Source organism: Toxotes jaculatrix, chromosome 8 (assembly GCF_017976425.1).
Source record: "Toxotes jaculatrix isolate fToxJac2 chromosome 8, fToxJac2.pri, whole genome shotgun sequence".
NCBI lineage: Eukaryota > Metazoa > Chordata > Actinopteri > Toxotidae > Toxotes > Toxotes jaculatrix.
Window position 1 is genome coordinate 6,448,246 of NC_054401.1, and position 288,358 is coordinate 6,736,603.

At 39.4% G+C, this 288,358-nt stretch overlaps 3 protein-coding genes across 4 annotated transcripts in view; all 3 read left to right on the plus strand.

Moving 5' to 3' along the window:
• Positions 1 to 9,615: 9,615 nt before the first annotated feature.
• On the plus strand, positions 9,616 to 35,024 carry slc9a1a (solute carrier family 9 member A1a). The gene is made up of 12 exons (XM_041044417.1): positions 9,616 to 10,692; positions 19,871 to 20,343; positions 21,728 to 21,978; positions 23,296 to 23,513; positions 24,334 to 24,536; positions 26,716 to 26,805; positions 28,841 to 28,911; positions 29,027 to 29,203; positions 29,926 to 30,055; positions 30,526 to 30,627; positions 31,401 to 31,482; positions 32,370 to 35,024. The coding sequence occupies exons 1-12, from the start codon at positions 10,401 to 10,403 to the stop codon at positions 32,651 to 32,653; spliced, it is 2,373 nt and encodes a 790-aa protein (XP_040900351.1). The 5' UTR covers positions 9,616 to 10,400; the 3' UTR covers positions 32,654 to 35,024.
• A 10,813-nt stretch (positions 35,025 to 45,837) lies between these two features.
• LOC121185886 (mannosyl-oligosaccharide 1,2-alpha-mannosidase IA) lies at positions 45,838 to 212,137 on the plus strand. Of its 2 annotated transcripts, none has more exons than XM_041044380.1 (12): positions 45,838 to 47,464; positions 118,893 to 118,989; positions 141,093 to 141,208; positions 156,310 to 156,390; positions 192,515 to 192,609; positions 197,041 to 197,167; positions 197,433 to 197,526; positions 198,949 to 199,064; positions 202,141 to 202,360; positions 207,012 to 207,184; positions 208,646 to 208,761; positions 210,621 to 212,137. In XM_041044380.1, exons 1-12 carry the CDS (start codon positions 46,907 to 46,909, stop codon positions 210,760 to 210,762), a joined length of 1,935 nt encoding a protein of 644 aa, XP_040900314.1. In that variant the 5' UTR covers positions 45,838 to 46,906; the 3' UTR covers positions 210,763 to 212,137. The 2 variants fall into 2 exon arrangements, with proteins under 2 accessions (XP_040900314.1, XP_040900316.1); XM_041044382.1 differs by having other exon boundaries at positions 45,840 to 47,464; positions 197,044 to 197,167.
• A 72,718-nt stretch (positions 212,138 to 284,855) lies between these two features.
• ifnlr1 (interferon lambda receptor 1) overlaps positions 284,856 to 288,358 on the plus strand; it is an 8,406-nt gene continuing 4,903 nt past the window's right edge. Inside the window, exons 1-4 of the mRNA XM_041045071.1 lie at positions 284,856 to 285,156; positions 286,028 to 286,154; positions 287,726 to 287,898; positions 287,998 to 288,182. Of these exons, the coding sequence (XP_040901005.1) occupies positions 285,108 to 285,156; positions 286,028 to 286,154; positions 287,726 to 287,898; positions 287,998 to 288,182 (534 nt within the window). The 5' untranslated portion in view covers positions 284,856 to 285,107. The remainder of the gene's footprint in view (positions 285,157 to 286,027; positions 286,155 to 287,725; positions 287,899 to 287,997; positions 288,183 to 288,358) is intronic.

Below are 288,358 nucleotides of genomic sequence, written 5' to 3' on the forward strand. Positions count from 1 at the left end.
TCATCACATTTACACAGACAGACAGACGCGTCAGCAAACTGTGGCTCACATTCAACCAGAAGAAACTCTTACTAAAAATTCCCAGAATTCACAGTCTGTTATAGCTCCATCAGCTCCAGAATGATCCGGTCAGTTCAGGCTGAGGCTCTGTGGTGCCTTCCCCCAGAATAAGGGGTTAGGGCTGGGTTAGAGCTCCACAGAGCCTTGGGGGTTCAGGGAGGCAGCTTCAGTACTCTAATGCAATATTCAAATCTAGCCTGTGTCTGATGCTGTAGCATGCCCCGCTGCTGTAAAGCTGTCCTGTCTCATCACCGTCCACGCTGAGTCACGCTCCCCACGCAGCCTCCACAGCCTCTTGACATTCGCTGTACCGCTCGAGGGCAGCGGGGGCGAACACACATGCTGGAGAATGGGCAATCACACATGCATGTGCTTTTAGACTAACATAAGCAAGCAGGCACGCACTTCATGCACCTACACACATGCATAAACGCACATGAATACATATGCTTTAAGCTCAACATTTTAATTATAATTACCTGAATGAGTGTGAATACGTATCCGTTTTCTTCTGACCCACTTTTACTTACAGTACTTTTACTTTTGACAAGTAAGTACTGAAATGTACCACTTTAATAGCTGTAGTCCTTCTATGTATAACTTGAATTCTTCTTCCACCACTGCTTTTTGGTCATTCATTTTTATTTGAGGCAATGACTTGTCTTGGGATAATTTGATTATTAGTGTTTTAGGAGAGCTAAAATGCATTTGTCTGAAATGGTGAGCTGTGCGTCTACCTTTACTGCATTTAACCCTCCTCCTTGCACCACCATCTCATCTGCTCTGCGGCTACTTCCACAGAATATCTACTCAGGAAGTATAATTCAGATGTACAGTATGGAGGACAGAAGTACAGAGAAAGCCAGGAAGGATGTGGCCTGTCCTGTGCTGTGCAGGCTCACTCTTCCTGCCTCTGTCCATGTACTATATATGTTCACAGGCAGGGTTACACTATTTTGCATTCTCTCTCTCTCATAAAACAAGTCATCACATTGTAGCAGTGAGTCTATAAACTAGTTTTAGGCATGGCCCAGTAGGTCCCACAGCTCCCTTTAGTATGAATGTCCTGTCTCCCAGAAATAGTGCTCTTCATATTTTATGAGGACCTATATATTTGTCAGTCCTGAGCTGAAAACGGGGTGAAGACGGAGTTTTGTGGTTCTTTCTCTACAGCGGGCTTCTCCTTTTATAGACTCTGTGGTCACTGTGTTCGTCTCATGTGGTTTTTCTAAGAGGCATAGTGGCAGTGAACTCTGGAATTGACTCGTCACCCTGAGCTGACACAGTGGCAGCAGTTACGTGACACAAAACAGAGAAATGTTTGACCGATCAAAGGAGGTGACGGGCCAACGTGACATATTTAGCTAAGCAAATGTAAATGACAGTTTACTTAAGTGTAGCAGTGTTGACACAGTGAACCAAGGCCGCTTGTGTATAGGCAACACGCACATTTAGTCAGAAAAATTCTCATCGCAGCATCCCGACTCAGTCAGACAGCATCTCATGTTGTGCAGGACAAAAGACTAAAAACTACATGACACAAATGCCTGATGATACAAGTGACTGCACTTACACAGCAAATTTTTTTTCTGTAAAAATGCATCAAAGTTTTGTTTAATATTTTACAGTGTGCTGTTAACATGCATCACTCATTATCCATTTAAACTCTAGTGCTCCACCACAAGCCAATGCTGCCTGTGACCATGTGTAATGTGAAACTGGTCACTTGCAGTGACAAACCCACAGAGATTTATCACCCAACTCTGCAGCTCCTCTCAGCTTTTCAGAGCATGTTTGCCTCTTTCTTATTGTTTTTAGTTTTATGGTCCACTACTTTACTGTTCTGGTTCAGTCTCAGCAATCACATCAACCTGATTTCCAGTCATAGCAGGCAGTTGTTTTCAGCAAATAAGCTCAGATAAACATATAGTACTCTCACACAGAAGAATTTAGAAACTAGCTGGTGAAGATAATTCAGCTGCTAAAGAGCTAAATATTTTCCTCAGGAGCTAATGGAGAGTAAATCAGCACAATAAGGAGAGTGAAGATTGGAATTACGTTTCTCTGACAGACAGAAACACTCCAAATAAATTATGATGTTGCTCCATGTCTGCTAGACGTGTAAATTAGCAACTGTTTGAAAATGAGTTTGCTATATCAGTTTTACAAGGTGACAATATGTTAATGTCGGTATTTTGTTTGAGGAGTTTGCATTTTAGTTCTACATTAAGTTTACACCTCTTTATTTTTATAACAAAAGTGAAACCCCTAAATCGCCTCAAGTAAAAATACAGCCAGTCAGAATAAACAGGCTTTATTTATAAACTAAATTCACTCTACTGTGTTTCTAAATGAAGACCTCCTGCATTACTATTAATGATCTTTATTCAGTTTCACCACTCACAAACTCTCAGATCAGTCAGTCCTGTGTGGACATAATTGCACAGTGAAGTGAGTCCAAATGACGGGTTATTCCATTTAATAATACATGAAAGAGGAATTTCTTGCGGTGGTAAATTATACATGAATGCTGTGGTGGTGAATTACAGAGCCGCCATGTCAAGGTACATGCTGGAACATCTCCTCCTGGCTGCGTCACCTAGCTGAGAGGATGATTTGTGTTCACGGTCAGAGATTGTGCGAGCAAAGGTTGAGTCAGAGCACTGTTAAAACGCTAATGACTTTGTGAGTGGTGTAATGTGTGTGCGGGTGGAGAGTGGATCTGTGAAGTTTGAGGAGGGCGACAGATAATGTTCAGCACTCGCATGTATTTTCAGAAAACTGAAGCTTGTTTTTGTCTCGCACTCTGCGTGTTCATAACTGTGTTTCTGTTTCTCAGCCCAAAGAGGTACTGATATAAAGCTCATATCACAGCTGGCCTTGGCTCGTGCAGCCTGAGGTAAGCCATTCACTGGCTCCTTCCCATCCTTGCCCTTGTAGATGAAGTCATAACTCTAGCAGATGTTCACAAGCAAGAATCACACAAATCACATTGGATTAATGGGGCCCTCCTGAGTAAAAAAAAAAACAAAACCAGTTTGACCAGCAGGGGAATAAAACAAACTTACATAAACACCACTCACTGAAATAATCCATGTCCATCAAGAAAATGTGTATGCTCTAAATTTTGCGAGCAATGGAAACATGCATAGATCTCAACATGTGAGACGTTTTGCCTCTCAAGTGCTCAGTCTATACTGATTATAATGTCATGTGTGTATACAGTGGAATACCTCTGAGCAAATTTTACCGCCTGCTTTGAAGTTCAAAGTGATCCCCCCCACACCCCCTCATCTATTCTGGGTGGTGCCAGATGTGACCTGGGCAGAATCGCTGAGCGAGCGCACCTTTCATGGTAATGAGGTAAGAGTTATGGTTCGCCCTGGAGCCAAAAGGTCTGCCCGAAACACAAAGAGAAGAACACCTTGGAAACCTCGACCTGACAGCACAGAGCAAAGTCTGGCGGTGGTGCACAGAAAGGCTTTTATTAAAACAGTGTGTCTGTGTCTGTGTGTGTATGCGAGTAAAACATGAGATTTTTTGGAAGGCCACATGACTCCCATATGAAATTGGTTAATAAGATTGTAAGTGCCTATTCTCTATGGTCCCTTTGGCATTATAATCTTGCTGAGACACAATAAATGTTTGTTTAATAGCAGTGTGAATGAATATCAAATCATCATGATGAAATATTATCCAGTTTTTTTTGGAGGGGGGGTTTACCTTACAGTCATGTATCCTTAGTGGATATGTGAACAGTTGGACCTACGTGATATGTCATTTCACATTCCTTGAATTATGGCACCACCCTCAGGCTGAGAGACGTACATGCACTTTTTTTTTACAAATGTAAAAAAAAAAAAGCAATGACATCTGGTTGACTTTAGGAGGTGGTGCTGTATCACCTGAAGACAGTTTGACGGCGTCTGGGTTTTTTGGTTTTTCTTTTAGATATAGCAATGTCGGCTGAAATGTATTTTGCTGTCAAGCAGGAGTCACTGAAAAGAAACAAAGGGAGAGAGAGAGAGAGAGAGAGAGAGAGAGAAGGACAATGACGGAGATGCAGGGAGAGAGGAAGCTTGCTGTCAAATGAATGAATATGATGCTGCAGTGAAGAGGCGGTGGGTGTTAACCCATATTAAATTAAACTGAGAAACCATGATTTCATGTCATTCACATTCATTTGGTTGGTTTTGTAACTTCCTTGTCTGTTAACTAAATTTCCCTATTTCCCATCTGTTGTTTTCCTAATCTTGCAATTTCACAATGCAATTGTTCATCTTTGTGGTGGGTCTTGCAATTTGAGTTTGCAAGATGAGAATGAGAGCAAGACAACCCAACCCACATTTTATAGCCAGTAAGACTCATATGACACGCTGCACAAAAATAATCTTTTTAAAGGTTTATTTTTGTTACATTAAGCCCATAAAACCAGTGAAAAATGCCTGAAACAAAGGGAAACACATTGAGAATAATATCTCTACAGTGGCTGTCTTTTGTTGAAAAGAAATTGGATTATGAGGCTGAATATGAAATCAATATTTCATTTTTCAGTGTATCTTCACTTTAAACTGCCTCTCAGCTATTACTTCCTGTTTGTCATACCTTAAGGAGACAGCACTGCTCTACGCTTCAAGTGAAGAAAAGACCCCTTGCTGTATGTGACATTTCTCCGTGCCCTGCATTATGATAATTCTTGGCCATTTAATAATGATTTGTTACAGCATGCTGTTCGCGTCACTGAGCTTCTGAACACACTTGTGTTACTCTGGTCATGTTGATGCTGAGCAGCCACCAAATTACAAAGAAGACATGACAGTATGCGGCTCACTGTCTGACCCTTAGAGTTCCATGACCACCACATGGCCATAATTATGAAAATGTGCCTTTGCCTTAATCTAAGATGATGGAAATGATACCCCAAGGACACCAGTGCTCTGTAGGAGCCACTGTATACTTATTAAGCTTGATGTGATCTGGCAGTAGTTAGAGCAGTGATATTTGCAATGGCTGAGGAAATAGGGGAGGTTTGTAGCAAAGGACCATATTTAGAGAGAGAGAGAGAGAGAGAGAGAGAGAGAGAGAGAGAGAGAGAGAGAGAGAGAGAGAGAGAGAGAGAGAAGAGAGGTAGTTGGACAATATCCAGATGCTTCAGCTCCATGTCAGAAATGACTGTTAGCCAAGAGAATCCTCAAATAACCACCTCTGCCCAACAGGGCGCTCTGAGTGCGATTAAAACCGTCAAAATATTTTGCTTCTGCCCCTGCTGACAGACGTGCTGTCAGAGCTCGTCATCATTTACAGAGCTTATACCAGGTGGTGTCATGTCCAAGTCTCATCCCAGATTCTAGCGGTGACAGCGGTGGATCTTGCGGCTATCCTCTGATGAAAAGCCATGTTGATACAGTTCAGCCAGGAAACCCATCAGCAGAGTTTTGTGCAAAACAGTCTGCAGCCAAACCGCTCTCAAAATTTGGTGTATGATTCATTAATTTAATCTGACTTTTAGTGTATGTAACTCAGGATTTAAGATCTTTTAGCTGTTTGTGTTCTGTATATCTGAATAAATGATTCAGCGCACTCTACAGCTGTTAGTCTTTCGTTAAGGAGACAGGTTTTAATATAAGAGTCACTTTTTCCAAAGGAAACAAACATAAAGACAAACAAACAGAGAAAAAGAGATACCACAAAGCTTGTCAATTGCCTTGTTTTTAAATCCAGTGGAAATAGTAAAAATTACAGCCAGTTATTTTTTTTTCTGTAGGTTCAAATGCTGCTTGGCAATAATTGACTTGTTTTGCTCCACATTGTGTGGTTTGTGGGAGAAGACACAGTGACTTAGTCCATGCAGATAAACACAGAAAATAGAAACTTCAAAGGAGACATAAACTGTTTTGGGGTTAGGGTGAGCTGGTAGAGTTTTACGATCTGAAATTCTGTAATTGCACAGTTTGAAAAGAGAAAATGAACTTCTATCATTGAGAATGCACTTTCTTTAGCTTCAGGAATATGAAAGAAAGCCTCCGAAAAGCAAACGCAAATAAGCTTTGGACTGCAGGATTGGTCACTAGGGTTCAGTAAAATTGTTCTTGCCCGATCTTGGATGAAGGGAAAGCTTTTCAACATGCAGCTCCCTTTTCTTCAGTCTGGGGATTTATTTTGGTAGAGTACAATTTATCTTTGATCAAATCTGAATTTCTGGCTTCAGCTGTAGGGTGTAGATTGGCCCTGACTACAGCACTGAACCCATGGGGCTTTGGGTTCATGTGGCCTTGAGGCACACAGTGTATTTGCTATAAGTAGTCTGAGCATAAATATGATAGGCTAGGCATGTGTTCAGCTTCGTCCTCCTGAGTAATTTTCCTCATATCTGCTAACCACAGCACGATGCCGCCTTTTATTTTCTCCAAGGGTTTGATGATGTTTGGAATCATGTTGTAGAAATCTGGGTCCATGCAGCAAAGCTTTTGGCATCACAGCTGCACCGCAACAGCGCTGAGGGGGTAGAGGTTGTGGATTTATGTGTTCTAACATGGAGTTGACTGGGTACAGCAGCATTGTTTTTATATGGGTAAATTTACAAATTGTTTCATAAGTCACGCTTGGTATGGTATGCATGTTCTGCTGCAAAATATACGATAGTGAGAACCACAATGCTAAACCCACCTGTTAACTGATGTTAAATTGTGAGCAGCTCTGAAATGGTTATCTTGCATCAACATCAGAGAAGAAGAAAGAGAAACCTTGAATGTTCCTTCAGCTGTTATTGTAAAAAAAAGTGAGCAATACCTGCACACACAGAAATATGATAAACCTGGAAGATAAAAATGACAGTGTCAGTTGCACCACAAGCATGCACCCTCCTTACAAATGACACATACATGTACAAATAATATAACTCTCCTCCCAAACAGTGCTAATTTCTGCTGATCCTGCAGATACAGAGGCATTTGTGACTCAGTGTCTTTGTCTCAGACAAAAAAAGCCACTTTTCTTTCTCTTTTCAGAAGTTTAGTTTGCAGCACGTATACAAAATGAAACTGGAACTTGTCAAAGCACATGGCTGTTTACACCCACCACAGGCGTTAAGTGTACCACAGAACAGGGGTATTGGGTATTCCCCCTGTCCTGTGTTTCTATTAATCACTAAGCAGTTTCTTAGTGTTGTGGAAACTATGAAGCACAACAATGACACCGGGCTGTAAAACATTAAACACCTCACGCTCATAAAGAGCGATAAAGACGTAGAGAGGGACAGAAACGACTTATTGCAGAGACAGTCAGTCGCCTGCACTCTGACTGTGACAGTGTTTAAGTGAGTGTGTGTACAACACACTGTTATCAACACTGACCATACCTTATTAATGCTGACAGACTAGACATCATCTAATCCATTTTTGGTCAATTTTCTGTCTAAATGTCAACACAGCAGCTGTTTAAGCACAAAACTATAATCAAACCATATCTCTCTTCATTTCTTGTTGCAGTTGCCTAATTGTTGGGCACTTTGGGCAGTTTAGAACAGGTATATAGCTGGAAACATTTCTAAACGTTTATTACTGTAATTTCATGTTACATCACAGTAACAGAGACAAACTCATCAATTAGGGGTTGTTCGGATTCTTAAAAATCAGAGGAGGGAACTAGCTTCTCAAAAGCTAATCGTCATACTAGGGCACTGAGCACTTTATTAGGAACTTATTTGTGCAATTATCCAGTCAATTGTGTGGCATCAGTGGAATGTTATCACCAAACATCAGAATGGGGAAAAAATGTGATCTCTGTGACTGAGGACAAAAACCAGCCTTGCTGGTGAGAGAGGTCAGAGGAGAATGGTCAGACTGGTTGGAGCTGAAAGGCTGCAACAACTCAGATAACCACTCTTTACAACTGTGGTTGAGCAGGAAAGCATCTCAGAATGCACACCACATCAAACCTTGAGACAGATGGGATACAACAAAGAACACCACATTGGGCTCCACTCCTGTTAGCCAAGAACACAAATCTGAGGTGGCAATGGGGAATGTTTTCTCAGCACACTTTGGGTCCCTTAATACCGAACAATCATAGTTCGAGTGCCACAGCCTGTCTAAGTATTGTTTCTGACCATGTGCATCCTTTTATGGCCACTACTGACCATTTTCTATTGTCTACTTCCTCCATGATAATGCACCATGTCACAAAGCAAAAGTTGTCTCAAGCCGGTTTCATAAACATGGCAGTGAGTTCAGACTGAATCCAGTAGAGTGCTTTTAAGATGTGGTAGAATGGGAGACTGGCTAGCAAATCTGCGTGCCAGATTTGCTAGCTGCTATGTGATGCATGCCATCTTTTAATTAATGAGTTAATCAGCTACTTCTAGCAGTTCTACTTTAAGCACTCCTGGTTGCTGCTCGGTGTGAACTATGAGCACAAACATCATTGGTTTGACAAACCTGCCTTTTGTCAAACAGCTGATCTGCTTCAAGTCAATGCTTTTGTTATTACGGGGAATTATATGTTACTAAATGTGGAAGGTGTGCTTCAAAATGCTGAGTCATGATTTTGAACCTGCAATGCAAGGAGTTTCCAAGGCCACTCCCACAGCTACATACCAGAAAAGGTACACAGTATTGTGATGATTGATAGTTATTCTGATTCTCTGAACATAAACATCTTCATCATCATCTTCTTCAGTATTGTGTGTGTGCTCTGCTTATATATGTACTATACTGAGCTCCTATCTGCTCCGGGGTCCACGCTGAAGGCTGAAACTGACCCTTGATCTCTTACACAAATGTCATGTGCTTAAAAAACATTTAGAGCAAGCTTTTTATTCCAGCTAAAGCCAGTTTCTGCAAGTACCACCCCCCCTTCTCAGTCACATCATGCTTAATAAGTATTCAGATCATCGAGCTAACTGGTGTCCTCAGGCATAATTTCTATCCTCTTAGATTAAGGCAAAGGCACACTTCCATGATTATATTCATGTGATCAGAGTTGGCTAGGGGCTAGATAAAGATCCATATAATGATATTACATAAATAGTCGCTTCCAGCCAGTAAGATAAAATATAGTAACACTAGCAGTAACAATCAGCAGGGGGGTGTAGTGATATAAGGTGATAAATGTCGAAGTATCTACAGTCTTCTGCTTAAGCGCCCTTGAGGGAAAAAAATGGACCTTTCCAGGCAAAAATCAACAAAACATGTAATTGCCCAAACTTTTGCATACAACTAAAATGCAACCTGGGGTGTGTTCTGTAGACCTCGGATCTCTCTGGCATGCAGCATCCTTATGATATCAAAACAGTACCAGATTACTGTCATTAACAACACAGACTAAACATATCCCATTCATGAACTGGCGTGTGAAGGGGGGGGGACATTTGTTTCAGAAGTGGCAGCTGAGGAAATTTTATTATCTGTTCTTCCCCATGAGACGCCTTGAACCTCCATTCCTATAGGCGTCACTATAGTTAGCCATCCCCCTCCCCTTCCACTCCACTCCTCCTCCGCCTCCTCCCATCCACCAAACCTCCGCGAAAGGGTGTGCGTTTCGAAGGTTGTACGAAGCTAAACACCACTGCAGACAAGAGCACTCGCCACTTGGCTTGACAACCCGGGACGAGCATCTGAAGCCGGGGATTAGCACACCCCGAGTCTCCGTCTGGCCCCTCTCAGAGCTGAGCCCCCCGCTCAAGGTCCTGTCCTCCCGGGGAGGAAAATGCCGCATCCACGGACACTGATATCAGAAAGTTGAAATACATGTGGTACATCGCAAAATGCAGTGTGGCAGATTTGTGGCTTCTCTTCAAGGTCAGTATCAGAGCACCGCCGCCTCACGGACGAGTTTCTTGGTCTGTCGGAGGGGAGAAAGAGGCGTAGAGGGGATGCCGCCGTGTCTTGCTTGCCTCCAGCATCAACAATGACATCTTTCACCGGCGACATTGACAGCAACTGACACAGAAACGGAGAAACTTCTGAAACACCGCGGCACAAAACAAAGAGAGACGAATGAAATAGGTTGGACTCTCACGACATTGCTGTCTGCCTGCGCTGCTGTAAGAAGAAACTCCTAACATCATCTTGGCGCTTCCTGTCCTCTTACAACGGCCTGTGTCGGTGCGACTGTTTACCTGGCTACGAGCAACAACACTGAAAGTCAAGCTAGCTAACGTTACCGGACAGGATGGGTCACTGGTCCGGTTTAATATAGTTGAACCGACCGTTAAAGTCATTCAGAATGTTGTAGAACGAACTTGTTCCCAACTCAGTTTCTTTAACTTGCGTGGGACTTTTACCAACAAATATTCGTTGTTCGTTTTTATTTTTATTTTTATTTTTTAATTTTTCAACAAAATGCCTTCGAGGACAGGTTCACACAGCCCGGCTGGCTTCGGGAAGAGTTTACCGGAGCGGGGACTGCTCCTGCTGATGGTTTTGGTGCTTCTGCAGGGCTCCGTGCTTCCTCTCGGAGCTGCCAGCTCTCCGGATATTAGCCATCAGGAAAATTTGGGCAACAATAAAGCGACGGACGAGGGACACAACTTCACTAAAAAGGCTTTCCCTGTGCTCGGCATCGACTACCATCACATACAGACGCCCTTTGAAATCTCATTATGGGTTCTCCTTGCCTCTTTAATGAAATTAGGTGAGTATCGTTTGAATGTCACGTATGGTATGTTAAGGCTACCTGTAGCATTTCAGTTCAGCTCTTTTCAGGAAATGCTTTTGCTGTAAGTGTTAGCCTTCCGGACGTGGCTACAGGTGTAATCGCTGCAGGTAAGTCAGCCCATTTCCAAGCAGTTCCTCAGACGCACACGTACCTGCACATCAAAACAAATACAGGGTCTGTTTTGTCAGACTGCACTTTGACTGCTGAAAACCTAGTGATCAAATAATGGACCCAAATAACTCCAGCAGAGATAGTACAGACAAATCTCCAGATTTACCAGCCTGTCACAACACCTTAACATATTCAATATGTCAATTATTGTCAATAATTGACAGAAATATCCAAACCCATCACTTTACAGTCACAAGATAATCTCTGACCAGCAGGCCACTCCACCGCCTTGTACTCTGCATACCAATTAAAGATGCCACTGGTATGCTGACATAAGTTTGACCTGAATAGTTCAATTCGATCAGTGACTGAGCTTAACTCTATATTGCTGGTGACGCAGATTACTCATCAGATCTGTCAGCTTCATGTGGACAGGGTCTTTTGCTGGAGCTGTGCTTATTTCTTGCTACAGTGATGACTAAGCATCTTGATGCAGCAGTCTGGATATTGGAAAGCAACTATCTGGCAAGATTTCAACACAGAGGAACCTCCTGCTACGCTATTGTGGGCCAGAGCCTTGCAGCGTTGTCATGAGGGATGTCTCAAAAGCTTTTGTTCCCAACTCTGATGCACTCATGTGTGCTCTCTTCATGTCCTCTTTTCTTCTATACACCATCCTGTCTTTCCCTCTATGATCAACCCCTCCTCGTGTTGTTCTTTCCACATTACACTGCATTGTCCCCTGCTCTCTTTTTCTGAGAGCCAGCAGCTTGTCAGTTGCCTGTGACATCAGGGGCCTGACTGAGCAATGGTCTGTGGCCAGGGAAGAAACTGCCTCACTGTCTGGGCGTGAAGCCCAGCGTCTCTGGGGAGAGGACAGGCAGAGAGGGACCACCTGGCTGGGGTGGATCACTGTTAGGACATCGCTCAAGGACATGGAGTGAAAACAAGAGATGAGGATAAGGACAGCAAATGAGAGTGTATGAAGCGGAAGAGAGGCAGAAAAGAGAAGTGTGTGAGCTGACAGCAGCAGCAGACAGTGGTGACCTTAAGCCTCTGATTATCTCAGAACTGCTGAAAATGGGCTGTGGGTAATTTGATGTGACTGCTACACTGCTCAGCCTTGGCCATTTCTCTGATTCATTTTTATGGACCTAATATTGTACAGGCCTAAAAGCACATCCACAGTCCATTTATCTCTTAAGCAACCTTGCCTATGTGCATGGTGCCCTTCTCTCCTTATTTTTCACACAAGTACTTTCTTGAAATGATTTTACCCCCTGCAAAAGCTTTTCATATAAATCAAACCCCAGGGGATGTAATTTTACTAAGGATATGCCATAACAATGTTAAGTCGCGAAGTCTGTATATTTATGAGACATCCTCTATTTTGGTGCCTGTAATTAAGTTGCAGAGCAGTATTACACAGAAATAACTATTCTTTATCAACATATGACTCAAAAGCTATAATTGGCGCTGGAAGACTCCTGTATAGCCCTCATAAAGTTTTTTTTTGCCTCTGTGTTCTATATAAGGGTGTGTTTGAAAGGATCTGTTTAGTTATAATCAGGAAGAATAAATTCTAACAAGCTATTATCAAAATGACCTTTATCCACATTTATACTTTGAATGTAATGTGTAACATATCAAAGCAAGGCACTACACAGACTTGAATGGCAGTTATAAAAAATGATGAGTACACTGTAAAAGGGTGTTATGCCTATGGTAATTTAAAGCCTTTCAGATTGAATGTTCAGTGAGGTTAGATCTGATTGTATTCACCTGTTATACGTGAGTGGGTAGTGGGGCACACCTTTTTTCCTTGGCAGCTGTGAAGTTGCTTGTTTCCAGTTTTCCTTTCTTTCCTTAGAGCATGTCTGACAAGTCCAGTTAGTGCCACCTTCCATATTGTTCAAAACTGGCCAAACAATTTGAAGAGTTGTGCGTTACCTCAGTGCGACAAAACACCATTACGTGCAGAGTTGTTGTTATCTGAGTATAGTTTTTGTTGAAGTGGGAGTTGGACTGCAACCTGAACCTTGATGCTTAGATGTAGGAGTGAATAAAAGGGAGCAAGCAACAGCAAAATAGACTCAAAGTGAAATGAATTTTTTTTTTTTTTTTTTCTTTAGGATGGTGATATAATATTGGGAGTGTTATATCAGATGATGACAGACATTCAGAAAACAATACAATATATGTCATAAACCACAGATGTTTCACAGATTGTTCTAGAGTTTGTTAATAAAAAGAAAATATTTGATACGGCGATGTCATGCTAAGCTTACACTGACTGAACAACTGAGGAACTACAAGGTTGTTCTGTTCATTTTTGTGCTTGACATGACTCTGTTATCTTAAGTCTAGTTTCTTAGTGTGTGGTTGAATTTAACTCCACAAAGGCTCTGTTTTCAAAGAACCACACTGTCCTGATTGACATTAATTCCAAAAATGCTGCAGTTGTTTAGATCGATGCTTGCCGAGCAAATATTTCCCTAAGAGACCTGCCCATACCTTAAAAGATTGCTTATCTATAGAAAACAATTGATAATAACCAAGGTAGGAGACATTATCAGTATCAGTCTGGGCTGACCTTCAAATCACCTGTATAATCATTCTTGAGCAGTATGTGTGCCTCCTAGTACTTCCTGCTGTAGTTACTATACTTTTTAAAATTCAGTCACTACATTTTGTTGATGAAATTAAAAATTTAAGCCAGAATTGACTTGACTTGAATTTGCAGTGTAAGACTCAGTGTCTGGCCACACTTTGACAAGATATACAACTGTCTTTGAGTAAGTTTAAGGAATACATTTGTTGTTGTGAAATTCAGAGTAACGGGATTTGGCAAATCAGCAAAGGAATATGAGCCTTAGCATTTTCCTTCTCTGTAATGCCTGTGTGGGAAATATTCCAGGAACATCATTAGGAACCACACCTACGGCAAATGTTTAGTTGGTGTGTCACAAGCTGTACACAGCTTATCTTCATTCATTGCGCTATTTAGGTTACAACTTACCACTAAAGTTTTGTGACAAAGAGTTTTGATATGTCCCTAATATTAGAGATCTTTGCCTAGCAATTTACAAGATTGTTAAATATCCAGTCAGTAATCAAACCTTTTGCGTCAACAGACATTAAAGGCTTGATTGTTGTTCAGTTTGTGCATGCGCCACAGGGTCAAAAACTCATAATCATCATTTTACGTGTAATACGCTAAGGACATTTTAATGATTAGCTGAACTACAGCAGTTGCATTTGAGACTGCTCTTCTATTTGATTTAAAAAATGGCCTCACGGGTAGATCAATGCCTTGGACTCATCATATGATTTAGTTTTAGGATATTAAGATATTATTGACATGTTTATGAAACAAGACTATCTCTTATCAGTCACAAGATACCCTCAAAGGTTAATTCCTTCTAAAGCCATATTTTCAAATCTCTCTCTCTCTGCTTTTTTCCATTTAAAACTTCTCACACTCAGATCACTAGAAGGCACATGTACAGTATTGTTTGTAACAGACACTTGATACTATCACTTAATTGTACTGTACTCAGTAGTTAATAGTAGATGTTATTGTGAATTATAGTAAGGATCTAACAGAGGCTTTGTGGTATTAACACCACAACCAACAGCATAACTTAGAAACACACCCTTGCGAGGAATCACCTGTGTAGTCCTGGTCCTGATATATTTCATACTGAAATGGCCAGCCAGCTTAACGCCTTTGATATCTAGGAAAAGAATCGCAATAAATGCATCATCAATCACATTCTTTGACAAAGAGACTGTATAAATATTTTCTGTCTTTTGTGCTTGCTTGTTCCAGCAGATTTCGTTGCTAGCAGTGCACAATTAGTCACCTGGCAACAGGACACAGTTCCTGGCTTTGGAAATTATAATATGTAGCAAGTACCAGGCTGTGCCGACACTGGGTACACATGCACACAAGTGAACGCGCTGTTACCCTTTTTCTGCTTTTCAATTACCTTGCTGCATAAAGGCTCTCAGGAGGGAGTGGGGCGAGGACAGAGCCCCTGTCGTTATTGACAGGCAGCCAGGATGAATCACTTGATCTTATTATTCAAGAATGTGGCAAAAAGTCCTTTTTATTTTAATTTTTTTTTTTAATTTAAATTTTACATACTATATAGTTTTTCACCAGAGTGCACTTATCTCTTATCTCCATACACATGTCTTGACAACAATAGAAATGTGTGCCATGAGTGATTCTTTGAAGTTCACTGCCCTCCTTTTCACTATCTTATCTCCTGTGGCATGGCTCTTTACTGGATGAGCACTGAAGACCATAATTGGAGTAACCCAGGAGAGATTGAACAATGTGTCAACTGTCACCACTAAGCCGTGGACGCTGTAGGCCTTCCTCACTGAGCCTTTTTGTCCGAGGTCCTCGATGTGTTGAGAGATTTAGAGTTCAGTATTGATGCTGAAACGACTTTTTGTCTCCTCCTGGCACTGTAGCATGCACAGTCTTGTCCCTCCTGGTCACCCATGAATGATAATGTGTCATTAAGAGAGTCATTCTTGGATCCAGTGTTGATTGTATCACTGTGTGAGGCATCAGCAGTAATGCATTTAGTCCATCCAGCCATGACCTCTTTCCCCTTTCGTTGAGGACTTCACTGCTCATCTTTTTAGTGATGGTTTTGTGTAAATGGCTTTCTTTGTAGAGCCTGGTCATGAGAACAGTTTAGAAATGTTTGCTTAGTTATTTTTGTAGCTGGAGAATTAAGCAACATTCCTGCGAGTTACTGGGTATTATTCCACAGATTGTGCGGGGAACTATGGACACATACTGAATTAAAGAAGTACATTATACAAACTAAAAGGCCAGTATTTCAGTGGACATACAGGCTCTCGAGAATCTCATGTTGTGACTGATTTTATGATTCAGCTCATCTTGTATTTAAATAGGGGAATTATTAGGCATTGATATAAAATGGAAAGATGATAAGTGATACTATTGAATTATTTCCCAGCCCCGGCGTTTCCATGTAACCCTTGACAGGAAAACAGCAACAGAACTTTAGCTCGTGTAAGTTTCTATTCACTTGGTTTTAAAAAAAGAAAATTATCCTATCAGTCTTCATGTGCCTGTCATTCCTTTATAGCCTGATTGAGCTTTAAGTGCCAGCTCATTGTGGCCTATTAATGGATCATGATTCAGAGAGTGAAAACCGTGAGCCAAGAGCACCCTGGCTCAGGTTCTTTACTTAATGTCACTCGGTAGAACACTTAACACAAGGGATAATGGGAGTTCTTGTTTTCTAATAGTACCCCCGCCACCCTGTGGATTATAGCTTTGAAGTTGATCATGAGTTTTTAAAAACTGTGCGTGTGACCAGAAGGGCTCCCTTTGGTAAAACTGTTCTATAGCCAGTTAAAATCAGTGGGTAACAGCAGATTAAGTTTGTGTAACTTGGCCACTCCCACATGTTAATGTTGGTGTTTGAATTTTAAGAAGCCCTTTTTACCACTGGAAGAACTCCCTGTGGGCATTGCTCAAAATAAGTATGTGTTTCTAGCCAAGTTGCTTATTTAGATAAAGTTGTAAAGGGCATTCTGGTCTTTATAATTTTTCCATGCACATGCTGTAGGCTATTATAACTTGATTATTATGATAAAATACACCACGAGGCTTTAATTTTTTTTTTGATAATATTAAATCATCAGTAGTAGCCCTTTGAAAGGATGTTTTCCCTGAGTATAGCAGTCTAGCCATGCAGCCTGATATTATACATACACAGTATGCTCAGCAATGTAGAGCACAAGTCCCCTCAATGTCAGACATGTAGAAACAAGTGCTTCGTTAGCAGTTGCTTTGTTGTTTCTTTGGAGCCCACAACACCTTTTTGCATTCACCTGATTGCCACAGGCTGAACAAGGGAATTGTAAATACATAAAGTATTTAGCATACCTTGTGTACATACATGAAGTGTTGCTAAATTCAAATTGTTAATAGGTGAATCTTTAAATTCTTTGCAAAATTTTAACAAGTATAAGCACAGATAAGGATATTTATTAACAAATTAGAAAAGAAAAGTAAAACACTTTGGCCAAAATCATCAAAGACAACAGAAAACTAGCTTCCTATAACAAAATTAAGCTGATCTATGTACAGAGTCTTAATAACCACTTAAGAATTAAAGTAAAATACTAATTAAAAAAAGAAACACTATAACCACCCTCCCCCCAAAAAGGGTGCAAGACTAATGATGTAGGTACACCACAACTCGAGCTGGCACCGGCACACAGCCTAGAAGCTGCCGAACGGCTCACTCCCTGACCCTGGTGAGAAAGTGGAAACAGGTGCACTCAGCCATCTGCTGCATGAGGGCAGTACCTGGAGGACCACAGGAGTGAGAACAGAACAAAGACAACAAGAAGCATACATGGCACTATGGTCATAACCCATGCATTTGTTATAAAGCAAGGCTTTCATAAACTGCCACTGGCATTTTCATGTAAAACACTACCATGGGCATCGTTTTTGAGGACAGCCTGTAACTGTAATCGATTCTTTTGAACCAGTTAGCTTACCGGAGGTGTGCAGGCCCACTTATGTAATCCAGTGTCCCCCACACTGAACAGAGATCTCTGTAGTGCTGATGTCTAAAACACATTTAGACACAGCTTCTTAATTATGTAACAGTGTCTATAGGGGGTTGAGATGTTGTGAACATTAATGTGCTATTTTATGGTGCTAATTTAGCTTTAATTTTGAAGCCACCAATAAATGGATTAATGCTTCTGCTTCTTCTGAAGAGACATTGTGCTTTGGATACTCTCAGAAGTAGCTGTGGAATTTGCATCTTGCTCGCCACATTCAGGGGGAGTCGCATAAGGCCTCTGTGTGTTTAGGCAGTTATCACTGAATAGAGAAGAGGGCTCTGACATCTAGTTGTGGGGAAATTAGGCCTCCTAAGACCATTTAGGATAAAAGCTTCCTCACTTTCTTTCCTCAAAGCTCCAGACCTACAGCTGCATGCAGCTGTATAATCCACAGACATGCTCTTGTTGAGCTTGTGTGCTGAAACACTAATAATGTTGTCCTCAATCTTCCCAAGTACAAATACTCCTCCCCCTAACTCAGATGTCTTGTATTCCCAAAGGGCATTTCTGTTGCTATGCTTTCACATACTGTTAAGACAAAGCCACGTAACATTGTAATGAAAACTAAGTGTAAATATGATATTGATTATAAATGATCTATTTACTTGTAATTCTTGTTTACTTGTGTGTAAAGGCCTGGCCATTACACAACAAACTGTGCGATGTGTTAATGAGTGAAGGTTCATTGACTCCTCCTCCACCATTCTGACTGTGCAAATGTGAGCAGTCTGAAGCAGGCCTGAACTGTTTACCTGCCTGCCCATCCCTTCTTTGCTCAGGAGGGAGCACACCCTGTGGCCACTGTGCTAAAAGGTGCTGTTGTCACTTCACCTTCCACTCTTGTCCTGAAGAGCATGAACATTGCAGCTGTGGTGCTTATTGATAGTTTAACATGCTGGTCTTACAGTATAATGGATTTAAATTCTGCATGAATATTTCCTTTTGAGTCTAAAATTAGAGGGATGTGTGGACCACATATTTCCATGTAATGGCTGTAGCGTAGGGTGGATGTGCAAAACAGCTTGTTGATAGGGCTCAATTAACATGCCATTTCCTCTGTTTCTTTGTCTGATATAAACAAACACACACACACACAGACTGAAAAATATAGGTCTTACTGTGTCACTCAGAAATACATTGAACCTTTTGGGGCTTGTAACATAAAGCAGGTGCGTTTTCTCACATGTGAGCTTCTGTCAGGTGTTGTGTTTCAGGATTCTATGAAATTGCAGAAATGTGTAAAATTCAGTGTCATTCGAGTTGCATCATTATTTTCACTTCTTCCGGATTGTATTTCACCATTATATTATCTGTTTAGTGATATACAGTATTATATTATCTACCCCTATAGGATTGTTTAGCCTCCATGTGAGCATGTAACCTTACCTGGTTCATGTTTCAGTGTTGTGTTTGTGTGTCAGTGTTAATGCACCATCTCGCGAGCTGGTCCAATGCCAGTTGGAAAATGACATGTCCCTGTGCTGCGGTTGACATGACTCAGTTTGTTTACCGTAAACATATCAGGGAAATACTTCTCACATTTGTTGCATGCTGCTGTCTCTTTGAAATCTCCATCCCCTTTTGTTTACTATTAACCAAGCAGTCATAGCCAGTTTTGGTATCTATCACATGGAACAATAATATATTCAGCACTTAATTTGTAATTCAGAAAGTCCCAGAGGATAGAGCGGACACTGTTCTGGCAGGGTCAGGGGGAGAGGAAAAGCACAAACACAGCACAGTACAAATGGCCACTTGCTTTGGACTTAGAGTAATCATATGGCAAAATACTTAGACACAAAGAAAACATCAAACCACCTGCCAGCATAAAGTACATATCGGTATATGTGACAAAGGAGGTGCAGACAGTTTATGAGTGATCAATAGGTTTGCGCCAGGTTGTTGTGAGTTGAATGTCCCGGTGCTACTGGGGGTATGGGACAACCTGATTATGCTGGGGGAGGGTCATGACTCTCTAAGGTTGAGAAAGGCTGCTACAGAGCAGCCTGTGCTGAGTGACATGTGAGCCACTCAGCCTCAAGCGGTTTCATTTTGCAAAAACAAACATTAACTGTGCAGAACACTCATTTTCAGGTTTGAATTAACATTGTACAAGCTGTGAATACAGTAATGTGCAGAAGTTAGAATTTGTTGACTGGGTGGTGCTAGTACTCACAGAAATGAGGTATGTCGCAGCTGATTGCTCTTGTGCTGTTGTGTGAGTTTCGGTTTGCTTTTGCTGTGTTTCCTTTTACAAAGTGAGAAAACAGACACACACACGCACACACACTTAAAATAACAGTTTAGGCATAAATCAGTGAATTTCCACGTAAATCACTCGCTTATTCTTGCTCTTTGTCTCCACCTGTCACTGCATCTTATCTTTCTACTCCATCTATTTTCACAGGGTTCCACCTGATTCCTCGTCTGTCCGGCATTGTGCCAGAAAGCTGCCTGTTGATTGTGGTGGGCCTGCTGGTGGGGGGCCTCATCAAACTAGCCGGAGAGAAAGTCCCACCGGTGCTGGACTCAAGATTGTTCTTCCTCTGCCTGCTGCCCCCCATCATCCTGGATGCTGGCTACTTCCTGCCCATCCGTCCTTTCATGGAAAACCTGGGCACGATCCTAATGTTTGCTGTTGTGGGGACTTTGTGGAATGCCTTCTTCATCGGGGGCCTGCTGTACGCTGTGTGTCAGATCCAGCCAGCAAATCCATCGGATCTCCACGGACTGGAACTCCTGCCTTGTCTGCTGTTTGGAGCCATCATCTCAGCCGTGGACCCTGTCGCTGTGCTCGCCGTGTTCGAGGAGATCCACATCAATGAACTGCTGCACATCCTGGTGTTTGGCGAATCGCTGCTCAATGACGCTGTTACTGTGGTGAGTGATCAAAACAAGAAATACGGCAAAAAAAAGTGGTTTGTACTATAGTAGACTTTCATGCTTCCATTTGTTATGAGAGAACACGTGTACTGTTTTATGGGTGCTCCAAGAAAAACTAGGAGACAAGAGGCAGTTCTGTGCCAAGAATACAGATGATGCTACACTGTAGAGTGAGCCCTTGCTTGTAGCCCTCAGAAGCTTCTATATCACTATTGCAGCAGTAATAGGGTGCAGTTGTGACTGATGTCCACAGAAACAGTAACATTGTCTTCCTCTATAGAGCATTATCAAGTAATTTCTGAGCCTTTTCACCCAAAATGCTTCTCATAGACACATATTAAAACTTTGGCATTTAGCTCAGCCATCTGTGACAAAGCTAAAACTACTCTCACTGGATGTTAACATTAGATCATGTTGTGGAATTGAATCCTGTACCTTTAACCTCATAGTTATACTTAAGCTGTTAACACACAGCCAGTGATTCACTGGCGAGCCTGTTGCCACATAATAATTCTCAGCTCACGGCACGACAGCTGTTAGCTGACCGGTTCCAGTTTCCATATGTCTTTCCCAGTATGTCCTTCAAAGACTGTGTATGCTCATTTCCCAGCAGCCATTGTTTGCAGGTCATATGTTCAGCTACAAGTTTGGCTTCAGTGCACACTCACACAAGCTGGACTGCATTGTGCCATCTTTGGCACAGGCAGTTTTTAGTGAAGGCTCGGGTGAGAGCCAGAGCTCATCAGCTTAGGAGCGCTTGGCAGTCGATCTGCATGGTTAGCCTGCCTGGCATTACTTGAGTCAGTATATTCCCAAGTCAGATACTTGGCAAATGCTTGGTACAGAACTTTAAGTATTCTTATATCCATTTGGCACAAGCAAAATTTGCCGGCTAATTGAAAACAGCCAGTCCATTATCTTTTGCTACAAAACCTATTCCTGAAAAATATTCAGCAATACAAAATAACGGCTGGGTCTCACTTGACTTCTTGATGATGTAACATGTTTTGGAACATTTGGTTGTAGATGTGTGATCCGCTGTGACGTTTAGCCTATTTTTTTTTTACAGAAGCCAAATCAGCTGTCAGTAAACTTCCACCATGATTCTTTATTCCATGTTCCCTTTTTTGAATATGGTCAGAGGATCAATAGAGCCACAAAAGGCATAGCTGGCATTACACTTTCTAAACAGACTTTTTTTGTAGGCTTTTGTTGTAATTCGTTGTGAACATTCTGTCCTTGTCATATATCGGATTAAAACCAATCTTTAATTCTAACTACCTGTTCATGCGCCACTCATGGTTTTTTTTTTAAGTTCTTTCCTCTTTTTCAATCGTTCATTCTTGTCCTCCCTTCTCTCTCCCGTTCTTCCCTCTCCTAGGTGTTATACCACCTTTTTGAGGAGTATGCAGGCGTTGGCGCGGTGACGGTGATGGATGGGTTCCTCGGAGTTATCTCCTTCCTGGTGGTTGCGTTGGGTGGCGTTCTGGTCGGAGCTATCTATGGTTTCCTGGCTGCCTTCACCTCTCGCTTCACGTCCCACACGCGTGTCATCGAGCCACTTTTTGTGTTTGTGTACAGCTACATGGCCTACCTGTCAGCTGAGATGTTCCACCTCTCTGGCATCATGGCGTAAGTTTGGGGGGTGGTTAAATAGATAGGCACAGGAAGAGAGACCCATAATAACCCATGCATCTTTCAGGTTTCCTCCTGCATAGTCTCTGATTTTCTTGTAGGTACTTTATTTTACTTAGTGTATGCATTCAACAGATGTCTATAAAGCATATTGAAACAGTGAGACCATGTGTTTTTAGCATGGGTAGTCCTAGACTCTATGGCTGGTATCCTTGGTACCTTCCTCTACCCTGAGAGCTACTGCATGCAAGTTCAGCATTAACAAATTGAGTATCTAGCGTGTCCTGTCCGCTCTCTAGCTTCTGTGAAATACTCCAGTTGTTTCAGGTACGTCCCTCTTCAATTGCATGTTTTTAATATATGGACCTTCCTCAGTGATTAGGTGTCATGGTCTGTACACAACCTTGCCACTGCAGGAAAAATCAATTTCAGCTTCTCCACTGTGACAATAAGTCAGCTGTACATCATGGTAGTTTATAGTCCATATAACCAGTGATATGATTAATTAGTCTAACGCCAGCTAAACCAACTCTGAATTTACTGGCATCTCAACATTCAGGTGCCATTTCTTATCGGCTCCTCCAGTACGTATCAATCCATTTTCTGTTTAAGGTGCAAGGAGCTAATGATGTTGGAGACAGGAGGTGATGATATACTGAGTCTCCCCTGTGTGTCAGGGCAAATGGATGTGTAGTTTCAAGGACAATCCCTTCCCATGCTTGAGGCTGCTGTATTGCACCTCACATCAAAAACTGGATTTATCAAGGTCGTGTTTATAAAGAAGAAGTGAAACAACTTACCAGTGTGAATTCCTTTTATTATTTCTCTAAAGCCCTGAAAGCCAAACCAGTATTGACATGGATGAACAGTTGCTCCAGCTTATATAACACCAGATGGTGTTCATATTTGGCCTTCACATTTTAACATAAACACACCGCATGACACAAGACTGGAACAGAGAAGTTGTCACAAGACAGCGATGGAGACATCTTTGTTGGTGTTGCATGTTTCCGTATTCAGTGTGGAACTCGGGTTGGGTAACTGGAGCACTCATTAAGTGAAAAAATCTGGCATTACTGTTGCTGATGACGTAAGCCAGAACACCCCTTCTTTTAAACAGGCTTTTCCCTTTAAAATAATCTTACTTTGCTTCATTTCAGTCATATGTTTGACGGTTTTACATTTCGGGTGACAGATATCAAAGCATTTGGAACAAGACAAACAGCAAATTTGGAAACATGCAAACTATTAAAATGTCTACAACATCCCATTTCAATATCTTTCAACTGAGCCAACAATCTCCTGTTCTTCCAGGTTAATAGCATGTGGAGCTGTGATGCGCCCCTATGTGGAGGCCAATATATCCCACAAGTCCCACACCACCATCAAGTACTTCCTTAAAATGTGGAGCAGCGTCAGTGAGACACTAATCTTCATCTTTCTGGGCGTAGCTACAGTGGATGGACCTCACTCCTGGAACTGGACCTTCGTCACTGTCACTGTCATTCTGTGTCTGGTGGCACGTGTCATAGGTCAGCTCTACTGCAGTATTTCACACAACCAATAATTATAATGGTTCCATGCTTGGGGGGGGGGGTGAAGTAATATGAAGGGGAAATAACTGTTACCATTCAATAGAGGAAGTGTTATGAATTTGCTATATATGAGATTAATTCATGGGAGATCTGTTTGACAGTGCGCTTGCTGTTTCATCACTAAACATTAACATGAGACAGTCACGGAAGCTTTCTTCTTGAAGTGCTTTTTATTTAATAGATTTGTCAGTTATAGGGCTTACATGCAAATCAAAAAGCACACAGAGTTGCTTGGTATTCCTTTTTAATTGAGATAAATACATTATAGTACACTTTGTAGTGAGTTGTAATTTACATAAAATGTTTTTTTTCTGTGTGTAAAAAGGCCTTGGGCTCATAAAGGGAACGGAAAGCACTGACAGACATAAATAACCACTGAGGACTTCCATGTTAACTTCACGCCGTCACAAGTCCTTCTGTTGGTGATTTGTCACACTGGAGCGATTAGTATTGTTGGAGAAAGAAACTGAAAGTTAAAGAATGATGAGATGTGTTCAGTCACGCAATCCTGAATCTTTGTCTTCATCTAACATTCTTAACCTCAGGAGCTGATGAGTGAAAGATGGGGGGGGGAATACAAATGTTTAAACATTATGGTACAGAAAGCATGTAACTTTTGTAATTGTCTAAACTAAATTAGCAAGCCCAGGCGCTGGCATCTTTAAAGGTTGGAAAGAATGCTCTGTGACCTAGATCTGTAACGTGCACACACAACACAAAACTCAACTTCCGTTTCTCACTATGTTGTCCTTCCCAGGTGTGGTAGGCCTGACTTATGTCATCAACAAGTTCCGCATTGTGAAGCTGACCACAAAGGACCAGTTCATCGTGGCCTATGGTGGCCTGCGAGGTGCCATCGCCTTCTCCCTTGGCTTCCTGCTGAAGAAGGAACACTTCCCCATGAGAGAGATGTTCCTCACTGCCATTATCACTGTTATCTTCTTCACAGTCTTTGTTCAGGTATGAGTACCCCATATAGGTTATCCTGTTTTGGTCTGAACAGTCTTTGGAAGGGGAAAAGTTGTCATTCAACCTTTGTTACTGTGTTGCAGCCTTCTTCAGGGATATGGGATTTTAATATGACCTCAATCAATGCACGACTCTAGTTTTTGTTAAATTAAGAAAAAATCTCTAAACTATACAAAGAGATTCCTTCACTTTGACTCTTCACTTGCAGTAAAAACATTGAGGACTAGATATGGTTTGTCCTCTGCACTATTCCAGGTGAGAGACATTGTGGATTTTATTCACTTTATATAAGTCACCCACTCATTTGCAATTGTCATTACCAACTATGGTGGTTTGCAAAACAGCTCCTTTTTGGTGTAGTATATTTGCCTTGAAAGTCAAGTTTGAATTTTCACTCACATCACTGTTAACAATTCACAACGACAGGCACACTAACAAAACCAATTTAACTTAGAACCATTTGCAACCATTCCAATCAAACATTATGAATTGCTCCCCAACCCCAAATTAACATAATTTCTTGCTCTTTTCTTCTTTGCTCTTGAAGTAAACGGCCTCAGCTGGTTTAGGAATATGTAATTTCATGGTGTCACTTTGAAGTTTGCTGACAGGCAGGTGAGACAATTCACGCACAAAAAAAGATGCATTTCTGTGGAATTTCCTCTCTGAGTATACCTCAAGATAACATAGAAAATGTTTTGTCCATTTTAAGCACTGTGCACTGCATTTGCTCAGTCCTGTCAGATAAACTAGTCTCCGGGTAAAACTGCAGGAAGATTCTTGGACTTGAATTGGACCCAGAATGGCAGCAGCTAAAATAAGACCCTGAAGACGTGTACCCTCTCCTCAAAGGCTAGACTAGAAACATATTTTATTCATGCTGCTGACTTCAGCACTGGCAGTGTGATGCTGGAACAGAAACAGAAGGTGAAAGTATATCCCTGTGAGTGAGTGTGTGATTTTACTTGGAGGAGAGTAAGTCTAGATCTGAAGTGGTAAATTGTATCATGGTAAATTTTCAGATTCACTTGATAGTAGTTAATAATTATTTATAATTACAGTATGACCAGTTAAGGTTCTGGATTTTTCCTGACTTGTTTGAAGTAATAAATGTAGCCTATTACACATAGACACACTGGTTTTAGTGTTTTAATCCAACAGCAGCCAAACATCAAACTGATTTTGTATTCTTCAGGCCATTCTGTTGTGGCCATGCATTTTTCTTAATCCCATTGATAACTGACCAAAAACAGACGATGTGATTACACATTAAGATATTTCTATTAAAGCTACAATTGAGTTAAGTAGTGGACACATTTTTTAGCTAAGTACTCAGTGTTTCACTCAGCCATAATGAAAGAGAGAGAATTTGCATTTGGGTTCATTTTTCACCCAAGTTTACTTATGAACATGACAGGTTTAAGAAACACATCACTCACTTACTTTCAACCAAATACACAGCAACACTGTGTGCACCTCATTAAGATACTTTAAACAGAGTTGTTTTTGTTGACAGATGCACAAGTTGTGTTTATGATTACATTCCTCTGTATAATCACAGTGATCCACATTGACAGTCCCACACTAACCAGGTTACTTGTATGAAAATAGTACTTTGCCTTCCTGTCACTGAAAATACATCACATTCTGTATAGATACAACATAACAGTTTTAGCAGTTTCTTTAAACTTGGACTTGCAACAGATGCTGCTTTTTAAAGCTGAATTTGTAACTTCTCACAAGTTGTCACCCTCTAAAGTGGTGAGAGATTTACAGCAAAGATTGCACAGTTGTTGCGCAGGGTTGTGTGAAAACCTGCCGGTTTTATTAATCAGCTGTTGCGAAATTTGGGAAATGTGCCAGCGAATGTGTTGTCATACTACTAGGCTTATAATTTACTTCAGTGAATGAAAAGAAAAGCATGACAGCCCTTTCTTTCTTGTAAATCAGAGATCAGAGTATGGAGAGTGCTGGTTTAGGTTTCATACATCACTCTGACACAAAAAAATTGTAAAATCATAAGAATATAACAGATGCAAGTTTTACAGCACCTATGCAAATCTACATGTCTTGCATAGACTGTATGATAAGAGCAAGTTTCTGTCTTTGGCTAAGGTCAGGAGTTGTTTGCAGTGTTTACAATGTTTTGTTCCTCTCATCCTTCTTGCAGGGCATGACCATCAAACCCCTGGTGGAGTTGCTGGCAGTGAAGAAGAAACAGGAGGCCAAGCGCTCGATTAATGAGGAAATCCACACCCAGGTAAAAATATCCTCAGCCTTCATTGTCAGAAACTGATGATTTCATGATGGATCATACATATGAATGACCCAGAGTGGTTTTTTGTATGCATCTGATAAATAAAACCTCAAAATGGTCTGAAATGCTTTGAACCACAAGATATCTTCTACATAAATTAATGTGATACATTTAGGAAATACTGATAAATTCATAAACTTCATATCTTGCCAAGCTAAATTTGTTAATCCTTTGTTAAACAATGCATTCTCACTTTGTCTTGTTTTTATTTACCCAGCACACAGACATGTACAGAAATACAAATATTATATAATAATATTGCCATTTTATACCATTGTTTGGATTGAGAAGTGCACAGCAGTTGCACACATAATAAAATTTCGATGTTGAAGTCAGTTGTAGTCCAAGCCATTTAGTTTATCAAATTTTGATTGCTGCCTCCACCTACTGGCTGTGTGGTGGTACTTCACCTCACATGCTGCACAGTACAGTGTACTGGTACAGCATAATGAATGTGAATCCACAGATTTTCGTCATAAAACGATTCAAAATGTTTTTGCCGCTCAATACTATAATGGCAACCTTTTTACCAGCTGGTTAAATATAACTTGAACACAGAGCCACATGTATCCACAGTATTTCCTAGTCATCATGTCACATTCATGAGTGACCACGATGTTCCACAATACAGCACAGATAAGCACACATATACATGCACACACAGCACATACACACACACTCAGGCCTCTCTGGGGCTTTGCGGTGAGTCACCCATACTCGAGGCTAGAAGAGCAGGCTGTCCTAATGGCTTCTCCTCCACTGTGAAACAACAGTGATTAAAGTCAACAGAGCTGGCTGAGTACACAGTCCTTCTGGGCTACAACGTGAAGCTGAATCCAAATGGAGTACTACCCAGTCCACCTGTGTGCAGGCTGTGAATTAATTCATTTATTTAGGCAGGCAAGTGGCTAGGTGATGCACTGTACCTCTCCCATCTGCTAAAGGATTCTGCGTAAAGTTTTTTTTATTCAAAAAGCAGAGAGTGATCATATGTTTTTCTTCATGATGAGCAGCTGCTGGTTTTACAGTTCACTGAGATAAAAGTGTGTAACAAAACGTAAAATCGAGTCTGAACCTTTTTTAGCACTCACACAGCAGCAAGTACAGCTGTACCTTTGTTCAAATGTTAAACAGACATAAGCTGGTGCAAGGAGAAGCTCCAGAGTTTGGATACTCGTTGTAAAAGGACACGGTTGCTGCTTTTTTAAATGAGACTTTTTCGCCCCGCCCCTGCATTCTTTATATAAATCAGTCACTTCTGACAAGGCAGACGTAAATTCTGTGGCGCTGCTTAATGACTTGTTCCCATAGCAACACTGCCTGTCAGACTGTCATCCGTAGGCTTAGTCAGAACACCAGGGTGACCTGCGGGCTGGCTGCAGTCTGAACAACTAATGCAACGGTACATTTTTCTGGTTCTCTGAGCAGGCGTGCAGCCACTTTTAAGAAACGCTGTCCAGTCAATCACCTGACTGCTGCTGCGGCTGATGATTTTCTCTCACAGATTCCATTTTAAAGCTTGTAGCCTGCTGTTGTTGATAATGATGTTGGCAGTCTTACCTGGGAGGGTGTTTTCATTGTGAGGAATTGTAACAGTGGTGAAGCAAAAGGTACAAGATGCAGCTGAGTAATATGTCTGGTACCAGAGTCCGTGTAATCACTGTCATACGTTTTTCACATAAAAAAACACATTTGCGTCCAAGCGGTATACCGTACATACAGAAAAGACAAAAAAAGAGAACATAGCAAGTGTCACAAAAAAAAAAATAAATTGAACACAGGCTCTGGAAAATCACGTATAGTGTTTGTTCTTCAGCACAGCAATTTTTGTAGCTTGCCAAGTTTTAAAATAATTGAAAATACTCCTCAGAAAAGGCTGGGCCCCTTTTTTTTTTAAAGTCTTATGCAATCTGGAGTGTGTTTTTCTTCTGTTCAGCAACTTTTAAAGAAGCTTTTTTTTTTTCTTTTTAATCCTCAGTTCCTCGACCACCTGCTGACTGGAATTGAGGACATCTGTGGGCACTATGGACACCACCATTGGAAGGACAAGTATGGATTTTACAGTCACCAACCTCTCTCCCCACTCTCTTTCCTGTTCTTAACCTCATGCCTCTGTTTTATCCCTGGTCTCCGTTTTCGTCTGCACTCCTTTCCTCCTCCTCAGACTGAACCGCTTCAACAAGAAGTATGTGAAGAAGTGCCTGATTGCAGGCGAACGTTCCAAGGAGCCACAGCTCATCGCTTTCTATCACAAGATGGAGATGAAACAGGCCATTGAGCTGGTGGAGAGTGGAGGGGGAGTCAAGCTGCCTTCTGCTGTGCCTTCCACCGTTTCCATGCAGTGAGTGTTGAGAGTCACCGCATCACATCCACAGCTTTCCTCGACTTTACAAAGCTTTATAGCCAGTTTTGTTGGTCCAGCCACAACTTTACTGTTTTAGTTCATTCTCACAGTTCTCCTAACCTTGTTATCTGCCATTGTAGAAATGTAACTACTACAGGAAGTAACAGTTCATGTTCAAAATGAGGACATGAGGATGGCTTTAATAACTTTCGGACTTTTAGCTCTTTTTAAGGAAGAATTTTAGAGTTATGAGCTGTTTTGTACCTAGAGATACATGAACAATACTATCATCATCACATTCATGTTCCATCCACCAAGTGGTTAGGAGTCTCTGGTTACCACTGCACAGTATGCTTGCATGGTGTAACAAACCTGTGCGTCTGCACAGGTTTGTAGTTTGAAGTAGTTTGTAGTTTGGTCACGGCAGGGATTATATTTTCCTCATTCCTCTTCCACACTCAGAGTAAGGAAAGACAAGGTCAGACCTGTCATACAAATGAATTAAGTAAGAACAGTAATAACCTCACCTACAGTTAACTAACTAATTTGTTGATATTGAGCATCAGTTACAGAAAGCACTAATGCTAGCTCTAACATTTCTATCGCAATAGATACTTGTGTATTTTGACAGACTTGACATGTCGCCATGTCTCCAAATTCTTTTCCACTGGTCTGCGATACAAAAACTCTGATCATTTTTTCCTGCATATTTTTCTCAGGAACATTCAGCCCAAGAAGCCTCCTCCTCCTCCCAAGTCTGTAGAGAGAGCTCTGCCACAGCTGCCCAAAGGCCGAGAGGAGGAGATAAGGAAGATCCTCAGGAGTAACCTTCAGAGGACACGACAGAGGGTAACGCTACTGCTGCTGCATGAATAGTTGAAACGATTAATACATTTGTTTTACTTATTTGTACTAGCTAACGATGCGTTGTCTTATATTATTGGTAATTTAGAGCTTCTTACTATTTGTATTGACATGCACTGATTAAGTACCTCTGCCATATTACTTTGTAATGTATTGATTGTTTTTTGAGTTAGAATTAAATCAGTAGCTCTACTCGTACATTTACTCATACATACCTTATGAAATTTAATTTTCAGGGACACAGAAAAGCACTTCCTATTGATCTGCACTGATCCAGAGTTTTGTTCCCTTGTAGTGATCGTGGCCTGAGTAAATGAGTAATGATGCCAATACACTCTTCTTCTTCTCCTCCTTTAGACTTTTAGATTTACTTTTGTAGGTCTTGGTATTTGTAGGTCTGTGATATTTTTTTAACCCATTAAATTGTTCCTTAAACCACGTCTTTTCTTTCCCAGCTGCGCTCCTACAACAGGCACACTCTGGTGGCTGATCCATTTGAGGATGGGTTTAGTGACCTACTTCTTAAGAAGCAAAAGATGATTGAGCTTGAGAAGAAGGTAGGATTATCAGTCTCAGTGAGAGAAACACCTCTTAAATTAAGTCAGCTGTCTGCTTTGTTATTCACACCTGGTCCCAGAATGAGCGAGCCATATATATTTTGTTGATAAGTCACTGCTAAAGAAGCAACAACTATTCTGTCTGGTTGTTTTTAGCATAACATAGATAGATGTGATATTGCAGAAAGCAGCCTGTGGTAAATCCCGAGAAGCCCAGCAGACTCCAAAAACCAAAAGATAAAGAGCCGCTTTTCTCAGTTCATAACAGGCCACCAGCAGCTAAATGATTCAGCCAAAGCTATGATCTGTGTTCTAATTACAGTCCACCTTCAGTCTCCTAAATTAATTTCCTTGACACAAATGGGGGCTGATTTATTTGCACAGTTGAGTGACCCTACTACAAACTTCCGTTTCATCAGCCTGTAATTACATAATGAAAATGGACTTTTTTTTTTTTTGGTTAAATCGAATGTGCTAGAAGCCACTGTAGACTCAAGAGGATTTCAGCAGAGACTAACAAAGCAACACATAATTTTAATGAAGTTTCTCTAAGATATTGATTAATGGGGAGTCACTGAACTGTTTTAGTGTGGCTGCTGTACTTCCAAAACAAGGGAATGAGCCAGAAAATGCATTTCATTTTTCTGTCATCTGAGCTTTTGTATATTAGTGATAGTAAATGATTATGGTTGCATTGTTTAACTGTTACATTTTGATTACATGCAGAAGGCTAAATCATTCCATAAACAAACAAGATCCTTGTGTTTTCCCAGATAAAAGAGATGAATAACTACCTGACAGTGCCTGCTGCTCCTCCTGACTCCCCAACCATGTGTAGAGCCAGACTGGCCTCAGGTAAACACATCCGTCTTAGCCACAGCCAAATGCAAACACTGAATATCTGCCACCATTTTACTGTCATGTGCCACGTGAAACAATGGGAGAAATTCACCACGACAACGATGGGACCCGCGGGGATCAGACATTATGTTCTGTGAGGCTCACGAGGCAGCATTCACGAAACAGCAAACACTTCAGAAAGCACTGCTGTTCTTCTCAGCTGCAGCAACAGATATTTCCCCACTGATGGAAATATGCCAGCCGGCATGTAAACCAGTGTGTGGTTTCATTTTAGGCAGAGATACTGATTTCAATCCAGCTCAGAAGCAGAAAGGGAACAAAATCTGTCCAGGTATGTAGTGAGTGTAGAGAAGGTTCATTTTGAGTTGTGATAACCCAGCAGCAATTCTAACATGCATGCTCCAATTATCCTGCCTGTTAACATTCATTGATTATTCATTACTAATGAGGGGATGTCATTACATGATTGACAAGGCCGCATTTAGATGTTTCATCATAGCCAAGGAGCAGAGTCATACAGTTAACAGATTATAGTTAAGCATGTTACACGTGGGGAGCTTCTGTTTGTGTTTTTCATTGTAAGTTCTAACTAAAAGTGGAATTATTCCAGCATGTGTTGCATTGTAAGTGACTGTGACTTACTTTGCTTTATTTTTGTTGTATGGTGAAATGTTTGGAAAGGTCTTAAAGCCTGCTGTTGTCTGGTTTGTGCAGTGATGGTACAATGGCAGCTTTGTTAACCCTGGTAGTATTTGTTGTTCACATTCTCCTCTCCTTCTACACCATGTGTTCATGCACGCTGACGGAATGACTGAATGATATTAGGACACTTTATAAAGCCCTGTTAATTCCCTGATATTGTATCCCTGTCCTGCCTTTAGACCCCCAAGCCTACAGTGTGAAGCCAGTGTCTGATAGCGTGCCGACCATCCAGGTAGACCTGGCCTCTCCTCAGTCTCCAGACTCCGTCAATGTGATGGATGAGTTCAGACGGGCCGGCCAGGAGGAGGAAGACCAGGGTCTGATGATGAAGCCCAGGGGGCCTGGTGGACCTAACAAGCCAGGCGAGGGAGATGCAACCAGAGATCAGCAGAAGTTGATGAGGTGTCTGAGTGACCCCGGCCCCAGCGCGGACGAGGATGAGGATGAACCATTCCTGCCTTAATGTGGCAGACCGTAAAGGAGGGATCAGGTTGCATGCCCATCTTCACTGGTTAGAGGGGAGAGGGGCTGCTTCACTGCTCTGCTCTAAGTGATATCTTTGGTTCAGAAACCAACCAAACAAGCCAAAACTGCTAATGCTGTACAAACCAGAAACTAAAAGCAAAAGGAGATTGTCTGAGAAGAAAAAAAAAGAGCCATTAGTTTGTTATTGTCATTGCTCTTTATTTTTTATTTTTTTTAGACAGGATTTCAACAGCAGTCGCTGCTATCTGAGAGATGGTGGAGTTTCTGATCGATAGTCTAAGACATTCAGGAAAGAACTATGCATTACCAAAGGTCTGGACTGTAAGTGTCAGACAATGTCGTTTTTACTTTAGTGTCAGTTTTTCTTTCTTAGTGATTGCATAGTTGTTGATTTTGTTTTTGTTCGTGATTTTACAACTTTTTTGTTTTTGAAGCTAAGCAAACATTCTCTGAGACAAGATGGTCCTCTAATCCTGGTCCTCTAATCCTAAATGTAATCAACAAAGTTAACTACTCCAGTTTTCACTTTCACATATAGCACTTGAGTTCTTTCATTCTGTCACTTGAAATTGCTGGATGTCCAAACATTTAGTGTAGCTAGTTAAAAATGTTTTGCCTTATTTCATGTCAAATATTTTCACTTAGTGCATTTTTATCTTTTTTTTTTTTTTTTTAAGCATTTTCATTTCAGGGGTACTAACATCTGTTTGTTGTCAGAGTTTTTCCAGTGTTTGTGGAATGTAGGTTAAAGCTGGACGTATTTAGTCACTGTGCAAACCACTGTGTTAAAGAACCACAGTTCTTTATAGTCATGCTTACAGACCTGCGGCCCTGTCCTGCAACTGTGGATGGAATTAATGTGGACTTGAAAAATTCCTCACGGTTGTATAAAGTAGTTTTGACCTACAAATGTGGAGCGAAGCTGAGTGTTTGGGAAGCTTGTGAGACAGACAGAGATGCAGCACAGATGTTTTGATGTCAGCCATCATGCTTGATTCCCCATCCAAGTCTTCTCAAGTTAAATCATGTGTTGTCATGTTTCTGTGTAGATGTTATATCTCAGTTTAGGAGACCCTTTAAAACTCACTCTGTTAGGTGTGGAGTTATTAGAGTAGATTTCTCTCTTAATGTTGATGTTATGAACAAGTGCCCATCTAAAACTCGTCACCTTCACTCTCCTATTTGAAACTTTTAGATCACAGGAGCTGATTTATCAGATCAGATCCAAATTGCTGAGTGCTCACTAACTTTCACATGCCATTTTGCATTTTTCAGTTTTTTACTGGCTTTTACAAGAAGCACTTTTGTCCTACATTACTCTAGAGCATATTACGGGACATGGCAAGTGAAGGGTTAGTTTGTACAGGAGTCCATCCACGCCTCCCAGCATTCTTGAAATCTAAGATTGTTGGCGTGTCATGGAAAAAAACAAAAAAAACAAACAAAAAAAAAAAAAACAAAACATGTCATTCTATGCACTATAAATGTGTAAAATATGTAAATTAATTCTAATGTCCTATATTTATGAATACCCTTTAAAACCGAAGTCTTATATCTTACAAACACGCAAAACACTGAGACATACTAATACTAAAGTCAAAGCTAAATCAAATATGGGCATTAAGACAAACTGTCATAAAAAACAGTTCTAGGATTTTTGCACATCTGAGCAAGACTGAAAAGTTACCTGCAGGCACGAACACGTAGTCTAGTGTTTTGTTGATAATGTTAGTCATTCTCTGCTGTATGTAGTTGTACAGTATGTATGATAGCTAGTGTAAAATACCCTGCATGTCATTTTTACACAGCTGCTCAGTGCATTGGAATATGACATAAATTTACATTTAAGTTGTTGATCGTGTATGTCAAAGAAACATGCCCCATTTTTTTCCCTACATTTAAAACAGCAAAGTGCCACAGCCAATAACGCTTAGATTTTAAACCCATGAGTATTCCTTTCACCCGCGTTTATTATCCCTTCATGTCACTATGAAAAGAGTGTAGTTTCTCCATAGAGACAAACTTTGGCTTTGAAACACCATCTAACTGAAGTATCTTGAGTGAGTCACTGTTCCACTGTCCTGGCTGTTTTCTAAATGTTAGTGACCATTCAATCCTTCCTGATCCTCTTACATCCAGATGGCTCACATTACAGATGAGGGAAAAGAGCAGAAAAGCCTGACAGACTCCTTCATCCTTCATTTTCCTCTGTTCTTTTTTTTAAGCATATGAAAACAACATGCTGTGGCATTGTTTGTGCACACGTGCGCTCATTTAAGTCTGGGTGTGCGTGTGTGTGTGTGTGTGTGTGTGTGTGTGTGTGTGTGTGTGTGTGTGTGTGTGTGTGTGTGTGTGTGTGTGTGTGTGTGTGTGTGTGTGTGTGTGTGTGTGTGTGTGAAACCATGAGTGTACCTCCGCCATAGTCAAATGTGTTTGGTCGGTTTCTTTCCCTTTACTCTTGCACCTGCTTCCCAACCTTTTATACAATTGCAGGTGAGAGATGAGAGGCTTCTCATTTCCCCGTCTCGGCCAAATCAGATTTCTTTTCAGAAATGTCTGTGTGTGCGACAGAGTGTTAGAGTGGAGAAGTGTGCTGAAAATGTCAACAAGGACAAGGTCAAAGACAGAAGGGTTGTTAAAAACCCGGGAATGCCAAGGCAAATGACAGGTGGTACATTCTCCCTGTCCTCAGATCCTCCTTTTATCATTGCTAAAAGGGCAGTGACATTTATGTGCAGCATTACATTTTTGAGGTTCTCAAATGGTGGATAAACTCCAGCTACAAAATCCCTTAGAACCATTTCTCTCCATCTGTGAATGGACGCTTTACATGATGCTGTTGGGACAGTTTCTATATCATCTTCCCACATGCTAAATGATTTGACCTCCATTTAAAGGTACTTTAAAGGTACTCTCTCATTCTGCAGAGATTTTTAAGAAGGGTTCAGGAAGGTTACCACCAGTTATGCCTTTCTAAGAGTAATCCCATTCTTGAATATGTGTAACTGTGTGAATGCAAAGCAAGTAAGAATATTTATGCTCCGCAAGGGCGTTGTATTTTTCATATCAAAATACAGTTACACAATTTTGGGATGTGGTCAAATGGAGGGAAACCAAAAACCTCCAATTTAAATTGAAAATCCTTAAAACCAGACATCATATCAGTGATTACTTCATTTTATTCCAAAGACTTTTAGTTTCTCAAAAAGAAAAGAAAACACTATTTTCATACTTTTCTTTTTTTATACCAAATGCATGTTTTTGGGGCAAACATTCTCACACTCCTTGGAGGGAAATGTTTGGTGCAGAAAACCTTAATCTGAAGCCATACAGCCTATAGAAGAACCTATTTTATTATATTCATGTATTGAAATGTCACACACATCATCTTGCCTTGGTTTTGCTCAATGCACAAAACAAAAATCTTTACATTTAAATCACTTGTGTCTTCTTCGCTGATTTTTTTTTTTTTTTTTTTTCAAATGAATGCTTTCTGTTCTCAATTTAAAATGTCCACACTGGATGTTTTTTGTCTTCAGTGGTGAATTGTTTGAAGTGGTGTCAGCTGTTTTCATTGAATGTGTTGGACTGAATTACAATGTCAACACTGTTGCCTCACCAGCATTCACTTCAGCTTTGTGATGCTTTGTTCTTTGCATTTCTGCGTGCTTTAAAATGCTTCATGTGCTTTACTTGTTCAACTGCTTTATTGTAAGAAGACCAGTATCCAGAATCATTTTTCATCCAAAGTTTATACTGGTGGAGTCCAGGTTCTGACTTTGCATCATAGAAACGAGCTGAATTTAGAGCTATAAACTATAATCAGTCCAGCTCACAATTGTTATGCTCAAATTCAGTGCTTCTTAAGTTGTTTTGCTGGGAAAAGTAAAGTGAATGCATTGATTACAATCAGCCACACAAGCTGGTAAATAACTCTTTACCTTGAGGCCACACAGGTGTTTTTGCATGTTTTTCATTTTTGATTTAGTCGTGTTTTCCCTGAAATCCGGGCAACCATTAGTTCCCTTTCATTCCCCTACAACATAACACATCTCTACAAAGACATTGTGCTTCTGAAAAATGCTCAGCTATCATTTGGTATCATTTGTGCAATTTGTACATGTGCTAAAATATGCAAAAACACTTGTATGTTCCTTTAAGTACTAAAAGATTGGACCAGCCTGGCAGTGCAACACTAACAGTTACAATGTGGATGAATATTAGACAGATACTGCCAATTAAAAAAAGGCTGTAATCACAGCATGACGCACACGCACGTCATCAACATAATGACCCTGTGGTCTCATCACTCCACCACCCAAAGACTGTTTTCCTCCCTTGTTTACCTCATCTCCCTCCAATTTTTCTAATCCATCCCCTGTTGTGTTCCATCGTTTCACACCACACCGAGCACTTTAACAAAGCAGTACCTTTATCTCAGAATACTGATGTTAGAGAGAGCAATAAGTGGCTTTAATGTAGTTTACACATCACAGGGAAATGGAATGTACTTTATGATGGGCCTTACAGTGGCCTTGGTTTTAGTCCTAAAGCAGCAAAGCTGGGCTTTTAAATCCAAGTGAAGGCTGTGCTCTGACTCGACAACAGAGTGGATCATATTTCCCTTTTACTCATATTTTGTTTAGTTTCTTTTCATGTGTCTGTTGAATTTATGTCAATCAATTACTTGCGGTTTGCAAAGTTAAATTTTGCAATAACTAAAGATTTTTTTTTATTTTATATACACATGACTGGGAATCTCTCTCTCTCTCTATATATATATATATAAATAAAGAAAAATGTATTAGAAATTTATTATGATGATGTACAAATCAGAATCTGAAAGATAACAAGTGTGCACTTTCTTGTTGATTAATCTTTAGCTTTCAGCATTCCTTTCCTGTAATGACCAGTACAAACTAACAACCAGAGATGAAACTACGTCAGAAACTATACACAAAATTAAAGTTTTACTTTATAGTGCTGCCGTGTCCATGTATCATGATTTCTGAGAGATTTATGTTTTGTTTGACCCAAAAAGGAAGAGTTCTCATGATGCTGACTAGCCTATTTGTGAGCAGGATTTTGTGGTGGCTGACCAAGGTGGAGCTAATTTTTAATGACTTTACATATTTATTTGTTTTACAAATAAAATCTGAATCTGCTAAGCAGCTACTACAGTCAAACAACTGTAATTTTGTAGTTGGCCAAAGTGGAACTCAGCTTGCCTGTTTTATATACTGCTGGATGTTTCATTTACAGTATAAATTACACTTAACGGAGTTAAGACTAAATGTACTTAATAACTTTCCACCACAGCCCAACAGCAGGTATCTCACTATCCTGAAGTGTCCTTGAGCAATTGTATAAGGAAGGGGACAACACAAAGATAACTTCCATCAGGATCAGCACAATTGCTGGTACTTGTAATGCCCTTTTCTGGCCAGAAGGGAGAGTGCTGCACAGTGGATTTAAAATAAAATCATCCAGCATTCTGCAAATAGACACCACTGAATAAGTCCCAGGAGTAACATTTAGAGGGGATGATTTGGATTTGTGTATCTGGAAGACATTTTATAATTGGATACTTTGTTGAGTCTAATAAACTCAGATGAACTGTCCGCCTTGTTAATGTGTAATGGCATTACTTAGCTTGGCAGTGGTGCAGTTTGCATGGAGGATGTGAGATATCCGGAGAGAAAGCTGTGCCCGCTTTGGCTGAGATTGTTTATTTATTCCACTTGCTATTTCTGCTAAATGGGAAATCACAATGACTAGTGTGCTCCTTTACCAGCTTGGCATGACAACCGCATTCACTCTGCAATGTTTTTGGAATGGATATGCTCTGTTTATAATATTCACTTATTTTAACTGGCAGTTGTTGCATTCTATCATTTTCTAGCAGAGCCTCCGGGTGGCCAAGTTCATTTTACATCTAAAGAGTCTAATTTGAGAGCTGATACTCGTCCAGAGGAATTAACAGTAAACAAACAATAAAATAAGATTAAATCCCCAGATCACCAACAGTACAAGAAAACAACAGATAAGTTGTGCTTGTTAGAGAAGAACTTCTCCCATCCATAATTTTTTGATATCACTGATGTGAAACAATCTGAATTCTGATGTGTGCGTGAGTGTGTGTGTGAGAGCATAATAAGAGTACATTATCTGGTCCACGGGGTGCACTACAGCAATAACATAATAGGGCTCATTGGGATGTTGGTTGGTTTGTCAGTTCTCAAATACCATCTCTTTTATTTATACATTGTATTTTCAAGCTGCAGATTGGATGATATAACAAATCAGTGTCTCTAACAAAGTGCAAGAAATCAAACCAAGTTAACCATGGAGGCATTTTCTGAGAGCGGCATCGATGTGCTGACTCTTTCCAAGAAAAACAAAAACTGAACTGTTCTTTTAGGCTTGGCCGTGGCTGTAATGCAGTGGTTCCCAACTTTTTTTTTTTTTGGCTTGTGACCCCTTAAAACAAACCATTGTGAAATTGTCCAGTATTTATGGGTAAAAAAAAAGCAAAGGTCAGAGAAAAGTCTGAAAGTCTGCAACAGAAACATGTTCTTTCTTCTACTTTCATTTCCCTGTGACCTGACCTGACCAATTTAGGGAACCACTGCTTTAAGGAAAACTGTGCAGATACTACAAAAACAGCACCCACACACTATAATGAAATGCAACCCAGTACAACAGCCCTGCAACAAATAGCCTCTTAATGAGTCTTCTAAAATCAGTTTTCTGAGGCCTACATCAGAAAAGACTTGAATAATCTATGATCATTTTTTATTTAGGCTGTAGCCTGTTGTGTTGTTATTCTATTACACTAAACCACAGGTTCTGGTTTCATTTTACTGTGTATACTGAGGATCTTTGGCACAAAACAGTACTTTGAGATATTAGGGTATATCTTAGCTTAGCTTAGCTTATTTTATCTCTAAGAAATATTGCAATGCATCTGCAACACTTGTGAATTAATCTGAAGCTGCAAACAGAATTTGGTAAAACAAATGGGGACCAACAAGTGCATACTGACTTTTCTGACATACAGACTTTACAGGTCCCTTTTCTTTTCTTAATAGTGGAATAAACACACAATAAACTCATGCCAAATATTTAATAGCCTTCCCCTGTGCTGCAAATTCACGTGTGGAGTGTGAAATAAGCCTGAAAGCTTTTCAGATGAATTGGTCCAAGTGCTAATTTAGTTTTATTTTGCTGTAGTTATATCACGGTGTCTCATTCGTCTGTCAGCTGGGTTCCCCATCACTGTGGAGCCGGTTAAATTGGTTGTGTTTGCATAAGGGCTCTTCTGTTTATTTTCTCCTGATCACTCTTTATTGTTTAGAGTGGCTGCCCTTTACACATAATGATGCAGTTAGTTTTGAACATCAGAGCAGCCTGACCCTCGGTCACCTCTAAATTCATGGAGGAACAGAGGCTGTTGTGGTTATTTGCTAAGGTTTGAGATTGACAGGGAGCAATATTCTTTTAATGATGCACAGTGCATGTCTGCATAGTCAGTATAAGATATAATCAGTTCTAATGATTGGGACACCGACTGAAAGGTGAATGGTACTCAAATTTAGCCCCTGTGACGTCTCAGGGCTCTGCTTGCAATATACAAATGAACCAGCAGATGGCACTGTGTAGCTATAAAACCACCCAGCTCTCTAACTAGGGCTGTCATCCATGAGCAAGCTTCTACTTTTTCACTTTTAATTTCACCATAGGAATGGTTAGTACACTCAAACCATACTGGCATGTTTAATTGGTGTGTTGGGAAGGGAGTCTGGCTTTCTGTGGCTCCATTCCATCAGCTTAATGGTGTGTTTGCTATTGCCTTCACTCTCATTTACATGGCCCATGTACCCCTTCTAATGTATGGCTAATTGTTGTGTTCAGGCAATAAAAACCCTGAACCACTGCATCAATAAGTGAATGTTCTGATTTTCAGCTTTGGCTAATGCGCTTTGAAAATATTTTGTTACACAACAAGAAATGTTTTGATTATGAATCTGGTAGAGACGGGTCACTTGAGGGCCGCGTGCACACAGCAGTTTGCTGTTTGTCTTGTCTATAAAAGGAACAGACAAATATAACTGTGGCAAGGCAATAATGCTGAGCTTATTGTTCCGCTGATACTATTTGCACTGATGGCTGATCTGAGCTGTATTCTATTTATGTTGAGGAGAGAGACGAGGGTTAGAACATGCCAGTTTAAATCCTGTACTTTTCAAAAGAAATATGCATGCTATAAGCAAAGTAGTGCACATGCAGCAGTGGCCAAGTTTGAGGTCAGTGTTGGAAAGTAACTGAGTGTGAGTACATTTGCTTAAATGCTGTACTCAAGTACAATTCTCAAGTACTTTACTTGAGAATCTCCATTTTTAAGCTACTTTATACCTCTATTACATTTCACTTACAAAACCCATGAGCAGCTAAAATTAGGTCAGCCTAAACCAGATCCAAGATTTAAATGCTGCCAAATGTTGAGGCATCAGTAATATTAATAATAAACACCCTGACAGGAGCCATTCTACAAAATTAGTGCTTTCACACTTACAATATCTTTTTACAGTTTTTACACTGCTTCTATTTAGGAATCTGGATACTTCTTCCGCCTCTGCCGGACATACACAGTTTCAACAAATCATCCACTAAGATGAGGTGATCCAGACTTATCAGCATTCAGGTGTCATTGTCACATCTTGTTAAGTGACCCAGAATTCATGGAGGGTTACAATGGGGTCTCTGTCTACAATACGCTTTGTCGGGACTTGTATACCTCTAACATCATGCGCCAGGGTCAAAGCCCGATCCCCAAAAGCTATCCCTGATATTTATGGCTCGACATCAAGCGTCCTGCTGGACCATGATTCCCGGTGTCAGGGAATGCTTTGCGGTGGTGCTTAAAGAAACAAATAGCAGGCATGGTGACATTATTAATCCAGACACACTGGCATGGGCCAATACATCTCTGCCGGCTGTTTGATGTATTGGAATGAACAGAACACCGAGATGGACTTTTTCATTGGCATATCGTTTGATGAATAAAACATCAGTGCGGGCTGGGACAGAATTGAATTTTTGAATACAAGAGTAGAAATGGTTATGATCACAGGATGTATTCCAGTCTGTGAGCCTCTGCAGAAAGTGTTTTCAAGACAGTCAGCTGTTTTAGGCATGTCCCACTTACCTTTAGAGAAACTTTGTGGTCATTATGTGATTGCTTGACAAATCTTATTTGTCAGTGAATGTACTGTACACCGTGAATAAACCGGCCTTGTCCTCTAGAGCAAAATACTTTCTTACAGTACATCTCTCCTCTGATCGTTATCAGTGCCAATTAAAAGTAAAAGAGCGGGAACAAAATCATTGCATCTATTCCCTGATGAATTGCTTTGTGGAATTGCTTTCCAACTGATAAACTGTGAGTCAGTCTGATAACAAAGCCCAGCTGAGGGACGCATCCTTATTAAACACATGCTAACAACTGCACATGCAGGGCCAGATTTCCCTCCCCATGCTCATAAATTATGTTTATACATGAAGGAACAGAACACCAGTATGTTCAGGACTGAGTAGATGTGGTTACTGTGTGTGCATGTGGGTGTGTGTGTGTGTGTGGTGCTAGTGCTACATTATGAAGAGCCAGCAGTCACCATCAATGCAGGTTTCTGCTGTGAAATCGTAAACTGAGTCTGGGCAACAGCAGTTAGTTTCAGTGGTGGTGAGAGCGAATGCAAATTATACAAGAAATGGCCTTTTGTTGGAGCCATTTAACTGTATAAACCATTTATTTTCAGTGGAAAAGGTCTGCGCTTTGATTTCACCCTTGCCTGTTGGTTGCGGTGAGACTATATTGCCTCACTCATCTATCCTGGTGATAAACTGGGCTGTCACTGGCCGGCGCAGTTTCATGCAAGCTCAATGACCGGACTCATGTATAACTTGGCCTTTTGAGAAACACTGACTTGATGTGTCTATTAAGTTGTTTTAAAAAGGCAGCAGTTGGTATTTTATTTTGTTGGAATCAGCAGGAATATGAATAACCCATAAACTAAAAATGATCTGAAATGTCTACATCAATGGTACACCTATTTTCAGGAGCTGTACAATATATACACTCTGTAGTGGCCACTTTACTCCCTATTTTGTCCTCCCTATTTACATTAATTATGGGGGAACTCAGTATTAAAACATATAATTGTTGCACTGGATTGCATTGGACAGTACAGGCGTACCTAATAAAGTGGCCACTGAGTGCATGCTGTCGTACACAGAGTGATAAAACACACAAGGTTCAAGCCTCATTGTACACAGACACTGAGCCATTAAAAAGCCCCTTCTCTCTGACTACAAACTGTCCTTTTGTCAGTGATAAAGCCCACAAAATGCTTCATAGATTTACCTACTCTCAGAGGAAATGCTCTTGGATCACAAAATAAAAAGGCTAATTCAACAGTTCTGTCTTCCTTCCCCCCTCTGTTCTTTAAATTACAGACAACCCGTCTGATTCAATTAGGGCTGCGGTGGGAGATGGCTCAGCAGTGGAAAATATGGGGTCAAATGCAGTACAAATTACCTTAAAATTAGCTCATCCTACCATATGTAACTGACAATGACAAAAAAAGAGCCTGAGGAGTTTCATGTGTCAGATGTTAATAAGTACGTATTACTTGTACTGGCAGAGGTTTTCACAGGACATGTTCAAATTCTAATCCACCTTTTTTTTTTTTGCCTGGAAGGAAGAAAGGCATCCACTTTTATATTGAAATTATTTTTCCAACAACAGAGAAGGAGACAGAGGGAAGGGGAGAGGAAGATCTGTGCTTCAGGTCTATTAGACATCACACACATTGTCAGGAACGCCAATGATATTGATGATCTCCACTAAAAACATTGATTCTAAGGATATCTTGAGGCAACTCATGGACAACAGAATGACAATAACCCACCTGATCTCCAAGGATCAGCAGAGGCCTTTGGGTGGTGTTGGGAGTTGACTTGAAATTAAAGTCCAATACTGAAACTCATCAGACTTTTGTTTTCTCATTCCTGCTTCCAGGTGCATTAGTTGAATACTGCTGTGCAGGCTCTTCGCTAATGGCCAACTAACAGGCCCATCTATCTTATTTAATCCTGAGAAAACACTGTGTTTACAGTTTGGCTTCTATCTTGCTTATGCAAACATTATGTAAACACACTTTTATACACACCCTGTTTACCAACATACCTCAGACAAACTCAAACAATGATAAAATAGTGTAATTCAAAGTGAACTTGAGCAAACTTAAACTTGAAATTAGGTATAAAAGTTCATGCTTGACCTTAGAAACACTAGTTTGACAAAAATAGTTTTCAGCCACATCACACACTCTTCATCAACATATAGGGTTTCCTCTGTCATGGAGATAAATCTGAACAAGTACTGAGCTTGCATGTCAACAGTTCTGTCTCCATGACAACTACGGAAACTCCGTCTGCTGATGAAGACCGTGTGTAACGGTTGAAAGCCCCAGAAAAGGCATTGGAACTTGACTTTGGGATTGATAGTCTATAGGCCTGTTATTTTCGTTCATGTTAAGTTCCATATCTCATACCAAAACTGGTAATTTATAAGAACTTCTGCACCTTGGTCTGAATCTATTCTCTGGGCAATGCTGTCATACAAATCTAAGACATTTCATTTACAGCTGAATTTAATGTCAAGGACAAACAATGCTGAAGTTAACTGGTTAACAAGCTGGTGTTCACAAAGGTGATATCCATGGGACCTCTAATGCCTTTTGTGATCTTTTTTTTTTTTTTTTTACTGCTGAGACTTTGGCATTGCTTATTAAGTTAAAGTTACAAAGCTAAGTTCTATTTTTTTCCTGAAAGAACCCAAAGAAGCCAAACTTTGAAAACCCCTGTGGGTGTTTTGGCAACACTTGCCACTGTTTTGAAGACATTTTCAGATTGCTTAGAGACTATTTTACCCGAATGGAATGAAGAATAGTGTGCTGCGCAATATATATTTTTTGTTGTTGTTGTTTTTTTTTAACACACTTCCGATGTGGTGACTATTTTCTTCAGCCAAACACAAAGATTGTGACTTGTAAATATAAAAATACAAAGCAATGTTAAATTACTTATCACAAGAATTTAAATGGTAACGAACACGAAGAAAAAAAAAAAATAAAAAAAAATGGTGAGGCTAGCCTTCAGTAAGGCAAGATGCGTCATATCCGGCTACCACATTAGTCTAGCTATTCAAGGGTTGCAATGCGGGAAACTTGTTAAAATCGTCTTTAATGTAATATCCCACTGCATAAGTGTTGTTTCAGTTTGATAGAAGAGACTGTAAGGAACCTAAGGCTGTTTTCAAAACAGCGGTAAGTGCTCTCAAACGACTTATTGGCCTCTTCAAACTTTTTGTTTGTGTGGTGGACGCAAATGCTGAGCGTGTCAACGTCAATGCCAAACTTCCATATGGAAAAGCCAAAACTATGCGAGCAGCTGAAATTGGTGCCAAGGGGTCAGCAAAAGGGAAACGTGACAATTGTACGCACATTAAATAAGTGAATGAACATGATAAATGAATAAACGTCACTTTTCGTGATGAGTTTGGGCCCACTGGTTTACGCGATCCACGGCGAGGTCGTGAAAACAAACAAAAACAAAAACAAAAACAAAGGAAATCATGTATGGTGGGCTGCCAACTCTTCCCAGAAATGAAATCAGAGGCTACTTATTCTATATTCTATCTCATTGTGCTGCTTGCTTAATTCCTGAGGACTGTTGAGACATGTGTAGCAGATGCATCTACCCTCTTGGGGAAGGTTTTTCCAGGATTAAACAAACTCCTTTTCCTCGGGGAGTGTGGATGGTTTTCTAACGCACAGAGCCGTTCAGACCTCTCTCCCTTTGTCCGAACGGCTCAAACGGCTTAACTGTGTTTTGATAAGCCGCTGTGAATATCCATCAAGAAATCCGACCAGCCCACTGGATTGTAGAGCGGCGGGCCGTTTCGTCTCTCTCTCTCCCCCCCCGTCCTCCTCCTCCTCCTCTTCCTCCCCCTCCTCCTTTTCTTCGTCCTTCCTGCACTATATGTTACATTTCCAGCCCTCTCCTCTCGCTTTTTTTACGCAAGCGGACGTCCACGGCACAGCGACACAAGTGCGCACTACAGGCGAGAGAGCGAGGCACGGCAGGCGGGCGGACGGCAGCGGCGGCGGGTACCGGAGCGACGACGCGGCGGCGTGTCTTGTCTTTTGTTGGGAACCCGGCGGACTGGATGGTGGATTTGTTTATTCTGCGGATTTGGATCGGGGGCTAGGATAACTTTGCACGGGACAAAACCCGCCTTCTTTCATGTCATCCACCGATTTGTTTCGCCCGGCGTGTTGACGCCAGTGGAAAAGGCGGGGGGCAGAAACGCGAGGCTGCCGGAGGAGCGCAATTGACAGATAGGCGACATGAATATACACGCGTTTCCTTCCACCAGCCGTACAGGATAAATGCAAACAACACGGCTTGCGATTTTAAATGTGATTCCGGGAGCTTGTAATGCAGCAACGTGGGTCGGTATAAACGGAGACAAGGAAAAGATGCTCTGCTGCACGCTTGAGGTTTTGCACCGTAGGGCAATGTGTTATTGACGATTTGCATGGCGTGGAATAATGCATCGAGACACAACTTTGTTCACAGGCCTGACAGACTGCGAGGCGTTTGATTATCTCTCATAAAAGTGCATTTATCTGTTAGACTGACGCGTGCTATAGAAATCCTGTTATTCTTGAATATAGCTTTCAGTAAACGCCAGTGCCATTTTTCTGTCAGCCCCGGAGCCCTGTGCTGTTTTATGATTAACATTTTTTTAAACCCGGATCCTGCAGTCTATCTATGTCAGCGATTGCGTTATGTAGATAACCCCGCCAGAGCTCTGGAGTTTGCGTTTCCAGATGATTGGTAAATTGTACATGTAGGCAGGCCTAACCCTCGCTTATGCAGATCCAATCGATAGCGAGATAAAGACAGCTCTATCAGGCTGTTTATGCTACTCTGCAAGTGTCACGGGGGTGTGTTTTAAAATCCCGCATCTCTCTCTCTCTCTTTTTTTTTTAAACACATGCCTGAAGGCAGCAGAGAAGCTGCTCAGTAGAGAGTGGAGACTGTCAACACACTGTGTGGTGTCGGAGAAATACTGTAAGGCAGCGTCTCAAGAAAAGTGTCAATGGTTTTCCGAAAGTTGCCCGGTGTGTCGGCATCGGGCATGGGTCTGCGCCTGTCCCAGAAATTCGTCTTTCTGCTCTTTCTTTCTGGATTGGTAACACTGTGTTTTGGGGCCCTTTTCTTTTTGCCGGACTCCGTCCGACTAAAGCGCATTTTTCTATCCAAGACAGAGACCCAGCCAGTCACTGTTGGCTCCGGGTCCGAGAACGATGCCCGGGAGCACTTAAAAAGACCCAAGGACCAGGAGCACCCGCGGGGCATGACCTCGGCCAAGGGAGAGACCAGCACTAAGCTGAAAAGTCTGAGCCGCAAACCGTCCGTCTCTCATGAGGCGACAGAGGAGCGGCTGGCCGGGGGCAAAGCGCAGGAGGATTTGACTCTGCCCAGGTCGAAAACGGAGTCCGCCTCGGAGAAGGCGACCTCCTCAGACCATGGTGCCAACTCGGATACTTTCAGTTACAAGAAGTTCAAAAGGTGTCTGCTCAAACCCCCGCTGGGGAGAGACACCGGCAAGCCGAGCGACCCCAAGACCAACGAGCGCCGGGAGAAAGTCAAAGAGGTAAGGATGTGACAGTGACCCAGCAGGTGGATCATGGCAGTTAAATGTTTCTGCCGGATGTGGGCAGTTGATATTTAGTAACCTAAATATTGTTCTTCCACGTAGAAGTGCAATAATGATCTGGTGTATTTAGGGAAGGAAAGGCTGAAGTTAAAAACAGGAAGTGTATTTGGGGGGTGAACCCAGGACAGCCGTTATCTGTGCAAGATGGTCTATCACATTATTCAAATAATCTGATCAGAGGCATTGCATCACCCTGCCCAGCCTTTTGAATGAATGAAAGCATGTTCACCCTGTCATTGTTGTCAGATTTATTCAGATATAAAAACAACAGGCATGCACACTTGAAAGAAGTTATTATATTTCTGAATTTGATTTGTCTGACAATACAACATCTCTATAGAGCCAGTGGGGCAGTTCTTTGCCAAGCTGCTGTCTCACAGACAAAATAAATCCCTTTCAATCATATCGGTTGTCTAAATTTACCCAGTGCCTTTGCCTTTGCGTAGATGAATTCCTGTTTGGTTTCTGTTAATGAAGACAGAGAATAGATGACTTGAATGTTTCTGCTGTCTGTAGCGGAGATTACATGAAGTCTGATATTCTAGAAACAATCAGAATACGAATGGAAAAGTGTGTTCAGAAGGAAAAATGTGATAACACCTTTGATAATCTGTCCGTTGGAGAATTTTAGCCCTGCAGATTAAATGCATAAACTGCAGTTTCTTGAGCAGAAATGCAGGATATTTCTTTTTTTTTTTCACTTATAATTTCACATTGTTAGTAAAATAATCTTATCAGACTTTATTCTGATCATTTGCCTTTGTGGATGTAATGATACAGATTATCAAATTGCCTTATTTATTGTTTATGTAAGCTGTTAAAAAGCATTCCGTCATGTTATTCAGGATGATAAGACGTCCTGCATTTAGCTGTAGCACCTCTGTCGCCGTCACACAATCTCCTGCAGATGATGTGACTGTGTGCAGTGACACTTTGGCCAGGAGCTCTTCAAGCTGTCTGCCAGCCTTTGTTTAGCCCTGTGGGTCCAATAAGGGCTCCAGAGTGGGAGCGTCTGTGGATCACACATCTGTACCCACTCTAGGCAAGTGAGGCTGGTGAGGAGGAGGAGGAGAGGAAAGCAAAGGAAAGGGGGAGTGAGGCAGGGAAGCCATTGGACAGCGTGTGCAGATGGGTTTCATCCTTGGCATGTGACACGGATAAAGTCCTGTTGTCACTCTCACTTCCAGTCTGCTGTCACCCTCTCACGCTGCTCACATGCCTTTCATACCTAGGGGTGAAGTGCTACATGATAACTGAGGCGTCAGAGGACGGAGAGGGTCATTTGCCCTCATGCACTGAGCTCTCACTGACTCATAGCTTCTCCTTTGATGCTCTTTCAAGTGAATGTCAATGTGACTTTGCTCGCCTCGTCTGTTTAGCTGAGCTCGGCAAAGTTCTTGCCTCGGGGTCACGGCCGTGAAAAGTTGTCTTCCACCACACCCTCTTTTGTCTAATTATTGTCGCAGAATTTTAATTGTGTTTCCTTGAGTGAAGATCTTTGTTGAGGTGTTGAAGGACAGACAGTGGCTGCTTATATGCATTGCATGCTGCCGTGTTTGTTTCCATATCCTATCGTCCGTTTTTGTGTTTTGCCATTGTTGCTATAGTTCCCACTGTCTCAAGCCTGCTGGCAGTGTTCCAGACGGCTTCTCTTTTTCCTGGAGGCTTACATTCATGCTGCCAACACACGCTGACACATTGCGAGCATGTGCTTTGTCCAGGTTTATAGATGTAAAACCAAAGAGTAACTAACAATAAAACTGACAATACTAACATGTTTTGATGTATGGATCCTGTGAAGCGAGAAATATCATACAGAACAGAATTTTTAGTTGTCAGTCTCTCAGCTCATGTTGTGGTGTACACACAGAGCAGCTCTGTAAAAGCAGTTTTTTTTCACTGTAGGGGAATGCAGAGAGGATATCCCCCCCCCCCAAAAACCAACAGAAAAGGTCTGGTGCAGCCCACAGAGTGCCTCATTGCCCAAAGTGTGAATGGGCATCGTTTTTTTTTCAACTGCCAGCAACTAGAAAGCAGGCTCCCCACCTTCTTCCTCTGTGTGTGCACCCACTGCCAAGGGAGCTTGAAACAAGGGACAATGACTGCCTGATCACACAAGGCAAATGTTTGAAGGCAGCCCTCGGCTAGCTCGGGCCCCAGGATGCCAGCAGACACTGCCAAAGTTGCCAAAGTGCTGTTTGCCTATTCTAGCAACTCCCCGCTAGTTGATAGTTCATTCTCCTCCAAAAGTCCTCAGCACAATGAAGATGAGAGTATTTATCAAACAGCCCCATTTTTGTACTTCTGTGACGTCATGGCTCACTGAGTCGCCTGCTAATGCTATATTGCTGCCTCACTGGCTCCAGCATAAGAGGCTGGATAGAGGGGACTGCAACACAAAAATGTGCACCTAGAGCAACAGGAGAGTGTCCTTTTCTGCATGCACACTTTGTTGCTGATGTCCTTTTACATTCAGTAAGGTTAGAACTTGGAGTACAGTAGTAAAATACAAAATGCAGGGTGCGGAAGTAGCGGATCCAAGCAAACACAGCTGCAGAGCAACGAGGACATCAGAGAGTGATGGGAGCTCTGTGGCAGTTCGAGGGCTAAGGCTCTTTCAGGCTGAAGCCTCCATATCTCTCTCCTCTGTTGGTCTCCACAACATCACATGCATCAAACGAGAGGTTTGCATTAAAAGGCAGTCTGTATAAAACCTGAGATTTGTTGTCTCTTTCATCGGCTGAATTTTTTCAGCACAGATATGCCTCTGCGGTGAAATGAGGGCCTTTGCTTGAGGAAATTGGAATATACTGTATAATGTGGCCTCTAACATATGATGCATTCACAAGGGGAGAAGAAGGTAGCACTGGGAGAAGATGGAGCTAACAGTTAAGAGTACTGCAGTAAGTGGACGGACAAACTGCAGCCTCTCGTGGCAGAGCCTCCTCCAGTGGAGCATTAAAAGTCTTCGGGGCTTCTTTGTCCTGTTTGTTTGTTTGCTAAATGTGTGTGTGTGTGAGTACGCACTTTCTAGCTTATCTAGATGATCGAGTAGGGATGAATGTGGAGTTTGACAGTTTTGGTTTTAAGTGCTATCCCTAAATCCATCCAGTTCCAAGCCCACTTGTATCACTGTGTGGACTTACAGCAATCCAATGAGGCACATCTGTTGTATTTCAAAGTCTTAGTACTAGTCAGCTGGGTGTGTGCGTGTGTTGTTGTGTGTGTGTGTGTGTGTGTGTGTGTGTGTGTGTGTGTGTGTGTGTGTGTGTGTGTGTGTGTGTGTGTGTGTGTGTAATCCAGAATAATAAACAGTATCTTAGAGAAATGGAATCCCCCCCCACGCTATTTGAAAAATGTTTTTCTAAACAGAAGCTCAAGAAGCACAAAACAGTTTAATCCATAAAGTCAGTAAAACTGTAACAAGAAGTCCATAATGCTGATAAGACATAAGTCTTTTAAACCATCAACAGTTTTTTACTTCACTGACAGATTCATCTGCTTACTTTATGTTCTTGGTATCTAAACAGCTGAATGGTTGGCAGGTTTCAACTGAAAACATATTCTTAACCAGGTTCTTTGCAGGTTTTATTTCCCTCCAAAACATTTTCTTGAAATCTTGGTGAAATCTGATTTTACGTGGTATGCATTTCTTAGTTATGCTGGCCAGTTTATCACGGTGGTCAGAGGTCAAGTTCACTGAAGAAAAACATTTCTGTGACATCAGTGTCCTTCAGTTAATAGGATGGTGTCACTCCACTGTCACATAATTTTTAATTTCAGATAAAAATACAGCAAAGTGACGGGTTGTGTTATTTTAATTGCTCTTGAAACATGCACAGCTGCAGCAATTTAAGGTTAAATTCAGTTTTCGCAAGGCAGCAAAAGTGTGAATTTTCTGTCATAGGGTCAGACTTATAGGTTGAAGGCTATACAAAGTATTCATTTTACTGAAAGGAGTATCACAAACTGTGGAAAATATCAAACACACAGCAGCACAGACACACAATCTATCTAACACAAAGCTTCAGAAATAGGTGAGCTTGTAGCTGAACCTGAAATCCCCTTATAGCGGTAATGACCAGTGAGCTGGGTGTCTGTGTGAATAAAATGCTGCCGTTAAGCTGGCGCCTCCTGGCTGCCTCTGAGCACCGTGACCTCCATCCACCCCTCATTCCCGTGCTGTCTCCCCCTACGAGCCAGGTGTGCCAAACAGCCTCCAGTCTGAGCCAAGAAAATGGACGTCTGCTGAGCTACAAGAAAGAAACGGAAGATGAACAAAGTCTTAAGAAAAGGCTTACACCCTCCTAGCTGTCCCACAGAGCTGGAACATTTGTGCTTTTCCTCTTCTCTGTGGATGCTGTGCAAATGTCAGCGGCTGGTGTTTGCAATGTGAGCCCATAGTTGTCTTTGGTCTGTTTATGCGGGGGAGCCAGTGGCTGGGCCTGCTTGATATTGATATATTGTGCAAGACAGTGGCAGCTGAGGCAGATTTTATCAACCTGTCAATGCTGTGGGGCACTGATCCAGACCTTCTCTGCCACACAGGAAGAAACTGACCCTTTGATCTAATTTCTGAGATTTTTTTTGTGTGTGTGCAGATTTTACTCAGATGTTGGGGGCATAGTGGGGTTTACCTGGGGCTGGTTACAGTAATTACAATAGTAACTTCCCAGATGGTTAACATTATGCCAATAATAACGAGTGGAAGGCAGGGATTAGTGTACCTCCTGGTTACTAAGAATACCTTACAGTACTGTAGGTGTGGTTCTAGTTATTCTCATATGTTTGTTTCATTTCCTGTTACTTTCTCTCACTCATGTTAACCCATCGAGTCGGTTACTGTCTTAAAGCAACAGATGTTTTGTTAATTTCAAATAACTCACAGCTTACTGTACTGACACCATCCAGGACTATTGTTGGACTTTTATGTTCTCTTCATACTAAACAGTACATTGCAGTGAAGCCACCAACAGCAGAAGTGAACCCAACCACATGCGGATGTATGATATGATAACATAAGCTAATAGCTTTTGCATGTAACAGTGACAGTTCAGCATTATATTAATATGTATAATACTGTGAGTACAGGTGGAATATGGATGGATAAAAGTTTACCGCGTAAGCTGTTCTTCCACAAACATAAAATATGTATTCTGTTAGTTCTTAAAGCTACATAACAGTTACTAGTTTCCTTTACCGATAAACTGCTGCAGCTGGCGTCCGTAGATCCGTTTTGAAACTGTCTGAGAACAAAGTGTGACATTGACTCCTAATAAGCTAAACTTCCTGCCAAGCACATGTTTTAAGCATTGGTTGTTTTATGCATACACAGTGTATACTATGTAATGTTAGAAGAGCTAAAGATCTTTGTTTTTCAGCTCATTAGGAACTGTGGTGTTATCAGAACAGAAGACACCAGGATGACAACACAATAAACTTGCACAGAGGTGCTTCTAACTACAGTAATTGCAAGTTTGTTTAGCAGACCCTGACTTATAAAACCCACACACTCTTTTACAGCACATTTAAACCATTATTGCTATTTATGGTGATGAGTTCAAATACTCATTTTTAGTAACAGTGCGTGTCTATTGCATGGTGCTAGCAGATAGTCCTGAGCATTACTGACACTTGTCATTTACCCTCCATACAGTTTCTTATCTTGTTCCTCTGTTTTCTTAAAGGTCTAACAAACACCCTTCTAGTAAAACATTTGCAAAGCAAATTTTGAATATTATAAAATTTGCATGATCGCTTTCATTTTTACTTGCAAGAAGTCTTCCTCTTTCTTCTTTGCGCTGGGACATTGCTGTGTTTTTTTGTGTTCAAGCCACACGTGTTTCACATCACCTGCTTCTTTCAACCTGCATGTACTGAACAACAAACAAAACGTAGACCCTCTCATTAAATCATTTCTCCATAGTCCTGCTAGGGGGCCAGAAACTCCACACGGTTCCTTAAACTTGTTTCTTGCTGTCAAAGCCAGAAAATATCAGTGTGCTTGTTGGTGTAGTTCTACAGTTATAGACGTCCTGCTGCAACACACTACATGCTGACATGGTGTTGACCAATGAAAAAGCTAGCTTGCTGGAAACTACAATATTGATTTACTTTATCGCCAACTCTGTCTTTCTGTCCCCTTAAGTCAATACACAGCCCCTGGTCTGCATGGGCGCCATTTAAAAACAACGTAGGACAGTCAGGGCTTGAGCGCCTGACAGATGGCCCTAAAGGTCAAAACAGCTGCATCCAGGACATCTTAATAATAATAATAATAATGATAATAGTAAGACAGAGAAATGTCATTTAAAAACATCGGAGCCCAGCAGAGGAGTGTGTTTTTCAGTGGGTGATAAAAGCTGATTAGGCTATACAATACCAGGTCTTTTCCCCCCCAGACAGTCACTGCAGGAAGCAAGTGATCGGGTGAAATGGAGAGAGGAAAAGGAAGGGTGTGAGGTAAAAGGGGGGAGATGTTAGCTAACATCCTTTTTGCATTCACGGCAGTTTTCTCCCCACAATCCCTTTGTGGTAGGGCCACTAGCTTCGGGGTAAGTCTCTGTTGAGGCATGCTTTTCCAGAGGTGTGTGTCTGTCTGGCACATACCTCTTGTGCAAGTGTGTTTATACACAAGTCTGTGTAGCTAGCTACAAGATGCACACAGGCTGCTTTTTACTGGCATATTTGTTTATTTTAGTGTGCGCTTTTCTTTGTACTATATGTGTGTACCATGTGAATGATGGTGTGGGTCAGGGGCAGAAGTGGAGGATTATATCGCATCTTGAACGAATTAAATGCCTCGAGTGCCCTCCTCTCTTGAGTGGCCAGTAAGGTCGTCCCTTTTGCCCAGAACTTAACAGCATTAGGGTTTCTGTACGTATGCTGTGTGTGTGTGTGTGTGTGTAGAGGCATGGTGCATGTGAAGTACTTTTAAAGTCACACACAGCTCGTAGGTATTTCTTTCCCAATGACGTGGCCTAGTCAACAGTTTGCAGATGTTTTCTCTTGTTACACTTTAAAAATCCAGTTTTCCCCTGAACCTCCCTCTTGTTTGCTCCTCCACTTCCATATTTGCAAAGTCTTTAAATCAGGCCTCAACAGTTGATTTGTTTGCTGTGTTTGTCTGAGCCCCCACCCTGTCTCTGTAGCCTACGGGTGTTGCATCAGTTGCCAGTAAAACCAGAGGGTCATGTCCCGGGCTGGAATTCGTCCACATTTTGACCTCTTCGTCGAACAAGGGGCGCAAAGAGCAGTGAGTGGTCAACTTATTTGGCAGTAGCCATGTTTGTTTTTTTTTTTTTCCTTCAAAGTAAATTTTCACTTTTCTCAGATTTCATCACCCAGACTCTCAAAAAAAATCATTTTTATCAGCCTCTTCTTCCATTGCTGTGATGTTGCAATAAGTTCCATGGAAGCCCATTCATCTTGAGTAAACGGCACTGCTGACATAATGGGGTCACTCTGTGTATACCTCTTAATCCTTGCTTCTGAAGGCCTGTGATTACTGGAAAACGCACACATTCATTTCTGACTGAATGCCCGCAAGTTTTATGGTGTTCCCTTCTTGGGCAATGACTTTGACAAGGTCAGATTCACCCAAAATCCTATCTCGGGCTTAACCATAGCTTTCTATACTTTTTACTCTGGTTTGGTCATTGCTATCAGGCGCAAATAAACAAGGGGAAATAGCTGTGATTTCACACCATTATCTACACTCTTTCACTGTTCTTGCTGACATTATCGGCTCTGTGCAACAAGAAAGAGAGAGGAATAAACAGCCAGCTGACTGTCCCTCTGTGAAAGCACGTGGACTTCCAGCATCCTACAACAGTCTCTCACAGATACTTTCAGCTCAGTCAAGTTTTCACAAGCTTCAGCCAATGTATAATTGAGTCTGTGTGGGTGTGTGCATGTGTTTGCTACAGATGACGAAAATGGAGAAGATGAACAGTCCAGGGATGGACTTGTGTGCTGCAGGCTCTGCTTTACATCCTTTTCTAGGTGCCAGATGAAATCGTCCCTACCTCTCCCACCCTCCACGTTCTCTTTTTGGTCTCGCTGCTCAGGCAGATTCAACAAATAGGAAAGAAGTGCAGAGAAAGTGGCCTAGATGTAACCAGCAGACTATCTGAGCCCCCAGCTGAGTTTCCACCCCCTGCCTTTATGCCTGCCTAATTGGTCAGAAACAACATGCGTGGCTGTGTTCACAGGGTACTGGCAAGACATTAGAGTGTGCCAGGGGGACCTGGTTTTTCCCCGTATGTCTTCCTTCTCTTCTTACCCCTTTGCTTGTCTTTTATTTAGTCCTAGTCATATATATATATATATATATATTTTTTTGGAAAGCATTGTCGCTGACTGTTAATCCTTCTTCCGTTCTTTCTCTTTGTCTTCTTTTTCTTTCTTCCTCCCTGCTTCTTGGCGATGTGCGGCCTCAGGCATGTTTACTGACACTACTTTGCCAACTATTCCCTCCCCTGTATCACTAGAGCACCAGTGTGAGCTGCGTGGCTGCTGTCGTTGCAGATTGGCCTGTCCGCATTGTTGTTATCATGTTGTGACATGGTTTCAACCTACTTTCAAGATGGCTGAATAATGCTGTCAAGCATTTGACCTACAATTTAGGCAGATCCCCCGAAGACAACATCATCTTTTATGTACCAGGCTTTGTTGGCCAAGATCAGGTTTTCCCCTAGAGTGAGCTAGATACAATAGCTCCATATGGAAAGCTTACCAGACCGTTTTCATGGTCAACATAGTGCTGTCTAGCTTTCCGTAGGTTGAGGGGAAAATATGTCTCCCTAGTGATTTTCTCCTTCATCAGCATCAGTGGGCAAATAGCCATTAATTAGCTGAATGCTTACAAAACCGCTTTAGCCAGAGCTGGGTGTATTTGTTCATTATTATCACAATTAAGTCCCTAATCAAATGGCAGCAACAGTGCTCAGTGCTCATTAGGGAGCCATATAGATTTCTCTTGTTTCCGTCAAGGTCGGATGATGGGCTAGCTTGATAATTGCAATTTTCATCCATCCACAGTCGGTGGAAAGGCAGAGAAATAACAAATAAACTGATTCAGTAGTCGACTAATGACTGTTTGTGTGGCTGAGAACAACCAGTTTGCTGGTCATTAATTGGATGAGAAGAGTAGGTGACAGGCTCTCGAGTATATTTCTTGACTGTGAATATTACACTGGACAAACCCGGCTGAATGTGGACGAGAGGGGTGCATGTGATGACTCTTTAGAATAAATAAAGCCTTCAGACTCTCTTGAGTGTTTATCTTGAGCAGAGAGAACCATGGCAGTCCAAAATGAACGGTCAGTCATCTGTGAAACAACACTCACAATCCCCCCCTAATCAGGAAAGCAGCTGTCATAGTGTGAACGCGTAAGTGCTTCTTTCAAATGCAGTGGACAGGAACCATTTGCTTAAAATGTGCTGCTAAATTCTTGATATAAAAAAAACCTCATTATCATTCAAAATCCTGAATAATTATACTTTCTGAAAGAGGGGTCTGTTCTAGAGGATATAATCTCTCTAAACCTCTGAGTACCCTCAAAATTGTAAACTAATAATGAATTGAAATGGCATTTTGCACATTTTTTGCTTTAAGTTATCATAACGAAGTAAATGTTGGTTGCACAATGTAACGGCTGTGAAATAATGGCACCATCAGTATTTAGATGAGTTCCCTATAAGTCTCATTTTCACTGTGCAATTCTGTCTGAATTCTGTATAAAATCTCCCAGGAAAACAAAGGCTCGATTTACAGCCCAGAGAAAGTGCGTTTTCCATTGTGCAACCAAAACAGGAAGAGGATAGTGCTTTTGTTTTGCCCGGTAGCTATCAGTAGTTTTCCCAAGGTAAATGGTGGAACAACTGGAATAACTGTAGAAACTCTGCGTGGTAAAAGAAAAAGAGCCCCGTTGTTGGAGGAAGCAAAGTGGGCGAAGAGGGAGAGAGAGATAGAAACTGAGGCAAAACAAGAATGAATCTCATATGGACATTGACTTAATGGAGAGAAGTCCAGGAGTTGAGTTGAGTTGGCGTTATTTCTACAAGATCAGTGATGCGGTCTTCGTAACATCAGGGCTTTTTATTGGTGGGATTTTTTTTTTTTCCTCTGAGAATGAAAGTCTTTGCTTTCATTTTCTCACTCAGAGAAGAGTGGGTGTGTGTGTCAGCTACAGGAAATGGGTGAAGCTCATGGTCCTTTTTCAAAAGTCACTGTGGCTGAACAACCCCAAGGTGTGATGTTTCAGTTAACCAGATGTTACAGTTTGTGGATGTGGGGCATCGTGCTGTACTTTTTTTTTTGAACCTGTGAATAATACAGCTGATAAATTGAGTTTCCAAAGAAGAAAAAAACAACAACTCTGTTCCGTGTCCTGAGATCTGTTATTCGCTTTAGCATTCACTTATACTAAAATAACAAGTAAACTGTGAGTAAATAAAATTCCAGCTAATTTTGAACATTTACTGATGTCATGGGGCTGGAATGAGACTAAAAAAAAAAGGTAGTGGTATCTTACAGTTTCTTCTCTTTTAAGCCTTATATGAAATTCATATGTGGTTTTCTTAAACCCGGAGCTAAAAGGGGTTTCCCTTATTTACTCACCAAATTCTGTTACATACATTTAGGGGAGTAAAGCTTCTTCATTTTTGACCAGTGACCTCACACTAATAAGAAACTGAATCCTGAACCTGAAACTTGCTTGTAAAATTACTTAACCAATTAATTTTGACTTAACCATCTATCTGACATATCTGACAGTTTTCAGTTAATGAAAGCACTTTTCAAAAACCTGTCACCGTTTGCTGTATAATAAATTAAAAAAAAAAAAAATAGAAGAACTGAGACACAAACTGCACTGACACTATTGTCTGCATAGGGCAGACAATAGTGTCATAAAATCAGTCAACCAGTCAGCGTGGAGATGAGCAATCAGTACCATTTCTGAGACAAGTCATTTTCTACCTTTATGCCCTGTGCTAGAATCAGAGTGCTTCTGGGTCATGCAAATGATCTAATTAGACTTTTTATGTGCTAACCCTACTGAAAGCATGATCCATCTCTGAGTTAATTCATTCTTAATCATTAGAGTGGAAACCTGCTGCTAACCAAACCTCCCCCAGATGATGTGAGGCTGGTCATCTTCTCTCTCATAATGATGTCCGCTGTGGTCCTCTGGACACAATGAGAGCGATGAGAATGACGAGCCATCTCTAGACGACCCAGGTCAAAGATTGTGGCTTTTACCTGCAATGGAAGAATTATTGTGTCACCCACTGAGATCATGTCACTTTAAACTACCCCGACTGAAAATGCAAATTAAACATGATAATGACAAAGCAGCAATTTCCGATAATATAGTGATAATTACAGATTTGATATAAGAACCTTAATTATGACAAAGTACAGTTTGTCTGATCTGTGAGGTTTTAATAAAATTCTGTCCCTGCACTGATGTGAAATGAAATGACCCTCCACCTGGATTTCTACTGAATTTACTGATTCAAAAATGTGTAGTTCCAGTTAGTCTGCCATCGAGAGTGAGGTTTGTGCCAGGATTTCAGGCTGAACGCAGACTTGTGGCTTAGCAACAGTTGAGTTTATTTTTGCTTGGTCACAAGGAAATCTGAAAGGCTTTAGCTCTTTAACTGCCAAGTGTAACAGACACCAGAACAACGGTTTAATAGATGTGAGACTGCATGAGCCTTAACGTCAGTTTGATATTTGTGTTCGTTGTGCTGACTGTAAGGCACGCTAACAAACAGTGAAGTGAAGGCGCTGCTCTGCTGCATGTCAAAAACTTAAAGATCCGTCCATAAAAACGCAGTCACTTCTCTTAACCTAAGAGGGCCTGAAGTCATGTTAAAAGCCATTGTGAAGCATGTGCTCAACACTGCTTGAAAGTAGCACAAAGGATGTCAAAATGTAGCTTTTTCTTTTTTTTCCCCTGATGAAAAGCATTTGTATGGAAAGCAGCTACAGTTTTCCTTTGCTCAGAAATGCAAACATTTTCTTTGTTCTCTTAAGATCTCTGAAAGAGGCCCATCAGAGTAACATAACGCTGGTTGTTTCTTTTTCTTACTGCCACTGGTTGAAGTTGTTCCCATATTGTAGTGGTGTAGTTAATGCATGTTCAGTACACTCAGGTGAGAAACTGTAAACTTCAATAGTTCAGTGAATCAGTTGTTTTTAGGTTTGTTGTTAAATTACACTTTAAAGGGAAACTACAGTTTGTTACAACTTGAGTTTTTCATTTTCGTAGCTTTGGCCTCCAGTTCTGTGCAGCATGAAAACACTGAATTCATCAGTTTAATTGCTGAGATTTATGAAAAACAGGTAAAATGGGACAACAAGCACAACAAATATTTGACCGCCTCGTTGTCTTATGTACATTTCCCAGTTAGACCAATGTTTTTTAGCGACGTTGTCTTTCACGTTCTGAGAACTCAGCAGTTTGGTGTGTGTAATGTTATCAAGCCAAAGATAAAACCTTACTGTAATAAACACTGCATCTCTTTCATAAAGGGCTGTTGTTTGAGGCCATTTTCTTACATCTGAAAGTTATTATTCAGCTTTTGTCAGAACACTGAATTCACATGTGTATGGTGGGATGTGAATCATCTTGGGGCATGGTTTCTTCTTAAAGTCCAGGCACTTTTGCACTCAAAAGAGGACTTAGGCTTCTGGAAGAAGTTAAGTGAAAGCAAATGAAAAACAGACACGTCTCTAGGGGGTATGGAGCACAAAATCTGTGTGTGTGTGTGTGAGTTTGTGGGGTGACAGTACAAGTAACGTTGCCATTGTATTTTCCAAGTAAAATGAGATAGATGGTAGCAATTAATTCTGCAGTGACCATTAGCTGAAGCGCAGTGCCAAGCAGAATCAAGCAGCAGGAACAGACTGGAACAGATGAGAGCAAGGCGGTGTGTATGTTTCCGTGCACGCATGTGTGTTAATGCATGTGTGTGATGTTTTTAATACAATTTGCTTGGGGACTTTTGAGGCCTGCTGAGTCTTTACAGGAGGCGACTATATGCTGACTAGAGTGAATGAAACCTGACAGGTCCATTCAACATCTGTTCAAGCTTCTGCCTGTTTTGCTCATTTTAGGTACACGCCAGCATAAATATATTATGGTAGTTTCTAGACTCATTGAGGACACAAAAGACAGACCTTTGAGATCTTATTAGTTGACATTTGGGGGCAAGCAAATGTCATTAAGTGGAGGCTAAGACAAACAGGATGTCAACTATTCAAGATAAAAAAGGTCCTGTGGGCATTTTTCCTCAGGAAGACATTTCAGCATGAGAATGCATAAAAATATGAAACTAATCTTCTGTTTTTGATAAGTCAGCATCACTGGTTCTCAGCTACGGCTCTTCAAAAGGAAAGGGAGAGAAAAAAAAATGTGTTTGGGCTTCATGTTATCTCTTCATTGTGGCTACTTTGTCCCGAATGCTGTTGGCGGTACTTCTTTTGTTAACTTTTCTGTGGGTAATTTTACCTCCCTAATCCACTACCCATACCACCATCTAACAGCCTTTTTTTTCTATTCTGTCTTTATATCTGCTCTTTCAGCCAGATGTACAGAATTAAGCAGATCTTAAATCACTGATAAGCAGCAATTTTTGCAAATGGTTTTCTGTTTGACCTCCAGGTTGCCGCAGTAGGACCATCTTGATGTAATTAAATTAGATGGGGAGATATTTGCTGTTGGATCAAAGGACATGGGAATGAGGGATACAAATGGATGTTCAAGGCTTTACTCAAAGGTGTGTTCAAGAAGTGCTACAGAAAGAAGCAATTGTAGATCCTACAAAAATGCCTTTTTTTCTGTAATTTCTGTAACATTTCTATTGATTTTTTTTTTTTTTTTGGGTCTGGAAGGGTATGCAGCTCTGATTGGCATGAGGGTCCAATTATTTTCTGTAATCTATAATATAACTGCACGTCTCTGATACAAGTTTTTTTAATTACTGTTGTAAATTAAAGCTTCCCTATCTGATTTTGACCTGAAGCGTGTTGCGGCATCATGTGACCTTTGTATGGATTGGCAACAATGTCGATGTATAATTGAAATGAGTGAGAAGACAATGGGTTATTTAACTAACTGAGATTAGCATTTAATATAGTCCAGGCAGTTAGCATGTTGTACACCTATGTTAAATAATTATGCACAACAGTACCATTGTGTTACATTCTTTACCAAAGCCAATCCATTTATTATAACACATCAACAGCTATACTGTAAAAAAGAAAAACTGAGGGAACTGTGGTTTCTGGTTTGTGGAGTCGCTTTTTTAGTTACAGGAAAAGAAAACTACAGAAAGACTAAAATGAAGTATAAATGAAGTATAAAAAATTGAAGCTTGAACTTGACATTTTGATCCTGGTTCTCTCCATCAGACGTCTAATGAGTAGGACTGAGATGAACAGCGATAATGAATTTATAAACCACTGGAGGAGCTTTCGTTGTGCTGAGTTGACTCATTTGTGTTTTGTATTTCTTCCAGCAGCTGGCCAATATTTGGATGTGTGTTTTTACCCTACATGGTTCTGAAGCAGTGCCTCCAACAACAGTGCTATCACACACGCAGGGGTCTGTTGGCCGCAGGGAACCAACTTATTTTAGCAGGGAAGTCGACACATGAGTGAACTTACAATGCTAACAGAGCTAACGGAGCTAACAGAGCAGAAAAGCCCAAACCAAAACAAACAAAGGGCTCTTGTTAGGCACAGGCTGCCACAGGCAGGCCAGCCTGACAGTGGAAGAGTTGGCACTGTGACAAAAAGCACCATTCATATTAATGAAAACGTGTCTCCTCCAAGGTTTGGCATTATTCACTAGTTCCCTGTGGCATCACATACCAGTCTGGCAGCCACATCCCATCATCCCATCTGAGAGGATGGGTGAAACCTTCTGGAGATGTTGACTGAAGTTAATATCCAGAGCAAAGCCGAACCTGCTGCCAACTGCTCTGAGGTGGCGGTGTAACTAAACGAGTTCAAGACCATAAAATTGTGACACCGAGGTCACGTCATGGCTGCAACTAACAGTTCAGCTCATTATTGATTAATCTGACTGATGGTTATGGTTCTGATTAATTATTTGCTCAATAAAATGTCAAAAAATAGTGACATATGGCCTTTATAGTTTGGTTAAAAGCAGAGTGGCATCTTCAGATTGGGTTTGGGGCTGTTGATGGATAAAACAAACAAAACGATTGAATTTAATGTCACATAAGACAAAGAGAAGCAGCCTATTGTGAAAAATGCCTGGAAGAATTTATTGATTAATTAATTTTTCATTTAATTTATTTAGATTAATTATGGAAGTTTAGGGAATTTGCTGCACACTCTGCTCTTTGAATATACATACGATTTTCAAAAGCAATGTGGGCATCTATAGAAATTTACACCTTCTTAATTTCTGTTGTCATTTTGTAGTACATCATTGTGACATGTTTAACAAATTTGAAAGAACTGGTCAGGATGATTGCATTTGCAGAATAAGTGTTGATCCATGTGTGCCCACTGACTTTTCTGGCCACTCGGCCTAGTCTGTTTTTGGAGGTTATCTGTCGGGACTCATCTACCCCTCCCTGTGCGCTGAACTCATTTGTTCAGCGCTCGCATTAATAATTTATGGCGAGTGTGAACGAAGAGGAGCTTCAGCTTTCTGGTTGAAGGGCTCGTCTTCAATCTCCTGCTCCAGCCTTCCAGTTCTGTTGCATTTCTCCTCGCACACTATTGTATTTTTTACATCGCTCTCTCTCCATGTCTTTCACTTCCTTGCTCCTTTCGTCTGTCTTTTTCAATCTCACCCCGTTGCTCTGGCTCTGTCGCTTGTAGCTTGTTGTTTACACTGTCCAACTGTATTGGAAGTACTGTGCTGCTGTACTACTGTACTTTTCCTGTCGAGAGAGAGAAAGATGATTTTCCTTCACGTCTGCCTGACTCCCATCACCCTGCCCAGTGAAACAGATGGATCCCCTGGCAAACACTGCTCATGTTAGGATATATTATTAGGGTGGTTGATCTGTTCTCTGTGGATTCTGTTGAATTTGTCTTCCATACTGCAGTGAGTAAGGGACTAAGGTGGGCCAGATGCTGCAGGTCCAACATGCATTTCATTCACACAGTGGCTGTAAATTGTATTGATATCACCTGGGAGAATAAACTTGCCCTGGAGACAGAAAAGCAGTAGAAACAGGGTAAATTAAACTGGTCTTTGGGTTAAGAAAATCAAAAAATCCTGAGCATGAATTATCAGTGGGCTCCTGAATAAACTACCTCAGTGGACAACATAATTTCCAATATCTGACAGACAGTCACATATATATTAAACCTATAATATACTATAGGACTGACCCTGCCTAATACAGTGTTGGTCCTGTTGGCCACCAGGACAGCTCTGACCTGCTGCAGCACAGACTCTGCAAGCCCTCTGAAGGTGCCCTGTTGTAGCTGGCACCAAGACATTAGCAGCAAATCCGCAAATCCTAAGTCCTAGTGTTTTGGCTCACTGTAGTATTTTCAACTGCACCGTCTTCAACATCATTAATCTGTGCGTGATTCTCTCGGCAGCATTTTTGTGTCACCGCTATCGTCTTGATTCTGTCTTCCACTACCGTGCAATAACTTCCTCAACACAAACTGCAGCAGATTTAACCTCAATCTTTAATCCTGAGCCAACGAGTAGCAAGCTGCACAATGACTTGGAGAGGGTAGCTGGCTGCTGATTAATAAGTGCTTCTACTCCCACACCATTAGACACTGAAATATACAGAGTGAACATTACTGGATAAAACCCATTCTAAACAGAGACCCACACTAAGGAGTTGTTGTTACCTTGAGCTTTGCACACAGTCTATATTTTCCTAAAAGAAATGGCCATATCTAATGTAATGTCCTGAACACTTAAGTCTAGAGGATATATCACAAGCTATCCTTTCTTTACAGACTGTCCTTGGGTTGTCCCAGTCTTAATCTAATGTAACATGCCCCTACCCATTTAAAGGAATGGTAAAAGGTCAAGTGCACCTGCAGCATTTTCACAGCCTTTGGGGCTGACACAGGGATTTAGACGTATTTCTTAAGACTTGTTAAGCGTTAAGATCATGACCATGCTGGAAGCAGAAAAGCAACTATCCTGATTTATATTTATTTATCTATTCTTTGGTTTATTTAACAGAGATGGTGCAGACTCATAAATTTATGTATATGTTCCAACTACCTTACAGGCTGGTTTTTATTTTAGTCCTTTGCCAGATATCATGCTAGAAATAGAAGCAGAATCATTTAAAAAAAAAATCTTCAAAATGCATGAATCCCATCAGGATGCAGCTACTAAATACAGTAATAAGCTACTGTAACACTCAACAAACTTGTGGACTCAGAAGATGGAGTAAATGTAGTTAAAATGGTCTTGTCTTTACTATGTCAAGAGTTAGGCTTGCAAATGCTCTCAGACCAAGTAAAACGATCTGGGGCCAAGTCAGGCAGGCAGGGAGTAGTCCAAAATATGATGACAGGCAGATTGTAATCATAACAGGTACGGGCAGGCAGAACAGACTTAACACTGGAATACTCAGGCAATGTAGATGATCTAACGCAGTGTAACTGATAGCCGTCGTCTATATTTGCTATATGCAGGGAATGGGAAGCAGCTGGCTGGGCAGATGACTGGGTCAGGTGATGAGCTGACATGGGAAATTTTAATAGTTATAGCTGGTGGGCAGGTGCGAATCAGTGTTTCTGGAATGATGGCCGAGGTTAGTACTGTGTGCACAACACAGAGATTAATCAAATGCACTTGAGGTTGATGAGAGGCGGATGGAGCAGCTGTCACCACAACAGAAACATTTATTTTTATTTTATTAAATTGTTTTTGGCAATTTTGTACTTTAGCTCTGCGTTTACTGTGAGGTGGATGCACTTAGCTGAGGTGATTTCATCATGATTTTTTTTTTTTTTCAAATTAGCTTCCACTTTTAATTCTTTTGTCATTATTCACTACTCTGTCCTGTCTTTGCCTCTTGCCGTAGCTTTCTATATCTCCTTTGAATCCCCCTCCAATTTTATTGCTGAATCAGCCCTTTTTTCATCCACTTAACTTGAACATGGATGTTAATGTGCCAATGCCTCAGGCTACATGCAGTCTCCCGACCTGCATTAGCATAAACAGTGCGGCTTCTAAATGCCCTTAACACCCCGGGTAGCCTTATTTTTTGCAGTTTCTCAATCTGTTCAGTTCTCCTGTGACTTGGATGCATCATTTTGGTATGCATACTGTAGCACCCAGCTATTCTGAACGAGCCGCTCCTCTGTACGATCACGCACACAAAGGTTGATGAAGTTCATTAACATCCTGCCCCTTCCACTAACACGTAAATTCATGCCCTTGTGTTTCACCTTTTTGCTTGATCTGCGTTAATGTACAGTATATCTTACTTTCTTGCTCTTCCTTGGAATATATTACTTATATGGGAAGCTTACGCCCCACCTCCTTGCAGAGTTTATGTGGATAACGAGCGTGTCCAGAGCAGATTTGCACCCCACTGTGTCTAATTTCAGATCTCATTTCATCATGTTATTTCCAATAGGTGTTAGTGACTCATCTCCATCAGCTATAGAGACATCAGTGAGTCTCGCCGCCCTCAAACTACCCCTGAGTGACAGATAAAGCTCCACAGTGAAATGCCTGAGCAGCTGGACACAACGCTTGGATATTTTTTTGGCAGGTCTGAAGCAGGAAGCAGGCAGTTGACTCAGCAGATGTGGTGTTTTTCCTTAGAGCTGAAACATTATCATTGTCAGTTGACTTCCTGTCTGTCTTCTCACTGTCATCCTCTGACCATTTAGACATATCAGGGTCAGAGGTCACCTCACACTCATCCACACCGACAAAAACAGTATAGGAATCGGGGTTAGGAATTTCCTGCAGCCTGTTATTGACACTTCAGAGGTCCAGGAGAGCAGCTCTTGGAAAGTGCCCTTTCAGCACTTCGTGGTCACCCGCCCCCAGCCTGCCTGCAGAACAGCCTTATTTTATTGGACAACACAAGGAAAGCAATTGAGATTTATGAGTCATGTGGCTGTTTGCACTAACATTCTGCTTTCCTAGCTAAAGGCGAGCTGTAAGTTACCGCTCTTTTACTCCTTCCTTCATCATTCACTCTTACCTCATAATCCTGCAGCCTTCTTCTCTGAACCCCTCATGTGCCTCCTCTTCGCTTTCTGTCGAGTGTTTGAATTGTGTTGGCGGTCTTATGAGTCCCCAGGGGTCAACTGTTGCCTGATAACCCTACGAAGCATCTGGCTTTCATTTAGATCTTAAAGGAACAACAAAAACATCAGTTTAGCAGATTATTTGCGCCATAAACTCTCTATGAACCATAAGCCATCGGTTATCGGAGAAAATCAAATGTATATTCACAGATTTGCTGAGAAACTGAGGACCTTAGAAAAAAAAAGCCAACTTGTCAGAGCTACAAAGCAAAAACTGCAAGATGGCTCAGTTTGGACACTTGGACACTACTTGAACAACCTAGGACAACAGGAAAGATCACACCATATCAGGCCATTAACTTTGACATGATCTAATTTTGTTAGGTAAAGCAGTGCGATGGCCTTCCCATTCAAATTTATATCTCATAAGTCCCTAAGCTGCCCCTCCATTTTCCTGCAGCTTGTGTTGAAATAAACATACTTTCTTTCTTGCTGAGCTAAAACTCACTTTAGCTCTGTTAACCCAGGCATGCTGATGAGCACCTTGAGTACACCGGCATTAAAAAGGCATGGAATTGTGCGCTGCTTTACCTTTTCTTCAGACATTCAGAGTTGAGGAAGAGTGCAAGGATTTAACCGTTTATTTTTGGCCAGGCACGAGGGTAGCATCCAGCCTCCACAACCCTCACTGTGCCACTGACAGTTCATAACCAGGAGCTTATGCAGCCTGAATGCAAAGAAAGAAAAAAAAAAGTCATGAAGAAAAGATTTTCAAAGGAGGAACACAGTTATAGGAGAGAGCAAAGCAAAGAAGTTCAAGCAGGGATTGGTGTTTGTGTATGTTATGGCACTTTTCCTCTGAGGACTGTTGAACAGTGCCCTGGGGCTGAATGCTTTAAGAGAGGACTGACAGGCGGTTGTTTTGCCTCTCTGCTTAAGACAGAGTCTCACCCCGGGGGTCTCCTGTAGATTACAAATAAATATAAAGAATGGAAAAGGAAGAAAGTGCACGTCGGCTTTTGTTTTTTATGTTTGATTCGGTAGGAATGTATTTCCCAGAGACAGCTCAGTAAGCCATGCGTGTTCTTTCCTCCTTTTTACTTCCATGGGAACTGAATATGTGCAAAAACGATTTCCCATATGCCCCACCAGAGTCCGAGGAAAATGACTCAGCAGGACCATCTAATCTCCCAATTCCCATTAAACCTTTTTGCCCAAACACAAACACACACATACACACACATACAAAGGCCTGTTCCAATACAGTTCCCCCTATAGTACCTCAGGAAAAACTGCTGCTGTGGGTCCTGGGGAGAAAAGGCCACGCTGGAAAATCGCTGTGGGGATCAATAAGGCAATTTTCTGTCGGGTCAGCGGCTGACACTCAGGTTATTTACTCTGAGGGGGCGGTGGTGAGGATAGGTAGTGGCAGTGTGCACATGTTGGTAGAAATATTGCCTTGCTTACCTAATCTCCCTCTGAACACTTTGATCATGACAAACAGCTTCTGCAATGTCCTAGAACAGTCAGGAGATACACCCCATCATGCTTTCACTCAGTGTCTCGTCTGTTCCCTGTTACTGGGCAGCCGAGATAAATTTCCATTGCTTCTGGCGTAGTTTTGTATATTTGTAGATGAGGGTATCTTTTAGATTTTTGATGGACTGAAATGTGTTAGCAGAAATATGTCATTGTCATAGACGAACATTTCTATACATTGGCAGATGGCTCGTCTCACTTTGGTGTTCCAGACTTTGAGAGCAACTTCAAACAGATTTACAACTCCCTTTGACATTGCATTAGCATATAGAAGAGTTGATACTTCTGGATCCTGTAAGGACTAAGCTTGCCTGTGGCGTCAGGAGCCAGATGTGGGTACTGTTACTGGAGTTTGACGCACAGCATCAGAGCTACGCCTGCCTGAGGGTAGAAAGCAAACAGCATTAACTGATGTCTTTTCAGGAGGGATGTTAAATGCGCCAAAATGGATACACTTGCTGTATTGCATAGTCTTTCTCAGTGTTGTAGTGTCTAGAGCTGAATTGATTAGTGGTCTATCTGCAACAATTTTTGGGAAAAAAATGCTAAAATTCTCTGGTCCCAACTCTTCAAAATTTAAGATCTGCTGGTTTTCTTACCTTTATATAAATTTAATTAAATATCATTGGAATTTGGACTATAGTTTGTACAAAACAAGTGATTTGTGTAGGAAAACTTGGGCTGTGGGAAAGAGTTTTCCCACAGCCCAATTCTGAACTACTGTCCAAGCACCAAAGATAGTCAGTTTAATATCATGTTGACAAAGAGGACCATCAGTCCTCAGATTTGAGGTGGAACCTGCAGTTTTGCACCTGTAATCATTCGTTGCAGCCCGAACAGTGTCTACACACTTTGTTGTTTAACAGTCACCTCAACTTCACTTTACTTAACTTATAATTTGCCTAAGTGCAGCTGAGTCTTTGTTTGTTATATTAGTGTTTGTTTGCATACTTTTATTCAGCAGTTAATCTCCAATCAACACATTTGTGGCAGTCTCAGCTTCACAGAGGCAGTGCATTTCACTTTTTTTTTTTTTTTGTTCTACATATAGATTCAATTAGGGATTTCTATTTTCTGGTTACTCATCTTTTTCTTTTCTCTATTAATGAAGAGAGCACTGTAGGCACATACAATATACTGCTCCAAAGCTGTGAGCAGTATGAGACAGCTGGTGGGGGGGGGTCTGGCGAGGGGAATCTTAACAACACAAACATTATGTGGCTGAAACTGAAAATTCCTGTGTGGTTTCTTGAATTCTCCAAGGATTAACTAAAGAATTCAGGGTGCTGAGAGACCTAACTGGTCTATGTGGGGGTCTGAAATTGCTGAAGTGCCTCCAGCCTCTGTGATGAAAAGCATGCCTTTTTCACTTCCTGGCTTTTTCTAATGAGCGTAGCGCAGTGTTGTGCATTATGCTCACACCCCCAGGGGAGATGCGAGTCCAGAAGATTTATGCACCGATTCTATATTTACAGAACCCAAGATTGGATTCTTTGACTCTTAACAGCTGTGAAAAAAAATGGCAGGTTATCTCTGTCACAGAGGTCCGTGGTGAAACATAAAGATCTGAATCGACACAAATAGGTCTATCATGCAAATGAGACACATTAGTGCCCTTTTTTATGCTCTCAGGCTCCAAAGAATATTCATGCTACATTACAGATTGTGATGATGTGTTCAAGGTGAAATGGAAACCTGAGATTCTCAAGAGTAATGAACACAATCATGTCTTTCACTGGCGTCTGCAGACATTTTCCTGATGTGAGGATAGTGAAGCTCAATGATCATTTATAGTGGTTTGCATTGTCGCCTCACAGCAATAAGGTTCTGGGTTCGAATCCACCGACTGGGGCTTTTCTTTTGCTGTGTGGACTTTGCATGTTCTCCCTTTGCGTGCAGGGGTTTCCTTTGGGTACTCCGGCTTTCTCCCAAAGACATGGCGGCTCTAAATTGTCTATAGGCGTGAAAGTGAGTGTGAATGGTTTCTCTCCATGTCAGCCCTGTGATAGGCTGACGACCTGTCCAGGATGTACCCCGCCTTTCACCCTAAGTCAGCTGGGATTGGCTCCAGCCCCCTCCCGTGACCCTTAACAAGATAAGTGGTCTAGAAAATGGATGCATACATGCATGTGTGCACAGAGATGACTAGTAGACTATTCAAACACATAGATGATTCTATTTATGTGAATATGATCCATAAATGTGTTTGTGCTTTATTACAGTGACAGTTCTTTTTAAACGTAATGTTTACTGCACACTGACCTTGCTAAATATAAATTGAATATACTTTGATATAATGTCCCATAATGGTATCACGCCACAGTAATCACAGTAATTGTTCAGCCTGCCAAATGTCAAGGTCTATTTTCCCCAGGAGCCAATAGCTGGGTTTGCAGGTGAATTCAGAGCGCCTTACTGAGGGTTCATGTATGTAATCTCTATTCAGGGATGGAGGCAGGGCCGGCAGCACCTGCTGTCGAAGAGGGGGCTTTAGGTAAATTGTCTGCAGAATATACTCTGGATATATCACTGAGCTATCCGATTTGACTGCCATGCCCAAGTGAAATGTTCTCAGAGCAGAGGTCCATCTTCTTTCCAATTACAGCAGCAGTGCCGGTGGAGTGGCCTATTTGCTTGTCAAGGCACACAGGGCATGCTTGGCTAGCTGGGATGGGGGATAAGGAACGAGGGTTTTACATCGATGCAGATGCTCCATCTGGTTACATGGAGAGTACAGTTAAATTCACTAATAGATGCTGTCGGTCTCAGTTTATGGTAGATAGCATCACAGATTTATCAGTCCTTGACCACTGCAGAGTCTGTTGACAAAAGAACAGAACAGAAGTCTGCCTCACTACAAGACTAAAAATAGTTGTTGAGGATGGAAATGTACAAACAGAAGCATACATACACTGGTTTTTGGATTCTTAATATGCCTTATTTATTTATTTATTTTTCTCCATTTGTTTTGCTGTTGTGTTTTTTTTTCCTCCTGCCTTTGTTCGAATCTGCATGTACTAGACCAACTCATTTATTTCCCTTCAAGTTTTTTTTTTATTTTTTCTTTTCATTTGAGGCCTTGGCACCAAAAAGCACAATGAGTAATGTCACATTTCCAAGTGTAATTAGGATGTCTGATGAATAGTGTTGTATTGTTTCATTCTTAATAATACCCATTTCCTCTTTTTGGGTTATTTACCTAGACTGTGTTAAATCTTAACAACAGTAGCACATCTCTTGGTGGATTTAATTGTATGTCTCTGTCTAACGGAGCCACAAGACTTTTTAGTGTTTACTTTTATTCATGCTTGTGTTGTGTACATGTATAACAAAAACACTGTCCAATGTTATTTATGTGTCCTAGCACCAAATACCGGAACTTCTTGCTGTAGTTAGTGTAAGGATTATTCTTCTGCTTTTTTCCTTCCTTTTTATCTTAATTGCTATAATAATCTGGATCCCCAGACCAAGGCAGCCAATTCATATTTGTGCTTTTTTTATGCTGTTTACAATGTATTTAAAGGTTTATCAAATGCCAAAACACTGCATAGTGGCTTAGTCAGGATTTCGAAAAATAATCATATTGGCAATTGTCTTGTGAATAAATTCTTAGAGTAAATGATAGATGTAAGCTGTTCATGTTAAATATTAATCTAAATGGAATATGCACTTGCATGTAATAGACTGGGCCCCACAGTGCCTCAGTGGATGATGCTGCGTTGCAGAAGAATTGAGCCACTTTTGCCCAACGTCCCTGTGTTGTTTAGCTGGAGCCCTGTGAATTGACATCTACGCTGTGTTGCTGGACTGGCCTTATTTAAAGAAATGAGGGGGTATGGAGTCAGTCTGAATGCAGCCATAGACACGCCATTCTAAAATATTATACTTTGCATTTAGTCTAAATGACAGAAAAGTATGTCATGGACCAGCTAGATTGTCATAAAATTTGGTGCCTGTATGGCCAAGTATTGTACTGTGTAATGTTTGACATTAAACCTCCATTTAGACCTATGCTTCTAAAACTTTCGATTGTTGAATGAAAAAAAAAAAACTTGTAATTCCACTGTTGTCCTTGTCCAATATCAAGGACAAAATCAAAATGTATGTTTTATACAACACTGCACCAAAATTTACACATCAACCCAGTGTGCAGTACAGTGTCTATTCTCATCATTTGTGGCATCTCTGCCCAACCCCCACCGCAAGTTTCCAGACTTGCTTCAATTTCTGCTTGGAATTGTATTACCACCAATATTTGTGTGTTTTCATGTTGCATGAGGTGTTTGTCGAACTCTATCACAGTGTTTTACATTCCCCGCTAAAAGTGACAGCCTCAGTGACAGAGCAAGACAGAGAGGGCAAATTGTTATAATACACAAAGTCATCTTTCTGGGAGAGAAAGATAAATGGACAAGTATCGAGAGATGGAGTGATAAAAGGGACTTGAGCGGATGAAACAACATTTGTGAGTCAACACAAGACTTGAGCGGTCAGGGGGAGGAAAAACAGGCAGTGATACCCAGCCTGGGTCCTCGTCTTTCACAAAAGACAGCATTGCTTTCTTTATGCCACTCCAAAGATATCTCTAGCTGGCACAGACGTGAATGAGGAGAGGCTGCACTTGTTTCTGTCCAATGCTGAGACAGAATCCTCGCCGCCTCCTGCTCATGACCGGGCACCCAACCCCCTGTTGATGAATAGTGCAGAGAGAAACAAAGACGACCATTGTTTCACCGTCTGCATGCGGGGTGTCTAACATGGCATATACCTCAAAAACAAGAATCAGAGGGAGGCCCCTGCATAGCCCTAACACCTAATGTGGTGAGTGACAACCCAGTTATTAATGCAAGGAATTCTGGGAACCTCTGTGGGAAGTGGGGAAGGAGAGCTATTCATAGGCAGTCTTGACCAGAGAGCCTCTTAAAAGGGGGAACAGTGTCATTCTTTGTCGTAGCTGAAGTCACAGACGCATTCAGTGCTTCGTTTGCCACTGAGACATTGTATTAGGAGAGGAGCTGTTGGTGGTGAATGGGTGGAAAGGGTAAGGAGGGGTGGGCGTACAGGCTGGTTGTAGGGTTAGGGGAAGCATCCCCTCACGGAGTGCCCCCATGGCCCCTGGGGTGACATCACTGCAGCTTTTGTTTCTACCCCTGCTGAGCACCAATTAGCCAGTTGCCGCCTGCTACTGGAAAGCAGGCTTTTGTGCTCCACAGCCGAGCAGCAGCCGTGTTTTGCTCGTTGCCTTGTGGTTCACACAACATGTCAGCAACAGTCAGGAAACAGGATGCTGTGGTAGTAAGTGATGGCACGCCTAAGCTGTCACATACTATAGGCTCAACTGTTCAGTTAGCATCACATCAAGTGACATCATGTACACTGTTTATTTTTTATTTTTTTAAGCTAATTTACCATACCGTACCCATGCTGAGCCCTATCATGCTTATGTTACACTATCTGATTGTTCCTGTGGTGTTGTAAGGCAACTATACACATTTAAGGGGGGATCAATATCAGATTTGATTAGAGGCTTTAAGGAGAAATATTGGATATAAATGGAATATTTAAGTATAAACTTGTAGATTAATGTTTGTACCTGAGCTATCCGAAAGTAAAATAAGATAGCAGACTTAATTATTTAAGTCTGAAAATTCTGCATGTATTCATTTGTACAAGTTTGAGTGTTTAGTTTCCTGCTTGCAGGCTTAATTGTACAAGCTGTGACATGTGTGCGAGCACTCACAGACTTGACAGGATTACACAAAGCGAGGTTTTGTCCACAGCAATTTTCTAAAGAAAACAGAGCATTTGCAAAAGAGAGGTCACGTCATTTAACATTTGACGTAGCAGTTTTTTTGGAGCTACTTGGAGATTTTAGGTAATTAATGGCTTCACATAACCAGTTAGAAGGAAATCATGTTTTTACTTCATCACCATCATGTAATGCGTAAATCTGTACAAACTCTAGCACAGATGGGATTAAAGGAAACAAGGAACAGAGTTTACTGGAAGGAAACTAAATGATCCGACTTTACAGGAATAAACTCAAACGTACAAGTATAGAAAACTAACATTACATGTATAAACCTGAATTTTTAAGTGAACCTTTTGACTGATAAAATACACCGTAGTAATATGTTATTGTGAAGTGTACGCAAACAGAGCATGTATTTGCTCTGGTGAATGAGTAACTTAAACAGTCTCATCCCTCATTGTGGTTTCCAGTCACAACTGACTTCGGCTAATCTGGGGATTGACGGCGACTCATTCAAAGGACTCTTACAATGCCAGCTCTTGGCAGGATTATGAAGGATGTGAGAGCGCACAGCTGAATAAGGGTCGGCTGGAGACGTTGATCCAGCTCACTTCCTTGAGCCTTCCGACTCCTCCAACCGCTGTCAGTCATGCCGCATTCAGTACGTGGCATTTGTTTGGTAGGACAGGTTGCCCTCTCTGGCCTTTGTAGCCGGTGGACCCTGACACCTGTATTCCGTCAGTCACAAGGACAACACTGTGTTTTCCTCCTTTATCTCTCTTCACCTTGGTTCCATTACCCCCAAATGTGTCTTTTACTGTGGAGAAAGAGAAGGCCATTTAGCTGAGTGACTGTTTTCATTCTGCAGTGTTGTAATTGGCTGCCTTCTCTCATGGTAGCCTTGATAACGGCAGTGAAAATGAAGTTCAGTGGCCTTGTGGTGTTAAGACCCTTGGCAGCTATGAATCATTAACAGCGCTTAAAGTTAACCTGTTAACCCTGCTCGGAATTTGATGATCAGAGTTGTCATATCATGTGTACCATGTGCCTGGATTAAAGGTCAAAAGCAAGCCAGCCTCTGGAGTTTCCAGAAATTGAGAAACTATCCAATTATTTTTGCCCAAAGAGTCTGCAGCGTTAAAATAACATGTGAGATGGGACGCGCATTAGTAAGAAAACTTACAGCCCTTCTTCTGTTCCGTTGGACAATCGAAAAACAACCATGCTATCAAAATGACTGACTGTAAATTCTGTTTTGATACCCTTGACCTACACGCACAGTCAACTTTTACTCAAGACTTGCAGCATGGCAGTAGCATCCACAACACTCAGGCTACCTCTCAGGTCTTAGCTCCAGGCTGAATTCCTTTCTTTGGGGTGCTCATGAAATTTTAAAGTAATAGTTAGATGTCTGTATTATATCTTCTTACAAAAGCTGACATGTTTATGCCCCCCCCCACCTGAATGTTTTATCAAACTGCTTCCCCTTTGTGCCATTTTTTTAGCTGTGCTGAATCTGACCATAAAACACTAATAGTGTGGAAAAGCCTTTGTGTCATGAATTTTATATCCAAATAAAACACACCTATTTTGGAGATAAAAGCTTGAATAGAAAACCGCCTTGCTTCTCCTAAGTATGAGTATGAATACTAGCACAATTTATCTCCCCATTCTCGTACAATCCTACTTTTGTCCGATTCCACTCTGCAGTCGTATACAATAGCCTACTGTATGTAGTATAATACATCTATAGGTTACAAGTGTGCCAGGGCAAGTTCCTGTATCCACATTAGACTTGCTGATTGTAGCAGTTTGATTTGTTATGCCATTTCACCCATGCAGTAACACCTCTGATCTACACCCTACTTAGACTCTTAATTATCACTTGGCTCTTCACCTCCTGTCACATTTTCTGTAGCAGCACTTAGCTCGTGCTCCCACATGCCATTGTCCTGCTGAGTGACATACTCTGGGGGTCTTGGAGACGGTGGTCTCCTGGGCAGATGCTGTTTGCTCCCTCAGTGAAGCAAAGTGGACTTCTGATTGACATCTTATTATAGAGACTTTCCTCTCTTTGACAGGCCTATCAGGGAATTGTGAAAGTGATTATATGATAGGGGGTTCCTGCACTGGCCTGGGTTTGCCTTTTTTTTTTTTTTTTTATAAAATGAGCATGAGCAAGCCATCTGATACCCTTTTGTCAAAGTGGGAAAGGAAATGGAGAGAACCAGAAATTGGCACTAGAAGAAAAAGTTTTTTCTAGTTTTTTCTAAGAAGAAAAAACTGCAGAATATGATGTCTACCTCTACCTCTTTTACAGCTGCCTAATTCAGCTTCTTTTCACTTTCCCAGCATGTCGCATATACCCCAACCCTAGGCCCTAATTAAGAAGTGGATGTTTTCCTCCAGGGCATGAATGTGTATGTTTGTCTGTGTAAATGCGTGTGTGAGAATGTACACTTTGGTGGCTCTGAGAAAGCAGTAGAGGAGTATGTCAGCCTGGATTCTATGTGCTGCTGAAACAGATGTCTCCAATCCGCAGGTTGTTGTTTTGCTTCGTATCAAATATAGAGTCAAGATGTAGATGGGTGAAGTTACAGTCGTAGATATAACCATGAGCAAACCACTGTAGGTAAGCGTGTGGCAAAACAGGCAGTTATTTTAAAGCTGAGATTGCGGATTATTACTCCAAGCTATTGCTGACTATAGCAGCCTGTTCTTGGTCCAGGCTAGTACTCATACATGCTTGTATGTAGTACTCACTTCCACTCACACATACCCACACACACACTGGCCTTCTTTTATCATTCCATTACCCCAATTAACTGCAGCCTGCAGCTTCAGTGGTATTGTATCTGGGATGAGACGGCTCTATCAGTCTTGTTTGGCCACAGCTCCACACACAAAGCTTGACAAATGAGAGAGGCCTCTCCCTCATTACCTGAACTGTAATCACTGTGTTGCCTGATAAGATAACTGTCACACCGCGTGCTCGGCTATTGACAACATTAGCAGTCCAGATCAACTATCTGTCCTATCTGTACAGGTGTGGTGAAACGGAACAAATGGCAAACGCGATTGATCGCTGCACTTTCAACCTTTTGGTGATTTTTGATCCACCGTATAAATGTACGTTTGTTCGGTGGTGGTCTGGTAGAAAAGATTAGCATACGGAAAGTGTGGCACAGATTTACGTGGAGGTAATGTGTCTGTGTGCATGTAAATATATATGCAAATGCTCTATGTATCCTCTCTTTCTTTAGTAATTTATCACGTTTGTCCCCTAGTAGCTGGCAGGCATTGTGGTCAGCCTGGTGAAAGTGACTTTTGAGTTGTTCGTGCCAATTCATGGTGAGATCCCAATGGAGCCCCAGACTAGAGTGAGATAAGAGCACCACTGAGGAAGTTGTTCTGGGCTTGGCTCAGTTTTGTTGTTGGCTTGTCCCCTGCGCTCCCCACACAGGTCTCTTTGAGCAGCCTCAGTTGGTAAAATAAAGCTTATCATGATTTGACAGAAAGAGAAAGAATAGACCTGGCTCAAATCTGATTTGAGTGACTGTTGTGGTGATACTATATTTGACCAAGTGCTGTTGCATTAAGCTCTTTCCCTGGAAGCCTGTGCCAGCAACCTCATGAAACATCATATAGCGCAAAAAGAGATGTCTGTCTTTGAAACTGGCCGCTTATGACATAGAAGTTCCCATGGTTTTTGTACTGTTTGTCAAGTAATTATAACCATGTCTAAGGCAGTGATCAGAGGAGAATGTGAACTTTTGTGTCCATGTGAGTGTGTCTTTGTTTGGTCTCAAGCGCAGCTTGAGCTGTGTTGGTTGGAGACTTGCCCCGTCACAGTGATTAGTCATACAGGCAGATGTGGTCGGCAGGCCACATTGCGTAATTTGGCCCAGATGTAGGTGGAGACTTTGCAGCCAAACGCTGAGCTGGAAGCTTTTACTCCCCTGATCTGAGTTCAGCTCAGGGGTTTCCCATAAAAAAAAGAATTTCAGATGGTTACCAAGTTGAATGGTTTGAGAAGACTTGTCTAAACCTTTGAGTATTGTCTGAAGAGGTGCTTGGAACAGCCTGCATACTGTTACTGTTTGGCCATTTCATTTTTGTGAGGTCATGCTCTGTTCTGTGTTTTTGCAAAAGTCGTGCCTGGGCTTGTTTTGTTATTATCTAGTTTCCTCCATCCCTTTCTCTCTGGTGATGATGCATGGTGGTTGTCAAAAAAACTGAGCAACACAGAGTGGGGAAAAATAGAAAAGATAGCCTAAAAAAATGACCGCGGGTTCAAGCTATGGCTAAGATGTGCCGGGATTTTTAAAGCAATCTTTCAACAAAAGGAAGAACAGTCCCAGACTTTGACATTTTAGTTATCTTCTGACTCTGTTTTTCCCCTACCCCACCCCCTCCGTTCACCGCTTTTTCCTCTGCTCTCCCTCTTGTGAAGTTAAACGTGTATGACGGGAGCAAAAGGCAGGGCAGTGTGAATGTCAACAACCAATTAAATGCAGTTTGATTGTGGAGACTGAGTCACTTGTTCTATTCATTTATATTGTTAGTTCACGTATGAGTGCTTACTGAAATAAATTACATATATATAATAAACTATATATATATTATCTAACCACATGTAATTTCTGTTGTTACCTGACAGAGGAGTTGAGCAGTTCATCTGATTCAGGTCACTTTTCATATGTTGAACTTTAACCTTGCTGCAGTCTTTGTCTCTGCTCTGTATAATTGAACAAGACCCTGCACAGAATTTCTCTTAGTTTATTGCTAGAATATTTCTCTTTTTCCTTTGTGAATATTTAATAGAAAAAAACGCTTCGGAAGGAAGTAGATTTGCATATTTGCACTGATATGCAATTCCCTTGAAACTTTTGCCTTTCATGTGACCTACTTGTGTTATATTGGCAAGGTATGATCCTCTGCTGGTATAACTTGCATGCTGTCTGCTCTTTTTGATAAAGGCTTTTAGTAAATTGATTTGCATGCTCTCTACATGACTGGTCAGCAGCAGTTTTAATCTGTCACAGAAGAATTTCTCAGTCTCAATGTCACTAGAGTTGCCCAATGCTCAGTCATCGAAGGCGTATCAGTTGAGAACAGATGTATGAGAGATGGCTGCAAAAACAGTGATAGTTAAGAAATAGACAGAGGCAAAGAGAGGTATTCAAAGGGCAGTAGAAGAACAAAGGCGCAAACAGCAGCATCAAGGCCAGTCTAGAAAATTAAGCACCCACCGACAGCTCTGTAAAGTAACTTAAAGTAGGGATGCACTCCGGTGACCACAGCAGCATTATCATTTTCCTTTTATATCAGCCATATGCCTGTAATAACACTGAAGTGTTGGCCATCAGTTAATACAGGATGCAGCTGACACACATTACCCAACTGCTATCTTTGCTTGACATCCCAGTGCCACAAACCTGGATAGACTCTGGTTTATGTGGGAGGTGGCAAAACCTTCTATTTACTTCAGAGGCCCTTCAGTGTAGAGCCGAGCCTATATGGATGAGAGATAAACAAACGCTAAGTCTAATTTGCAGGTTTCTCATTGGAATAAATGGTCTGTGTCCTCCGAGGGGTTTCAAATTACTGCCATATAGCTACAAATTTGCTTCCTGTGGGAAAATCCGAGGCCACACAGAGCAGCCTCTCCTGAGGTAATCATTATCATTTCTGTCAGGCACTTGTTAGGCCAACCTCATAGCTTGAGCTGTCGGTGTCCTTGAGGCATCCACCGAGCCGCCTGTCACCCGTTAGAGACAGATCATTTAACACACTGGCATCAAAGCATCTATTAGCCTGTCTCAGCCTAGCTAGCCAGTTAGCCTAGGACAAGCATGCAGGTCAGAGGTCATTTAGGGCTAAACACAACTTCTGTCATAACACAAGATAGAATGGAAACTGTGGTGGAGACTTCACATCAGCTGTTCCTTAAATCTAAAATTGCCAGTAAGTTGTACTTTATTGTCCCCACAGGGAAATTTGTATCCTCATGTTGATACCCCTCCCATCATCAGCAATTCACACATACAGGAAACACATCAGCAAAACACATCCAGAACAACAAGGAAAACAGACTCTATCTCTAGAAACCTTTTCCCAAGCCTTGCAAACAAATCATTAATTTAGCAGACAACGTGTGTCCAGAATCTCCAACCAATCCCCTCTCCGCTTTATGCCAGAACCTTGTTTTGCCAGGGATCTTGTCTGGATCAGATATTTTGAGTGGAGAGATAAGGTCTGCAGAGGTCCACACGTCTAAACAAAACATTTCCACTATTTAAAAAAAAAAGAAAAGAAAAAACACTCTAACTAGTTCCATAGTGAGTGTGATTCAGGCGGGCTTATTTCAGAGATAGCAGGCACAATAACACAAGAACCTGTATAATATAATGTAATCCAGTACAGTGGCCTTGCATTACATATCTTACCAAGGACAGACCTCTTGTAGCTTGGAGATACCAAACATTCACACTTTTTAACTTTCTACAATAGCAGCAGTAGAGTTACAGGCTGTGTGGAAGAGTAGGTAGAATGGGGAGGAAAAGGTCACGCTGTCAGTGTGGTAAACACAAAATGGTTAATCTCTTCCCTCAAGGGACATGAGGCCGACCTCTGACCCATGACCTCTTCACCTCTGTGTCCACGCGTGATGACTTTAATGTAATGAATCAGAACACAGCAGACTGAAGGTCTGTGCATGTATCTTCCTGTCAGGGATGTAGGAGCTGAAAGCGAATTTGATTGTATTTGTGTGTCAGAATGAGACTATAGATTTGTATAGATTTGAATGAGCGTGTGTGCGCATATTTTCCTGCTGCTGCCTGACTCTGCATCAGTATATCAGTCCATCTGTAACTCTGTGTGTGTTCTAACCCGTGACTCTCCGTTCCACTTCTCTCCCTCTCCCTTTCCTCTGTTCCCCCGAGGGAGGGGGTGGGTGCATTGGTGTGTGTGTGTGTGTGTGTGTGTGTGTGTGTGTGTGTGAGAGAGAGAGGGAGAGAGAGTGAGAGAGAAAGAGAAAGAGACTGTCTTCAGCAGAGAGTGCCTTTTGTTCTTCAACATATAGAATAACAGAAGAAAATCATATTTTTTGAAGAATCATCTTCAAAAATAGTGTAATAAAATCAACCACACCTGTGACATTTTAAAGTAATAGTTTAACATTTAGGGTGGAGATGAGAAGATTGACACCATTCATATCTGTGTGGTAAATGTGTAGCTATCATGAACATTTGATTTACTCAGCTTACCTTCAAGACTGGAAACTGGTGAAACGGCTGAAATGTCTCTGTCCAACAATTCAGAAATGTGGCTACTAGCATCTCTAAAGCTCACTAATAAACATGCTACATCTTTTTTGTTAATTCTGTACAAAAATCTAACAGTTTCCTGTGTTACGGTGGGTTGTGTGCTGCACTATTTCATTCCTCTGACCTTTGCCAGTAATCCTGCAAAGGCTTCAGAAAGTTACTGGTCTTGGCCAAGAAATTCTCCTGAGTGTAAAAAGGCAAAATGCTGTTCTTACACTTTGTTGTTTGAAAGGATTTAATGTAAAGTCTTAATTTGTGAGCTTTAGAGGTGCTGGTAGTTGGATTCTGTTATCATCAAACGGAGCCAGGCTATCAGTTCCCTGCTGTTTCCAGTCTTTATACTAAGCAAAGCTAACTGACTGTGAGCTGTAGCCTTACAGAATTGACAGACAGATACAAGAGTGGTATTAATCTTCCCCTCTGCCAGAAAACAAATCGGAGTGTTTCCCAAAATGTTTTCTTTTCTTTGATTCACAGATTCAGTAATGTCACTGCGAAGAAGCACTTAGTAAGACCTACTGTGGTGTGATTACATCCTCCACAAAGCATTACTCATGAGTGAGAAGTCCAGCAAATGTGCAAAACCTAAATCAAACAGCCTAATTTCTTATGACCTTCTTTCCTCACAATCAGTTTGAATTGTTGAAAAATGTGAACTGAAACGCAGTCGTCCAGTCTGATTAACGACCTAATGAAAACCCTCGTGATATCAGCGTATGATGAAGCTTACCCTTCTGGCAAACATAAAATGAGACATACAATTAACTGTGTGACTATGACTGTGTGTGTGTGTGCGCGTGTGTCAGGACAGATAGTCATCTGTTCGCCTTGGTAGCTGAGACCAGCCTGCTGAGGCTGGTCATATGACTCCCAGCTATGAGTAAGAGATGACGGTGGGAGTCCTGCTGCCTGTCTGACCAGCCTCAGTCCGACCCTGGGGCAGCTCTCTGCCCCGCTGTGCCAAGTCTCTGCCGCTCTCTTTTGCTGTTCACCCATTAGCTTGAGTGGGCCAGCAGACCTCCCTCTCATCCAGCAGCATTAATAGCATAATGGAGGTCATGGTTGGGGGTAATTTTGTGTGCGTGTTGGCAGATTGTTTGTGTATGGAGGGAGCATATGCGCTGAACGGGAGCAGTCTTGTTTGTGCGTGCGTTTGCACTATGTAATGTACACAGAAATTTTGGGATCATTGCCTGGGATAATTAAAACTCAAGGTGCTTAAGCTATATGACCGCATGAGTTATAGTTACCATATTTATTGTTGTTATTGTTGCTATGATTAGAAGCAGTGGTTTTAGAAGTGGTAGTAGTAGTAATTATGGCCCAACTGACACTGGACTGTCCGAGCCGATACTGATATTCAGTATCTGTGTATCCCCTGACCAAACTATGGTCAAACTACGTAATGGAAACGCGTGTCTTTTGCATTTCTATACCTCCAACATGTATTCTCATTCTCAGTTCTAATGCCAACAAAACTGCAACAGACTGAAAATGTGACCTTCGCACTGGCTTTTTACTATTGTTCCAGGTTATCATATAGAACATAAAATCGATCTCAATGTGCTTAAGTAAAGATAATTGAAAACAGATACTAAACAACAGAAAGACTTCTAATTTTAAATGGGAAAGATCTCCTGTGCATATGGACACAGTCCATGCCTGTGTCTGTTCTAGCAGTGAGATGTCTAGGAGGTAAAGAGTCCGGTCGATAATAGGAGGAAGGTTGCTGGTACAATTGCTGGCTGTTATTACATCAGTGGTACTTATAATCTCGGCTGAACTTCCCATGAGTGAGGTATTGAATCTTAAGATGCTCCAAGGGCGTTTCACTGTAAGAGACCTTCTGCTCTGAACTCTAAACTCTAAATCTGTATGTGTATCAAGTGGCTCATTAGTGCATCACTTGGAGATATGTACAAGAATAAGGATATGAAAATATCCTGTACACATTTGATTTCAGTCTGCTTCTTTCTGTCAATCTAACTGGAAATACTATCACATACTTTTGCAACTGCGGGAAGTATCTCTGCATTTAAAGCACCCTTCTGGCAGAGGATTGATACAGTTTTCCACTCTGCCAGTCACTCTGTCACACGGCTGGCATTTCCTCCTCAGGGTCTCCTCTCTTGAGAGCTGGCTTGTCAGCCGGAGACGATTTTGAGGTGGAGGGTTAGAGGTGTCAGATTTGACTGGGATACAGAGGAGATAAAGGTGGGGGAGAGGGCCACTCTGAGGTTATTCGCTAGAATGAGGATGATTACCCTGCTGACACACACAAAGTTTTTTTCTTTTTTTTTTTAAAGGTACTCCCAGAGGAGTTATTATCTTTGGGCAGCTCTGAATTAACTGTTTTTGTTAATGGAAATGAGTTGGCCTTTATAGTCAGCCGAGCATGCTATGGAAGTCTTTACCTGTTTAACCTTTGGGAGCTCTGAGCCCAGGTGATGAACCGTGAAGTTGTAAGGCAGTACCTCGCCGAAGCATTATCATTATTCTCCTCTCACCATGTATTGACTCCCTCTGGGATGGGGAGAAGACTTTTGCACAACTTGGGTCTTCTTCAGCTAAACCATACAGACCAAACCACACACACATTCACACTCTGTCTCCACCCACCATAAACAATCATGGCCGTGGCAGTCTATTTAGCTGATGGATATGGTATTGACTTTATGGCCTCTTGCTCCAACTGCAAAGGGGCTGACATCGATGGTTTCCTGCGTTTGGAGGGAGTTAGCTGAGGTGGATGGATTGACTTGCCTCTCGATAACTCTCCTCTTGTCTTTGGGCGGGTGTTTTATGGCTGCAGGAGGATGGGATGCTGAGGTTTGAGAGGAGGGAACCTGACATGAATAGCTGGGCTGCATCGGTTGGAGAAATTTTATCTCTCAGTGGAAGATGACAACCAGACCTCAGGACTTGGGAGTTTGAAAATAAATCGGGAACAAATACCTCATCTTGTTGGCTTGCATTTCACATCTCTCACTTTTTTGTCCATCTCCAAATATTCACAGGGAGATGAAATTAGACAAGATGAAATTGATGCCCTTGCGCACTTTAAGTAATAACAACGTAGGCAAGCTAGTCAGTGCATTTTCAGCCAAGCGCTTGTGTTTTTCTGTCATCAATCTAAAATTGTGCTTTTATGGTAACAATACAAAACTTTAATAGCCGAGAATGTGCTTGTTTCAGGGTTTAGCTTGTGTAAGCCTGCCAGACCCACCACACCCTGCTGTCCGTTATGAAATATAATTGGGGAAAAAAAGAAGGAACAGCAGATGACATTATGTCGACAGCATGTCTGTTGGCTCCAGGAGGTTGTGCAAAAGAAAAGCCGCATTATTGTTGAACTGATCCCATTTCAAAAAGTGTCCCACTTTTGTTCTTATTGGACTCAACTTTTGGCTGACAAGTAAAACCGTTTTTCACTCAGTTTTTGCTTCTGTTGTTGTTTTCAGCCTGGCTTTGCTAAAAACTTCACTCATTGGCGCTTTGTGAAAACGCTTCGGTGCTGGCTAAGGCCTCTGCTTTAATACTCAGTAGTGACTATGCATTTGTCTGAATTCCGTTGTGTCTCCTTAGCGCAGGTTATTGATGAACGCAGGGTAAGTAGCTGCCGTCTGCCAGTGAAATGGCCTTAGCTTTTGTTTTCTCATCTCGCACAAACTCTTAATGGCCTTATTGGATCAATTAGGGCCCCTTCTATAAAGGTGCTCAGTAACTCATGATTTAGCCAGCCTTCATTAGCTTATAGGGGTTGTTAATAGGCTTAGTCTGTGAGTGTGTGTGCTTGTAGGGATTAAGTGTGACATTTCTTATCTTTTCTGCTACTTATCTTATTGACATTTTGGGTTTGTGCGATCGACTCACACTTTAAGTTTTGTATAAGTGGGAGATGGAAGTATGAAAATCTGTTCTGTTTGCAATGGTATCTGCCTTTTTCACCACTTTGCTGTTTCTCTTGTCGGCGGAATGTAAATTGGTAGGAAATAATATCTTTATAATTCCAACACATAAAAAAAATGACATTGTAGTAGCAGTGGTGTGAATCTATTCAGCGGGTAAACATAAAGCTACTGTGTGAATGCATTTTTCTGTGAATGTGACTGTACTATTTTTCTGAGGAGAGTCACCCACCCACTATGATGAGCATCGTGCCTGCTGCTCTTAAGGGCTCAGATGTACACAGCCCACATGTAAGCACAACCTTACATGAAAGAAGCTAGGACACACGCTTACGACACACTGCACACATGGAAAAGAAACAGAGCATGAAGCAATCTCCTCTGTGTGCTCACATGCAGAATGGTTTACTCTGAACCTTTTTCCACATGATGCCCTGCTCCTTTCCATGTTTCTTTACCACCCTCCGTAGAATGAAAGGCTTTGATTTGCCTGAATTTCAAGAAGGGGCGGATAGGAAAAAATACATAAAACCAGCAATTGTTGGTAGTGGATTTGTTGTAACTAAATGCGTTTACAGTCTGTGTTGCCAACTTAGCTCATTTGTCGCTAGATTTACCAACTTTTCAGACATTAGTGTGTTTCAAAAAAGCCTAGCAACAAATCTAGCAACTTTTTTGGACAAAGTATAAAGAAGGAAGACAAATCATCACTTTTGAGGAGCTTTAACTCGCAAAAGTTTGTAATTTTTCCTTGAAAAATGACTAAAACTGCCAACAGATGAATCTGAATGAATCGATTTAGGTCTTTCTCACTCTAACTCACAACAAGCAAGCAAATAAGCATATTTTCCAAAATGTAAAACTATTTCTTTAAACTGCCACTGTTATGTGCAAAACTTATCAGATAAACAGATTTCCACCTTTCCTGTGTTTGTTTTACGTCATCAATATTTAGAAACAACGGGTATGGTTCCAAACATACCTTTGAGTTTATTGTGTGCATGACAGCACACAACAGGGATCAAATAAACAATGTGCTGGTAAACAGATGATGTATCATAATAGTCCAGGAAACCACAGACATCCGTTTTGTTTCCTTTTTCAACATGAAACAGATAGTTCCTTATAACTTCAGTACGTTGGAGTGAGGAGAAGATCAAATCTCTGTCTGAAAGTGGTTGCTCAGTGTGTCTCCACTAATTTGCAGAGATTTTTCTTTTTATCTTTATCATAACTATAAATAAACTTGAATTTCCACTTCAGCCCATCAGGTGCTCACATTCATGCTGCTTAGCACTGCTGCAGCAGTGGTTTCTCTCATCGCCAGCTTTCACTGGAAATGTACAGTATGGCTGCTGGGTGCTTTTGTTGCTTGTGAATTGTCATTTGATGTGAGTACGCGGTTAAAAGTGATGTATAGTACAAAGTTTGCTTTATACATAAAATAATTGAATTTTAACAGGTGTCTTTGTGCCTTTTATTTAAAATTGTTGCCAAATGAAAGACATTAACCAGCTTAGACTCCTTGATCAGGTTTTTTTTTTCTTCAACATCAGTACAGTAGCAGTCACAACTGTCACATCTTGGAGTCGTGTTTATCTCATCTCTCTACACTAAAAGAGTTAGCTAGAATTTGCCAGATCTTAGATGACAGGCCTATTATCAGCCTCAACCCTCCCTGCTCCTGCTGTGAAGAAAACCTAGATATTGTCGGAGGCGTATTTGGACAGCCTTCCCGAGTCTAGTTTATGCATCAGTTAGAAACCACACAAGCCGCCCAGCCCCTAGTGTCAATCACATCTGCACCCGCTGACTTTCTTTCATCTGAATCTTTTATGGTGCAGCCGACATCAAAGATTCACCAAAATGATAAGTGCTGCTGTGGCCGATACAGTCCATGAGATGATAAAACATTTGTGACAGGCATGAAGCCTTGTACACAAGAACCCTTTACCAGACACAAAGCTTCTGTCAGTGAAATTAGCCTGCATGTGTCCCTTTGTCAATAAGTCTGCAGTTCAGTCAAGGTAAACTGAGGCTAGAGGGCAGAGGCATGAGTCAGTGCAAAACCAGGAAGTGAGCAGAGGCTTATTCCTGTTGATGTATGTACTACAGAGGCTCATGGTATCTGTGTCTTTTGAGTGGGTTTTAAAGGCTGGTGTGTTGGTGTGCATGCTGCATATTAGTGGGGCAAATGAGATTAAGACAATTCAAACAGAGCTTGTTTATTGTGTGGAAACTCCTACCTGCCACCCCCACACCTCACAGCAATAGAGGCTTTTCATATCCATTTCGAGGATGAAAAAAAAAAAGTGGGTTGAGAATTAACACACTTTTTCAGTTATTGCATAAAACGCACATTTACTGGGATCCACCATTTTCCATGCCTTGCTTTAAAAAAAAAAAAGTCACGTCAATTTTTGCTATAGGAAATAATTACAGGAAAGTAGATGTTGTTTGTAATGTTATTTCTCTGAATGTTTAGCACAGTAAGACACAGAACTAAAGCAAGCAAACCACAGCGGGATTAGACAGTGATGTCAAAGCATTTGATTATTTCCTTTATTCTTGGTTATTCCCATGCCTCCATGGTTATTCACATCCCGCCTTCTACTCCCTCTCTTACTCTCCAAATGTTGGCAATTTGTCCATGTCTGCTTCTATGATCCAGAAAGCTTGCATCCCACTCTGTTTACCTCCAGCCAAATCAGTCTCAGATGGAGAGACACAAAATATGAGGGGGACAATCAAAGGCAAACAGTTTTAGGCTGTTTATAGTTTCATAGTTTGCGGCAACTCTCGTGGCCCAGGCAGGGGCTTTGTGATGCCGAAGTGAAAGTCCAACCAGCCCTCTGCAAAGGCACCAGCACTTGGACATTTCGACTAACGAGGGAGAGCAGCGGAGTAGAAGGGATGAGGGCGCTCATGCCTGTTCATCTCTCATCAGGCCTGTCTTCAGGCCCTGCAGTAAACCACAAACAAACAACCAGCGAGAGACAGGCCGCAGAGAGGCTGCCAAGCTCAATTTAATTTCCGTGTCTGTGTTTCGTTTATACACACACATGCTGCTCGTATTTTTGTTTGGAGTCTGTGCACACAATCGTATACCTTTAATTTATCCTGTCTTAATTTTCAGAGTCTACTTATATCCAATTACGCCCACTTGCATTTTTGTATGTACAGCGGGGAGTCTATTTGATGTGTTTCTGCTCGAAGTCAGTAACACATTAATGTACTGTGTGTGAATCAGCGGAGCCCTTTTAGAGGAGAGAAACAGAGAAACGCATTGAAATTGCATCCTGCCGTGGTCCTTTGGTTATTTGCTTCTGATCCGGGCCTGTGTTGACTTTACAAACAGCCTGGGTCGGCCCATGTATTTACTTGACACCTTTCTGGACTGTATTTTCCATGAACACAAACAACTTCAATATGGGTCAAATAAAGACAGTGCCAAAGCGAAGGTGCCTCTGTGTAGTTGATGGGGATGAAAATGGAAAGGATGAGCCAAAAAAAAAAAAAAAACAGGGACAGAAAGGGAAAAGTGCAGGAAGCGGCTGTCATGCATATGTTTTGTAATTGTGTTAGTGATGAAGGAGTGTATGGAGTTATAGCTAATCAATTGGTCGATTAACCTTGACCTGCAAGGAAAATATTAATAAATCTAATCTTTAGTGTAATAAAGCACATTGAGTAAAATTGCCTTAAAGCAATAAAGACGGCGGGCGAGAGGAAGCGTGTGTTTTATATCTCCTCGACAGGCCTAATCAAGATAGTGCTTCCATATTAATCCATGTCGGTATGATTTCACGCCACTATAACTCTCCTGGCAGCCAATGACAAAACAAAAGACCTCAAGCTAAATAATCAATAATATGCTAATTAATGCTATATCAACAGATCTGCTCGTGCGCCCTGTGATGCTTTCAATGCATACCTGTGTATAAGTTAGATCCGTGATTTATCTACTGGTTACTGAAGAATGGCATTTGAGACATTCAGCAGCACAACAATGCACCGCTGAAGAAATGGAAATGTGCAATTTTGGATTCAAGTGCCACTTGATTTTAAGTGTGAATAAAAATGCTAACGTGTGCTTTTTTTTTTTTCCTCTGTTTCTCCACATTTGCTGTTGCGGTGATTGCTGCCCCTGTGGTGCCTTTTCAACAGGTAATGTGATTTTTTTTTTTCTTTCTCTCTCTCTCTCTCTTTCTATCAGCCTTATCTTTGTTATTCTTGCAAGGTTCTGGCCTGCAAATAACAGTGTCAAAGACATCAGTAATGGCAGTTATTTAATAGATATGACCTCACTGGGGCTGGGAAAATGCATATATTATTCCACATAATCTCCAGCTAGAGAGCTGCACTTAAATTGTCTCCTGTTTCCACGGCACAAGCAGAGAAGTGGAGTGAAGAAAATGCATGTTCCCTTTCTTTGTAATAGTGTCTGAGGTGGGGTGGGGTTGAAACAACACAAAATGTGACTCAGTGACACTTGAGTGGTATAAACTTGGTTGCTGGCATTTACAGAGCATTACTGGGGTATTATATTTTTAGACTTGCTAGTCTGAAAGCAAAGGAGAAAAAAAAAAACTGACTCAGGATACAGCAGTGGCTTTGAGTTGAAGAGGAGCTCTCGGGTTAGATCTGCCTGGTCTGTGTGGGGCTCAGTGAGGATGAATAACCTCACTTTAATCCCTGGAGGCCCATCTGGTGTGTGTATCTCCGTGAGTGTGTGTGTATATGTGTGTACGGGGATGCCACACTGCCCTCATTCACAACTGTCCATATTTCAAATCCTCTGGCGGCCCTTCGCGCCAGCTTGCCCCCATTGCCCAACCCCAGTGTTGTTGTTTGATGTTTTCCTCCCTCCCTTTCAGCCTCTCTCCTCCTCCTCATGACATTTTATAATCCACCCATTTCATTGTCTTCAGCCAGAGCGGTTGTAAGCCGTCCTCCTGCTATTACACTTGTTTCTCTTGACCCCGTTTCCCTCTTTACCGTCATTTGCCATCACCTTCCTTCTCCCTCCTCCTCCCTGCTGCTCTTGCCCCACCTCTCCTCCTGACATTCTGTTTTTCCCGTAACGCTCCATTGTGGCATGATAAATAATTGAAAAGATTGTCCAATTTTTTTTTGCCTGTCTGTCAGATGATGTTGGAGGGTTGTGGGATATAGCTGTGTTAAAGGGCGTGACATGATGGCACATCACATACAGGATAGTGGCAGATGATACGCCACCGCCAAACAGCTGCCTCTCAGCCTGTCTGTCTGTCTGTCTGTCTGTCTGCCTGCCTGCCCGCCCGCCCAATGTGTGTATGTTTTTGGTCTCTGAATTTTGGCTCCTTTGTCAGCAGTGCAGTGACTGACATTGACTGGCCCACTGTAGTTGTTTACAGGTTATTTAGAGGTTAGATTCTGTGCATTTGATGCACATTTTTACATTTCATACCGTGCATGTATCACTAATGTTTCCCCCAAGTCTGCTCTCACCCTTATTTTTTGTCCAGTGCTCATGTTTTTGTCGTTATTGCATCATGAATGCCCTAAGGAGATTGTTAATGCACTCCAAATGTCATAATGCGACAGACCCTGTTATCCAAAATGACTATCTAGTGCTAATGTCTAATGCATGATACAGTATATGTGCGCTTTGGGATGTTGTGCCTGTGTTTGTTTGTGTGTGTCTGCCTTGTTTGAACAAACAAACATCATCTGGATCAGAGTCCTATACTCACACCAAGTGCGACTTTGGTAGCTGGTCTCTGCCTCTATTGAGTGTTTAGATGGAGGGTGGAGATTATGAACTGATTAATTTGCAGGGGGAAGATTTCGGGGGCCAAAGGAGAGGCGATGGCAGTGAGCTAAGCATCTGGGATTATCCATACTTAATGGAGGGAATAAAGCGGCCTATGGGTGGCAATCCGCTTTCCATCCGCGCAGATTTCCGTCACATTGACGTGTGATGTCGCGCTGGAGAAACCCTGCGGCGGAGAGGGAGGGGCCGGCACAGCAGACGGGTAGATGGCACTGACCTCAGTTTTAGCTGTGTACTTAGACAATAACGGGACTTTTCTTCGATTTCCTTAAAATTCAACAGGAGATATTGCGAGTACAAAAAAAAAAAAAAAATTGTGAGCTATAACCAGGTGCTGTAAGGTTTACAGACACCACTGTCCACAATTAAACATTTACGAGCAGGACTGTTTTTGTAATGCAGTAATGTATTTTCTGTAGGGAACTGATTAAAGAAGCGCTGGAGTTGTCATCGCTATAGGGTGAGGTTAGGGGAATTCTTGTCAGAGGTAAACATTTCAAATGTCAGACATTTGTTTGAACATATTCTTTACTTTATTCTAGAAAAGAACAGCCGAAAATGTTTCTTTACATAACCTTTGTGCTATTTTTTATTTAATCAGATTAGAATTTTAACACAGAAATCCAGTTATACACCGTGGAACTTCTTAGAGGCATTCATTATTGTCCATTTTCATATTCATTAGGAAACCAAGTCGCTGTCAGTTTTTAATAGAGCTCATCAGGTCATTTCTTCCTACATTTGTCTAACAGTCTTGTTTTTCACCGGAGGCTGTCACCACCATCGTTTAACTATGTTCTAATAAACCTAGTCCACACAGAGAACCTTACCTCAAAAATAATAATCAACTGTAAGAGGGAGGCATCAGATTAAACTTTTTCAAACTTGTGTGGAGCAGGAGATGGGATTTCAGCAAAGATGTTAGTTGCCAAAAGAGAAGTTACTGTACCACTATGTCTACACTCTGAGCCCAGTGCTAAGCCGCCTTTTGTTTTATAGGTTATGTTCTCAGTGTAAAGTAAATTAAACATTTTGTGAGACTTGCATTTTAATTCTTTGAAACCTTAGAAAACCACACTCAGAATATAAAGTGCCACTAGCTCATGTGGCTCTGTTTTGTTTTTGTTTTATTAGAAAGTTTATGTAAAGCCAAGCCTCTGTGTCTCGAAGTCACTTTAAGGATGCTCACACTGGTTTTTGGTGAACTTGAACCAGAGTGACAGGACTCGTGTCACCTCTGTTTAACCAGACTGAACACAGGGTCCATAAATCACTCACTGTCATCAGTCAGAGCAGACAGTTGTCCTGTGTGTTGTCTTGACTTTGAGCTACAGGCTTGAAAGGTTGATTATATGACAGGAAGACTCCTTGATGAATGGACTCTGACTTTATGTTGGTGACTGTTAATAAGCAGACTGCCGACCTCATCCTCCTCAGACATAACACTATCGTAACTAAATGGATGTCTGATGCTTCGGATGGTGTCCTCACAGGGCTGTCTGCTCTGGTGTGTGTGTGTGTGTCTGTCTTGGGTTTAAAAGATGTGAACAATTCACGGGTGGTTTGTGTTAAAATGCCTGCATGTGATTTTTTTAGACGCCTGTGGGTGGTTTAATTTGGGTTTGTGTGTATCTGCATGTCTCTGTGTGTGGGTATGTGTTTTTTCTTTCAGTATTTATATTCATACAGCTCCGTACAGTGTGTGTGTCATGTGATGTGCTGCTCTCTGCAGCTGGCCCATGAATGCACTCCCTTGGGCCAAAGAATTCAAAGCAATCCATCGCCTCATGCCAGGAGTCCTTGAAATCCACAGCACATGCCCTTGTAGATCCACCATTGAAAGATTTATGATATTTACTGTACACTGTATTCCATCTACAGATAGTGATGAATACCCTAAGGCGCAATGAGACATGTGCCTGTTCACATTCCCACTTGATAAAGCAACAAACACTCCTCATGTCACCTTGACTGTCTCAGATGAGGAGCAATCCAGCTGTGTCACCCAATTACTGCATGTCTCCAACACGTTACACCTTTTTGTCACTTATACGGTGGTCCCAGCATGTATCACATAAAGGTGTGTGTGTGTGTGTTGGTGCTGGAGAGAGAGGGAGGAAGAGTCGAGAAGAAATGGTGGCACACAGTCATCGAGCTCAGCATTTTTCCGGGAAGCTGTGGACACCAAACAGCTGGTTGGGGAGGAAGTTGCGGACTAAATTTCCCAGGTGTCTCTCTGTTTCCACAAAGCGCGTCCTGTTCTGTCAGCAAGGAGGAATGCTACCTCTCTGCCTTCCCCTGCCCACCTGCAGTTATTTTAGTCTATAATTTTCTTTGCTTTACTTTCTTTAAGTAGTTCTGTAGTGAGATGTTTTTATAAACCCCTTGCTTTTATGTTTGTGACCTCGCCTGCACAAATAAATTGAACTAATTTGATATTAGTGTTTTTATGGCTTAGTTTCTGTGTTTTATTTCTGCATAAGACTAAAGACTAAAGCCAGAATCATTTTACTGCTGTTGAGTTAATATACTGCTTTTGACTTATTAGAAGCTTCTCCAAATGCTTTTTTTTTTTTTAGACAGTTCCCCTCTTTTAACTACCTTACACTTTATTCCTCCAATATTAGAACTTTCAAAATATTCCTCTCCTTTAATGAGTCTCAATATTGTTGGCGGCAACAATGGAGGTATTTAAAGGATCATATCCCTCCGCCTTCGCCCTGCCTCCTCATCTTCCTAGTCAATCTGATAACAGTCTTATCTCGACGGCTGCCCTCTCTCAGAGAACAGTGCAGTCTTTCACTTCACAGTTCTCCTTCTCCTCAGATCCTTTACCTTAAAAAGTGATTTTCATCTTTTGGGAATTTGTAGCAGGAGTGGGAGGGAACTTTGTACAGTGCAGCTTTCCTCAACCATGGCCGATTAGAAGGAGGGAGATTGCATGTCATATTTAATGAAGTGAAAGTGTTATCTTAGTGTGTGTGTGTTTGTGTTATCTGGGAGAAATGGGTGGAATACCCTGTGGAGTGTTTCCCTTCTATCTCAACAGAGGTGAAAAATAATATATCATAACTGCTATAGATAAGTATACCTGAGCAGAAGTGTTTTTAAATGGTTTCACTCAGACCGTATAATATTATCTGTTATTTTTGTACCTATTGTGTGTTGTTTTTATTATCATGTGGTTTATGGCAGAGGCATTGTATTTATTACATTTTGTAGAAACTGAATTTCCCTGCTTGTTTGGCATTTTCTATTCTATTCTAACTAATGATTATTTTTGGTGTCAATGAATTATGTCCTTGAGTAATTATTTAGAAAATGTCAGAAGAAGAATAAAGTAATCAGATTCCACTAAACCAGTGAACCAGAAAACAAAGAACAGCAACAAATCCTCACATTTTCGAGGCTTGAACCAGAAAATGTTTTCATTTGAAAACAGACTTAATTAGTCAGTTATTGAAATACAGTGGTTGCTGATTAATTTCCCGTAAATCAACTAGTCAGTTAATTGACTCATAGTGTGAGCTCCGTCATATGACTTTATTTCAGATTTCTCTTGTGTAAGATGCGCTTTTGACCATGAGATACTGAACACATTGACACGACATCTCCCATTAAAAAAAAAAAAAAAAAAAAAAAATGGCAGTTGTCGATTGCTATTACTGATACGGCACATGTTAAAAGAAGCCGTTAGCATGCCGTGTGCTGGTCATAACCCATCAAATGATTTGCAGTGATTGTACCAAAACAAATAGTCCTTTTAGTGACCAATATTGGATTTTTGGAATGTATAATTTTGACCTGATGACCGTCCAATTGGGAATGACATGTCATCTATTTCAATAAATTTGCCGTTTGGAGTTGGTGTCCAAGCATTACCAATAGGCTTGTACCTAAATGTGATGTGCATATGATTGATGATTTGTATTGTTTGGAAATTTACACCAAAGTGTATGTAGAAAGCAAAGATTTGTATACAAAAGCGCCTATCCCTTTGACCTCGGTCATAAAGAGTTTATTTTTGTGAAGTGAAACATCCTAATTGAACAAATTGATTTTCATTTTTGATTATGACTATTGATTATGTTATTGGATGTAGCCTCTAGCAAGAAATCTTTACTGTGCTCTGGAAATTATATCAAAAAGCCTAAAAGCAAAACCTTCTTCTAAACTGCAGTAAGTAGTTTCCCTGTTGTTGTTGTACCCTGTGAACAGGGGAAAAAAAGAGCAAGGAGGTGTTTTTGTGTCTCTGTAATGAAAAGCAAGACTTAACGGTGTCGTTGTCCTTGGATTGTGGTCCTGCTGTCATGTTGTCCTGAGTGATAGAGCAGGAAATGATGCTACAGAGTGAAGTGTACATCGGGGGCTTGTGGGGGGGGTTAAGAACCAATGGGCTCCAGTCGGTAATGGGCTTGGCCTGCTGGGCGGGTTGTGTGTGGGTGCATGTGTGTGTGTGTGGACCTTTACACATACAGTATGTCACTATTATGTCACAAAAAGTGAATGAAAAAATAGAGTGACGTGGTTGTGGTGTGTGTGTGTCATGATGAAAAATGGCGGCAGGGATGGCTGTGGTGTGCACACTGAGGTTTGCTGTGGAAGAATCAATGCAGTGATTAATTGACTGACTGTCATCTCCCCCTGTCCTTCCTGAGGTGTAATTACTGAGGTGGAATAGCCATGTTCCTACAGGTCATAAATCCCAGTCTCACTGCCCAGTGACAGTGATGGTGACCAAAACCATTGGAGCATATCCGCTGTGATGGAGCTGCAGCTCAGACCCAACTTTCATGAGTTTAAATTAAATCCTGATCCATTTCAGATTTATGTTTATTGTAACTCGTGTTTGGTTGATTTAAAGCAGTATAGTCAATAATTGGTGGGGCTTCATTATGCAGCAATAATAATGCACTGTAGCACATGCAGAGTGTCCTCATTGTGACTTGTTCATGTTCTCACTTGCTGTTTAGCACTCCTGTCACATTAGCTGTAAGCAGCTATGGATGAGGCGAATGAGTCAGATAAATGCAAACAATACTGTATGATATTTTTTATTTCACTCCTAGAGATAGACACTGAATTTAACCTCATATGAACTCTTTAACTTAATGCTCAATGCACACCTTAATGCATCCAGATTATTTTTGTGATTATATGTAATCCATATTATTATATCATAGACAACCACTGCAAATAAATGTAATGAAATATTGTAACATATTGTAAAATGGTCTTAAACGTCTACATCCGGAGAAGACTGGCTGTCTTAGTGCACACTTTTTATTGCTGCTGACCATAGAGCGAGTAGTTGAGCCTCTTGCTCGAGAGCATCTCAGCAGCCATAAACAGAGAGCTTAACTTTGTTCATCCTTTTCTTGTGAATGGAAAAGTTTCCATAGCAGGTCAGAGGCAGTGAATCAGTGATCAGTTTTTCCATCGTGCAAACTTTTCCTTCTCACTGGTTCTCAGATCATTAGGGTGCACGGAAGCACCTCTATGTCAGTCAGTCTCGTTGTAGTTGTTTGTTTTTGTTTTTTTGTTGTTGTTTTTTTACAATATGCAGTTTCTGAAGGAACTACGGGTGAGCAGGATCAGCAGCACAGAGCCTCCAGAGTCCTGAATAAAGGAGATACTGTGTACCTTGCGCTTTCATACATAAAGAATTATGGTAGAAGTCGCACAAGCTCAACTCAGCTGTGCACACCCAGTGTGTGGTGAAGTTTGGATTTGCATTTAATTCAGAGATTTTTTTTTTTTTCACGACATTTTGGTGTTGGAGGTGGGATTTCTTTTGAGTCAACATGGCTTCACCGTGTTCAGTCTTCTACAGTGGTATTATGTCAGAATATCCGTGCCGTTTCCCGCTCTTTTTGTTTTCTACTCGTGTACAGTGCATTAGGATCAATGTGTGTCTGTGCTCTCTTGCGACTGGCTGCATATGTATGAGTGGGCAGCTAAGCAGAGGCGACCCCCTGCTTGCATACTGGATCCTGTAGCTCGCTCACACTCCCTCCTTATCCTGTGTACAGTACAGTACTGGTCTCTCTCTCTCCCTCCTTCACTCTCTCGCCTCTCGTGTGTGATCAGTATTCAACCGCTAGAGGAGAAAGTGTCACAGGTTGTCGCAGAGCTCAGTGTGGATAAAAAGACAACATGAGTGGCTCATTTCCCCCGACTTAATATATGTGGACATTTTGACATTCTCAGAACCTCCCTGCATATGCAGTGTACAAATAAATGTGTGTGTGTGTGTCCTGTCATAGTAGTTTGGGCTGTTATTGCGTGTATGTGTTTGTGTTTGTGTGTGTGCTTTAAGCATTACCATAACACCCATTCTGTTCTGCTTCTTGTCTTATTTTCTATTGATTCTTCTGCTGCAGTGTAAAAGTCAGCAGCAGAGGACGTCAGTGACCTGCTTCAGCACAGTGTGGGCAAAATCAGAAATTCAAATAAAGCCAGTCTGCATATCGCTACACCAAACTGTCAGTCAAATCTCATCCACCTTGGTATCGCAGTATTGAAAAGTAATTACAGGACACTAGAGGACAGGACACATATTGGTTTTATTAAAAAAAAAAAATCTGAGAATATTGACAGCACCCAAAAACTGATTTGATTGATTGATTGATGGCACCTTTATACCATATAACTTGATTGGTTTGATTTTCACAGTCAGAGGCAGTTATTGCATCATTTGAGGAGGGACAACAGAAATTCATTCATATATGATAAGTACGTTGCCTCGTTTGATAAATAGAAAAGTTAGTTTGTTAAATAAGCAAGTTTATTTTTTTCAAGAGACAGAAGTTTTCTGCAAAGCTCAGTTCTGCCTTCAATGACAGGATAGTGTCCTTGGGTACCATTATTCAATAATCAGGGTTTCATTGTAGTTTCAAATGCAAACATTAAAATGTAGACTTGTGTTTGTGCCTGCTTGCTATTTAATAGCGACCTTCAATAGTTAACTACTTTCACAAGGAAGAGTGTATATGTGTGTGTCTGTGTGTGTGTGTTGGGGGGGGGGGGGGTACATAACAAGACAAAGTATAAAAACAAGGATATAACACATAACAGCCTTCTTCCTCTCTTAGAGTTTGCAGAAGGGTGTACCAAACTGGAGGAGCAACAGCAGTAAAAACAAGATCCATCAAATCATTAACAGATTCATTAATTAATTCCTGTGTCTTAAATAGTGTGTACACACAGCATTTCATTTTGGTATCAGGCTGCTCAAAAGGAGTTCTGTAAAAAATCATATCCAGACCAAAATGTCACTCTTGAAAGGCAAATCCTTCTTGTTCTCCATTAGTGTAATTGACACAACTTAACCTCTCACCTCGTCCTCTCTTGATGATGAGTCCCTTGATTTTGCCTGACTCTTTCTTTAAAGGAGTCCACTCCTTGTCAGGAGAGTGAACCCCTCTTGTTCTTCTTGACTTTGGATTAGGTTGGAGTCTCTCTGACAATCAGAGGACAATCTGATTGTGTTGCTGGGCCGATACTAAACCTACAGCCATCACATTTACATTTACATTACGTTACTGCATATTTATTCATGGAGATTGTCACGATGGGGCCTGAGTGGAATGATAGATGGAGCTAATGCGTTTTACTTAGAGAAGAATGGAGGAGCAGGATCGATAGGATCTGCAGCCCTCTCACTTTGTGCATAGAAAGTATCTGGATGCAAAAATGACAGTTAGTGAAGGGATCAAAGTCAAGGAGCAGTGGAGAGGAATTATTGTTTCCTGTTAAGCCCCAGATTGAATAATTGACGGATATTTTCACGCACTGACGTGTTACATGACTGATCATACTTATTGCATATTTGATAAGTATCATCCATGTCAGTCAGAGCCTCCGTGTCCTGCTGGATGAGTAAAGGGCAGCGGCAGCAGCAGGCGTGTGTGGGCTCAATGCTCAGACAGGCGTGATGTTCTCTTGTGTTCTCTCCTTTCACTTCACCAGACTGGGTCATCTAGTGCTGATGTGGACTGGGCTAAAAGGGATAACGGGCATGTTTCCTGGGACTGAGGGGGGAAAGCACAACTATAGAATTCAGAGGAATTAAATGAGGCATCAGCGACTAAAACCTTGAGAGCTTAAGAACTTAAATTCAGAAACAAAAAGTGCCTTGTTCTGTGTTCCTGTTTGTTTTCACCGCATCTGAAGAACCATGAAAATTAAACAAACAGGACCAATGAAGGGAATGAAAACCAACATCTTTGTTTGAGACAAAACTTATAAACAACATGACAAAAACAAAGATTTATTGTGTTGTTCTTATCACAATAAATAAATTCACCATTTCCCAACTGTGTAGTCGGAAAGGAAGTTGGGAGGGGTTGGGAAGGAGATATGCAGGTGTGAATAGGCAGCTTAAAAAGCATCAGAAAAGCCAGACTTTGTCACCAAAGTAGTGATGGATTCACTGAGTGTTTTCTGGTTGTTTTTCAGGTTCATTACGTAACTGCGCAGGAACAGTATAGATTATTTTCTCTCATTCCTAGGCCTAATGTAGACAGTAATGATAACCACTCCCTGCATAAAGTCTGAATGAGTTCTGGACACTAGTACAAAGCCACCAGTCTAGATTTTTTTTTCATTCCTTTCAACTTTTGCCCTTCATGGGGTAATGTTTTTTTCCTCCCTTTAACAACCAGTAAAGCCACTCAGGCTTTTCCACTTCTTGTCAGTTCATGTTCCCCCTCCAGGCCATGTAAAGTGGCTTAGGTGACCCCACTGTGATAGGGGTCCTTTCATTCCTTAAGAAACCCTCTGCCTGTAGTCTCTTACCGGCCATAAAGAGAACACATACGCATACACGCCCATCACTCATTGGGCTGTAAGTCGTGGCAGTGTGGTCAGGTTTCTGTGGAAGAACGTGGGAAGTCAGAGCTGTGACCACCCTAAGCATTAAAGATGAATTGTGCTGTGGATGCAGGTATTTATTTAGCTGCGTTTATGGAGACTGCTGGTCTCTGCCTGGAGAGTTTGTTAATCAGCCTCAGGATGCAAGTGGAGGTATACATGTGTATTTGTGTATTTATGAGTCATGAAATGCCACGACCTTGACCATAGCAACAAACTTACCCCCAGGTCCCAGAACAAGTAGTCAACACGTAGCCTATCATCTTGAGTTATCATGTTGGTTTATTTCAATGCAGCTCCTTCTAATATGTAAACTTCTATATACACAATGCACATTGAATTGAATATGTGTTATTTTCCAGAGATAACAAGAAACACAAAAAATGATCTGGGAAGCCCAGTTGTTTTTCCGTAATATTTTCCCTTGTGGTGCCAACTCTGTGTCTGTACACCGCAGCCTATTAAATATGCCTTTAGTCTATTAAATGTGCCTTTCACTGACTTTCTCTACTCTTTAACAGACTGAGGTCCCCTAGGCACAATTTAATCTCGCCTCCCCCACAATTTTCTCTCCCTCCCCTAATTTACCCAGAGTGCCCCAGGAAGCGGACAGGTGAGGCACACTCCTTCCCTGTTGGTTCAAGCATCCCCACACATACTGTTTGGCCATATAACGCTGTCCGACTTCTTTATTGTCCTCCCTTTAAATTGCCACTAAATCAAATGCTGCCATCTCAGAGGGCCATCTTTTTATCTTCCAGAGAATTTACTGTACTGGCTTTATCTGTTTGTTCAAGCAGTTTGTTTTTATACATCGTTTTATTGATTTTGCACCTGGCACTGTTTACAGGGCAGCTTCACCATCAGTGGTGGCACTTGGGAAGTTTTTCGTTTTTTTTTTTTTTGCCAGTGCATTTTCAACCTGTCTCTCCATCTAGGTGTTTGTAATTGGATTGGATTTGATCTCTGCCAGCTTACTCAAGCGCCCGCTCCACACATCAGCAGTGAAATTAGCGGTGCCGTCATAAAACGGAACTAGGCACTCGTGTGATAGTGTGATCAAGGATGAGTTTATGTGTGCATGCGTATGTGTGAACAGCTCTACAACTGAGCCTTACTGCATGTTAATTGAGCTAAGCTGATTCATTTGAATCAAATGCGTTGTCTCAGCACATTTTTTTTTCTTCCCATTTCCATACTCCGTCGCACTTTTCTACATCAGCTTTAACCTCACAGGTTTTCACTGTCTATTCTTGTGGTCTTTCTGTCAGTGTTTTTCCGTAATGGTAAGCTATTTGTAGTACTGCCAATACAGTGGTCCCACAGACCGTCTTACCCACTTCACGCAGTCATGGCACTTTTCTATCCCCTTTTTCCCTTTTAAGAACAACTTACCAATTCCAGTACCTTTCTGTTTTTATCCTTGATGCTCATACCTCAACTCAAGAGTTTTCTCCACCAAGGAAGTAAAAAAGGGACCGACGATGAAGCTCATTCTGTTTTCAAGGAATCCTCCAGTGAAAAAAATTGCATTTGGGCAATTTTTCAGTAGCATCTGTGTAGGTTTCCCAAGTACCACCCTGTTTACTTCACAGTCTTCTCTAATCTTTCTCCAAACTAAAAGTGACATAGAAAAAGCTCATAAAAACAGCCTGAGTATGCAAAGAAAATAAAAAATGACAAATAAAAAGCAGACAGACAGGCTCTGAACTTCCATCCTCCGCTAGCACATTTTATCATGTCTTAATGCAAGAAGCTAACAGTGATAAACTCTCCTCTCAGGCTGAAGCTTAGATTCATAAAGCATTTGTGTGTTCAAAGCAACCAGGACCCCAGAGGTTTTCTGTTTCCCTCTTTTTCTCTCCCCTGCTTCTCTTATTTCCTCTTTTGTCCTCTAATACTCTCTATCCTCTGCCCTCTCCTCACTTTCCCTTGATATCCATGCCTTCTTTTGAGTTCATCCCCTGCTCTCCTCACGGACACTTTGGGGAAAAATGGGCAATGGATGACTTTGTACCAGGACAAGGGGACTAGGATGGGTTTGTCTCAGCCCTTTGTCTGTATGTTTTTCACATTGTGAGATCAATGCTAACGTCATCTGCCCTCTCTGCCAAAGAGGGCCTGATGGAAATCTTGATGCTCCCACTTGATTGAAGGGAAGGGAGGAGAAATGGAGCGGCTGCAGCCACAGGTTAAAATGGGCCAACACTTTGCCAGTATGAATCACCTTAACTGGCTGGAAAAATCTTGGTAGGGAAACAAAGGTACAAGAAACAAAGGTACAAGAGGTACTGCTTCACTGTAGCCCAAACTCTAGTCTGTTGTTTTCATTGTACCTGTTGGGATCCAGGTACAAACATAATAAGCAAAGAGCTGAGAGGAGCAGGAGCTCAGTAGGGGCCCGCACCTCATTTTTACCCCTGGGCTCCCTAGTGTGTGTTAGTCTGGCCCTGCTGGTTAGCACCATGTTGTTTTGTGATTGTACCAGTTACATACAGATATTTCAGACAAACAGTGGTCAAGGAGTACCTCTTATTATCAAATTTTAAAATCAGGAGTTGAAGGGGTGAAATAAATTTATGGAGAAGGTACTATAAGTTTTATATGCAGCTGCAAAGGAGGAGGTAGAGGTTTAAAGCTTTTCATCTATATTGAAAAGAACACTGTGCCATTGTGGCCTCCAGGCTGAAACCACATATTGACCAGGTCTAGATCAGGCCTGGACTTTCGCCTCTAATCAATGTCTGGTCAGTGAAAACCGTCTATTTGGAACAGTGTGTTTGGTAGGTTTGTGTTCGGCCCTGATGGCCATTGATCAGCATGGGGCAGGATTGCCGCAGGAAGCTAAATCACAAGGGAGGGATGTGTGTGAATTCAGCTGAGAAGTGAAAGTGAATGTGTGTGTGTGTGTTTGTACATCAACGTTTGCTTCCATCATCCTGCAATCATCAGTTTCAGACTTTTTTTTTTTTAGGAACCTGGCATTCAAATATTTATTATTGTTCATATCTCTCCCACTGCTGCTCATAGTCAGCATCTAATGCCGAGTGCAGTTTATCATTTCTGTCATATACAGTACATTCACAGCATGAGACAAGGGATGTGACGGAGTACATATTTATCAGGCTGTTATTTACAATCTCTGATAAACTGTGTTGCTTTAGAGCCAGCTACCTGCAGGTTTCACTGCCTCACTCAGCCTGCTGAGTAAATAATGCAAGCGGCGACGCAGACACCTGCCTCGAACCACCTCCGAACAGATTAGTAACAAACGCTCCCTCCTCCTCTCTTCCATTTGCTTTAGTGCTTTTTCCCACATTTCCAATCAGACCCGTACTTTCTATCCTTCTCTTTGTTTTCTCTCTGATTCTTCCTCTTTTCACTCACACACACACACACACAGGCATTCTCACATACAAGCACACACGCTATAGTAATAACCAAAAGCCCCAGGGTATGATCACAAAAGGGGGAGAGAGAAAGAGGGGTGTAATATGAGTCTTTCTGGGACTTATCAGCATTTTACAGAGACACCGACACGGGAGTGAAAAAGAATTTCAATCGCAGCACATGGATAGGGCTGCATACACTTGGCAAATATCAGACTCAACAGTATCTGTTGACTAAAGAACCAAGTAGTAGCTGAGAAATGTGTCATTGAATACTCTCAAGGCTTTTAAACCACTGAATGGCCGTACGTGGTTATAGGTCCACGTTGAGCTTTTGTCTTCCAAAGTCGGAGCCACTACCCATCTGTGGTAAGTCATTCATATGGACAACAGATGGCAAGTTACAGGTCTCTGCTGGCGTCTTTATATAGACAAATATTACCGACCAAATGAAAATTTATTTTCCATTTTCTGTACTGTGTACCACTTCACTACCTCATCAGATAGACCAAAATAGAAGCAGGAGAGTGCAGATGAGATGAGAGGAGAATAAGTGAGGAGGGCAGAAAATGGGAAAGGAGAAGAAAAAATAGGCATGGAGAAAGAAACAGCAAAGAGAATAAAAGATAAAAGAGCTAAGCAAAGGTAAGCACGGACAAGGCAGGGGAAAACAAGTAAAAGAACAGAAAACAATAAAAATACAAAAGGTGTGAAACAGTAATCTCGCAAAGAAACAGCCAGACAGACAGACCTCTTCGTTTGTTTGAGTCACTCACTCCGTCTCTGCGGATCTTCCGTAATGGCCATGCTCAGAAAAGCAAGGCATTGCACAGACTCTAACTCATTTTCTCCTGCTCCCAGGACACATTTTAGGGGGTAAAATGGATTTAAACCCAGGCACAGAAAGCTTTTCTGAGACACAGAACTACTTTAACACCATGTTCCTGGTCTGTGGCAGTTGAAGAACTCAGGGGACCACCGACCTCTGAACGTGGCGGAGGCTCTCTGCAGTAGCTTAACATAAAGACTAGGCTGACTTTAGTTGTGATCCTTGTATGGAAATATGTGTAATAATTTAAATCACATTAAGTGCACTGAAGCCATGTCTTTTTTATGCAGGATATGTTTGCCTTGTTTGAAAAGCTTTAATCCAAGGTTCTCACTCTGCCATGGCTGCATACACTTTCTGCCTAGGCTGCTTTAGAGGGAATGGAGCTACTTTCTACACAGACAGACTTTTCATATTCAATATTTATGCATCTTTTCTGCCACATTATGGCACCATAAGTTATTTACTTGCATCTGGTTTAAGTGTTCCTGTTTATTAGATGTGGAGTGCTTATTTGCCGCCGAGCTGCGTAAACAACAGTGGTGTCATAGTGAGACAACTCCATGACTTCAGCACCCCAGGGAATGAGTAGGTGTAAGAAAGACAGCGGGAGGTTGCCAAGCTTATGATTAAGCACATTTTTGATGGCTTCATAAGAATTTGGTGGATCAAACCTGAAACTATTTAATTAAACGAATATGTTCTCTGAATTTAAACACAGTAAATTATCAAGAGTGGAGTTTTATTATGATTAAGTCTAAAACTTCACACTGATCAAAGGCAGAAAATTCTCATTGATACACTTCAGCACATTAAATAGTATATTTGCCATTTTAATATTAGTATTGCTTGTAGCACCCTATCTATTGCATTGAAAGAAAATAAAGTGTTGTGTACAGTAAAAGCTCAATCTATATGTAAAACTGTTTCCATGGGAGTACATAGATTTAAAAAATAAAGAAATATTTGCTGCACTTAAAGGCTAAAGATTATTTTAAGATCAGCGTTTTCATTCAAAAAATGTGCCCTCTTTCCTGTTGAGTTTTTAAACACCTGAAAAAGAAGAAAGAGAAGTTGCATATGATTGCAGCGTGGATGCCAACATCCCACCCTTTCAGAGTAAAGGAAAAATCACACTGGAATTGTCTCTTCGCTCTCACAATAAAAATACCTTTATCTGTTGTAATAGTGCAAAGATTTCATTTGTGGTCTGTTTTTATGTTTTCTCTTTGAAGCTTTTAGTCATTTGGACTTGAGGATTTTTACCTGTGTTGTTTCTACACTCTTCTTACCTACAGTACTGTGTATATTTTTACTGTCTTTATGGTTTTTGATGGTTATGTTTTCAATTTTGTGGCAATGATTTTGTCTTTATTCACACTGGTTATGTTTCTTATATATTTTGATTTGTAATGCTGTCATGGTATCTGTTGAAGAAAATGATTCTCTCGTCCTCTAGTTTAGAGGCTAGTTTCGATTGGATTGTGATTTCTGGGGCAGCACGTCCCTTTAAACTACCAGTAATCACTGTTCAAACATTTCATGACTGGCCTTTATAGATTTTATCTCCATCTTCTCTTTGTTCCACTCCTCTGTGTCTGCACTGAGGTGTGAGTTTGTGCCCGTCATGCCTCTGAAATGAAAACCATCTGTATACACCACACCTGTTTACTCAACTTCCATGTACAAACAAAACCATATCAAAAGATGACCAGAGCACATCACTGCACTCAAGAATCAGACAGCACTTATTAGAAACTTGTTCCCCATAACCTCTGTCACTCCATTTCTCAGTCCCATCCCAGAGTCCTCTGCAACATCTGTGGCTGTGTAATAGATGTTACCTGAGGGGCCAGGAGGCGATGCGATTGGTGTTTCTAAGGGTGTGGGTTTCACTGTAGGGAAGACGGACAAAATCCTCGGGCTCCAAATCTGTGTTAATGATTGACTACATTTAGCTTCTGTGCTGTCTATTTATAATACAAGTTTGTGATTTAATTGTTCTCCAGCTGAATAGCACTTTGCCTTTTGGTTACGAGCTCTCCCCACCTGAAGACATCTGGACATGATGTTGTGTAGCTTGATAGAACAACATCAGGGCCTGGCTCACATATGATCGCTATTCCATAAGAAGTGGATCAATAGCTTAGCACATAAGTGTTTCTGTCACACCAATAACATGGCCTTTTGCTTGCAGCGTTAGAGGGCCTCACATAAATGTCTGAGAGAGCCCTTGGCCATTTTTGTAGAGCTGATCACAGTATTTCTCAGATACAATAACGTCTGATGTGGTAAATCTCTTTTTTTCCCCTCCAGGTTTGTGTTTCAAAAAATGGTACCACAGACGTAAGTGATCAAAATAATAATCCCCTGTAGGCTTTACAAAGGACTTTAAAGCTTTTACATCACACCAGTGATGCAATTTGTTGTCCAGCGCTAAAAAATATATGCAGTTATAGCAATGTTTTCTGCTTTGGTTCAAAAACAGGCACAGACGTTGTAGATGTTGACAATGGAAATACAAAGATTAAATTGAACATATGAGTTTCTCAAGCAGAATTTAAAACTTTTCTCTAAGCCTAGGCAGTGTAATTAGATCAGTGCTATTTTTGACAGTAACTTATAAAAGATTTTTTGAATTGCTTTCTCTGCAGTGCTTCAGATTTGATTTTTCTTCTTATTCCCTCTGATTTTATTCTACTGCGTGGTCATTTTGCTTCGCAGATAATTTTGGAATCTGTCAGAGTGGAGAAAAAAATCTAATTCTCAGATTCATTCCTTCTTCCTGAAAAGTGTAATTATGCAAAAATGTGCATAAAAAGTTAGTTTCACTCTAAAAGTAATGCACTAATGTTGATGATACCCAGCTTCACAGGCAGTCTTAAGTCATGAAGACTCGTGTAATTTTTGAATAAGAATTTGGTGGTCAAAAGTCAAGGTCACTTTGATATCACAAAACACGTTTTTGGGCAATTCATATGCTAATTCTGATAAAATATGGCTGTTACTCCATTCAGTAGAAATGGCTGTCAGTGAGCACAACATCAGACTTGTCTGAATCACATTGCATGTTAAAAGGAGCTATGCACTCTACTGAACATGACAAGCTCTTACATTTTTGTAAGATTCCTCCTTGAGTGAAGACCTGTATTAGAGTTCCAGTTTGCAGCTGCTGCAGCTCACTCGTTCTGACCTTAATCTGTAATATACATATTCTCTGAATGATCCTGTTTCTATAGGCAGATGTTAGCAGGTCAGACGTCACTGTGTGTTGCTTGAAAATTCCAAAGAGATCTATTGATGTGTTAATGTTGTCGTGATCCGCTCAGAAGCTTATGCGTCCATTGTTTTTAATTGAAGATGATATTTTGGGGATTTACTGGATGTGTGTGGAGGCAGGGAGATGCTTAATCTGCTGTGTGTGAATATGGCAGAGGATAAGGAAGTGGAGGGTTTATTGTGTGAGTATTGAAATTGGCTCTTTTCTGAGTTGGGATTTCATTAAAGTGAGAAAATAGGGCTGTCAAACAGTTCTGCCAAGGTGACTGATGTCTCCCTGCTACCTCAAAGGAAGAGAAAAGGAATGTATAACTTTCCTCAACCTGCGTTCATAGCTCAGCAAAAATGCATCGTGCATTTTAACTTGCTGGTGCCTGAAAGTGATAATAAATTAAAGAACTGTTCCTCCAAGAGGTTATTCTGCTTATCTGTACATGTAGTGTCTGCAGGCCCAGTTATTAAATTAGAATTTAGGAGGTCTGCTGGTTTCTATTTTCCTGCTAATGGAAGGCAAAGCTCTGCTGTTTCATCCATTTTATTAAGTGCCTCTTTTATGATTTATATAAGGACAGTAAAGCATTGCTGGTGGTTTGTTGTTTCTGTTCAGAAAACAAGCAGCAGACATTTTTTTTGTTTGGAAAATAATGAATTGCAGCGATGAATAATCTCATTTCTCATTAATTTTATCTTATAGGCCAGCATCGTAACCAATCAAATTAAGCAACAACACAAACTTTTGGTATGCAAATCGAGTCTTATCAACAGAAATGTAATGAATATATTGGTTTCATTGCCTTTTTCTGTGGAAATGCCATTTTCAGGCGAAAACATGCAAGGCTAATTCACCACTAACAACATTTGGTATCCAAATATTTTTTTCAGCTCTGAGAATTTAAGATGAAAGCTGTTGCGAGGCCAATATACTCATGACATCTTTGAGTTCAAAGGCTTGCCTCAGTGTTTGAAGAGTCATACGGGAAAAGGAAGGTGTTTCAAAGCTACCAGACTGTAGGGGAAGGGTTCAGTGGAATTTGAAAGATGGTCTGAGGCTCTGGCAGAGTGATAAGCCATTAGTGAATGTGTTTTGTGAAAGTTTTTTTTACACTTATGACTTATTATTAATGCTTTACTGTACGGGTTTTTCATTTCTGCTGCTCCTGTCAGCCAGTGTGAACTGTAGGAATTAAATTTGTATTATTTACTGCACAAACTTGACTGTGAAAGTCTGTTTTTAGATCAGAGTCAGTAAGAAAAATTCCTCTATATTAATAGTTACCAGCGAAAGACATAGGAAATAACTAATATTGGGCATTTTTTGCTTGAAAAATGACTGAAATGATTAATCAATTATTGAAATCGATTAACCAGTTATCATAATAGTTGCCAGTTCATTTTCTTTCAATCGACTAAATGTTGTAGTCCTAATGTCAAATTCCTGAAACAGATGAGTCTGGATTTGCTAATAGCAATTCTGCTTTCTTTGGTATTTGTTGGCTAAAAATTGTTTTGACAAGGAAGGCTACTGCTCATGGACTATTTTATTAGTCGCCTTGACAGTGGTGCTCAGTTGATTCCTGGTTACGCATATAAATTCCCATACCAACAAATCAGTGAGAAGGTCAGGACTGATTCTGCTGCTTCCTTCTGCAGCAGTAGCAGGTGAACCAGTCCGCTGTCTGAAGAGTTTTCTCTGACCTAATGTACCAGTGCTGCAGTCTTGCAAAATGTCATGGTGGTCAGCTAACCACAGGAAAACACACAGTAATGCCTGACATTCTTCAACAATGCCAAATATTTTGAGTAGATAGTGTGATTTTTTTTTCCCCCTCACAGTCTAACACATACACTGAGCTCTGATTAGTCCTTTGAGTAAAATGGCAAAAACACACATTTGTCATTTGCACACTGTGATGGTTGGTTGGTTTTTCCTATCAGGTTGCAGACTGAAAATGAAATTAATCTGAGAATGACACCTGGGAAGGTTGACACGATAAAAACAGGTCAGCGGTCTCACTTCATCAGAAATGAACTTCTTTTGTAAAAACCCAGCTCTCCTCATCTTACCTTGATAAATCTATTAATGGTGCTCCCTTTTTCTCTCCCTGGTGCATTTGAGCAAGACCTGATCTACTTGTCTTATCTTTGTCTCAAAATAACTTCTGGTGAAACTCTTCCTCCATTTGCTTGAGCCACTTAAATGACGTACAGTGGCATTGTTAGAAGTTTTCTACAGGGGGACATTGCGGATTCATTTCTAATAAGCAGAGTGGGTTCACCATCATGATCCTCACACACACAGTGTGGTTCCCAGAGAGGAACCCTTTTCCCAGGCAGCCCACTGAAATTGGCAATTTCTTACAGACAAATTACTTCTCACTCCTCTGTATGTCCTTCTTTCACAGCCCTCTCCCCTTTTTCCCTTTATCATCCTCTATACTGTTTCTAATGATACTGTAAAATCCCTTTAATGGTTTGTATTTACTTTCACTAACCACTCATTTTTCGCACCATCTGTGCAATTTCATTACTAGCTTGTTTTGGGTCTTTTTTTTTTTTTTGGGCAGAGTTGCTGTTAGCTAGAAGGGTGAGGGGGAAGGACAGCAGGTTCAGTGTTTTCTGTAGAATTTTGTGGTGTACAATATTCGTTGTGAAAGTTCCTATTACTCCACTAAGTTAGAGACCACTTGGTTCTCCACTCCTTCAGATTCCATCAACTTTTTTTTCAGGGTCTATTGATTGGGTCGGCTTGACGATCCAAGGAAAGTGAAGGGTTGGAAAACTGTTTGACTGGAGCCGTGAGAGCTCTTGTGCAGAGAAACATCGCTTTGGAAAGTAAAGTGCTGAATACTTGGAAGAAAGAGCAGCTCGGTTAAAACAAGTGTTAATCCGGTGTTTCAGTCAAGTTGTCAGTCTAAACAGTGTCAGCTGTTGAGGCTCTGAGAATGCAGACGTTTACTTTACAGTGTGTGACAGGAGGTCATCTCAGGGTTCACATCGCCAGCACGGTTAGAACAGCCTAAGCCCACCTGATAGGGGAGAATCTATAAGGCACACATCAAAAAACGGGAATGGACAGCTGACTTGACAGTTTCTGTACCTTAAATGTTGATGTATGTGCTGTGAATCTGCCGCATTGTCTGTCAGTCTCTGCACCATTCAGAAAAGTCCCGAAATGTTAAATAGGATTCTGATTTTGGCTTCCTTGAGGGTGGTCTTAAAGCCTTTGTTAGCTCTGTTCACAACTCTATTGTCACTTCTCTTTTCCTCCTCATTGCTCACCATCAGCAGGCTCTACTGGGGCCATTTAGCATGTTAATACTCCAGGTCTACCTTCCTAACAATTCAAGACCCAAGTACAGGCATTTTAATAGGCTCCTTGTGGCGATTCTCTCTCTCTTGGCATGAATCTTTCATGGCGCTTTGGAACTTGCAATCCACCGGTGGGAGACGCTCAGGAGACGACTTGGCACAGGCCACATATCTCTCCTAATGATCGGTTTTGGAGAGAGCGGCGGGGACACCTGCCAGAGAGAGAGAGGGATACAGGCAAATACGTATGGGCACATTTTGTACAGATGACAGGGTGAATTTACATTGTGAAGCCCAGCATCGATTTGCATTTAATTAGGATAAAAGTTATATATGTAATTAGACAGTTATGTAATTTTATAAAAATTGATATCAGTTGTTGGCTTGAAAATAACACATCAGAAAATCACACTGGATAAACACCATGGAAGGTGTTATCTGCAAAAATTGAAGGTCTGACGCTTACAGCTCAAATCCAAATCCATTTGTCCAAATTGTGTGTCTTGCAGGTGGGTGTAAGCATTTTTAGGTGGACCAAGCCTTGCTGACTCAGTTATTCTTAATTACAAGGAAGGACTATGAGGACATATTCTAATTAGTAATCTGCTGTGATTTTGGCGTACACTTGCTTTGCATACTTGGTAGCTTTTGTGAATACTCTGATGACTAAACAATGATTTTTTTTTTTTTTTTGAAACAAAGAAAGCGTTATTTCAAGACATTAACTAGTGTTTTTTCAACACCTGTTCTGCTCCGCTAACACTATAATTCACTAATTATAAGATATGATCAGCGGATGTTGATCCCAGACATTCATTAATTCCATGCATGAATGATCTGGAGCTCAGTGCTGCCTGGCTGTCCAACTTTGGCTCTTGTTTTGGGACTCGCTTGTAATGGACCACAGTGTTGTGCTGACTCAGGATGAGACCTTACTGGCCTTCAAAGACCTACAAGGCTCTGTCACCGCTCACCATAAATGTGGTTTTAATAGGCAGGAAATGGCTGTGCTCCAGAGCAGCTCTGTGTGTGTGTGTGTGTGTGTGTGTGTGTGTGTGTGTGTGTGCGGGGGGGGGGGGGGGGGGGTTAAGGTGGGAGTTAAGGTGGGAAGTTCAGGGGGAAACAGTGGGGGAAAGCTGATTCTGTGTTTTCCCTGCCAAAGGTCCCCTCAGTTTCAGGTGATGACACAGCACCTCGTTAACGCAGAAGTGTCTCGGGGCTGCCGTGCCAGGGTGCTGGGGTGATTTATTATCCATGATCCACCCAAAGCCGCCACATATTAGAACCAAATATAACAACTGCATTACAAAACATGCAGGGTGGGAAAGTGGCGAGCGGTTTGAGCCATGCTTTATTTATGTTTAGAGGATCCTTGTTCGTGTTGTATGAAATGATCACTGTGTTCCTTCAGTGTTTTGAGAAGAGACAAAGCGTTCTACAATGAGTTTGGGATTTCATAGATTGAATGGGTTCCCTTAATTGTTAGGACAATTAGGACACAAGTTGTGTCTGCACCGACATCTCATCAGTCAGTCCTCAGCTCTTCCTTCCCTGGATTTGAATTGTATTTAGGATGACGAGTGATGTTTTGGTCATGAGGATGGAAAAGTGGAAACTTGTTGTATGGAGAGGGGGATGCGTCTGGTCTCATACCACATGTTGTTTGATGGATGCTGTTGTCCAAAGTGCCAGACAGAACCACACGTTTGTACATTTTCAACATGGATGATCCCAGTAGGAATCGTACTCCTGACCCTGGAAGGCGTATTGGTATGCTGTGTGGACACTGAGCTATCCTCAGTTGCCTTTTTTAAAGCTATAACACATCAGAAACCAGAAAGTCTGCAATATTTCTTGAGGGTTTCATTTCATATTATCAGCTTCAATTCCACATCTCTTTCAGCATCTATCTTTTTCTGACAAAAATCTCCAGTTTTGTTGTTAAATTAAAAACAAACATATCTCAAGCTTTCTGCAAGTGAGGCTGTGGGTCTACACAATGTGGGTTTGCTTGGTTTGGATGCAGCTTAATTAACAAGCTGCAGCATATTTCGTGTTATCTTTGACAGCAGTAGAAAAGGTGTAGGGTTACATAATGTTGAGAATTTGTGGTCTTAATTATTTTTGTCTTGTTTGGCTGTTGGCACATAGAGATAGTCCAACACTGCCAACTTCTTGACCTCTGCAACCTACACTGTACTTTCCAGCATTTAATTAGGAGGCTTTTCTTATTCCTATTTAATTTTTTTTTTTGCATTATGTTTAAAAACATAAATGATATGCGCCATGATATGTCCATATCTGATATGTGTCTTTCTGTGTAAAACATTTTCTATCGTTATATCAGGAATGTACTGTGCTGTGAGTTCCCGCAGCAGGCTTCTTTGAAGAAACCCACACAGCTACAGATCATGGTGATATCAGGGGATGGGGACTGAAGATCTGAAGATCTGTTCTAATTAGTTGTCCAGAATAAGCTACAAATTGTGCAGCTCATGAGTTAATCTCTGTGTATCTATCTCTCCCAAGCCACGTGGGGGCTACTGAGTCCAAACCCAGCTGTCAGAACCATGTTTACAGTGAAGCAGTGTAGTGATCTTCACTGGTGGTGCTCTCACTTCAGCCCACACTGTTAGCTAATTAGCTATAACCACAGTGAATGTGAATTCTCATGGCAGTCTACCACAGCTAGACTTCAGTAAATTCAGCTATTTTCTGTTTTTTTTACTGTAAAAGATATATTCTGCTTGTATGAAAAGTAGCTGTTAGCCAGTGTGTCCACACTTTTCAGCAGATTCATCAAAGCTGCAGCTTCTGAAAAACCAGTGCAGCTCCTATACAGAGTAGTTTTGATTTAAAACCAAAGATTGTCATCACAGGAACCCCATCCTGAGCGACCATTGGAAAAAAATTTACTATGGCATTTCTTCCCAGGGAACAGTTTCTTGGTAAGACCAAAATGCAAAGCGGCAGAGGCATCTATTCTTTTGGAATAAACCCATGGGAAAATCCACCATGCTTATGGTTATGGCAGTAATTTCATTTTGTTTTGTGGTTACTGTGGATTGCCGTTGGTCAGATTATTAAGATATTAGCACAGCCCTACCATTCAGAAGACTTATCACTCTATCTAAACTCGAGATTCAGACCTTTCCCTGCAGCAACATCTCATTACACCATCTCTTCGTCTGTAACAGTGCTTTTGGTTGAGTTGCTTGTTATCTGTTTAGTTTTTTGTTTTTTCACATTGCTGCCTCAGAGAAACCTTAGTTCAGATTGTCTCTGCTGTGTGCCAGATGGTTCTTTGCCTCTGCGTCATCCTTTGAAATTGTTGAACATGGGCCTTGTTGGATAAATCTCATCTTTACAGCAATGGATAAAATGAGCTTTAAAAGACCCTCTAGTGACCGTGCTGCCTGTTACTGTAAATCCAAATTTACCAAAGTGGTTTGAACTCACCCGAAAAGTGACCAACTGCCCTCCAGCTTTAGATCCTCAACCTCTTGCCAACAACAGTCCTTTTGAAATCCCTTTTTCCCCTTGTTCTTTCATAACATTATAGACATGACTCACAAATTTACATATCAGCCTCCTCCCAGTCATTGGCAATCTGTGATTATGCACCTTTGGAGAGTTTCAGTTTGTGCTAATAGGAGATAGCAGATGTGCATCCAACACTGAGAAACACAGAGAATGGGTGATTATAACCTTGAGTGTTGAAAACACACTTATCCAACAAAGAGAAACACCTTGTCCTTAGAATGTGTAAAAGGCAGATCCACACATTCAGACAAACATAATGGGTTCAAATTATATAACCATACATTCTTTCATGCAAGTCCTTCTTGCAACCTTCCCATGATTGTAAAGATTGTACCATTGTCTGAAACACTTGTAGGTGATATATATATATAGTTAGTTAGTTGCTTTGTACATTGTGACACATGAGATTTTTAAGGATTCAGTTATTCAGTGTTGACACAACAGATGATCAAGGTCATGTTTCCTGCAGAGGAAACCCTGTTGACCACCGCAGGGTCCATGCTTGCCAGGATAGAGAGGACCAGCACTGTGATAATTGTACCCTCTTGTGGTGTCATTTCCTTTTATGACTGCACAGGAAAACATGGTAGATTTCCAGATGAGTATAGCAAAGCATAGGTCTTTTTACTCGTTTTAGAGAGTAGACATGGACAGATTTCATTTGTAGTTCTGGGAGGGGACACATATGCAACAGCTTGTGTCACATTCATGATCTGATTGATGCTGTATGACCAGCAGTGCATGACCTCTGATCTGTAGTCTTGGTATTGGCACGTTGTATCTCTGTTCAGTCCCTGATTCCTTTTAATCACTGGCTCTGTGTTCAGTCATTGATCTCCTCTGTCCAACAACCAGCCAATTAGTTTAACTAAAAAACGGTCAGTGTCATGTCAGATCATGTCCATGTCTGCTTTCTGTGCCCCTGGTAACGAATCATTCATCCGTTTGCTCTCTTCAAGAAGCAGCTTTGGGGGTGGCATGCTCGGCTACGGCTGCAACTATTGATTGGCTCTGTGTGTGTTGTGGTGATGGGTTGTTACACCAGCAAGCCTACGGCTGTATGACCCCGGTCCTCCCACACTTTGACCCTGCACAGCACACAACAGCAGGGATCTGAAAACACAATGCCAGATATCCGTTTCCCTCCAGTGGAATGAAACATCTTCAGTGTGTCATGGTAGGAAACTGAGCCAAGCGTTCCTCTCACTCTGTGGAGTGTGAGTTTGATCGTGTCTGCAGTTTGACACAAAAACAAAGCTTTTACTAGTAGTAGACTTGTAGAGCATGGAAATCTCTTTGTCGTGATATTGTGTTTGACAACGTGTTATGAAATAGAATTAATCATCCCAATTATTTGTTTATAAAAATGTAACAAAATAGTAAGAAATGCCCATCAAAATTTTGTCACAGCCCAAGGTGACATCCTCAAAATGTTTGTTTTTGTCTGATCAGCATGTTAAAACCTTGGGGGAAAAAAAATTCCCCAAGGGACCTCCCAAAGGGATCAATAAAGTATATTCTATTCTATTCTATTCTATTCTAACCTAAAGGGTTTCAGGTTACCATAATATAAAACAGGGAAATTTAGCAAATCCTCACATTCAAGAAGCTACACCCAATGATTATTTAGCATTTTCCCTCGTATAAAGGCCATTAATTAATGAGCATGTTTTTGTCAGTGAATTTGTTGTCTCTTTGATCAACTAATTGATCGATCAGATAACTGTTTCAGTACTATACTAGCATTGTAATTTGTTGAACAGTTAATATACACTGAGGTGCCAGGGTTTTTTTTTAGGTATAGTACACCTGTATGGTTAAATGTTTCTGCACTTGTAGTTAGTGCAGTCAGTAGTAAATCAAATTACCAATTTGTTGGTTCAAAGAAGAAGAAAGTTAACTGAAAACAGGTTTGATTGATGATTTATTAGGCTAAATGTGAAAAATGTACTGGTTTCAGCTTTTCAAATGCCCTGATTTGCTATTTTTAATCATTATAAACTGACTACCCTTGGATTCTTGAAAACAAGCAATTAGAAGACGTCATATATAAATATATTTTTTTCTTTTGTGGGGTTTTATAGATTAACCAAAAAATATATATATTGATAGATTAATTACTTTTGAAATTAATCATTAGTTTCAGAACCATCTGCAGTAAATAAATCTCTCAGCGTATTTTAGCATAAGGTCATATCTGATTAAGCTTGAAATTTTACATTTTCTATGCCTACAGTTGTGCAGTTTGAACACACCATCTGCCTGTTGACTATTTTCCCCCAAATTTATTTGATGATGGTTGTAAAATGCTGCCTCCCTTGCAGGTTCCATCATGCCATTTGATCATTTTTTTTTGCAGAGGTGGTATGACATTCAGTTTTTAACATCCTTCAAAAGAAACGGAGAGGGACATGGAGTTCTAACATTTACCAAATCCCATGTTTTGTGCAAACATTTTTTCCTGTTACTTTTGTTAAAGCTGCCGGAGGAGCAAGACAGGCTGGTATTATAAAAGATGGAGCGTGTTTCAAATAAAACTTGAGACATTTGCTGGTTTTCATTCTGCGAGGCAGAACGTTCTGTCAGGACACAGTCAGACTGGCAGTGGCTATTTCTGTTCTTTCAACACTTTCTGAAGAAAAATTATTACGTTTGTGAACATATTTCCACCACAAGATTCATTGGTTCTGTTCCCTTAAATCATATTTTGTGCTTGTTTTTCACATTCTGTGAGATTACACCTATAAACATGGTTAGTGTTTCTTTCAAAAAAAAAAAAAGTTTGAAATGCTGCATCCTTAGGTTTGATGCCATACTTGAGATATATAAAAGCAACAAAAGAAAGAATACAGATTGTGTTTTTTCTTCTGCTCTCCCAATGTTTTAGAACATATTGCTGTCATGTGTCGTGCAGCATAAATGTCAAATCACAAATTAAACTGGCACATTAGCCTCAAAATAATTTAATGGCACATAATTCACCTGTAATCATATCTCAGCTCCATGACCCATAATCTGTGTTTTCATGAACTTGAAGTACATTGAACATTTATTTGAACGAAGAGTCTTTTATGAAAACTGAGGTTGTTTTTAGTGTGAGAAATGGCTGGAGCTGTGTCTTCTCTGAGGTGTCTGTAATGAGCTTTTTAGGGTGAGAGGATTTTAAGCTGGAGGCCTTGTCAGAGGTAATCGGATTCATGTTGTCTGTTTCTCACAGGCTTATCTAAGCCCACCTCTGGAGAGCGAGGAGTCTCTTGTAGTATTGATAATAGAGATGACATTGTGTTACTGTGAAATCCAGAGAGGGGACAAATCAAATTCTGGTCTCTCTGGACAATTGAATTTGTCCAGAGTACTTGATTCAAGTATACACGTATACTTGCAGCTGGATTAGCTTTCTTTTTAGTTTATTTCAGTGCATTGTTCACACGCGTCATGATATCTCTTTGCTGATATGAATTTCTCATTTCTTTGAAAAGAAATTAGGATACTCAGCTTCCAAAGTATTTAAAGCAGCTACATCATAAGGAAATATGGCTGATGTAACCACTGCATGCACTCTGTTGTCAAACATGAAAAATGCAAATGTCAAGGTAAAGAATGAAGGAGAGCATCGTTTGTATGTCATCTTACACAATACAATACAACACAAGGTCCAGCCTCTCTGAGCAGCAAACACATGGCTGTTGGCTTGTTTTAGTTTTTGTACAGGTTTCAGGGGAAAGAGGTTTCCTCCACTGAGAGCGCTAGGTAGGAAAGCATTATAGGATCATTATATTAAATAAAATTTATATGTAAATCAGCACATAATGTAATTTTCTGATGTTTAGCAGCTTAGGTTACGCTGCTTCCTGACTGAGTGACCTAAAGTTGACTCTTGAAGGTTACAGTTCTGTAGGAAAGCTGTATCCACTTGATGATGTTTACAACCAACAAAAAGTGAAAATGAACTAGATTATTGCCTGAAACCATGTATTCTGGATATTCATGAATTTATTAGATTAATATAAATCAACTTCCCCTTACATGCTGCTAAGTTAATTGTAACTGTGTCGCTGCAGGCGAAGATGCATCACTCAAGTTTCACTCGGCTTTTCAGCTTTTCTTCCTCCCTCATTTGCTTATCTTGCTCTTTCTCTTGTCGTGTTTATTTTTATTTATTTTCTTTTAACTGAATCAAAGACAGGTTCCTTCTTCTTTACAAATCATATCCAGATCTCTGTTTTTCAACAGCAGTTGGGGAGGAGTGCAGAGCATCAATTTCACAAACACCTCCTTCTCTAAGTTGTGTTCTTATCTATTAAACTTGCTTTTCATCTACTGACATCCTTCAGTCTTTAATTTAGCGAGAGGTGTAGCTGCAGGGAAAGTGTCAATCTTATTGTTTATGTGTGATAATTGCATGCTTGTCCTTAATCCTGTCCTGATCAATAAGCTATCATTCCCTCTGCCGTGAGCTATGCCGATTTAATTATGTCTGGGTTTGGAGGTGTGTTGCCTTCCTATCAGTCCACTGACCAGTATGTCTGTCCTCTGTTTTTGTTGCAGATGATGAAGTTTGCCTGGGACAACTACAAGCGCTACGCTTGGGGCAAGAATGAGCTCCGGCCTTTGACGAGAAACGGGCATATTGGCAACATGTTTGGTGAGTGTTAGCATTTTGCTTAAGGTTCAGAAGGCCAAAAAGGTTATCAAACATTTTTTTCTTAGACCTCTTGACCTCATATCTGTAACGTTTCGTGCTCAAACTGCACTACGAGAGAATAAAACTGAACAGGAAGTTTGCAGAAAAATATTTTCACAGTGTGAAGTGGAAGAACAAGCTGCTCATTTCATGCAGTTTTTAGGTGAGTGATTTCTCTCTACCATAGACCAGCCTCAAAACTACGGATTTGATGGTAAGAATTTTGTATTGACAAATTGGAATTCCTTTGTTATAAGTAGACATCTCAGCTCAATGGCAACAACCATTTCTTAGTTTGAATGGACTGCCACAGCTTTTTTCAAAAAACCCTGACAGGCTCACAAGACTTTCACTGGAAACATGGAAGATGCCAAGAGCACGTTTAGTGGAGCTGCAGTTTGTGAATATTTGAGAAAATCTAGCATGAGGCTGAGGATCAAACTGACATTAAAGAAGCTTCTTCCATTAGTATGAATGGAAGGAAGTTGGGTTTCTTTTTTCTTTGGAAAAAGATATGGGTGTCATTAAACATATAACCATATATTTCATATATCACAAGGAGATTAATCTAGCCAAGTGAGGAAAAACAAACAGTGCAGGCAGCTCTTCCAGCCGCATTTAAACCAACACTGACACTCAGTTCTGCTTGCAATAAGGACATGGGAGAAGTGATATTAATCCTTTATTTTAGATGTGTGTACTATGCTGTGTTGCACATAAAGTTGATGTTTTCTTTCAGAGAAGAGCTATAGGGAAGCAGTGTGGTGGACACTAAGGTGGTTAGCTGCATATGGTGTCCTACTTGCAGCCAGTTTAATTTATATATTCTCTAAATTATTAATTATCTGTGTTTTGCCCTTTGTGTTGGGCTCTAAAAAAGGTTATTTTGCCCCATTTGGCTCTGTTGGCTTACTGCATACACTTATTTTGATATATTTTTTTCTTGTAGGTTTTCTTTTGAGAAACTAGTCCTTTCATCACTCAAGCTTGATAATAATTGAACTCTCAGGGAGGCAAAAACCAGAATTTGGATATGAATAGTTTGTTTTGTTTTTTTAGTCTCTACAGCCCTACTCAAACAAATCATTACGAAATGAAATTTAAAAAAAATACTTCAACTCTTTATCTGTTTTTAGCTGTCAGATGAAATGTGACAGGTAGCACCTGTTTGCACTTCAGTGAGCTTTTGTCACCATATCATATCTTTCTTACCTTTCACTCAGCACGGGAAACCTCACAACCTGCCAGGGATGTCACAGTTTCCAACAGCCTCTAATTGGAGCCGGATCCGGAGGGGTCCTCAGGTCCTCTGCAGTGGAGCATATCAGTCACTTACCACTGCTGAGCCAGAGGGAAATCCCACAATAAAGCCCTTAATAAAAGGCGGATCAGCTCTTAATAAGACTTGGATGGTACTGTCTGACTTGGTACTGTCTTCCATACCTGAGGTCTCCCTCCGTCACATCTGTAGGGATTCTGGATTATTAAGGCAATGATGCAAACTCTCTTGAAATAGTTAGTGTTCTCTTTCCTGCTGCCATTCCCCCGAGCTTGCCGAGTTCATAGTTAAGAGGAGCCCCTTTGAAGCACCATCCTTAAATCATGTGATAGGTGAAATATTTCAAAGCAACCAAGCCAGGATTATTTTCTGATGAAACAACCAAAAAAAATCATACAAAGCCAGATTTTTGCCTGAAGTTTGGAGCAGCTTTTTGAAAGTCAGAGCATCTAAGATATTGTTCCATGTAAGGTTTTTGTGTGTCTTTTTTCTTTTGTGGTTATAGCTTAATAAAATAACTTGAAAGCGAATCCATTTGTTCTACCATACCTAATAATCAGGTAGATATACAAAGAATAAGGCATATTCATGCCAATAAAAGAATGTGAGGTTTGTTGAGTTTGAGTTAAAGGAATAATAGAAATGTAGTTTGTCTTCATATATATATCTGTCTCACATTTTGTTTCATCTGTTGTCAGATTCACTTAACAAGAATCAACATCTTCATTTTTACGTTGGTACATTTTTATTGACATTCAATCATCCAGTGCTGACGTCAGTCACCCATCGACAAAAAAAATCTGAGAATAAATTAAATAACAGAAGCCCAAAATACAATAAAGCCACATTGATTTTCCCACTTGCTGTTATTTAATGTAATAAATTTGGTTTATTGAATTGACTTTTCCAGTTTAACCGGGTTGATATTTTGTTGCAGAAAGCCTACTTTGTTGAATGGCCTTTTAATATGTAGTAAGTAGGAGAGATCTGTTCGTTTCACCTCAGGTAATGTCTCAAGATGAGTTATCAAGCCATTTTCTACTTACACTACTTGTGATGTAAGGCATCATTAGGAGGGAATAACAGCCAAGGACATTGGAGGCTAATGGACTGTACCGTTGTCAATATTAAAACTTGAGGGATTATAGAGATGGTGATAGAGTCAGTCGCAGCGATTTGTTTGTGTTAAAGCTGCATTAAGCATTCTCTGTCTGCTGGAGGGCAGAAAGTAGACTCCAAAACAGACTGGCTGCAGTAAGCCTTCACATCAACTCAGGAAATTGTTATGGCTAGCATATTAACATACAGTCACTGTATATTACATACTTATCCAGCACAAATAGCTTGCTTTTTAGCCGTGGTTTGGTCCGTCACAGCTGGATTTACCTATGCCCAAGGGTTTATAACTGTGCCATTGCTGCCTACTGTGTAGATTTGATTTGTAGCTCAGTGTCAGATTTTAGCTGTTGATATCACCACCCAAACACTAGATGGATGCATTGTACATGGTCAGACTGTATTACCCATTAATTATTTTCTTCAACAGTAATTGTTTTTACATTCTTTCATTAACTCTGTGATGTGGAGTGATGATAGGGATATTTGTGGAAATGAGACGAGGAGGGAGTGGTGGGCTGATCTGGCGTCTATGTGATTATAGTTTTGTACATTTGTGCACTACTCAGCTCAATGGTTAGCTCAGTCCAGTTGTCAATACTACACTATTACATGAGTACTCAGTACTGAATCTTGTACGGTTGTGACACTATCACGGTGACAAAATCTGTCTACAGACAGACATCTGAAAATCACCTCAGTGGTTGTTACTACAGTAGGTGTCTCCAGGACCACATTTTGCCATAACAACACACACAATACCAGCCACACACTGTCACGGTGTGGAAAATATTACCTGGTGAGGTGCCAAAGCTGCCTAACACAGCATCCCAGAAAAAAAAAGTTTGATTTGATTTCTTCTGGATGCCGTGTGGCCTCAGAGTGAGCTTCCACAGTATATATCTATTTTCTGTTTTCATGCATTTGTGTTATGAATCAATTTGTAATAGAAAGTGTCTTTTTTTTCCATGGCAGATATCTCACATTGAGGCCACCCTTGTCAAATAATTCTGCTGTCAGGGCCAAAGGTTCCTCATAATGGATAGTGCAGTCCTCAACTTCTGGCAGCTAATTGCCATCTTTATCTGTGCAGTGCAGCTATCCACTAAGCAGTGTACCGTAATGCAGATCTCACCGATATGCAAACCATAAACGCTGGAACAGAATATGCTATATGTCTCTGGCAGCGCGGCAGAGAAATGGTTCACTCTCCAAGTGTGGGGGAAGGGGAACGACTTCCTTCGACTCAATGTGGTTAATCCCATAAGCAAAAATATTTCCATTCTCTGTAATTCAGGCATCATTTTCCTGCTCTCAACCAGCCTTGTTTGCTACACAGTGCATTATCTAAAAGTAGCTAGAGACAGAGGGAGTCAGCGAGAGGAAGAGAGAAAGGGCATCTTGCTAGAGAGTAAATGTCACATTGTGAAGAGTGGTGCGGGAAGCCAGGTATGAAATTGGATGCTGTGTTCTTTAATTTAATCCCCAGAGTAAACAGACATGTGGCAAGATTGGATCTACAGTTAGCGTTGTCGTCAGAAGCTTTTCCATATGCTCAGAGTCACCAGAACATCCCTGCTGCACAACACTCAAAGACGCACAACCCAAACCACTGAAAGGCAGGGCGAGTCATTTTCCCTCCTCACACAGCTTCTCTGGCACACTTTCACTTTACTATAATCTCCCTTTGAGTCTTTCTCTCAACCCCCATTCCTTTCTATTTTTACTGTAATCCCTCTCCTCTTTCCTTTGTCATGACCCTCAAGGCTGAAAGCGGCTTTCTCTTTAATCTTTCCTGTTAACCGTAGTTGGTTCTGATACACTTTTTCTCACATTTTCCTTTTGTCATTTAAAATACAGTATTTCTTTAGAGCTTATTAAAAGTTTCTTTTGCTTAGGGCAATTAGAAAGCAAGAACTGGGCTATTTACACTGCTTTCAGCAATTCTGCCTCCTTGTAAGATAGTGTGGGAGTTCTTACAGTGAGAGCAATTCATGAAAAAGACAAAATATGAGCTGTCATGTTTTTTTCTTGAGGAATAAAAACAAATTTTAGTAAGAATTATATTAGCATATTCTTAAAATTTTTGTTTAAATATTTTTATGGTCGCTGATAGATTATCGTTTTGTTGAAAGGTTAAAGATCAACCAGATGTGACAAGAGCATTTCTCTTGTTTTTTTCTGCTTCCCTTTGATTTCATTAGATTACTTCATATCAAATATTAAATCTCCTGGAGCATTTCGAAATGAAGGAGAACAAGGTGATAAGATCAAGGTCAGATTCTAGTTTAGTGTGATTGAAAACATTTCGATCAACTGCTTTGTCTCCATTTTTTTTTGAGCCTTCTTTGTAAAATGTATTTTCAGCTAAGTATGAGTTCTCCATGACGAGGTTGAATGTTATTATTTTGCGGGGTAAGATTGTAGGGCTAATTGGAGTTCAGTTTTGTTTGTTAACATGTTGACCTCTGTTTTGGAGAAGTTAACCTTGCTTTTGGAGAATATGCTAAAATATGTGGTTTACGCTGTTTGCAATAGGCTGATGTAATGGTGAATTTGTTAACTTGCTGGGTTACTGCAGGGTTTTGTTTTCCATTAACAAATTTCATCAATAAATTCATATTCAACCTTAGAGGCGAAATGAACTGTGACCCAAACTGAATTTGTCTTTGCATAGTTCAGTAGTTATTATATTTATATTTACATGTATAAATAACTTTTAGGATTAACTTCATATCGCATAACTTCAATATTTGGTGCTGAGATTATCATCAGTATTCACCATGACTGACATAAATCCTGAAGGAGAAGGTCAATTAGATGATCTGCAGGATGCCTTGTCTGCTGCTCTTGACTTTCAGCAATAATAAATCTCTAAACTGGAGGTATTTAAATGGATAAACAGCAGTGGGTTTGTCCTATCACTGCAAGTTTACGGGTCTCACTGCAGCTTGAGATTTACAGACGACAATACCCACAAAAAAAAAAACAAAGACTCCAGTGATAATTCTCTGTAGGTTCAATGTTACAAGCAACTGCGTTCATGTTGTCGTTTGTTATACATTTTTATAACAATATTGATTATAGCTGCTGTAAGAATGAAAGCTGTGGTGGAAGATGATGAGTATAAACCTTTTCAGTTTGACCAGTTCAGTTTTTTCTCTTCTTACATAGCTTACACACTTACTGCACTAGAAACTAGCTTGATAGCACTTCTATACCTTCTTTTTCTCACTGTTTTTGTTTTTCTTTCAACCTGTCATCTCCCTGCTTTGTTAAATTCTCTTCTTTGTTTTCTCTCTTTTATGCCTCTACTGAAAATTTTCTGTCAGCAAGATCAAGAGAGGTGGGCTTTTGCCATCTTGGATCAGTCCATGTGGAGACAGATGATGGGCAGGGAGGAGTAACAGCGCAAGGAAAGGCGCTCTCTTTGAAGAAAAAGTCAGATAGCTCAGAGCAGAGGAAGAGGTGATGACATTAAGAGCTTTTTAAGACTGAAGGCTATTCGAAAAGACTTAACTCCCATATGTAGATATGAACAGATTTAAAAGAGTGTGGGAAAGCGATGCAAAGTCATTTTGGGACACTAGTTAACGGTGTAAGACTTGCAAACCAAAGCCCTCAGTGCAGTGAATTATTTTCAATGTTTTGCTCCCAGAGCTCTCATGACCTACTTTTGTGGTGGAGAGCATTAACTAAAAGTATCCGTAGTGATGGTTCTGTATTTCTAGCTTATCTCAGGGCAAGGCCGAATGAAGCCCTCAGCACTGAATTCAAATGATGATAAACACAAACGGGGCATTATTCTGAAGAGGTGATATAGGGTACCTAGAAATACTACACATTCACGATTCGCCAACGGAAGGTCGTGATCTTTAAAACCACTACTTCAGGCCCAGCAAACGAACATAAGCAAGTGAGAAACTGACATAGTTAAGGGTTATGTTGCTTTTAATATAACTGAATGCTTAGATTTCCCGTTTCATTTTCATGTGTATATTCTTCAGTGTATATTACCATTCACCACTGTATGTCTGGCTGATTGTTTATATTAGTAATTTTTTTTTCCTTTATCATCAGAGCCCCATAAACAAGACTGTTTTCTCTGATCTGAAAAGAAAGACGATTTAGGAGAATGCCATTGTGAAGGAGGAGGGTCTGTGGCTCTTGGACAGTCTCCAGGATCCGTTTCTCTTCTTTTCCCTTTGTTACTAGTCTGGGAAAAAGCTCGAGAGTGGGCCCCTCAAGTCATCTCTGTCATCCCATCTCGAGTCCTTGAAACCTTAGATGTATTTTATACCCTGTTGACTACAGCAGAGGTGTGGGCGGGAGATTAATTGGCCTCCTGTGCTAACTTCTTGTAAGGTAGTGGTATTGGCATGAAACTTTCAGAATGACAGGCACAAAACTCTCCCAACTCCTCACAAACAGTCACAAGCCCCAAGATCAAATCCCCCCTTTGTTGTTTCACTGCACTTAAGAAAAAAATGCTGAAAAGGTGACCAAGGTCGCCCTTTTTCACTCTGTCTGTGTATGAATCACCTGGGGCACCTTGTCAGCTTTGTGTTTCTGAAATCACTGAAATGCTGCAATATCAGACAATAAATTTAGAAAGTGATTTCAGGAGTAACAACAGTGCTGCAATTAGTGTTAATTGCCTTTAACCCAATCAACATGTTTCTCAAATTACCACATAATAACTTCTAGATTATAGAGACACTGCTTATTTTGTCACGTTAAAAAAAGGAATAGTTTGACATATTGGGAAATTGGCTTATTAGCTGTCTTCCCAAGACTTAAATGAGAAGATGGATAGCGCTCGCATGTCTGTATGTTAAATATGGAGCTACAGACAGCAGCCAGTTAGCTTAACTTAGCACAATGACTGGAAAATGGGGCAACAGCTCGTCTGACCCTGACCAAAGGTAATAAAATCTGTCTACCAGCACCTCTAAAGCCTGCTAATTAAAATTGGCCCATCTGTGACTTTAGAAAGTCACTGCACACATCCAAGAAATAGTCCACTACATAAAACCACATCATTTTTACACTTTGGTATTTGTTCAAATAAGAACATAACATGTTAATTTGTAAGAGTTAGAGGTGCTGGCAGGTGGATCTTGTTGACTTTGGACAGAGCCAGGTATAAGCTGTTTCCATCTGTTTTAGCTTCTCTCTGTCACTCTTGGCAAGAACGTGAATAAGCATATTTCCCAGATGCCAAACAACTTCTTTAACAAGACTACAAAAAGGAGTAGACAGTAGGTGCCAACTTTTGGTGCTGTACTCATTGGTTTTCTCATTTCAGCCTGTATGAGTGTGATGAGCCCTGAGTGTACATTGAGGGTTTTTATCAGTCACATTCTTTGCATGATCATGTGGAGAAAAATTCAGTGTCATCTCTGTTATTTCAGATGGATGTAGTAAGACCTCTCAGGCTTCTCACGTCCATTGTGATTTTCCTTTCTTCCTTCATGGGACACAACTAACTCATGTCCCTAATTTCTTATTAGAGCTCTCATGTGCTATATCACTTTCTCCAGTTGCTCCAAAGAGCCTTAATGGAGGATTAAAGACATAGTCATCCCTCTGTGAACGTGATTACTCATATACCCTACATATGTGGGTCACTAACCGAAGCACACAACGCATTAAATTCCAATCCAAAACCGTAGTCCAACAGATGCCGGGGACAAGGCTTGTGATTGTGCTGAAAAAAGGATAGAACATTACATTAGGTGTCACATCTGCCCCTCCCTCAGATTTTTCATCAACAATAGATGTCCTATGGCTGTTAAAGGCTTTGGCCACATGCTGCTATTCACAATTGCTATCCAGCTCTCTGTCCCTCTACAACAAATGAAAGAGTAAAGACCTTTCTACACTTGAAAAAAATCTTTTTCTATTTTTTCTGCCTTCATCTTATAATTATGCACTCTTTCTTTTTTTTCTTTTTTTGTACCATCCCCCATTTTGTCCACTTTTTTTTTTCCTTTTCCCTCCTCATCCCAAGAGGCGCAATTAAAGAGCATAAGGTCACAGGTTTTTGCTGAGAGTTGTCCGGGACTTCAAAATGAGCTACTTCTAGCGATACAGGCTGAACCCCTCACCTTTTCTCTCATGGCATGCCCGGGGACTATTTAAAACCAGCAGCGTTTATTAGAAAATCCCAAGGGCTCTTCAAATGATGTAAAGCGCTGCCAGGTGCTCCTACATGATGGAGGAGGGAGACGAGGGTTTGAAAACTTGATTTAGCTGGGATCGATGGCCCAAATGATGAAGCCCTGGGTATTTATTATTTAGACGTCTCTGGCTGGAGGTGCAATTGAAAGGTGAAATAAATTTTTTATAGAGCAATTGGGGGCCCTTAGGGTACTTGGAGCCCCACAAAGTGGTGAGGGAGTTTCACCGGTTTTCACTGTCATCATTATTATTATAATCTTGTACAGCAAACAAAGCAGTGACAGAGCTTCTGAAGAAATCTGCTGAGACAGCACACTTACAGAGACAACAGTGCTTACAGGGGACTCATAAGGGACTCAGACATGCACACACATGCATGTGTACAAACAAACATGCATATTGCTGTGAGACTCAACCTTGAGCACCTCTTTCATTTATTAACTCCTCCTCCTTTTGTTATCTAAGAAACATTTTTATTAAAAACATTCAGCTGGCAAACAGTTCCACTAGCAATTGCTTGCTCTCTTCTCCACCCACATATTAGGCAGAGCGGAGAGGTTTTTCCCTACTTCACAATTGCCTCCCAGCGGGCTTTGTGCCTGGTCTTAAGGGGGGCACTGTGAAGGTTAGAGAGAACAGGGGAGGGAGTGGCAACCTCCCTTATCATTAGGGTTAAACGAAGGGCTACGCAAATGGTGCCTATCACCTCCTGTCACATTAGAGTCACACGCACAGTGAAGAGTTGTCACCATCCACCCACTCTCCATTTCTGCCCCATCCGTTTCTATATCCCATGGGCTCCATCATGGTGCAGTAGAAATCATCTGTCTCCATAGCGACGAGCGCCAGGTGACAAATTAGGATCTGGTCCCTCCCTTGTCTGGAGAGCACATCCCAACCCTCCATTCAATAATGCCTATTTGTTCTGGAGCCAATAAGGCCAGAGACTGAAATTGCTGCCTGGATACATCACATATCATAATTGTTGGGCATAAAACATTTTTATCATTGTGGAAATATACGGCTGCAGTGTAGGATGGGAGATGATTTACACATACTGTAGTGCCATAAAGACGTGAAAATGTGTGTAGTAGAGCTTGATCTAAACTAGATATACCCAAGAATAACAAAGATCTGATAACAACAATAAGATTTATAAGATTTTTACATAAACGTCATCAGATATTTTGTTATTATAACATGTCTGACTAAAGATGCTAGAGAACAAAACATGTTTTACTGCAGCTTAACGCTTTGCAATGGCACCTATGACGATTTATCTTTGATATGGCCTTGTAGTGTTTTAATTAACTTTTGTATAGTCAGATACTGAAGGAGTATATTGTTAAGTCTTCACAAGCAAACATATGAATCCAAAGCCATCCATATATCCATATACAGCATCTCATTTTTAGCAAATCCTGCACCCCACAGACTATATATTTAGTTATGTAGTTACACGGTGTCTACTTGTGCTCTTATTAACTTTTAGTCAGGATAAGTTGGTTACGTTCACTGAACAAACTCAGTGAAACACAGAGATCAGAAGAAGGGAGAAAATATTTCAGCCTAACTGCGCCTTTAAGATGCAGGCAGATGAGGAAGTTGACAGCGAGCCTCTGATAATACACCCTGGGGGCGAACCTGCTGTCAGAGCAGGTTTTGTCCCATTGCATGTAATGACGGTCCTGGCTGCACAGCCCTGCATCTGCTGGCACCGAAGCAACGATAACTGCCTGGAGATCACAACACACCTGAACTGGGCTCAGAGCGAGCAGGCTGACTTCGTGACAGGGTTATAAAAACATGGCCGTGTTGAGATCATAAGCGGGTTTCATAAGGATAAATTGCTGCTGTAGCCAGGAGAAATAAAGGGCTCAGAGAAAGACAGTTTAGATAGCAGGTTAAGGAAGCAGAGTTTGTGACCTCGACCAACTCGTGTTTCATTGTATCTGGGATCTGCTGTGAGGATTTTCCTTGCTGATCATGTCACTTGATGTACAGAAAGTTCTTATGTTTGAGAGTTGTTGACATGAGTTGCATCTTCATCCTTGCAATACAAAAAGCTGATGAAGAAAGTCATTTCACAGCAGATGACAGGAGGTCAGGACATCAAAGTGGAGCCATCTTTTGTTATCATCACCACCAAATTTCTGCCCTTCCCTTCTCGGATTAGAACAAGTCCCCCTCGGCGGGCATGAACACATCATCAAGCCTCTGTGCGGGGATTATAGCCAAGATGATGAAAAACTGGTTGCAAAATATATGACGAAGAAGGAGGATTATAAGGGATTGTTTTCTATTCTACTCTAATGATTCAATCGCAGGCTGATGGATGTGGGAGAGGGTCAGACTTGCTGCATCCAGATGAGACTCCAGACCCCTCCTTTTTGTTCCTTCTTAGCATTTGTTACTGTTACTGTCCTTAAACTCTGTGTTTATGTAATCCATGATCACTGATCTGTCCGTCTGTGGTGACGTAGAGCTGGAGTCACTCGGATGATGACGTCTCCGTAACCTGAGACATGCCTCTTGGTGTGTAGTAATCAGTGTTTGGCAGTTTTAATCACAAGCGTCTCCTGCCAAGCTCTTAAGCTCTCGTGGTGGTATTAGGCAGCAGATTTTGCTTCGTTCTCTTGTTTTAGGGACTATTAATATACAGTTTTGTTTTTTTTTTAGCTTTGCCTTACTGCTGCCTGTTACAACTCTCAGCCTTAATATTTCGCTAAGCTGGAAAGCCTCACAATAACTCCTCCTCTTAGTACGAACACGTCCGCCTATCTTTTCATTCATCATCTTCGAAAAAGGTCCACTATGACTCATCAGACTTCCAGTCTTCTCAATGACAACCCCCAGTTTAAATTCCCCTCAGACCCATGTCTGGTAGGAGCAGTTTTTTTTTTTTGTCTCCATGCTCATTCATCATTCACCACTAACTCTTCTGATATTGCCTTTTTGTGCTCCATGAAAACAGACAGTTGTGTTTACATTTCAGAGTGTTCTCTGCCAGGATTTCTCTCAGAGTTGCTGTTGTCTCGCTCCCTCACACACTGGCAACCCACAGAGCAGAAATCTTTTTGTTCCTGCTGTGAGCATCATGGCTTGAATCGTATGAACTGACTCTGGGACTGTAGCAAAGACGTAACAGCAGCCCGGGTTGACCTCTGCAGCCTGCAGTTTCTCTCAGGCTCATATGCACATGCACTTTCACCCTCTGCCTTGTTTCTGCATCCTGCACTGTGTGTGCCTGACTGTGTGTAGCAACTGACTACGAGGTGGGGCTCAGGTTCTCTGTGGTGACTCTTGTGGTGAGTGGAAAGAAAAAGGAAGGTGGTGGCAAAATGAATTACTAAAATGACATGAAATAAATTCCTTCTGTTGTTGTGTCCTGGTGCTAGGGTTGGAAGACCTCTAGCACTGAGACAGACAGTGTGGGCCACACTTCAGAAGTGGTATGGGGGTTTGTGGAAGGTTCTAACAGCCTCTGGCATCTTGGAAACAGAAGAGGGTGACACTGAAATAAATAGAATAGATGAAGAAATGAAATTATGGAGTAATGTGGACAAGTGTTTCAGGTTGTCTAACTCAAATACCTCAAGGAAATATTATTAGAAAGTTTGCATTCCAGCTGTAATTGAGTGTGAAATTGCAGGTGAGCATGCAGCAGTACATTTCAGTGTAGAGAGAAGTGATCTCTAAATGGACTTTATACAGATTGATTAAACATGTAGAGTAGTTCATGTCTTTTCCTTAATTAAAATCTTTTTTTTTTTAAATAATCCTGCAGTTTCACTTAACCACAAACGCCAGAAGCTACGATTATGTCTTTGCTGTGCTGTCCTCCAGGCGAATCGTTAACTCGGTATAAACATAATGTGTAGATGTGCACACACACATGCGTAGTACACATACATCACTAACTCCAGGTTCTTCCTCTACCTTTAAATGCCTTCAGGGCTGCACAAATGATGCGAAGCGGCTGCTCTTTTAAGATGGCTGGTTTAATTTCTCTAGCTGACGGGCGCTCTTTGTCAACAGGTTATTATGGCTCTCCTAAATTGGTTGGGCTGCACATTTTTCAGTGCACAACTAGTGAGCTAGAAAGCTCCATTCAGATGAGATAAAGTCTGGTGGACAGGATGGGAAGCACTGCCTTGTTTCATCTTCAGAAAAAATGAGAGATTAAGCTTGCAAGGTGGATTTCTATCAAGTTTACACACAAAATGTGAGACTGACAAAGCATTCTTCATCCTGCTGACCTCTCTTGCGAAAGACGTTTTTCCTATTTGTGTACTCTCTGCATTTAAGTTCAATGACCTTATGACTGGCTGAATTGTTGCTGTGGTACTGCAGCTCGGTGTCTTTATCAACTGCCTAATCAGAGCCTCTAGCTTTAGCTGCCATCTCCAATCAGGTTTTGTGGGTTGACAGAGCATCAGATGTATGATCCCCTCTCTCCTACTGTGCTGGCGTGTCTGTTGATCAATGCAAGAGAGAGGCTTTGGGGAGATGGAGGAGGCGAAGGGTTCAATAACACTGTGTGCGGTGTGTAATCTCATCTGAGAGGCTGTCATATCAGACAGGGCTGCTGCACTGACATGCCACGCTCTCCCAGAGTGGCAAATTAGATTGCTGCAATTAGATTGACGTGTGTACCCCTCTGAGTCTGGAGTCTCTCTAATCATGTCTGGACAGTGTGCACTTTGTATTTGTTTGTGATTAGATTAATGTCTGTGAAGGTGTGTTGATTGGCTGCTTAGCCAAGCCACTGATCCTGGAAAACAGTCCTTTGCAGTATGGATTTTTATAAAAATCTGGGGGCTTGTTTTAAAAAGCGGAAGGCAGAAATTAAAATATGCTCTCATTACACTAGCTATTAAGTCAATGAGAGATTGATACCGTCTCCCTCTGACAAGTATTCAATAGCTGCCTGGTGCAACATGCAAAGACTTAACACTGATATGCTTTACAATACAGGATTCTCGATGTCCATGATTCCAGCTAAGGGCTCTAGCTCAGTCGCTTCTTTGCTCAGCAGACCTCATAATAGAACAAATTCATTTTGACTCTAGCTCTAATGTGCCTTGATCTATAAATTCTCTGCCCCTTCCTTTGTCTTGCCAAGCAAGTGCTATCACACTGGAAGGCACAAAGCACCATTAGATGCTAGTCCTTTCGCAGGGCAGTTCAACTGTGTGATTACCATAATGGTGGATATGGGGGCACAGAGGGGGACAGGGGAGGGGGCTGTGTGGGGTGAGATGGGATGCAATTAGGACTCGTTTCCTCTAATTTTGTCCATGCTGTCCATTCTGGAGACTAACTGGATGTGATTTTTTTTTTTGTGTGTGTGTGTGTGTATATTCACACATGCTAAGCAGGAAATTTCTATGCGCAGCACTGGTAGCCATGGCAGCACCGCAGTGATACAGATGTATCCACAGAACAAGGGAGGATTCAACTTTCAGACACACAGTACTGACTATAGACCAACAACTGTACAAAATGTTCTTTTTCAAATGAAAGTCAGCTGTTAAATTGTTGTTAATCAACATGTGTCTTAACTGAGCCATTAAGCATTACAAAAGAATCGAATAGATCAAAAAACAAAACAGAAAACTGCGGTTCTCGGTTATATGATCATATCATGATTGAAAGCTACAGGAAATGTACTAAATGGACCTCCTGGTGAGATATTTTTGCTCAATTGCTGTTTTCAAAGGTCAAGAATTAACTTTAAACCTCAGCTGTTAAGAAAACACAAACAATAAGTCCTTAAAGCACCAGGGAAAAATGAGAATTTGACAAGAACGATAAATGGATTCATGAATAACTATGTTTCTGTACTTCTGGATCTGCATTAAACTGAAGTGGTGATTTTAATAAATAAGAACTTTTATGTTTTTATATAAGTCACTTACATTTCAGACACAGCTGTTCATATTGCTTAAAGCAGGGTCAGCTTTCCTTAGTCTTATGATTTAAACAATGTGTCTCAGTAAACAGACCTCTCCAAACATCTGTGTCTCTGTGGCCGTCACCAGCTCATCCAGGCTCTCTTCAAGTACGCCTCTTATCCTTTTATGAAGAAAAGTTTCAGGACCAGGTGATGAGTGATTGTAGCACCAAAGCTATCAGAATTCATTGCACTCTCAGTGACTGCATGCTCCTCTCAACAGCTGATTGCAGGCGCAATTTGTCCAGTGTAAAGAGAACAAATGTGTGGTCTTGAGCAAGAAGATTCAATTGAACATGTCTAATGAGCCCTGTGTATGCACCGTTGTACTGTGAAGTAACTGGTAGAAAAGTCTTTACAATGGTAATCAGTGGGATTAGGTTCCCCCACTTACATCTTGTAGCAAGGATAGGATAGGATCTCAAAGTAAGGATCTTATATTAGCAGCTGCAGAAGAAGTGCGAGGTCCCTCTGATAGTGGCACCGTCGGTTTTTTGTGGCTTATCTTTGGACTGTGGTCAAACTGTTTGAGCCCTGCAGTTGGGACGCCTACAAACAAATTGAGACGGAAACTGAATCAAACAAGCCCCCGTCACTGCAGTGGCAATCCAAATGTAAACCTGCACAAAGCTGTAAAGTATGAAAAGGATTTTATTTTTTTTGATCCGCAGATTCAAACTGTGACTCAGTGACTTCCACATTCACATAGGCTACCTTCATCTGTAGCCGGAGGGAGTGATTTTCCAACAAATCCTCCCAGTTAAACATCAAAATATATAGTTTATACCTCCAGACGGTCACATACAGTGAACAACAAGTGTTTTCTGTTCTGACATCCCTATCCCGGCAGGATGACATCATTTGTCTTTGCCTTCAAAATCTGTCTGAAACAAATCACTGTTTAAAAAATAAATGTGGTTAAGGTTTGGTTAGGGAGAGATCATGGTTTGGGTTTTAAGTACAACTTTGTTAAGGTTATAAGACAGTGTGTTTATAATAATGATCACTTGGTTAAAATTAGGAAATGACTGTGGTTATTGGTCATGGTTACAAGAAACCAACGTTGACTGTTGATAGGAAACAAACTTCTGCTGTGGCCCATGGGTTGTTGACCCAACCTCTCTAACCTCCTCCTTAAGTCCATCTTAACTGATGGACATGATATTTCTTACTCTCCATATCTTGCTGCCTTTTTCATGCTCAGCTCAGTAACCCTACTTAATCCTACACCCTTCAAACTCATCTTCTTTTTCCTCACTGTTGCTCTGTTGGTGCTCTCCGTCCACTCACCTGCACTTCACTCACCCACAGAGTCATCTCCCTAGTGCACTTTATCTGCGATGCTAACCGCGTGCCCCGAATAGCAAACAGCTAGATATCATTAACATCACACAGACACACCGGCTCGCTAACCCTGTCTCTCTGGTGCCAGGTAGCATTAGTGCTAACAAGATGCTCATTGCCCTGGCGATTGATAACTGGATACTGGCAACCACTGGTAGTGTGATTAGTGTGAATCCCAGCGTCTGCATCAATTAGTCACTTTGATGACGGTAACAGGGTGACCTATGGACCGCATCTTAAATATTTTATTCCTTTGTTTGTGCCATGAGTCACAAACTGAAGTTAGAGACATATAGCTCTGATATAACTCCGGTGTCCCCATGGGTGCATTAAAACACCCAGTTACTGAAATGTGATTATTTTTTTATCTGGTTAACTTCATTGCTTAGTCATTAGAATTTACATTGGACATAAGATGGCATTTCAGGTATTTCCGCATGTATTTTGCATGCACATTGTACACTTTATGCTGGTTAAATGAAATCAGAGCAGAAACGTTGCCTCTGAACCATCCCCTGAGGGATTTAAATAAAGGAGTAATTTGCCCTGTTGCATATATATCAGGCGTGTGTGTGTGTGTGTGTGTGTGTGTGTGTGTGTGTGTGTGAGAGAGAGAGAGAGAGAGAGCGCATGCATTTAGAGAAAAAGAGGGGAAGAGAGGGTGAGGCTCGTAATATCACAATACACAAACTGGCTGCAGTGAGTGATTGATCATGTGGACTGTGGCCATCTAATGTAACCCCCTTGACCGACACTGACTGGCCTGTGACAGCCATGATGAATGAACATCCACCGGCCAATGTCATACTAATGGCTTTCTGTGTACTTTGCTTTCTTACACACACACACACACACACACACACACACACACACACACACACACACACACACACACACACACACACACACACACACACACTCTCTCTCTCTCTCTCACATTCTTGAGCACACTTCTCACTTGCACATGTGTCTGCTTAATTTCTACCTTTTAATACTATTGCTGAAAGGACATGAGGATGTTGATGCAGCAATAATGTAATTTTATCGAATGAATATAACAGCTCATGTTTAACAGGGATTAGGTAATATGTTAATCAGTATAGGGTAATTATTGTTTTCTCTCTTTTCTGCCTTTCTCTGAACTCCAGTCTTTATTCTATGATTTCTGATTACAGTTCTCTAGTTTATTAGACCAGGGCTGTGTTCGGAGCCGCCTCCTAATGTACTGCCTACCACGTACTCAGTGAGTATGTACTGCATACTACGTATTAAATGAAGTATGCCATTACCAAGTTGACTGTTCACACAGAATTGTACAGCTAATATGCCAGAATGCATTTCACACCAACCGGCAAACAACTTTTACAGCAGGTTAAAAGCTGTTGTAATTGTTGGTCTATATTTTTAAGTCTGAAATGTTCAACCTAGTGCAAAAAGAATTAGTTGACTGATCAATTAGTTGATCAACAGAAATTGCCAAACGTGTCGTTGGCTTTAGCCTCGCAAATGTTAAGATTTCCCACTTTTATGTCCTCGGGCTTGGGACTGTTGGTTGGATAAGACAAGCAATCTGAAGACAGCACCTTGGTCTCTGGACACTTGGAATGGCATTTTTCACTAATTTGTTTTGACATTTTACAAGGACAGTCCAAGAATTGATTAGGGCAAAGATTTGCCGTTGGACCACCTGTGGCAGTCTGTTTATGGACTTATCCACCCTATACAGTATTTAACGCTGATACTTGTTATTTGCTGTATCTTTCATCGGTTGATCAAATCTGCAATGCCTCTTTTTCCAATAAAATGTGGATCTTCCATCTCATTCTTATGGCTTAAGTCATAACTGGTGCATCCTCAGTCTGTAAATAAAGATTGTGTTTATTTGTTTATTTTTTAGCCTTACATCTTAAATATGATGCTAAAGCGAGAAAGATTGTGTGTTGTCGTGAATGTCAGTGTGTGCGTGTTTATCAGTTTTTATAAATACACAATAAAACACACCTATCGCCCCTGTCTTCAGAGAGTCCCCCAGGGCCCCTTCCATTTGAAGCAAAGGGCTACAGAAATAAATAGGGTCTTAGACCATGGAAGCCGAAGGAGTACACAATGATGGATTGATCTGCTCCGTCTATCCTCAGAGTCAATCAATCATCTTAGCTTTGGTGCTGTTTTCAATAGGAATTTTCCACACTTGGCTGCTTTGCCTGCAGCCACGGAGAGCTACCTCTGGGGTTGGATAACCAGAGGGCATTAGATATCTGATTACTCCCCTCCTCTCAGTTGTCACCATCACTATTTGTCATCGAAAAGAGATAAGGCTGCTCAGTAAGCAAACTAAAAAAAAAAAAAAAAAAACCTTCCCTCATAATACAGTTAAAGTGCACTGGATTTCTTTCTTCTGTAACTTTAGTAGAAGCAGGAAGTCTTCCTGTTACAGTGCTCCACCATACATATGACACTGCGTATGCGCTAAAACATGGCTAACAACCTTGGCAGATGGTACTGCAGAGTTATGTAGACTACATGTGTCTCGCTGCAGGCTAGCACTGCCCTTTCGCTGACAGGATGAGGTGAACTGCCAGCAGGCAAACCATGGCAGATGAGTTTTCAAAGAGTGGAAATGTACGGTTTATTTGAACTGAGTAGTTACAGCCATGGCACTGCAACTGTAACACAAAAGTAATAGTAGTACTCGAATGTAGTTTTATAAGGGATTTCCAGGACATAGTAAGCTTAAAGGACTGTTTCTCTACCTCTGATACTAGAAATAGCTCTGGATTTATGACCAAAGCATATGGCACCCATCATTCAGCCAAGCCAAGTCATTGATCCCTGTCCCATGTGCCCTTTGGCATCCTGACTGGCCTCATCAGCTAATCCATAAAGCTATGGAGGTGAGATGAAAGGTCAGCGGTGGTGAAAGTTTTGCTCTCATGGTAATATTAAGTTCAGCAACAAATACTATGCAGACAGTATGACTTGTAGAGTGGATACTGATTAAGGATGAAAATCCTTGAGAGGATGGAAAGCTGTCTGTTCAAAGTTATTTAAATCACAATAAACAAGACACACTTTAGCCATTCACCACTGTCAGAGTCTGACCATAATCATTTTATTGCGGAATAAATTAGTTCTTCAACAACAGTATATGTGCACCAAAAAAAACAAAAAAACAAAACAACATGTTTGAAGATGTCACGTTGGGGTCTGCATCCAGTTTTTCTTTCTTTTTTTCTTTTTTTTTTTGGTCACTTCAGGACATCTGAAAGAAACTGTTAACACAACGTTGATATATTATATCCTTATAATTGTAATTTGGTGAACTTGTTAGCAAACACTTGTCACCTTGCACATCCTACGGGTACAGAGCAACATTTTCATTCATTTGGAGTCATCTGCGCTCTTACCTGAGGACTAGAAGTCCAATATTCACTTCCCCTATTGTTCTGCTTTGCTCTCCACAAACTCCAGATGCAAATATCTGGCTCTTTTGCTTCTAATTGCTTCAGTGTGTTCATCAGCTAGTAGCTAACTTTGTTTGTTGCCATTTGTTGTGGGGTAGGCAGTATACATTTAGATTTTAGAGCTTTTTTTTCTGAAAAGAGCTGCCTCCTGTGATGCTGTGAGAGCAGTGAGACTGAAACAATGAAGTTGCCAGGCTATAACTCCAAAACAATAGGTTAAAAGATTGTGTAATCCTCTACAGAGTTTGTTGTAATTCTATGGTGATAAAAACCAAAGAATATTGATAAAATAATCAAGACAGCAGAGATAAGGATAAAAAAAATTGCAAAAGAGACTTGTTTCATTTTCCCATTTTGGGGTTTGGTGCCCAAAGGTCTGCTTGTCCCTTTGCATATTTGGTGAGCTTTAATAGTAATTCCTGATAAAAACCAAAGACTTTGATGTGCCAAGTTGCTATGTGGTTGCATCAGATCAATCCAGCCATCTTTTGTAGGCTAGGTTGTTCTCAGGGATGAACATAAAGATTTTTCATCACTTTTCTCATTTAACCAGGTCACATTCCACACTATTGCATTTTTTCAAGTAATCTACAATGTGAGCCCCGGAGCAGTTCGATTCACAGTCTATTTAGTCACAGTTTCTTGTTATTAAACTTCCAAACCATAATTTGCCCTTCAACTCTTTAACAGTAATTCATTAAGGATAATGTTTATTTTTCCTTTGTGCCGAACTGTCTCTGTGAAATTCAACCGCATTTGCATAATATTTGGCCATATGAGAATGAAAATAGGCTGCACAATCTCTCATAGGGCCACCAGGATGGAATAAACACCCCTCAGCATTTCTCATTTAGTTTGTGAAAAGAAAAGAATGACTTCAAATGAGATTCCTAAAGACAGACGCACACACAGGCAGATTTTACATGACATGCGTGCAACATTTACACATGTGGTTAACGAGGGGAACACATACACAGAGTGTAATCCAGGAGCAGCTGCTAAATGTTTGCTATAATCAATGTATCGGCTCTTTTCTGCCCCTCTGGTGGCTGATTCCAAAATGACTTGACTTTCATGTTACAGTGGCTGACGCTTTTTAGCTGATGCTTTTAATCTCAGAGAGAATATGCTTTTCATCTGGGCCACACAAAGCTGTTTTAGTATTATCATTCAGCATCGCTGCAGCAATTACAGAAGCTCAGCATGTGAGGGACTTTCATGTGTTAGTTTTTATCATAGACGCTGTCAAGTTACTGTCCCTAATCAGAACATTAAAGGTTTGGGGTTAAATCTGAGCACTTATCTACCTTCCAAGAACTCAGCTTACGTAACAGTTATTCACTGTGCTCATTCCTTTCCTTCCTTTCGTAGGTCTTATTAAAAACTCTTCATAATTTGACACATTTGATGTAAATGCAAATCTGGTCTTAGCATTATGAACATTCTCTGCTAAGGAAACACCATCTGGATGGATTACTTTGCTACCTCAGGGATTAGTGGTTGAAATACTGCTAAGCATCATTATGATGTACTGTTAAAACAAATACAACACAAAGGAACACAACGTGCTATGTTAGCATTTTATTTGTGTGCAGCTTTCACAAAACTGCTTAAAGTCATGTTGAGCCCATGAAGGTGCTAATGTATGTGGAGAGAGGGGGGAGTTGTGAAAGACCCCGGTGAAAAAAGTAGGTGGTAGCCGTAACACAGATGGGTGTCCCAGATTGTTTGTCAGTCATCGGTTGCCTGTTGCAGTTTGACAGGTGATTGTCACTGTTTCTTCTCAAAAGTTGAATTGTTGTCAAATTTGTCACATGCTATATCACTTATTTTTAACTTTCACCATTTAGCATTTATAAGAAGTTTATAAAGACTTACTAAATGGTTTATAACACACAATAATGCAGTTGTAAGCAAATATAAGGTCACTTGTGAATGTGTATAATCATACATCATTGCACACTCACATACACACTGGGCGCTTTATTAGATACACCATCACTATTTAATGCAAACCAATACGACGTCCAAGACAACAGCTCTGCCATGAATTATACATTTTTGTTTTTTGTTGACACTTTTAGAAAGGTCTTAAATCCATTTGCATCATACTGGAAGATATTTTAAATATTTTACCCTCATATAAATGGGGCGGACAAAATATTAGAAACACCTCTCTATGCAACACCGTCCAGAACAACACCACCTTTAACTGTGACATCAGTAATGAGGATAAAGTAGAACTGTTCCCTTTCTAACAATGTCAACAAAAATTGAAATTTTATAAGCTTTATAAAAAGTAGGATTTATTGCAGACCTGTTGTATTGGATTGCATTAGAATGTACAAGTGTATCTAATAAAGTGGTCACTGAGTGTGTGTGGACATGTCATCCAGTAATCACATATATGAGTACAGATATGTTAATATTGTTTCATCAAGCAAAAACAAACAACAAAAAACAAAAGCAAAGTTGAAATATGAAATATCTAGAAACCACATGTGCCTGTACATGAAATGAAATGTGAAACACATGTTATCTCATTTGTGGTCCATAAAGTCACATGAAATACCTGAAAATTCCATGCACCTGAATCATGTTAATTTACATGTGAAATTTTCATGTGTGAAAAGTTTCTTCCACGTGTTTTCCGAAACATTTCTCGTGAGCTACACTCTTTGTTTGATCAGGCACTAACTGAATACTCTCGTGCATTTTGCAGGTGGCCTGAGAGGAGCATCCATCATCGACTCACTGGACACACTGTATATAATGGGATTGATGGACGAATATAATGATGCCAAGGAGTGGGTGCAGACCAGCCTGGACCTGAACTCAGTAAGACGCTCCTTCTTGTTTAGTCTGTAACTCACCAAGTCCCATTTAGCTCGTGTGCTAGCACCAACCCACCATCAGGCTCAACCACACTCTGACTACACTAACATGATGAAGTTCTCAGCAGTAGCCTTGCGTGCTGGATTGATTTTAAGCCGTGCTTTTGTGCTCGAACCCCAACATTGTGTCCACTGAGTTTGACAGGTCTCCAAGGCTCAGGACATTCCAGCAGGAATCAAAAGCTTCCTGTGTGGCCACCGGCCACGCCGTGTTACAGACTGATGGGATTCTCTGCCTCTCTGAAAGGTCTCTGTGGGGCAGAAAATGTGATAAATAAAGGAGAGAGAGAGAGGAGAAGAGGGTCGAAGGGACGTTTTAGATACAAAAACTGAGGGAAAGAAGAGGCAAAATGAGGCCATGGCCCTTTCACCAAGTGAGTCTGTAATGACCGGGTCTGGAACAGCTGAGGGTTGCCAGTTCTGAGATCATGTTGGGATTGAGTGGAGGCTGAAAAGAGACAGATCTTTCTGTGGTTTGCTGCTAAAGGTCAAGTGTGGGCCAGTTTGTCTGTGGTTTTTTTAAGTTTTGTAAATGAGACAGGTCATTTCTGGGCCACTTCTCACTCAAGTTTTCCACCACGTGGAAGAATGTGGTTTACGTAATGGTGTGTAATTGCAAAAAGTTTACAAACTGAGCTGTGTCATTATGACTGTCAACTTTGTACTGTAGATGCTAGGCAATGATTAAACCTCCTCACTGCTTGTTATGACAGGGTGTCAGATGTCTCAACTTTGGGATGTTTTGTGTGCTGACAAAATTTGCCACAATTAGCATTAAAAAAAAACCCACTTGTTTATTTCAAAGCTAAGAAAACAACTCCTGGCTGTATTTGACATGTGTGGCATAGTGCACATGATGCCCCTAGCACATCTGAATTGTGTGGGAATAGATATAACCAAGCTAACAGTTCAGTTGTGCGCACACATTTATTCTCATGGAGCTCAGCACCATCTTGATCACAGCTTGTTTCGAGGTCATGGAGAAATGCACAGTGAGTGTTAATTTCACCAGCACATCAAAGAAAGCCTTCAGATTTTAGCTAATATGTTTCTCACTCATGGCACAATCACACACACCCCCACAGATACATAATATAAGTGAAAGGCACACATGGAAAGAGGCATGATATTCACACACACTCACACACACACACACACACACACACAGTTTTTCTGTCTCCCTGCAGCCGGTCTATGCCAGGGAATGCAGATAACTATTAAGTTTGAGAGGAACTGTAGCTGCTGGCTGCGGCAGTCGTAAGAGCCTGTGCGCAGGGAGCCAGTAATGGCAGCTGCTGACAAACAGCCACACAGTCACCAATCATCAAGACAACAAACACAGATTTACACTTCACACTGCACTTTGTCACGGGTGTGATCTGCCACAATCCGTCAGCCTCGCTCCTTCACTCCTTCATCTGTGGTTTCTGGGGGGGTGGTCTAACCCACCAGACGGCTACTTCATCTTCTCTGAGACAATTAGACATGACTTATTAGTGCCAATTTTGGTTTTTGGATTAATCCTTCAAATATTTTGGTTATTTAAGGTTAAATCATTTACATATCCAGAGGAAGGAGCTGCTCTGTGTGAAGACGTGATTAGAGTCTGTCATCTTCACTGAGATAAAAAAAAATCCCTTCGTTTTACAGTAACTCATCAGTATTCATCCGTGCACATGTATGAATTTGATGGGACTGCATGGTAAATGGAGTTATGATTGAACAGTGTAAAATGGGGAGAGATGGGGAGTGATGTGAGGCTTTGTTAACTCAGAAGCACACTGACAACACACACACGCACACACACGCACATACACACACACACACACAATCACCTGCATATCTGCTGCTTTACACAGAAAAATTGTGTTTTTAGATCTCAGACTAACTGCAACACCTCAGACAGGCTGCAGCACACTTGACAAACATTTATGCGTCACATATATATCAACGTATTATCGCTGCAGAAAAGATAACTGGCTCAATACACAGATTGTCAGATATACTTTGGAATGGCTCACCGAGTTTGCCAAGAGCCTAAGGAAATTTTCTGATGTCCTAATTTTATCCAAATACCACTTAAGGAAAATAGATGCAGTGTAAGATTGACTGCTGAGGAAAGGTAACACTTGAAGTCAACAGTGTGCTCATTAAACCCCCAATTTAGCAATCTCATACTAACTGGTTAATGCTATTTTTACACTGGAGATTTTGATGTGTTGTTGTTAATATTCACATCAGATGTTGGACAAGGTGTCCAGTGGGTCAAATTTCAAAAAAGTCAGATGAATTAAATGAATAATTAATTGTCACACCACAGAAGGAATACAAACAACACCTGTTTTACCTCAAACCCCAGTGGTGATTTTATTTTACATTTGTCTTTTAATTCGCTTCACGATTCTCACTTTTGTCCTCTTTAATGATCTCAGCCCCATGCAGTATACACCAAAGAGTCTCAATCAACTAAAAATGTGTTTATAAATGCGAACAATAATAATGGAGCCAAATAAAAGTTTGCCCCATGTTTTTGTCTTTCCAAGCTGGGAAAACCATGTTTGAGTATTTGTGTTGCAGGTCCTGTCCCAGGAAGGCAGAGCAGCGGTCTCTAGCTTTTTGTCATGGTGTGTTGTTATATATGTCTGTTGTATATATTGGCACATACAGTGGCACAAGGAAAACGGAAGGAGCAGAAACACATGCACGTACAGGGATTTTCATGCACACATTCTTAATTATATTACAGTGTCACCAGACAGCCACTAACACTGCAAAGCAGCTTGTGAGATTCATCTGTTCAGGCCTGTCTGTCATCCAGAGCTCAACACATAGTGACAGCCGGTCTATAACTTGTTAGCAGTGAAACAAGGGCAAGAACAGCACTGCAGTATTACAGATGTGACAGTATTTGCAACACATTTCAGTCTGTGTCCCCTCGACCAGGAGGTTTGGACATCAGCCGCTGCTCATTGTGATCAGCTTTCACAGAATTTGTTCTTTCTGTGGGAATGAAACCAAACGCAGCTGCTGAATTTACCACTTTTAGATTCCAGCTAAGGAGTTTAGTGAGGCAGAAACAACAGATTTGAAAAATTCATGCCAACAGAACAAATGAAATTCTTTGAAATGTATCTTGACCATATGACTTTGAAACGAGCTACAAGCGGCTCCTGATGCAGATCCTGATGAGCAGCTCAGCTAACAGACTGTCCCATTCTGGTGGCAGATCCAATTATCAAGACAAAAGAAGCTCCAGAATGTTTCCGCCAATCTTAGCTTTTGCCATATTTTTCCACAAGCTGTTGTTGCATAAAGCTTGAATAAGTAGTTGGCGTTGTCTCTGCCAGTTAGCGTTATGGGGGTTCCTGAGTCTGACTAGGACTTAACAAAATTTTTTCTGTGGTATTTCTGTGTTTTTGGCATAAATTGTTATATATTGCTTTATCATGGGGATCTTCTGTCAACAGTCTGGACAGTACTAGGAAAGCTGTGGTCAGGTAATTTTTCTTGGGCAGGTCATCACAGCTTTTCTCATTTAAAGACAGTAAGACAGTAAGAGTGACTAATGAAGACTTTAAGACTAGATTGTATTCCCTCATGTCGCCTCCAAAATTTTATTATTCTTCTAAATCTCCATCATCCTCCTTCTACTGTTTTGCTCAGTGTTATTTTCGTATTAGTTAGTGTCTGGATCAGCACTTCTCATCCGTCATCATCAGGAAAGCTTCTAAATTACGGTGTGATTAAGCCACAGATCATTTTAGCCAGACGTTCTGTCTTTTTGGGTTTTCATCTACTTTCTATCATTCTCTTGTAGTGTAGAAACACACATATTGGCCTGGCCAGATCTACTATCAAAAAGAAGAAAAACAAGAGCTGGACAATCTAATGGGCAGGCTTGTCAATCCAGTTGCTCCCTTCATTGATTTTGTAGATGATGTTTTGCTGATGTTACATGGCTTTTGAAGCTATATTCTTAGTGAAGAAGGTTATTTCATACAAAATGTATAATTTATAGGTGTAATTGATGACGCTGAATAGTTCAGTTGTGCTTTGTTCTTGTTCATTTTTAGAAAACCAAACCTAACAATTTATTTGCTAGTCTTTAATGTGACAAAACAAGCTTGCAGGCTGACTTTAGGCTGTCTCTGTTGTCAGCTGAGCAATAGGTGTCACAATGGTTTTAGGTTTACTCTGTAAATATGTGAATGTGTGTCAAGTGCTGTCGTATAGAACGATCTTGTACAGAAGATATAGTGTGCACATTATTCTCAGTGAAATCTACTCTGACTTCACAATTGTTGCTGTGCATAGATTAAAGGGTCCCCCTGAGTGTTTGTTGATGATTCCCATGAAGCCTCTTAGGCGTGACTAGCAACATGCACTGGCAATAACTCCTGATACACCACACTGAAAATCTCCTGAGCCAAACCAAAACGGCAAAGCGACTGGGTAATTAGCACATTCAGGCCTATAATTCCACATCTCATATGAGACGTGAGAAGTGTGAAGTCTTGTGGGTGACCAAAGAAAGGAGCTGTGTTTTTCTGCAATGGCGCGTGCTGCATTTTTCTGCCCCTGAGCAATTCGGGAGTGCAGATGTTGGCATGTGTAAGCAAAGCATCACTAAACAGGGCAGAGTGCACGAAAGAGAGACAGCAGTGTGGGAGTGGATGAAACCCGCAGTGACATGAAATGTGTGGGAGGTGCCATCAGAACAATTGTGTTGTGTCTTTTAAGGCCAAGACATAAGACCACAGAACCAGGTAGGCTATAGATATTTAGTCACCATGATAAATCCTATTGACCCTGATCTGACTTTTCCTGTTGCACCCTTGTGAGTTTTAAATGTGTGATTTTGAGTGAAGTTTCTTGATAACTATTGGAGAGATTATTATGAAATCTGGTATGAGCACAAATACGTGCAAATGTGATGACACCCAATTATCCTCAGATGTACCTTGTATTTAGTGCTCATTAACAAATGTTTACATGCTAACATGCTAAACTAATATGGTGAACATGATCAGGATTATACCAAGTATCAGCTTGTTAGCATTGTCATTGTGAGCATGTAGCTCAAAGCACCACTGTGCCTAAGTATAGCCTTGCAGAGCTGATAGCCTGGCTCTACACTCTTGGCCTTGTTTGTTTTGGGCTATGTTTTTATCCTGCATTCAGTCTTGTGGTCTGAAATGTTAAGAAAAGTGCAGTCAGGCCTGTTTTAGTCACTATGAAACAGAATATTGGAGTATTTTTTTTAAATTGTGGTGGAAGTTGTACATTGTCAGAAGCACACATCTCTCTGAAACATCCTAGAACAACAACAAAAAAAAACAATCCCTCAGATCTCCCAGAGGCCTCCTCTGTCAGCTTGAGATGTCTGTATACATCACAAAGTGCCTGCATTAGCTTGAGGTCTCAATTTCATTACACACAAATCATCTTTGCAACCGTAAAGCATTTAGTTTGAAAATAGCTCAAGTGTATATATCAGAGCTGTAATAATCCAGATGTAATTTTCTTTTTGGTAGAATGAGCACAGATACATATCTTGTTGTTGTTGCTGTTAATCTGTTCAACCTTAAAAGGATACTGGGCCCAGAGGCCGGGAGCGGTGTGTGCTGCCAGTTCAGATACACAACTTTCTTGCAGACTCTCACACAAGACACACTCTTTTCACGCAGCAGAGAAAGTTTGGTGAGGGAGTTGACTTGGGAGAGGAACTTAATCAAATCATCTGAGAGATTGCCGGCAGCGTCTCACCAACAACTGAACAATATAGTGTGTGTACTGAACCACAACACACATGTGAGAAATGGAGAGAAATGTATTGGTATCTATTTCTAGCATAATTGCCAAAGAAAAAGTTGTTGACTGAGTTCAACTTTGCATCCGCCTTGGGCAAATATAAAATGCATGTGTAGGTTGTTATCCTAAAATATTTTAAGGATTCAAATGTATTCTGAATATATTACATATTTTTATGACTCTAGTTTTTTAACTTGGATATCTCATCATATTGTTGAGGCTGATATTCAATCTTTGGCCGTCCTCTTCCAAGTTATGTATCCCAGTCTGTAAATTAGCCTGTTTTTAATTCAGTTGTTAATGAGTTGTTTTCTAAATGTACGCTCACGTTCGAATTTGAAAGTGACAGCAGCTGGTAACGAGGAGACCTGGAGCAAGGTTGTTGTTTAACTCTGCAGAGCTGTTTTTTGACCCCTAATGACCTCCTGTCTGCACTAAACGAGACCCACCTCGCTCCCAGTCTGAGGAAAAGCAGTGTCATTTACGGTGCCCGGAGATGCTTCAGTGAGGACGCCGTGCCCCCAAGCTGAGGTCAAGCTGAGCTGACATTCTGTCTCTGCATGTGGAGGGCAAAGGACATTTTGTGTGGGTAGTTCATCATTACGAATATTTACCAGCACGTTTTGTATCATTCCTACTCTTTGTCCCTGCGGACTCATTTGGTAATGGCAAATCCTTACATGGGATTCAGGCTACTACAGTGAGGACAGGTTTGGCTCAGATTCTGAGGCTCTAGTTGAAATGTAGTCTTATCAATGAAGAAGGGAGAGAATATTGCTTGTTTACCTTGAGGCTGGTATTTTATGAAAAGCTTTTGAGTTGTAGGCTGCTGATAAAATATGGTTAGTTTACATGCACCGTCTTTCATATCAGTGTTTTGGTTTTATAGCCCACAACATTTCTGTTTTGGTTCCCTCTCACCCTTTCTAGTTGCAGCAAGCAGCTGTTTTAAGCGAAAAAGCTCTCATAAACCCTCTGCACACTACCTACACAGCACCACACAGCAGATAGACAGTTAGCAACTGGCTGGTGAACATAGTGGAGCAATTTTTTAGATATTGTGTTTCCTGCTTGTTGCTTTGCAAAAAAAATCAGTTAATGCAGGTTTAAATATAACATCAAATAAATCAAATATTTGCTGCTTCTAGCTTCTCAAATGTGAGGACTTTCTGCTTGTCTATGTTTTATATCACTGCAAAGGGAATATTTTTAAGTTTTGACCTATAAGCCTGATGAAACAATCAGTTTGGCAACCTCAGTTTGGGCTTTAGGAAATAGGTGAATTTTTCACTACCTTCTGACATTATGTGGAATAAATTATTAGTTGACTTTTTGGGGGGAAAATGAATGAATTCATAATGAAAATAATAGCTAGGTGCAAATCTTTGAGGCAGAAAGTCAGAAACAGGATATTATAAGAACTCCAGTTTCATCACAAGAACCCCCTCTGTTAAGAAAATGACCTGATTAGATTTCAGAGCACCCTCCTGCATAAATCTGCAAATTAATTGAGAAAAGCTGATTTCCTTGAAGCAACTATAAGTCATTTAGTTTCAGTCATATACCACAGAAGTCATGTGAAGACAAGTATATTGAAACAGAAATGTTTATAATTGATGCATTAATTAGCTCAGTTAATGACCTCATCAGCATAATTGGGCATTTAATACATCACCCTGAATATACTGGAACATTAGGCAGCTCAAGTGCATCTTATTTTTTCTTGTCGGCAGTTTGGGAGCAAGCAAGACTCCAGTGCCGGTGAGACAAAGTGAAGGATGTGGACCCAGTCAGTAAGGCCAAATACAGTGGGAGGTATATGATGAGAGACGGAGGCAGACAGCTACACACAGAGTCAGGAAGAGGGAAGATGGACTGCAGCGGGGTGAATAATAACAGCAGAGTGAGAGCGTAGCAAAGTCCCACGAGACCGAAGCATTATCATAGAGGACTCGGTGGGAAGCGGCTGCATCCCCCAGGAGTTAGCAGAGACCTGTACACATAATTCTGCTCTCCTGATTCTGTATATGTGTGTGTGTGTGAATTTGTGTTTACAGATGCAGAGAGAGAGCAAGAGCATCAAAAGATGAAGATGAGCTCTGAAAATAGACAGATGCAGAGCAACAAATATTCCAAGATGCAGAGGATGAGAGAGAAAAAGATAGACGGGTGATAGGTTGGGTTGTAATTCAGCTATAATTTATCACCCTGGCAGATTTGATTAATTATTCACGAGGCTGTTAATTTATCATTTATTAGATTCAGTAGAGATGTTTATGATATCAAGTACATTCTCTCTTTTGTGTCCATGTGTCTTTATGATGATGTTTAGGGAGTGAGCTGCTGATTAATTACCATATTCTACAAACTTGGTGTTATCAAAGAAATAAAATAAATCATACCTGATGAGAATTGAACCATTAGCCAGTAGTTTATCTTAATGCTCCTTTGCTCCAACCATTTAATTAGGGTTTATTGGTCTGAGATGGGAATAGGAAGCATACACCCCTAGCTTGTAAAAATGCATCATGGGGAATGTAACAAGAGCGTAGCAGTCAAGTGGAAAAAAAAAAAAAAAATAGGAAAAAGAAGTTGATGTATTGTGACTGATAACCATTACCGTCTAATGTCTGTCAGTTAAAATGCTATTTGAAAAATCAGAAACAGTCACTTTAAATTTCAAATCAACACAATGAAGATGGGCTTCAGAAAGAGACACGACTCCCTGGTGTTTTGATTGTTGCTGAAAAATTAAAATTAAAAGGCTCTTCTCACTCAAGCCAACATAAGCTGTTCTTGATTAGGTTTTTTTTTAATTAGGTGCATTATTTTGTGTGTCATTAGGTTGGGTTCAAACAACAATGCTGCACTGGGTAATAAAATGAAATGGCACCGTCAGTCTCTTGGAACATTCTAATACACTGTAATGATACATGTCTATTGAAAAAAACCATTAACTTTATTAGACAAGCCTCTTTTAACAGCTGATGTGGTAGTTTTAAAGCAATCTTGAAAATGCAAATATCCATAAACAAAATGATCTAATGTGTCACCGCAGTCACCACGCTGTAGTCTATTTAAACTCAGATCAAACAATTTAAAACTATAATGTTCTCATCACTCACTCTATACAATTACGTTGATGTCACCCACCTAAATATTGAGCTGTGTGGGCTCATCATTTGTGAGGTCCCTCTTTTTTTTTTTTTCATTGGCAGGAAGTTAAGAGCTCCCATTCCATCAGAGAAGGGTGCTTAGCGTGCTCCAGAGGTTAACGGTCATTAACGCTAATGTCGGAGACTGCTTTCTCAGCTTGGACGCTGATCAAGACTGTAATTACTGTACAATAAGAAAAAAAGAAAAAGCAGCATTGGCTTTGTGTCGTGAAAGCAGCTGGGTGGAGACGAGCAGCCTTGGGAAACTCCTTCCGACAGAGGCAGCTGCCTTGAGTGTGTAGCATGCTAGACTGATAGAGGTTAGAGTAGAAGGATCTAATTGGTCCTTTTTCATTTCTCCATGTTAATTAGCGATGTTAAGTTAAATAACAGCCAGTGAGTGTGACTCACCAACTCTGGTAGGAGAGGCAATCATCTGCTTAATTTTTATCCCTGGCTCATTGGGTCACTTTTTTCCTGTCATATCAGTGTAATTTGGCTTTGAAATGTGAGAGCGAGTCGAAACCTGGATCGCGGCGATGCCGAGAGTCATCTGCCCAGTGACAATGATGCCTCTTTATTAGCAGTAAATCATTACATTAGCATCTGAGCAGGACACACCACTGGGCAACAGTCTCGTCAGCTCCTTGGCACGCGGCAGCACAGCGGCCATGCCAATCAGGCTCATGTCCCGGGCAAATCTGGGCTGAATCCGAAGGCAGTCTTTGCCATGGCTGTTGAATACTCGTCAACAGAGAAACCAGCACCATACACAGTTAGCAACATTGCATGGTGCTGGTGGAGCAGAACACCTACAAGGTATGGCAGTAATGCATCCAGTGAGTCATTACACTCATTAATTAATTTCCTTTTCTGGTGCGGCTCCTCCTGCACAACAATTATTTATTATACAATCAGACATTATGTGGAACAATTAAAATGCAAATTTTTGTTCTAGTATTGTGCATATCAATGGTAACACAGGGCACTTTCACACCTGTAGTTTGATTCATTTACAGGCACTTTCACACCTGTAGTTTGATTCATTTACAGGCACTTTCACACCTGTAGTTTGATGTGTTCTTGGCTGGCCAATGTGGCAGATGTTAGCTACAGCTATGCCCACACTGAGGCATCACCTCTTTTATGTAGTTGGAGGGTGTGTAACCTTACCTCAGAGGGCACGACTGATTGTAGCTGAGGCTAAGGGAGCTGCTGGATGGTCACTCCAAACTTTACGGCTGGCTGTTTGTTAAACTGCAGTGTCTTGTTTTTTGTTTCTACACGCGTCAAATACAAGAGATGCAACGCAAAGGTGTGGAGGATTTAGAGTCATTTATGGGTAGATTTTGGCGGAGATGACAGCAACGTAACAAACATAAATTAACTATTAACTACTACTAATGTAACACATTATTTTTTGTGGTTCGGTAATTAGTAAATAAATGTAAGTAGTATTAATCTAACCCAACAGGTTAGGTGTGAAAACACCCATAAACTATGCGAAGAGATGTTCAGTCAGATCCTTTACTTGAGTAGTTATAGTAGATGTCAGCTTGTTTTTCCTGAACATTGGAAAAGCTTTATGTCTAACATGTTTGTGCAAGTCAGAAGTTGTTTTTATTCTAACGCTGCAACACTGCAATGCAGATTTGTTGTTGCTGTTCGGTAATCATGCGCCAGGCTGAGAAATGAAGGTAGACAGAGAAACTGGAGGCAGAGTTTCACCTCGGTGGCAGTGGCTGTGAAAGCTTCTGTGTTTACTCTGACAGTCCCGTGTTGTCGCCTAATTAGGTCCTCAGCTTGAGCACTGTGAGGAGAGACAAAGAAAAGTTAAAAAAAAAAAACAGGTGTTATTAACTTTACCTGATTTCTTTGTCATGCTTGTAGGAAAGCAGTTATGCTTGCTGCACCGTGCATAAACGTGCCTTGAGGGGGCTGCAGCACAGTTAAATTGAACTCTTTAAATGTCTTGGCGTGGGCAGAATACTTTCACAATTGCTTTTTTTGGGGATAAATGTGGTTTTAGGAGTCCCTTATGGTTTTCTTATGATTGATATATCATTTATTTGCAAGAAAATTGAACATAGAACCTATAAAACATGCCTAAAACTGTATAAAATTGTGTTAAACTGAGATAACACCACTAGACTTAAGACGGGGAAAGTGAATGATTTATGTTGACATTTCCCACAATTTTCTTTGATCTGGACTAAATTGATTTTTTTCTCGAACATCATGAATGTATCTTTGTGCTTTCATTTAGATGAAAAATTGTTTTATGATAAGAACTTAATTCATCTTTGAAACTGAAATACAACAATTGAATTTGTTTTTTTCTATTGTTGTCATAACTTTATTAGAATTATAGAAAGAAAAGGGGGTATCATGATATTTCACATCATCCAGATATCTTTGTCCAATTAATAGCCCAAGTGCACAGCCATGATAGCTTTTCAGTGTTATTATTTTGTGTTTTAATCAGAATCTAAGCTTGGATAATGAATAAAAACACATTTCTAAGTGCAGCAATTTTTCTGCTGATTTGGACAAATTAAAATGTTAAGCTGGAAAAAGCATTTCAGATCTAACCAGTTCCACAGTCAGCCTTCGAGTCAAATCCAATCTGTTGTGCTGTTATTCAACTTTACCTTCTGTACAGCTAAAATAAATGCAGAATTTGTATTTATTCATATGAAAACAGGCTCTCAGAGGACTTTGCCATGGTTTCTAATCTTTCTTGATATCTTGCTTATGATGTGACTATTTAATAGATTTATGTCAGTATAAGTTTTGTTGTTTAGTGTGCGCTTTCAGAGCCTCAGGGTTTGATTTTTTTATTTTATTTCTTTTAGTGGATTTAATCTGAAGGGTTGCCCCATTTGCACTGAAATAATGTTTTATTTGTTCCTGAGAAATACATCAGATGCAAACAGAAAAATCAACAAAACCCTTTTTATTAGAAGTGGTGCCTGCAGGTTTGTTCTATATCTCAGTGCAATTTGTTGGATTCTCAGATCAGTATATATTGAAGTTTTATGGAAAGCCTGGTGAGTAATTTATTGGGCCTGTGTAGGGAAGTAAAAGTCTGATTAGCAAAACCTTTGTCAGCATTTCTTGTCCTTCCTGTATCTTATGCCTGTTGAGTGACACGATCACTGGTGATAAATAGTTACTCCAGTTCTAATCACTACCATTGTAGAACCATTAGTGAATGGGCCAATCATTTTAGAGTTGGCAAGATGCTCAGCCGCCCTGCCAGAGGCATCGGCATCGCTTTGTCTCCTGAAATGTCATCAGAGTGCTGACTTTAGGAATGGAGCCAGCATCTTGGTTATACAACACCCCTGCGCTTAATACCTGAGTTCATTCATTGAGTTACATAACAGTTGACAAGGACCCTGTATGTTAAAGGAACAGTTTGAAATTTTGCCAAAAGTTACATGAGAAGATTGATACCACTCTCATGTCTGAATGGTAAATATGACGCCTATGTCAGCAGCTGGTTAGTATAGGCTCTGTGCAAAGATCAACAAAACTTCTATTTCTAAATCTGACCTAATATTTACAGAACAGACATGAGAGTGAGATCAATCTTCTTACCCATCTCTTTGCAAGAAAGTGAATTAGTGTATTTCCCCAAGTGTAAAACTATTTCTTTAAAGAGCACAGTTTGTTAAAAATGTGTTTGTTGCCAAGCTGCTGAGATGTGAAGTAGTATTTTGCTGGCAGCATCTAGTATGTAGATTAAGAGACAAACACGTTTGATGATTATTGATGCCCGTTATTGATTTACATTAAGTATATTAATACAAAATAGGATTAAGTATATAAATATTTCAAAGCAAAGATATATATGGAGATAAGTGATACCAGTGAGCAGATGCCAGTGACTTCTCCTCTCTATGCTGTTCCTCGGAGTGGAGCTAATTGCTCTCTCTGGCACCCAATTACAGTTTCCTTATCATACACACTTGAGATAGCAATTTCCTTCTCAATGGGTCTCCAAGTCAATGAGTACCAGTCTGCTTCAACCCTCAGCTGGCGTAAGATGCAGTAATTATGGTGACATATTGAGACACATGTAGTGTTACCTCTTATTTCATATTTCATTTAGAAAAAGAAGTAGACCAAAAACATTTAATGTTGGCAAACAGAAACAGCACCTTAGCACAATTCCTCTCTAAGGATTCATAGTTGCTGCATGAGCAGATTAGATTTTTCTGCAAAATGTCTGGTGTCTTGTTTTGCCATAAGACTACAAATTCATTTGTTTCTGCACCTGCAGCTAAGAGCTGAGACCATATCTATTGAAATATTCTATTGAAAGACCTGAAATTATAAATAAAACAGAGTAGTTCAGAAAGAGAGTTGTTGGATGAAAATGTTATTTTTGTTCTTTTTGTTTCTTTACAGAAGACACGGTACACTGTTTAAGTGTCAACATTTTTCCAAAAAGAATTAGGACAGGTTTGTTTCTACTTGCTCTTTCTTCTGATCATTGTTAAGCTACCTTAGGTAAAACACAACACTTTGTGGTTTTCTCAGCAGTTTAAGCAAATGAAGGTCCAAGCTATCAGCCACTATTTGAGAATTTACAGTGTTAGTTATCTGTCAAAATAATCTGTCAATTATTTTATCTGTATTAATAATCAGGGATTTTATTGTAATTAATCAGTCCAAAAAAAATAAAAAATCTTGGACTTACCTGATACAGAGCAGTATCCAGTCTAAAACGATAAATGACAAAAGAAGAGGAGCAACAAACATTTCAAAAGCACACAGCGGAGGGCTTGAATAAAATTCAACTTGAGTCAGTAAGCTTACTCTCCATTCATTGATAATGCTTTGCAGTTGTTAGAGACTCTCAGACAAAAGAGGAAAGAGGAAACTAAACTCTGGGGAACATGGTTACATGGCTTTGACTTTGGGGATTGACTTTTTGAGGCTGGCCTGCCTCTAGTCATTTATTTCTTTGGAGAGGGAATCTCCATTACAACAGGCTTACAAAGAGAGCATGGGAGCCTGGTTGTTAGAGAGACTCCCTCATAAGCAGAAATTCACCAGTCTTATTCCCGGAGAGGTTAATGGGTCCGCCAACTGCCAGACAACCTGTTCCCGGATGCCTGTTAAAAAGATACTGAACTCCTCCCTTTGAAATCAAAGTAGCAGCAACTATAAAACAAAGGCAAAGTGTAAAACGAGAGCAATGGTAAGTGAGAACTTACTTTAAATTACAGTACCTGGCTGTTTTAGGAAATTATTTAACTTTTTTGAAAAATGTTAATGTAAATATGTGCCACATTTTGTAGAGATTGGCATTTACAAGACATTTTCAAGATTAACAGTAAGAACCAATGGGTTTGGGGCTAAAAGCCATAGACAGGGTAGGAAAGTCAGAAAGTATTGAGAGGACTAAAGCTCCATTTGTTTAGTATAAATACAGTATAAATATAGAACTTTGCCAGCCTTATCTTTAAAATAATGTGAACATTAACACTAGCTTTTACAGCATGCGGGTTATGCTAATACAAAAGCTTTCATCATGTGAAGATTAAAAACAATCAGATATATCAGTTGTGACAAGACTGTCTGCCACTAGATCAGAACAGCGGTGCAGGGCCATATGCCCAGAAACACAACCAGGGGTTCACAGCCACCACTGCCCATGGCCTGGTTACACTCTGAGTCTTGGTGCCTCTGGTTCTTGTTTAAATAAGTTGGAAAGATTTATTTCTCTCACAAACATGCATTACGAATTTGCACACCTGGATGTAATCAATTTTGTTCACATACCCGTGTTTCACGGTGACTTCACAGCTTGGACCTGAAATATTTATCAGCACATCTGGGCTGTAATATACCCAGAGGTTTCAAAGGACAATTCATCTATCAGCTATCAGAGTTAAATAAATTCCACACACAAAAACCATGGGTGGAGGGAAAAAAGACAACTTACGGTGACTACAGTGTGTTCATTTTGTCCATAAACATCACTGTGCTGCTTTACCATTGACTGAGACCTTGGTTAAATATGACATTTGACAATTTGATCTCTCTCTCTCTCCTGGTTCAACAGAACGGCGAGGCGTCACTCTTTGAGGTGAACATCCGTTACGTCGGCGGGTTGCTGTCGGCGTACTATCTGACAGGAGAGGAGGTAAGATTAATGTCTGTTATCCACCTTTTCTGGTGAGATCTGCTGCTTCCTTTATCCCCCAAACAGCCCTGCAACTTGAATGATGAAGAGAGTTTGACTGCATTTGTGTATGTCAGTGTGTGTATGTGTGTGTGTTTTGTCACTACATAAAATAATCTCACGCCACACAAGTATTTTCAGGGTTTTTTTTTTTGTTTGTTTGTTTTTTACATAAAGCTTGTTGTTTTGAATTTTTACTGATTTTGATTGGAAAATTTAGGATTTTCAAAATGAGGTTGATTCAAACATATTTTCACTCCAAAAGTTGTTGTGTTCACTGTACTGCATAGTAAATAAGGCCCGGTTGCGTTCAGGCGTTCAGTTGACAAACTGGTGCAGGATGTGTTAGCTTGTCTTAGAGGCTGGCGGTGTGTCGGTGCGGTTAGTTGAGTTTGTGGATGGCTAACATTAATCAAGCTGTTGATGGTCAGTAAATACTTCCTAAAAGTGGGTTGGCTGCTTGTTAAACCATAATGTCTAATATTTCCCCGTGTGTTAAATACACAAGATGTGAAGTGTGGGTGTGGAGGCTCTAAAGTCATTTAAAGGCAAATTTGATGGAGCTGTGCTGAGCAATGTAAGCAATGTAATGAGAACTGTAACTAATAACTTTCACTGTTTTGTGATTAATGAAGTATTGCTATTACTTTTTCAATGAGCAATATCTAATCAGTAATTGACTTTTTTGAAGCTGAGTGGTCCAACACTGAATGTAACTAGTTTAAGAGAGTGCAGGATGGATTGAATAATCCAGTCAAATTAACAGTTTTATTACAGGACCTCTTAATAAATGTGGGGTACTGGAGCCTTTGTGCATATGCTATCGAGTAAAAATTAAAACTGAAAAGAAAATATGTAAAATAGCTCCAAGTTACATTACTTCCATTGCATTTTTGTCACAGTATTTCTGAGCTGCTTAGAGGTTAGAGAAGTAAGTTAACTGGAACCTAGGTGGTTAAATTTGTGAGGCAAGGTGAATGAGAATTGTTCTGCTCTGCTTGAAGAACTACCACAGTTGTGTCCTTGAAGAAGCCACAGTCGCTCCAAGTGTAAAGGCCTGTGGTTACGATGGACAGCCTCCAGGTGTGAAGCTGTGAAAGTTTATGAGTGTGAAGCACGGCCTTGCCAGAAGTATGAAAGCTCTGTAAACCTTGGCTAAATAAATAAAGGTTTAAAAAGTGCCTGTGACAACCACACTGCACAAGTGGTTTAGTTCATTATCAGTGCATTGTGAAGCCACTGGAGGTCAACGTGTCACTGTAATGACCATCTGCCTGTAGCAGCCTCCTGGAGCATGCACACAACGTACTCAGTAGTTGCTCTGTTCTGAAAGCCATTCAGTGGAGGAGGCTGAAGTCTGTGCAGAAGCAGAATTAATGGAGAGAGGATCCAATGACATATGAACACTCAAGTCAGTGTAATGGACATTGATTTGCAGACTGAGCGAGTTGAGGGGAGAACAGCATAAAAATTGTCCACCACTGCTGGATGAGTGAAATATGAATACATTGCTGGAGCGCAGTACATATCTGAATCCATTATTCCACATTTGCGTGCCACTAATGCCATGCAGAGGATGTTCTTCTATTTTATTCACTGGCCCATGGAAATTTCTATAAACGGCATCAATAATGACATTATCTAATACGAGTGTGTGGATGTGAGTGTGCAAAGGAAGAGTGATGTATTATCCTTGGAGTTTACTGCCATCTTGCCATGTCACACAAGGACATTAGTACCAAATAATCTGCAAGAAGGAAATCTGTAGAAAATAAAAAATTCTGTTGCTCTTCCCACGACTGCAGCCCATTTCCCCACATCCTTTTCCTTGGATGTTCAAGCCGCTTACAGTACACTATCATTCTCCCAAGATGGAGCACGCCATCTCAGTTTCCTGACGGACGTATCAATACCCTTTACACTGGTGCAGTTATCCATCACATGACTCACTCGTGTGCTTTCTGCGAAGGGTCCCCGAGAATGAGATTTATTGTTACGTGATCCCCCTCCCCACGATTTCCCCATTAGGGTCTGTTGTTCTGACTCTACTGTTCCATCCGAATGATAAAACTGACAGTTTGAAGGTCTGTTGCTGCTGCAGAGACTTAAATCACCCGAGATACAGTGTGTGAGACTATTATGAGATTGTGGATCCAGTTTGTCCAGAGGACATTGGGCAGCTGGTGCTGCTGTAAATGATTGCTGGGGAGTGGGTGATGATTATGGCTCCTTGCGGGATGCAGTTTGCAGGAGAAGTGCTTGGAGCGGAACTGGAACAACACCTGACCATTAATAACCTCCTGTTGTTTTGATCGTGTGTGTGCACTGTTTATATGTGTGTGTTTTCTTGGGGCTCCAGAAGGATAATGGTTAGTCTTTATGGAAGCAGTCCCCAGGTTAAACGTCTTGTTCAAACAGGTCTGGTCGCCGCCACCCGAGCTCCTTTCGCTGCTCTTTCATCATTCACCGTCACACACACACACAAACCTTGCCAGGCCAAACGTCTCTGACAGAAGTGGCTATTACTGTAGTACTACGTTTGATGTGTGTTGTGCTGTGGTGTGCCTACCTATATGGCGATTTTTTTTAAATATTTATTGTTGGATTAATAATTTTATTGTTTTGTGCATAAAAATAAGTCAGAAAATAGTGACAAATGCCCATTGAAATTTCCCTGAGTTCAGAGTTACTTTCTGGGCACCCACTGTTGGTGTCAACAGAAAATTAACTGAGAACTCAGTACTAATTTCTTTTTACAATAAATTTGGTGCAAATACCAACTTTTGACAGTCAGAGTTGCTCTCAGTTAATTTTCTGTTGATTGACTAATTAAAACAGCTTTCCTCAAATACTTAAAAATTCATGCGTTTTCTTGCCTCCGCATCTACATATGAGCTCCTGGGTGTTTATCATGGGAACATTTCTTCTACGTGGATCAATTTGTATGTAGTTCAATGTTTGCCTCGGTACATACAAGTGGATTAGTATGCGTGTTCTCTCAGGTGCTTGTGCATATTCGATGTGCCCCTTCACCTCCATATAAAAACATGCGTGCTTGTATGTTAACTCTGCCTCAATTTCTCCACTGCTTGCGTGCACACTGCATGCCTCTGTGCAGCCTTGCGCGTGTGTGTGTGTGCACTCACAGTGTGTTTCATTTGTCAGTGTCCGTTTATATGAATATAAACGTGTGTGGTGTTGAGACCATGTTGTTTCATCCCCTTCCCTTAGCAAGAACAGAGAACAGTGAAGGGAAGAAGGGGGGTGGGGGTGGGGGGTGGTGAATGAATTAAATCAGCCTTGTGTGAAAATTGCCCATGGGCTGAGCTGAAGCAGCAGGGACAGAGGGAGGCAGCAGCCGGCAGAGGAGAAGAAAGACGTGTGTTCATATGCTCATCGGCAAGAGGAAAGAGGAGACGGCGAAGAGAGGGAGAGTGGGATCAGGAGAGGAGGAGAAGAGAGAGAGGAAGTGTTTTCATATGCTGATCAGCATACATGAGAGTGCAAGAGAAGGTGATACAGAGAGAGGGGAGGATTAGAGACAGAGCAGTATATCTAGGGACGGAAAAGGGGTTGAGTGGCCCAAAACTAGTTCATCCTCTTTCATCCACACACAACAGTTACATGACACTAAATACAAGGTTCACTAACTTTTGCCAGTAAATACACAAAAAAAAAGTGTGAGAACCCATATTTTCACTCACTTGTCGCTCACTAATAAATGTGTTCGTTTATAGTTTTTGTTCTGGTTAAAGACAAGCCAAAAGTTTAAAGATAACAGTAATAATTTCTACTGGCTGCCTTTAACGACTTGGCTTCATAATCGTCCTATAAGAAGGAATCCTCCTGACTGCAACATCAGCTGAGAAGAGAAATCTTGCTGTCAGTCGGGACTGCATCTGTAAGATTTAGATTTAAAGATCCAACTCAACTGCCAGACTTAGTTGTTGTTTATTTGGTCATAAGACTTATTGCTGTCTCGCTATATCCTTCTTATTAACTGGCTTTTGAATCATGGTTAGTATTAATTAAATTATTATTCTCTCTTTTTTTAGATGTAGGGGCACCAGCATGACAGGGAACTAGTTTCATTCAGTAATATGAGGCAGTTGTGGCTCAACAGGTAGAGCTGGTTATCCACTAATTGCAGGAGTAGTGGCTCATTCTCCAGCTCTTCCTGTCAAGATGTTGGACGAAGATGTGGACAACCTTGGGCAAGACACTGAACATCGAGTTGCTCCAATTGTTTACACCTGTGCCTTTCATGGTAGCTGGCTTCCACAGGTGTGTCATTGTGTGTGTGAATGTGAGGCAAAATTGTAAAGAGCTTTCGCATAATTAATGCAGTAAGTTTAATAGGAATGGAGGATAAGACTTAAAATACCGGAAAACATTGAAAAAATTATCCGAATTTATAGCAAACTGTCAAAAGATGGTGACAGGTCTTTTTATAGCGACTGAGTTTCCAGGTATAGACTGCGGGTTGTTTGGCCAGTGACAATCCATCAGCCAGATACAATTTGAATATAGTTTTCTCTACATCTCATGGAGTTTTCAGCTGCACTGTTGTTCAGAGAATTTGAATCCTTCAGCAGACCAGGTTATGATAGACAGCTGTCAGTCCCTTTGTTTATGAGAGACGGGTGGGTGCGTATGCACATGATTTATTTACACAGATAAACAGACTGACTCTAACTCAAGAGGTATGCACAATGTGTAGGAAGAGTTAGTCTGTTGTACAGGAAAAATAAATAAACATCATTCCTCATATTTTGATAGTAAGCATGCATTGTGTTAGATTATCATTCAAGCTAGGTAAATTATTAATTATATAATTTACTTTTTCTTTTTTTTTTCTTTTTTAACATGGTCAAAAGTACCACGCAGCCATGTCAAATTAAGTGGAAATAGAGGAGTATGCTCTCAAAAATTCCAGTTTTTCTGGGGAAGAGCCTCTAGACTCCCCATGTAATTGGTCCTCTCCCATGTGTGACGGACTATTTCTACCCATGAAAGATGCACAGAAGCAGAGAAGAAGAAAGACAGACGAGATGGGCGAGAGAGTCAAGAGGCAAAGAGGGAGAGCAAACCAAGACGATGGACAGAGGAAAAAAATAAAAAGTAAAGCCAGAGATGGAGGCTGGGAAAAATTATAGTGACAGGGTGAAAGGGAGAATGAAAAGAGAGGAATAGACAGAAAAGAGCCAGAGAGAGAGAGAGTTTGTATTTTTGTGCTATAGGCAGGTAAGGATTAGAAGTCAGACATTACAATCATTGGTAGCAGCCACATTATGAACCTCATTTTACTCTGCAAAATCCTGTCAGGCCAACAAATAAAGGTCAAAGCTCTCGTTCTAAAAATAAACTTTCTGCAAGACTAGGCACAGCTACTGATATCAAGGCATATGTTTTCCGAAATGCTGCTGTGGCTCTCCCTGGGAGGAAATAAACACTTCTGTTATCTTGTTACCTGGATATTTCTGTTCTGGGTCAATCACATTCACGCCTATAACCGGATGTTGGTCTTCAATCCACCTCTTTTACTTGTCTCCGAGATGAGGGCTGAACTGTTTGTGAATATTTGGAGGAAATGCAAGGGCCACGACTCTAACCTTTTCTACTCTACAACACAACAACTGAACACTAAGACACTGTGACACTCTTGGCTTTGTTTTTTTTCCTCTACTAAAGTTCATAAACTTTAATTTTTTTTTTATGGCCTGTAGGTCTCTTTGTAAAATCTGGTGGCATCATATAAAAACCATAATTTTAGAGGTTTCTTTGTGAGAGAATGTGGTGTTTGAGGGCTACAGTGTTTGCACCAGTCCATGTTGTTTTCCTTCTAATTTGGGTGACCCACTTCTGTCTCCAAATATGGTTTTATTTTGGGTCACAACACAGGAGAGCGCTCACACACAGACAATATAAATACCGCACACATCACTTTGAGAAAAATGCTGTAAATTGTAAATTTCTCTCAGAGATGACAGTTTCTGTATTTGAATGTTTTTCTCTCTGCCATAAAATCATTAAGTCACATCATTAATGATGCCGGGTGAAACTGAGTTGTCATGCTAGTTTGCAGTGTGTGCTGCATAACAGAGGAACAAAGTTTGCCCTTAGAGTGAATGATTTGACCTTTACTTGCCTCCTTGAGAAGCTCCCGCAGAGCAAATTGATATTCATAACATAGCTAATGTCGCCCAGTATGTCTTAAGACTCAATCAAAACCTGATAACGCAGGAAGAATATGAAAATGATCCATCTCTGTGCGTGTGCCTGCACGTCTGTTGTCTCTCTTTCTCTCTATGTCTCTCATTCTTGCGGCACCTCCAGAAAATTTCCAGCCCCCCTGACATTTTCTGCAGTGATGCAGCTGAATTCAAAATGGGTTATGTTTTTTTATATTTCATATGTTTATACTATGATAAACAAAACATGTTTTAAACATTTCTGAAAATGTTACAAAATTGATGGAGTGAGATTTTAAATAAATATTCAAGCCTTCGGCTGTATGTCCTTTACAGTCCATGGTGGAGCCTGCTGTGTTCTGGTGAAGTTGCATTTTTCTTTGGCCCACCCAGGTTATTTCTTGTTTTCTGTGCTGAAAACTCCAAAACTCTAAAACTCTAAGTTTGACTACACTGAACTGACGTGACACAGCAAAGATTTTGTTTTGCTGTCAAAGATAACACAGTGCCTGCTGTGGCACAACCATGTACTGTCCTTCTCAGACTAAACAATGCATGCATGAACACGTTATTCAAGAGCTCATAGATTGTTTGTTGAGGATGTGAGGATGACAAACTTGACTGCGACACAAAGTACTCTGCTTTTAAAGGAACAAGAAACAGGTAATTTGCTTAGTCATGCCTGACGCCAGGCCCCACCACACCTTCTGGTAATGTTTCCTCCTAATTTGACCTAATTTCCAACGGCGCTACAGCCGCACCATTCGCCCCTGGTCACAATATTACCCAAATGTCAACTGTCAGGCCATATGCACCTGCACCATGCAGCACTGACTGTGTGCTTTGAACTTTGTGGGGCTGATTCACAAACATAATGTGCTCTGAATTAATTTTTTGCAGAAGCACCTGGGTGCAATTACAAAGTTTTTTTTTTATTTTTTTATCTTGTTTATATCAGTTTGGTAGAACTGTATTCTTAGAGTTTGCTCATTGCTCTTTGCAGATTTGTAGCTTGGCCACATGCTCTGGTTCCTCTTTGACTTTCTCTTTAAAAACATTGTTTGAATCACTGAAACATCATTGACCCAGAAATCAAGTTAGCATCCATGCTGCACAGGTCTGATTGTGGATCATTTTCCCTTTCTTTGAGCGTAAGCAGCCAGTGACGGCCCTTTGGGTCTGCCTGCTATCCTCGTTTCTATCACCCACTGTAACAGCTGGCAATAGAGAAATTATATAATCCCTCCTGCTGTAACCAGGTGTCCTAGAGGAAAGGGTTAGGCTATAGTGATAAATTTATGCCAGGTGATTTTCTTTGTTTTTTTTCCACAGTACGATCAGTTACTGTATATGGGGAGCCTGTTGAATAAATCTGAGCCAGTGGTCCAGTGAGCAGTGATATTCATCAGCGTGTGCATGGAGAGGATCACTTTTCAGCCATCCTTTAGGGAGAGACAGGGATATACTCTCCCGCCAGCTGAAGGGTACAGTGCCTTTTCTGACACCCCATCCCCCCATCACACCAGCTGCCTCTTACATAAGCTGTGCTGAGAGGCAAAGAAAAATGGGAAAATGAAGTCTGGTTGAAATGGGTGATATATGGTTGGCCATTGCAGGTGGGGGAAATTGTAGATTTAGAAGATTTATTGTGTAGATGATGCTGAGTATGTCTGTGGTGATTATGTGGAAGAGGACTAGTGCTTCCTGTGATTTAAGAGAATATATGGGATAGCTGAATTCACATAAGTTAAAATATCTGTCATGGTCTGTACACTGGTTTTGATACAGACAATCAAGTACCCCACAGGATGAACTGTAATAACTTTGGTAATCTCCGGGCTTTTTAATCTAGCACCACCATCAGGTGAAAATGTGAAACAGCCTGACTGTACTGTATGTTCGATGCTAATTAGCAAATGTGAGAATGCTAACACAGTAATATAAGCTGGTGAACATGGAAAACATTATACCTGCCACTCATCAGCATATCAGCATTTTCATGGTGAGGAATATCTCCCCAAATATCTTTGGGTTTCGGACTGTTGATCGGACAAGACAAGATGTTACCTTAGACTCCTTGAAAAACACCTTACAAAACTGCAAGAGACATTTTCACGATTTTCTGGCATTATATAAACTAAATGTTTAATCACTTAGTCAAGAAAATAATCAGCAGATTAATCAGTAATGAAAATGTCTAGAAGGTGCAGCCCTAATCTCGAATTTTGATGCATCCCAGCACCTTACAGGCGCGATTAACTGGTGGGAATTGGCATTTTCTCTTAATTGCAACTCACACTCATCTAATTTTTACTCATGTTTCACTAAATGCTATGAAATTTGCTGTTTGCAGGTGTTAGCTAATTAAGGGAAACGAACGCTGGAATCCATTTTCACAAAGCCTTGTTGTTCATAATTCTGACATTTCAATAACTTTTACACTGTAGTGAGGTAAGATAAATTAGTATAGTAAGTGTAAATTAGCCTGAACTGGATGCTTGTATCATGTTCATGTATGTGTGATCTGCTGCCTGTGTGTGAGCAGTGTTCCTGCCTGTGCATTTTATCTGTTTGTCTCCTTTTGCTGAAGAGCTGAGACGTGGTCTTGGAAGAAATTTCATTTCCTCAGATCAAAGTGGATCATCATAATCACACAGTAACCTGCCGCGCTCCGTAGTACCTGCCGCAGGCTTAGCCGTGAAAGGAAAGCTCCCTATCCCAAACCCTCATTCTGCTCTGTGTACAAACACCTAATCCCATTTGTGCAGAGTTAAAATAACTGTGCGCCGCTCCACTCTTACATCTTTCAGTTTTATTATGGAATTAAGAGGCACTGGGTAAGAACAACATCTCATAACCAACAGCTCACACATCTTGCATTATAGCTTGTTCAAATGTTATATGCATCAGAGCATGCAGCTTACTTAATATTTGTTTGGGTCTTGTACAGTGGCTAATAATAACTCACTCTTTGAATAAATCTGTCACTCAACAAGCTAGCAGCTTGTTTGCCACAACTGCAGCCAAGCCGAGCTTCTAAGGATACGCTTCTGTGGCTGCTTGAATTATTACACAATTAAGAATGTGAACACTGTTTTTAAGCTCCAAGAAAAACACAGGATCCTTTTCTTTTCTGTATATTGTCACCCTTGATGTGTCCCCACCTTCTCTCAGTCAGTCTATTAGTTTTCGTCTTGTAGAAACCCTTCAATTAGTCTTTTTTTTTTCTTAGCAGTACATAACATTCTTGCTAAAGTAATTGGACTCAGCTGGAGAGAGCTTTGGCACTAGCCCAAATGAGCCCAAACCTCAATAGAAGCCCTGTAGAGAGACTGATGAAATGTTTTTTTGTTTTGTTTTTTTTTCCTTCTTTTTTTTTTTTTTCCTCAAGTCATGCCAGTCAGAAAGGACGCGACACAGGCCAAACCAATCAAACGCAGGGGATCATTAGGCTGTTCTTAATGATGTCAGCCTTGTAGCATCCAGGCCTTTCGTTCACATTTTGCATAGCTCACAGCCCCGGGGCCTTATTTACAGGCTTCAGTGCACTTCCCTGGCCATTAGCAATTAAAGGAGAGCAAAAGAGCCCTTTCGTGCCTTTGAGGATGAACTGAAGACATTTGAACAAAATCCAAAGTATTCAAAATACACTTTTGACTGACAGCAGACAGAAAAAAATGTGAAGTAAAAAAGTGTTTTTAGCTTGGAAATATTTCCTTTTCACTCAAGGCAAGGGTTGTTTTTGGATTTTCTACCACCCACAAAGACAAAATGATTTGATTTAGTAAAAGAGGCCCATTATTGCCTCAGTACACTATACAGCATTATTTAAAGGGTCAACAAGCTGGCTTTTAACAGTGAAAGTATTGATCCCGATGGCTTTGGCCGCAATCAATGCCTTCCTGGAAAGAGAGAGTCGGTGCGTGGTGGGACTGGTGGCTGATTTGTCACTAGAGGGGTTGAAAGACTTAGATGATGCACACAGATCATGTAGATTTGCAGTCACTTTAAAATAAATGAGGAAAAACAAAATAAATTCCCATTAGCAACCAAAGTTTATATAAACACAGTAGATGTGAAGGCTCAGCATTTGAATATGTTTAATTCTGCACTGTTGTTTCCCTTGATTTGTATATTTTCCAAATATTGTTTTTGTTCATTCAAAGTGAGTAGATGTGTTGTGAGGAAGCCAGCAACGGGTTCAAATTAGGATATGAAAAATAACCACAGCCAGACGGACAGTACATGCAGATTTGCCAAGGGTCTTTGCAATGGTTTTGTGGAAGCTGAAAGGAAACAGTGAAACATGAAAATTTGAATTGATAGCATTTTGTTTTTCAAGCCTAAACAGACACCGTGGCTCATACTTCCAGGAAGGTATTTTGAATTCATACAGTGTTGGCCATAACCGCTTTTTATTCAAAACAAGATCCCATAGAATTGGTTTAGATGGCTGCCGCTCAAAACATGAGCGAGACAGATAAACGCATGTGCCAGTGTGAGTTTGTACATCTTTGTTTCTGTTTGCATGTATTGTTTATATACAAAACAATAACTCCTCACCAAATATGAAATCTGCAGCACACTGGAAATGATGTCCCGCACTCAAACAACATCAACACAGTGTCACAGAGAGGAGTTTGGGACAGGGGACAGGACAGTTGCAGCCCCAGAACAAACAAGCCAGAGCAGAACAGAAAAGATTGTTGATGGCTAAGTTTATTCGAAGTGGATTTTGGGTCAAGAGGAAAACTTGAGCTGTAATATTGCCACAGAGGCAGCCTGACAACAATATGAAAAATAGTCCAATTTGGTCTAGAAGACTAAGTCTGTCTTATTGAATTCCGTTTTAGCTGATTAATGTCTCTGTTCTGTCCCCAGCACAGCGATACAGCACAAACTGCCACAGCTTTTCAATTCCAGATGTAATTGAGTGTGTGTTTTTCATGAAGCTGCAGTGGCCATTAATTAGGCACATAAAAAGTGGCACATTAATTGTGGGACAGGTTAGAAAACCTACTTGCGGTAATCAATTAGATGATAAATAATGAATGAAATCTCCCCATTTGCAGCCTGGGGAAATTCAATTATTTATCATCCTCACTTCTTCCCTGGAGGAAGCTCCACGTCTGTGTAACAGCTCAGGTAAATTATTGGCTTAACATCTTCACCACAGACGACTGTAACTTTGTGTGTGCAACAGCAAACCGCCAGCCACAGTGCATACACACACACACACATACATGTAAACACCCACGTGCATGCACGCATTAAAACACACATTGTCTTGATCCCAGGCGGAGGCGGTAATTGATCTGTTTCTTCATATTTAGTTTAACACAATTAGCTAATGGGCCAGGCCTCTTAGTAGTCATGCAAGCAGAGATTTGGAAGCACTTCCCTCAGAGCTGATGATCAGGGAGGCCATCAGGGCCCGGGACTGCAGTTCCTTACTCTTCCTCACCAAACAAATAGCCCCTTTCTGACTTAAATGTTTCATTAAAGCTGCAGTGCATGTCCTTTTGCTCGCCGTGTGGGTAATGGAGCCCAGTCTTGCTACTGCTGAGGTGTCCTTCAGCCGTCAATCAAAAGGACGCGTCCAGACATTGGTTCCTTAGAGATGTAATGATGATATATTGTCTAGTGTAAAAAATGATATTAAGTTTTCTCCAGAGTTGCAGCCATGACCCACAACATTAAGTAATGCTTTGCTTAAACTTAGTTTTCACTTCCATATTTTATTTTCTTTTATATCCTATTTCTGTCCCTTTTCTCTCCTCAGCTTCATCTTCTTTATCTTGATTGTAGCATTGCTCCATGTCCCTGCCAGCTGCCCCCTCCCATTGTACTTTCCAGGAACGGTGCTACTCACACACAAAGTGAGATTGCCCTGGGATAAAGGAGGCAGCTCACAAACTCCACCCGAGGTAGTTACGCTTCACTGTGCGTCTGAGGAAAGAAGGGACGCAAACAGAGTGTCCCCCCGGGGCCTGTGGGAGAGTCTGTGTTCACAGCACGCCTTCGGCTAAGGGAATTCATACATCTTTGGGTTTGGGTGACAGGGTTCTTTCTCTCGATCTCTCAGTCTTTCTTTAACCTGTGCGGGCAATTTACGGTAGGAGCACATGCGGTACACCACCAGTCAAAACACTGTGTCTGATGAACCGAGCAGAACAAATTTGTACCCTCTTTCAGATTTTGCTCCCCTTTGGTTTTTACAATGACCATTTTTGTGGATAGTATCTCATGAGTCTGAGCTCATGGTCCCTCTTGACTGCATGAGGCAGAACCATTCACAAAGAAACTCTCCAGGGCTTTTTCAAAGAAAGCCTCCATCTGTACCCTGACGATAAATTATAATCTTGTTTCCAGTATGGAAATGAAATATTGTTTCTTCCACTTTTTCCGCTCTTTTTATCTGCTAATATGAATCTCTTTGGTATATTTTTTTTCCCACCTCAGTTATCTGTTGCAGTGCTGTGGTCCATCGGGATGAAGGGACAAGATTAAAGATTAAACTTTTCTTCTGCGATTTCCCATGATTGATTGCTCTCAGGCACTTGGCAGTTGGAATTATGATTCCTGCTGTGAATTCATCCACTTGATTTGATTCTCTGCACAAAAATGCTTTTAATACTCACAATCCCATGGAGCAGTTTGTGTCTTAGTGAGCAGCAAGGCGGAGTATGGCCATCAGTTGACTGATGGCTCACTGCTGCTGCTGTTGACATGCAGCTTGTGTCATACAGCTCATGATCAGTCTGTGTCATCACTGTAGGTGGTCAGATTGAAGTCAGAGAACACATTTAGATATGGCAAGCACACATCACACTTTGATGGCAGCAAAAAGGCCTCCCTTGGAAAAACAAACAAACAAAAGAAATCAATCTTGTGTGTTTTACATCTGTGCCTTGCATCAGTCAGTGCAGGGCTTTTGAAAGAAATTCGCCTATCAGTCACAACCCAAGGTCTGAGCTTACAGTCTCCCTGCCTAGTCATGCAATAAATACAAAGCTGTGCTTTGTAATTTCCAGGGGAAGGTTGCAGAGTACAGTGCACATGTTCTTTTAAAGCAATCTCCAGCTTCATATTTACAGGTACACAGACTCACACAAACTACTCATGCTGTTGCACATACAGTTGTGAATGAGATATAACAACACCTGTACAGTGTTTTGAAATCAGTATAAAAACCATATGAGCCATATTGTCCTGCAGCGATAAAGCTTATAACATCAGAGAAGTGTTAATTCAGCCTTCTGTACTGGCAGATATATATACTTGATGCAATAATGCAAACATTTATCATACTCAGCCTTCACATGTCTATGGTATTTAGAGTTCTCTTGTGTAAATTGCTTTAATGTTTATGTAGCCCTCATTTGTCCTTTTCTTGTTTACCTACGCTTACTCCCTCTTTATTTGCTTTGTAGCTGTCTAATTTCCCCATGTGGATCATTAGTTTGATCTTTTACCCATGGGAGCCTACCAGTATAACCTGCTTTCTCCATCATTCATTTATGAATCATGTACATGAATATTTGAATGTTAGTTTTTCAGGTAAACAAGAAAATTAGTCACTTACTGTCTCTGCTTAGATTTTTTTTTTTTTAAGCCAGTCTTGGAAGCCTTTCCTCTCTTAGGAAAAGTGCTGCTGTGTGTGCATGACATTCATATCAGGCTACATTCTGCTTTCTTCTGTCCGTGGTAATATACAGGTGAAGATGAATGCTGACTTCACAAAAAGGATTTGTATTCACACTCTCTGGTGGCTCTGGGGTAGTGAACCCATCACTCTGAGTAGGTTAGAAATAGGATTATAGAGCATTCTGACAGTTGGGGGTGAAAAAGAGTTTGATATATTGGTTAATATGCATGCAGGCTTAAGCCCACAGTTCTGGGCCTGTTCCCAAGTCGAGTAGATCAGGTATTAACTCTGCTGAAAGCCCAGAACTGGTCTTTTCTGGAAAGTAGGACAACTGCCAGCTTTGTAGGAAGGTATTTTATCAGTAGGTGACAGTAACCAGGTTGCGTGTGTGGCATTTAGTGGGTACAAATACGGTTTGAGGGAAAGAAACCTCAATGTGTGAGGGCTCAGATTTAGGCTTGTCGATGCACACTGATATGTCTATATATAACCTAAATACACACTGGCAGAAATACACAAAGCATTAACACACACCCACAACCCCGTAAAAAAAGCCCTACATGTGGGAGTAAAGAAGGAAGTGAAAAATCAATTATTTGTGTCCCATCTGTATTTCTAAGCTCCTTCAGGGCACTGTGCATTCTTACTCTCTTTCCGACTATTTATCTATCTACCTATCTGCTTTCTTTTTCTGTCTATAGGGTCAGGTAACAAAAAGCTTCTCCAAATTTGTAAGAGCCAGGGTTTTTTTTTTTTTTTTTTTTTTTAGGAAATGAGAACACATGTCCACAAAATCTGAAGGTGATTCACAAACATACAGAGACGAGAGGAGAAAGGAGAGACTGAAGAATAAAAACTGGATCTCCTGCTGAGTTCTGAAATATAACCAGGAAAGTCGTACTCAACACACATCGTGTGTTTACTTCCTTAACTCACATCTGTTACAGTTGTTTCACTGGCTGTTTGGTGCAAACAGACACAGACTGCACAAACAGTCCAGCTGTCAAATTTTTGCACATAACACAACACAAAAATTGGCTTTTCATCAGTTCTGGCCACAGCTTTACAATGGTTGGCTGGTGGAAAGTTTTAAATGTGAAGCACCAACATAAAGTGCTTTCATTAACAGAGTTCATTATGGTCCCGTGCAGAGAAGATAAGAAAACAGTGTGCTTCCTGTTTAATGTCTGGACTTTTGGAAGCTATAGAATTGTAGAATATCTTGCTGAAAATAATTTTGTTTACAAATTATATACTAAGATCAGGAACTAGATTGGAGTAAGAATCTATATCAATAAGCAGCAATGGAGTTGATTAAATCTAAACAATAACCAGCTCTCATCTGTTGTTTCCTCCCCTCCCTCAGTGGGCAGATTTTGCATGTCTTTGGTTTCTATCTGGTGTGGGTCTGATTAACACAGGGAAATGGGCCTATGTATCTCTCCATTAGGGGCAGACAGAGGGGAAGCTGATCGTGACCACTCAGCCATTACATGCCGTCATTAGATACTCCCATTTTCCTCATTTTCTGCATCCCCCCAGCTGCCTCTGTCTCAGTCTCAGACTGACCTGGCAGAAGCCAGAGTAGTTTTCTGTATCTCTTCCCCAAACTACATACATACAAACATGCACATACAGATCTGCAGCTAGCATTTATGTATTTGTTTGTTTTTATTAATTTATTTATTTTATTATGCACCCACATAATGTTATAGAATAGAAAATAACCAGCACAGTTTCCCGGAGCCAAAGATGATTGGTCTAACCAATAGTCCAAAACCCAAAGTAATTCAATTTAAAATTATATAAAAGGAGAAAAGCATTAAATATTTCACCATTTGAGAAGCTGAAAAAGTTAACGTTGGACATTATTGCTTGATAAACGATCTAAATGATCTAAATGATACATGGTTTCATTTATTTAATCAGGTAAGTACCATTGAGGTTGGTGACCTGTTTTGCAAAGTAGATCAAGATCAAGACTATGTCATAAAGGTTTGCAGACAATAATACAGCATCAGGCAAAGGACATGCTGAAATGAATAGCCAGTTAGTGCAATTCATTGCAAGTGTTTTGATTAACCATTGTCTTAAGGTAATTTTTAAGGAAAAATACTGAAGATTCTCTTGTTCCAGTTCCTCAGTTGTGAGAATTTGCTGCTTTTCTTATTCCCTATGTGATAATGAACTCAGTATCTTTGGTCTTGAAGTGTTGGTTGACCAGAACAAGCAATCTGATACCATCATTTTGGGTGTTTCGAAACGGTGATGGACAACAAACACTACTTTCTTCTTTTATGATCCAAAAAAATTAAACAAGAGAAGAATTAGCAGATTAAATCACACACATAGTTGTTTGCCCAGACACAAAGTTTGCACTTCTGGCTTTCACGTTTCCATCACTCATTCTCTGTCTTTTTCACACACACACACACACACACACACACACACACACACACACACACACACACACACACACACACACACACACACACACACACACACACAGACAGAGCGCATGTACACACTCTTGCGGTGACTACTCTGATGCTTGCCGTTATGAGCCTGCAGTTCGAGAAGGCAGGTGTCAGTCAAATGTTCCCATAAGATGGAAGTGATGAATTCACTAAGCAGAAAGAAGTGTTTGACAGGGCAGAAGCTGGGTCAGCGGCTAAACTCAACTTCACGCTGATATTTTCAGTCAGTAAATAATAAATATTGTTCCATGATTCATCTTTTCGCATGAGATATGGGATGCTGCGGTAAGATACACAGCATTTATGTACTCCATCTGCTTTGAAGCCGTAATTGGACAATTTGTTTGTGCAGCTGTAGTAAAAAAAATAATTGAGTGTAGCCATTGTGTCAGTCTGCATTTTCATAATTAGTGCAGCAAGTGGGATTTCTGCCAACAGTTATCATAATGGCCACTGCTATTCCCGAAAACACTTGTCTTAGACATGTACATTACTTGATAATAAAAGATGGTGAAAAATGGAGGGAAAGTGAGTTCTTAGTTGAGCCCCTTTTCCTCCTCACGGTGTAGCCTATGGTCTACCTTGTATCCATGGCAACCTGAAAGCAGAGCATTATACGAGATGAAGGGAACTGGAAGCCAAGAGACGTGGCGTATTTGTTTTGATGTCTTCATATTGCATAAAAGAGGATGGCAGCCACTGATTGTATCTACCCATGATGCTCCGTGACACCTCTCTGCCAGCGGCCACTTCACTTTCCCTTCTCTTTCCCACATTGTGACATTTCAAAACGCGTCAAACATCCCAAAAGAGAATGAATCTGCTTCATCTGTACCCTCCTTGAAGATCAGATTCTTTGAGATCTTTTATGCCATGCTTTATTTTATTTATTTTTTATTCCCTTGAAATATGAAACGCGCCAGCTTCTTTAAAAGAAGATGTGTATGACCATTGTTCACTTTAGACAGATATAGTTGGGTCAAGTCAGCAGAATCTCACTGTGATATGTACAGAAGTGGTCTAGAACAACTCCTCTGAGGCGCATCATCCGTCTATGTTCAGAAACACAGAAAAACAAACAATTTTTTAGCCAAGGTGTATTTTAAAGTATCCATTACTTGACAAGAAAAAAAGCACTTGAGCCAAAGGAATTGAATTTTAACTGATGAAGTTATCAGCAGCGTGTGGGATTCTTTTGATCTTTCACAGTTATGAGTTACTTACTCTACACACCTCTCAATAAGACTTTATGTTGTGAAAGAATTTGTCGAAAGGGTTACTGAAAAATCTAAAATGAGAGAAAAGTCAGGAAAAAATAAACATTTTCTGATCCCTTTGTCTTGGGACTCAGCCTACTACCCAGGTTAGAAACTGCTGGTCTAGGAGAGCAGACGTATAAAGAATGTACAGTCATGCTCAAAATTAAAAATGAAATGTATTAACGCTACCTCCAAGATGAGCATTTCATTAACTTGTAATTACATCCCAGGAGACATCAGGAAATATCCCCACTGTTCCTCATGACTCCACCAGCTTCCTCAACATCATTGCCTCAAAGTGAAACCAGTGCACGTCAATTCTCTACGGCCAATTCCACCACTGTTTCTGCTCCCCTTCAGCTCATTTGCCACCAATTCCTTTTCCATCATCCAAACTGTTTTTGGAGGCCGAGATTGGGCCAATTCCAGCCAGCACGACATTTCATTACAGCCAAGAATTGAACACATGGTGACCTCCACTCAGCTCCTGGCTCCCATATCAGGTCAAGGCTTCCTTTCTCTTCCTGAGAAAAAGATCTTTTTTTTTTTTTTTTTTTCACAGCCAACTGTCGAGTGAGCTGTGGCTGCACAATCACCGCTCTCATAATGATATCAATCAGAGCCAATCAGGGTGCTCCCCTTTGAAGTGGCATGCTAATTTTGGCCTTAATGAACCTCATCTTAGTATGATTTTTGTCGCCAGTTCTGTGATTGCATTGATCAAGTTAACCTGTATAGTAACTCAGTGGGGGGAACATGTCTTGATTTGCCTGTCAGACGTCCATGAGGAGAAAATATCCTGGCAGCTTCAAAGTGGAGAAGCTGGCTGAAACCAGCAAAGGCTAGCAGTGACTGGGCCAAGAGCCAGTGTAGTTGGACTACGAAGTGCTTTCTTTTTGTGCCAAACAGTGTTTTGGCAATGTCCATACCCTCACATTCTGCCCACGGAGCACGGACACAGAGTCTGGCATTCGCTCAAGGTATTGTACCAAGGGGGAAAAGCTCTCTCTCTCATGTTTCTCCAATTCCCAAACTTTTGACCCCACCCTTCACTTCATCTGTTGTTTTCTCAGGTGTGGCACGACATGTGTTGAGCTGGCAGCAGCGATGAATAATATATTCAGCTATTTTACTCAAGTAAAAGCAGCAGTGTTACAATATAAAGATAAAGATCTGCTGTTGCAGTCAGTTTCCAATACAAATACAAGCCTACTTTTGTGTGAAAGTCAGTTCTTTACTTGGGGTCGAGTCGTTTGACTAGTTAATCTCATCTCAAGGCCCACTCACTAGGTTTTTGCAGAGCTTTCAACAGCGTCTCACGATCTTCATCAGTAAATGGAGTTTGCTCAGTTGTCCTGGAGGTTCAACTTCCATCCACTGATGAAGACCAGGAAATATTGAATTGAAAGCTCTGTTAATGTATGGGCCTTGGATTAAGATTGTTTTGGGAAATAAATCAACTTGTTTTCCCAAATTAGGTTTCAGTAGACAAAGATAAAATAAGGCAGACTGCAGCACTAAAATACTGGGAGAAAAAAATCGATATGGTTTGATTTATTGTGGAGAGTCCTTCAAAAAATCTAATTACTCATATACTGGCAGCTTTTTTCACTTGTTTAATCAAAAAATACTGCAGGCTTCAATAATGAATACAAATTACTCAATGAGATTGTTTCAGTGTGTACAATACAGTATGTAAAAAAAAAAAAGTAATGTACCTTTAGATGCCATATAAATATAGAAGAGTAAAAAGTACAATATTTTCTCATGAAATACAGTTTTAACAAAATTCACAGCACGCAGGCTATTATTGGGTCTCATTATTGGGCCTCCAATAATGGCCTGCTTCAAATAAAGGCCTGTGACCTTATGGAGCAGAGATAAACAAAGGCTGGCAACTATTTGAGGAAATTCGGTATCCTATAATGGAAGTACTTACGTAAAGTCCAAGTACCTCAAAGTTGTACTTTCGCCTCTGGTTTGTGAGTTTTGTTGGCAGTAACTTTGGCCTGACTGAATTTAAAAGTGCTCAAGTAGTCCTCAGGGGATTAGTAAATGTAGCCTAATCCTGCTGTGGGAAATGAAAAATTGAAAAGAGGAAAAAAAAAAAAATTGTGAAAAATTTACTGAACCGTTCACAGCCACCCATGTACAATTTGTGGGGCAAAAAAAAAAAAAAGAACAGTGTCTGAGTGTGTCTGTAATATTCAAGAGAGAGTGCGAGATAATAAAAGTGGAACACTAAGAAGATGAGAAAAGGAGAAAAAGCTTTCTCTTTATATAATTAAGCTGTAATTGTTAAGCTGTGCACTCAGGCACAGTTGCAGCCAGACACTCAGGCCACTTTAATTGCCATCCACAGGTGAAAACGGCTTCTCGTCTCTACACACTCAACTAAATCCAAACGTCTAATGGCGTCTCCAGTGTTTTTATACGCCGACTTTTTAAGTTTGAGCGAGCGCTTAAGTTGTTTCTGTGTCTGTCTGCTAATTGGGATGTTTGAGGCGATGGAAAATTGGTAGATCGGTGGTCTAAGAAGTCGTACTGAGAGGGAAAAACAAAGACAGGAAGAGACGGCAAGTGACAAACAGAGCCGCGGTGAGACGGTTTGCAGCTGCCAAGCAGGTAGCTGCCCTCACAACGTGACACATGTGCCACCTCAAACTGGGTCCACACAGGCGCTGCCAGCTACCACCGTTCCTGCTTTTTCTCTCTCGCACATACTCCTACAAAGACAAGTGAGCTCTTCTCACATGCCACTGCAGCTTGAAATAAGCCGTAGCAGTGCCAGGTGCTGCTGAAGAGAAAGACAAGAAAAGAAGAAACGTTAAGCCTCCTGTGTGGACATTACTGTGGCAGGAGTGACAGCATGCCTTCCCAGGAGACACCTTGGCTCTGCTATTGTCACCATTGTGGACACAGCAAGTCCCTGCAGCCCTCTGAAATTAATACAAGCTGACCAGCAGCCTGCTCTCTCAGCCTCGATGGGGACAGCATGCTTATTCAGGGTGACAGAACCGGTGACTTGTCCCAACAAAGCCTGCGTGTCCTGACTGGTCTTGGACATTAACAAACGCCACTCGGCATGAAGCGCTCTCTTGATTACCGCTGACTTTGGCTCGGAAAAGTGAAATAATCACACCAAGGTGACTTTCACAAAGCACCGACAAAGCACCGTGACAGATAACTCTCTCTGTGTCCTCCCAAAGAATCTAAGCACATCTATCCCTGACTGAACATTCTGCCTTTATTAACCTGACAGGCGAAAGCATGGCCTACCCTGAGTGCAGCTTCACCAACAAACGTTTGTTCCCTTCTGTGCAGGATTTGTTCTGTTGTTACAAGATGGCAAATAATTGGTAATGTAGCGCTGCGTTAAGCTGATTGTTTTCCATGCATCAATAAATAACATTTAAACGTCTGAGTCCCAACCACTGATTCACAGAACAGCACTGGCACTCAGATGTGACAAAGCACACACACACGGACACACACACACATACTCACAAGATTAAAGTCAGACAATTTTCGCAGCTCAGTGTTTTTCTGCTGGCTCATCGATTGAGGACCTCCTGATGCGATCAACAGCTGTCTCTCAGCCGAGTGGCGAGCTGATGGCCGCCTGGTGTTGTTCTGCCTCAGTGTTGCCTGTCAGGGTCAGCCCCATCAGAGTCCGTCTTTATGTGCACATTTCTACACTGGGCTGGGGAACAGTAATGACCCTCACAGACGGTGGGCCGTCTGTGAATGGTAGCATGCTGATGGGTGGTAGTCGATGAGCTTTGAGGCTGTGGCTTCTGTTCCGTCCCAATGATTGAGCTTTTTTTTTTTTTTTTTTTTTGAGCAGCAGTGTTAATAATCTTTGAACACAGCTATATCATCATCTTTTAAGTTGATATGGCGAACTTTAAATTTTCCCTTCTGTAGCCAATTCCTGAAGAAAATATGTCCATCATCATCTAATTGCTAACTGTCTGTCTACTGTTTGGTGCTCAGCAGGTAGTGGGTTTTTGGAGGTTTTTTGTTCTGAAAACAGCTGCCTGCTGTGGCTGAAAATGACACTATGAGAGACTGTAAATTTATGGACCGGACAGCTAAATAATGAGCTTAAACTTGCTAGAAAGCTTGCTGTAAAGAGGAGCTGCAGAATCAGGTCACAATTCTCTGTAGAGTCATCGCAAGTGACCCCTTTCACACTGTCATATCGTTTCCACATTGTCCTTTGATACATTGCTATGGTAAAATATCAGTTATATCCACTATAGAGTTTTGTTTTTTTTCCCACTGTCTCATCAGCCAGCTCACCACCAGAAAAAAAGGAATTGTTGTATATTTTATCTGAACAGTCTGAAAATGATGTTCTGTTCCAGAGAGGATATTGATTTAGTGCATCACACTCACATCACACATCACACATCACACTGTCTCTTTCTTGTCTTACCATCTTTCTTTTTAAACCTGGGGCCAGAGGCATACAATTCTGTGTATATTCACAATTAAAACTGTGTGTACGCACAATTTTAGTCAAGACAGAAATTTGCTTGCATATTCGCTGCCCTCTTTTCCCCTTGTGGATGTAGACACGCCCTTAATGAGGTATTTGCTTATCAGTGCTTCTGCCATCTCCACCACTTGTTAGATGTGTCAATTTTACACCTTGTATTACATCAGAAAGGATCTGCTGGGAGCTGCTATCATTATGCATGGTTGTGGCTGTTTACAGCACCTGTGTCATTTGTTAATCGCATGTACCTGAAAACCATCATTGGCGGTGACATCTCAGTCATTATTATACATCAGAAAGGTATTCACTGTTTGAGTTTATGGAGCCAATATCAAAACAGACTTCATGAAGTTCTTCGCAATAGAGTATAAAATGAAAATTTACATTAACAAAGGAGGATGAAATAAAATTTTTTTGACCTTTTTAAAAAGCAGCTGTGTTGACTGAAAGCTGTGTGTATCCATGTAAGTTCTGAAGTATGTGAGAGGTGATGTGGGAAATGGCATACGTATGGTTTTTATTCTTGCCGTCATCATCATTACCATCATCTGGTGCCTTCCTTTTCTCTATCATGCAAACATTTTTCCTGTCTATCTTCTTCTCCTCTCCCTTCTCCATCTTTTTCTTACACTCCTTTCCTTCTGCTCCTGCACGTCCTCTTTATCTTGGCGCTTGGTGAGCAGTAACATTTAATTAGCATCAAAAGGCCAGGGCCCATGCAGGATCTATGAGCTGTGACATTTGTGGCAAGACAGGGATCCCTCAGATGACCCCGGGGCCTCGCACATCGAGGGGTCCAGGGAATATCAGACACCATTACTCACCATCTTGTAAGAATATTCAGCCCAGAGATATTCCAGTTCCTGTGATAGGCCAAAACTCCTCTTAAGAAGAAGAGTGTCAGAGTGATTCATGGTTATTTATATTGTTGGTCATGCCTGTAGCCTTGTCTTTTTTTCAGCTGGTGTAGTGCAGTTTCTTTTTCTAGTTAGTTGTCTGACTACTGCTTCATAAGGCTGTTCATTTTTCTTCGTGAATTACCATGTAACACAAGTGACTTTCAACTAAATAAGCAACACCCTGAGCAAAAACTGCGCTGAACTGTATCAGCATGTTCCAGTAGAAATGGCCAGTGACCACAGTTTTACTGGTGCTAATCTCAGGTGGAAAAGCTATGAGCCTGATGCCCTCAAGCATGGCTCTGCTCATATTGCCCCCTGCTATTTTCTAACATGGTCAAACTTCAGTTATTCAGCCTTAACACGTCCAGACTGTGCAGACAAGGAAAAACATGGGGAATTCCCTTGTGGAAAAAAAGGAAACTGGAATGTGGAATATGCAGCAGCTTGGCTGAGTGCTTTAATTATGAAATTTAAGCTGGTTTGCTGATACAAGTGACCTCCTTTCCGTTTGGGCTCAGACAGGCTCTACTGTATTTATTTGTTTTCCTCACTCCCAGGGGCTGAATCCTGCACCTGGATCTTTTGGCAGGAGTCAGGCAAATCTGTTTAGCTTTCCTTACATTATTTTGCCTTCAAATTGATGAAGCTTGTCCAACTCCAAATAACAATCCTCTTTACTGTCGAGCTGTGTGTCTGAACTCGAGTTGGGAATTGTGTTGATGTGTGCCAGCGAGGAGACAGAGGCGTGGCAGCAGGATGGATGCGACCCACCACTGAGAAAATGAGTGGAATCACAGCATTTTCCACCCAGCTGACACCCAAGACAGATGGAGCTAGCGAACACTGCAGCGCAGCCCCAGCCAAAACCATGGCAACAGCGTGTACGCGGCAACAGGAAGCCTGCAACACCAATCAGAGAGGAGAAAGCACTGCCATCTAAGTAGGTCCCTGAGGTAGACTCAGAGAGGATGATAGCCTAACGGATGGAGGTTGGTGCTGAAAGAATCAGGAGGATCCATCATCGCGCTCGTGGAAGAATGAGAGGAATATAACACCATATGCTTCATATCCTAAAGGGATGATTTGAAATAGGTGGCAACAACTACCCTTTTAGATCACAGGCAAAATGGCATGTCATCAGCAATGCCTCCGTAGTGCTGTTAAACAGAAGCTGACTAAAGCCTCAAGGCATGTCTATGGTTGATGTATTTTTAGAGAGTTTACACAGTGTGTTGTGTGAAAGGGCTGCCTCTCTAGAATCTGAATTCACCTGATTTTCCCTTCTGTTATTGTATTTTGCTACTCTTGCCCACAGGGAATTTGTCATTTCACTTTGCTCCTCAGAGCAGAAGATCAACTGCACAACAGGAACCTTATAACTGATAGAGATTCAGTGTCTCGCTCAAGGACACTTGAGTATGTTTGACCTCAGACCCTGAAGCTGAATGAAAATCTGATTTCGCCACACTCAGTAAACCACCTTGCTGACCAAGCCGCTTGTTGCTGAAAGGTGATTTTACAGTAAGGGATTTATTTTAATTCACTAAAACATTTACAGCATTGGAGGATTGGTGTACAAGATTTCCCCAGTCTAAAAAAATGTACCTGCTAGCAGCCTTGTAGTAGGGAGAACTGTTATTTTCTTTGCTGTGGTGAAAACCTAACGCTTCCAGCATTATCACGCCATCTACTTCAGCCAGAAGGGCATGTGGTGTAATGTGAAAGTCCAAGGTAAATGTCATAAAACATGTTCTTATTGCACAGGTAGAGAAAAAGGAAATAACATTGGGGCACATTCACTAGAAACAGCTCTCTTTTTTTCATAGCATCTGTATTTACTGAAAAAGCATCCTGTTAGATGTGAGGTATAATTGCCTTATATTGAAGTTGAATGTGACCTTTACGTGACCCCAATTTCAAATTCTCTGATCAATCACGTCTGCCACATTTTGCGACACTCCTGCCTTGTCTGCAAGAGTGCAGGCAGTGTTTAATTTATGCGTGCCGGAAAAGCACCTCCAACCTGTCATCTTTACATTTCCAGATGAGCTGTGCAGCACTGCAACACCTTTGTTACAACTCTGCATAAGACAGATAAAACATCAACAAAGGCGCAGTATAAGTGTATATATTACCATCTCAAATAGTTTTCACTGAGGTAATGCCTTTTAGCGCTTCACCATATCCCCATTTTTTAATCGCGAAGAATTTGCTTTGACCTTGTATGCCTGCAAGTTTTTTCTTTCCTTTAAAATATTTGGCATTACAGCTTGCTGATGAAATGTCTATCATTATAAGACGTGAGCCACTGCCTTTGCTCTCACCCTATCTGAAGAACTTGTGAAATTGAGTTTCTGGAGTGTCTTACTTGTTTCAATTTTCGAGGAAAAGCAGTGAAATTTTGTGGGTCTGAATAGCGGTTATCTACGCTACGCAGCCTGTGCACTGCGTTAAGCTGAATTGCCTTTTATTTTCAGACTCTGTGGGGTCTTGGTGATTATGTAGGGTTTTCTTTTTTGTAAAGGAGGATAGATTACACAGAGTTTTTGTCACTCAGGGCAGCAACTTCACTCCAAAGACATCACACGTCAGAGACACAGTGGAGTTAATGACTGCATGTGTTGCTTGGGTTGACATTTGTGATAGCACGTCCCTGGCTTCCCAAGTGCACTCTGCTTACACCAGTGTACCTCTTCACCACCTTCCTATTCATTGCCAGCTGCAGACAATACCTCCTGCAGAAGCACCAACGAAGAATTCATGCCATAAACATTAATCTCTGAAAGCATAATATATAGCATCTCAGTTTATAATGGAGACATACACATAAAAAGGTCATAAACACATTCTCAGGCAAACATCTGTCTCTCTCTGGCTTCCACACAGACACTCACTCCCCCACATGCATGGCATCACAGTGGCCATATCCCTCACTGAGTCAAGTCTTTGATGAGGCAGGCGATGCTTTGAAGCCTGGCTCTGCCATCAGCAGCTTTTAAAGAATCCCCACTTCTCTCTCTCACACACACACACACACTCACACACACACGCACACAAACAACTTGCTCGTATCGCCAGCTGAACCACAGATCCACGCTAGGCCACACAGATAACCCAAATCTGATCTTCCTCATCTTGCTTCGCCTCCTCTCATCCCCAGTCAAAGATTCACACTCCAGCCTCCCACATTCGCCCTGTCTCTGTGTCTCCTCCACTGAGGCTGTGACTGCTTTATCTTCTATACTTTATCCTCACCCCCTCATCGCATTGTGTTCCTCCAATCTCATTAACACTCCCATGCAATCCGGTGGCTCTTTTCACACGGATTATGTTTATCTCTTTCTGAGAATAAACAACAGGTATTTGCAGTATATTTATTGTCCAGTATTCAGAGATATCTTGGAGGAGGAGGTATGGACCTTTTCTGACAGTATAAAATAAGAAATTAATTCCTTTGCTGTTTGTTTGCACCCTGGCAACCATTTGCACTAAAGAATGGCACTGGCTCTCTGTCATCTCTGATTTTTGCTGTGCTAAAAGCTCAGCCTGAGAATGATTATGTTGGTTGGCCACTAGCATGGCTTTAGGGACAACAATGTTGGCGCTGCTGGTCCACCACTTTGGTCCAGACTGAAATGTCTTAATAATTATTGGATGGATTGTTATGAAATTTTGTGTATTCACATTCACGGTCTCCCAGATGACCATGAATGTCTGTTCTCTTAATGACTTGTGATCCACGAGCAGGTCAAAATTTAAATTCAGTGAAATGTTTAAATATCCATGTGATGGATTTTTGTTGGTGTTTTTGCCCTTATTGGATAGTTGATAGAGACAGATGAGACAGATGAGTATGACATGGGACAAAGATTCCAGCCTGGAATCAAACCAAAGGATGTTGTGTACATGTGGTATGCACCTTAATCATTAGGCTACCAGGCTGCCCCTACATCTTAATCTTTCAGTGAAAGTCACTGTGCCCATTACAAGGCATTTAAAAGCTGACTCCTAATGTACTTGCTGACCCCCTTCACTCCAACTGCCACTTGTACAGCAAAAATTTAAATCTAATGGGCAAATTTACCATGAAATATATTTTTTTCCATTTCAGACACACATGATCTTTCCTCGTGTGCCACTTTATGCCAAAATGTCAGTTTTGTACGTTGATCTCTTAAAATAATGGGCAGATTTGCTGAATACTTTAATGTTCTCAAACGGGTAATTTATTTAGATTTTAATGACCACATAGCTTGCCCTCCAGCACCTCCTTCAGGACCAACTTGTTTTTAATGCACTACGTACTAGTGCAACACTTTTGTACTGAGGAGTGTAACGAATGTTACAACCTCTGGGTGAATCTTTCAGTCTTTTAAAGTTTTAGATTCTGCTGCTGATTGCAAGTTGCTGACAGAATATAAAAAAGTGTGTGAAAACTTTAATCCATCACCCACACAGCCCTGCAATGTCTCAGCCATTTGCATTTAACTGACAGATAGTCTCAGACAGTTTTTCTCTCTTAGACTTTAACAAGATCTCTCAGATTTCCTGCAGTGTCTTGGGGAGTACTGTCTGTCTGTGCCCACACAGGAAGGTACCTGTTAGCTCTTCTGTCTGGCTGAGTGGGCCAGGAGGTGCCTGTTGTCCTCCTTACACCAGGCCTCTCAGACTCATGCAGTCATTGCCCTAATGAGAAATGGACCTGACATCTTCTCCAACCACTGCTCCTCTCAGCGTCCCATCAGCCCCCGCTTCTTCCTGTTCTTCTTCCGCACTAATGATGGCGGAGAGGTTGTGGCAGCGGGTAAATTGTAGGTTGAATTATTGATGGGTCACTGGGTCTGTCTCGTCTGTTGCTACGGGGAGGACTGATCGTGTATGACAGCCGTCAAAGCGTAAACAGGTATGAGTGTTGCTATGTGACAGGAAAGCTCTTTTATTTTTTGTGTGTGGAGCACTGAGAGTGTGTGGCACAGGGGTAGCTGATGAGGGTCTCGCGTGCCAACATTATTATCTCTCAAGGTGTGAAGACAATGGCTCACAGTGATTTGCTGTGACAGGTAGCTCCAGAAACATGTTGAGTCTCCATGTATTATTCCTAACTGTTGAACATTGTTGGTATTGACTCTTCCACTGGATTTCTTCCTCTTTCATTTCACCCAGGTATTGCAATAACATTGCACACAACAATCTGCTTTAGATAAAAAAAACAAAAAAAAACGGTTCTGATTTCCCAAAGAAAAAGTGAGGCACACACTGCCACTCGGTGGCTACCCACAAATATGGAAAGATTATATTGAAACTGAAACATTCCAGTAATGACCAGTTGTGTTTATAACAGTCAGTCACCCACATCTTGACAAGCATCCTTAATCCTCTGCAACAAGATTTTTTTTTTCCCTGGCTTTGGCTAACACACAGGGCAGTTATAATGGTTTACTTTCATACTCATAGCAATTAGGCTCTGGGTAACATCAAGAGCTGAAGCACAAGACAGAGAGTCTATATGCACAACAACTGTCATCACTGAATGGAGTAGAGAAATAACAGCAACTGTGACTGCTGCATTATACTGTAGCAGCAGTCAGCAAACTGTGAAATTATTTGTATAAGCCCAGTTTAGTGGGTCAAAGGGAGGGGTAAAAAGTAGGTGGGTGGCTCATGTACTTGAGAGAAGAACATTTAAGCTGATGAACATTGCTTAACAATATAGCTGTAATGTGGACTAATCTAGAGCTGCTCCTTTCCAGCGGGGGCCTGATTGAGCAGCCGCCACTTGTTTGTTTTCCAATTTGGGCTTTGGTGGGTACTTACATTTTACCGCTGCGTTTGTTTTCTGAGAAGTCCTCATGTCTAATTTATTGGATCTGCTTTAGTATGTTCGCCTACTTGCTCTCAGGCGATGCTACACTGCATAAATTATGCAGGGTACTTTTCCTTTCTGACATCAGGGGTGAGCGGCTGATGGGGGACTGCGTGCTGCAACTTAGCAGACAGTGTTCAAGACATCTATGTCACTCTGCCAGCTTTGCCGTTTGAGACTTTCAAACATGTGTCGCAGGCAGAAAATTACAGCTTTGTGGAATAAAACAGAGCAGAAATTCACAATGAAATCACTGACACAGATGCCAGACTAATAAAGACAATCTAGCTTTTGAAAATTAGCAACAATTACACTTCCTTTGATAATGGTTTGAAGAGAGCCTACAACAGACACCACAGGCTTTCCGTTATCCTGCTCATGCTAACCTTGAATATTTAATATGAATTTTACACACCACCAATGCAGCTCAATATAGCCACCATCTGAACCTGAATATTCAAAGACGGGATAAAGCTTGCCCAAAGGCAAGATCGCACTGAGATTCAGACTTGTTGAACCGCAGTCGGGTGATGGTGCTGCGACCTGTGGACTCCTCTGCTTCACAGTCAGCTCACACCAGCAGCTTGTGAAATGAAGAACGAAATCAATGTGCAAGAAAAGGTCTTCTCCTGTCAGTCTTGTCAGATCCAGCTGAAAGAGTAGAAATATTGGGGTAGATGATTGAAGCCAAGACTTATTCCTTTCAATCAGTGATGACTGCACCCAGTGACTGAGATACCTGTGGATTATCTGCTTTGTTTTGAATATTGCTGAATACATGCCCATGGGAGAGTAACTAAACAATCCAGGTGCAGCTGGAGCTTATAAAGTATCAACTTTTTGTTCCAGTCAGCTCGCATTGAGCAAATGAGCATCTTATTATGGCCTCAGCATAACGAAAACCCTCAGACACCTCTCATCCATCAGCAGCTCTTGAACCATGTTTCATGTGTTCGTGGGTGTGTGCACAAATTTTTAAGTCAAACAGCAGGAAAGAGATTTCTTAGAAATAATGCACAAAAATTTCTAGGCCTCTCATCCACACACAGCTGGTTGCATACATGTTTTATGAGCTTTTCTGTTTCTTTTTAGATCTATAAAGGAAACTAAAAAGGGCAGACGTTTATTTAACATTTCTAGTTTTTTGTTTTGTTACAGTCATTATTTATTCCACATTATTATGAAAAACGCAATAACCAATTTTTGCATAGTTTCTTTTCTCAAGTTTTTTTTTTTACTTTATTGTGCCTCTTTTACTTCTGAAAAAAACCATCACTCTCGCACCAGTTATTCATTATATAACTTTCAGTTTGAAGAAAGATCCCTTATCATTATTTAAAATGCTGAGACCACAATTTGAATTTGAACACTTGATCACCTGATCACACTGATCCCACCCCCTACAGTAACTGAAAGTGATTTGTAAATATTTATAAACTAGATCCAACTAGATCCTACATCTGAGTAGAGCAGTGGCAAAGTCGCTTGACAGAACATTCATCTGTAACGTAGATCCAGCCTCTCATTTTGGAGGATTTGCAGCTTTCCTTTGTTTAATGTGATAGTAAACTGTATCTGTTGGTATTAGGTTGTTCGTCGGCCTAAAGAAGACATTTGGAGGCGTCACCTTGGGCTTAGGAAGCTGAGATTTTCTCATTGTCATTTTATAGAACAATTAATCAAAAAATAGTTGGCAGTTTAATCAGCAGTGAAATTATACCCTGTTGTAAACTTAAGCAATGTAGCATACAAAGAACTGCAAACTTGGCCCCCGTGTGTGCCCACAGAGCGATGTCACAGAGATATCAGAGATGCCAACAAAACCTGAGAGAAAAAGACTTTTCTATCTTTTCCACACGTGATTGCTGTCGTCACAAACTCTGTATGGGTCTATGGATGACATGTCAGTAGCAACAGTTAAGTGTTAAGCGTGTCACCCACTGAGTTTTTAGACTTGGTCGTTGTTTATGGAACAGAGGAGCTTGAAGTGACTCCTAATGAACTCTTTGCCCAGAGGCAACTGGTTGCAGGAAAATAGCTATGTCTGTGCCGGACCTGGATAAAGACAACATTATGCATGCACTCTGCATGTGCTTTGGTCTCAGAACTAAAGGACAGAATCTAGGAAACCACAAGCACTGCTCTGAAGTGGAGATAAAATTTGCCTTCAAACTGCAGATATGTTTTCAATGACATTGCTGCTTACTTTCCATTTCTTATCTTCAGCAGATCAGGTTTCCTACCTGCTTTGTCTCCTGCATCTCTGTAATGTGAAGAAATGGGTGATGGGAGGTTTATAAGAGACAGGGCTTTGTTCTCACATTAAAAGCCCACATTTCTACTCAGAATCAGTGACACTGTGAATCAGGGATTTGTGCAGCTGACGAAGCTCTTCACTGGCTGCTAAAACACACCAGCAACCAGTCACACAGTTAATCATTTTATTGCCACATTATATTTTCTCCATGCCCATCACCTGTCTAATCAGACCTGAGAATGTGTCTCAAATGTGTGGAGGAAAGGGAAAGCAGGTGAGAGCCTCTCTTCTTTGTAGAGATGCAGCTGTAAGTCTGGTGATATTGGTGATAATTTTGTTACTGTCTGCAGATCCTATGGAAAATATTCAACCCAACAATAAATCAATCCTAGTTGCCAGTTAATTCTGTACACCTAAAACTAATGCAGTCTGATAAGTCTTGCAACAAATCCTGTCTTCATGAATAACATTCAGTTTTTGTTGAAACTGTTTTAGAGTGATGTTCATTCAACTGCAGGGTCTTTTTGGAGCATGCAGTTTATAGAGCTGTTGAATTGTATTGTGTTCTGCTGCAGTGTGTTTCTATTATTTTGTCCACCCCATTTATATCAGTGAGGGTAGACTAAATAACAGAAATACTTGTCTCTAATAAACTGGGAATTGGGTATGTACTGGAGTGAAATAATGCCACCACCAATTTCTATTATTGTCATCACCACAATTAACATAAAATTAAGAGATACACTGTGCTGCATTTAAAGTCAGACTCCCATGCAACTGTCCTAAACTTTTAATAACCTCCTTGTATTTTCGGGTGTTTTTAAGTATATTTTACATTTATACTTTTGCAGCCCCCAGCAAAGCATATATTGTATGGTTCACATGGTGTTTGTTAGGTTTGATAAATCCAAGCCATTATATTTCAGCTTCAGTAGTAGTATTATACCATCATGATAAAATGGTGTGCTGTGATTTTCCTGGCTGCAATAAGTGTAGGGTTAGGGTGAGAGATGGAGTAGCTAAGGCTAACACCAGCCTTAACCAGTAATTCAAAAGAGCAATATTCTCCTTAAACTTCCACTTTTTTGCTTTGCTTTTTGTTCAGTTGTTGCATGAACTCTTTTGGAACAATATTTCACACTGACAGTCGGTCATATGGAGATCTAAAAATGTTAACATTCAGCTGGTATGGAAGAGTGCATAGGCCTATTTTCTCACGTCCCTTGTTCCTCAAGGCGAGGACTGAGAGGTTTTACTGCTAAACAGAAGTGGCAGTCCAAGAAAAGTTTCTCAAAGCGTCTCTCCATAGGACTCTGATGATGTTTGCTATGTGAGAGATGACTGAATGTCTTATGCATGTCCTTGGTGGTTAAGAGCTGATAGAAGAGCCATTTGTGTCCAGCCTCCTATCTGCATTCCTAGAGGGAATTCCAACTGAAAGGGAAGAAAGCAACCTCTCGGCTGTCACATCGGATCAATGTTAGTCTTTGCGAATTTCCACCATGCTGCCGTTCTTATCATACAGGTAGAGAAAGTTAGAAAAAAAAAATTCAACTTGTGAACATAACCAATCTTGAAATTTACTGATAGCTAAGCATTACTGGATGGATGAGTCGGTGGTGCAAACACACAAAGTATAATTACAGTAGCACTTCAGTAATGAAGTTCACATGCTGAAGAAGGCTCCCAGTGTGGCACAAGAGACCAGCAGCATCAGTGAAGACAGATTTATTAACACAGCCCTTAATTTAGCTTGTGTGCAGCGTACAGTAAATCACAGAGCAGATGCCAGCCAAAGGGGTTTTACTATAATTAATCAACTAATTTATAAACAAGCAAACAAGAATAAATGAGTGCAGTATAATCAGCTGCCCCTGTTCATGCTTGTCTGTTACTTAACAAAGGATTGTGTGTGTCTAGGTGTCGCATGTTGACAAAGAATGCAGCTGTATGTGTGTGTTTACTGTCTGTTTCACTTAAATGTGCATTATTGCACATATACAAGTACATTTCTGTTGTGAAATTCAAAATGATGCAAGTGCAGCTGCCAAATGAGAGCAGGTTTGTATATGTGCATTTGTTTTGAACTCTGTGTGTCTGCTTTGAATGTGTGTGTGCCTGTGGGATTCTGGTTTGTTCGCGCAGCAGTGGTGGTAGAAAGGACCGATGAGGAGAGATGAGACCAGTCGCAGGATCATTATTGCCGTCTTTGATAGAAGAGAGAGCCAGAGGACTCAAGAGGGAGTGTAACGCGAACATACACACAGACACATCCCTGTTTTACTGCATTCGTGGGGACCCATCCTATCCTTGCCCATCACAACTAAATACTTAACCCTAACTTAAACCTAAACTTAACCCTGAAAACCAAGTCTTAACCCTCAAACAGATATTTAAACTTGTGGGCTCCAGCATTTTGATCCCATCAAAGCTGTTGGACCCCACAAGTGTAGTGGTCTCCCGGTTTGGACCCCACAAATATTGTAAAACAAGCCCACACACACCAGAGACACTTTTTAATGCCACCCCGGTCCCATAACACTGCTTTGATACAGTGGTGTGCAGAAGTAGTGTACTGAGCGCTGCTGGTAGACACACACACAAATATCATAGAATCTTTTCCCCTAAATTATGAAACTAACACAATAGCTGAGATTCTGAGACCAAAAACACAACTTTTATTACAAGAAATCTTATTTTGAAGAAAGTAAACAAGTTTTCCTACAAAGCCTATTCTTTCTTCAGCTAAAGAAAAAGTGAAACTTCTCAAATGTATCACTGATGTCTCACTGATGTATAGGCATCAATACAAGTACAGCTAGTAGGGCTGCATCTAACGGATATTTTCTCGATCAGTCGTTTGATCTATGAATATATCAAAAAACAGTGAACAGCATCCATCACTAGAGGCAAACATAACCTCATTAAATGTGTTTAGTTTTTGTTTGACCAAAAATAAAAACTCAGATATTCAATTTCTTATTATGTTAAGACAAGGAAACACTAAAAATTGACATATTCATCCATTAAATGCTTGGCATGTTGGCTTAGAAAGTAACTTAAATGATCAATTGATAATAAAATTACTTGCTTAATTTTTCTGTAATTCTTGCAGCTCTAGTCTGGGGTCTGTTGGCAAAATATTGATTTTAAATTAGATAATGTTTGATCAAAGAATTAGTAAACAAGACCAAGCATTCAATGCCAGCTTTTGGTACTTTTGGCTCTCTTCACATACAGCAGCAAACAGCTTCTGACAGCATCTGTAAGAATATGTTATCAACAGCCCTGTATAAAACAAGTCAAATCAAGTCTGTTTGTTCATTTATTCAATCATCCATTAATTCTTTTTTTTTTTTTTTAGCCATAACAGCAAGTGAGTCTGTGATACAGTGTTTTTGTAAAGCTGCAAAACTCCTACGGGGGTCAGCTGAGCAGCAATAATATTCATGAGTGTTTCAGGCAAAGGCTCATGGGTAGGTTTTAAGAGGCACTGAAGCTACAGGCTGTGAAATTGTTGCATGTTGAGCACGAGTGAATTAGCAGAATGCTGTACTGTATGTACTGTTTGCTACATGCCCATATATAGTACAAAACAATGAGAAAGCGGGGGTGCCTTAGAGCACAGCACACATCACTGTGAATGTATTCCTGGGGTGAGTGAGATAAATACATACTGTGCGATGTGAAAGGGGACAGGTGCATGCAGACGATCGAAAAACAACTGGAACTTCACTACTTATCGTAGTTTGATTCAGTTATCAACGCAATTAACAGTTTGAGCAGCAGCTGTGCCACACAGCTCACAGAGGAAATCAAGGTACTTTAAAACTGCTAGCACCCAATCGCTGCAATTTGTGGTAAATTTGTACCTGAACACACACAAGACATGAAACATATTTTTAGATTCACTGTGACGTACACTTTTCAAAGAGTTAACTCAGATGTCCTTCGCAAATAAACTTCCATAACTTGTCTTAGAAATCATAGAAAAAAGACGTTCCTTATAACTGCAGAACTTCCCTGAGATTCATCACATTTTTAAGTTTTCTTCTTTGTCAAAGTAATCGAGTGATAGTTGTGTATGTCTGTACGTGAATGGGTACATTGCAAACAGGATGTGCTAACAGCTTATGCAGCTTTGCTGAAGAAAAAGTCAATATTTTTCAGACTACTTGTACAGTAAGAAGTCTTCATAGTGAAGGACAGTGGTTTCTACCTATCTGACTGCAATTTATTTTCTCCATTTTCTCTTCATCTTCCTCAGTTTTCCTGCTGAGTCACTGCTGCCACGCTCTCAAACTCTCTCGTTCTGACTGCGCTTTGTCTTTGCCTAGACTTTTGTTCCTCCATAAACCATGTCTGTCTCTTCTCAGTCGCTGCTCTCCCTTGTCTCTGAGGCTTTCTGTCTCTTGTATGAATCTCTCTTTTCCTCTCGCCTCTGCTCTGTTACCTTGACCCGTTTTGTCTCCTCAGACTTCTCTCTCATTGTCAGAATTTCAATATTTTACTTCACTGTCATCACTATTTTCCCCACCCCCAAGCATTGTTCCCACTGGCTAAAGAAGATATGGTGACTGATAATCCAGCTCATAAAATGATACATTAACTTTGCCTTAGCCTCAGCCTCAGAGAGTCTGGTTGTTGGAGATGGGAAGGAACTGTGGTTTCAAATGAACTGTTGTAGATTACATCGATGAGATTGCTTTTAATCCTGCTGGACTTCTGTTGTAGCAAGCCTTATGTTTCACATAATTGGCTTTAGAGGGAAAACCAGGGGGAAATGTGTGCAGGGCTTTTGAATCCAAGTCTGTCACAGCAATTTCTTTTCTAAGCTTGTGTGAGATGACAGGCAGTTCCTTCAGTTTATCTCTTTGAAAAGTACATATTTCTAATTATTTATGTATCGCATCCAGGTTTGTATTGTATTGTTTGTCTTTTTACCAGGTTTTACAAGTTGCCTTCTTCTGTATTTTCTTCCCAGCTGTTCAAGAATAAAGTAGTGGAGCTGGGAGAGAAGCTGCTGCCTGCCTTCAACACGCCGACAGGAATCCCCCGAGGAGTCATCAACCTGGGGAGGTGAGTCTCAGCGCTAGCCTTCACCTCCAACTGTCCTTCTCCATCCCTGATAAAAGATGATATCAGGCTGGCTGGCATTAATCAGCACACAAAAGTTTTTTTCATCTTAGCAACCAGGGGCAGAACTTTGCCAGTGAAAGTGAGCCAAGTTTGACATGCAAGTTGTCAACAAGTAGGAAAAATGCTATTATGTTCACACTCAGTTAGGTTGCGTGCAACAACTCAGAATTTCACCCTTCCATTATTTCAATGCTTTATGACAGCTCTGCACATAAAAATAAACTTTCACATGCTTTAAAAAAGCCAGAGAGAAGAAAGTATATTCATGAATTTGTAAAAATGACAGTAAACAACAAAAAGTTAACTAAAAAAAAAGAAGAAGAGTCTATACAAACAAACCCACAATCTCTGTTTATAGACAATAGAGCAGCTGCAGGCCAAGCTTTGTAATGACGATGACATTTGGATAAGAATTAATCTGTGTTCGTAGGCACTTTGCAAGATCATAAGAATAATATTTGCATATTTTTAAATTAGTGTTAATTTTTAATCTGTTCCGAACCATTACCTTTGTAATCTAAAATCATTATTGACACAATTTTGTTAATGCCGCAGTCATGCAATACAACTGCAAGCTATTTTCATTTTCAGTGCAATTTGACCATTAATTTCAAGCTCTAGATTTGGCTTTGACCCTTATATATCTGACAAACTGATGAATGCTGAGGACAGCACTGTGTCGACGACTGTGACAGTCAAATTATCATCGCTAGCTTAAGTACCGGCAGACTGACTTTATGTCTGTTTTGTCCTGCCAATATGCAGTAAAATGCATGAACAGCGCAAAAAAACAGTTTACATGATGATCCTGTGAGATTGGATCTAAAATATTATACTCATACAACCACATTTGATTATTTGAAGTTATTTAGTCAAATTTTACTTCAAACTCCTTTTATCTGTTTTTAAGATTACGGTTAAAACCTACAGTAAACCCACCTCCGCCTCTCATTTCCTAATTTTATAAGATACTTCCTGGCACCTCTGTCATCCACCTGCTTCCAATTAACCCACCAGCCAAACTGGACAGCTGCTGGCAGATTTAATTACCTTATTCTACAGTTAATTCCTGCTACATCACCAACATGGATCTGCGGTGCAGATGGGCAGGAGGAACCATGCTGTCTATAGCGTGGAGTGTATGGAGTGACACATAAACAAGCCTATCCACACTATGTACACACACACACACGTCACTTTAGAGGAGAACATATGCATTGTGTAACAGAACATAAGCAGTCCGCAAGCACTGTGCACACAGGCGACTTTAGTTCTGCTGCACAGCCTGCGGCTCTGACAAACTGTGTGGGCTCTGTTCTAACAACGCAAAAGTGATGAGTGTTCTCCTCTATGTTTAGTGCGGTATGTTACTGTATGTATGTTTTATACATAACAACTTGCCAAAGGTCTGCAGATAAAATTGAACTCCATAGTACCTGTTGTATAATAAGTGAAAAGAGAACACTCAGGTGGAAGTGCAGATCTCACTTCACACCTGATCTCTACAAGTTATTCTTTGTAAAAGCTGAAATGATGGATGGATGGATGGATGGATGGATGGACAGACGGACAGATCACTGTTCGTAGAAGAAATCCTATTTTTGATTACATACACTGAGGTTACACACTTGGAAATGTGAAGTGTGTGTAGTCCTAGTCAACATCACAGACTAAAATCGTTTAAGCTTTTCTATTAAAATGCACAAAACAGCAATTTCCCTAACACATTAGGCATGACGTGTGATATTGATTTTTGTTTGTTTTTTCATCATTTTTTGCACTTCTGATAGCTGTGGAAGAGCATGTTTGTTTAACAGGGTGAAAAGATTAATGAATGAGTGCCAGTGTTGTTGCCTTCCCCCCACCCTCCCCACACACCCTGCATTGATACTCCGATTGATTCCTCTTAAAGGAGGATTCAGATGCCACTCGTAGCCCCCAAACTTTTAATGGATGCATTCACCAGAGTGGTAAACCCTTTGATTCCCCTCTGCCCTCACACACCAGACATCTCCTACGCCCCTCCGCACCCCATCTTCTCCCCTTCTTACAAATTCAGTTCAATTCATTACCGGATGTCTGATCTTCCCCAGCATCTATTACAGAGGATATGTAAAGTCACTCTAGTGGTACATTCTGCCTCAACTAATAACGAGCAAGCATTAATGCACCACACATTTACTGAGAATTAGATTTGCACAGCAGTGCGACGTTACCCACACTGACTTAAGGAAATAAATCTCAAGGGTGCCCTTGATGTTCTGAGTTTCTAGGTAGGGTTTTAATGCTGTCATTACACCGTGAACACACATAACTTGGCTGCATTGTTTAAGTTTCAGGTTGAGGTTAAAGAAAATTAACAACTAAATTAGCATCAATCACAGCAGGCAACCATAAATGCATTTAGTGGTAGATGATGGCAAAGGTTATTTCATAGACCTATGAGTTTATTCTTAGCAGACAGAAATCTAATTTGCCTGATATACTGTAATTAATATTTTATGCCAAGTTAACTTTTTTATATAACTTTATCTTAATCAGCTCAAAACATTTGCACACTTAGCTCCATTACAAGAACCCAGTTTATGAGCTAAGCTTTCACCAGGCATTTCACACAATGAGAAGTAGGAGTAGTGTTTGTGTGTGTGTGTGTGTGTGTGTGTGTGTGTGTGTGTGTGTGTGTGTGTGTGTGTGTGTGTGTGTGTGTGTGTGTGTGTGTGTGTGTGTTTGTGTGTGTGTGTGTGTGTGTGTTTGTGTGTGTTTGTGTGTGTTTGTGTGTGTGTATAGTTGTTTGTTTGTAGTGTGTGGTAGAATTTGAAATTTAACAACTGGCAACTGGATGTAAGTCAGAACTAATTGATCCATAAACCTTGGCAATATGTGTTCTCAATAATTTCTCAAAATTCTTTCTTCAGCATCAGCTGATTAAAAAGCTGTCTTATTATAACCTTGACATGATATCGGGATTTGACCGGTTGTTGTATGAACAGCACAAAGGTTAAGCCTTGTCAACTTCATTCAACTCATGCAGTGTTTGATAGTTCTGCAACTAAACATTATTTTCACTGTTATCCGTTTTATGATTATGTCCTCTATTAATTGTCTATTAATTGTTTGAACTGTAACAGGGGTTTTGAAAGGGTGACATTGTGAGCCACCCCTGAGACTAAATCGAAAATTGTGGCTTGATCCTGAGGGGGATGGATTCAGTGAGTTGTTCTTTTGACACATATTTTGGTGCTAACAGTATTGAAGTAGCTTAATTGATCCCATGATTCTGAAAACCTTTAAAATGTTAATCATCATGAAAAACAAATTGCTAATTAATGGTTATTGATTTCCATCTGAAAAGGCAATAAAAAAGTAAGACGCAAGTATGTCTGCTATGATCTATTAAGAAGAGTTTGAGTACAAAAGGGCAAGAGATCCATCGGGCAGGAGTTGATTACTTTCTTTAACTTTGTTCAGCTGCATCATGTTCTGAATGTGATGTGCAGTGTAATAACTGAGGGAGAATCATTTCTAAAAGAGACTGTGGAGGAACTGAAAGTAGTTGCAGTAGTTGGCTGGAGTTTACAGATAATACTGCTGCAGATATAGCAGGATCATATGAAACTGGAATTGCCTGCAAAACTTTAAACTCACTAGAACTTCACTTCAAAACAGGATGAAATTCAGAAGTACTCTTATTCATATAACACTGGTACTTTTATTTTTGGAAATGTCAGAACATACCAGCTCTCAAACAGAATTACACAGGGCATGAGAAGGAAATTTGTTTTTGTTTGCTTGTTTCATGTTACTTCAATTTCTGTATATTTACTTCTGTATTCTTGTCTTCTGGAAGGTTTTCCCAATCTCTTGTTTATTTTTAACTTGACGTTATAGTTGATGAATGAGATGAGCCTGCATACAGTAAACAAAATTGACATTTAACAGTTTTATTGAGTGAACATAAAACTATCAAGTAACAACCACCATGTTTGCTCAGGTTCCCTTTTTGTCCACCTTGTCCATTCAATGTGTCTCCGGTCTCTACATGCCATGCTCTGCTACTTTCATGCTTTACCTTTTGTAAGTTCTTTGATATATATATACACTAATATTATGAAAGTGTTTGACCCCTAATCATTGGGGATTTTAAGAACCCCCTGCCCCCACTGGGCATTGTGCATCATAGAATTTTATTATTTTATTATGTTCCCTTTGAGAATAATCCAACCTGAGCCCAATGTTTCACTCAAAAAAAGGGCCCGAACCTATCAGTCCCAGTGATGGATCCAGCTGGATCGCCTAACTCTATTTTGTACCTGTGTATGCCTCTGTGTGATATCCGCGGTACTTAGTCTGTTTTGTATGTTGTCTCTGCTGCAGTGGAACCAGTTGGAGCTGGGGCTGGGCCTCAGCTGGGAGCAGCATCCTGGCTGAGTTCGGGACCCTTCACCTCGAATTCGTCCATCTGACCGAGCTCTCCAGCAATCCAGTCTACACAGAGAAGGTACAATATATGAATCAATTTCCCAGTTTTGCTGTACTTTCACAGTTTGCTATCATTTTCAAGAAGTTTTGAAAATGTGTGAGTTCTGTTTACAGATCTGACCACTGATTTTTTTTTTTATTAGCACAATTTCCCTACAAGATGCTTTTCAACCTTGAGGCAGTGATAAATTGAATTGAATAAACTGAGTACTAAATGGAACGTGTGATACCAAATACTGCGCTTTAGCCTGATGATATTCATATGTACTGTGGTGTCTCTGCAGGTGATGAACATCAGGAAACTTCTGAACAAGATTGAAAAACCCCACGGCCTATATCCCAATTTCCTCAGTCCAGTCAGTGGCAACTGGGTCCAACGTAAGTGCTGTAATTACTGCACACAGGACATTCATACTGGTTCAACATCTGTAAGATTATTGTAAGGTTATATGTTTGAGTTATAGCAAAAGACGTAGAACAGTTTTATTTGGCTTGACTTAGGGACCTATCTACATTTAAAAACACATTACTTTAATGACACATCCATTTCAGAAATGAAAAAGTTCATTCATGTTACTTGCTAAGTATTACAGTAACTGTGCTTGCCCCCATTGTGGGTCAAGATTATGAGGGTTTGAGTTCACTGAATGCCATTTCACATTTTTACCCTTTTCTCCACCGACACACTGGGGACAGACCTTGAGTCACCTCATGTGTCAAAGTTCTTTTAGCTGCTCATCTATGTCATCCAACCACCCATCCGTCTATTTCCTTTCATTTTTAATACCAGGCTCATAGCAACAGCTATATGACTCCCATTGCTCTGGGTTATTAAAATGATAATGAATACAATTACTTCAGGAAATTGGATCTTTCTGATTTACCTGAAAAGCGGTGAAAAAAGCCTGGATAAGACGACGCTAGGACTGAAAAGCTGGTAATCTGGATGATTACAGAGGCTAATTGTTGTGGGTGAGCTTGTAGAGAAGCAAAACTGTACATTTATTGCCACAAAGGGAAAAGAGGCTTAGGCTTCGCAGCTCTCCCTCATCTGTCTGTGTCAAGGACAAACACAGCAGCACTGTGATAACCTTGCGGGGGAGTTAGTGAAGGTATATGTGCACACAATGAGCATGAGTGGATAGATGGAAACCCATGCACTCCTCCACTGCAATATCATATTCATATTTATGAATTTGAATGTGGACCTAAGAGCGGGCAGGAGGAAAATCAACAGCTACTTGTTTCAATTTTCACTCACAAGATTGAAGTATATTACATCATTTAGGTTTTAACTTAAAAAAAACAAAACAAAAAGAGAACACCTGTTTTCTACCATAAGAGAGCAGAGATTGTGTGGGTTCAGAGCACACGATCATGCACACCACGGATAAACCAAAAAAGCCAGAGTGGTGTGTGGTGGGAATGTGACTTTCTAATATTTATTATCATATCATAGTTTTTCAGTACTTCTTATCTTCCCACCTGGATACCTGGTACAATGAACTTCCAAGCTACTGTGGGTAGCAGCAGTGACAGTGCTTGCCAGTGGTCTGATGGTGCTGACTGAAACTCCATTGTCGCAACCAAAAGTTTAAATGATGTAACGTCTCCCAACAACTGCAATCATACATCATACAAAAATTGTTTAATAACTAAAATTATTGATTAGAGCAGGCGAGAGAAAATAACTGGATTCAGTGATTTTTAATACCTGCAGATAGCCTGGCTAAAAACCACTGTGGTAACCCTGTTGATTATTGTAATACAACCCTGTTTCCCCCATGTTCCCCGTCTTAGATCATGTTTCCATCGGTGGCCTCGGGGATAGTTTCTACGAGTACCTGATCAAATCATATCTGATGTCAGACAAGACCGATGAAGATGCAAAGAAGATGTACTACAGCGCACTGGAGGTATGGAAATTTTATTCTTACATTGTACACAAAGACATGAGTCCACTCAGGTAAGGAAGATCGGAATGTTGAGTTAAAAAGAAATAAAATCAATTGCCATCACAATTATGTAACAATGTATGTGTGGGAAAGGGCCTAAATTAAAAAAATTAAACTAATGGAGTGATACTGTAAAGTATCCTTTTATCACTCAGTATCAGTGCTTTTATGCATAGATGTAAAGGTGTTTCTCTCTCCTATTGAAATTAAGTCGAACTTATTCAGTATTGCCTGTGGAGATGAAATAGATGCTTTTATTCAAAGTACCATAGGACGATTATATACAGTATGAGTATCTTTGTGACAGAGGTATTCTCAGTGGTCACAGGGGAAAGAAAGAAAGATAAAATAGAGAAGGAAAGGTTCTTGGTACTGCATAATGTGATTAGAGCTGTGATTAGATGGCAACTGACTTGTGTATTCAAATATTGTAATGTAAAATGGGAGCCCTCCCACTATCTGCAGGAAAACGTCTGTGAGCATGAACCCACTGCTGGGTATATACGTGCATAAAAATACACGAGAAGCTGTCTGTTTTCCTCGTTAAATGAAGATAATGTCAGCACATTCCCTCCGGCTACAATTACAGTATCATAGACAATAGCTTAAGATTGCCATTGAGATTTTCTCAGTTCTCATCAGAGGGTCAGGCCAGAGGCAGAACTACTAATTACATCCTCTCTTTCTCCCCTGTGACTTGGTATTTAAATGGCCAAGGACCCCCACGTTATCAGATTAAGTTATATATTGTATGTTTATGCAGAGATCTAAGGTGAAGGCACAGCACAACTCATTATCTTTGGCATTCAAATAAAAGTAGATTACTAATTAAAACATACCTTTGAACGAGAGAACATTTTCCAATTATACTATGCCATGATTGCTGCTAACAACAGCTAATTATTGGGAAAAACATCATTCTCAGCCCTCAAGAAAAATGAGAACATGATATTTATAAGCTTTCATATTATACACATTACCTTGTTTTGTCTTCTGTTATTGCAGGTTATTTAGCATGAAAGGTTTATCATCATACAGTGCACAGCAATGGTAGGAGGGAACAACTGAAAAGTGAAGTATATGCTACAGTACTGGTTTTCATTGTCATGATGTAATTTAGAATTAAAATATATATCCCACTCTTCTAATATAAATCTGAAAAAGTGGTGTGAAAAGGGTGTGTTAATTTCCTCATGCCTGAAAGAGCTGTTAAAAAAAGAAGAAAATTAATGAATGATTGGACCTGAAATTCAAAAGGGAGTTTACACCTTTAATAATCAGCACTTTGTGGGGTGCTGCGGCAGAATATCTCAGACCTGTATTCAAATGCAAAACGAGCAGCAAGCCAGGCAGTGTAGGTGAGAGGGGCATGAGAGAAAGACAGAATCTGTAAAAGTGAGAAAATGGTGAGTCATTCAGAAATTATCTTATTCTATATTCTGTCTTATAAAATGTACAGTACTGAGAAGAAACAGCTACAGAAATGTGCAAAATCAAATCTGAAGGTTTCTCGGAATGATAGAGATTTCTCATCACTTGAATTTATGGAGAATTTTGCTTTTTTTCCTCTATCTGGGTCATCTAACTTTGCGCTCGCCACATGCATTGTAGAGATTAAAGAAATGCTGCTTGGGCAAAACATAGTAACGGGGCAGCAAAAGACTCCTGAGGCTTTTCAAATAAACTTAAAATTTACATAAATCACTTAGAATACTTGTCCGACCAGAAACAAAACAGAGATTAGCCACGAGTGCAAAGTTGTTATGACTCCTTGTCACAACTGAGAATAATGTTACTGAGAATAATGCCGTGATTGCGTCATATTGTTTAAACCATAATTACGAGCAGCCAAGTGTGAAAAACCGTAAAGTGAAAAGCTGTTATTCCAAATCGGAGATTTCAGAAATTTAGTGGTTATTGGTGTTTTTCTTATTCCTCCCATTCTGACGATAGTGTGACTGCAACTTAAGACCCCGGTTGAAAAACAGTAAAACTTCCCTTAAAAGGATTTGCATTGGACCACTTTCTCATAGAGTATCAGATGGATTTCCCTGGAGATCTGGCTTCCATCAGTGCAGAGCAGAGCATGTTTTATACAAAACATACATAATTTAACATATAAATACAGACGTTTACAGTGTGGCAGCAGTTGGACTCATCCCTAAGAGAACATGTGGTGTATAGATACCCCTAATGCGAAGTCAGATCCAATCTAGTTTCAGAAGTTGCATCATTCGGTCAAGTTTGTGTTCTAATTGGCATGACTGCATCTCTAAGTGGTATATGGTGGTTACTGGATCGGCTGGTATAGCATTGAAAATGGGTACTAGCTGTGCCAATTTAAAAGCACTGCAAAACTTAGTAAGCATACATATTAAGTTCAGATACGAGTAAAGCCCTCAAACACTTGTGTTGTTATATTTATTTTAATTTTATGTGTATAATACATAAAGAACTCAAGAGTTATGCTAAAGAAAATATTTCAAACTGTGGTCAGCTTATTGTAAATAGTAAATAGAGTACCAAAAGTGTAATGTGTATAGTGTGTAGTGTTACCTAACTAAATGTAGATTATCTGTTTGGATAGAGTTGTGAAAACTTTGTGGTAAAACAGCTGAATTTGTTTGGGCTGCAAAATGTGATTGCAAAGGGGAAGAGGGCATTGAAACGTACCTGCAATTAGAGGCTTTAATAGAGATGATCAACTGTCCTTGCAGGTGTTAGGTGTTGATACTTCGAAGATCTCAGGCAGCAATTAATTGAAACACAAGATGGAAACACAAAATCTCTTTGAGTGGTGTACTGCACAACTCTTTGAGTGCTGTACTGCATTGAAACGTACCTGCAATTAGAGGCTTCAATAGTGGAGCAGTAGAGGTTTTAATAGTGGTTTTGTTGGAGCAACAAACCACTAATGAAAAACAAAGGTTCTGGTTGTGGTTTCCTCTGATAACATTTAGAACAAGGTGTCAAAATTACATGGCACACAGTACATCAATGATTAACATAATATTCCCAACTGTGTGTGTTGCTGCAGGCAATTGAAGTTAACCTGGTACAGAAGTCACCCGGTGGGCTCACCTACATGGCTGAGTGGAGAGGTGGAATCCTGGATCACAAAATGGGCCACCTGGCCTGCTTCTCTGGGGGAATGATTGGCATTGGGGCTGATGATGGAGCTCCGGAGAAGAGGCAACACTACTTGGACCTGGCTGCGGAGATCACGCATACATGCCACGAGAGCTACACGCGCTCAGGTGGGTGGAAAAGGCTCAGGGATGTTGGAGAGGGCCATTTAGAGTGTGCAGAGACTCTGTCTTGAGAGGCTCAACAGTACTTCTGTTCAGGAGGGTCACTGTTATGCTGGAGTAAAGCAGTGGATGAGTGATGGCTCCTACTCATTTTGTTTTGAATCTAAATGTACCATGTCAAATCAAAAGATCCATTGCCTGTGTCCATATAATCTGGTTTACACTGCGAGTGGCCCTTTTTACCCAGGATTTGCTAGGCAGCTGTTTTCTTGGGGTTGTTTTTGTGCGCTGAAGAAATAATCTGTTTGAGGAGAAAATGTTTTTCTTGTAATTACATAAAGACATTTTACAGATGATCGTTCTTAAAACATGTTATGGTCTCGCTTGCTATCATCCAACAACACAGCGTCTATGATTCAGCTTTGAGCTAAGTGCTAATTTCGGCATACTAACATGCTAGAGGAAAAGTCAAAGTATCACCAGAGTCAATAAGAGTCATTATCCAGGAACCGTGGATGTCTGTACCAAATTTTGTGCCAATCAATCCTGCTGAGATATTTTTACTCAGGACCAGGTGGTGGGCTGACTGAATGTGCAGCTAGCATGGCTAAAAAGTTCATTTAAATGTAGTTTGATATTCATATTTTTCAGTATTTTTTCTCTATATGGTAGTAAAAAGCTACAGTTCATTACCATTGTGGTACACTGTATCTGTCTTGTTAAGAAAGGTTATGGTAGCAGTCACAAGAAGAAAATTAAGAGTCTAGGAGAGAGCAGTATATTCTAAATTAAAAGGGCCTGAGGCGTTTTCATTTTGCCCCAACTCAAAGGGAGAATCATTCTCGGTGGCTTCACCTCAACAGAGAGACGGCAGGCCTATTAAGGAGCAGTGAAGAATTAAACTTCTGGATTATTTCTCCAACGTCTCACAGCTGCAAGCGGCAGATGTGGAGGTGCCTCTAAGTGTCTTAGATTCAGATAATCACAGTTTTTTGTAATTTAGGAGACAGAAGGAAAAAGGAGATAGAGTATGGAAGAGCGAACACTGTGATAAAAACTGAGCCCACAGGCAAATTTACTGTGGTTCCAAACTATAAATGAGGTAGTGTAGAAGACATGGTTGCACTCACAGACTGAAGATATACTGATATACTTTTCTCCTGAAGAGGAGAAAAATGCCAGAAAGAGGGTGAAAAAGGGATTGAATATAGAGCAAGCCTACTCGCTTTTTTTTTTTTTTTTTTGCGCAAAGACCCATGTTTGATCTCTTCTCTTCCCTGGCATCTGTCTTGGCCCTGACAATAATCTCCTCTGCTAATTTCAAGCTTTTATTGCCCCTCCACTGTTGGGTGGGCTGTAAGGATTCATCTTCAAGTTTCCTTTGCCTTCGCTTCTCCGGTAAGCTAATGTGACTCATCACATAACAGGTTCCTTGATACGCTTGGAATACTTTTGATCTGCAGGCCCAAAAGGATTCTCTGGCTTTCTCTTTCATAGTCATCCACCAGGTTTCTTTTCACTCATTAAAGGGACGGGATGGTGCTTAGCAGCTCCTGGATTAGCTGTCTGCCGGAGAGAGAAGGAGAAGTGAGATTTGCTCTTCTATGTGTATAAAGTGGCTGCTATTTAGCTGCATCTTAAGTACAGATGCCATAAGGACTCTCCTTCTGCTGCTCTTCTGGATCTCCGCCATCCTCACAGCAAGACTGAAGCAGGCTTGAACCCAATGCAGGAAACTGGGGATCTCATGGGAAGCAGCAGGAGAAAGGAAAGGTTACCGGTTTTAGAGAATCTGTGGTAATAGTCTTTTAATTCTTAGCTGTGTGAAATTTCACTTTTGAGATATATGACCTGATGTACAGTAGAGCAACTTCAAAGACTGACTACATGTATCATGTAGGAAAAAAATAAATATTTGATCTGTAATCACTCAAGTTCAGCAGGGAAATAAAGGACCACAGTCAGACCAGATTTTACTTAGTGAAAAAAAAAAAACATGGGCAGGGTTGTTAAATATAAATAAGTGTACTGAAAACTGTACCGTAATAAAATAAATAAAGCAACTTTTAATATACCATAAATTCTGAAACAGTGATCAGAATCCTTATTTATCTCAGTGGCAGAGAGAACCAGGCCTGTATTTCAGACAGGGTGATAAAGATGGGCCTTTATCTCTAATTCCTCCATGTCTCTCATTGATAAATGCAGTATAATTTCAATTTCCACAGCACTAATTCAACAATACAGCAAGAGTCACGTCAGACTTTCACTTAGATTTATCATTTGAGGTGCCATGAAAAGTTTTAGTCACTTTCAGTATTGTCTTGCACAGGCAGACCTGTATGAAGCTCATGGAGGTCATTTTCTGGAAATGAGCATTTCAACCTTGCAGCCAGTTCAGCCTCTAAAATACTCTGTCCCACCCATGGGATGCTTTGGCCTTGGTAGCGCTACTTTAGGTGTGATTTGGTCTGTACCGGACTCGGTCTTCTCACAACCTTGACAAATTATTCATTGTTTGAAAGCTCTAAGTCTCCTGATTCTATCTGTGCAAAGCATTTTAGGATCAAACCATTGCAACAACTGTTGACACAGAACTGGTCCAGTCTTGTGGCTGTGGCTCACACAGGCCTGTTACAGGCCCTATTTTAAAATATAAAGCATTACCTTTCCAAAAACTCCAGGGTTATGACTGTAATCAATCATCAATCAATCTGTCCTCAACAGTAATCTTTTTATTTTGGGTACATTATTTTCAGGCTTGTGCACAAATGGCGGTGTCTGGTAACAGGTTAAATAGCTGTCTAAGGATTTTCAAGACTTTTTTTATACATAAATTCTTCTTCTCTTTGAGATTTATGAGACTGAGACTTATGTAAAATTGCTGTTAATAAATCCAGGTTGGTGAGAAGATAACATCGTTGAGACCAAAATGAATTTTTGTGTGAAAACGTCACTATTGAATTTCCAAAGTACGTAAAACAAATCCTGAGATTAACTTCTTAATTGTGTTTGACGCAAGAGTGTTATTCATCAGATGAACTTGTAGAAAAATCAATTGTGTTGCCTGTGATCTGACTTACTGATGATTGTCTGACTGATGTCAGAAGCAGCCTTAGCATTCCAGTCACAAGTGTCAATATCCACTCAGAAAACAGTGTTTGGAGTCTGGTGGTGGAAATAGTGGTTTAAGAATTCAGAGCTCTTGGTGGGTTTAACGTAAACTTTGTTGGAAGGCGTCCTTCAAGACGACGCCAAAAAAAAAAGAAAGAAACATGGTGTTTCAATTGGAGAGACTTGGAACACCTAAGTCATTGCTGTGGCGTGGTTGTTTGTTGTGCTGAGGACGCATGCACTGTGCTGAATTTATCAAGACTAAACATGGAGGAAGCAAACTGAATCAAAAGCTAATTAAAAGAAAAACTGATCTAAGGACAGGACTGCTTTTTACTAAAATGATGAAATGTATTTATAATAACTAATATAATATTAACTTTATTTGTATTTATTTAGCACTTTTTTAAAGGCGCTTCACAAAAAGAAACACAAGAGCTGGACAGTGCGATAGAGTATAAATAAGTAGAATTCTATTAGAATAAGAAGCAAATCAGAAGATGGAATTAAAACAAAAAATGCAGTGAAATCACAGAATAAAATTAGCTTGCCTGATCTCCGCCAGCAGGTTGTTCGAGAGTTTAGGGGCTCTGACTGGAAAGGCTCAGTCTCCTCTGGTTTTTAGACTCAACCTAGAAATCATTAATAGAGACGTATCAGAGGATGTCAGACTTGTATGGTGTCAGCACACAGGAAATAAAATGAGAAAAGAATTAACCTACAGAATTAACCTATAGTATCGAGATACATATATGATATCTTTTCGGCCACTTTAAACAGGTCATCTTGTTTTCCCTATTTACAGTGATATGTGTAAAGTGTACTCTGTGGGGTTGTATGGAACAGAAGACCATTTATTGCTTCCATCTGTCTCTTTGTCTTGCGTGCACATGCTCACTCTCACACTTGCCTATTATTTGTCAAACTTGCTGCATCTATTCAGAAATCCTCTCTGACCTCAAAGAACCTGCTTCCTCCAGCCATGGTCCAGTGTTCTGAGCAGCCAGTGGTTTGCCAAAATCACAGATGATAAGTCCAAGAAAAAGAAAAGTCTAACCAAAGTGACCAGTTGGCAGAAATGAAATTTCAGAATCATCTTGCATGCCATAATGCAAGTTCCGCTCTGAGAATGCTTCTAAATTTAAGATGTTGCTATGCCAATGCTCCTGTCCTGACCTTGGTAAGAATAGATCTCTTTGTGCTGTATCATGAATAAGATGTGTTTGCCAGCAGTCTTGAATTGTCCTAGAAAAGAAATGGAAGTAAAGAGAAGAATAAGGAAAGAGGCAGAAAAAGAGAAGCCCAGAGACAATCTGGACAGATGGGGAGGTCTTAATTGTTTAACTAACAGTAATTGAATGGCTTCAGTGCACTGATGTTATGTTCCTCCTCTTGTAAACAGCAAGGAAAGAACATTCAGTGTGCTTTGAAGGATTTTAGATTTGGAAATGCGCTGCAGATCTGTTGAGCAAGAGCTCATGTCTATTGGTTGACAAAGATTTATGTTTTTATCTTCTTATCTTTAATTTCTGTCTCCCATCAGCGACCAAACTGGGACCCGAGGCGTTCAGATTCGATGGTGGAGCTGAAGCTACAGCAACCAGGCTGAGCGACAGATATTACATCCTACGACCAGAAGTCATCGAGAGCTACATGTACATGTGGAGACTCACCCACGACCCCAAGTACAGAGAATGGGGTTGGGAGGCTGTTGAGGTAATTATCTCAATTTCCCTCATTGACCTGAATAGTAAATTTACAGTATGGACAATCAGGATGACAAAAAATGCAGACAGATTGTAAACATACACCGAACGTTAAAGCCAGTGACAGGTGAAGTGAGTATCTGGTTACAGTGACACCTATCAAAGGGTGGGATATAGTAAGCCATAGGTGTGTGAACTCAGTTCTTGAAGTTGAATGGCCAAGAAGGTTAGACAACTGGATCAGACCACCTCCAAAACAACAGGTCTTGAAAAGTCAAGAAATAAGCAAGTACAATAAAGCTCCAGCTGTTTGCATTTGCCTCCTCATCATGATATTCTGAGACAGATGATTAAAGACACATTGTAAACAGACTTGAAGCAACTCATCAGTCTGGCAACATTAAGACTACAAACAACCTATAATCCAACATTCTTTCAATGTAATATTTAATGTGACTGTGACTGGTACTCGCTCCATTAAAACAGAGCATCTGCTGTTTTACAAATAGTAATTTCTCGTCCTTAAATAATACAGATTCCACTTTTTCAAACATTAATATCAATAAAAAAAACACTGTCTTATATTCAGGCCAATGTGGTACAAAATAATTTCATGTTATATTTAAGTGGGAGATACAGTACAGTATAATTTTGTACCCTATACCTTGCTCTTAGGAGTGATTCTGATTTTATAAATTGTACTCACCTACTATGTCAAGCCCCTTTAACACCCTTAATTACCCTCAACCAGCTTCTTTGATATTGTGTGGCACTATACATTAGCTTGTAGATCAAGCAACCCCACTAGCAGGAGGTGAAGGTTGAGTAGGGAGCACCGTTATTAATGTGGCAATAGACAGGACATTAGCTGCAGTAAACTGTACAGGGCTGGCATGATAGATTTAGCATTAATTTAGTGTGCACAGAAGTGGAGAGATCAGGCTGACGAGTTTGACAGGCCTTTAATTATCGGGCACAAAGGTTGAAAGCAGTGCACAACACTTCTCTTCATGAACATCAAGCATTAACACGTTGGGGTCTTTGTTAATTAGCACGTATAAGCCAGCCCTTTGTAGCAGGGGTAATAATGTGCTAATCCGCTTGGCTAGCTCAGCCACTCTCCATTAGCCTTTGTCAGATTTAGCATTGCCTGGGCTTCAATTGTGTAGCCAGCTGAGGGGCTTGACATGCTCCATCATTTACAGTTTTGTTTAGGTGTACATCGACACACTGATGCAGAGTAAATTATTTTCTCTTTTTGCACCACAACATGAGATGAATGGTCTTTTAGTGAAAAGGCCATTCTGCAATGACTGATTAAATATAATGAACAAATTAATTATTATTCATTTAATTTGCACAATCAAGCCCACAACTGCAAAAAGTAGTCTTTAGCTTGTCCAGCAATAAGTGTTTTGAGAAATAGGTGTGCACATTTAAACCTGCGATCTACCTCACTGTTTCCTGTCAGGCCCTCGAGGAGCACTGCAGAGTGGAGTCTGGCTTCTCTGGGATCCGAGACGTATACACCACGACAGTCAGCCACGATAACATGCAGCAGAGCTTCTTCCTCTCAGAGACTCTCAAGTAAGTCCTATTGCCTCTCCACTTCTCCCTTGGTAACAGGGGATGTGGCAAATGGCATTTCACATTCTGCATTCTCAAACTATCATAGACATAGAAAGTAATATAGAGTCCAATACTGAACATGGAGGATTTGTCTTTGTCTATCATCTGTTCCATCCATGAAGTGCACTCATGCTGTGAGACACACACACGACCTCTACTGTGCTCAGGAGACATCTGAGCTAATTTCAGTCACTTTTTGAATGTGATTTTCTTTTTTTTTCACTTGTTAAAGAAACATGGATGGTGAAGAGATGGTGTGCAATCATACACCTCCAGTCTTTCTTGGGTCATTAGGCAACGCAAACCATTCAGGGTGCCACATCCTATCAGTTAAAAGATGGTAAAAAGCCTTTTCTTCCTGAAGACAGGATGACTTTTAACTCCAGACTGTGTTGCCTTATCACCAAATGTAATGCTATTCATAGTGTCTATCCACTTTAAAACTGTAGTGACATACAACAATAGTAGGTGTTCTAGATGGAGGTTTTTACATCAAATAAGAAATCATGCTGCTGCAGAAAAGTGACTGTAAGCCAGTCACTTAAAGAAATATATTTGGAAAGTACATGTACACCTTTTCTCTTTCTTGACAAGAATTAGATGAAAAAAATGATACCACTCTCATGTCTGTTTAGCAAATATGAAGCTACGGCCAGGAGATAAACAGGTAGTCTGGCTCTATCCAGAGGTAACAAAATCTGCCTACCACAACCTCTAAAGTTCACTAATTAACATGTTTTATAAGTGGGGGAAAAAAATGACAGAACTGTGGATGACTTCACGGAGTCCTGTCGTCACAAAGAGGAGGTAGTTATTTAGCCCTAACAAGAAATTATCCAACAAAAAGTATCCAAAGTAAAAGCACAACTTTTTAGCAGATTAAACAAACTTTATTTATCATGTTAATCATTAGTTTTAAAGGTGCTGGTAGGTGGATTTGTTGCCCCTTTCAGGTCTTCTAATCGTTATGCTAAGCTAAGCAGCTGGTTGAAGTAGTTTGCCCTGTAGTCAAGCAGAGGGCGCTCTTAAAATTCACAATCACAATATTTGGAGGCTGAGTGCCTGTGTATTGCTGCTGTGATAGTGAAATTTCCCAACTTGGGATGAATAAAGTATTTCTATTCTATTCTATTCTATTCTAATCAGCTTGACCTGTTGCATGTCCTATTGATCTGTAAACTAAGCTAATAAATAAAAACAGAGGACACTAGCGAGCAAAACGTCTGATAACCTGTGCATGGAAGTTTTACATCATAGATGGCAAAGTTATCAACAAAGATAAGTCGTTTGTTGTAAGTAAGTTTGTTGACTTTAAAACTCAACTGTCTTACTCTACAACAACAAAAAATCTGAAGATTCACCTGCTACGAAGTCACTCAAGTGAGGCAGCGGTGGCCCCAGAAATGAGTGGAGCAACACCAGCGACACAACCTTGTCTTCCCCTCACATTCATCCAGAGGGCTGCTGCCAGAAGCTTATAAAAAGGCCATTGCCAATAATGTAACAAGATTTATATGAAAAACGTGTGGCCCATTAGCTTTGTTTATGGAGAAGGGATTCAGGATAATGACGAAGCTAAAATTCTAAATCACACCACAATCTCAAGACACCACACAGGGATATGTATAAAGAATAAATAGGAGGGGCTTTATACTGTATGGATTGTATTCAAGTTGAGTTTTTGAAAATGTGACAGCCCTATAAAGTATTCCTGTAAGTGTATGTAAAAGCAATGAATGTACAGAAGCACAAAGCAAAAGTGAACTATTAGCCAAGATTTTGATTTAACTAACTGGATGTTTTTCATGTTTGATTAGGTATCTGTACCTGCTCTTCTCTGACGATGACCTCCTCCCCCTGGAGGACTGGGTCTTCAATACAGAGGCCCACCCGCTGCCCATCATCCGCAAGGGCTGCCTGCAGGAAGAAGCAACACAGGATAAGACGGTCTCTGAATAAGACTGAACACAAACCGACAACTGAGACAGTTTCAGACACATCTGCGCACACAGTCACACAAATACAAACACCAATTCAGTGCAGGTTCAGTCTTTTCAGGAGCGTGTTATGAACTCTCAATTCCTTTCCAGTAAAGGATGTTGTCGTTTTATGCTGTGATTGTAGATCCTTTCGCCGGGGTTACTTCCTGCTGGCACTTCTTTTTTTGTGGACAATCAAGACAAACATGACTTTCATGAAAAGAGCACCTTTTTCTTTCCTTCTTTCCTCTGTGAGGAAACCAGTATAACTTTCAGACCCAAATGTATGGGAGGAGGGTTGAACTATGGGCCATATTGTTAGAAAGAGAGAGAAACGTACAGAAAACCACTTGAGTTTTGCTCTTTGATTTCGTTGTTTCGTTAATCTTGAACGATGAATGATTTCCTCAAAACTTGTCACTGCATTTTTTCCTTTGTGAGTACACTATTTGACCAAAGGTTTCTTTGCATTTCTATTCCCCTCTTTCCCAGTAATGTGTTTTCGGTGGGATTTGCCAGAAAGTAAAAATTACTATGAGGACTGAATTGTAATGTATATTGATTAATGTACAGACAAACACGAAATGTGATTCTCAAATCCACCTCCAAACTAATGTTGATGTCATGTTTCTTACTGAAACAAGCTTGAATGATTTTTTTAAAGTCAGGAAGTGTCAGGAAAGTGGCAGTGTCTTATGCATCCAGGGACCATTTTTTAAAAAATGATGTTGGGTTGTGTTTCCGCTGTATGCTTGGGTTACTTTTTGAACAGGACAATGCTTTCTCAGTTCTCTCAGCCTTTCAAATCAGAGTAACAAATGGAGTTCTGTCAGTTCTGTGACTGTAATACAAGCATAAAGGAAAAAGGACACATTTGCCAGCTAGCTCCAAATGGATTTTCCTGTTTCTGTTGTAGTTTTTCTGCTTCACCCTGCCTTTACATGTGAATCCATACAGCTGCCAATACTGATGTTAAAGGCTGTTAGACTGCGGAGACGAGTTTTCATTCTCATCACTGTTCTTTCCATCACTGCTGTCCTGCACAGTTGTAGAGCGAATGTGCTGTACATACAGATGAAGTGAGTGACCCCTGTATGAGCTTGTCTTGACTTTATTTTGTGATCTTTTTCTTTTCTTTTCTTTTCTAAACTTCAGTGGTTATTTTTTCTGGGTTCTCTTTTGATTTGCTTCCCTCAGGTGTTTAAAAAAAAAAAACTAAAAAGTTCTGATTTTAAGTCTAGTTATTGCTGAAATTAATTGTTATTACTTATTCTTACTGGTTGATTTAACTTTCATTGTTAAATATTTTCAAATACTGATAAAAAGACCTGTGCAACTTTGTACATTTAAAACAATGACAGTTGTTGTGTCCTTTTCATTGGCCTTGTTTGTTTACTTACCTTAAAAAATCTATGTCCAGCTTGCTGTGGTATTTATCTTTCAGTAAGTTTTTGACTACCTGATTGGTACAGCAGGCAGCTACAGTAACCTCAGAAGGAAACGACCTGCAAAAAGGAAGGAAACTGGACTCACTTGCTGCTTACATTTGTTTCGCTATTTGCTTCCGGGAAGTTCATTACAGATTTAATTAAAGGGGGACGTCTCAGGGTTGTGGAAAGTTCCAGCAATCACGCCCAGAATATGACTAATGGGGTTTAAGCGTTGCACTTCGGCACCACGGTGACAGGCCAACAAAGCAAGATTTAATATCATCCTCACCAAATGATTCAGCTCTACCCGCTGTCATCTGAATCCTAATTTCTGTCTGATAGCTTGAAGTGATTTTTTCATTGGCTTTAAATAGAATAAGCATGTATTATTGACATGATTGACATTTAATACTAATTTGAAAAATGATACTCAAATGTCACAGATCTGGTGACATTAATCTTACTGACACCTTAAAAAAGAACTAATGCAAAGGTGCGTGAGTTTAAATATTAAGTGTAAACGTTATTATACAGCCTGCAGGACTTTTATTACCTTCGGCTAAGGCATGATAATGGAAAGCAGGGCAATAGTGAAGGGCACAATTTGTACATCTGAGCTTGCCCGACCTCGCCTGGGGGACATAAATGGGAGGATCACTGTCCATTTGAATGTACCTGAGACTGATAGTAAAAGGACAAACACAACAAATAATCCCCTCCCTAATCTCTGGTAGGGCAGGAGCAACAGAATCTTCGGGGCTGCTGTCTGACTTGGCAAGACCTTCCGTCAAAGGGGGAAGAGCTATCACTATCTCGTTGCCACAGTTGTCCTCCAGCTGTCCAGACCAGTATGACAGTTTTATAGGGAATAACTGGCATGTCAGTGGAGATCTGTTTCAAATACTATTTGATTTCAAAACAGCTGTCAGCTCCACCTACTCATATTTTCAACTCTCCAGTGATTTAAGACAAATGGAGGAACAAAAACATAATGATTCGTTTTCAAGCCAAAGAAAAAAAACGGTATAATTAGAGGAAGATTTCTGCAATGGCAGATTAATATACAGTACAAGCCAGCTTTGCTTACACTGCAACTGACATTGTAAATTGCTTACAGAGCATTTAAACACAAACTTTAAGCATCTTCAAAGGTTATAGGATATTTCACCTGCTTCCATCTTATATTCAACTTATAGCTAAATTATTTTCAAAAGCTTCCACTTCCACACAACTGATATTTCAACAACTTTACACTTTAACACTTCATATCTGCTTTCAGCATTTACAGCAGTGAACAAAGAAATATTTAAAACAAAGAAAAATTTAGCCTTTACTGTGACATGTTACCTCTTTACTTGACCGTTTTGTTTTTGATTAATTAAACAACACATGTCTAATTAATTACAGGCCACTGTTGGTGATTTTCCATTCCATGAAGATACAGCACAAACCAAAAGACATTTTAACCACTGTAAGTTAACACATCAACTTACACACACATACACACTTGAACTTCAAGCATCCTCAGCTTACACTTCATCTCCTTTCACCTGACACATGTCAATGGACATTTCAGCTGCTTACAAGCAAACTCTTACAAGCAAAGACTTTTATTAACTTTAAGTGTTTTATTAAAGGTTCAACATTTTCAGCAGCGAGCAAACCTAAACATTCTCAAATTTCTTGTAGTTAAAGCACAATGCACTGTGATATATTATCTCTTTACTTGACCTTCTGTTTGGTCTTATTAGATAGCACACCGTGAGAATAACTATGATTTGCATTAACCACAGACTACTGCACAGAGAAAAATGCCAGACCATAAATAGCAGGTAATAAAGATACAAGCCAGCTTTGCTTTGTCTTTTCCTACAACAAAAACAGTAAAATTACAGGTTCAGTCTCCTTATCCGCTATCCTAACCCTCCTACTACCACCTTTGGATAAAATCCCTCAGATGTATTCTGAGACAGAAATGTCATCTCATACAGTTCAAAACAAACACGACAAAAAACAGCTTACCTGAGATGTCACTACCTGACAGAAAAGTTTTAAGTAAGCAAACAACTTAAAAAATAATTTAGAGAGTTGGACATCTCTCCCCTGCAGCTATTTTGTCATATTATTCAGGTAGTGAACTTCTCATTTTTTTTTGGAATGAAACCCTTCAAATTAAGACTTAATTTTAAATTCCTGTTCCACGCTCCTCCTGTTCTTGTCGGCTCACTTTCATGGTTTGTTTAACAGTTATTTTCTCTCAGGGTCGTGGTAAAAGAAGGGAAGAAAATAGGAATATGGAAGGATTTGAACAATATTTCTTGCCTCGCTTGTCTCTAAAACTAATAGTGAAATACTTGATTCTAACTATGCACTGAAAAATATTTGGCTGATAGATGTGTTTTGTGCCATTCAAAAATCATATCTTGTATAGAATGTATACTATATTAATTAGTGCACTAGACAGGTACTTTTAGGCAGATTTTATGATCTTCAAGCAGAGCCATGCTAACTGTTTCCCCTTGTATCCAGTCTTTATGCTAAGCTAACTAACAGCTTGCTTCTTATTTATTGCACATAGGAGTCGTATCGATCTTCAAGTCTAACATTCGGAAAGACAGCAAATAATCACATTTTCCCAAAAATGTTGAACCATTACAACAGCAATATTCATCAAGTAATAACAGTAACCAGAAGTAATTGTAGATATATATTAAATAGTCATCAGAAAACTGTGTTAAATCAGTACAAACCCCTTAAAAATAACACCATATTAACTTAGCATGAGTATGCTCGCAGTTTATATTAGCATATTTGTGCATTAGCATTAATCAACTTTACAGTGACAGTTAAGTTTACTATTAATGGATGATTCTGTCCATAAAAGCTTATGAAATTTGAGAAAATAATGCCCAGTGCCATTTTTCACAGCTCAAAGTGACATCTTCAGATTGACTGTTTTCTCTGACCAACAGTCCAAGTCGTGTTTGCCAGTCCAAGACCCAGTGACATTTAATCTGCAATAATGTAAAACAGAGAAAGACAAATCCTCACATCTGAGACTCTGGAACCACCGAATGTATGTTATTTTACCTTGATAAATAATTTAAATGCAGTATTACTTGCAGCCATATATACAATGAAACAACAGCCTTTACCCATTTATTTACACCTCCTACTGTATGTTCTATTAGGATTTCACCAGAGCTACAGACCATGCTGTTCAATTCAATTCAATTCAATTCAGTTTTATTTATATAGCGCCTTCCACAATCAAAATTGTCTCAAAGCACACTCAGTTAAAATTTTTTTAAAAAAGCACTTAAATCACCAGGCAAGTCAATGTTAAAACTCTACATCAACATTCAACTGAAACTGAAAAAGCATACTGAAGGAGGAGTAAGAAGAGCTCATTGCTGCACAATTCCTACCTACATTTTCCTACCATAACAGCTTTTGTCTCCTATCAGTGCATTGTAGCTTTACGTTCTCTCTCCCTACAGCAGGCCAAGGACAGAGAGATATGGATGAATTTGTTCTGAACAATGAACTGAAAATGGAATTCTTTTCACTTATCTCTACTCAGGGACTCACTCGTGATTTGTGTGTGCGTGCATGCGTGCGTGCATGCTGGGGTTGCTATGGAACTAACTAAAATAGCTCTCTTAGCTGCAGACAAATTGTTTGGAATGGGGGGGGGGGGGGGGGGGGGGTCCCTGAAAAGCAGCACAGGTGATGCATTTGTTGTTGGAGAGATACTGTATTCAGGATGACAGACTTTCAGCCAGTATTTGGTTTCCCATAACATCAATGACTTTGAAAAGTTTATGCACTGGAAACTGAATTACAGTTACTGAGGTGGCTGTAATATTCTCCTAGTATATGTGATTAGCACAAAGACTGATTACTGGATACAGCTAATCCAGGCAACATGGAAACCCATGCTGCTCTGTCCCATGCCATTACCCAATTTTATGATTATTAAAACTTTAATGTGATTATTAACTAGATTCTGATTTGGGGAAATGATACTATTTAGTCCAGTCATGCTGTCATTTAATATTCATATTCAATTATACATTCTAATTAGATAACTAACAGTCATGCTAGAAGCCTATCTTGCCAGATATGAGTACATTTTACCATAAATTGTGACTAATTGAGCAAGTGAGTCTACATAGTATGTTTTTGGCATGTGCAAGTGTGCAAGTCTTAGTGTGTATAGTGTGCGTTTCTGCAACTAGATTCACCCATGTGTATACTGAGCAGATGCCTCAGCCCTCAGACACAGCGCTGTGTAGCTCCAGTATGTGTTTGTCAGAACATCCTGTGCACTGCCAACACTTGGTCCGCCAGGCTGGCCTCATCTGCTGCCCCAACACCTTGTTATCACCCGGAAGGGAACTCAGCTGCATAATCAGCTGCTAATACACACTTCTAAAAATAACTCAGGCAGCTCAGGGGTCAGAAGTAGGAGGGTTTAGAATCGACAGGTATAAACAACATATATATATATATCCATAAATAGATTGTACTGTAGAGGTGGCTTGGTTTATGTAGGAACATCATGCTTGAGGCTTTTTCCATTAAGGTCAAACCAAAGGTTTCCACACAAAGCCAACAAGAGCTGCATTATAATAGGGCTGCAACAAACAATTCTGTCTATGAATTGCCAAAGAGTCCAAAATCACAAATCATGTCTTCAAATGAGTTTGTCTGACCAACAGACCAAAACCAGACTATATTTAGTGTAGCAGAGAAAAATAGTGAATCTTCACATCAGAGGAACTGGAAACAGAATTTTTGCCAAAAATTTTTACCATTTTTGACTGAAAAATGATGGAAACAATCGTTCAGATATCCGCAAGTTGTTTTTCTAATGTACTCTCTACGTTATGGGCTAGTCTACAGCCATCCTTGCACCTCTGTGAGGCTGTCATTAGTTTAGCCATTGAAGTATTGGACAGATTCATTTTTTGACTAGGCGACTGCATTAGTTGACAAATCAGGGGATCACAAAATGATTTGCAGTTCATCTTAAGAGGAACATAAATGTGTGCATCAAATTACATCCAATCCATCCAACAGTTGCAAAGATATTTCACCAAAACCACAGATGTCATGGTGGCACTAGAGGAAAAGTCAGAGCACAACCAAAGTTTTTGAGATTAAGACATTCTGGGGACCATTAATATTTCCTCCAAATTTCGTGGCAATCCATCTAATACTATTTCAGTCTGCACCAAAATGCCCAGTACAAAAGGATTTGCTTTTTTAGACAAAATAATTACACAGTCTAAGAAGCAGCCGAGCTTCTGTGGTAGAGGTCACTGACGAGTACCAATTGACGTCAGGTGTGAGTCACACCATGTGACAGCTTACAAGATCCAGCTGCAGACAATTAATGTCCCTAATCATCTCTCCCTCTGAAATGTATTTTTGATCCTGTGGGGTGATGATGAAGTCAAAGTGTATTTCCAAATTTTCACCCCTACCACTCAAACTTGTTAGCATGCAAACTGAGTAAGCTTGAGTTTTGAGTGGGCTGTTGATGATCATTATGCAATGCACAAAGGAAACAGAGGACCAACTTACAGCTGGGTAAAGTTAAAACAAATACTGGGATGGAAGTTTAACAGCTTCAGAAAGTTTTTGCAAATGACGGACAGACAGACAGATTTGGGGAAAAAAATCACTATTGTCACATTTAATTGGATGTGGTAGTTTGAACTCTCCCTATACACCTTATGTCATTTCCTGTCAGTATGAAATTATAAAATACGGTAACTGATAATCTTGATTTTTGGTATATAGTACAAAAGGTATAATACTGGTATGTAGTATGGAGGTGCGAGAAAGTTCAGGTCAGTGGGTTATCACAGATGCCTAGAGCTAATATGTGTATGGTATGTTGTGTTATATGGGTTGGTATGTTAAAGAAAAAAAAACAAAGAATATGCATATCTATTATAAATTATATTATTTTAAGTAAAATAAACGTGGCAAGTTTATAACATTAATAGTTTATAATATTTGTGATACTCAGTGATAGATTGCCGCATTTTAAAGCACCCATGCTAATTTTGCCATCTCTGCAACAAGACTGTTTTGTAGTAGCCCATCCTCCTTGTCATTTAAGTGTTTTAATGTTCAGAGGCTTTGAGGAGCCTCATGAGTAGAGTAATTTAACCCAGAATCCTGATGAAAGCTAATGCTAATTGTTATGGTTCTCAATGTCATAAATATTCATTTGTCAACACAGTCTAGCATCTGTGACACACCACTTACTGCTCTCTGCAGAGATTTATAGCTTTGATGATGCCAGGAGTCCTACTTTTCTGATAGAGTAGGTGAAATATTGAGAGGTATACTTTCATCTTTTCACTGAGGTACTAAGTTCATTATCTAACTTATGATGAACGTCCCACTGCTTTTATTGTGGCCAATCTTACACATTAACTTTATTTATATGCGTCTACATTGCGGTGAAGGTTAAAAATAATGTTATGTTAAACAGTATTCGCAGCGAGGTTTATCCTGAGTATCTGGGACATTGTTTCTGGAAAAGCACATTGTACTGGCACAAAGGCGCTGTTGGATTTTTCAATTTGATTTTTTTTTTTAATCCTTTGAGCCCTGTAAATGAAATGCCGTTCTTCTCAATTGCACAGAGGTGACAGCGGAAGTCTCAGCAGTGGAAATCTCAAAACCTCAGATAATAAAAACCAGTACTATGTGCATGGCTTGACACTACCAGGGGGTAAGTGGGAAACTACATTTTGGAAATTTTAGTAACCTGATCCTTTAGGGCCGGGGTCGCCAACGGGGTGCCCGCGGGGACCACATGAGTAGCCCACTGGCCTGTTCTAAAAATAACACTAGCCATCAATGAGTTGAGTCTAAAATTTTAATATAAGTATCAATAAAAATAAATATTTAATTCATCAGGTTACTTCCGAAAATATTTTTTAAAAAAGAGAATTTTTCAAAAGTAAAAATGTTCAATATACATGAACTCTGATCTCGTCTGGTTCAAAGGTCAGTATTGTGCGCATGACAAACCGCGTTTGTTGAGATAAGCTAACAAGCGCTGCAAAGACTGCGAGTTGAATGCAGTTTCCACTCCCAAAAAAATGGCAGAAAAAAGGAAGAAGACGTATTATTTCACAGTGAAGGGGAGAAAGAGACTACTACTACGTGTCACAAAAGCTACCATGCTAACTACCCATCTGGCAGTGCACTACAGGCAGAAAAAGCAGTACAGCGCAACTGATGATCCTTACCCTGTTGTTGTTTGATAAGAAGAGCTCCTGACACTAGTGATGGCTGATCGAGGCTTTGTTGAAGCTTCGACACCTGATTAAAAAAATGGTTCATTACCCAAGGCTTCAATGACACAGTGCTCGAGTAGGACATCTAGTGGTCAATAGAATGAAGTGCAATCAAGATGTGTCATTTATTGGTTCATGGATTGTTTGGGATTTGATTCACCATGCACATTCTTGTTCGACTACACTACGTGTTTGTATGGTTTCAAGCTGACACAATAAAATACAAATGTTAAATATATTTAATATTTGAAAGAAAGAGGTTTATGTGTACGTGGGTAAAGAGGGTGTGCTTGAAGAACAGGGCAGTGGGTGTGCTTTTGTAACTGTTTATATATATATATATATATATATATATATATATATGTATGTATGTGTGTATGTTTAGTTGAGGTGCATACGAACAAAACAAAAAACACGGCACCCTGAAAAAAGCGCTAACTTTTCTCGACCAGAAAAAACGATTCAACCTGGCGCAGAGAAAGCATAACCTATTGCTAAGTTAGGAGTAGTATGAGATTGTCAGAGGCGGGCCTACCGAATAGTTGTTTGAGTATTTTGTTTGGTTTTGTTGATTTTGTTGTAATGCACTGGTTCAGAAAACTAGATACAAGTAGCACAACCGCTCACCAATGGCCGCACTTCATTGTTGTGTGCCGTTATGCACTGTTTTGTCATGTTACAACAAGGAAGTCAGCTTTCATGCATTCCCCATTAACACTGCGGTATGGGGAGAGAGAGTGGATGCAGAAGATCCAGAGAGATGACTTAAACCCGACCAAAAACACCTGGGTTTGTGGTCGGCATTTTAAGCAGTCTGATTTACATTTGACTATTAGTGAGGGCATGGGCAACTCAGCAAGGAATTAAAGATCTATCTTGCTTCTTAAAAACATTCTCTGTATCATTGTCATCAGTACATTCGCTTTGGGTTTTTACTGACTTGAAATGAAAATCCACCAGATCAAACACCTGATACAGAGACAAGGGTGGTAAATAATCTTGATCGTGGCCATTGGTAGTGTCTGATAGCAATAGGTCAAACGTTGAAAAAAAAACAACTGATAATTTTAAAACAAATACATGACAACTGACCTAAATGTTAGCTACATAGCTACTGCTATGTAAATAAAATAAAATATCATAAAATATCACAGAAGTCTAAGTGTTGATCCAGAGAGTTTAAATGGGCACTACATGTATTTGAGTTTGAGGTGGAAACAACACAGCTGCTATAAAACAGATTTCTGCTGATTAAGCTTTGACTAGTAAAGTTTTATAACAACTATGATTAGCTATACTTTAGTATATTTGGAAGAATATTGGCTTCCACCGCAGCACAGGTGTGCCGCTATTTTTTAATCATTTTAATCATTATGTTCTGAAGGCAGAGGGATGTCTGTTTAGCTTTTGTTTTTTTGAAGCAAGTCCAATCTGTTGTTCAGAAACCTGTATTTATGATTCTGACTGCATCTCAATTACATGTGTTTTGATTCCCAAGAGATAGAGATCCTCAGAATTTGATGCTTTGTTGAATACAAAAGCTCTTAGGATACTGTATTAGGTGTCAATCACAATGCAAATGAGCTGTCTGAATGTTTTTCCACTTCAGTCAGGTTTTATACATACATATTTCAACACTGGAAGCAATTACATGTTATATGTGCGAGCAAAGATACAAACATACGCTTATGTGGAAGCAAGTCTGAACTTTGAAGCAGGAAAATGTATACAGAAAATGCAGCAAAGACACACAACTCAACAATCTACCTCAGCCCACTCAGGCAATAAAGCAAAACATAAGCATTAATTCAAGCAAGAGTTTCCAAAAACAATTCTATCAGTTCTGCTCCAAAAACTGGCTCACTTTCCTCAACCACTGAGGCTGACAAATTCAGGAGTGTGATCTCAGCCAGCTCCTCTAAACGTCCAAATGCTGTCTCTTCCCCTGTACTGTTTGTTGATCTAATAGTTTTTTTCCTTCATCTATTGAATCACTTTACATCCAGACATAGTGTTTTTACATCTATTTGCTTAACAGATCCACTGGAACACTATCCAAAACAAGTTTTGAATATTTCTCAGTTTTTAAAGAATTATCTTGTGGACATGAACATGTCTGTCCTTTTTCCTCTGCTTGTTCTTTCCCACTACAATTGGACCCAAATTCCTCTAGGAAGCGTGAGGCCAGGTTGGAAGTGCCAGGACTACACTGGGTATGCCCAGTGCGGGACACAGGCGAGAGGCATGATACCAGCCCACACTGAGCCTCCAAGCTGCCTGCACTGCTTCAATCCTGTACCAATATGATCAAAGAAAAACATTTACATTAATCATGTTGCCATGCTTCGCCAAGGACTCTCCCTTGTTGCTGTCCCTTTAGAAAAAATGCCCAAGACAACACTAATTAGGAAGAGATTTTTTTCCCTTGTTTTTCAACAAGAGCTATTATACAGTGGCTGTTCTGCCCAGGTCAACAACTGTAGGTGATTAGTGTCAGCCGCAAACATGCATAAGAGAAGTAGCATTACCAGTACAGCTTTAAAAATGTACAATACTACAGTGGTAGCAGTGCTGTTGCAGTGTTACTGTATGATGTCCTGACAGAATATAGCTTTAAATGTGTTATGAGGGCTGCAACTAACGATTCTTTTCATTATCTTGATTGATCAATTTATTGTTTAGTCCACAAAACATCTGAAAAATGTGAAGTAAAACTTTAAATTTAAGACAAGAAAAGGGAGCATATTCTGATACCTTAGAAGCCAGATAAATTTAGTCCATTAATCAAAATAGTCCATTAATGGTTTTGTTTCAGCCCTGTGTGCAGGTGCAATGTGCAGTACTGCAAGGATTAACAGAACACGATTATACAGTAATTTTATTTTTTTCTAATTGTTTCCTCTTTACACTCCAGCTGTAACAATATGTTTGGTGAGAGATTATTGTATTAGCAGTGAAGCAATACGTTCAACTTGGATTGATTGCTCATGTGCTTCATAGCTTTTGCAATGGAATATAATTTATTAATTAGAGCTACTAAATGACTGGCGAGTGCTTTGATTTCTCACAGTGAGTTGGTGAGGATTCACAGAGGAACCATTGGCTCTGTAAAATACAGCAACATAATAAACCTACTCTTGTCCATCCACCAAACACACGTTATAGGTTTTTAACGCTGACATAATCACTTCATTATTATCATAACAGCCTAGGGTAATGGGGAGTTTATCCCACTTGGGATCTGGAATCACAGCTGCGGATTGATATTTTTGTATGATTTTATGGCTGACCCCTGGATCTCTGGAGATCATTCAGCTGGTTACTAATGGACGACAGAGCTCATGTTGCTTTTTTAGGGTCCGAGCAAGAAAAACGTGCGAGAGCCCTATTGTATCTGAAGGAATTATTATTAGTATTATTATTATTATTATTATAGAATAAAATAGAATAGAATAGATCTTTATTGTCATTGTCACAGGTAAACCGAAATTTTAAGTTATCTCCAGTCAGTGCATAAAAATATTTTTTTAAAAAAAGAATAAATAAATAAAACATATAATAACATTAGCAGCATACATAACAGACAAACACGCAGTCATACATACCAAGTCATTGCCTAAAAACAGCGTATTGCATATTATTTTTTTGCAGTATTGAGGTTTGTTATTATTATCATTATTATTATTATGATTAGGGACAGTGCATGAAATTTGTGCACAGCATTATTGTAATTGAAGGGATTATTATTATTTTCTTTTATTTTTTAAAAAAAATCATATTTTAGTAAGACCTCAAAATGTCATAAAAAACGTCATAGTATAGTAAGGCGTCAAAATCGGACAAAAAAAGTCAAAATTTTTTTCGACCTAAAAATACCATAAAAAACATCATAGTATAGTAAGGCGTTTTTTTGGGGGGCAAAAAAACTCAAAAAATTTTTCGACCTCAAAATGTCATAAAAAACGTCATAGTATAGCAAGGCGTTTTTTTCGGACAAAAAAAGTCAAAAAATTTTTCGACCTCAAAATGTCATGAAAAACCTCATAGTATAGTAAGGCGTCAAAATCGGACAAAAAAAGTCAAAATTTTTTTCGACCTCAAAATGTCATAAAAAACGTCATAGTATAGTAAGGCGTTTTTTTCGGACAAAAAAAGTCAAAAATTTTTTCGACCTCAAAATGTCATAAAAAACGTCATAGCATAGTAAGGCGTTTTTTGGGGGGGCAAAAAAAGTCAAAAATTTTTTTGACCTCAAAATGTCATAAAAAACGTCATAGTATAGTAAGGCGATTTTTTCGGACAAAAAAAGTCAAAAAATTTTTCGACCTCAAAATGTCATAAAAAGCGTCATAGTGTAGTAAGGCGTCAAAATCAGACAAAAAAAGTCAAAAATTTTTTCGACCTCAAAATGTCATAAAAAACGTCATAGTGTAGTAAGGCGTCAAAATCGGACAAAAAAAGTCTACTTTTTTTCGACCTCAAAATGTCATAAAAAACGTCATAGTATAGTAAGGCGTTTTTTTCGGACAAAAAAAGTCAAAATTTTTTTCGACCTCAAAATGTCAAAAAACGTCATAGTATAGTAAGTCGTCAAAATCGGCCAAAAAAAGTCAAAAATTTTTTCGACCTCAAAATGTCATAAAAAACGTCATAGTATAGCAAGGCGTTTTTTTTCAGACAAAAAAAGTCAAAAAATTTTTCGACCTCAAAATGTCATAAAAAACGTCATAGTATAGTAAGGCGTTTTTTTCCGGCAAAAAAACGCAAACATTTTTTCGACCTCAAAATGCCATAAAAAACATCATAGTATAGTAAGGCGTCAAAATCGGACAATAAATGTCAAGTTTTTTTCGACCTTAAAATGTCATAAAAAACGTCATAGTATAGTAAGGCGTTTTTTTCGGACAAAAAAAGTCAAAATTTTTTTCGACCTTAAAATGTCATAAAAAACGTCATAGTATAGTAAGGCGTCAAAATCGGACAAAAAAAGTCACAATTTTTTTCGACCTCAAAATGTCATAAAAAACGTTATAGTATAGTAAGGCGTGTTTTTCGGGCAAAAAAAGTCAAACATTTTTTTGACCTCAAAATGTCATAAAAAACGTCATAGTATAGTAAGGTGTCAAAATCGGAAAAAAAAGTCAAAATTTTTTTCGACCTCAAAATGTCATAAAAAACGTCATAGTATAGTAAGGCGTTTTTTTCGGGCAAAAAAAGTCAAAATTTTTTTCGACCTCAAAATGTCATAAAAAACGTCATAGTATAGTAAGGCGTTTTTTTCGGACAAAAAAAGTCAAAATTTTTTTCGACCTCAAAATGTCATGAAAAACGTCATAGTATAGTAAGGCGTCAAAATCGGACAAAAAAAGTCAACATTTTTTTCGACCTCAAAATGTCATAAAAAACCTCATAGTATAGTAAGGTGTTTTTTTTGGGCAAAAAAAGTCAAAATTTTTTTCGACCTCAAAATGTCATAAAAAAACGTCATAGTATAGTAAGGCGTCAAAATCGGACAAAAAAAGTCAAAAATTTTTTCGACCTCAAAATGTAATAAAAAACGTCATAGTATAGTAAGGCGTCAAAATCGGACAAAAAAAGTCAAAATTTTTTTCGACCTCAAAATGTCATAAAAAACGTCATAGTATAGCAAGGCGTTTTTTTCGGACAAAAAAAGTCAAAATTTTTTTCGACCTCAAAATGTAATAAAAAACGTCATAGTATAGTAAGGCGTCAAAATCGGACAAAAAAAGTCAAAATTTTTTTCGACCTCAAAATGTCATAAAAAACGTCATAGTATAGCAAGGCGTTTTTTTCGGACAAAAAAAGTCACAATTTTTTTCGACCTCAAAATGTCATAAAAAACCTCATAGTATAGTAAGGCGTTTTTTTCGGGCAAAAAAAGTCAAATTTTTTTCGACCTCAAAATGTCATGAAAAACCTCATAGTATAGTAAGGCGTCAAAATCGGACAAAAAAAGTCAAAATTTTTTTCGACGTCGAAATGTCATAAAAAACGTCATAGTATAGTAAGGCGTTTTTTTCCGACAAAAAAAGTCAAAATTTTTTTCGACCTCAAAATGTCATAAAAAACGTCATAGTATAGTAAGGCGTCAAAATCGGACAAAAAAAGTCAAAATTTTTTTCGACCTCAAAATGTCATAAAAAACGTCATAGTATAGTAAGGCGTTTTTTTCGGACAAAAAGTCAAAATTTTTTTCGACCTCAAAATGTCATGAAAAACGTCATAGTATAGTAAGGCGTCAAAATCGGACAAAAAAAGTCAACATTTTTTTCGACCTCAAAATGTCATAAAAAACCTCATAGTATAGTAAGGCGTTTTTTTTGGGCAAAAAAAGTCAAAATTTTTTTCGACCTCAAAATGTCATAAAAAACGTCATAGTATAGCAAGGCGTCAAAATCGGACAAAAAAAGTCAAAAAAATTTTCGACCTCAAAATGTAATAAAAAACGTCATAGTATAGTAAGGCGTCAAAATCGGACAAAAAAAGTCAAAAATTTTTTCGACCTCAAAATGTAATAAAAAACGTCATAGTATAGTAAGGCGTCAAAATCGGACAAAAAAAGTCAAAATTTTTTTCGACCTCAAAATGTCATAAAAAACGTCATAGTATAGCAAGGCGTTTTTTTCGGACAAAAAAAGTCACAATTTTTTTCGACCTCAAAATGTCATAAAAAACGTCATAGTATAGTAAGGCGTTTTTTTCGGGCAAAAAAAGTCAAACATTTTTTCGACCTCAAAATGTCATAAAAAACCTCATAGTATAGTAAGGCGTCAAAATCGGACAAAAAAAGTCAAAATTTTTTTCGACCTCAAAATGTCATAAAAAACGTCATAGTATAGTAAGGCGTCAAAATCGGACAAAAAAAGTCAAAAAAATTTTCGACCTCAAAATGTCATAAAAAACCTCATAGTATAGTAAGGCATCAAAATCGGACAAAAAAAGTCAAAATTTTTTTCGACCTCAAAATGTCATAAAAAACGTCATAGTATAGCAAGGCGTTTTTTTCGGACAAAAAAAGTCACAATTTTTTTCGACCTCAAAATGTCATAAAAAACCTCATAGTATAGTAAGGCGTTTTTTTTGGGCAAAAAAAGTCAAAATTTTTTTCGACCTCAAAATGTCATAAAAAAACGTCATAGTATAGTAAGGCGTCAAAATCGGACAAAAAAAGTCAAAAATTTTTTCGACCTCAAAATGTAATAAAAAACGTCATAGTATAGTAAGGCGTCAAAATCGGACAAAAAAAGTCAAAATTTTTTTCGACCTCAAAATGTCATAAAAAACGTCATAGTATAGCAAGGCGTTTTTTTCGGACAAAAAAAGTCAAAATTTTTTTCGACCTCAAAATGTCATAAAAAACGTCATAGTATAGTAAGGCATCAAAATCGGACAAAAAAAGTCAAAATTTTTTTCGACCTCAAAATGTCATAAAAAACGTCATAGTATAGCAAGGCGTTTTTTTCGGACAAAAAAAGTCACAATTTTTTTCGACCTCAAAATGTCATAAAAAACCTCATAGTATAGTAAGGCGTTTTTTTCGGGCAAAAAAAGTCAAATTTTTTTCGACCTCAAAATGTCATGAAAAACCTCATAGTATAGTAAGGCGTCAAAATCGGACAAAAAAAGTCAAAATTTTTTTCGACGTCGAAATGTCATAAAAAACGTCATAGTATAGTAAGGCGTTTTTTTCCGACAAAAAAAGTCAAAATTTTTTTCGACCTCAAAATGTCATAAAAAACGTCATAGTATAGTAAGGCGTCAAAATCGGACAAAAAAAGTCAAAAAATTTTTCGACCTCAAAATGTCATAAAAAACCTCATAGTATAGTAAGGCGTCAAAATCGGACAAAAAAAGTCAAAAAAATTTTCGACCTCGAAATGTCATAAAAAACGTCATAGTATAGTAAGGCGTTTTTTTCGGACAAAAAAAGTCAAAAAAAATTTCGACCTCAAAATGTCATAAAAAACGTCATAGTATAGTAAGGCGTTTTTTTCGGACAAAAAAAGTCCAAATTTTTTTCGACCTCAAAATGTCATAAAAAACGTCATAGTATAGTAAGGCGTCAAAATCGGACAAAAAAAGTCAAACATTTTTTCGACCTCAAAATGTCATAAAAAATGTCATAGTATAGTAAGGCGTCAAAATCGGACAAAAAAAGTCAAAATTTTTTTCGACCTCAAAATGTCATAAAAAACGTCATAGTATAGTAAGGCGTTTTTTTCCGACAAAAAAAGTCAACATTTTTTTCGACCTTAAAATGTCATAAAAAACGTCATAGTATAGTAAGGCGTCAAAATCGGACAAAAAAAGTCACAATTTTTTTCGACCTCAAAATGTCATAAAAAACGTCATAGTATAGCAAGGCGTTTTTTTCGGGCAAAAAAAGTCAAACATTTTTTCGACCTCAAAATGTCATAAAAAACGTCATAGTATAGTAAGGCGTCAAAATCGGACAAAAAAAGTCAAAATTTTTTTCGACCTCAAAATGTCATAAAAAACCTCATAGTATAGTAAGGCGTCAAAATCGGACAAAAAAAGTCAAAAATTTTTTCGACCTCAAAATGTCATAAAAAACGTCATAGTATAGTAAGGCGTTTTTTTTGTGCAAAAAAAGTCAAATTTTTTTTCGACCTTAAAATGTCATAAAAAACGTCATAGTATAGTAAGGCGTCAAAATCGGACAAAAAAAGTCAAAATTTTTTTCGACCTCAAAATGTCATAAAAAACCTCATAGTATAGTAAGGCGTTTTTTTCGGACAAAAAAAGTCAAAATTTTTTTCGACCTCAAAATGTCATGAAAAACGTCATAGTATAGTATGGCGTCAAAATCGGACAAAAAAAGTCAACATTTTTTTCGACCTCAAAATGTCATAAAAAACCTCATAGTATAGTAAGGCGTTTTTTTCGGGCAAAAAAAGTCAAAATTTTTTTCGACCTCAAAATGTCATAAAAAACGTCATAGTATAGTAAGGCGTCAAAATCGGACAAAAAAAGTCAAAATTTTTTTCGACCTCAAAATGTCATAAAAAACGTCATAGTATAGCAAGGCGTTTTTTTCGGACAAAAAAAGTCACAATTTTTTTCGACCTCAAAATGTCATAAAAAACGTCATAGTATAGTAAGGCGTCAAAATCGGACAAAAAAAGTCAAAAATTTTTTCGACCTCAAAATGTAATAAAAAACGTCATAGTATAGTAAGGCGTCAAAATCGGACAAAAAAAGTCAAAATTTTTTTCGACCTCAAAATGTCATAAAAAACGTCATAGTATAGCAAGGCGTTTTTTTCGGACAAAAAAAGTCACAATTTTTTTCGACCTCAAAATGTCATAAAAAACGTCATAGTATAGTAAGGCGTTTTTTTCGGGCAAAAAAAGTCAAACATTTTTTCGACCTCAAAATGTCATAAAAAACCTCATAGTATAGTAAGTCGTCAAAATCGGACAAAAAAAGTCAAAATTTTTTTCGACCTCAAAATGTCATAAAAAACGTCATAGTATAGTAAGGCGTCAAAATCGGACAAAAAAAGTCAAAAAAATTTTCGACCTCAAAATGTCATAAAAAACCTCATAGTATAGTAAGGCGTCAAAATCGGACAAAAAAAGTCAAAATTTTTTTCGACCTCAAAATGTCATAAAAAACGTCATAGTATAGCAAGGCGTTTTTTTCGGACAAAAAAAGTCAAAATTTTTTTCGACCTCAAAATGTAATAAAAAACGTCATAGTATAGTAAGGCATCAAAATCGGACAAAAAAAGTCAAAATTTTTTTCGACCTCAAAATGTCATAAAAAACGTCATAGTATAGCAAGGCGTTTTTTTCGGACAAAAAAAGTCACAATTTTTTTCGACCTCAAAATGTCATAAAAAACCTCATAGTATAGTAAGGCGTTTTTTTTGGGCAAAAAAAGTCAAAATTTTTTTCGACCTCAAAATGTCATAAAAAACGTCATAGTATAGTAAGGCGTCAAAATCGGACAAAAAAAGTCAAAAAATTTTTCGACCTCAAAATGTAATAAAAAACGTCATAGTATAGTAAGGCGTCAAAATCGGACAAAAAAAGTCAAAATTTTTTCGACCTCAAAATGTCATAAAAAACGTCATAGTATAGCAAGGCGTTTTTTTCGGGCAAAAAAAGTCACAATTTTTTTCGACCTCAAAATGTCATAAAAAAACGTCATAGTATAGTAAGGCGTCAAAATCGGACAAAAAAAGTCAAAAATTTTTTCGACCTCAAAATGTAATAAAAAACGTCATAGTATAGTAAGGCGTCAAAATCGGACAAAAAAAGTCAAAATTTTTTTCGACCTCAAAATGTCATAAAAAACGTCATAGTATAGCAAGGCGTTTTTTTCGGACAAAAAAAGTCAAAATTTTTTTCGACCTCAAAATGTAATAAAAAACGTCATAGTATAGTAAGGCATCAAAATCGGACAAAAAAAGTCAAAATTTTTTTCGACCTCAAAATGTCATAAAAAACGTCATAGTATAGCAAGGCGTTTTTTTCGGACAAAAAAAGTCACAATTTTTTTCGACCTCAAAATGTCATAAAAAACGTCATAGTATAGTAAGGCGTTTTTTTCGGGCAAAAAAAGTCAAATTTTTTTCGACCTCAAAATGTCATGAAAAACCTCATAGTATAGTAAGGCGTCAAAATCGGACAAAAAAAGTCAAAATTTTTTTCGACGTCGAAATGTCATAAAAAACGTCATAGTATAGTAAGGCGTTTTTTTCCGACAAAAAAAGTCCAAATTTTTTTCGACCTCAAAATGTCATAAAAAACCTCATAGTATAGTAAGGCGTCAAAATCGGACAAAAAAAGTCAAACATTTTTTCGACCTCAAAATGTCATAAAAAATGTCATAGTATAGTAAGGCGTCAAAATCGGACAAAAAAAGTCAAAAATTTTTTCGACCTCAAAATGTCATAAAAAACGTCATAGTATAGTAAGGCGTTTTTTTCCGACAAAAAAAGTCAACATTTTTTTCGACCTTAAAATGTCATAAAAAACGTCATAGTATAGTAAGGCGTCAAAATCGGACAAAAAAAGTCAAACATTTTTTCGACCTCAAAATGTCATAAAAAACGTCATAGTATAGTAAGGCGTCAAAATCGGACAAAAAAAGTCAAAATTTTTTTCGACCTCAAAATGTCATAAAAAACGTCATAGTATAGTAAGGCGTTTTTTTCCGACAAAAAAAGTCAACATTTTTTTCGACCTTAAAATGTCATAAAAAACGTCATAGTATAGTAAGGCGTCAAAATCGGACAAAAAAAGTCAAATTTTTTTTCGACCTCAAAATGTCATAAAAAACCTCATAGTATAGTAAGGCGTCAAAATCGGACAAAAAAAGTCAAAAAAATTTTCGACCTCAAAATGTCATAAAAAACGTCATAGTATAGTAAGGCGTTTTTTTCGGACAAAAAAAGTCGAAAAAATTTTCGACCTCAAAATGTCATAAAAAACGTCATAGTATAGTAAGGCGTTTTTTTCGGACAAAAAAAGTCACAATTTTTTTCGACCTCAAAATGTCATAAAAAACGTCATAGTATAGTAAGGCGTCAAAATCGGACAAAAAAAGTCAAACATTTTTTCGACCTCAAAATGTCATAAAAAACCTCATAGTATAGTAAGGCGTCAAAATCGGACAAAAAAAGTCAACATTTTTTTCGACCTTAAAATGTCATAAAAAACGTCATAGTATAGTAAGGCGTCAAAATCGGACAAAAAAAGTCAAAATTTTTTTCGACCTCAAAATGTCATAAAAAACGTCATAGTATAGTAAGGCGTCAAAATCGGACAAAAAAAGTCAAAAAATTTTTCGTCCTTAAAATGTCATAAAAAACGTCATAGTATAGTAAGGCGTCAGAATCGGACAAAAAAAGTCAACATTTTTTTTGACTTCAAAATGTCATAAAAAACGTCATAGTATAGTAAGGCGTTTTTTTCAGACAAAAAAAGTCAAAAAATTTTTCGACCTCAAAATGTCATAAAAAACGTCATAGTATAGTAAGGCGTCAAAATCGGACAATAAAAGTCAAAATTTTTTTCGACCTCAAAATGTCATAAAAAACGTCATAGTATAGTAAGGCGTCAAAATCGGACAAAAAAAGTCAAAATTTTTTTCGACCTCAAAATGTCATAAAAAACGTCATAGTATAGTAAGGCGTCAAAATCGGACAAAAAAAATCAAAATTTTTTTCGACCTCAAAATGTCATAAAAAACGTCATAGTATAGTAAGGCGTTTTTTTCGGACAAAAAAAGTCAAAATTTTTTTCGACCTCAAAATGTCATAAAAAACGTCATAGTATAGTAAGGCGTCAAAATCGGACAAAAAAAGTCAAAATTTTTTTCGACCTCAAAATGTCATAAAAAACGTCATAGTATAGTAAGGCGTCAAAATCAGACAAAAAAAGTCAAAATTTTTTTCGACCTCAAAATGTCATAAAAAACGTCATAGTATAGTAAGGCGTTTTTTTCGGGCAAAAAAAGTCAAACATTTTTTCGACCTCAAAATGTCATAAAAAACCTCATAGTATAGTAAGGCGTCAAAATCGGACAAAAAAAGTCAAAATTTTTTTCGACGTCAAAATGTCATAAAAAACGTCATAGTATAGTAAGGCGTTTTTTTCGGACAAAAAAAGTCAAAATTTTTTTCGACCTCAAAATGTCATAAAAAACGTCATAGTATAGTAAGGCGTCAAAATCGGACAAAAAAAGTCAAAAAATTTTTCGATCTCAAAATGTCATAAAAAACCTCATAGTATAGTAAGGTGTCAAAATTGGACAAAAAAAGTCAAAAAAATTTTCGACCTCAAAATGTCATAAAAAACTTCATAGTATAATAAGGCGTTTTTTTCAGACAAAAAAAGTCAAAATTTTTTTCGGCCTCAAAATGTCATAAAAAATGTCATAGTATAGTAAGGCGTCAAAATCGGACAAAAAAAGTCAAACATTTTTTCGACCTCAAAATGTCATAAAAAACGTCATAGTATAGTAAGGCGTCAAAATCGGACAAAAAAAGTCAAAATTTTTTTCGACCTCAAAATGTCATAAAAAACGTCATAGTATAGTAAGGCGTTTTTTTCGGACAAAAAAAGTCAACATTTTTTTCGACCTTAAAATGTCATAAAAAACGTCATAGTATAGTAAGGCGTTTTTTTTCGGACAAAAAAAGTCAAAATTTTTTTCGACCTCAAAATGTCATAAAAAACCTCATAGTATAGTAAGGCGTCAAAATCGGACAAAAAAAGTCAAAATTTTTTTCGACCTCAAAATGTCATAAAAAACGTCATAGTATAGTAAGGCGTTTTTTTCGGACAAAAAAAGTCAAAATTTTTTTCGACCTTAAAATGTCATAAAAAACGTCATAGTATAGTAAGGCGTCAAAATCGGACAAAAAAAGTCACAATTTTTTTCGACCTCAAAATGTCATAAAAAACGTTATAGTATAGTAAGGCGTCAAAATCGGACAAAAAAAGTCAAACATTTTTTCGACCTCAAAATGTCATAAAAAACGTCATAGTATAGTAAGGCGTCAAAATCGGCCAAAAAAAGTCAAAATTTTTTTCGACCTCAAAATGTCATAAAAAACCTCATAGTATAGTAAGGCGTCAAAATCGGACAAAAAAAGTCAAAAATTTTTTCGACCTCAAAATGTCATAAAAAACGTCATAGTATAGTAAGGCGTTTTTTTTGTGAAAAAAAAGTCAACATTTTTTTCGACCTTAAAATGTCATAAAAAACGTCATAGTATAGTAAGGCGTCAAAATCGGACAAAAAAAGTCAAAAATTTTTTCGACCTCAAAATGTCATAAAAAACCTCATAGTATAGTAAGGCGTTTTTTTCCGACAAAAAAGGTCAAAATTTTTTTCGACCTTAAAATGTCATAAAAAACGTCATAGTATAGTAAGGCGTCAAAATCGGACAAAAAAAGTCAAAATTTTTTTCGACCTCAAAATGTCATAAAAAACGTCATAGTATAGTAAGGCGTTTTTTTCGGACAAAAAAAGTCAACATTTTTTTCGACCTTAAAATGTCATAAAAAACGTCATAGTATAGTAAGGCGTTTTTTTCGGACAAAAAAAGTCAAAAATTTTTTCGACCTCAAAATGTCATAAAAAACATCATAGTATAGTAAGGCGTCAAAATCGGACAAAAAAAGTCAAACATTTTTTCGACCTCAAAATGTCATAAAAAACGTCATAGTATAGTAAGGCGTCAAAATCGGACAAAAAAAGTCAAAATTTTTTTCGACCTCAAAATGTCATAAAAAACGTCATAGTATAGTAAGGCGGTTTTTTTTGGGCAAAAAAAGTCAAAAAAATTTTCGACCTCAAAATGTCATAAAAAACGTCATAGTATAGTAAGGCGTTTTTTTCGGGCAAAAAAAGTCAAACATTTTTTTGACCTCAAAATGTCATAAAAAACGTCATAGTATAGTAAGGCGTCAAAATCGGACAATAAAAGTCAAAATTTTTTCGACCTCAAAATGTCATAAAAAACCTCATAGTATAGTAAGGCGTCAAAATCGGACAAAAAAAGTCAACATTTTTTTTGACCTCAAAATGTCATAAAAAACGTCATAGTATAGTAAGGCGTCAAAATCGGACAAAAAAAGTCAAAATTTTTTTCGACCTCAAAATGTCATAAAAAACGTCATAGTATAGTAAGGCGGTTTTTTTTGGGCAAGAAAAGTCAAAAAAATTTTCGACCTCAAAATGTCATAAAAAACGTCATAGTATAGTAAGGCGTTTTTTTCGGGCAAAAAAAGTCAAACATTTTTTTGACCTCAAAATGTCATAAAAAACGTCATAGTATAGTAAGGCGTCAAAATCAGACAATAAAAGTCAAAATTTTTTCGACCTCAAAATGTCATAAAAAACCTCATAGTATAGTAAGGCGTCAAAATCGGACAAAAAAAGTCAAAAATTTTTTCGTCTTTAAAATGTCATAAAAAACGTCATAGTATAGTAAGGCGTCAAAATCGGACAAAAAAAGTCAACATTTTTTTTGACCTCAAAATGTCATAAAAAACGTCATAGTATAGTAAGGCGTTTTTTTCGGGCAAAAAAAGTCAAAAAAATTTTCGACCTCAAAATGTCATAAAAAACGTCATAGTATAGTAAGGCGTTTTTTTCTAACAAAAAAAGTCAAAAATTTTTTCGACCTCAAAATGTCATAAAAAACGTCATAGTATAGTAAGGCGTCAAAATCGGACAAAAAAAGTCAAAATTTTTTTCGACCTCAAAATGTCATAAAAAACGTCATAGTATAGTAAGGCGTTTTTTTTGGGCAAAAAAAGTCAAAAAAATATTCGACCTCAAAATGTCATAAAAAACGTCATAGTATAGTAAGGCGTTTTTTTTGGGCAAAAAAAGTCAAAAAAATTTTCGACCTCAAAATGTCATAAAAAACCTCATAGTATAGTAAGGCGTTTTTTTCGGGCAAAAAAAGTCAAATTTTTTTCGACCTCAAAATGTCATAAAAAACGTCATAGTATAGTAAGCCGTTTTTTTTGGGCAAAAAAAGTCAAAAAAATTTTCGACCTCAAAATGTCATAAAAAACGTCATAGTATAGTAAGGCGTTTTTTTCCGACAAAAAAAGTCCAAATTTTTTTCGACCTCAAAATGTCATAAAAAACGTCATAGTATAGTAAGGCGTTTTTTTTCGGACAAAAAAAGTCAAAATTTTTTTCGACCTCAAAATGTCATAAAAAACCTCATAGTATAGTAAGGCGTCAAAATCGGACAAAAAAAGTCAAAATTTTTTTCGACCTCAAAATGTCATAAAAAACGTCATAGTATAGTAAGGCGTTTTTTTCGGACAAAAAAAGTCAAAATTTTTTTCGACCTTAAAATGTCATAAAAAACGTCATAGTATAGTAAGGCGTCAAAATCGGACAAAAAAAGTCACAATTTTTTTCGACCTCAAAATGTCATAAAAAACGTCATAGTATAGTAAGGCGTCAAAATCGGCCAAAAAAAGTCAAAATTTTTTTCGACCTCAAAATGTCATAAAAAACCTCATAGTATAGTAAGGCGTCAAAATCGGACAAAAAAAGTCAAAAATTTTTTCGACCTCAAAATGTCATAAAAAACGTCATAGTATAGTAAGGCGTTTTTTTTGTGAAAAAAAAGTCAAAATTTTTTTCGACCTTAAAATGTCATAAAAAACGTCATAGTATAGTAAGGCGTCAAAATCGGACAAAAAAAGTCAAAATTTTTTTCGACCTCAAAATGTCATAAAAAACGTCATAGTATAGTAAGGCGTTTTTTTCCGACAAAAAAGGTCAAAATTTTTTTCGACCTTAAAATGTCATAAAAAACGTCATAGTATAGTAAGGCGTCAAAATCGGACAAAAAAAGTCAAAATTTTTTTCGACCTCAAAATGTCATAAAAAACCTCATAGTATAGTAAGGCGTCAAAATCGGACAAAAAAAGTCAAAAATTTTTTCGACCTCAAAATGTCATAAAAAACGTCATAGTATAGTAAGGCGTTTTTTTTGTGAAAAAAAAGTCAACATTTTTTTCGACCTTAAAATGTCATAAAAAACGTCATAGTATAGTAAGGCGTCAAAATCGGACAAAAAAAGTCAAAATTTTTTTCGACCTCAAAATGTCATAAAAAACGTCATAGTATAGTAAGGCGTTTTTTTCCGACAAAAAAGGTCAAAATTTTTTTCGACCTTAAAATGTCATAAAAAACGTCATAGTATAGTAAGGCGTCAAAATCGGACAAAAAAAGTCAAAATTTTTTTCGACCTCAAAATGTCATAAAAAACGTCATAGTATAGTAAGGCGTTTTTTTCGGACAAAAAAAGTCAACATTTTTTTCGACCTTAAAATGTCATAAAAAACGTCATAGTATAGTAAGGCGTTTTTTTCGGACAAAAAAAGTCAAAAATTTTTTCGACCTCAAAATGTCATAAAAAACGTCATAGTATAGTAAGGCGTCAAAATCGGACAAAAAAAGTCAAACATTTTTTCGACCTCAAAATGTCATAAAAAACGTCATAGTATAGTAAGGCGTCAAAATCGGACAAAAAAAGTCAAAATTTTTTTCGACCTCAAAATGTCATAAAAAACGTCATAGTATAGTAAGGCGGTTTTTTTTGGGCAAAAAAAGTCAAAAAAATTTTCGACCTCAAAATGTCATAAAAAACGTCATAGTATAGTAAGGCGTTTTTTTCGGGCAAAAAAAGTCAAACATTTTTTTGACCTCAAAATGTCATAAAAAACGTCATAGTATAGTAAGGCGTCAAAATCAGACAATAAAAGTCAAAATTTTTTCGACCTCAAAATGTCATAAAAAACCTCATAGTATAGTAAGGCGTCAAAATCGGACAAAAAAAGTCAAAAATTTTTTCGTCTTTAAAATGTCATAAAAAACGTCATAGTATAGTAAGGCGTCAAAATCGGACAAAAAAAGTCAACATTTTTTTTGACCTCAAAATGTCATAAAAAACGTCATAGTATAGTAAGGCGTTTTTTTCGGGCAAAAAAAGTCAAAAAAATTTTCGACCTCAAAATGTCATAAAAAACGTCATAGTATAGTAAGGCGTTTTTTTCTAACAAAAAAAGTCAAAAATTTTTTCGACCTCAAAATGTCATAAAAAACGTCATAGTATAGTAAGGCGTCAAAATCGGACAAAAAAAGTCAAAATTTTTTTCGACCTCAAAATGTCATAAAAAACGTCATAGTATAGTAAGGCGTTTTTTTTGGGCAAAAAAAGTCAAAAAAAATTTCGACCTCAAAATGTCATAAAAAACGTCATAGTATAGTAAGGCGTCAAAATCGGACAAAAAAAGTCAAAATTTTTTTCGACCTCAAAATGTCATAAAAAACCTCATAGTATAGTAAGGCGTTTTTTTCGGGCAAAAAAAGTCCAAATTTTTTTCGACCTCAAAATGTCATAAAAAACGTCATAGTATAGTAAGGCGTTTTTTTTGGGCAAAAAAAGTCAAAAAAATTTTCGACCTCAAAATGTCATAAAAAACGTCATAGTATAGTAAGGCGTTTTTTTCCGACAAAAAAAGTCCAAATTTTTTTCGACCTCAAAATGTCATAAAAAACGTCATAGTATAGTAAGGCGTTTTTTTCCGACAAAAAAAGTCAAAAAAAATTTCGACCTCAAAATGTCATAAAAAACGTCATAGTATAGTAAGGCGTCAAAATCGGACAAAAAAAGTCAAAATTTTTTTCGACCTCAAAATGTCATAAAAACGTCATACTATAGTAAGGCGTTTTTTTCGGGCAAAAAAAGTCAAACATTTTTTCGACCTCAAAATGTCATAAAAAACGTCATTGTATAGTAAGGCGTTTTTTTCGGGCAAAAAAAGTCAAAATTTTTTTCGACCTTAAAATGTCATAAAAAACGTCATAGTATAGTAAGGCGTCAAAATCGGACAAAAAAAGTCAAAATTTTTTTCGACCTCAAAATGTCATAAAAAACCTCATAGTATAGTAAGGCGTCAAAATCGGACAAAAAAAGTCAAAAATTTTTTCGACCTCAAAATGTCATAAAAAACGTCATAGTATAGTAAGGCGTTTTTTTTGTGAAAAAAAAGTCAACATTTTTTTCGACCTTAAAATGTCATAAAAAACGTCATAGTATAGTAAGGCGTCAAAATCGGACAAAAAAAGTCAAAATTTTTTTCGACCTCAAAATGTCATAAAAAACGTCATAGTATAGTAAGGCGTTTTTTTCCGACAAAAAAGGTCAAAATTTTTTTCGACCTTAAAATGTCATAAAAAACGTCATAGTATAGTAAGGCGTCAAAATCGGACAAAAAAAGTCAAAATTTTTTTCGACCTCAAAATGTCATAAAAAACGTCATAGTATAGTAAGGCGTTTTTTTCGGACAAAAAAAGTCAACATTTTTTTCGACCTTAAAATGTCATAAAAAACGTCATAGTATAGTAAGGCGTTTTTTTCGGACAAAAAAAGTCAAAAATTTTTTCGACCTCAAAATGTCATAAAAAACGTCATAGTATAGTAAGGCGTCAAAATCGGACAAAAAAAGTCAAACATTTTTTCGACCTCAAAATGTCATAAAAAACGTCATAGTATAGTAAGGCGTCAAAATCGGACAAAAAAAGTCAAAATTTTTTTCGACCTCAAAATGTCATAAAAAACGTCATAGTATAGTAAGGCGGTTTTTTTTGGGCAAAAAAAGTCAAAAAAATTTTCGACCTCAAAATGTCATAAAAAACGTCATAGTATAGTAAGGCGTTTTTTTCGGGCAAAAAAAGTCAAACATTTTTTTGACCTCAAAATGTCATAAAAAACGTCATAGTATAGTAAGGCGTCAAAATCAGACAATAAAAGTCAAAATTTTTTCGACCTCAAAATGTCATAAAAAACCTCATAGTATAGTAAGGCGTCAAAATCGGACAAAAAAAGTCAAAAATTTTTTCGTCTTTAAAATGTCATAAAAAACGTCATAGTATAGTAAGGCGTCAAAATCGGACAAAAAAAGTCAACATTTTTTTTGACCTCAAAATGTCATAAAAAACGTCATAGTATAGTAAGGCGTTTTTTTCGGGCAAAAAAAGTCAAAAAAATTTTCGACCTCAAAATGTCATAAAAAACGTCATAGTATAGTAAGGCGTTTTTTTCTAACAAAAAAAGTCAAAAATTTTTTCGACCTCAAAATGTCATAAAAAACGTCATAGTATAGTAAGGCGTCAAAATCGGACAAAAAAAGTCAAAATTTTTTTCGACCTCAAAATGTCATAAAAAACGTCATAGTATAGTAAGGCGTTTTTTTTGGGCAAAAAAAGTCAAAAAAAATTTCGACCTCAAAATGTCATAAAAAACGTCATAGTATAGTAAGGCGTCAAAATCGGACAAAAAAAGTCAAAATTTTTTTCGACCTCAAAATGTCATAAAAAACCTCATAGTATAGTAAGGCGTTTTTTTCGGGCAAAAAAAGTCCAAATTTTTTTCGACCTCAAAATGTCATAAAAAACGTCATAGTATAGTAAGGCGTTTTTTTTGGGCAAAAAAAGTCAAAAAAATTTTCGACCTCAAAATGTCATAAAAAACGTCATAGTATAGTAAGGCGTTTTTTTCCGACAAAAAAAGTCCAAATTTTTTTCGACCTCAAAATGTCATAAAAAACGTCATAGTATAGTAAGGCGTTTTTTTCCGACAAAAAAAGTCAAAAAAAATTTCGACCTCAAAATGTCATAAAAAACGTCATAGTATAGTAAGGCGTCAAAATCGGACAAAAAAAGTCAAAATTTTTTTCGACCTCAAAATGTCATAAAAAACGTCATAGTATAGTAAGGCGTTTTTTTTTGGGCAAAAAAAGTCAAAAAATTTTTCGACCTCAAAATGTCATAAAAAACGTCATAGTATAGCAAGGCGTTTTTTTCGGACAAAAAAAGTCAAAAAATTTTTCAACCTCAAAATGTCATGAAAAACGTCATAGTATAGTTAGCCGTCAAAATCGGACAATAAAAGTCAAAATTTTTTTCGACCTTAAAATGTCATAAAAAAACCTCATAGTATAGTAAGGCTTTTTTTTCGGGCAAAGAAAGTCAAAATTTTTTTCAACCTCAAAATGTCATAAAAAACCTCATAGTATAGTAAGGCGTTTTTTTCGGGCAAAAGAAGTCAAACATTTTTTTCGACCTCAAAATGTCATAAAAAACGTCATAGTATAGTAAGGTGTCAAAATCGGACAAAAAAAATCAAATTTTTTTTCGACCTCAAAATGTCATAAAAAACGTCATAGTATAGTAAGACGTCAAAATCGGACAAAAAAAGTCAAAAATTTTTTCGACCTCAAAATGTCATAAAAAACGTCATAGTATAGTAAGGCGTTTTTTTTCGGACAAAAAAAGTCACAATTTTTTTCGACCTCAAAATGTCATAAAAAACGTCATAGTATTGGAAGGCGTTTTTTTCAGACAAAAAAAGTCAAACAATTTTTCGACCTCAAAACGTCATAAAAAACGTCATAGTATTGTAAGGCGTCAAAATCGGACAAAAAAAGTCAAAAATTTTTTCGACCTCAAAATGTCATAAAAAACGTCATAGTATAGTAAGACGTCAAAATCGGACAAAAAAAGTCAAAAATTTTTTCGACCTCAAAATGTCATAAAAAACGTCATAGTATAGTAAGGCGTTTTTTTCGGACAAAAAAAGTCAAATTTTTTTTCGACCTCAAAATGTCATAAAAAACGTCATAGTATTGGAAGGCGTTTTTTTCAGACAAAAAAAGTCAAAAAATTTTTCGACCTCAAAACGTCATAAAAAACCTCATAGTATTGTAAGGCGTCAAAATCGGACAAAAAAAGTCAAAAATTTTTTCGACCTCAAAATGTCATAAAAAACGTCATAGTATAGTAAGACGTCAAAATAGGCCAAAAAAAGTCAAAAATTTTTCCGACCTCAAAATGTCATAAAAAACCTCATAGTATACTAAGGCGTCAAAATCGGACAAAAAAAGTCAAAATTTTTTTCGACCGCAAAATGTCATAAAAAACCTCATAGTATACTAAGGCGTCAAAATCGGACAAAAAAAGTCAAAATTCTTTTCGACCGCAAAATGTCATAAAAAACCTCATAGTATAGTAAGGCGTCAAAATCGGACAAAAAAAGTCAAAATTTTTTTCGACCTCAAAATGTCATAAAAAACCTCATAGTATAGTAAGGCGTTTTTTTCGGGCAAAAAAAGTCAAACATTTTTTTCGACCTCAAAATGTCATAAAAAACGTCATAGTATAGTAAGGCGTCAAAATCGGACAAAAAAAATCAAATTTTTTTTCAACCTCAAAATGTCATAAAAAACGTCATAGTATAGTAAGACGTCAAAATCGGACAAAAAAAGTCAACATTTTTTCGACCTCAAAATGTCATAAAAAACGTCATAGTATAGTAAGGCGTTTTTTTCGGACAAAAAAAGTCAACATTTTTTTCGACCTCAAAATGTCATAAAAAACGTCGTAGTATTGGAAGGCGTTTTTTTCAGACAAAAATAGTCAAAAAATTTTTCGACCTCAAAACGTCATAAAAAACCTCATAGTATTGTAAGGCGTCAAAATCGGACAAAAAAAGTCAAAATTTTTTTCGACCTCAAAATGTCATAAAAAACGTCATAGTATAGTAAGGCGTCAAAATCGGACAAAAAAAATCAAAATTTTTTTCGACCTCAAAATGTCATAAAAAACGTCATAGTATAGTAAGACGTCAAAATCGGACAAAAAAAGTCAAAAATTTTTCCGACCTCAAAATGTCATAAAAAACCTCATAGTATAGTAAGGCGTTTTTTTCGGGCAAAAAAAGTCAAACATTTTTTCGACCTCAAAATGTCATAAAAAACGTCATTGTATAGTAAGGCGTTTTTTTCGGGCAAAAAAAGTCAAATTTTTTTTCGACCTCAAAATGTCATAAAAAACGTCATAGTATAGTAAGGCGTTTTTTTCGGGCAAAAAAAGTCAAAATTTTTTTCGACCTCAAAATGTCATAAAAACGTCATACTATAGTAAGGCGTTTTTTTCGGGCAAAAAAAGTCAAACATTTTTTCGACCTCAAAATGTCATAAAAAACGTCATAGTATAGTAAGGCGTCAAAATCGGACAAAAAAAGTCAAAATTTTTTTCGACCTCAAAATGTCATAAAAAACATCATAGTATAGGAAGGCGTTTTTTTCGGGCAAAAATAGTCAAAAAATTTTTCGACCTCAAAACGTCATAAAAAACCTCATAGTATTGTAAGGCGTCAAAATCGGACAAAAAAAGTCAAAATTTTTTTCGACCTCAAAATGTCATAAAAAACGTCATAGTATAGTAAGGCGTCAAAATCGGACAAAAAAAGTCAAAATTTTTTTCGACCTCAAAATGTCATAAAAAACGTCATAGTATAGTAAGACGTCAAAATCGGACAAAAAAAGTCAAAAATTTTTCCGACCTCAAAATGTCATAAAAAACCTCATAGTATAGTAAGGCGTCAAAATCGGACAAAAAAAGGCAAAAATTTTTTCGATCTCAAAATGTCATAAAAACGTCATACTATAGTAAGGCGTTTTTTTCGGGCAAAAAAAGTCAAACATTTTTTCGACCTCAAAATGTCATAAAAAACGTCATTGTATAGTAAGGCGTTTTTTTCGGGCAAAAAAAGTCAAAATTTTTTTCGACCTCAACATGTCATAAAAAACGTCATAGTATAGTAAGGCGTTTTTTTCGGGCAAAAAAAGTCAAAATTTTTTTCGACCTCAAAATGTCATAAAAACGTCATACTATAGTAAGGCGTTTTTTCGGGCAAAAAAAGTCAAACATTTTTTCGACCTCAAAATGTCATAAAAAACCTCATAGTATAGTAAGGCGTCAAAATCGGACAAAAAAAGTCAAAATTTTTTTCGACCTCAAAATGTCATAAAAAACGTCATTGTATAGTAAGCCGTTTTTTTCGGGCAAAAAAAGTCAAAAATTTTTTCGACCTCAACATGTCATAAAAAACGCCATAGTATAGTAAGGCGTTTTTTTCGGGCAAAAAAAGTCAAAATTTTTTTCGACCTCAAAATGTTATAAAAAACGTCATAGTATAGTAAGGCGTCAAAATCGGACAAAAAAAATCAATTTTTTTTTCGACCTCAAAATGTCATAAAAAATGTCATAGTATAGGAAGACGTCAAAATCGGCCAAAAAAAGTCAAAAAAATTTTCGACCTCAAAATGTCATAAAAAACGTCATAGTATAGTAAGGCGTTTTTTTCGGACAAAAAAAGTCAAAATTTTTTTCGACCTCAAAATGTCATAAAAAACATCATAGTATAGGAAGGCGTTTTTTTCCGACAAAAAAAGTCAAAAAAATTTTCGACCTCAAAATGTCATAAAAAACCTCATAGTATAGTAAGGCGTCAAAATCGGACAAAAAAAGTCAAAATTTTTTTTGACCTCAAAATGTCATAAAAAACCTCATAGTATAGTAAGGCGTTTTTTCCGGGCGCAAAAAAGTCAAAAAATTTTTTGACCTCAGAATGTCATAAAAAACGTCATAGTATAGTAAGGCGTCAAAATCGGACAAAAAAAGTCAAAAAATTTTTCGACCTCAAAATGTCATAAAAAACGTCATAGTATATTAAGGCGTTTTTTTCAGACAAAAAAAGTCAAAAAATTTTTCGACCTCAAAATGTCATAAAAAACCTCATAGTATAGTAAGGCGTTTTTTTCGGGCAAAAAAAGTCAAAATTTTTTTCGACCTCAAAATGTCATAAAAACGTCATAGTATAGTAAGGCGTTTTTTTTTCGTGCAAAAAAAGTCAAAATTATTTTCAACCTCAAAATGTCATAAAAAAACGTCATACGGCCCTAAGGCCTCAAAAAATGCCAAAAAAAGTCAACATTTTTTTTTACCTCAAAATGTCATAAAAAATGTCATAGTATAGTAAGGCGTCAAAATCGGCCAAAAAAAGTCAAAATTTTTTTCGACCTCAAAATGTCATAAAAAACGTCATAGTATAGTAAGGCGTCAAAATCGGACAAAAAAAGTCAAAAATTTTTTTGACCTCAAAATGTCATAAAAAACGTCATACGGCCGTAAGGCGTCAAAAAATGCCAAAAAAAAGTCAAAAATTTTTTTGACCTCAAAATGTCATAAAAAACTTCATAGTATAGTAAGGCTTCAAAATATTACCCAAAAAAGTGGAATTTTAGTTAGACCTCAGAATGGCATAAAACATGTCATATGGTTGTAAGGTTTCAAAATAATGTAAATAATGAATGGTCTTCACTTTAGACTAAGGGACACAATATCATCTTCAAATCATATAAAGATTTTTTATGAATGCTTTACAAATCATCTGTTAAAAATGAATAAACAAATGGTGGTACAGTCCATTTTTTAACACATCTATAATAATATATAATAATAATAATAATAATTTACTAATAATGTTGATCATATTGAAAAGTAGTTGATGATGAATAAATCATGTACAATGTTGAGAAATTGACCCTTTGCCAACACACAAAAAATGGATGTATTTGTGCCTATATCTCCCACATACTTCATCCAATGTGGATCAAACGTTACAGTCATGTTAATCATGTGATTCAGAACAGATTGATGTACTGATATCATGAACACAAAAAGTGCCAACTACTGGGAATAGGAAACGTGTGTATTTTTATATCAGTATGCCATGTAAGCTCTATAATGGAAATAAATACATTCTACATAGATGTGTTAACATGGAGTTGTCATGACAAGCTGTGTAGATTTAGGATTTTGTGTGGATCTTACATCATCAATCTATTAGCAGGGCACTGCAGGGAATTGAACCCCACCCTAGTGTACTAGGTGTACCATAACCAGTGCCTTTTGCTTTTTGAAGAGATGTAAAGGTAAAGCAAAACCTATATTTCAGCATAATTTCTTAAATATTGTGTTATCAACATATCTAGTTAGAATGAGATATGGCATTCGTGGAAATGCTGCTCTAATGTAGGAAAGAAAACCTTACTTTGAATAAAGTATGACATATATGTAGGTGTTACTGCTATAGAATCAAAGCATGGATTTATGACATATAATCTATAATGTGTTATGTATTTTTGCGTTACGTCTGTGGGTAAGTGGTGATGAACATGATTGATATGATTTGAAATAGTTATAGTTAATAGAGATAGTAGAGAAAGTAGAGAAAGCAAAGGATTTTGACATGTAAAGAGCACACAAACACAATAGAAATGTAGAAAACACAGCACCAGAGCTCTGTTGTGCTCCAGCAATAAAAACACAGTACATATAAAAAGTTCAGAAAAACAGGTAAAAAAGACTGCAACAAAACTCTGTTTTGCATCATATTTCAACTACACCACAGCTAGAACTGTTTAAATGCGTTTTAATAACACCCGTGTACATCAAAAAGCCACAACCATTGTAAAATTGCTTTTAATCACTAAAACATTCTCAACCTCCATTCACAAACTCTAAGGTGATTTACAAATAACACTCTGTCCATCAAACCAAATTACATGTTTTATCTGCACAGATAATTCATCTTACAATGCAGATCAACATTTGTACTGCCAAACAAATAAACCCCATCTCACCAAAAACCAACACACTGTCCAAATTATACGAAGCTTTAACTATTACAAATCATCCACATGGTAAAAATGTCTACTTAAACTCACCTTGTTGTTTTATTCACACGTTGGCAGAATTCCCAAAACAAAAGGGGGTGTGGCCACAGACATCATTCATCAATCATAAGACACCACTGAACCAAACAACTAGTCCCACTCAACTAAAGTCCCACCTCCCTACATTTAATCATGAAATGTGAATGGTTAAAATACAAATTATACAATGCTTGGAAAAACAGTGTCTAACTTTTAACAACAGGCTCCATTAACCTGCTTCATCAACATCTCTCAAACTGAACACTGACTGTGTGTGTGTGTGTGACATCTACAATTTATAACCATGATGCTCAAGCATTACTGTAATATATAAGGAAAAAGAGAAGAGCAACTCTTCCTCAAGCGACTGAGAATGTAAATGCAGGACGTCAGCGGACTGTATCAGCAAGAACAGTCTGTCAACAATTACATAGAGAGAGATATTATAGTAGGGTTGCAGCGTATAAACCCCTCATTACAATGATGAATGCACAGTGGAGTTCAGAGGTGCAAATGCCATAGACACTCGTCTCCTGAGATCAGAGGTCGGATGAATCATCCTTCACCATATTTTCAACAAGTGGCCAACTGCATGTGTGGCGTACACCGAGAGAACAGTGCAAGCCTGATTGGTTGACCCCGACAGTGAGGGAATGCAGTAGCACTGTTATGCTGTGGGCAGCATTTTTCCAGCATAGTTTCTGACCACTTGTCCCCTCAGAGGGTCATTTACAAATCAATACATAGTTGTCCTGAGTGATCACCTTTATCCTATGATGAAACATTTCTGTCCTGAGGGGAGTGGTATGTTGCTACAGAGCTGTTCTGATCATAATCTTGGCTAAGCTCCTTTTTACAAAAGCAGATGGTAATTACCAGACCTAGACTAGAGTTGAATGACAACTTGGCTGTGTTAGCATCCATACTAGATGTGAGTGAAGTCCTCAGTATGTTTAAAACATGTTCTCATTTAGAGAGGCAGGCAGCCAGCTGGCTCTCTCTGAAAACAAATATCCCCCTCACAAACAAGGTTTAAAACTCTACACACATTATAAAAATATTTAATTATTGATCTGACCATTAGAAGCAGATAATCATCTTTGTGCCCACTTAGACCAAAGCATATTTAGAAATTAAATGACATACCACGGGAGGGAGATCTATACTGCAATATATGTCTCACTGATTTGTGATGACCCATCTTGTTACAATGCATTACTGTGTGGATATATATATATGTGTCCTGCTGTTTGCTCCATATATCTTGTATATACTTTGCCATCTTTTGGTTTTATTACAGGAAGACTGATATCATGTTGAATTAAAAGGTGAAATCTAAAAACAGTCATTGTATTTTCCAAGAATACAACAGTTCGTTCACCTGAAAAATCTACACTTAAATTGATTTTCATGCTGGGTGCCCAGATGATTGCTAAATGTTTTTTCTAAAATTCCCCTAGACCATGAAATCTTTAACTGTATATCCAGTGCAGACATAAGCTGAACTCACAGCAGTCTTTATAGGCATAAACCAAAAGCAATTTATCTACATATACTCACAACATAATCACATTTTAGTATGCTATTATGTTTTTCAATGTTCCAATTTTCCTCTATCTGTTGAATTTCCCACCCTTTGGCCTACACCTTACTGATTAGTGTGAAATACTTGATTAATATTCAAGGCCTGTAGGTCAGAAATGGATGTGCTGCTGAACATAATATCTACAGAGAACTTTGTCAGATCAATATCATTTTGAAATGCACACACATAATACACAAGTCTAATTATCCATGTAGTATGCAAAAGAGCCTGCAATGACACTCCAAGTTCATGTATTTTTGGGGGGGAAGGCAAAAACATTATTGTTTACTCTGAATCAGAAATGAAATTATTTTGATGACTATCAACCCACGCTCACATCTTGCTAATTGCCCATGAAGTCATTTCCATAAATAATAGCTCCTGTTTATTACAGAGGCCCCATCTGTCACACAGGAGTAATCAAATGAGCATGGTGACTTTGAGTAATGGCAACTACAGGCTTATAATGGAATACTCCTCTACAAAGCAAATGAAGTGCAGTTCTGCAGCTCATAACGCACCTATTATTTCACCAGATATAATGTTCGCTTCAATTCAGGCTCATATTAAACACCAAGTTAAAGAATATGATTTTCAGCCATTTCAGCAGCACTTTAGGGATGGTAATGTCGGTCAGGCCACCACTTTAGTCAAGAATGAAATATGTCAATAATTTCTGGACTGTTTGCCACTAAATTTTGTACAGACACTCATGATCCCCAGAGGACAAATTCAGCTGACTTTGGTGATCCCCTGACCTTTCACATAGAGCCACCAGAAGCTCAGAGTTTTCAATCTGGTACAGATATTCATGAAAAAAAAAAGCCTGTTATAATATAACATACCAAGGTGAATACTTCAAATGTTTTATCTTTGTCTGGCCAACCATGTAAAAGTCCAATGATGTTCAGTTATTGTCATGTGACAACGAAAAGCATTACATGCATGTATTTTGGAAGCTCGAAACAGAAAAAAAAGGACTAAAACAGTAATTAAGTTATCAAAATAGCTGCAGATTGTTGCACCTATGCTTTGGTTTAAAACCAAATACCTCCAAAAATATTTCTATTACTTTCAGCACTATTTTGTGTTTAGTGCTTTAGTGCCTAGCATCCTGATGTTTGCAGCCTCACAGAGCGGCCAGTTTAGCTGTAGACTCTTCGTCTTTTTCTGACAGATTCTGCTTTCTTTTATGTGCTACTTTGTAGGAAGAGAATGAAAAGGTTCTAACAGCATGGATTAAGTTATAAAATAGCCTCAACTGAAAGTCCTAATAATTGCAAGGCAGCCTAAATTTCCATTTCACCTTTCTCTTCTAGTCTTCTAACGAGGTGTCGCGAAATTAGAAATAACTGTAGCTACTTCTCTGTTAAAACCACTGTGTATCAGTTAACAGAAAAATGTTAATCAGCATAGTAACCAACACCATACAGTAGATTTTGGTTACCTCTTCTTAAACAGGTCTAGACCAATAAAACACAGCAGAATGCAGATATTCTGTAGATGTCCAAATCAGACAAAATAAAATTGCGCATTAGACCTCCCTAAAAAAAATTCACTACGTTGCTAAAGGGTTGAACACTGTTATGCACACCTCTAGTTATTATTAGCACAGAGGTTTCCCAAATTCTGTTTCTAGGACAGTAGATCTGGAAAGTCTCAAATGTGATATTTAGCAGAGTCAATTAAGCAATTATATGCTCCGTTTGACTACAGACCATAATGTCCCCTGCTGTTTTCTGCTTCAGTACCCGCTGTGTCTCTCTAATCTTCATAGAGTGTTTGATTTAATATTGGTGTACCGGTAAGTGACTGTTCTCAGCATCGCTAAAATAGTTATATAATAAATCTTCAAGTTGAGATAATGGCCTATTTGAACTTAGTCAGAATGAAGAAAACATTTAAAAGGACTGAAGTTTAATAAAAGTATTCTGAATAACTAAAACGGTGATTATGAACTGTGATAATGTTTCAACTATGATTAAATTAGCTGTCCTCTTCACAATAGTCCTTGATTTTACCCTCAAATTATGGAAAATAACTATAGCTGCATCTAGATTCAATAGAACTTGTAATAAAGTGTTGATATTAACAGATTTGGATGCCAGTAAAAGCTTGACTCTTCACCATTTGTCTTGGATCTGTTCAAAACCTATGTAGGGGTAAGTTTACCATTTTTGCTCCTTGGTAATAAACTTGTATTTTTTACGGTATAAGTTGTCAGGGTGCAGGTTTCAAGAGGTGTTGATCTCTATATATAGCTGGATTTTCCCAGTTTGCAGTGCTTTGCTTTCATTCAGCTACAAGAGTATCATCTAGTTTGTGGTTTTTGACTCAGCATGCACATTACAGTGACAACAATTTTGTTGATGGTAGGGTCTCCCGTGTTCTGTGATGTGGTGGCATGATCCTGTTAGCTGCCTAATGGAGCTTAAGACACATGATGTGGTGTTTTTACTTTTAATGAGATGATGCCTTGGGCCAAGAAACACTTAATTATAGCAATAAACAAATCAAATTCTAATACTGTTCCCTGATGATAAGCACTTAGCAATTTCATCTCTGAAGTGACTTGTGGTGCACCAACAGGTATGAGAATGCATAGTGAGTTACAGAGAGAGTAAGTAGCTCTTTGAAATGGTTGATTTCACCTACATCTTAAACTGTAGCTATATTTAATTCTATTTAATTCATCTTAAGTGATGTATAATCATTAGGCAGATTCCCATGAATCCCACAGGTCAAACAGAGTGTGGAGATGGAGAGGCTTGCCTTTATCAGCTGACAGAAGTGATTTTACTTCAGGTTAATTGCTTACTTCTGCCAGTGTTTTGTTTTGGGTTTTTTTTTTTTTTTTTTTTTTTTTTTTTTTAAAGAATAAAACACATCCAATCACTTTAAATTTGAAAATCAAATTACTGATTAGAGCTTCATCCATCTCCAAAGTTTTATTAAAATCACATTAGGAGTGTTTGAATAATAGCTCCAGACAAATTGATGAACAAAAAAAAATAGAAACTAATAATAAATCAGTCCACACAGACCTGATGTTTTCATCTTCATCTGACATTTTTCATCTCTTTAGCTGAGTCGCATGGCTCATGCACATCTGTTTCACTGTGTTTTTTTATATAATGGAAACCGGTGTTTGGAAACACACTTAAGTTCATTAACACGATAAATAGCTGATAACAGATTCTCTCATTTATCTGATACAATATATGGTACAATATATTTTTTAAATGTATCTGCCCTAAGCTTCTTAGTCAAAACACACTGTAATGCTTTATACCTGCAACCAGTGTTGGCTGAGAAACTGGTGAACAAAAGTGTGTGACAGACACACACAAGCAGATACAGACATATTACGGTATTATAGTTCATTATGTGGATGATCAGGGTGGCACTTCGGTCAACTGGAAGACAAAAAGGTGTGACTGGGTAATTTAGTTGAAAGTTAATGTTTGTGTTGATATTGTTTCTTCTTGGCTGTTGGAGACTGATGGTAGTTTCAACCTTGACGTGTCATCAATCACCTGTCATACTTTAGAGATTGCTGGGTTGTGTGAGTACTGGCTTAGAAGAAAGTGTGAAGGCAACAACAGTTTTTCATCACAATAATGATAGAGACCCAACTTACAAAGATGAAAAAAAAAAAAACAGTGATGAAAGATTGAGTCTACACTCTGCTGTAATCATCCCAAAGGGTATTTACCTTCACCACAAGGATCAGTGTTTCAATCCCCACTGGCCTTTATAAGGATGAAATGATGATTGATGGTGTCATTTGAAAACATTACAGTGTCCACTGCAGGTAGACAGGGTTTCCTCCCTTGGTAAATTCCTTAATTATCTCCCCTCTTTTCTTTCCTCTTCCCTTTCCTTAGTCACTGTCCCAGGTAACGGTTTGGGTAACTGGATGTTTTTCATAGCTAATCTATAACTGGCCCATTTGAGTTTTTGAGAATTCCCTCCAACATTTATCACAGAAAGAAGCCAAGTGAAGAAATAGATGTTATCTATGATTTTAAAAATGTGTTGAGTAATACTGGTGACCAAATGTTAATGTAGTTTGTCTAGCAATTGTTCTTGTTTGTCAATTGGTTGCTGTTTTTTGTTGGTGTTTGTTGTTGGCTGTTATTGTTTCTAAGGCTGTAAGTTATTGTCAGTATCAATTAATGTCCCAATTGTTTTCTTGGTTAATTGTTTATTCCTTAAAACATCAGAACACTGACAAACACTCATCACAATTCCCCACAGAGCCCAAGCTGATGTTTTCAAATTGCTTTTTTAGTCCCACCGACCTAAAGGTGTTCAATTTCCTGTTTCCTATGACAAGGAAAAGTAGCTAGTCCTAACATCTTAATAGATTGAAAGTGCAAAATTGTGGCATTTGCGATTTAAATAACTGATGGATTATTAATATAACTGATTAATTTTGTGATTAATTTACTGTGAGTTGAGTAATCAATTAAAGGAATTGTTTCAGCCTTGGCTGTCATTTACATCCCACTATGCTGCTTTTGATCTAGTCTCACTGTGATTTTTTTTTTCATCTTTGCAGATTAAAAAACGAAAATACAAATATGAACATAAAAATGTTTCAACTTGAGTACTAATTCAAAAATGTTGCATCAGACAACGCATCAAAACAAAACCAGACTTAAATCCAAAGGTTAACACACATACAACGCTAGGTAGCAATTTGTAATCAGGAGAGCTCTTTGGGTATAAATAACTAAGTTGCAGAGACTTGTCTCACACACACACACACAGTAGAACAGGAATCAAACATAATGAGCAATACATGGGTAATCTACAATCAGATTCTTTTTTACAAAGCTCTGATTTCCTCTGGACATGCGACTTCTGGGAAAACATTAAGCTGAAAAAGGAGAGTTTGCCAACACCAAAACTTTACCATCAAGGGACAAGATGAAAGAGGCCCACGAGGAGCAGCTGGATTGTGCTTTTGCCTTTTGATTTTTGCCTCCATCTCTTTCTGATAGTCTTCTATTTCCCTTTTCTCTCTTCTTCTCATCTTGTTGCTCCTCTATGCTTGTCTCCCTGTTGTTATCACACTATTCTCTGTTGTGGTCTCTGTTACCGGCTTTAATCAGTGTGCTGCCCTCTTTGTGTATTCCTCATGTCTCTGTCATTGAGGTTAGGCATACTGAACAAATATTTGGGCTGAAACTAACAGGTGTTTAGTTAAAAAATTAATCTATTAATCATTCATTTGATTAATAACTGGAGTCAAACACCAATTACAAGTAACTGGTAGATTTTGGAATTGGAAATCTTCTAATTACTCATTTTGTCCAACCAATAGTCCAAAACCCAAAAGTTTTCAAAGAAAAGTGACAATATTTGGTATTTTTGCTCCATGAATTACTAACAATTTATCAACAGAACTGGATTAGGTGAAACAATGGAATGCATCCAGACTGTACAAAAAGTTGATTTCAGAGACAGCACAAATGCATACAGAACAAAATCAATGGAAAGACGAAGTGTGAATGAGCCAAGGGATTGCCAACTGAGGGCTGAACTCTCATGCAGTCACACACACATATGTAGACATTATGCCTAAATATGCGCCTTCATGTATTCCACAGAGATACTAAGTAATAATTCCAGAATATAGGATACTGTACAGGAGCGGCTATTGCTTGGACTAAGTATTGTACAGAGGGATATATTGCAGAGTATCAATATTGTCAACAGGGCCGGGTGTCCTTTCGGTGCAGAGTTCAGTGTGGCAATGGCCCTGCAGTAGAAACTGTTCATTAATCTTGTGGTGAACGCTTTGATGGACCTGCAACCCTTTCCTGAGGGCAGAAGGACAAAGAAGTGATGAGCGGGGTGAAACGGGTCTTTTAAGGTGCAACATGCCTTCCAGCGAGTGTAGCTGTCTTCCAGGGCGGGCAGATGTGTGTTGGTGATTTTCTGCGCTGTGTTGATGACTTTCTGCAAGGCCTTCTTGTCAGCCACAGAGCTGTTGCCATCCCACACTAGGATCCCATGTGTCTCAACGGAGTAACGGTAGAAGGACACTAGCAGCTGTTGTGGAAGGTTGACTTTAGGAAAATGTCCTTAGGAAAAAAAGCCTCTGTTCTGCCTTCTTAGCCAGAGAGCTTATGCTGATTGACCACGTGAGCTCTACTGAAATGTGGGTATCCAGGATATTGTCCCAAACTGGAAAGACTCCACATGGTGGGACTAAGAAATTTTAAGTTTAGTCCCATCTCATCAGAAAAAAATGACTGCAGACTGCCAGAAAAGAAGCTACTCCATTACATGTCCCATCATGATCTCCATAAAAGAAGACGACGCAATGCTCAGAGTACTAATAGTTGTTCCATCAAGACTGCAACGGGTTTTTTTGTTTGTTTGTTTAAATCTGATTAATGTGCAAATTTATGCAGTAAGGCACACCAAAGTCTAATCAGATAATCTGCTCCATATGGAGTACCTGTGGTCTCTACCATGTATTGTTCTTGCATTATTGTTTTCACCAGAAAAATTACTTTCCCCCTAATCAAGCAAGTTAGCTCATTAATTAGCAAAGATTTTTCATCCTAACATGTCTTTGCATACTACATGTCTGGTATCAATCTGAACTTGTTAACCTTAAATGTTAAACAGTTACAGCAATTTCTGGGAAATCACTGTTCCCTCATTAATGCAAACAAATAAAAAAACAAAAAAGAATTCAACAGCACAATTACATTATTTTGGCTTTAGCATCTACAAAGTTTGAATTTAGCCTGAGGTACATTCAGCACACGCGTAAGTTCAGTGTGTGTTGGATACAGCAGTCAGTGAACTGACTGTTAGTGGCAAAAATTCACAAACTGCAAAAGCAAACCAGTGTTCAAACTATCATGACTAAAGCAAGAACCATTTTTGTGTCTGACAGGCTGCTGAAGAATGGTCGCACTGTCATTAAAATGCAATATGCAGCACATTTGCTGGTGTAATTAGCAATGTAACCTGTCATAACAGATGGATTGGGAACGCTTGCCAGAGATGATGTTCTGTAGATTAATGTATCTTCTTCTCCAGTGGTTCATGTTTGTTTGCTTTGTGGAAACAACCTCACAGCTTTAAGACATCCAATAGATCTTTAGATCTATAGATCTTTATCTCGCCAGCTGAAACGTGATGAAAGTTTGAGGTAAAATGCTTCTGTCTTTGGTATACATTTTCATGACACTGATACTCAGATATATAAACAACATAATAAAATAACACTCTGTTGCAGAGACGAAGAGCTGTTTCACTAATGAAAAAATAAACAGACATGGTTTTCTTCCTGACTCATGATCATGATTTCTGTCCTCTATAACAGTAAACTGAATATATTCTGATTGTGAACTGTTGGTCAGACAAAACAAGACATTTTGGAAGCCGCAATTTTTTGACAGGTGTTTAGATTATTTTGTCCACCCCAGTCAAATCAATGAGGATAAGCTAAATAAACAAAGACACACCTGCTTATAATGTTACACGTTTCAACAGCACCATAACTCACAATTCCCCAAATGATCATATGGTTCAATCAACACCTGTCCTACCTGAAGGTAGGATTTATTGCAGCACTGTTAGATTAGACTGCATTCATTATAGCGAGGTGTTCCTAATAAACTGACAACTGACAAAGTGTGTTACAGCCATGTCTTTTGATTAAAGCACACAGATTTTTAATACTCTGCATTCTGACACCATTGCAACCTTGTCAGCACACCTTCAATTATAATAAACAAGAGGACGTTTCTATATCTAATCAGCTTTGACAAAGTTCACTCATCTGTTTTTTGCTAATCGCTACAACTTGTCTGCTTTTCAAAGTAGCTGCTGTTTCATCTGGTATATGACAGGGGTGCAGAAGCTGCACCTCAGCAGCGAGTGACTGGAGAGCAGCAGATGAGCTGCCAGCTTCCATTACACAAACCACGTCACCAGGTATTTGCAGTGTCATTCAGAATTTAGAGCATACGCAGTCAGCAGCAACATCTCAACAGAAAGACAGCTTGTCGGATTAAAAACTGCATTCCTTCCAATTAAGAGGCGAATAAAGAATGTGTGATTGAGTGGTGGAGTGTCTGTGAGCAATGCCCTGACATCAGTTTGAAGCACTACACAGAACTTAATCATCTTTTTTGAGTACTTATGTCAAGTATTTCTGCCATTCTTCACACTGCCATTAAATACTCCTCACAGTGCACTCAGACATTAGTCTATGGAATGTGATCTTGTGAGATATGCAGCAGATGAGGAATGATTTTTCTTGTTTGTTCTTTTTAACCAGGTCTTTGTAGAGGGCCTGCAATTAGTTAATATTTATATTATCAATTAATCTCTCAGCAATTTTTTCCCCAATATTCCAACAATTATTTAGTCTATCAGATGTCAAGTGTCAGATGTCAAAAGTTCACAGAACCTAGGGAGACATCTTCAAACTCAATTCCATCAACTCAATCAAATTCTTATATTGTCTAAAATCCAACAACTATTCACTTTACAAGGAGATTCCATTTGGCATTTCTACGATAAATTATTTCAACAATTCATCAATTAAAAGCCTAACCTGGAGGCTAGGGATATCCCGAAAATGTTCCACTGTAGCCTGTGTGAAGGAGAGACGAGCAGGAGAACACAGTAGAGCAGAGTAAAGAAAGGATCTGAATTTGACTGGCTTTATTTTATCTGATACCGTTCTTTTAAAATATGCAGGGAACAGCCCTGATATACTCATATCTCTACTGAAGGCATCGCATATAACAGCCAACTACTTTTAGTGACTAGTCTCCCAATCAACACTTATCATATCACTGAAAATAAAAGAAAAAGTCATGATCAATATGGGATATCTGAAGCATTCCAGGAGTCAGGCCATAATGAAGTGTTGTAATTTACCCCCCCACCCCTTCATTTTCCCCCCATTTTCTCTTAGTCTGCCTTGCTGCACCATCCTGGGTTAGTGATTAACTGCATTTCCCAGAAGGACTTTCAACATTCCACAGCGAGGAATACATCATAGGTGCATCTCATTTCTCTCATTTCATATCTCCCACCACCTCTGGTCTCATGTGACCTGGAAATCGATTGAGGTCTTCCATCACTAAGGTGAGCTCGGCTCTCTCAGCGCTGCTTGGAGGAGTGAGGAGGAGATTCAAGTGAGGGAAGCAAGGACACAAATAAGCTGGGCTGGGTAATATGACTGAAATCAATACCAAGATATTAATAGCAGTGAGAAAGACCACACTTGGTTGCACTATAGATCTATAGTTAGTTCTGTTTTTTATTTTGTTGAAACCTAATGTTGAATGACAAACTTGCATTCTAATATAACTGAATTTAGAGCTGAAACAATTTAATAGTCATTTAATAGCTAATAAACAGAAAATTAATCTGAAAAAAACAATTAACCGTTTTTGTCATTTTTCAAGCACAAATGCCAAAAATTCACTGGTTTCAGCTTCTCAAGCTTGAGAATATGCAACTACATATTGAATTTGACAAAACAAGACATTTGAGGACGTCATTTTTGGTGCAGTTTTTACTACTTCATGACAATTTGTAGACAAAACAATCAATCGAGAAAATAATCTGCAGATGAACTGATAATGGAAATAAAAAATAAGTAGCTGCCCTGATTGAAAGCATAACAGCCATAACTCAGCCTTACTTTATGTCCGCCTCTGTGTGTAGGTGAAGTTCTTTCTGAAGGCACATGTCAGAGGTGAGTTTATTATTCATTCAGGAGTTTCAGGGGAAACAAGATGCTGTTTACTCCTTTCACATGAACGGTTTTTCTCACTCTTCCATGAAAGGTTCATACACCAATACACACACTATGTGTATACACATGCATGCGCACAGAAACACACATAGGAGGACTCTGCCTCTGGAGATAAAAAAGTTTTTTTCAAGCAAACACAATTTTTTTTTTTTTTCAGCTCAGAAATGGAAAGGAAAAGAATGTTGCCAGTCTTGCCTGCAGAGCTCACTGGCAAGTTTTCCCATCATCTGCAGCTTCAAAGGCTGCACACAGTCCTCCGTACAAGCTCTTGCAACAGAATCACTGCATGTTCATGGGGCCTCTCTTGGCAAAAAAAAAAAAAAAAAAAAAACGGCCTCTTGGCATGAACTCGTTAAGATGAAATGGACACTGGCAAGCAAAAGAAAACTATCTGTGCCATCTCTGATCAAGGTTGATCCCAGTATTACTATTCATTTGTGCTCCCTCGACATATGAAAGTACTAGTTTGTGATTGTGTAGTGATTATTCGTTAAGTAATCCCACATCAGCCTGATATTGGTAAATTGGTAAAAAAAAAAATACATGTATAACACATGTATGTATTATTTTCCGTATGTATTATTAAGGCACAAACAAAAACCCAAAACAGACACAACAACCCCTTGAACAAATCAAGGACACCAAGTTAAACCAGACACTAGAGTTTGTCCATTCCACTTAAAGAGAAACGCAGGGTAACAACATGAGAGACTGCACAGTTTTCTAAGGGCAGTGTTGTAAATGGGAAAACGGGTGGAGGAGAAGGAAGGAAGAACAGCATGATGCGCACTCAGTTTCTTGACCTGCATTTCTGCTCACTGCTCTGATACTCTCAGCTCTGACGCTGAATGCAGTTTAACTGCCCCCGAACCAGAGCTGACTCTACCATCCAGCTGTGTGTTTGCCACCTCTGCAGGGAGCGTGATCAGGAACTCTGCTGGAGAGGTGCTATGTAGTGTGCTAGGATTTTATTACCGAACCATGACTAGGACACACACTTTTTGTGTTTTTCCCTTTGCCTGGGTGGAAATCTGACGTTTTCACTTCACATATGACCACGCTGAATACCAGTGAAGGAACTAAAATGTGACTGCAAAAAGGTAAAACGTGAGATGTGATATGCAGGTTATTGAAGCTTCCAAAGGGGTTTCAGGAGAGGAAGCTCAAGGATTTTTTTTTTTTTATACAACAGACCTCATGCAAGAACATTTCCATATTCTTGAGGAGGTGCGATCTGATTATTAGCATAATCAACAACCTAAAAATACCATGCAAGGCTACAATTTCCACTATGTTTATAAAAATAAGTTCATCCAGCAGAGCTTCAAATTCTGCTGTCGCAAATCAGCACACAAAAAGATACAAAGATTAGCAGCGTTAGTAGTCGTATTAAAACAATGAGAAAATATTGATAGTGCACCTGTCAATACTTTGACATGAAGACTAAAAAACGTCTTTCTAAAGCAAAGGGGTGCATGGTTTAGATGGCAGGCAGGCATGTCACTCAGATATTAGACAAGAGAATATTATAGCCCTGAGTTGGTGGTGTGACATTGCTGGGTGCAACAGAGCATGATACTGGACAACAACCTGCACAAAGACCCTGAGGCAACTGTCAAAGAACAACTGAACTGTACAAGTCACTATGATGAAATATGCCGAGAAAAATAAAAAAAAAAACATTTCAGTAAATGATAGGGTGAACTGAATATTAATTTGGATTAAGTCTGTCTCAGTTACACAAATAAGGACCCACAAGTGGAATAAGAACTTTCTCATCTCAAAAACACTTGTGACAAAATTCTTGAAGGAAAAAGGTCCTAATTCTTGAGGCCAAAATAATTAGGACAAAATTGCTCCAGTGTCTCACTCACTCAACACATTTAATGAATGAAGATGCAGGAGTAATTGAAGATAACTGGAATGAGATCCCAATGAAACCTCAGTAATGCTGTGATGTATCTAGGAATTATTTATTATACATTGTTAGATGTTCCTATAATTAATAAGTAATTGGCATATATTTGGAGCATGCTTATGTGTATGAATTATTCATTTACAGAGAGATAAATGCTATTTATAGCTGTTTGTATACCCAGCATCTGATATGTTCACATGCTGATCTATGAGTCACATGATATGTTGTCCTCAAAAGAAGTGTTATTTGTAGTAATTGGACACGCTTTGCCTTGTGTCTCCTGCCCGATCCCACTGAAAGTTTTCTTTTCATATTTCAAATTGAAAAATTTAAACGGTCCTGTTTACTGTATAAATGTGAGGGAAGATGCACGCAACAAAAATGAGATGTGAAGGAATCTCTATAGTTTCAAAGACTAAAAAGAGTTTTATGAGGTTGAATGTGTCAGAGGCTGTAATTTATCTCAAATATCTACTGTTTTATTTTCTTTCCAAGAAAAGAATTCTTTTAAAATCTCACTACTGTTGCACTATTTCACAGGAAACTGTTGACATGAAGTTATGACACAGCCTCAGAATTACTAAAAATTATTACTTACTTCATTTTCTCTGCTCATTATAATACTTTGTTTTCAGCTTTTTTGGCTCCCGTGTGGCCAAAAAAAAAAGAAAATAAAAGCAACTCTGAGGAAAAAAATAATTAAACAAAGATAAGAAACACAAAAAATGAAACATATTTTATAAGAAAAAATATTTTACAGCCTTATCTGCATCACATTGTGCAAACGCTCTAATTCAATTAAAGTTGAAATTGTGAAACAGTTTTTACAGTTCTAGCACGTACATTCACTTCAAAACCAAAATTGACCGCACAAAATCATATGCTTTTTGGATAGATGAGCAGCAGGTATTGTTCAATCGTATGCATTAATGTGCCCCCTAGAGGCCATGGGGCCCCAGTGCATTTGCATTTGAACCAGCACCATGACAGTTGTCCTGGCGGGAGAGTGGTAAGCCTTCAGTAACGCTCGAAGGAAAAATCACTGTATTTTCATATGATTGATTAAATTTGTCTGTACAAAACAAATTTCCTCTGGGTATGTGAGTCCATTAAAAACTGCTATAGCACCAGTGTGGAATGGTGATATAGTGAGATGCAAAAAAATGGACGCACTGACGCATATAAAGCCTGGCAAATATAAACTAATCACAGAGGCACGGCCCACAGCTCTATTCTTCATCCTATTACTCATAAACCTCTCAGTTTCCCCCAGCTGTCTGCTTGCCACAGATAATAAGGAAGCCAAACATTTTTCTCTCTGCTTTATGAGTCTCTCCTGGACCTGAAGTAGACGCTGCTTTTGGAGGGACATTTTTATCGTTATTTTTTTTTTCTAATCTGAAATCTGACAGAACATTGTCATGTTCATAGTCTATGCTCCACTGATTGAGAACAACTATTATTTGTTCCATATGAGGGTGGTGTTAAGTGGGAGGTGAGTTAGGCTGTGAGAAACAGCAGGGTTTCTGGATGATATTTTGTCCCTGCCAGGGCCATCTGCACTGTTGGAACGTCTCTCTTTTTTAAGCAGTCGGATTGGTCACTACATCTGTTTGCAAATTCTCTCACACTGTTGACACAACACACATTGTCTGTGTATGTGTGTGTTTTTTTTTCTCTTCTTGTATCTTTGCGATAATGACTATTTTGAGCTTCACACTTTGAAGGTGAAGACATCTGTGCGACATACGAGATCAATATGGCCGATCCTCGCCGCGAGGTTAGGACTTGGTTTATAGTTAGAATGAGATTTATGATTGAGTTAAAATAAAGGCTGAGGGATGTAGCACTGAGCCAGATTGTGAAATCTTATTTCATGGAGTAATTGCTTTATTAATGAGGGGCAAGCGGCTGCGTGTGCTGTGCATGTTCAACTCCCTAAAGTGCCTGTGGTAGACTTTCACAGGCGAGCCTATGACCTTTTTGTAGGTTACTTTAAATGACCTGCATAGGTATTCTGCTTAAATACAAAAAGCCTGGTGGAAAAGCTTTGCATTTATCTATTGAAGTATTTTACTTGGTGTCATTTATTTAAAGCACCTTACTCTCCTAATGAGGTAGATAGTATTATCTGCACATCACTGTATTAATTAGTGCTTTTATTCTGTTGTTTTGACTGCCTGATTCTATATTTGGCTTTATACATGACACAAGAGGTTAAAAGCAGCTTCGCCATAGATATAGTTGTGTGCATCAAGTCAACCCTAGACAAATGCATCATATGTGATCAGGTAGTATCACGCCTTAATTATAATCTCCAAAGTAGCTATGTTTATATTCTTTCATTTATTCTGTGATATAGCGCAGGGGTGGTTACACAGATACTTTCAGAACTGGAATTATACATCTAATTAACTTTCACTTCGCCTGGTTTCACTACTGGATAAGAGACTCCTACCAGTCTAGTCTTTGCTAGATGAGTATTACAGACAAGACAAAGCTCCTTGAATGTGAATATTTTGGGGGATTTTATCTTCTCTGTTAATAAACGGAATATTCTTGAGTTTTGGACTCTTGGTCAGACAAAACGTGAATGATATTTAAAGATGTCACCTTAAACATTTTTAAAAACTGATTGTAATTTGCAGCCCGAGTTGTCTTCAGTTTGAACAATCTCTACCAGCATTTGAAACATGTATGAAACAACATGTAAAGCCAAAGCTGACCAAACCTTTTGAGGAGCATGTCAGTGGCAGCTTCAAACCTTAATGCCTATCTATAAAGCCCACTTGAGTGATCTCAACCCACTACTAACACTGCTACTACTAATTTGGTTGCATTGATAAACAAAAAAACAAAAAAAACAAAACAAAAAACTGCAAGTTCTCACCACAAAGCTTGTTTTTTTTTTTTTTTTTTGTGCTCTCCACATTTGAATACTGTATACAAATATGTATAACTTACTTCTTTGTGAGGATGAACAAACTGCACAGTCAAGACTGCAAAAAATGTGTTTTTTTTGTCTCTTCATAGCAGTGAAAAGCTTATCCACTGAGATAAACCATTTGGCAGATGAGCTCACAGCTAGAAGTGGTTCGATGTGGTTTGGTGGTCCTGAGCCAGACCAGGACACCATTTGGTCCATGGCTCACCCTGCTGGGTAATAATACTATTCACTCCGCTGCTCCTGTGCCCCTGCCATCTGGGGATTTAATGAGCCCAGAATGGCCTTGTTGATGCCAACCAATTGCAGAGCTTGCACCCAGTCACCCTGGTTAGCGTGAGTCAGTAGCTTCATGGAAGCAGAGAAACGTGTCCCATACAGCGAGTTCAAGTGAGACCCTGCATGACGTGCATACCAGTGGAGTCGTGTACACACACCATCACTCTCTGTCAAACAGACACATACACACTTACATGCACACTCCCTCCATGTATCAATATACTGCACATCATTAGTCTTAGAGTTATAACCATAATTGCTTCAAAAGTGATGAAGGAAAACTAGTCTGACAGAAAATGTGCACACATGACTGAATAGCAGGCTTAATAGCGTTGCATTATCTTAGTTAAACATCTGTAATTAGCATATCACACTGTTTGACTTTTCATTAACCCCTCGAAATTCTCTTGTGTCTAATTCTAAACCCTCCGTAATTGAGCAAAGTTTGTTTTTCCTCAAAATTCCTCATTTCAACACAAGGACATCTGATAAGACCTGAGGAAGGGGTGGGGTTGGTGAGATGCAGTTTGGAGGCTGCTTAGAGCCCCAAGTCTGGTTGAACTAGTTTTTTCTCGCAGTATGTGGCGAAAAGATCAATACTGCGTGTTGCTGATGTTGTGCCCTGCAGTGCTTTGAGTGGTGTCGTCTTGACATAGTGGCAGCCCCAGCTGCTGATGCAGAGCGCACTGATGGTGGTGAAATCCTCCCTATGATCGTGAACTTTAAAGCGGCAGAGCTCTCCCAAAAGGCCTGAGTGGGCTTCAGTCAGAGCCCTCTGATGCTGTTCTTCGGGTGCGGAGAGCCAGCAGGGATTTCAAGCTGTATGCATTTAGTTATAGGAAAACCACTATACAGTGAAAGAGAACCCCTGCTGTTCTTTTTTTAATGGTTTTTATGTAATGCCAAACCCTGTTGACATTTTTAAATGTTTCATTCAGCATGGAGACTGGTTGATTGCCAAGGCATTCCTAAAAATATGTCAGAACACTCTTTTACTGTATTGTAGAGCTACAAAGATTAGTTGTTTTATTTATTGCAACTATTTTGATTACGGAATAATCATATTTTTTAGGCAAAAATCAGAAATGCTTTCTGTTTCCAGCTTCTCATTTCTGGCAGTTTGATCCTTTTCTTTGAAGTACATAATAGTAAACTGAATTTTTGGGTGGGTCTGGACTGTTATTCAGATAAAACAAGACATCTGAACACAACACCTTGGGTTGTGGGAAATTATAAAAGGCATTTTTCACTATTTTCTGGCATTTTATTGACAAAACAAATAATGGTTTCAGCCCTATTTTATTTTTTTCCAACAATTTTGCTTTAACACTTCAAAGACTAATCAAAATTCTTGCTGTCTCCAAGGTGGTTTTCTTGCAGTTCAAAGTGATAAGAAACAGTCACTAATAGTGGTCTGGGGGGCTATTATTAGGCACATATTGCTGTAAGCTTGCTATTGGTGTACTCAAATGTGTGCATTTACTAACATATTTGGAGGAAAAATCTAGGAGATAAAAAAATGTTTTTCTGCTTAAACAACAACAACAACAAAAAAAAGACAAGAAAATGTTGGTGCCAATGCAACTGAACCAAATCCCTATCAAATCGTAAACAGAGGGGAGCTTTGACAGGCTCTTAATCAAATTACGGGACCATCTGGTGCTCTCCTACTAATTTTCTATATGCTGATACTAGCATTCATTTGGGCCAACATTGGTTTTATCGGATATCATCAAACTTATTAATGCCAAATTTTTTTAAGCCCATCCAAAACATCACACTGGGGCTTGTCCTCATTGGAAAGCGACAGAAGAAACACACCATACTCTTGTGTGTCAAACATTGCAGCCAATTAAAAGCAGTCAACATTTAGACTTGTATAAACCTTCAGTTTAACTTGCTGGTAATTTTCCCAAATAGCGGCACCCAGTAGGAGTTAAAATGGCACTTGCTTTTTATGCTTTTAGCCAATATTTTCATACAGTTGATCTAACCCTTTGTATTGTTTGTTTCAAACCATTTATTTGTTCTCATGAGAAGGTTCCTCGTGCTTTGAGCCGTGAAGAAACTGAGCGCACAAATGTGAAATGAGAATCAAAGGACTTTTCCAGAAAAGGCATGGCCGAGGAGGAACTAATTAACTATTTTTTTTTCTGTGCTTCTCTTAACTGACACCATACAGATAAAAGTGACTTTGCTGGCTTCTCAGTGGTCTCTTTGACCATCCAGACTTTGTCAACACAATTTAATTACTTCTTCATTGGTCACACAGAAGGCTTGTTTATTGATGTTCGCTATTTTATGTGCCTTTGATTCTGTTTTTCACTTTGTGCGACTTGCCAGTTATGCCCTGCAGTTGGAAATAACTAATGAGGAGCTTTGTTTGTGCCTGCTGCTTTTCTCAACACCCCATCACTGCCACATAGTCTTGTTCCCCTCTCTCAGCTCACATAATGTGCCCTTCAGGAGACCCTAAAACTGTGCTCCACAATCTGCACTGAGGTGATCTTCTCTGTCTGCGCCTCTTCCCAGCTGAGTCTGTAATTAACTTGCACTGATTGAGCCATCAAGCCCACTCGACGTGTGCTCCCGCTTATTTGAATCCCACAGCCGAATCAACGTGAAATACAAAGCGTACTGCTGTTTGGTTGATGACGGCTGCATTGTTTTCTTCTTTCTTTCAACTTATATTGTGTTTCTATTTCAGACGCTGGTGTTTCCGTCTCAACACATTCACTTAAATTCCAACAAAGGTGAATGAACAGGAATACATCAGGAGATAGATGAGAGCTTAGTCACACAATCACACGCTCACTCACATACAATCTGTGGTTTAATCCAAAGAGCTTTATTAGTAATAATTCTCAGTTATCTCAGTTAAAGCCTCATAGACCCCAGCTCAGCGGGAGGCATGCCACTCTATCCACATGGACGCTTCTCTACTGGGCTAAATTATTAGAGCTCAAAAAAGTCTCTTCAAAGGCCTTTGCAACTTACTCCCACAACCCACAAGAGCTAATTTTCAGCCACAGGGTTTGTCTCAGGACAGATGGGGATTGTATGAATTGTTTCTGGGCCAATTATGCACAGAAAATAAGACGTGATTATTGCCCTGCAGGGACACAACTACAGCAGACTGATCATCAGTTTGATTTAGGAAGTTTAGATGCACTTGATGGGGCTTCTCAGAGGTTTCAGATCTTGACAGATTTTTTTATTAGAGCAGTCACATTAGCGTAATTCCTTCAGAGGGGCACGGCTTTGGAAAGAGAGACTATCAGGACTCTCAGAGATGTCAGTTGAGTTATTTAGATATACGAAATGGCATTTTAAATCTTCCACAGAATGCATGTGCTACCATCACTAGTCTTTACTAACAGCCATCATGTGAATTGATGAAAGCTCTCAATGGACTATTAACTTACTCAATCCACCTAACTGGCCTCAAAAGAATTTTGTTTTTGCAAACTGACGGATTTTACTATTTGGGCTGAGAAACTCTTGTTGATAAGTTACACTAGTTGACAGTTAACTAAACCTTGGAACAAACCTGAAGACTACCTAAAACCTGAACAAACCAGAGAAAGACTTTTTCACCAACGTGTACATAATTTTTAAACTTTCGACTCGTGTATTTTCGAGTAAATACACTAGACAACAGATTCAAGGACTGGTCAGTAATGACTGGACTTCCTGCTGTAGACAGCCCTGCAAATCCAAGAACACCAAATGACAAGGTCAAAAAAAGAGGAACAAAGCCCAGAGTTTGTGCTGAGAACCTATGCCAACAAAGACGGGTAATACCACAAAAAAAGATTACATGAATATCATCCAAACCATTCAAAAAAGCATGCAGAGTGCAAGCGATTACAGCTTCAAACACCCGCAATTACACCTATCTGCTGGAACAAGCAGCAACAGACAGGAATATTACCTTGACACAACACATTTGCTGTTTATTTTTTTATGTTTTTATTTTTTTGAATGGCAAAAGATGTATCAAGATAGAACCTATCTTGTTGAAAACATTTCAGTCTGTGGGACCTACAAGGATTCACACTGAGAGGAAAAAAAAGACAATCTGCAAGTATTTTGCTAACCGGTTCAAAGATTCAAGTCTTTTTTAAGTAAAAAAAAAAAAAAAAGTGCCAAACAGCCAATGTGAAAACTGCACATTAAAGCAAACTGAATATCTTTATGTTTTGAACAGTTGATCAGGCAATATGATGCCATCACTTTGGGCTCTGAGATTGGCATTTTTCATTGTTTTCTGATGTCTTATAAACTGAAAAATAATAAAAGCAACTGCCTGTTGCATCTCTTCTTTGAGTATTCTTATTTTCGTATAATTTAGTTATTTAAAATAAATTTTTTTCAGGTTACAAATCTAGCTATTAGTCAATTTTAATCTTCTGTTGAGCTTAAAGGGTATCCTTCAGTTCAACAGAAACAATGACTTCATTTATATCATGATATGTGTCATATATCACAATATACACACAACAAATAACTCAGAGCTGAAAAGGGCACATTGTGTAAAACCTCACTCACTCGCTCACTATGTGCTCCTCAGCGGTTCTTCAAAGTGAATGTCAGCCACATTTATCAAAGACATTTCTCCTCACTTGGCAGCATCGGCATCATAAAGTTAAATGAAATACATTGTCAGTGGAAGCTGCATGTCTGACACGGACCATAAATTAAAAGGTACAGATACTGTATCTCCTCCACAAATTAAACACACATGCAGGCAGTGTTCTTAGCAGGAGATGTACGAGGAGGAGCTTAAAATTCTAGGCATTGTTTGGGAAACAGCCTGGAATGAAATTAGGACAGACAGCAGTGAAATGAATCCCGGTTGGTCTCTCGCTCCAGCTAATCAGATAACAACAAAAGGCAGCAGAGCATAGGGGAATCTGTCAGCGGGAAGTTATGGTCTTGAAAAACCAGGAGAGGAGCAAAGAGACAGAGCGAGTACACAACAAATGTATTTGACTGGGGATGAAAGAGTGCCAGAGTTTCCTTGGAGGGCCATGCATCTAATAGCTTTTGTTATGGATGCACCAGCAGGTGTCAGCAAAGCAAATGCTAACTAGGACACACACCAAACCCCCCCCTTACATAAATTATTCACCCCGAGTCTGATGATTCACTGGGCAAAATTGGAGTATGAGAAAGAGAAAGTTACAACAACCTACTGACAACAGTAATTCGTAAGCACTATGAGCTCTGTCATCTCATGCTCAGCTCTTTCATAGTTAGTTTAGCACAAAACACACACATGGACAAGTTTACGTCACAACTGGAGATAATGTCATTTGCATTTTCCTTAAGCTGAAATATCTGATGTTTCGGTGTCTTATCTACCCAAGAAAATAAAACAAATGGCACATTTGACCGTGTCAGAGTGACTCACTGCCTCTCAGATATGTAACAGCAGGTGGGCCACCCTAACACTGCCTTTGATATCTCTGTCTCACAGAGGGAAGAGGACCAAAAGTCTGAGACAGCAGTTTGAACGTGACATCAACACAGTCTCCCCTATCTGAAATACTGTATGATAAGCCTGTCAATCAAATAACGAGACGTTAATGTTCAGAAATTCAACTGTCTGCAACTCGACAGACAGTATATCTTGTTGAGACGGCCTTTAGATTGACAACAGTGACTGGAGACACTTGTGACTTATGAATAGAGCAGACATGATTGAAACTTGACACAGCGAGCTGTCGTATTTGCAGCACTGGATCCGTTTAGTTGGTGTTGTTGATGAGGCTCATTAACTTCACTCACATAGGGTTTCAGCATGTGTTTGATATTACTAAGCTGAATAGATTAGTCGATGGGTCAATGGACAGAAAATAATCAGTCAATTATTTTTGATAATCAATTTGATCAAGTCATTTTTTAAGCAAAAGCTCAAAACATTTATCTGGTTCCAGATTCTCCAATAGAGGATCCGCTGCTTTTCTTTGGTGCATAAAATTGTAAACTGAAGTCTGAAGATGTTACTTTGAGCTGCTGGAAAGTGGGATGGATGTTTTTCACTATTTCCTGACATTTTATATTAAACAGTTCATCAGCAGATGCCGTTTGCCTTGTTGTCATGGAATTGCATTTGCTGAAATTGTGATCTTCAAAGCCATAGACAAGGAGTCATTAAAAGGCTAAGTTTTGCAATCTACAACTGGGAAAAAGATCCAATGATATGATTGAAAGCTCCACAAAAAACAAAAAAAAGCTGGTAAATGGGTGTTTCCAAGGTCAACATAAAATGCATTTAACAGTAACAGAGTCTGCAATTAGTTGGCTTTAGAGTACTAGAGACATGTTGAAACTTCTGTAAATACTGTGAGAAAAGCGTGGATCATTGATTTCCTACTGCTACATACTGTATGTGCCATGAGCATGATGGCTCTGTCATGCCACCTGACAAAAACTGACATTTGACAAGTGAATACCTGAGGGTTCCCACTGCCATCAGTGTTGTAGAGTCTCATGGACTAATTCATAATAGCTGCTGTAGACGCAGAGAGTGGTAATTATGGATTGTCTGTCATATAGATTGAGGCTGGAGGACGTGTCGGATGGATTGGCAGTCGTCTCCCGTGTAAGTGTCAGGTCTATTTGCGTCTCCATACGGCCAACGGCTGTCTGTCTCGTGTCAGCTGGATCCCTCATTCTCTCAATTTCACTGCCACTTTTACTGTCTGTTTCACAGTCTCAGCCCCATGTGCACTCACTCTTCCTTTGGTCGTTATCTTTTCTTTTCAAATTATCAATCTCTGCCTGCCTCAACTCCCTTACTCCCTCCTCTGAATCTCAGAATCAGAAAAACACAGTTAGGAAAGGGAAAGGTAAAAGGTAGAATCTCAAGGCCTCTTTAACACTGGCAAACAGCAAGATGGAGAACAGCAACCAAGATGGAGAACTCCTGGGAATGTATGGACATGACCCCATGTTGCATGCTTTCTGCCCTAACTGTCTGAAAGCCATTAATGCTCTCAGATTTATCACTTGGGCTGCTAGCTCGTCCATCTTATTGTCTTGCGATCTCTGGAAAAATGAGAAAATTAAAGGGTGCAACTGCAACTGGCTGCACGTACGGGGAGATTTACGCCTGAAATTGTGACCATCACGAGCATGCCATTAACCAAATATACTCATAAAGGTAATGAAATATTGGAGGAGTCAAGATTTTGGTTCACATATCATTAGTTTATGCCTTAACCTGTTGCTCAAATCTTTCTTCTTTTTCTCTTTTCTTCATTTCTCTTCCTTCCCTGCTTCCTTTCTTCCTTCATTCCTCAGTAATGTCATGTATTTTTTGTTGTCCGCAGATTGCAAAAAGGGTTTCAAATCATTGTCAGCCTTGACCTTTCCTTTGAAAATTGGCCCACATGCACAGCATATATTGCTAGAGTGTGTGGGCGTGCATGTGTTTCTGTGCATATTTATGTGTGTGTGCATACTGCATGACTTTGCTCCATCTCCACAAATAAAAAAAACATCGTAATCAGAATGCCACGCTCATTACCTTTCATTTCTCCGGAGAAAAGAGGCGAGTTTACAAAAATCTATTTGCAAAAGGTCACATCAAACAGTCCAACACTTTGCCGTTTCATTTTGTACCACCCTCCTCCTCCTTTCCCACCTCGCTCTCTCACTCTCTCCCTTCCTTTCTCCACAACTATCTCCCAGCTCCGTCTGCCTTCCTCCAGACCATTTCTCATCAGACAAACAGAGCCTGTCTTGCTTTCCAAGGCAACCACAGCCAGCAGCTATCAGCCTGTCACATCTTATCTGAGTTTTTGCCCTCTTTACCGGGAGAGGAGACAGAGCTCCAATAGAATCATGGCCCTGTAGATTTTCAACCATTAAATAATAATAATTTCTGGGGAAAAAAAAGAGTCTGGCCAGTTCTCCTGCCAATGTGTTTCCACTGTTTCCAAGTATTTGCCGCTGTTGGAGTCCACACATTTCAGTCACAAGGGTCATGTTGTGTTTCCGGGTAATTTACGGACAGAAAGTTGGATTTGGCTGAGTTTCGATACAGAAAAGACACGTCTCCTGATAGCAGACCTTGCCATCAGAAGGTTGGTTTGTAATGGTCGGTTTTACAAAACAGCAACTAAGACTGACAGATCACAAAAATCCCATTGGATTTTTTTTTTCCATGCTGCATATTTTGCTGGAGGCTGTTGCTTGTCAGATGTTGTAGCTATCTAAACATATTTTAAACAGCTGGATGATGTTTACGAGTATATTTTAAGCAGCTGGATGTTGGGCTAACTTTTGTCCTTTCTGACATGTTAATAAACAATATTGGATTTTCTTTGTTCAGTGTTTCTTTGCCTATGTTGCAGTATGGAAACCCATCTTCTCAGTCAATATAATAAAAAACTTTCTCAAAATGAAGTTTCTCATTATGTTGAGATACTAAGTCATTATTTTTTAGATACTAAGTCATTATTTCAGTGTTCAGTAATTTAACAGGATCTTTTTTTTTTTATCACACATGGTTGAAATGGGCTTCCATAGTGCAGCAACCGTGCAATCGCTTTTAATAAAATTCACGATGTGAGGATGATAAGAGTGTGAGCACGATAAGAGTTTGAGAATAAACTGAAAGATAAACGTCTGCGACCGTCAATTCATCATGGTTTATCTTGTTAACCCTCAATGTACAACATCCCACCTGAAACTGAGTATACAGATGTAATTGCTTTGCACAGGGTAGGATTGCTGAGCACATTCGGGTTTTGAAGGAGCCCAAGATGTAACAATGATTATAGTCATACAGTAGCAAGAAAGCTTCTTTGACATTCAGAAATGGGAACCAAGGCCCTTGCCAAATTCTGAGGCTAGATGGATATTTGAGAACAGAGAATGGCTGTGTGATGTAAAATGAGAGAGAACCTAAAGCGAGGCATTTCCTATTTGTGTGGCTTGGAGCTCTCATGAAAGATGATGTCCAAATTTAAGCAGAACATTTTTGCATTTCCATTGTATATGAGTTACTTATCATAAGTCCATCCACAGAAAAACCTTTAAATCCTCAGGGCAATGTTTTCAACACTTATTTGTATCGAGGTCACCGCAACAGCACCAAATAAATAAAAGAATATTTATTTATTACCCATAAAATGCTTATGAATAATGAATTAAATTTCTTTTTAATGGTTAAAAAAAGAAATATAAAACCTTGACAGTAAAGAGGGAACAAAAAAGTAAAGTAATTTCTTAAACCAACAGACAACTTGAAAAAGTTTGCCCTTTATCCATAAGGTTAATGGAATAGGGCCTTATTTATAGTCCTCTAATCAAGTGGAGACAGATACTGCAAATCTTTGATATCCGTGAGTCTCATTAATTTATAATCTCTCTCTTAATTAGCTGACTCAATGAGAGGATATAAAAAAAACCTTTCAGAGCTCATTTCAATTTTAGATTCACTTTTACTCCAAAAACGTGATTGCGTGCTGACATAATGTTTCTTTCTTGGGGAACTAGTTTAGCAGCATATAAACAGAATTTCTAGGACACAGGGGTGTATCAGTTTCCTTTCGAAGTTGGTAGGACCACAGTTGAAGACTTAAATCACAATTAAGAAATTAATTTATGTAAGAATTCCACCTCTTCCGTCTCCTCAAAACATTGAGTAGGAGTCACACGCAGAGAGGAAGAGACTGATTAAATGTTTACAACCACCCTTCTACAAGTTTCCTCTATGTGAGAGGTGAGGATTTGATTATCCTCAGTTAATTAACGGGGGAATTGAAAGTGTAGCACTCAGAAAAGCGTTTACCTGAGGATTATACCTTTCAATTTCTGTTAGAGAATTTATGTTGCCATTTCTTTCTTAATTTCTGAGCAGGCTTTAGCCATTTTCCTCCGGCAGGAGAAAACATTGCAATGAACAATATCAAAAGGCACATTACCCTGTAAATGCTTTTTAATATCTATCTAAATGTTATAGTCATTACAAAAGGGGAAACCAGGATGAGAGCAAACAATCTTTAGGTCGATGTGCTTATGTACACAGTGTATACACGTCACACTGTGTTTGATTTTTTACTGGTGTTGTTTTCTCCTTGTAAGACAATTTATAGCTACTGTTTTTAAAAGTGCTATATAAATTAAGTTTACTTATTCAATGACTTCTTCCCAAAGGAAGCTCTGAAGGTTGGTGCACAAAAAATACTCGCATTCAAGGACATTTTGACGAAATGGACTTCATGCAGGCATCGCATGTTCAGTTTGAACTCTAAATTTCTCATGGAAATAGATAATCTTCTACGAAAAGTTTAAGCAGATGGATTTTTTTTTTTTTTTTAACTTTTCTGAGATTTTCAGATCAGACACACAGAAATAAAAAAAAAACCCCAAAAACCTCTCTGGCAGCCACAGATTATTGCTGGAGGTCATGGATGTATGTCTTTATTCTCTTCAAAGTGAACTCCTGGTGACTTCTTTGCTAATGTGCGCTCATTCTGAGTCTCTCTTATCATCCCCGAATGAATCAAATCTTTAGAGAGTGGCAAAACAGATTAGGGGTGATAAGGCAAAGAGCCAAGGGTGACTAAAGAGGATAACTTACTTTTAGTGAAGAGAAAGGGAAGATGGAAAAAAAAACAAGTTAGTATCAAGAGATCTGACAGCAAATGAAGTAAGAGTAAAAAGAAGTATGGTACTACATCTGAATTTTCTTCTAAGCTCCTGGCTTTAATTACAAATCAGTCCTCAGATTTGAGGTAAATATATGATTTAATTTAACTTGTAGTACAATTACTTACATAGGATTTTATGAATTACTATTATGGGAACACTTAGTCAGCACTTCTTTTTTTTTTTTCTAAAATAAAAAAAGGCCAATCCAAAAACTAAGCCCAGTATCATTAAGATGAAATGGACTTTATTGATCTGTGCTGAAAAAAATGAAAAATGCAACAGAAGTAATTTGATTGAAGTGGGTAAAGAATAGAAGCAGGTCAAAGTTGATATTAAAAATTTATAGAGGTATTTGTTATGGAGTGAAGTCATTTCAAAATTAGATTAATTGGTCTGCTGTTTTGTAAAATATTACCAACTTTTTCGCACAGAAAATTGCTTGAGTCACCTTACTGTGTGGTAGTTACTCACTTATGAGCAACAGCTGCTATTCTAAACATTTTGGAGGGAATTTAATGATCTTTGATTATTAAGGAAGATTTAGTTTTTCCTATAAAATACAGGTTTGACATGATATTTCAACATAAAACATAAACATGGGGAAAAACTGTACATCTGTATACAACAAACAATCCAGCATATGCTGTAGTGCACACAATCTATGACTTGATAGACATTTATGTGGAGTAAACTGTACACAATAACCAGTGTCTTGTGTACTGACTCATTATTTCATTACACTGTCTGAAGTCCATTGCCAGCCAAACACTGCATTATAGCATATAAAACACATTAGTCATGCAGACACTAACAGAGCAACAACACCAGAAACTTATTATACAATACAGACTGTGAGAATTCCTCATATGGTAATACACCGGTCCATAAATGTCACTGGGAGAAATATTTTACTCAAGGGATAGTGGCTTAATGATTCAGAACCACACAGATCGAAAAAAAAGCAATGAAATGATTAACGGATTGTTTATTTTCACTTTGTTGTGAGTTATCTACATAATCTAAAACGGTAAGTGCCATATTCTTCACAGCTGCAGTTAAGCACCTAATGAAGGCCCCTCGCAGTAAGATAGTCATGGATTCAAATCACACTGCTGCTGCTGAGTTCATGTTTTGCCCCCAATTCACCTCCAAGCTGCTGTTTCAACAGGTTGTTAGCTTGTTCAGGTTGTTTTCCAGCATTTAGTTGAACATTTATGTAAATACAGGGGTAAATACCAAATGCTTTCACCTTATTGTCCTGAGATCTTTTTTACCTCCTTTACAATCTTGATCTATTACAATTTGCGTAACAACATATATTTTTTACCTATAAATAATTTCATATTTTGTTTTTTGTTTCTCCTTCTTGTAACGCACTATGAGCTATATTTTTGTTCTATATACAACATTTGATTACATCTCAATTTGTGCTGTATTTGCTGTTCATCCATTTTAACCGGTCTCTTCCATTCTTATCATTCCATCTCTCCACCCGTCTGTCTTCACAACAAAGTCTCTCTTTTTTTAAACCCAATTTAAAAGAGAGGCCATTTTCACTGGTTCAGAAATGGATTACTTTCATTTAACGATCGTCTCTCATCAGCCAGTTGGAATCTTTTGTTTTATTCTGTATCTTTCGTTTAATTTCATTTCAGCGTTGAGTGATTTGGAAGGGTGGTGTTATGTGCTTTGGCTTAAAGTCTCCCATGCTGTCAGAATGGGTAAGCAGCTTTCTAAATGTGATAGAAACCCACGGGACTATAGCCACACACAAAATGTCACTACCATGCAGAATAATCCTGGTGCTGAAAGGCTTAGTGAGTGTAGTTTAATTGAGGATACAATGCTCTGCAAACAAGGACATGCAAGCTCTCTTCTAAACAACAAAAAGTTGAAGTGAGGACGCAGAAGGCTGCTGTTAAATGCATGAAACAAACCGCAGCCTGCCTGGTCTTTGTCATGATGTGAAAACCAGCTAGATTTCAAGCTGCCTCAGAGATTCTAACAAACTACCCACAATCATAAAGCTGACATTGTGGAAAAAAGGTCTGTGTAGCACGAGGCAACCTTAGTGTTTTACAATTTGTTTTAGTCACGGAGGTAAAACAAGCTTCAAGCTGGGAAATAGAAAAAGGAGGTGCTGTAGCAGTCAATTCATTTTGTGCAAGGAGCGCTCCATTGTATTGACTCACTTTTTTCAAGCTGAAAATGGTAAAAAACAAATAAATAAAGTAAATGTAGTTAGAGGAAACTGGACTTGACCTTGAAATATCAAAGGTTTATTCAAGGCGTACACATCACAGATGGCTTTAAAACTGACTGATACAAACAGAGTTATATTTATATTTTAGGCATTAGTGCTTCTATTGACACTGATTTCAAGTGAGAAGGCAAGCTCCATGTTTTAAAGAATGGATAATGTTAGGATTTTTTTTTTTTTTTTTTGCCATTGGAAAACAGTTTCCACTCCACAGGGCTGATGGAAACAGGCCTACAGGACCTGTAGAGAACTGTTGGGATGTCTGGGAATTTCTCTGTTGGGTTTAATTTAGATTCAAAATTGACTCTTGATTGAATAAATGGAAAAGGGGGGGCTCTTACTCCAGTGCACACTGTCCCAGACCATTCCTGTCATGTTTTTACTTCACTGAATTGCAATAGGAAACATAACTGGCTGTTGAGCTAACTGGTCCTGACGGAAGTCAATATCTGATCAAACAAAACAACAGAGGAAAGTGTGAAGGAGTAGGCAGCTTTTTTTTTTATATATACTTGAAAATGCTTACTGCAATAATGTGGAAACTTGTTACAGTCATCTGACTGAATAGTGGAATCAAAGTGTACAGACCACCATAATAGATAAATGTCTTTTGACACAAGAAACACAAGTTGGTGTACATGTTGAAAAGAGGGGGGGAAAGACTGTTCTGCTGTGCTGTTGTTAAGACCTTCCAAGTATTCACAGTTGCTTGCAAAGCTTGTCATTAAGTTATTAAATCCCAAATATGCCCAAACTGTTGAAGACATACTTTAAATGACTTTGTGTGCTACACTGCACCCCATAAAAAAGTTCCATCAATTCTGTTCTGTCATAATTGAGTTATTAGCTTCGTACATCAATCAAGAATAAACTGTTATTTTTATGTGAAAAGACTTTTTTCCAGCACCAAAACTTTTAGTTACTGACAAAAGAAGCACTTTAACAGTCAATTAATTGCAAATACTGAGATGGAAGAAACTGTATTTGTTGATGTTAGTGATGGTATTCTGAGAAATTATTATTGTGTTCTGCAGCACTGCATCATCTGGAGTTCTGTCTCCTCTGAGAGCTGTCATATTTCCCCAAGCAGTGTTTGTTCAACAAGACAGTGATTTAAAGTCAATGTTCTTTAGGGTCAGGGTTGATAAAAATTGGGGTTATATCATTATTTGTAGCCTTGCCAGATGTGTAAGTCTCTGTACACTGCAAATTCAGACAAATAGCCACGAATATAACAAGAGACAACACTGACTTTTGAGAAAGAGAACGCCGACCATGTGAATCCATTGGCCTCACTGAAAATGCAATAATAAGGAACAAATGGACTTGTGACTTGGAGGACACCTTATTCCTTTTGGAGGACACATTTATGACTCATTTATAATTCAGTTCCCAAGGTGATGTGCAGATCAGTAAAATATCACACAGGCTAGAGGGTAGGGACTGGTTTGTGACTTTGAATTGTCACGTCTTGATTTGTGTATCCTTAGAGAAGCCCAGAGGGGACTTGCATTCATTTACGCATTATTCTGTTGTGATGTATTTTGTCTTTTATCCACGCATGGAATGTCCAATATGCCTGCTTCCCTGGGAAGAATGATGGATAACGGTTGTCAAAGCAGGGTGATGCATGGGGCCCACGGTAAACTCTGTCACTAGCCTGTATCATCCTCAGCTCTCCAAGGTGGCTGCTGCAGATCCACATCACTCACAAATGCTGAGTTGAGAAATGACAAAGCTGGCGTTTAAACTCTCATAGCTATGTTTGCAGAATATTGACTGTACTCTAATAATAATTTACTCAAGGCCTACTCAAGTTGGCTCTAATAATCAGGTGTTAGAACTGCAGCACATTTACATCTAGCTGAGCAAGAGCAATGTACAAAGCCCAAAACAGGTTTGGGCTCAGAAACCCAAACCCATTTTCTTTTTATCAGGGACAAATGGTACTTCTGAGCACAGTTTGATCAAATTAACATGTAACATGCAGTACTCACTGAGCCAGTCAGCAGTATCACCTAAACTGAGTTTAATTTCTTAAATTATGTCAAAACTTTCCAAACTATACGATCATTTTCCAATCTAGTGAGATTTGTGGCAACTGGACAGCCCACTTGTCATTTAAAACCACAGAGGGAGGTGCATGTGGAGGCCTACATTGCTTTACAGCTCCATATCGCACCAGATGTGCTAAACGACAGCTATTTTTGAGTGATCCAATCATATTTGAAGGATGTGATTTAAATCCCCTTCATACATATATACCGCCCACATATATCAAATCACTCGGAGGTATGTCACATCATGGAAGATAAAGACACTAACTGCTGCTTCACTGTCACTTCAAGATGTAAGCGATATGTTTCAGGCAGAAACATGCGGTCTAACATACTGAACATGTCATGGGCTCTGGTGTATTATATTTTCTATTTGGCCCCCGTGAATCAATCTCAGACCTTCAACATGGTACTATTAGCACAAACTGAACAACTGGGGTTCCAGCAATGTGCTGCAGTCGAAAAGACAGGTCGTCATGGAGACAGATACTACGTCCTCTTCTCCTCCCTCGGCTCAGTAATCCTAATCTTTCCAGCTTTTTTAAACCTGTTTTTCCTCACCTGTCCACCAGTCGCCACTAGTGAGTTTCCTTTCTCACCCAGCCGCTCCTCATCAGCATTTAACCCCAGTACAGAGGATAACTTACAGCTGTTATTTTAGTGTTGCAGCCTGTATCTTGTCTCTGTTAATGACCATCTACTTGCCTTTAACTACTGCTTGCCAGCCTCAGCCCTGTAAAAACTGTTTGAACTGAAGTCTGTGATCCAGTGTTACACAGGTCTTATTCTTCACCTTTGATGGAAGTTGAAAAGGTTGTTGGATTGGTGAAGAATCAAACACAGGACCTTAGCACATCATTTGAGACTTCTACCACTGATGCAATAATGCTATCTTGTGACTGAATGGACAGAAGGTATTTGCCAGGCTCACTTCCTCCATGTAGTCACACATTCTGCACTGCTGACAGTCACCCCACTGGGTACAGTGCTCCTCCACGTCCTGCGAGCAGCCCTTTTCATCTCTGTATTTTTGTTCCAACAAAAAATATGTCCACTTTGGCAAGCTAAACATCGCCTGTCAGGGATTTGTCAAGTCATTGTTTAATTTTGGTAGCAGCATGCTCTGGGGAGATGGACTTAACCGGTATGTCTATGCTCTGACCTCAGGCCGCTTTCTGTGAGACCAGCTTAACAACATTTTCCACACGTGAAAACTACCTAGAAAAACAATGGTAATAGTCAAGGTGCGCCAATGAATAAATGGAAAGCTTTGCTAATCCAACTGTTCTATGTGACTAACAAATGAATGATGCAACCCCATTGAAGTTTATTGCGTACTGAGCGTACTCGGGCCATAGTTGAAGAGATGCAGACCAAAAAGGCTGGAAAGCACTGTTTTAGCTGCATAAAAACATGTGGCACAGCTATTATCAGCAGTGATTTAGAACTAATTAAACTGTTAAACATAATTGTTTCATGTTTTTTGATGTGCTTTTTAAATGGACAAGCTGATGTGAAAAGTATTTTCCATTATAGCATGACTATTGGGCTGTCTGATTATTCTCATTCATGACTACTGGTGATAAGGAATGTGTGGTTGTAATGTATTATTCAAGAGATGAAATAATTAATGTAAAGAACTCAGGTGTAAATCAATCCCATGTTACAATACGGATCTGAAAAATGCAGAATCTAGTGGTGTGCTTACAACGTAAACCAGCCATAGCCTATACATTTCATCGACCGTTCCATCACTCACACAGTTCCTCAGGTTCTGACTCACCGCTCTCACAATCCCCTCCACCCCCTGCTAAATTTATAATGGTCTGGTGTGGTGTTAATTCATACGCTTTGATAATAACGTGGCATAAGGTCAGGCGTGAACCACACAAATCACATTACCAATCAAACCAAGGGTCTTAGCCCCAAGACACACTGTAGATGAGTTTTACATAAAAATCATTCCTCATTAATTTATGAAAAGGGCAGATCTTACAGCGTTATTATGTGGCCATTAGTGAGCATGCTGCTCAGAAGAGTCAGCCTGTTTTGCACTATACTTGTTCAGAACATATACATTCCAGCCTCCTGTGCTTAATTTCTTTATAATTGTGGTTAATTTTAATTGTTTAGATTTATGTACCACATGTCCTGAATTGGCCACAAATGTAAAACTGTATGAGCTTTGTGTATTTAAAAATGCATTAATGCAGAAGCGAAAAGAGTGCAATTTCATCCTGTTTCGTTGAGGGAAAGGCTGGATGTGAGTGCCGATAATGGAAGTATATCAACATCCATGTTGTCAGGGATTATCACCTTGATTTAAATGCGCTGGCTTGTCTTTAATGGAGTGATCTGTTTACCTGTCTGTGTCGGGCAGCTCGCCTGTTTTCTGCCTATCTTTAGAACTGTATTTTTATCTTGTTTTCATTCTGCCTGTCTGTAAACTAAGGATCTCATCTATTTGCCCGTCTATCTCTTAGTCTACTTGCCTACTTTGTGACCCGTCACCGATGACTTCCCTTAGACACCGAACGAAACAGAACTTTGATGCTCTGAAGAACGCTTATCTGTCAGGTTTTCATGAGCTTTCATCGGTGGTAGAAGAAGCATTCAGACCCTTTTCTTAAATAAGTTATCAGAGTAGCAACACATTCATGTAAAAATATAATATGGAGAAGTCCTGCATTCCTAATAGTGAATAAATAATGCACTCTAAGAAGTGAACATTTCCCTATGAAATGTAGTGGAGTAAAAGTATAAACAGCATAAAATATCTAAGCAAAATACACGTACCTCAAATTTGTACTCAAGTCCAGTACCTGAGTAAATGTTGCTTGTTACTTTCAAGTTCTGGATTTCATTAATTTTACTTGTGGTTTTCAGCAGGGACAGCTGAGGGAAAGTGATGGATGTTGGCAGCAGAGGCGGCAGCAATGGGTTTTAGTGTGGAAACACAGCTCATTTAAAGACTTTTATCTTAATGTTGGCAGGCAGTACTGACAACATAATCTCAAACCTTCCCTCCAAACAACGCCTATGACGACCAAGGATGTGATGTATCAAATCTCCATGTTACAATCATTGACACATAGGGCCTGCAAGTAAAACTCTGTCATCTCTTTATACTTATTAAAATATAGCTATAAAAATTACTTCACAACACATGACATGATTCTATTAAATCAAACAAAATCACCGAACAATGAACCGTTTACTACAACTTTGTTGGACTCTGTGAAAGAACTAACATGAAATACACTTGAAACCAGAACTGTAATCAATCAGTCCGGGGTTTCTGCTTCTCAGATGTGAGGATGTGCTGCTTTTCTTTGTCCCACACACAAAAGTAAAGGGTGTACCTTTGGGTTTTGGGTGGTTGATCGGACAAAACAAGACATTTTAAGACAACACTTGGGAAATTGTATCCGGATTTCTTTTCCAGGCAAAACAATGAATCAATTGATAAATCAATTGGCAATTTCTTTATACTGAACATCGCCCTGCAAAGACAGCACTACAAAAAACTTGTGCAGTATCCATCCATGTTTGTCACACACTACTCTAAAGATGCTGCTGACAGGAAAAAGATTCTTCTGAGGCTCAAAGCATCACCATTCCCTACTCCATCTGTTTCTAATCTGCCTCTTTATTCCTCTTTTGCCTTCCACTATAGAGTTCTTTCTCTTTGGGTGTTATGGTTTTGAGTAAAGAACGCAGGAAAAAAATACGTATTATACAGAAATTTAAAATGATCACAGTTGTAAAGATGCATTAGTAGGGATTCTGTAAAATGTTTCTGCTGCGATAGATTTCTCATAGAAATCGATTACATGGCTTCTCCTCACCCTGAAACCTGATCCAGAGCCAGAATCTTTCCAGTCCAACCTGTGTTTACTAAATTAGATCAAAGGTTTTTTCCTCAGCCTTTGTGACTCAAACAGGCTGGCGAGGTGAGAAATGCAAGATACGTTTGATTTGCTGTGACAGTGCAAAGGATGATTCATTGATGATGTTCTTGAAGTGCAAGAGCCTACAGAAGTACATCACCTCTCCTCAGTTTGTGTCCAACAACATCAAAGCCTTTCCTCCTCGCAGGGTTGCCTCCACTGTGAATTAATTTGGCGACACAGGGAAAAGGAAAAGCTCTCACATGATAAAATTCACTGAAGCAGAATGTGAAAACAAGGTGTTGAAAGAGAAACCATGTCAAACTGCGCAGCAAAGCACAGATTTCATTGATTATTGTGTTTTTGCCAACAACTCAAGTTACTTCAAAGGGAATTGTGACACTAAGGACTGAGAAGTCATGGAGAGAGGACAATTGGTTACACGCTGTTCATCATTAACAATCGTAGCAATTTTATAGTGGCAGTCCATATCTCCTAAATAACACCATGTCATCTGGCGTTCTTTTTCTGCTTTAAAAACCAAAGAACTGATCCAGTGTGTACTGGCAGATGGTGTAAAGAAATTTTCTTGGAGAAATTAGTGCAGCAACAAAAAGGCACCTGATGAGACAGAAGGACAGACAATGTGACATACTTTGCTGAGAGTGGTTCATACGGTTTTCATGTGCTGGTTCTCAGGTTGTGGTTGCTCAGTTGTGCTTGGAGCCATTTTAATTTTATCAAGTCTGATGGTGTTTTCAGATGGGGTCAGGATTGCGATGCTTAGTCCAAATTAATGGCTCACTGCTGTGATATCCATGAATTTGAAATGAGATCCTTCACAAATTGTCTGATGGCTCTTAAATTCAAACATTTTTTGAGGCAAATCTCATCTACTCTTTTTTTCTCTATTATTTTGCAGCATTAAGCTGAAATGAAAAAAACAAACCGAACCATTTTTCCCTAGCTCTGAAAATGTGGACTCTTGCATTTTCGGTTTTTGTTGTCTTGCAATGGTTTTCTCTCAAGTTTAGCCACTAACAGGCCAAGCACATCATGCACTCAACATCTTATGTCAAAAACAGTGCAACAAGTTCCATTTAGAGCCAGAGTGATTTCTAAGGTTTTATAAGGGAGGCAAGGCATTTTATCATTTTGCAGCCAGGTGGCATGTTGTAATGACACTGGTTACAGCAGAGTAGTCAAACAACAACCTAATTAAAATGAACCATTAAAGCAAATCACTGCCAGGATGTTGTTGTCTATAATAAGGTGTCACTGACCATAACCCACTGAAAACAGACAACACCTGAGGACAGACAGATTGTGTACACAAAGATCAGTACATGCAATATTAGGAAAAGACAGAAATCAATAAGGATTTTAATGAGATTATTTGTTAGTAGATTGCCTTTGCTTTGATGGAACAAATCAATCTGTGCTTTATGTTATTCTTACAAAGGCAATTTCAGTAAAGGCTGCCAACTGAAAGTCTGTCAGTCTGTCTGAGATAAGATTGATTGCTCCATTTGTGGTCCTAATGTTTTGAATCTCATGTTTAAATTATCTCGCTTTAGACGGAGAATTATGGCCAGACTGTATTTCAGCTGTACTAGAACAGCAGCACTTTAATAATTAGTTAAAATAAACTGCTTTGGCCACTTTTCTTTAAAGTTTAAGAGAGCTGACACTGGACTAAAAGTAAGTCAGGAAAATCGTATTAAATAATCATATTCTCATTCAGATTGCAACATGGAAAAGAAGGACACAAAAACAGTTTAAAGTAAATAATCAAAGTATTTAGGTTACAGCGGTGGAAGAAGTACTCAGATCTTTAACTTACGGTAAAAGTAAGTTAAAGATCTGAGTATTAGCATTAAAATATATTGAAACGACCAAAAGTAAAAGTACGTAAGTAGTAAGTCATTCTGACCTACAAATATTTTATACTGTTAAGGGTGGGGCTGATTTTGAATTACTTTTTATACTGCTGGGTAGCTGTTGCCTGAGGGGGGGGGGGGGGGTCAATAAAGTTTTACCTTAATCTATAATGATACATCATAACTAATTTGTTGATAAAATTTGTTTTATTATTTTTTTATTAATTTTAATCTGCAAAGTAACTGATAACTGAAGTTCTCAAATAAATGCAGTTAAGTGAAAAGTACAATATCAGTGTTGTCGAAGTATGAAACAGGATAACATTGAAGTACTCAGATAAAGGTGAAAGGAAAAACTTGTGCTATCCAGGGATAGATTTTTGCCAAAACAAATTATTTAGAATAGATATTTTGATCTGTAAAAATCTATCTTTTCCAGTGCATCAGCATCTCCTCGATGTGTTGCTCTTACTGAGAGCAACTAAGAGCGCAGAGAGAGCACAAAAAAGGAAGAGAAAACCAAACAATCACATTCACTTCTCCAAGTTCTGGTTTCCACAACTTCCACCACAAACTATCATTTATTGAATTATATTAAAGCAGGGAATGGGTCAGGGTTGCAGGTTGATATTCATATTCAACGGAACCCAACTCTCCTAAATTTAATGTTTGTGAACTTTTAGTTTTGGTAACAACACCCCAGACTACAGCCTCCAAAATGATCATGAACTTGAATCAACACCTCTATAAAACAGTTTCAACACTGAAACATTGGACAACTGAACATTATAACCTTCATGAAGGTAGGATTGCTTATAGGACTGTTGTATTAGGCTGCATTAATTTTAGCTAGGTGTTCCATGTATGTGGTTAAAATCCATCAGATGAGATTTGAAACACTTTAATTTACATTTAGCCAAATATACAGAGCTGTGCAAAAGGCTTTAGACTTTAGATGTTTAGATTCTTATCCATCAGGGAGGTGTTTGACTGGTCTCATTTATTCTGCAGCAAGACGACAACCTCAAGCATACAGTCACAGAGAACTATCTTCTGAGTCAAGAGGAACAAAAGAACCTACAAGAGATGGTATAGCCCCTCATCATGAAGTCAGTCTGGGATCACATGAAGAAACAGAAGACACTGAGACAGAAGAACTATGGCAAGTTCTCCAAGATGCTTGGAACAACCTGCCTGCCAAGTATGCCTTAGAGAATTGTTGAATTGCTGTTTTAAAAGCAAAGAATGATCACGCCAAATACTGATTTGATTTAGTGTACTTCGTATGAAGTTACACAAAGAAAAACAGTTAGCCCTCAATTTTCTGCTTTTACACTGGCATATTAATAATAACTCCAAAACCATGCATGATTATACCAAATTTACATCTCCCAGCCTGTTTTGAAACATTACTCTAATACTGCGTTTACAGCAGCGGGGATATAAATTAAAGGCCTCTTCACATATTTGTTCATTCAGTTGTTTGTTCGTCATATAAGCTGTGTGATAACTGTCTGTTTTTTCAGCCTGTATGCACTCAATGGTCTGTGAACCAGGTACACACCTTAAGACATCCAGTGTGTGTCACCATGTTCTTTCACTTTCTGTCCTCTACATGCGTTGATCATTTCCAGTAAACTGCAGAAACAAGAAATAACCTGAATGACAAGAAGAGAGTGTGTGAGAGAGAGAGAGAGAGAGAGAGAGAGAGAGAGAGAGAGAGAGAGAGAGAGAGAGAGAGAGAGACATGAGGTGGAAAAGGGAGGAGGAGGAGTGAGGAAAAGGTAAGTCAAGAATGCAAGTGGGCGGAACGTAGAGTAGCAGAAAAACAGGAACAAAGTGATAACATATGCCAAAGTACACCTGCACACCTGCGTAAAGCAAATCCGTTCCCAGGACATATCAGAGATGATTGAGAATCGGTTGCAGGAAAATTCACTGAAATCCAATACAACTTTAATATTTTATAGCCTTTTTGAAATTGAGACTAGTTTTATTTGGGAGCATTTTGGAGATTAAGTTTTTTTTGTTTTGCTTTAGTTTAGAATTCACAACATAGCGACAGCTAATACAGAAGAGTACGACTTTTTTTGTTTTTTTGTGACCCACATACCTGATGAAGATGTGGTCTGTGAATGTCATCTTCCTCCTGTTATTCTGCTATGGTGAGTACCGAGGAACTGCTAATATTGGCCGCTGCTCTGATTTACAGATGTTGATCACTGTCAGTCAAACATTTTAAGGACTATTTTGTTCTCAGAAGTAGACCTAGTAGGAGAAATAACTGATAACACTTAAGCAATAAAGCCAAGTAAAAGTTTGACAGAAAGTGCTTCTCTGCCATTTGAATGCATTCTTCACTGTGTAATATTCACCTAGTGTCACATCTTCGATATACCACATGGACTATAACATTAAAACCACTAACTATGTTTATATGGCTTTACATCATGAAAGCGTGTTTTATGTATGAATTGCTCTAGCCATACAATAGAGGGGACTCTTCTGTATCCCTTTCCTGTAGATGGCAATTATTTCCTTGTATAAAAGATAAGACCAGCAAAGTTAAGGAACAAAGCGCAGTTTTGAGTTTCAGTCACCAGCAGAAACAAAGTCCTTCTTGCATAATCTCCCTGTGGTCCTGAATTGCTCAGGCTTTGGCAGCTATAGTGTGAAAATTGAGTGACTGTTCCTCTCCCAGGACTTCATATTTTGGAGAGATGGGCTGAGAGTAGATGTTGGGGCTTGAATGATTTAACGGTATATGCTGCAATTGGAAATCCAGGCTGCAACATAGATAAAGGCGAGCTGTAGCAGCGGTCGTTACAATATAGAATAGTGTCCTTTCTTACTTGTAGTTTCACAAAAAGTATCAAAAACTATAAAATATAAAGAATGCAAATTTACCATGTTATCAAATTGACAGATTTGGATATAATGCATGAAAATTAACCCATCTGAAGGACCAAGAACAAGAGCGCAGCAATAACATCCATCCATGACCAATTTCGCTCATTTGCCCTTCTTTTCCTGTAGCCTCTCTTTCGACTGGAAATGGGAAAGCGTATTTTGTCTCCAACAACTTTTACAATGTACTTCACTGGGACCCTGTGAAGCCTGCCTTCCCAGGGGAGAAGGTGCTCTATAGCGTCAAGTACTGGAGGTAAGACCCAGGATGACATGAGTCATTATTATTACACCTTTACTTCCATTGCCCTCTTACACAGTTGCGCGTGTGCAGATCCATCTGGAGAAGTGAGTCAAACCAGGAAAAATGTGTTTGAGGGTTAAACACTGAGCTCATAGACCAGCCTGCTGTCACAAATACTCACTAGCGTACCAAATCCAAGACTGAAAACAGTCTCCGGCAAATAGAACATTTACTTGTGTTTTAACAGAGTTTGCTGAACGGTTTAGATTAACATCCCCAGTAGGAACAAATTGGCTTGTTGCTAAAAGCCACAGTCAGTCTGGAGACAGTACTGAGAGATGTACTAATACATTGTTGGTTTTGGTCTTTTCATTGGATTTGTTGACAAAAATATAGAAAACCACTACCTTTATCCTTTAAGATCTTGAAATTCTGTCTTGCATGGGAGTAACTAAGAGGTCCTTATCTGGCTTTCCCTTGCAGCCTCTTTCTGCCTTTCTCTCTTCCCCTACTAATATAATCCGGAAAGGCCAGTGGCTCAGTAAATGTATTGTTCAAAAACTAACATGCAGCCACTGAAGTTTACCACATCGTAACTCTGATTCGGTTCAACTACCCGCGGCTTAGAAGCAGTGATAAATAGCAGCTGTAGGGCCTGTTCCCTAGCATGGACTGCACAGTGCTTTCCTCACTGAATGGAGGCGCAGCGGTCTTAGTGTGCACTTTCATGGATTCCTAGGAGAATTTTTTTCTTTCTTCTTTTCGCTCAGTCTCTACAAATGGCCTCAACAAAGTGGAAAATGCCATCTTGTCTAATTACTCACGACACAGTCTCCCAGACAAATGTCAAGTGCCACCCCTATTCTATTGACTTTTCTCCCAGACACTGTCACCTGAAATTTCTGGAATGACTTCCAGCATCAAATCAGCTGCAGAGGAAGACTGGTTTAACTATACCCGCTCAATATCAGTTCCTCATTAAAACAAAAATGCTGTCATTTGTCTTCCTCAGAAAGTGTGTTCAAATGATGAATAGGACAGGGTGATCTTTGTGTGGTTATTTCACTGAAGCCATGTACTGCACAGAACAGTTTCAGTGATTTTGCTTGCTGTAATCATTCCTCCTGTTCATACTGGCAATTAAAAGATCCTCCTTCCTCCATTCTCATGTGCTTCCAGTCTATGTGATGGAGGAAATGAAAATCCATAGTCCACATTATGTATAAAATGTATTCAAACGCTTATCTGAAGGTAACATGAGGCTTCAGCAGTCTGGGTTAGTAAAATATCTTTCTATTAAGAAATTCAGTCTTTGGATTTAATCCCTCAGCAAGAAACCCTACCCTAAGTTAAACAGGAAATGCTGTGAACTTGGAAGACAGCCAAATGATTTTTGATAAACACAGAGTGATGATTATGACTCAGATGGTTTTGAGATGCACTCAAAACATTCTGAGCTTGTCTTTTAATAATTATGTTTATGACAATCATGTGAAATGGATACCAGTGGACCTACACCACCATGTTCATGGGGTTTCAGTATCACAGACTGACTGTTTCACACTGTGCTGCAACCATTACAGCGACGTTGACCAGAAGTTCAAGATAAAAGAAGAGTGTCAGAACATTGCCGTTCTGACCTGTAACCTGACTGCAGAGACTCCATCAGTTCCCGATGTTCAATACCAGGCTCGTGTGTTTGTTAACGGCAGCTTGATCAGCCACACTCTCAACAGGTTCAAGCCTATAGCACACAGTAAGAATCTCCATGTTCATTCAAGTAATTCTTTGATTCCTCCAGTTTAGAAATTTTCCGTTCTAACATTTCCTCATTCATCTTTCATTGTCTCTGTAGCTAATCTTGGTCCACCCATCTTGTCTACATACACAACGGTGTCATCTCTGTATGTTAATGTCACCCTGCCCTTGGGGCCAAATGGAGTCTCCATTGCAGACATCATCAGCAAAAGCAAAAATGGGCCTTCCAAAAATGTAATTGTTTATACCTTAAATATCACCGAACCAAAGTGGGCTGCACTGGTGAGTCTGCATTTAAACAACATATTACTGTACAAATATTAATTCAGTCATAGAATTGTAGTCATCTCATATGATACAAGTGGAGTTTAGTTAGATAAGAGTTTTGTTGTTGATCTGACCGGTGCAACCCTCAATGGACTTAATCAATCAGTTATCATCCACATGACCCATTGTTT

Bases quoted from the DNA above. Each gene is read 5' to 3' on its own strand.
- slc9a1a (XM_041044417.1), top strand. From the start codon at position 10,401: ATGCCTTCGAGGACAGGTTCACACAGCCCGGCTGGCTTCGGGAAGAGT. The intron at 23,514-24,333 runs GTCAGCTCTACT...TGTCCTTCCCAG, and splicing joins TCTGGTGGCACGTGTCATAG to GTGTGGTAGGCCTGACTTAT. The intron at 29,204-29,925 runs GTGAGTGTTGAG...TATTTTTCTCAG, and splicing joins CCTTCCACCGTTTCCATGCA to GAACATTCAGCCCAAGAAGC.
- LOC121185886 (XM_041044380.1), top strand. From the start codon at position 46,907: ATGGTTTTCCGAAAGTTGCCCGGTGTGTCGGCATCGGGCATGGGTCTG. The intron at 192,610-197,040 runs GTGAGTCTCAGC...TTGTCTCTGCTG, and splicing joins GGAGTCATCAACCTGGGGAG to CAGTGGAACCAGTTGGAGCT. The intron at 197,168-197,432 runs GTACAATATATG...GTGTCTCTGCAG, and splicing joins ATCCAGTCTACACAGAGAAG to GTGATGAACATCAGGAAACT.